General features: G+C 46.9%; 4 protein-coding genes across 10 annotated transcripts; 2 read left to right on the top strand and 2 right to left on the bottom strand.

Moving 5' to 3' along the window:
* Positions 1-6,009: 6,009 nt before the first annotated feature.
* LOC308240732 (tubulin beta-2B chain) lies at positions 6,010-9,222 on the bottom strand. The gene is made up of 4 exons (XM_080654085.1): positions 8,936-9,222; positions 8,069-8,177; positions 7,668-7,778; positions 6,010-7,332 (listed from the first exon to the last, which is right to left on the bottom strand). Exons 1-4 carry the CDS (start codon positions 8,990-8,992, stop codon positions 6,272-6,274), a joined length of 1,338 nt encoding a protein of 445 aa, XP_080510211.1. The 5' UTR covers positions 8,993-9,222; the 3' UTR covers positions 6,010-6,271.
* Positions 9,223-52,210: 42,988 nt separating this feature from the next.
* Positions 52,211-62,313, top strand: PSMG4 (proteasome assembly chaperone 4). 2 transcript variants are annotated; one of them, XM_080654262.1, is made up of 4 exons: positions 52,378-52,676; positions 57,768-57,843; positions 60,998-61,130; positions 61,265-62,313. In XM_080654262.1, the coding sequence occupies exons 1-3, from the start codon at positions 52,503-52,505 to the stop codon at positions 61,117-61,119; spliced, it is 372 nt and encodes a 123-aa protein (XP_080510388.1). In that variant the 5' UTR covers positions 52,378-52,502; the 3' UTR covers positions 61,120-61,130; positions 61,265-62,313. The 2 variants fall into 2 exon arrangements, with proteins under 2 accessions (XP_080510387.1, XP_080510388.1); XM_080654261.1 differs by lacking the exon at positions 61,265-62,313 and having other exon boundaries at positions 52,211-52,676; positions 60,998-61,185.
* Positions 62,314-63,016: 703 nt separating this feature from the next.
* SLC22A23 (solute carrier family 22 member 23) lies at positions 63,017-249,383 on the bottom strand (the record flags this gene model as incomplete). 6 transcript variants are annotated; one of them, XM_080654830.1, is made up of 11 exons in its annotated part: positions 248,204-249,106; positions 208,139-208,242; positions 203,556-203,710; positions 113,046-113,214; positions 93,246-93,373; positions 85,397-85,499; positions 83,193-83,425; positions 81,661-81,693; positions 81,512-81,535; positions 80,388-80,511; positions 63,017-67,264 (listed from the first exon to the last, which is right to left on the bottom strand). In XM_080654830.1, the coding sequence occupies exons 1-11, from the start codon at positions 248,855-248,857 to the stop codon at positions 66,886-66,888; spliced, it is 2,106 nt and encodes a 701-aa protein (XP_080510956.1). In that variant the 5' UTR covers positions 248,858-249,106. The 6 variants fall into 6 exon arrangements, 3 of the variants coding, with proteins under 3 accessions (XP_080510956.1, XP_080510955.1, XP_080510957.1); XR_013959859.1 differs by having other exon boundaries at positions 63,403-67,264; positions 81,516-81,535; positions 248,204-249,003; XM_080654829.1 differs by lacking the exon at positions 81,512-81,535 and having other exon boundaries at positions 63,399-67,264; positions 248,204-249,383.
* LOC308241591 (adiponectin receptor protein 1-like) lies at positions 181,114-182,265 on the top strand (the record flags this gene model as incomplete). The annotated part of the gene is made up of 1 exon (XM_080655096.1): positions 181,114-182,265. One exon carries the CDS (start codon positions 181,114-181,116, stop codon positions 182,263-182,265), a length of 1,152 nt encoding a protein of 383 aa, XP_080511222.1.
* Positions 249,384-288,358: the final 38,975 nt, after the last annotated feature.

Genomic DNA, 288,358 nt, shown 5'->3' with positions numbered 1-288,358 from the left:
CTCCAAACCCCAAGCAAAGAGGAGAAAACTGTAGTTCTTGCTGTAGCTCCTGCTGGGTGGCCTCAGACAGTAGCTGACCTGCACCCCATTGGAGATCCAGAAGCTAGGGTATCTAGTGGTCAGTGTGAGATGACACCAGATTTCAACTACTCACATCCATAAGTGACACATTCAAGAGGCAGACTCAGTGAGCACCAAAGCCCCACTGAAGCAAGTCCTGCCCCATAAGCGTGTCTCCAGCACAGCAGTTCTTCCATTATTGACACAGCGGGTCCTCACGGCCAATTGGCCTGGAGGTCAATTCCTCCCAGTGTACCAACAGCAATCAAAGCTTCACTACACCAAGACTTTGCACTCAGCCCACAAAGGGGTGCACCAAGAGTGGCTACCTCAGGTGATAGGCTGAACCACTGGTCACCTACGACAGAAAACCACTCCATCAACACAGGGAAGCAGCAAAATGCGGAGACAAAGAAACATGTCACAAATGAAAGAAATGGAGGAAAGCAAACTACTGGACATAGAGTTCAAAACCACATTTATAAGGTTACTCAAGAATCTTCTAAAAACCACTGAGAAACTTGATGAGACCTCCGAGGAGCTTAGTGAGACCTTCAAGGACCTAAATGAGAATGCCAAAAAAATGGAAAAGGACCAGTCAAAAATTAAGCATACACTATCTGAAATAAAGAATATACAGAAATTCAACTGTAGATCAAAGGACCCCAAGAATCAAACCAAAGATCTGAAATATGAGGAAACAAAAAACACCCAACCAGAAAAACAAAAAGAAAAAAGAATCCAAAAATATGAAGATAGTGTAAGGAGCCCCTGGGACAACTTTAAGTGTACCAACATCCGAATTTTTGGGGTGCCAGAAGAAGAGAGAGAGCAAAATATTGAAAACCTCTTAGAAGAAATGACAGAAAACTTTCCCTACCTGTTGAAAGAAATAGACTTACAAGTCCAGGAAGCGCAGAGTACCCCAAACAAGAGGAATCCAAAGAGGACCACACCAAGACACATCATAATTAAAATGCCAAGGGCAAAAGACAAAGAGAGAATCTTAAAAGCAGCAAGAGAAAAACAGTTAGTTACCTACAAGGGAGTACCTATACGACTGTCAGCTGATTTCTCAACAGAAACTATGCAGGCCAGAAGGGAGTGGCAAGAAATATTCAAAGTGATGAACAGCAAGAACCTACAACCAAGATTACTCTACCCAGCAAAGCTATCATTCAGAATTGAAGGTCAGATAAAGAGCTTCACAGACAAGAAAAAGCTAAAGGAGTTCATCACCACCAAACCAGGATTATATGAAATGCTGAAGGGTATTCTTTAAGAAGAGGAAGAAGAAGAAATAGGTAAAGATAAAAATTATGAACAACAAAATGACAACAAATACATACCTACCAACAGTGAATCTAAAAATCAAGTGAATAAAAAATCTGATGAACAGAATGGACTGATGAATATAATAGAATCAGGGACATAGAAAGGGAGTGGACTGACAATTCTCAGGGGGAAGGGGGTGTGAGGGGTGCGGGAAGAGATTGGACAAAAATCTTACACTTATGGATGAAGACAGTGGCAGGGGGTAAGGGCATGGAGTGGGGTGGGGAATCAGGTGGAGGGGAGCTATGGGAGAATAAAAAGAGGAACACCTGTAATAATCTGAACAATAAAGATTTATTTAAAAAAAGAAAAAAAAAATGTAACCATAAATACTTTTGTTAGGTATGGCCAGAATGACAACCAAGCTGAATATCAAACTGGTGATATTATGGACCACACGGAGGGACGGCCCCTGGCACTCCTGCATTCTTTTTCCCTTGGTCTTGTCAATCAGTAGTGCCTGAGTTATAGTATAAAAACAGCACAGCAATGGGAGTCTTTGGAGGAGAATAAATTGTGTGAAAGTGAGGGGCTATCTAGTCTGCTCCAGCCCAACCTTCCCAAAGGTAAATTACCCCATTTTAAATTCTGTTCTATTCTATGGAGTTGCCTGCTCCATCCTCAGTCTGAAGATATCTTCTCATTACAGGGACAGAAAAATATTTGAAGAAATTATGGTAGAAATTTTGTGAATCTGATGAAAACTATATAAACTCACAGATTCAGGAAGCTCAAGTAATTCCAAGTAGAATAAACACATAGGAAACCATACCAAGGCACATCATATTAAAGCTGCTGGAAAATGGTGAAAAGGAGATTATCTTAAAAGTAGTTAGATCAGAAAATAAAACATTACATACAAGGAAACAAAGTTGATAATTACTAGTGACTTCTCACTTTACACAGCACAGGTCAGGAGATAAAAGAATGACATCTTTATCATGCTGACAGAAAACAAGTTGTCCACCTAAAATTCAGTATAAAGCAAAAACATCTTTCAAAAATGAGGCAAAATGAAGATTTTTTTTCAGCTAAACAAAAGCACTAGATTCATTTCCCACAGATCTGCACTACAAGAAATGTTAAAAGAAGTGTTTTTTTTCAGGCGGAAGGAAATATGATCTGCCCAAAGAGATGAAGAGACCTGACTGGTAAATACATGGACAAAAATGCTTTTAATCTCTTAAAATGATAACTGTTTAAAGCAATAACAATGTATAGTGGGTTTTCAAAATATCTGAAAATAAAATATGGTTGCAGAGCATGGAAGACAGAGGGCCGATGGACATTGTAAGGATCTCACCCTGTGCATAGGTAACAGGGCATTATTTCAAGGTGGAGGGTGGTAAATTAAAGATTAATATTGTAAACTCTAGAGTAGCCATTGAAAACATAAACACAAATAAGCCAACAGTGGAGACAAAAACGGAATAAAAATATCTGTAATAATAAAAGTGAAATATGCTAATTAGACTGGATGTCCTTCCAGATGTTCTTCCAGACGACCTTCTGGACAAAGCCGGGGCTGCGAGGGAAGCCTGAGTCCAGGGTGCCAGGGGGAAGCTGGTGCCAGCCGCCGGGGGAAGGCCTACTCTTGCATGAATTTTGTGCATCGGGCCTCTAGTTTATAACAACCAATGAACAATAGCCAAAATCAAAGTGAAAATGCCAGGATTGGGACTGAAGTTGCCTGGCTCCTGGGTCTGTGCCCTTATTAGAACAGCTGTGCAAATAATGTGCCACATGGAGAATCAGAATAAAGGAAGTTTTTTGGGAAAAAGTGGAACCTTAATATACTTGAAGAGCTGAAAAGCATTTTAGGAAGAGAAGTGAAACAAGATATTCTAGCGAGGGAGAATGGCATAGGCAATGGTGAAGGTGGGAGAAGGGGAAGTACAATATTTTTAGTTGGACAAGAGGATTCATGCAGAAAGTAATAAAAGAATATTGAGAGGTAACGGGGTTGTTGGCAGATGGTCAAGTGCCTTGATTAGACATGGCCTGCAGGCAAGAGGGAGGCTCTGAAGCTCTGCCTGTCTCTGAGTCAGTACCTCGCCCTCAGCAGCTGCTCTAGAGGTCCTTTTCAACCTGTATAACCACTTTTTCTGGTGTCATAGTGCCATACACTTTGGAGTAAAAAACCCTGGGGTTTATATCCAGGTACTGTGCTCAGAAGTGACTATCCTCTTGATGGCACACCAGAAAGAGATCAAACAGTTCCTTTGCAGAGTGTTGAAAAAACACAAAACCACCACTACCACCACCCCAAATCCCATCACACAATGGTAACATAACAAAGGAAGCTAACAGAAAAGGCATCTCTTAATCCAGGCTAGTCTGTACATTTTCCTGCTTTTGAACTATTTTCCTGAGTGTGTATTTCACATGCATATTGATATGATACAAGTGTTTTTTCAAGCTTTGCTCCAGAGCATCTGCTTGGCTGAATAGTGTGGCACCCTCTTCAGGTCATGCCTGAGCTCTAACCATGTGAGGTCCCGCGCACGCTGGCAGGCTAGCCGGCTGGCCTGCTGCTGCCTGCTACCCCCTTCTCACAAGGTGGGAAAGAGAAGCACAACGCTTAGTGCACCCGGGCACTGGCAGCAATCCCTCTCTTCTCCAAAGTGACTGGTCATGTGTCTGACAGGTTGTAGGAATGCACGGCCAAGGATAGATCCGGGGGCCCTGGCAGCTGACCCATGTCTTCAGGACATTTAAAACCAATGTCACCCTTCAATTAGGTGGTTGGAAGCTTTACACTGGCTCCTGACAGTTCACTGTTAAATGTGGAACACGCTCCTGACCTGCTTGGCCCTCAGTCTAGTTGTGATGTATACATGTAAAGTGAACTGCTGCTCCTTTTCATTGATGGGAGCCATTTGGTAGAATTAACTTTTCATACTATTTATGAATGATATTACTCACTTTTCTTTGGAACTGTTTTCAAATATATACCAGTTTATAATATGGAAATCCCTATCTACCCTAATCTTTTTTTTTCCTTTTAACACTTAGGTACAAGAACCATGTAGAATGAAATAAATACAGGGTAAGATTTAAATTAGTATATTTTTTCTAATTTTGAATTTGTCTAAAAATTAGAAAAAGCATAAACCTAGTTTTCTTGATTTTTTTCTTCCTTTTGGGGTACATAAGTAAGTTTTGTACGTTTGTTTATAACTTGCACTCCACTTCTTTTCCTAAACAAGACACTGACTAACCCAGATTAAGGCAGTGCACTGGCACCATGTGACAAAGCATAATTTCTCCCGTGGAAGCATATGATCTTAACTGAAAGTCACTTGTTGAAATCCCACTGCTTCATTAGTGGTTGAAAACCCAAACCCCAGCTCTGCATGATAAGAATGCAATAAACCGTAAAGATTATGGCTTGCCTAATTCTCCAATAATGCAGAATTCACTTTCATGTAAATTCAAATGTCGTTATCTTAAATACAAATAGTTTGCTATGGAGTATAAACACGATTGCTGGGAAGAAAAGTTGCTTGAGAATTTTAGTGCATTAACTATTTATAAATCCATGGCTATTCCTAAGTACAGGTGATTTCATCAGCCTAAAAAAGGCAGCACCTACCTTTTGACAGAAAATCTACTTAGCAAAATTTACAAGCTATTCTCATATACACCATCTTATACACACATAATTATTCATTGTGGCACTATAAGAAATAAGTATAAACAACTACATGTCCATTGATAGAAATTGCTTAAATAAAACATGGTACAACTACATAATGGATACTATGCACCCATTTAAAGGAGAGAAGGTCTCTGTGTTTTAAAGATATTCTATTTAGTAAAAAAAAAAGAGGCAGCAGAACAGTGTGTTAGTGTCATAATGTGTGTGACAAAAAAAGGGGGGGGGTGAGGGAATCTACATAGGTTTGAAGTATATGGACTATTTCTGCAAGTATACAAGAAAGATAACAATGCTAAGAATGGTTGCCCTCCAGGCAAGAAACTATTCCACAAGACACAAAAGAAAGAGATTTGCTTTACACTTTCTATCCTTTATAATTTTGTGATGTGTGGATATAGTAAATATTAAAAAAAAATGTTTGTAAAGGAAATAGAGGTATAGTAGGATTTCTACATGAAAATACCCATATTTAGTGTACTTTCAGGTAGGCATCTTTTCAATGAATTCAATCGTTATTTAAAGGCATTTTAACACTTGGATTGATGTCCCATCTTAAGTTGGGTTCGACTGTGATTGATTCAATTTTACCACTGAAAGACTAAATTCATTTGAACTTTTACCTATCCTTTCCCTTTTCTAAAGGAAGAATCTATAATAATAAAAGGGTAATATGCTAATTAGACCAGACATCTTCCGGAGGTCATTCCAGATGTCCTTCCTGACCAAGCCGGGCCAGAGGGAAGCCAGCCCAGGTCCCAGGTGCCTGCCAGTGGCTGGAGGAGGGAAGGCTGGGTCCTGGGTGCTGGACGGAAGCCCATGCTGGCAGCCAGGGGAAGGAACGCCTATTCTTGCACGAATTTTCATGCATCAGGCCTCTAGTTTAATATAATGTGTTCTGAAAGTTACATTTAAGTTGATAATAAAGAACTCAATAAAGAGGAGACAGAAAAGAGGACTATTAGGACACAAATGTTTATGTGATTTTAGCCATTACAGATAGTTCAGAAATATCTCAAATGTTACATTGATGTTGTCAGTGTTACAAAAAGAAAACAAACAAAAGAACAGGCAACAGTGAAGAGCACCAGAGAGTCAGTGCACACACCTAGAGCAGACCATGCTTCTTCCCTTCAATTGCAAAGATATTTTCCCCAGTATCCCTCCCTCCCCCTTGCTTTCCTTTCAACTCTCCCTAACCTGCATTGAACTGCAAACTTAAGCCTCGTCCTCCCCCTCCTCCTCCTCAAACTCGCCCTGCTCATCAGCCGTGGCATCCTGGTACTGCTGGTACTCGGACACCAGGTCGTTCATGTTGCTCTCGGCCTCGGTGAACTCCATCTCGTCCATGCCCTCGCCCGTGTACCAGTGCAGGAAGGCCTTGCGCCGGAACATGGCCGTGAACTGCTCAGAGATGCGCTTGAACAGCTCCTGGATGGCCGTGCTGTTGCCGATGAAGGTGGCCGACATCTTCAGGCCCCGCGGCGGGATGTCGCACACGGCCGTCTTCACGTTGTTGGGGATCCACTCCACGAAGTAGCTGCTGTTCTTGTTCTGCACGTTGAGCATCTGCTCGTCCACCTCCTTCATGGACATGCGGCCCCGGAAGATAGCGGCCACCGTCAGGTAGCGGCCGTGGCGCGGGTCACACGCGGCCATCATGTTCTTGGAGTCGAACATCTGCTGGGTGAGCTCGGGCACCGTCAGGGCGCGGTACTGCTGGCTGCCCCGGCTGGTCAGCGGCGCGAAGCCGGGCATGAAGAAGTGCAGGCGCGGGAAGGGCACCATGTTCACCGCCAGCTTGCGCAGGTCCGCGTTCAGCTGGCCCGGGAAGCGCAGGCAGGTGGTGACCCCGCTCATGGTGGCGGACACCAGGTGGTTGAGGTCCCCGTACGTGGGGGTTGTCAGTTTCAGGGTGCGGAAGCAGATGTCATACAGGGCCTCGTTGTCGATGCAGTAGGTCTCATCTGTGTTCTCCACCAGCTGGTGCACGGAGAGGGTGGCGTTGTAGGGCTCCACCACCGTGTCGGACACCTTGGGTGAGGGCATCACGCTGAAGGTGTTCATGATGCGGTCTGGGTACTCCTCCCGGATCTTGCTGATGAGCAGCGTGCCCATCCCCGACCCGGTGCCACCCCCCAGCGAGTGGGTCAGCTGGAAGCCCTGCAGACAGTCACAGCTTTCTGACTCCTTCCTCACCACATCCAGGACTGAGTCTACCAGTTCGGCGCCCTCCGTGTAGTGGCCCTTTGCCCAGTTGTTCCCGGCCCCACTCTGGCCTGACAGAGAGAAACACATTTCATAAGTCACTGAGGATTGCATTTAAATTTACCTTAAACCCCTTCATCAATGAGTCAGTGTTCAGATAAGATTAACTTGGGTTATCATCAGAATGTGCAGACATTAAAATATTTGGTCATTGATGTAATTATAAACAAGGAAGGCTAGGAATACCTGGCTATTGGAGGGCAAATTCGTTTTAGCTTAAACTAAGATTGAATCAGCACACAACTGGATGTTCTTCATACTTTCCCCTAGGCAGTCACACACCTCAATGCTGAGCTGTCTGGTGTAAAATGAGCCTCCCATGCCATCAGCCATGCCAGCTACTCACCAAACACGAAGTTGTCAGGCCTGAAGATCTGGCCGAATGGTCCAGACCTGACCGAGTCCATCGTGCCTGGCTCCAGGTCCACCAGGATGGCCCGAGGTACGTACTTGTTACCTGCCCGGAACAGAACTGGACTTAGACCTGCCCACAGAAAGCTCTGAAGAGGAGGGCTCCGTTTCCTTTTTGCAAGCACTGCTGATGACCCCCAAACAAAGGCAGGCACAAGACCCACCCAATTCTCAACGGGTTCATTCGATAGTGAACCGGGAAGCTCACTGAAATCCACAAAGAGTGTGAATTCAAAATCCTTTAGTCCACCCTCCCTTAGAGCCAGACTCCCAGGGTCAAGCCCCTGGAAAAAGAGGGGGTAAAAAACTAGAGGTGGGGGAAGTAAAGGCAATTACCAGTGGCTTCATTGTAGTACACATTGATTCTTTCCAGCTGCAAATCACTGTCTCCATGGTAACTGCCAGTGGGGTCGATCCCATGCTCATCGCTGATGACCTCCCAAAACTGAGACACAGTAAAAGGTTGCACTTATCCATGCCCAACCCTCAAAGTGACCAAGACTTACAATGAATAGTACCCCCGACTCAGTTCTGACGACCCAACCTTTCAGGGGCTTTAGGACTGGGTGACCCCCACAGCCGCAGGATTGCATTTTGTAAGGGCAAAATGTTGAAATTGGGCGTTTCCCGGACGAGTAGAAGGGTCTTTGGGGGTAAGGGGAGGGGCCAGCAACCGAACGGCCGGCACCCTTCCGCGCTCAGGGTCACAGCTGCCGGCCGGCGCCCGAGGGAGGCAGGCGCGCAGGGACTCCAGCCGGCGCGGAGCGGGTGGGCGGGGAAACCGCGACTGGAGGAACCAGAAGGAGGGTGGTTTTTGATTCAAAGCACGTCCTGAGACCTCAAGACAATTGCTCTCCACCCCTCCCCCTCAACCCCCTCCCTCGGCAGCTCGACTGGTGTGCGTCCGGGTGCCTCCCGCAAACCCGCTCGCAGTCTCCCAGACAGCCCGGCGCCTTTTCAAGGTCCTTGTTCCAAGCTAAGTGAAGAGCAAGGAGAAAGCGGAATGTCCATGATTCTAAATGAGTTACAGAAAAATGAGAGGTTCCCCGCCCCCCTCACTTAAGTCCACGCCCCACTCCTTTGCACAAAGCACCCGGGAAGGTCTGTGCTTGGAGAGCCCTGGGCCTGCTCAGGATGCGGTCGGCACTCAGGAACCCCAAAGAGCTTTAGGCCCGGGTCCTTGCCCCCTCCCAGCCCAGCCACCTTGGCGCCGATCTGGTTGCCGCATTGGCCCGCCTGGATGTGCACGATCTCACGCATGGTGCTCGCTAGCTTCTTCTGGCCCCGGTCGGCGTCTGGTCAGTCTGTTCGTCCTCCCTTACACACCCACTGTGGGGTCACAGGGAAAGCGCAGGGGGAACAGACGGGCTGAGAGGACTGGCCCAGCGGGCTAGGCCTTTTATGCAAGAAGGGTGGGGCGGCCCGCTCAGGCCGCGCCCCCAGCCCGAGTCCCCCAGTCCTCTTCGCGCTAGCACTCTCCAGGCCCCGCTGACGTAATGCTCCAAGCCTCAGGGACTGTCCGGGGGGCTGGACCATGGGCCCGTAGCCAATCAGCACAGGTTTGCAGACCGGGCGAGGAACGGGGGGCTCTGCGGAGTAGGGTGGGGGCCTGCGCATTGTGTAGGGCTGGGGGTGGGGTGGAAATAGCTGGGTTCTGAGAATTGGGGGTGGGTGATGGAACCGAGGGCACTGAGTGTGGCAGGCCGGGAATGGGGGAAGAGCTGGCACTGGATGGGGGAGGAGGGGACGCAAGGGGATTGGAGCAGGTGGAGAGGCCCTCAGGTGCGCCGGAAAGGAGCGCTATATACTCCGGGTGCTGGCAGGTGGTACGGTTGAGATGGCGAAGGTTGTGCTGCCAGCGCAGGTTGGGTCGCCTCCTCCTCCAGGGGCCAGAGATCCATAAGTCACCCCTCCATCCCTCCCCCGTAAGACCATTGCCCCTTTCCTCAACCCTAGAGCTCAACGACTGTCTAGCTGCTGAGCCCTGGTCGCTGAGAGCCTTGGGAGAGGACAGGCAGCCGCAAGAGGAAGTCGTGTGTGATCAGGGTGTTGGGGTCTGAAGAGCCGTGACCCTGGACACCCGAGGCCCTAGAGCCCCAGGATGCCCTGCGCCCCGCCCCCAGCATCCACCCGTTCTCTTTGTCTCTGACAAGGTCTTCTTGCGGCCTCTCACTGGCTGCAGCATCCCTGGCTGCGACCCTCTATGCTTCTCCAGCCCTGCCGGACCCTCTCCAAGAGTTCACAGCTCCTCGGCTAGTACCAAAGGCTCCTCCACCCGGAGGGTTGGCTTTTGTTCCTTGGGAGTGGATGGGGTGGGTGGGCTGGCTGCGCAGTCTGGACTGTCCAGCGGTCAGAACCAGGGTGGGGTCCAGGGGCGGGGCTATGGCAGAACAAAGGGCTCATAAGTGCGTGGATGCCTCCCACAATTGAATATCTAAAAATCACACACCAGGCGCTCCCCAGATCTGGGTTCGGTTCATTTATTGTTCAGTGTGGGCATGGGTTCCAAGGCTGGTCATCGTACACCCCATCTCTAACATTCTCATCTTTCATCAGGCTCCGGACCCCACGGTGGCCACGAGGTCCCCAATCTTCGAGCTCCCGATGGAAGTGAAGGACACACCCAAAAACTGCGGCACTGGGAGGGAGAGCCCCCCACCCCCAACGAGCACAGGAAGTGTGTGCGCAGACTCGGAGCACCCACCCTCCTTCAAACCTACAGTTTCCAAGTAGTCCAAGAAGGAGCTGATCTCTTTGTCACTTTTCTTGTGTGTGTGTCTTAGGTGGGGGGGGGGGGAGGGGGGCGAGAGAGAGAAAGAGAGAAGAAAGGGAAGGGAAGAAGAGGAGAGGGGAGGGGAGAGGAGGGGGAAGGGGGAAAGGGAGGGGGGAAGGGAAGGGAGAGAGGAGAGAAGCTGAACCTGAGTGTGCCAAAGGGTGGCTAAAACGTTCACTACATTCACTGCAGACCTGGATCCTGGCCCCTGAAATTCCACGGGTGAAGCGCTCCCAACCCCTCCCGACCCGGATGGGTCCTTTGCGAGGTGACATGACTCCCTTTTCATGTCCGAGGAGAGCAGGGGAAGGACCCGGGTTCCCACGGCGAAAAGGAGCGGGCAGCTGTCGAGTGAGACCCTCCCAAAACCATCAGCAAGCTGTCAGCGCTCCCTCTCCCGCTGTGGGGTGGGAGGGGGACTTGCAGCTCCATTCCAGGCACAAAGAGAAACAGAACAGAAGCTGGCCGCTCCTATTTCACCCAGACTGAAGCCCCCGGCAGAGTTCCCAGACACTGCTGCCGGGGTTTGGGTTAGGGTGCCCTCGGGCGTGAGGTGCACGAGCGCGGAGGGTCCGACCACGTGCTGCACTTGCGGGGTTCCAAGGATCTGGGACCTGACCCCGAGTTTCTAATCCCGTTCCAGCAGAGGCGGGAATGTAGAGGGCGAACGATTCCCAAGGTCACACAGCAAGTTAAGACTGGGCTCAGGCAGGAATCACTTCCGTGCGCCCCAGCCCTCGTGGAAGCTGACCACGTCCAGGCCGAAAGGGCCGTGGCTAATGTCAGCACCCAGTCCTGGGGTGGGGCGCTCCGGTGGGACCTAGTCGCGCGGGGAGGAAGCCAGCGAGAGCCGCACCCTGGCAACTAGCTGAGTGCCTGCTGCCGCGCCAAAGGGCAGCCCTGGCCCGCAGCGCAGCGTGGAGAGGAGGCGGAGGAATCTGCTCTGCCGGGTAACTGGAGCCCGCCTAAGGGTTTATTTTCTCAAATTCTGTTTCAGAGCTAGATCGAGGAGAGCCCGGGTCAAACGCGTGTTTAGGATTATGTGGATAAAAGGACCCTTTCCTCTCGGGGAAAGAAATTGGGATGAGGTGAGGCTGGAATTTATCCCTCTGAAAACCCGGGGCTCCACACTTTTGGTTCAAGATCTGCTTTTCTTTCCTATGTTTTGCTCGTGCCCCACCCACTCCCGCCTTTTGAAAATTTTTATTGTTGACCCTATTACAAATGTCCCAAGTCCCCCCGCCCCTTTCCCTCCTCTTAGCACCCCCCGCTCTGCCCCCATAAGATCCGGCATTCTCACTAACTGGCCTACACTACTCGCCCAACTTGGAATTATTATGCTGCACACTTTTTTTTTTTTTTTCCCACAAGGAACTGATTTTGTGTCCGAAGGGGTTTTCAAAGCAAAAAAAAAAAAAAAAAAAAAAAAAGATTAGTTCTCAGCTGGGTCCCCCTGAATTTCTTTTTGTCTGTTACACACAATTTCTCTCCATCTAGGTCAGCGTATATCCGATATGAAGGTGTCAGGACCATATAGTTCATCATAACTTGCACAGGGTCAGTTTTAATGATGAGCTAACATTCCTGAATTTTCTCTTCCTGAGACAGTTGTAGAAATAACTCAGTGTAAAATAAACTTCAACATTTGTTTATGCATATGGTGTGGCTGAAGGGAGATATCCCCTAAGCTCTCACAATTTTTAGAGTGCATTCAATGGCAGATTCTCAAGTAATTTTGCATGTCTTTATTACACATAAAGTCTTTGTTTTAATTACTTAAAGTTTGATAGAAAGGAGGCAGTACATGGCTGATGTGGTAGTAAAATTTCAAAGTATTGTTTTCTTAAAGCAAGGTATATCTTTTTACACACTTATTGAAATTACAAAACATCAAGCTTTCGGATTTTCCCACTGCCTGCCGGCATTCACCACTTAATACACAACTCACAGTACCTTAGCCTAACAGCCAACCCCGCAGTTTCAAGATGCAGGCAGTTTCCTAGGCAACCGACACTTAGCCAATGAATGAGGAATTGAAAGAGACTGGGAATCCATCATTATTTCCTATATTACTCTTCTCAGTGCTCTCCAGCTAGAAAGATTGGAAAGCTACCAATCCTAACATTTATGAAAAGGAGTCAAATGTTCAGAGGATTGGGACTAGGAAGCTCTCAGCCTTATAATATGACTGGGAGAAGAGGGGAGGGGGCGGTTCCTGGGACCCACAGAGCCTTGCGCTTTCTCAGCTTTGTCATTCTCCTGTTTATATCCCACTGTCGTCCCCCTTTCATCCCTGGCTTTCCCTTGCCCAGATGAGAAGCCAGCTGCCTGGGTGGGAACCTCAGAGCCCTGTCCTCTTGCAGTCTAGGGGCTCAGTGGGGACCAGTGGTCCAGGTAACAAGAGACTAGAATGAGCTAAGAAAATTCCAAGAAAGCAGTTCAGTGCAGGCACATTTAATTTTGTTCCTCAGTAAGGCAGGCAGTTTTCCCTTTGCTGGCGTTCAAATTTGTGTTTAAATGGCCTGAATCCAGACTGGGATTGCTGAGCTTTCACGGAAGAGATTTGCCTTCTTTGTGCAGAGGCAGTTGAGCCCTGGCTTTCCTGGGCACCATTTCCCTTCTATAAGCAGCCTCTCCGCCCCCACACTATCAGTGATTTGTGAGCTCCTTAGGCTGGGGGAGGGCAAGCCAGAGAATGCTTGCCTCTGTAAATCCTGGGTAAATGGCATTTTATGACATAGGGCCAGGTTGTGTAGAAAACAAACAGAAGAGTAGAAAGTATTCTTAAATGAAACATTATAAAATACTACAACTGACAGGGTTCCTTTGCAAAGTGCAGTCCCTGAAATCAACAAGCTTACAAATAAATCCCTTCTGAAATGAATGAGTATACACAAGAAGATATTGCTGGGGGAGCCATTTTCAGTTCCAGCAGCAGATTGCTGCAGGAGTAATATGCTGGCAGGATTGCCCCTCCACAGTACAGGCTGTTTCACCAGCAACCGCTGCTCTTGAAGGTCTCAGCAGCTCTCCATTTGTCTTCTAAATCTGCCCTAGACCTTCGTTTGGCATTTAAATAAAATTAAAACATGCATATTCAGATAGATACACACAGATTCATATAGCAACAGTGTCTGCCTCTTGGCTTTAGATGCCTAGTGGGTATTAATTATGTTTTCAAAGCGGAAACAGGTCAGCTTTTGAACAGGAATTCTTGACTTGGCATGCCTAGTCTACTTTTTAAAAATTTATTTTTATTTTTCATTGATTTTAGAGGGAAACATCAGTGATGAGAGAGAATCATTCATACGCTGCCTCCTGCATGTCCCCTACTGGGGACCAAGTCCTAAACCCAGACATGTGCTCTGACAGGGAATCAAACCTAGACCTCCTGGTTCATAGGTCAACACTCAACCTCTGAGCCACACCAGCGCCCAGCCTACTTTTGAACGGCACCACATATTCATACATTTTTCAAGGAAACAATGCATTAAGAGAGCTTCTGAAAGAACTCACTACTTCTTTCCAAATAACCCCTAGAAAAGAAACATCAAAATATTTAGTTTCTCATTTATACTCCAAAAAAAATTTAAAGCAGAGTTTCAAAGAAATATGTGTACACTGATGTTCATAACAATATTATTCACAATAGCCAAAAGGTGAAAATAATCCTAAGTGTACATCAACCCATGAGTGGATTTAAAAAAAGTGTATCTATAATAATAAAAGCATAATATGCTAATTAGACCGGACATCCTTCTGGATGTCCTTCCAGATGAAGCCAGGGCTGCGAGGGAAGCCCAGGTCTTGGGTGCCTGCTGGCGGCCGGAGGGAAGGAAGTTCTACTCTTGCACGGATTTCGTGCATTGGGCCTCTAGTATATTCATAACAAAATTCAACTGAGTAAATTTGAAGATCTAATTGGCTTTATTAAGCAATTCATGAATTGGGTAGCATCCCATCTAGCAACTAGAATGGTACTCTAAGGGGTTATACAAAATGGGAGGTTTTTATAAGAAGAAAGGTGAAGCAAGGGAGATATTAACAAATGAAAAGAAAGGGTTATATTTAGACCAGGACACCTTCGTTTGGGGGAGAAGGGAATGGCAAAGGTTTTTATCATGAAGATTGCCTTTTCTATGTATGGGGAATGGAGAAGACCCATAAGAAGGACTACCTCATTGGTGTTGACCTATGAAAATTCCAGACTGGTTGATTAAGATTATGTTTCTGGGGAAGGTTGAAACAGCAATTATAACCACAGAACCAGTTCAAAATAGCCCTCTCTGGTTTAATCAGATACTGAGTTGCTTTTTGGAGACAACAGACCAAAAACTCAAGTTATGCAGCCAAAGCATAGGCAGAAGAGAGAACTTTGACCTTAAACTGCACCTAGAAACAAAAGATGGGGATATAACCAGAACTTGAACACTGGAACCCTTTCAGAAGCAAAGTGTCCCTTGTCCAGAGAGATCTGGTGTTAATACCCTTTTACCATCCATTGCTAAGGTCCAACATCCTCCAATTAAAATGGGCCCCACCAGCCCTTCCCCATATCTGTTCCCCCATACCCTTAAAAAACTAGCCTGAACCCTGGATTGGGGAGTTTGGGCTTTTGAGCATTAGCTTCCCTTTCTCCAGTCCTCTGGGTAGTGCCACTTATAATAAAATTAGAGGCCCAGTGCATGGATTCATGCACTGATGGGGTTCCTCAGCCTGGCCTGTGCCTCTTGCAATCCGGGACCCCTCAGGAGATGTCAGAGGCCTGGTGCACAGATTTGGCCTGATCCCTGCAGGCCAGGCCAAGGGACCCCACCCGTGCACAAATCCGTGTACCGGCCCTCTAGTATGCATATAAGATCTTTCGTTAATCTCTTCCTGCCCTCCCCCTCCCCCCTTCCCTCTGAGATTCATCAGTCTGTTCCATGTTTCCATGCCAGTGCCTTGAGCGTCTGCCCCCAGTGGTCAGTGTGCATCATAGCTACCAGTGGAACGGTCAAGTGGTCACTTAGGCTTTTATATATATAGACTAGAGGCCTGGTGCACAAATTCCTGCATGGGTGGAGTCCAGCCGGCCTGCCCCAATCAGGGCTGATTGGGGTTGGCCAGCCTGCCGGAGGCAGGGGCCATGGGAGGTTGGCCTCCAGCCCCACTCCTGATCGGGGTGGGGAGAGCTGACTGGGGGCAGGGCCAGCCTGGAGGAGGGGCCGCAGGAGGTTGGCTGGCTAGCCCCACCCCCATCGGGCTTGTTGGCCAGCTGCAGTGCGTGTCATAGTGACCGGTTGTTCCAGGCATTCCAGTTGTTCCAGTCATTCTGATTGCTTGGCTTTTATATATATAGAGATAACCAATCTTTCTCCTCTGAAATTCTCAGTGTTTAGTGTTTGGATCTGCTGGCTCTGGGTGGACAAGTCTTTCTCTTCTATAACAGTTAGATCAGGTATTAAATCTAGGTTTGGTATCATGTGCCTTCACACAAGAGACACCATTTTTGGCCTGTGGTTTTCTCTTTAACAATACATACAATGGAATATTAGTCAGCCTTAAAAGAATTGAAATTCTGACACCTGCTACAACATGGATGAGTCTTGATGATATTATGGTAAGTGAAATAAGCCAGTTATGTAAAAACAAATACTGTCTGATTTCATGTATATAAGGTAACTGGAGTAGTCAAATTCATAGAGACAGAACAAATGGTGGTTGCCAAGGGCTGGGGGGAGGAGGAATGGGAAGTTAGTGTTTAATGGTACAGAGTTTCAATTTTGCAAGATGAAAAGAATTCTGGAGATGGATGGTGGTGATGGTTGTACAACAATGTGAATGTATTTGATGCCACCAAAGTGTATGTTTGAGAAAAATATTTTATGTGTATTTTACCACAATTAAAAATAAAAATTAGGAGGTGGGCAGGGTCTGGAAGGAGAGATGTAAAGGTGAGGGAGGGGGAATGAGAGATATCTGTAATAATATCAACAATAAAAATATATTTAAAAAATTAAAATTTAAATTTAAAAAAAGGATTCGTTTTTCAGTGTCTCCTACATATTGAGTGGCCTTTTTTTTTTTTTTTTTTTTTTTTTTTTGGTCTTGGTGCTAATACAGAACTCCAATTTTCTCAACAATATTTAACCAAAATGAAAGATAGTTCATCTGTCCTGCCCACAGCAGAGCCAAACCCTGAACACTGAGAATTACAGTGGAGGAATTGGATTCACTTAATTGCAAGATACCAAGCAAGGAGAACAGGAAGCTAATTCTTAAAACCCCATAACACCACAAATTCCCCAGTGGCTTACAATTAGTTTTAAAGGCAAAAAAAAAAAAAAAAAAAAAAAAAAAAGAGCAATCATAAGTTAAGGAGTTTAGGGTCATGGGCTATGTTGATTGGTCAGTGCTTGTGCAAGCTTCAGTGATTTTCTTCATCTGATTTATTTAGCTCTTGGTAGCACCCTTCCTAAAGTCTTTGTGGCTGCGATCAGGTGGTATTGAGGCAGGTTAGTAAGAAGCTAGGAAAATTCCTTGTCAGATGGAATGGGGAAACTGAAACAGATAGCAATTTACAGCCAGATAATAAATTGCAAGGTCTCATCTTCCCTAACCAAGTACATGTAGGAGCAAATAGTTTACACATTCCAGACCATGCTGGGACAGACCCTCCTCGGTCCCAGTCCCTCTTCAGTGATATTCTTTCAAGGTGAAACTGACCAGAGAATGACCAGGACCCCTGTGTATGCTCATTTTGATGAATCAGCATATTAAAGGACATACCTGGAAAACTGATGAATATTCTATTGAGATCCTCCCCTGAGACTTCCCCTAAAATTCCTGCCTTTAGAAAACAGATAAAAAGCCTTAAGAGAAAGGACCATTGCTTGCTCTCTCTTGAGCCTTCCCTGCCCTTCTTTCCTTAGGTGGGTATCTTTGCTTTTTTTCTCCTAAGCTATAAAGGTTCCCAGGAAACTTGCAACCAGGGGAGCAGCGGGCTGGGGCAGCTCATCCCAGGCCAACCCTTGAGCCTATCTCCAAGGGCCCTCCTTTTGCCTCTGTAATTTGTTTCCTGAGTCTATGCAGCCCAGCTGGCTCACTTTTGCCCCTGGGACTTTCTTTCCAAAGGGCCAAGGCAGCTCTGCTCAGACTCACTCCTGTTGCTATAATCTTGCCTCTTCTATTTTAAGCCTTTCCTTCATTTCATTGTCTCTAGCTTTAATGAAAGTACTCTCAAAATCACCTGGACTGGTCTCATGAAATGTTTCCTGCATGAAGTCAAGAACTCATACATGTGCCGTGACAGACCCACCTCAGCCTGGTCCTAGTTCCTTTCTGGTGACAGTCTTTCTTGCTCACATAGTTCTGCAGAATATCTTGGTATAGTGAGTCAGTTATTCTATCTTAAGGGCAAAAACAAACAAACAAATACACAGAGCTATATATCTTTTGCTTAACAGGCTATATTCTTCTACTAGCTTAAGCAAGGTATACCTTTACTAGAGGCCTGGTGCACAAAATTCATGCATGGAGGGGGGCCCCGTTCCTCAGTCTGGCCTGCACCCTCTCCAATCTGGGACCCCTCAGGGGATGTCCAACTGCCAGTTAGAATGTCTAAACCAGCAGTCGGACATCCCTCTCACAATCCGGGACCGCTGGTTCCTAACTGCTCACCTGCCTGATTGACCCTAACCCCTCTGCCTGCTGGCCTTGATCACTCCTACCTTGACCCCCTACCAACTTGAGCATCCCTACCTTGCCCTCTGCCGGCCTGATAGCCCCTAACTGCCTCTGCCTCCGCCCCCAGTCTGGCCTCCCTCTGTGGGAGGTGACCTGGTGGATCAGGGGAAGGCACCACCCCCATTACTCTGCTGCTGCTGCTGCTGCTGCTGCCACTGCTGGCTTGAGCTAAAGCCCTTTGCAGCTGCCCGTGGCTGCCTGAGCCTCAGCCCTCACAGCCGCTGCGGCTTTGTCTGGAAGGATGTTGGGAAGACGTCCCCTCTAATTAGCATATTGCCCTTTTATTAGTGTAGATTTGGGGACCATTTCAACCACGCAGAACTTAAAGAAAACACATGGCCCTGGCCGGTTTGGCTTAATGGAGAGAGCATCGGCCTGTGGACTGAAGGGTCCCAAGTTTGATTCTGGTCGGGGCACATGCCTGGGTTGTGGGCTCGATCCCCAGTAGGGGGCCTGGGGGGGGGGAAGTGATCAGTGACTCTTATCATTGATGTTTTTCTCTCTCTCCCTCCCTCTTCTTTTCTCTCTGAAATCAATAAAATAATATTTTTTAAAAAGGAAAACACATTATCTTCACTTTGGGCTTTGTCATTTTACAATATCCTTTGTGTAGTATTTTAACTTCCCTCAACTTTCCTTTACCCAACTTTCTTTTTCTTTATACAGCTGGTTTTGCATTGATTACAAAAAGCAATAGTCATCAATGCAATTTATTTTGGGGAAGATGATCAAGAAAGTGATTCTAGTGGGTAGAAGTGGTTTTTTTTTTGGAGGGGATGGGGTCTTGAAAATGTTTTAAAATTGAGCATGGTGATGGTTGTACCACTCTGAAATTAAAAAAACAGTTCATTGTACACTTTAGGTGACATGTACAGTATATAAATTATATCTCAACAAAGCTGTTCTTTTATTTCTTTTTAAATAAAGACCAGTCTTATAATCAATTGCAGATGTGTTCAGAGGCCTCCCCAGGATTTGCTTACCGTGTCCCAAACCATAGCTGCAACTCCCAGTTGCCTCCAGTCCTGGCGCATCTGGATGGTGTGGTTTGCGAAGGAGAAGGTGGCAAGAGGTTTGTGAAATTTCTGCAACCCCATTCCCCCTGTCTCCTCATAGGGCACCGGGGCCATTTCCACTGTGCCAGCTCTCTGCTTCCTTTAACCTGTTGGGCAAAAGAATCCTGCATGCTCTGGCCAGAAAGTGCATTCTCTCTTAGGTGGTCCAAATGCTTTTTTAAGGTCATTTTATGGATTAAAAAGAATAAACAGAGAGGTGGAAAGCTTTTGTCGAATTCCTTTACATGGTTCTTCCAGTCTCGTGGGAAGTGAGCTGTGGCTCTGAATTCATCCCAAAGGGTGTCTTTGGGCAAAAGCACCCAGAACGGTACAACCCCTGCAGGATGCCCTACACACTTCACTGTCAGGACTCAGGGGGGCTTGAGGGTGAGCGAGGCGGCGGTGCCAGCACAGGACCCGGGAGAAGGTAGCGCTTTCTACACTGCCCAGGCCACGTGGACTGCAGCTGCACCCGCTGAGGTGGGCAGGGTGTTTCTGCTGTTTTGTTTTGGTCTGGCCTCCACCCCCTCAGCCATGGACCGGCGTCTGCACTGAGACTGTGAACGGCTCGATGGTCCTACTTTTTGGTGGATGGTGGATGCACTCCCACCTCCCGGAGACGGGCAGTTAGACACTGGTGGCTTCCAAGTCGCTTGCGTGGAGAGCGTGGCCCTAGGTCCAGAACAGACTCAGGCATCCTCAGCTAGGAGGCCTCCCCAGGCTAGGAGCCGCCAGTGGTTTGAAGGCCGGCCACGCCCCCTGATCTTGGCAGGGGTCCCCTCATGGTGACCGTTTGTCCCACTCCCTCAGCTCCCTAGCCTGCTGTTTGGTCATTCGTCTGGTCCTTTTGGTTGTTATGGCCCCTGGATTTTTATATATTAGGATATTCTTTCCTAAAACTTGCTTAATAGGCAGGCCTCCCAGCTCTAGGACATGATTATATTTCAGTACAGCTATAACTTTTAAAAGGGCTAATTTAATAATTTTAACTGAAAGCTAAATTCTAGTATACCTAATCTTTATAATTTGCTATCAGTTTCAAACAGATAGATATTTTAAAAACCAGTATTTATATAATCATTTATTGCTCCTTCTTCTGGCCAGTAGAGATATCTAAATTACTAATTGGATCATGACACTTTGCTTCTGTTGACTCCCTATAGCTTATCATATATGTCCAAAATCTTAGCATAGAATTCAGGCCCTTCAAATATGGATGTGATCTGCCTTTCCAGTGTTACCTGCCACCCTTCTGCCTAGATACAGTGTATTTCAGGAGACTTGGGCCTGCCCACTGATATTTTTTAGGATATGCTGTCTGAGCCTCTAAGTCACTGCTCATACTGTTCCATCAACCTGGAATAACACCCTCTCCTTCTTTATCTGGTGACATTTCATTTATTCTTCATGATGCACATTAACTATCTGTGATATGTCCCCCTGATTGCCAGGAACAATGAACTATCTATGCTCTGCTCTCCCAAAGGTTTCTTTATACAGCTGGTTTTGCATTGATTACAAAAAGCAATAGTCATCAAGCTTTTTCATTGCACACCTCTACCAGTTAAAAAAAGTTGAGCATACATTCCTAATAGATGTATGTTTATTTACTCACAAACTATATTTTTATTTAAGCCAGTATCTCAAGGTACAATGCATCCTATCTAATAAAAGAGTAATATGCAAATGAACCATCACTCTGCTATACCCACAAGCCATGCCCACCAGCCAATCAGGAGCGAGTATGCAAATTAACCCAACCAAGATGGTTGCGGCCACGGAGCAAGCAGGAGGCTTGGGTTTCCCCGGCAATAGAAGAAGCCAAGCTTCCTACACACCCTGGCTGACCAAGGCCTCCACTCAAGGCTACAAAGTTTCAATTATAAAAGATAAAAGATAAATAAATTCCAACAAAAATGGTTGCAGCCATGGAGCAAGCAGGAGGCTTGGCTCCGCTCAAGGCTACAAAGTTTCAATTATAGAAGATAAATAAATCCCAGATACCAGGGCCTCTGCTTGGGTCACTGGGAGGTGTGGCCGGCCTGCAAACCACCACAGGCCCCTCACCCAGGCCACCCCATGCCCCAAGGGAACCCCCACCCTGATCTGGGACAACCATCAGGGCAAACCAGCTGGGCCCCACCCATGCATCAGGCCTCTATCCTATCTAATAAAAGAGTAATATGCAAATTGACCATCACTCCAACACACAAGATGGCTGCCCCCATGTGGACAAAGATGGCTGCCCCCATGTAGACACAAGATGGCTGCTACAAGATGGCCAGCAGGGGAGGGCAGTTGGGGGCGATCAAGCAAGCAGGGGAGGGCAGTTAGGGGGGACCGAGGCCTGCAGGGGAGGGCAGTTAGGGATGACCAGGCCTGCAGGGGAGGGCAGTTAGGGGTGACCAGGCCTGCAGGGGAGGGCAGTTAGGGGGGACCAGGCCTGCAGGGGAGGGCAGTTAGGGGCAAACAGGCTGGCAGGGGAGTAGTTAGGCATCAATCAGGCTGGCAGGGGAGTGGTTAGGGGGTGATCAGGCTGGCAGGCAGAAGCAGTTAAGGGCAATCAGGAAGGCAGGCAGGCGAGCAGTTGGGAGCCAGCAGTCCTGGATTGTGAGAGGGATGTCCTACTGCCTGGGCAGTCAGACATCCCTCGAGGGGTACCAGATAGGAGATGGTGCAGGCTGGGCTGAGGGACACACCCCTCTGTGCACGAATTTCATGCACTGGGCCTCTAGTTTAATATAAGAGGTTTCATTAATGACATAAAATGTTAATCAATATTTAAAATACACTTTTCTATAAGTTTTAATTTTATTTTTGCCAACATCTTCTCAGACTTGAATTCTTCATGGTTTTTTTACCTGGCAAAGGGCTTGTACCAGGAGCAGTGTGTCAGTTCTGCCACTTCTTTATTTTTTAAATGAGTTTTCATCACTAATATAATCTTCACTTTGCCATTTCTTTGCTGTTGTGTCTTAAGCCACTTGCCCAGTTGTGAGGATCAGCAGAGAAAATTCTAGATAATATGGCCGGTGAGCACATTGTCAGTTCCTCCTCATGGACACCCTTTCCAGGGAATGATTCATGACACATGGCCACAAGACATAGCATCCTGTGAGGGCACCAGTGTCATTTGAAACATTAACTATTTAAAGCATAATTTATTCTTATAGGAACTAAGTATAAATAAGAGTTCTAATAATTTCTTTCCATACTGCAAAGGATGCTCTTGTTGCCCACTTTGAGATCTGTAGATTAGATTAGAATCAGTTGCATAGAGGCCTCTGTTTCCTTCTTTTTGTGGTCCCTTTATAGCAGGGACTACTGTGTCTTTTTAGCCTTCATATGTGCCACATTGCTTGAAACTAAGTACAAGCAAACAATAAATATTCTCTCAGTAAATAAAATACTCAATTACAAGGAAATCAGAAAACCCCCCAGCTATTTCTCACCCAAACAAGAGCAGGTTGTTCTTCGAGTAAGCATTATGAAACCATCCTTCTTTCTCTTTATCGTTGCCTCCTGGCCTGGCCAGGCCACGGCTCACCCTTCACAGACTGTGGTCCCAGCAGGACGTTGGACACTGCAGGTTTCCAGAAGGTGCACCCACCTCTGGATTTACCTTTCAATTCCTTGCAAGTGGCTGCCCAGCCCCTTTCTTGCATTTGCACCCTCTCTTGTCCGTATTGGTAATGCATAACTGAGACTCCTGGATAAGCCTACCTGATAGGGCAAAAGGAAAGGAGAGAAGGAAATGATTCCTCAGGAATCAGCATTGAATCACTAGTCTGTGTCCTCCTTCTCAGCTTGTCTTCCTGAGCAGTCAGGTTTGAAGATATCAGAACAAAGTGGGCTATCCCCTCCCTGAGGAGAAGAAGAAACAGAAATGCAAATCCCATCTTTCATGAACCTAAAGGAAAGACAAAACAGTTGGCACCATCTTTATGGACCTCTCTAGTAAGGAAAGATTAATTTGGGCAATCTAGAACAAAGATAAAGTCATGAATAAAACTGGGAAAAAGTCACAGTTGTCCCAGACTTTTCCAAAAACAATAGTCAATGCTAAAAAAATAATAAAACAATTCCTATATATATTTTAAGGAAAATGTGTCCTAATATTTGTATATCTAACTACATTGCCTTTTAATTTTAAAGATAATAAATATACTTTAAAAAATCTTTATTGAGAGTATTACATATGTTCCCCTTTTTTCTCCCTATTGTCCCCATCCATGCTGTTCCTGCACCAACCCAAGCCTTCACCACCCTACTGTTTGAGTCTATAGGTAATGAATATATGCATATTTGGTTAATCTTTTCCCACCCGCCTCCCTCCTTCCCTTTGAATTTCATCAGTTTGTCTTATGTTTCCATGCCTCTGGCTCTATTTTATTTGTCAATTTAATTTGTTCGTTAGATTCCTTGTTCATTTATTTTGATTTTTAGATTCAATTGTTGTTAGATATGTATTTGTTGCCATTTTATTAATCATTTCTCCTCCTCCTCCTTTTCCTCCTTCTTCTTCTCCCTCTTCTTAAAGAATATCATTCAACATTTTATGTAATACTACTTTGGTGGTGATGAACTCCTTTAGCTTTTTCTTATCTGTGAAGCTCTTTATCTGACCTTCAGTTCTAAATGATAGCATTGCTGGATTTCTGGGTAAAGTAATCTTGGTTGTAGGTCCTTGCTATTCATCACTTTAAATATTTCTTTCCACTCCCTTCTGGCCTGCAAAGTTTCTGTTGAGAAATCTGCTGACAGTCTATGGACACTCCCTTGTAGGTAACTAATTGCTTTTCTCTTGCTGCTTTTAAGAGTCTCTCTTTGTCTTTAACCTTTGGCATTTTAATTATGATGTGTATTGGTGTGGGCCTTGTTGGGTTCCTCTTGTTTGGGACTCTCCGTGCTTCCTGGACTTGTAAGTCTATTTCTTTCACCAGGTAGGGGAAGTTTTCTGTCATTATTTCTTCAAATAGGTTTTCAATATCTTGCTCTCTCTCTTCTCATTCTGGAACCCCCATAGTGTGAATGTTGGCATGCTTGAAATTGTCTCAGAGGCTCCTTACACTATCTTCATGTTTTTTAAATTCTTTTTTTGTTTTTGCTCTTCTGATTGGGTCTTATTTGCTTCTTCATATTCCAAATCATTGCTTTTATTCTCAGAATCCTCTACTCTACTGTTGAATCCCTGTACATTGTTCTTTATTTCAATTAGTGTATGCTTAATTTCTGACTGGTCCTTTTACATGTCTTTGAAATTCTCACTAAGATCCTTGAAATTCTCACTAAGTCCCTTGAAGCTCTCATTAAGATCCTTGAGAATCCTTATAACTATTGTTTTGAACTCTGGATATAGTAGTTTGTTTGCATCCATTTCCTTTAGTTCTTTTTCTAGACTTATATTATATTCTTTTATTTGTGAAATATTTCTTTGTCTCCACATTTTCGCTGCTTCCCTGTACTTGTTTTTATGCATTAGTAGAACTGCTATGTCTCCTGGAATTGGTAGAATGGCCTTGTGTAGAGTCCAGTGGCTCAGCTGGGCTCTGGATGTGGGCTGTGTGCACAGTCTTATTGTAGTTGAGTTTTGATTTCTGTTGGCATCACTGGGAAGAATTAACCTCCAGGCCAATTGGCTGTGAGGACCAGCTACAACTACAGCAAAAGAGCTGCTGTACAAGAGACACCACAATGGAGCAGAACTTGCTTCAGTGGGGCTTTGGTGCTCACTGAGTCTTCCCCTTGAGTGTGTCACTCATGGATGTGTAGAGTTGTAATCTGGTATGGTGTGATGCTATCCACCAGGTGCACGGGCTCTAGGTTCTCCTGGGAAGTGCAAAGTTAGCCACTGCCTGGGGCCACAGAGCAATCTGCAGATGGCTGCTACTTGTGTTGAGCTTGGGAGTGTCCAGGTGAGGTCAAGCTATGAAGGAAGGTAGGCTGCTGCTAGTGCTGGGCCCCCAGGGGCCTCTTATTGAGAGGAATGGGGCATGCTGCTTGTTTGAGAAATTTTAGGAAAGTCTGAAGCCTGAGTCAGGACAGGCCATTGATATGGAAAAGCTGCTGTAAACACCTTCGGTGGGGCTGCAAACTGGGTGGGGCGGGGTCTCAGGGTATCACCAGAGCAGAGTGAACAGTGTGAGCCAGGCTGATGGAAATTCAGAAATGTCTTCCAGTCAGCTCTGCAATGGGGGAGGTCTTGGCACAGGAAGGATGATCCTTGTGAGCACCCCTGTCTGGAAGAAAACCAGCTCCAAATTCTTGCTACCATGACAGACAATCCAGTTCCTCCCTATATCATATGTCCCTGGATCCCCCACAAGCTGCTGTCCCAGTGTTGGAGTTCAGAGGGAGTGAGTCTGAGTAAGTCTGTGTGCTTGCCATTTAAAAGGGATTACCTGGGTCTCCAGCAGCCTCCACGTCATTCAGCCACAATCCTAGCTGGTTTTTACAACCTGAAGTTACAGGGACTTCTCTTCCCAGCTCTAGACCCCAGATATCCCTCCCAATTCAAAAATGCCACACATGGGTGTGGGACCAGCTGGTTCCATGTCTCTGACTCTCCTACCAGTCTCAATGTGCTTTCTTCTTTACTTCTTTAGCTGTACTATTTCCATCCAACCAGATTTCATGTGTTTCTAAATGATAGTTGTTCTGTATTTTAGTTGTAATTTTGATGTGGTTGTGGGAGACAGCAAGTACCTTTGCTTACCTATACCACTATCTTGGTTCTCTCCTATTTTTAAACATAGAAGAACTAAGAAACTGTAGCTTCTGTGAGTATTCTTTTTTGGGGGTGGGGGAAGTATCCCAGAGAATATAGAAATAGATCTTAGAAAGTTTGGCTCTTTGATGGCATGAGACCTAAGGGATAATGCTGCCTTTGAATGTAGCCTAGATACAAATACATAAATCGTGCAGATGGGGAAAGTTCTGCTCCTTCAGTGAAGGGCTTTGGAAATGCCACCCCAAGATGCTGGTGGCCAAGGACCTACAGGTGCCAGGTCTTCATTGAGTCCCCTGAAAATTAAAACTATTATTGCCTTTCAGGGAATCCCTTGTTTGTCAGTTTATTCTGCCACAGTGTCAAGGACATCAAGTGATGGAATAACAGGCCGCACAGACATTAAAAATATCACATAAAAGAACTTAGCAAATTGTAAGATTTTAGACAGAAAGTCAAAACAACAAAAACATCTTTTGAAGGTCTTACTATTGAGGAGGCAAGTGGGCTTAGAGACACAGAGTGCTTGAAGAAAGGAATCGACCTTAATAGAAAACCTGCTTCTTGTGGCTCAGTTGGTTGAGCGTCATCCTGTGCACCAAAAGGTCGCCAGTTTGATTCTTGGTCAGGACACATACCCAGGTTGCGGGTTCACATAGGAAGCTACTGATCACTGTTTCTCTCTTCCTTCCTCTCTCTGTAAAATCAATAAAAACATTTTTAAAACGAACACGCTGCTTTTTACTTTGATAATGATGGATACTGTGTAAAGAAACAGGATCAGTTATTGGAGATCCAATACCCTATGGAAATATCACATTTCTATAAGGAATTTTGAAAAAAAACTTTCAGAGGCAAAAATATGCTGTAATGAAGCTAAACTACTAATGAAAGATAAAGTCTAAAGTCTACCAAACTTAAAAAGAATATTACCCAATTTAAGAAGAACGTGGAGCAGTTATTGTGAAAAAATGGAAATAGGACTACTCAGAGCTCAGTAAGCTAACTAAATTATGTAGGAATGCTTTGAAAGATGTTCGAGAAGCTCTGCCTGCAGAGAGAAGGAAATTGAAGTGTTAAATCAGTGCATTTTTACTGTTGATATAGAGGCAGATTAAAAAAAACAACTCAGAGAAGGAGGAAGATGAAGTGCTTATAGACAAACCTTGTCTAAATTCTTTGTTTCCAACATAAACTGAGTGGTGAGGGGTCATTTAAGCATGACTTTTGTCCAAAATCCTGCTGAAGAATAAAAGAAAAAGACTTGCAGCAGAAAGTAGGCACTATTAATCACTCTTCTCTCAAGAAATGGGAGGTTCTGCAAGAGGAGTGGACTCATGACTCATGTAAGTAGGAAAAGAGATGGTAGAAGCTACCAGCTGCAGGGAGTGAAGACTTACAAGCAGAGGAATGAAGAAATGTTGAATGAATTATGGCCAACAGAAAGATCTTACAAAACCCAGACTGTTTTTCATGATGAGAAAGCTCATGACAGCTGGCCCACTATTCTCACTGGAGTGGAAGTGAAACGTGCCAGCCTGGGACAGAAATTAATGCAGCTAAACTGGTGATGTCCAGAGTGAAACCCTCTTCGCCATCTTCTCTGCTCCACCCAGTAAATTGGAGGCACATGCAAGCTCTGCCCAGTACCCGTGTGGACGATATATCCACAGCTCTGAACTTCTCTTCTCTTACGAAAGAAATACATCCCAAATAGTCTGTGGGTGTGCCCAAGTCTGGTTTGGGAATCATATGAGGTTTTTGGAACAAAATTTGCCTAGCACCTGGGCACCAGGAGCTTTTATCAATAAATCCAAGTAATGTCTCTCCCCCCCCCTCTTTGCCCCATTTTTTAAAATGTCTTTATTGATTTTAGAGAGAGGGTAAGGGAGAGGGAGAAAGGGAAACATCAATGTGAGAGAGAAACACTGATTGATTGCCTCCTGTTACTGGCGACTGAATCCGAAACCTGGGTATGTGCCCTGACCAGGGATGAAACAGGTGACCTTTCAGTGCAGAGGACAAAGCTCAACCAACCTAGCCACACTGGCAGGGCAGCGTCTTCCCTTTCACAGCGATGAATAGCAAGGTAACTCTGGGGTCAGAGAACCTGGAGGTTCAATGGGAGGAGGCCCAGGAGTCCACCTGCTCATGTTCACCGCGTGACTCTGGGCCTCTGTGCTTCTTCCACTTCACATTCCCGCTGGGCTTCTCCTCCAGGCATGGAACATTCTGCACTTGGGGCAGACTTTCACACAGGGAAAGGGGTATGCCTTCTGGCCCTGGAGAGCGTCCACCCTGTAGAAGCTGAGACCCTCAAGTCCCGTGCTTCTGACCCGGCACTACCACTTCACCCTCATCTCATCCCAGGGTTTTTGTCTTCACCTTTTGCCAGTTTCAGAAATGTCTTCAGGCTCCATGGTTGGCTTTCCTCTCAAGGCTTGTCACAGGATGACCCACAGGCCTCCCCGGATCTGCAATGGTGACAGTGAACGGGCCTTATGCTTCAAATCCATTTCCATTGTACTGTTTGTTATTGAATTTTTATTTGCTTAGGCTGATAATTGTGAAATTGTGCATTTTGAGCCACAAATGAAGAAGACTCTGAAGATGAAGCCACCTACAGTATTATCTGTTTTATTTCCATTGCTGTAATTCAAGTAATTAACAAATTATTTTAAACATTGTGAAAACATTTAAAAACAAAATACTTTTAATGAATATTTTTAAAATTCAGAAGTGTTGTCAAGGAACTCTAAAATGGAAGAATACAGCCCTTATTGCAATTTGAAGTGCAGAAAGGAGGGCTCCACCTACACACGTAATAACATCTTCACTCGGGAACTGAATAACAGGAAATGCCACACACAGGACTTGTTCCTTTGTACTAATTGTTGCTTTTATCCTAGAAACTGGTTGAAATCATATGTGCTCATGAGCAGGGCACCACACTGCCACTTTAATGGTGCCTAGACCACTCGGACCCAGTTTTCTTCGGGATCAGCAGATCCTAGGGAGAATGGGTTATGCCACAATGGGAGGTGAGGGTGAGAAAACAGGGCTTGCTTTACAGCGCTGCCCAAAGCCACCTTAGTTCTAGATGTAGAACCAAGTGCATACCATATACTGGTGCTTTCCCAGGTGAGCAGAAGAAAACGGTGTAATGGGCCTTCCAAGGAGAATGGAATGGCTCTGGCTCCTCCTCCAGGTAAACTAGGACCCCCGCCCCCTCTCCGTGGGTCCCTCAGGCCTTTGCAATACAGCTGGGCACACTCAGCTTCATCCTTTAAAATGGTGAATTCACCCACCAAATACTTGCTGTGCATCAGGCACTGTTCTAGGCAGCAGAATGACAACAGGGAGTGATCAGGCCCACATCCCTGCCGCCTGGAGCTAGCATTGCACTGAAAGTTGTTGGGTTGGAAAAGCACGATTCCTTCGATCTGCAGTTTCCTGCCTTTTGTTTTGGCTTCTTCCTTATTTCCTTTCCTAATCATTTTTTTATCCCATTTTTATTCTTTTTTTTTGTACCTTCCTCTTTTCTCGGCTGAATAGTGTGTGTGGTGGAACGAAGTAATTAAAGGTTACAAAGGACTTAGCTGAGACTGAATAGTGTCTGGGACACCTTATTAGACAGGTGCCATCAAGGTGATCTGAATCACAGATGCTTCAATAATGACACTGTTCCAGCCTCCAATCTGGCTTCCCTCCTCTGCCCCCTTTTCTATTTCTTTTTCTCTATTACCTGATATATAAAAATAAGTGACTGATTCTGGTATTTCATTGAAAAAAAAAATACACAAAAGAACTCCCTCTACCCTGACCCCTCCCACACAAAGTAATAAACCTTCAGCCTAAAAATTGGTGTCTTTAGCCATTATAGGATCATCACTAAGGTGACCTCTAAGGCAAAAGCCAAATCATCCCGTCACAATAGCCAGGGAAGAGAGATGTTTCGATGCTAATGGACAGACAAATGTGAACCTGTTTTCCCAGACACACCTACCCATTGTCAGGGCAGCCCGGGGTGGGTTGGAAGGTTTGACAATGACAGTTTGACTTCAGAATACAAAAGGCAGGAAGAAGAGCTGCCCTCGCATTGCTTTCTCAGCCTCTCACTGACTACTGGTAGCTGTGAGACCTCGGACCAGCCGCCCGACCTGTCCCTGCGGTGCCGCCTTTATCTGTAGACGGAATAAGAATAACATGCTTTCCTGAGATGAGATCATGCTGCCATGTGCTTTGAACTCTTTTAGGTTTGGCACTGAGGGACCCCACGGTGTTATTATAGCCGTGGTGGTAACACATCAACGTTGGATTAATATAACCTGTGTAGTTGCACCCTGGAACATAATTTTCTAAGTGTCTGTGTTCTTTCATACCCCTTGCCTGCAGAAGTGGCACATAGATTAGACTTAAAAAATGTGCTCATTTAGTGTCATTGAACTTTGCTTTTTTCCTTTCCTCCACCCATAATTGTCAGTCTTTAGTTATTGAGTGACTGCTGTTGCATTGAGAGAGGAAGTATGTTGTTTCAATAGATTTGCAGTGTTATTGCGTGTGTGTGCATGTGCACGCACCTGCATTAAGAGAGCATACTGCAATGTGGCTAGCTTTAGTTCTGCTTGACCTCAGGCTTGTTCTCTGCAACTGAGATGCCTTTCTAATCTTATGTGTGTGAAATGTTTGCACTGTCTTTCCTTTGAATAAACTGTCACCTTAAGCTATATTGCCGTAAGAAGTAAAGGAAACTTCATACCATTGTCCCTACCATGTTCCTACCTAATTAAATTCACACCTTTGTTGATAAGTGACTTAATGACTTCTACTTTTTTTTCCAGGTCTTTCTGCTTATGATGCCTTTATTTTCTTCTAAAATCCCAACATACAGCACTTTTTATGACACTATCAGATTCCTGTCTGGTCAGACCCCAAGTTCTCCCTCCATCCATCAAAGGTGACTTTTGCTGTAAGAGAGATGGAGTGTTGAGGTGTGGAGACTTGGCCCGAGTTTGACTGCAGATGAGATCAGGTGATGCCCCTTCCACATCACTCACTCAGCGCTCTGCCTCTCGCTGCTTTGCTCAGATGGGACTCAGGAGCAATTTATTCTTGAATTGTTCCTTGTTTGGTGCCAGAGAGTTTTCAACACCCCATGGGAAGTGTCCGGTGGGGAGAGTTGTGCCATTCTGTAAAGTAGGGGGCGGTGGTGTGCCAGCTGGAAAAGGTGAGCTCGCAGAAGGCAGACCGTTCTCAGGCCCAGTGCTCACAGGAAAGGGTACCCGTGTAAGCTGGAGATCTGTAAACAGACCCTTAATGCGATTCATGACTCTGCACCCCTGGAAAGTCTCTATGTCTCCCCAGTTTGTATTCCTCACTCTGAAGCCCACTTTGCTACAACCCAGACACCCAAAGAGAGGACCCAATCTCTCTGGCTTTCAAATGCAAATTGCTGCAAAAGGGATTCTACTGGGACCCGGATCTCCAGCCTCCAGGCCAAAAGCGCAGTCCACTGGGCAAGCACTGTAAGGAGCCCACTGTGGTAACCACCAGGGTGCAAGAGAAGGGCCTTTTCCATGAAAGTGTGCATGAAGACAGAGCAGGCTTGGGGTGTGCGGGTGGGGTGCGGGGTGGGGGGTGGGTGCTGGTGGATAGGGAGCTCTTTAACCAGTGTGAGTGAGGGTTTTCATTTTGGGTCACTCTGCCATCCAAGCAGGATTGTGGCTAGTTTAGCCTGGATTTTTAAAAAATATGCTTTTATTGATTTCATAGAGAGGAAGGAAGAGGGAGAAAAGGGTAGAAACATCAATGATGAGAGAAAATAATTGATCGACTGCCTCCTGCCTGCCCTCTACTGGGCATCGGGTCCACAACACAGAGCATGTGCCCTCACCAGGAATGGAACTGTGACCTCATAGTTCATGGCCGACACTCAACAATGAACCACACTGGCCGGGCTGGCTTGGATTTTTAACCACTATTAGTTTGAAGATTCCACCAGGATTTTAGGAAGGCCTGGACAGTGGGTCACATTCTCTCCCTGAACCCCACCGCAGCCATGTGGTTTTAACGGTTAAGGTATCTGTAAAGGTGCTGCCACTCCTCCCAACTCGAGACAAGAATTTCCACGGCGCACATTGGGTGGGGGGTTGGCTGAGGGCAGGATCTGGGCAGCGGCTGGCTCATTCCTCAGCCTCAAATGGGCTTTGGTTCAGGAATGGGGCAGCACCTGGAAAGGGGGGAGTCCGTTTCCATCAGCAAGTCTGCAGGGTTCTGGGGCACATGTTCTATGCAGAAGTGTTTCCTCGCTGGACTAGGAACCAGGCCCTGTAGGAGCCCAGAGGGAAGGGGCACGGAATATGAAGAAGCAGAAGGTTCAAGGAGCTTGTGACAGGCTGGTGTGCTGTCACGTCCTCTTTAATCTGAATGGAAGCCTTAAATATTCTCCAAGGGGAGTCCAGATTGCACAAATGAAACAGAAGGGCAGAGTGGTTTGGAAGCAAATAACTGATTGAATGGCGAAACTAAGGGATATTAGTACCTCTCCATGTATAGTTACCATGAGTACTTAAAGCCCATACAGCTGTTCCTAGCATGGGGTAGGTGTGAGTTGATAGGTGCCTATTATGGCCATTGTTACAATACAGGATGGGGTTGGAAAAAACAAGTCCAGAAGAACAGGAGTCTGCATTACATGCTGATGACAGGAAGAAAGTATAAGGGAGCTTTGTGGTGTGAGCAGGGTCTCATCTCAACCCAGCTGCTGTGGGCCCATGGGCAAGTGGCCTCCTCACCATGATACTGAGATAATCACATCCCTCACGGGGTGCTGGGGGCTAGAGAAAGCAGGTTGTGGGCACCCGTTTAGCAGGGTCTCTGCCTGCACTGGGAAGCGGGCATGGTGGGCTCTTAGCAGCAGCTTCGAGGAGCTCTTGGAAAGAAAGTTGACTCAGAAGAGACAAGAACTGTAAAGTAGAATTGTTTTAGAGTCAACAACTATTTGTGACTCATCCTGGGTTCTCAGAGGAGAGCCTGTTATAATTTGGGTAGCAAAATACTTAGAATTCCTTTAGGAAGATGGGACTTGGTCAAACGCTTGCACTAGATGACGGTCCTTCCAATCCAAGGTCCGTCACCTTTTTTTATTTTAAAATGTTTAATTGTGGTAAAACACATATAGCACAAAATTTCCCATTTTTCTATTCTTAAGTGTATAGTTCAGGGTACTAAGTATATTCACTTAGCGCTGTGCAACACCATCATGCGTTCCCAGCACCATCTGTTGTCTCGATTTGGGAGAGGGAGCACCTTTACAGGATGATTTTCATCATCTTGCAAAACTGATGCTCTGTACCCATGCAACACTAACCCTCCATTGCCCTCCCCTCTGCCCCTGGCAACCACCATTCTACTTCCTGTCTCTGTGAATCTGACTATGCTAAGTACAACATAAGTGGAATCACACAGTATTTCTCCTTTTGTGACTGGCTTAGCTCACTGAGAATAATGTCCTCAAGTTCATCCATGTTGTGGCAGGTGTCCAAATTTCCTTTTTTTTTTTTTTTTTTTAATACAAAGTCGCCTTTTAAGCGGGTGCCCAGATATTCAGATGAGGATTTTTCATGGGATCAGATAACCAGGGACCATTCTGCTAAACTTAGTTCTGCCCTTCTCCTCCATATTGCCGCCCTTGCTCAGCTCAGTCTCTCCCTATTCGAGTAACAGCTTCTTGACCGGCTCTGTCCTTGTGGTGTCCACGTTGTTCTCAGTACTGCCCGCCTTCTGACCCCTTTGCAGTTCCCCCACCTGGCCTCCCCTCTGAGTGCCTGTTCCCTACCCAGGTCTCCCTCCTTGTCCATCTGGCTCCTCCCCCTCCTCCCATTCTGCTCTGCTCTTGCCTCTCCTAGGAAGCCCTCTCAGTGGCCCCAGCTGCCCTGGGTGAGCCTCCCCAGTCACTCTGCTTATTTTTAGCCCAGTACTTGCATTGCATTTGTGTGTGTTTTCCCCCATTTCTTTCACTAAAAGAGCTTTGTCTTCCCCTGTTTTAAAATTTTGTATCACTTGTGCCTGACACACAGTAGTTACTCAATAATTGTTTGTAGGTAAACTTATGCATGAATAAGTGAAAAACTACTAGGGTGGCCTTGTGTACAAGCCAGGTGCTGTCATGATGATCGATGGGCTTGATTGCTGTGTTTTATGGACTGAGATGAGCTATAAGGAAGACCTTTTTTGGTGGAGACATTAAAGTTTGGGCTGACTACTTAAGGGGCCAGATTTACTTAGATATGGTCCAGTGCAAAGATAATACATAGACTAGCTGCCTTTGCAGGCCTCCTGCTCTCTGAGTCACTATACATATATATGTACAAACATACATAAAATCTTCTTGAACTACTGGGCAGATGAAGAAAAGTGTTCGGACTGTAGGTGTGTGGCTTGAGGAACATCCTGGTGAACAGGCTAGCCTCCCCCAAGCCCCTGGTGCCTCCCGCCCCCACGAGTAACTGCTGTCCTGGCCGCTAGCACCTGGGGTTAGTCCTGCCAGGTTGGGACTCTATAACAAATGGGGTCAACTGTTTGTACTCGTGTGCATCTTGCTCCTTTTGGAGAGATTCATTCATCTCGCTGCACATCCCCCCTCCACCCCCATCCTCAGAGCCCTCCTCTGCCCCATGCTGTGATGGGGAACTGCCCATGGGAGTGTGCGCCTGTGTGGAGCCGAGAGTGGGCAGCCCGGGAGGCGGCGCTCACCAGCTTCAAGGGCATCATTGTGTCTCCCCAACACTTAGTGCAGGGCCTGGGGCACAGATGGCTTCAGTAAATGTTTGCTGAGTGAGCCCAATGAATGGCATGTTGTCACTGGACCTTGTCATTTGTCCCTTGGCTTGTTCCCTGGTTCTCCTTGAAACACAGCTGCTTTCACGGCCGAGTCTTTATTAGGCAGTTGTGCTTGTTTTCAGTGCCAGGAAGAAACAGCCAGCGCAGAAACGAACCCTCCAGGCAGCCGTGTTCTCAGCAAAGGACCGCCTTTGTGCCAAGAATAGAACTGTCTACACCCTGGATGGGGTTTAGGGCCCATCAGACTGGACTCAGAGGGCCCAAGCGGCGGCGGGGCTGGCAGAAAGGCCAAGCGTGACTCCGACAGTATCCGGCACCCATTCAGGGGACAAGGGCTCTGACATTCTGGGAAAAATCCCCACACCTCCCAGCACAGCCAGCCCACCTGCCCCTCCCACTTAGAACCTCTGCAAAAGGATCTCTGCTTCTACATCACGTGGCCCTTCAGCGGGAGGGAGGGAAGGAGGGAGAGAGGGAAAAGGGAGGGAGGGAGGGTGAGAAAGAGAGAGAGAGAGAAGGGAAGAGGGTGTGGGACACACACACACACACACACACACACACACACACACACACAAACACACACGGAGGAAGAAAGAGAGGCTTTTGTTCTGCCATCCTCCATGATTGCTTAACTCGGTTGAGGGTTTTAATAAAGGATCAGAAGGTCTACCCAGCAGACAGGATGGTGTTCCATGGCACTGATCTGAAGCCATCGATATAAATCCTGTCTCCCATGTGAGCACTGTTCCTGTGTGAGCGCTGTTTCTGTGTGAGCGCACTGTTTCGTTGCCTCCTGTGTGAGTTTGTGCCACACCAACCCTCCGCGCCTTCCATCCTTACAGGAACCCTCAGCACACTCACACCACCCTTGCCTCACTCACAGCCATGAAAAGGTTTCCCACTCACTTGTGTGTTTGCTTGTCTAAAAAGCATTGAGTCACAAAATAAAATCCCATGGAGAGGGACACAATTGAAATATTAAAATTGGGACTATGTAAGGAATTCTGTGGTATCAGATAAGAAACCCAGAGCCAAAATCAATAAATGTGATACATCACATAAACAAATTGAGAAACAAAAATCACATAATCATATCAATCGATGCAGAAAAAGCATTTGACAAAATCCAACACCCTTTCTTGATAAAAACTCTCAGCAAAGTGGGAATAGAGGGATCATACTTCAACATAATAAAAGCCTTATATAACAGACCTACAGCCAACCTACAGATCATACTCAATGGGCAAAAACTAAACTCATTTCCCCTAAGAACAGGAACAAGATAGGGATGTCCACTTTCACCACTCCTGTAGTGCTATATTACTGGAAGTGCTAGCCATAGCGATCACACAAGAAGAAGAAATAAAAGGCATCCAAATTAGAAAAGAAGTAAAACTGTCCTTATTCACAGATGACATGATACTATACATAGAAAACCCCAAAGACTCCATCAGAAAACTACTAGACCTAATAAATGAATTCCGCAATGTAGCAGGATACAAAATTAACACCCAGAAGTCTATGGCTTTTAATGAACTCACAGAAAGAGAAACTAAAAAAAAAAAAAAAAAAAAAAAAAAAATCCCATTTACCATTGCACAAAAACAAAACAAAACAAAACAAAAAACCTAGGGATAAATTTAACTAAGGAGGTAAAAGACCTTTACTCAGGAAACTACAGGACATTGAAAAAAGAGATAGAGAAAGATATAAACAATTGGAAGAACATACCATGTTCATGGATTGGTAGAATCAACATCATTAAAATGTCCATACTACCCAAAGCAATCTATAGATTCAATGCACTCCCCATTAAAATACCAACAGCATATTTCACAGACCTAGAAAGAACTCTCCAAAAATTCATATGGAATAAAAAAAGACCCCAAATAGCCACAGCAATCCTGAGAAAGAAGAACAAAGTAGGTGGGATCTCAATACCAGATTTCAAGCTGTATTACAAAGCCACTGTTCTCAAAACAGCCTGGTACTGGGACAAGAACAGACATATAGACCAATGGAATAGAATAGAGAACCCAGATATCGACCCAAACCACTATGCTCAATTAATATTTGACAAAGGAGGCATGAACATACAATGGAGTCAAGACAGTCTCTTCAATAAATGGTGTTGGGAAAATTGGACAGATACATGCAAAAAAATGAAACTAGACCACCAACTTACACCATACACAAAAATAAACTGAAAATGGATACAGGACTTAAACATAAGACAGGAAACCATAAAAATACTAGAGGAATCCACAGGCAGAGAAATCTCAGACATATGCCAAAGCAGTTTCTTCACTGATACTGCTCCTAGGGCAATGGAAACTAAAGAGAAAATAAACAAATGGGACTACATCAAAATAAAAAAGCTTTTGCACAGCAAAAAGAAACTATCAACAAAACAACAAGAAAGCCCACTGTATGGGAGAACATATTTGCAAATGTTATCACTGATAAAGGTTTAATCTCCAACATATACAGGGAACTTATACAACTTATTAAAAGGAAGATAAATGATCCAATAAAAAAATGGGCAACGGATTTAAATAGAATCTTTTTGAAAGAAGACAGAAGGAAGGCCAAGAGACATATGAAAACATGCTCAAAGTCACTAATCATCTGAGAGATGCAAATCAGAACAACAATGTGGTACCATCTCACACCTGTCAGAATGGCAATCATCAACAAATCAACAAACAAGTGCTGGCGAGGATGTGGAGAAAAAGGAACCCTCGTGCACTGCTGGTGGGAATGCAGACTGGTGCAGCCACTGTGGAGAACAGTATGGAGTTTCCTCAAAAAACTAAAAATGGAACTCCCATTTGACCCAGTGATCCCACTTTTAGGAATATATCCCAAGAAACCAGAAACACCAATCAGAAATGATATATGCACCCCTATGTTCATAGCAGCACAATTCACTATAGCTAAGATTTGGAAACAGCCTAAATGCCCATCAGCAGATGAGTGGATTAGATAACTATGGTACCTCTACACAATGGAATACTACGCTGCTATAAAAAAGGAGTTCTTACTATTTGTAACAGCATGGATGGACCTGGAGAGCATTATGCTAAGTGAAATAAGCCAGGCAATGGAAGAAAAATAACACATGATCTCACTCATTTATGGAGAATAAAGAACATTATAACCTGATGAACCAAAAGGTAGATACAGAGGCAGTAAAGCACTGAACAGACTGTCAAATTACAGCGGGAAGGCTGGGGAGTGTTGGGGAGGGGGGGAAATAGATCAACCAAAGGACTTGTATGCATGCATATAAGCACACCAATGGACACAAGACACTGGGTGGGTGGGATGAGGGCATGCGACAGGGGTTAGGGGAGGCTGGGGGAAGGTCAATGGAACAGAACAGACATATAGACCAATGTAACAGAACAGAGAACCCAGAAATACACCCAAGACATTATGCTCAATTAATATTTGACAAAGGAGGCAAAAACATACAACGAAGTCAAGACAGTCTCTTCAATAAATGGTGCTTGGAAATTTGGTCAGCTACATGCAAAAAAATGAAAACTAGATCACCAACTTACACCATACACAAAAACAAATTAAAAATGGCTAAAGGACTTAAATGTAAGACAGGAAACCATAAAAATCCTACAAGACTCCATAGGCAGCAAAATAGCAGACACATGTCATAGCATTATCTTTACTGACCCAGCTCCTAGGGCAATGGAGACTAAGGAGAAAATAAACAAATGGGACTACATCAAAATAAAAAGCTTCTGCACAGCAAAAGAAACCATCAACAAAACAAGAAAGCCCACTGCATGGTAGAACATATTTGCCAATGCTATTTCAGGTAAGAGTTTAATCTACAATATTTACAGGGAACTCACGCAACTTAAAAGGAAGATAAATGATCCAATAAAAAAAAAAATGGACAAAGGACCTAAATAGATACATTCCAAAAGAGGACATACAGAAGGCCGAGAGACACATGAAAACATGCTCAAAGTCACTAATCATCTGAGAGATGCAAATCAAATCAACAATGCGGTACAATTCATCATAGCTAAGATTTGGAAACAACCTAAGTGCCCATCAGCAGATGAGTGGATTAAAAAATTGTGGTACATCTACTATGCCGCTATAAAATAGAAGGAACTTTTACCATTTGCAACAGCATGGATTTAACTGGAGAGCATTATGCTAAGCAAAATAAGCCAGGCCGAGAAAGATAAATATCACATGATCTCACTGATATGTGGGATATAATGATCAACATAGTTTGATGAACAAGAATAGATCCAGAGACAAATGGCAGAGGAGAGGGGGGTTAGAGAGCAACCAAAAGACTTGTATGCATGCATATTAGCAAAACCAATGGACACAGACACTGGGGTGGTGGGGGCTTGCCCGGGATGAGAATGGCTGGGGGCAAGGGTCAATCAGGGGAAAAAGGAGACATATATAAAACTTTAGACAATAAATAATAATAATAATAAAAAGAAACCCAGAGCCATAGGGCAGGGCACAAGCACCACTGGCTTCGGTGGCTGCCCTGGGACGCTGACAAGGGTGGTGTGGTGCACGGGCCATCTCGCGCCTGTGGGCATGCCTTCTCCTTGTCTGGGAACCTGAAGGTTCCCCTCCATTCAGGCCTCTTGTCTGGCATTGCATGCCCCACCTCCCTCCCTGGTTTCCCAGACCCAGCTGGGGAGGAGGCTCTGGGTGGGTGCAGGATCCAGGTCCAGGCCCACCCACAGTGGCCCAGTGCCTCCTGGCCCTGTGTCTTTTCTCTGGCTGTTCATCTCCTTGTTTGAAGAGTTGAGTCATGATACCCCTGGGCTTTTCTCACATCTGCCACCCCTGGCCCCAGCACACCCTCTTCTCTTCTTTCAGCCAAACTGATTGTTAACCCCTCGTCCCCTTCAAGGCCTGGCTCCCTGTCTAGCCTAACTCAGCTTCTCCCAGACTCCAGACCTGTACAGCACTTGGTGCCCCAAACCCTCACTGGCCCCCTCTGTGTGCTGCCCTCCCAGTCCACACCTGGAAATCAAGGTTAAAGACTCTACTGCTCAGAGCTCAGTGTACTGTAAAAGCTGCTGGAAGAGGCATGGGTCAGTAAGGTGAGGACAAACTGGCACCCTCTGTGGCTGCCATCTGCTCTCTTGTTGGAACCCCTTTCCTGCATTGCTCTCTTGAATCCTGGCTCTTTGTCTATGCCCTTCCCTAAAATGAGAGGGCTGCTCCCGGCTTTCATATTCACCACTCAAGGTTCATCCTGAGCCCAACCTGCACTGAAGGAGGTGGAATTTGAGCTCCTGCAGAGTGCAGGGTGGAGAAGGGGGGTGGCCCTCGGTCTAATGGCAGAGGCTGAGCTGACTGGAGAGCTGTCCCCTAGGTGAGGCAGAGCTGAATGGAAGCTTAGTTGATTAAAGAAAACTGCATTGACATTTCTTAAATACAGTAGCTAGGGGAAAGTTTCATGACTGAGTCTGCCCGTGAGTCATAGTGATGCATGGTTCAACTTGTTTCCACCCACTTTAGCTTTTTTCTTTCTCTGGAGCAAACTGACAGAATTATTTCCCTTTTATGCTGGACCCTGGTGACATCAGAATTTGGGCAAGGGGTTTTCTTTTGTGTTCTAAGAAAAGTGATGGGACAGCTGCTGCTGCAAACATATTTTGTCTGCACTTATGAGGAGTGAGTGGGAGAAGCTGGGTGAGGAGGCGGAGGGCAGGGGCAGGGAGGTAGTAGCTGACATTGGGAATACTTGCCTTTGAGGGGACTTGAGGACCGATAGGGGACATTTTAAAAAGTATATGAATAATCTTATAGCACCAAGAAAGCCCAACACTCTAGAAGTCTCCCCTGGAAACAGACTGTTCATATTACACCATTTCTGGAGGGGAACCCAATCCTCCTATTTCAAAAACTAGAGGCCCGGTGCACGGAATTTGTGCACGGGTGTGTGTGTGTCCCTCAGCCTAGCCTGCACCCTCTCCAATCTGGGACATCCCTCTCACAATCCAGGACTGCTGGCTCCCAACCGCTCACCTGCCTGCCAGGCTGATCACCCCCTAACCACTCCCCTGCCAGCCTGATCGATGCCTAACTGCTCCCCTGCTGGCCCAATTGTCCCTAACTGCCCTTCCTGCTGGCCATCTTGTCGCAGCCATCTTGTGTCCACATGGGGGCAGGATCTTTAACCACATGGGGGCAGCCATCTTGTGTGTTGGAGTGATGGTCAATCTGCATATTACTCTTTTATTAGATAGGATAGAGGCCTGGTGCACGATTGGGGGCCAGCTGGTTTGCCCTGAAGGGTGTCCCGGATCAGGGTGGGGGTTCCCTTGGGGCGTGGGGTAGCCTAAGAGAGGGGCCTGTGGTGGTTTGCAGGCTGGCCACGACCCCCAGTGACCCAAGCAAAGGCCCTGGGATCTGGGATTTATTTATCTTCTACAATTGAAACTTTGTAGCCTGGAGCGGAGCCAAGCCTTCTGCTCACTCCGTGGCGGCAGCCATTTCTGTTGGGATTTATTTATCTTCTATAATTAAAACTTTGTAGCCTTAAGCGGAGGCCAAAGCAGGCCAGGGCTGCAGAAGCTTGGCTTCCTCCATCGCCGGGGGCAACCCTAGCCTCCTGCTCTCTCCAGCTCCGTGACTGCCGCCATTTTTGTTGGGATTTATTTATCTTCTATAATTGAAACTTTGTAGCCTTAAGCAGAGGCCTGGGCCGGCCAGGGTGTGCGGAAAGCTTGGCTTCCTCCATCACAGGGGAAACCCAAGCCTCCCTCCTGCTCTGTTCATGGCTGCAGCCATCTTGGTTGGGTTAATTTGCATGCTCGCTCCTGATTGGCTGGTGGGCGTGGCTTGTGGTGTAGCAGAGTGATGGTTAATTTGCATATTACTCTTTTATTAGATAGGATAAGGTAAGAGGAAAAGCTGCTTTAAATGAATCACCCTGATTGTTATGTTGAGAATAGATGGCAAGGAGATGATTTGCAAGGTTAGCACACAAGTCCAGACAGAAGACCAGATGGAGGTGACGGAATTGGTCAGAGTTTGGGTCGAACTAGCAGGGTTTGCTGAGGAAGGGGATGTGAGGTGTGAGAGGAAGAGCCGAGGAGGGCACCAAGGGCTTTGAACTGCCTGTCTGGAAGAAGACAGGTGACTCTTCTGAGATGAGAGGACTGTGGGGAGGGCAGACTTCATGGGAGAACTTGTTAAGTTAGAGCAGCGACTTCCAACCAGTATGCCACAGGAACTTTTAAAACATGCAGTACCTGACTATTTACTTAGTGGCACTGACCTCTTTTCTCTTAGATTGTCAAATAGAAAAATGGCAACAGCCAACATAATAGCAGTCCAGTGTGAATGAATCAAAATTATATCTATTTTTTGCCAGATTCGCAAAAAATATATTATTTTAGTAATTAGTTTACGTGCCATGAGATGAAAAAGGTGAAAATTGCTGAGTTAAAGGTTTCCAGCACACATTCAGATGGAGATGCTGGCTAAGCAGCTGCCTCTATGGGGTTGGAGCTCAGGAAAGAAGTTGGCTCTAGAGACACCAATTTGGGAGTCATGGTTGGCATGTAGAAGGTGCATGAGCCAAGGGTGCTGGTGATCAGCTCACAGGGAGGGCAGGGAGAGCACCATGAACACTGGGCCTTCCACAGGGGAGCCTGGGAGAAGGGAGCAGCTTAGTGAAGGGAAGGGCAGCCAGACTGCAGGGGATTCTAGACAAAGGGAGAAGGGGAGAAGGAGAATGGTATGCAGCCACAGAAAGCTTCCCAGGAGTTTTGCTGTAGAGGGAAGCCAAGATATGGGGTGGTAGCCAGAGGGACTGTGGAGACAAAGAAAATATTTTTTATGATCATATCTGTATGGCGACAGAAATAGTCTAGTAGAGAGGAGAAAATTGATGATGCAGGAGAGAGATAAAAGCGCTGTGTGATGTGCTCACAGGTGAGGAGGGGCCTCGGGTGTAGTGAAGGCTTACCTTCAGGTGGCAGAGGGCAGTTCCTCTGCAGAAATGAGCAGGAGTGTTGTGGCAGAATGAATGATCAGCCAGCACTCTGAGGGAGGAAATTTTAACCTTTATTTCTCAGATCTGCTAGTCCAGGGGAATTCTGGATCCAAGGCCTGAACTGAACTTGTAGGGAGGCTCTGACCTATATATCTCCTCCTGTGGTGGGCCCCTGAGGGTCCCCGCAGGTCCACCTAAGTCAGTCAGAGTGGGGAAGTAAGACTACAGTTTTAACTACAGTTGAACTAGGTTGCAAGCCCCCCATTTTCCTTTTCAGGAGTGGACCCAGTAGGTTCCGTTACAGATAGTTTGTTGGGTTTCGTGGGAGGGACAGATTTGGAGCAGGATGTGAATGATCTTCAGATTAGAAAAAGACTGAAAGTAGCTTAACCACTTGGGTTAGTGAGCACAGATTTGGGCATCTTGACCCCAGGTCACTGGGGTTCCTCGGGGAAAATCTTGGACCAATGTTGGTTGGCAGATCTAGTAACTGTCAGTAAATCATGATAGTTTTGTCACTGTAGCAGGGACAATGGTGCTCATCAAACCTAACTGCACATCGATGGATGAGTGGATAAGGACATTAAGATAGATATATATTATTCAGCCATACAAAAGAAGGAAATCTTGTCATTTGAAACAACATGGATGAACCTAAAGGGTATTATGCTAAGTGAAATAAGTCAGACAGAGAAAGACAAATACCATATAATGTCTCTTATATGTAGAATCTAAAACAAACAAACAAACAAAAACCCTCAACCAAACTCATAGCTACAGAAAATACATTGATGGTAGCCAATTGGGGGGAGGAATGGATAAAGGTCAGAAGGCTGCTGGTGGTCACCAAAAAAAATCCCATCTGCTCCTCACATTTTGCACCCAACCCCTTTCCCCTCCACTACCCTTCCCCCCTCATCACCCTCTGTCCCCCGGGCAGGTGGGCAGTGATAGGTGATTTTTGGCTAATGGGCCAGAAATGTGATGTGTCATTTCTAGGTTGGAGCACCGAGAGGCCAGACACAGCATTGCAGCTCCCTCCTCTGTTGCTGGACAGACACAAGGTGTCACTGTAGGCTCTGAAGAACTATGTGGAGCAGAGCTCCGCTTCACCTTCTACTCCTTCACCCCCATCCCAGCCAGCTAAAGATAGACTGTATTGCATCAAGTCATTTGCATTTCAGGATTAAAATGCTACCATAGTGTAACATAGCTATTACTAACCCAAGCACACATTACCAACTGTGGTGTTTAACAGAGTTTGGGCTGGTTTTGAATGAAAGGCCCAGCGATCTCAAGAGAGATTCCTGTGATGCTGTAGACTCTTGGACGTTCTCATGACTTGTCACTTGCACCATGAACATGCCAGGGGCAGCTCCGTCTTCAGACAGTGCGCATTGTAAACCCAGGACTTACCTTTCTTCACCGGGAAGAGAGGTGACAGCTGTCCTCCCCACAGAGCAGTTTTCTTATCCATCACCTAAAAATTCTTAAATTCTTGTTTTTTAATGAAACAAACACAGGCTGACAACCCAAATTGGTGGCAGAAAGAGGAGAGGGATCACTCTAAATTCCCAAGACCCCTGGCCCTCTTTTCAAGCAGACAGCTGGCCTCTTTTGCAACCTGTCGCTGGTGCTTTTGCATTTTGTGGGCTGTGGGCTTCCTAGGGAACTGGCCCCACTGTTTCATTGGAGTATTCTAAAATTTCAGTCTAGAGAAAAGACTGCAGGTAGAGTTCTCTGGTTAAGAGTAGGAACCTGGGAACTCCCCTCCTGCTTTCTGAAAGCGAAAGCGGCACTGGCTCTAACCCGCCTCCCTCCCACCTGCCACCTAGTGGCTCCCTGGAGAACACCATCCTCCCGCTTAGCACTGGCCCAAGAAAGCTGGAGTTTTCATTGAGTTCTTATCTGATCTTCATAGGTATTAGCTCTGAAAGGCCCTTAGAGATCATTAAGCCAATCTTCTCAATTTATAGCCAAGGTAACACTAGAACAGAGGCATACATCTAATAATGGTGGAGCCAGGCCTAAGCCTAAGGCCTAGGAGTCCTTATTTATTCTTCTGGTATGTACTCTCTGAGCACTCCACCACTCAACCACTTAGTCAATGTTTGTTTTAGGACTATGACATGCAGGGCCCTGATGTGCACTGCACGGGACAGAAGACCCCTAGCTGCCCTGAAGTAGTTTACTGAGAAGGAAGATGGGCATGCAGGAAGGCCATCCTATCTAATAAAAGAGAAACATGCAAATTGATCGCACCTCTGCTATGCCCACAAGCCACGCCCACCAGCCAATCAGGAGCGAGTATGCAAATTAACCCAACTAAGATGGCAGTTAATTTGCATATTCAGGTGCAGAGCGAAGACTGAAGACAGCATAGAAGGAAGCCAAGCGCTGCAGAAGGGAGCGAAGCTGTGGAGAAGGGAGGGAAGCAGGCGGGGCAGCGGAGATGGGAGAGAAGCAGGCAGGGTGGCGGAGACCACTGCAGGAAGCCCTATTCTTGCAGGAATCTTCCTACAACGGGCCTCTAGTTGCTATTAATAAAATCATTGATCTGAGGGAGACAAAATCCAAGGGCCAGGAGATGTTGCAGCCACCTGCCTAGGCAGGGAAGGCTTTCCTTAGGGATAATGTCGGGGCTGACTTCAGGACCAGGGAGTTCTCCCAGAGGTAGGTTGGGGCAGGCCCAGGCAGGGGGCACTGTGGGCAAGGTGTACAGGGCACAAGGAGGTGGAAAGTCCCCGCTGCCTTCTGGAGTTCAGTATGGCCAGAGCACAAAGCCATGGGTGGGGAAGGACTGGCCCTGAAGCAGCCCTGAAGCTGGGGAGGGCCTTGAGTGCCTGCACAGCTGCCTGTGTGCCTGCAGAGCTGTCTAGGCCAGTGGTCGGCAAACTCATTTGTCAACTGAGTGGCAAACCACGGCTTGTGAGCCGCATGTGGCTCGCGAGCCGCAGTTTGCTGACCAGTGGTCTAGGCCAACCATCATTGAAGGGCTTTTTGTTAAGGGCAATAACATGAGCAAATTTATTTGTTCAGTAGATCTCTCTGGAGGTAGTGAGACAGACAAGTTGGAAGTCAGTGAAACAATGCCCAGGCAAGAGGAAGGTGAGGTCTGCACCAGTATGGCCGTGCAGGTGTGGACACAGGAGGGGGTGTGGAGTAGACACCAGCAGGCAGCATTGTTGCCCCTAATAGAGCAGATCCCTGAGTTACAGTTTGGAAAACTGAGTGCTGATACATTCTCCAATGTAGGGAAAGGAAAGGGCTTAGGAGCAGAAAGGAGGGGGTGAAAGAGATAATGAGATCGGGCACAGACACGCTGAGTGGCCAGGTGCTAGGGGAACAATTAGGAAATGACAGTCAGTTGGGTATGCATATGGCTCTATGAAGAGCAGGTGGCAGTAGATTCATACTTTAGAGATTAAGTGATGAGCAAACCCCATCCATGGCCATGGGTGAAATTGCCCAGGGAATACATAAAGTGAGATAAGATCAGACCACAGAAGGAGACTGTCCCAGGCTGGGTTCTCAGAGAGTTTAGTCTGAGTATTTATTAGAGAGTACCACTGGAATTGACCAAGAGGAGAGGAAGTAGGATTGGGTAAAGGGAGAAGGAAATCTGTAATGGCCCTTGGGGAGCTCTGGAGTGAAATAGCTTTCGGAGTTGACTGTGTTGAGCTGAAGTGGCTGCATCTTCATTTCCTTGCCTCTATCAAGGGCCACCTTAGGAAAGACTTTTGGGCAAAGTAGCTCTTGGTAGCTGCAGTAATCCTAAGCATCTGAAGGCCCCATTCTGCCAGTGGCTGGGCAATACTTTTTACTTGAAAGAGGATCTATTCTTGGGCCAGAGTTGCAGTTTGGTCTATTTACTGTCACAATTGGGAAAGGAAGTACCAAATGGCACCCAAGTACATCACTGGGGTGTCAGACCTTTACTGCCCTGTCCCCACTGGTGACAACAGCCCTATCTCCTCCTGGTGCTCAGGATGGTGGCTCTTTTCAACTGTGGGGCTCTGGACACAGGAGCCCTATGTGCCCAGCAACAGCCATCCATAGCTTAGTGGTACTCCTGCCGTGTACCCTGGTGGAAGTGTTCCCCAGGAGGGAAACAGGACCTCTAATCCTGTGGTCTGTAAGTACAGGTTTGGGAAGCACAATCCCCTACATGAGTTGTTGGGAGTGATGAGAAGTGGTGTGGCTCCTACTTCCACCCCTTGGATCCCTGACTCATGAAGTTATCCTACTAGGGACACAGTACCATATAAACTTGGGTTCAAATTTTATACAGGGCCCTCCAGGATGGCTTTCCATCCTCAGAAATGATCATCTCTGCGCATCTCCTTCAGTGGGCAGCTGCAGGTGTATGGCATAGTGTGATGTGACCAGTGGCTAACACGGGTCTGGGCCCACTCTCCCGCTTCTTTTGTGAAATGCCATGAAAAAGGACCACACCTTCTATAAGCACTTGGATAGTGGCACCGTCTGAAACCCTATGGACGGCAAGGGTAAGCCTATACCTGGAACATGGTTCTATTTCTGTCAGAACAAATTGTTGGCCCCTCTGGGTGGAAGGAGCGTGACAACACCAACTTGCTGCCATGTGGCCAGCTGTTCTCCTGAGGATGGTGCCATAACAGAGCCTGAGTTCAGGTCTCTGTTGGTAGGTAGGATGTTTGGTGGCAGCAGCAGTAAGATCAACGTTTGGGAGTGGAATTCCATGCTGTTGGCACTTGTGTAACCTCCATCTCTGCTACCCTCGATATTCTGTTCATGGCACATTGTACCATCCCTGTGGTGGTGGCAGGTGGGGGCTCACTAGCATCAACTGACTGAGTCATTCTGTCTATTTTGTTGCTTAATTCATCTCCTGGGTGATAACACAGATACCATGATGTTTACAGCCTGGGGACACTCCATCCACATGCCTCTTCCCCACCCTCCTTGTCCTCCATCTTCCAGGTCCCTGACCAGGCTAGCCATATCATTCCCCACTGCCTTGCAGGTCCCTGACCAGGCTAGCCATATCATTCCCCACTGCCCACTGGTCTGTAAGTACTATAACCTTGCTCTACTGCCCTGTCTATACAAAATAGACAAGCAGCTGTACTGCCAGAGTGAGGCTGCAGTGTAGCTGCCATCCACCTGTAGCTTGCACCTCTATACTGACCTATCACAAAAATGAGCTCAGGCTCTTACCTCATTCTTCAACTATTTCTATGGGATCTCCAATCAGCCATAGGTGTGAACTGTAGACAAGGCATTGGTGAAACCAAGGTGATGATGATGTAATGCATCAATGTGACATTCTGTAGGATGTCTAGATCAGCCGTGGGCAAACTACGGCCCGCGGGCCGGATCCGGCTGTTCTATCCGGTTCTCTTGCTCTCCTCTCTGCTCCTTTACTTTGAATTTATATTAGTTCACACAAACACTCCATCCATGCTTTTGTTCCGCCCCTCCAGTCCAGTTTAAGAACCCATTGTGGCCCTCAAGTCAAAAAGTTTGCCCACCCCTGGTCTAGATAGTCAAGATCTCTCAAGACTACATTCTGACAGAGTGTGAAAAGTTAACATAGTCCTGGGCAAAACTATAAATGAATATTGTTGTTCATCCCATGTACTAGTAAATGCAAACTGTTTCTTCTCCTTTTTTCTGTTTGCAGTAGAAAAGAATTCATTTCCCAAATTCTTGTCCATGTACCTGAGGCCTTATTATATTGCTCTAGCAAAGATACCACATATGCTATGGCACTGCCATCAGGACTGCTTCTTGGTTGAGTTTATGGTAGTCCACTGCAATCTTCCAGGATTCAACTGGTGAAGTAGAGATATGATCACTACCACTGCATCCTTTGGATCCTCAAAGGTGGCACTAATTTTCACCATCCTTCTCTGTATGCAATATTGCTTGGTTAGGGAAGGGAAAATGTCATAATCTTCCACTTGGCTTTCTCCACTAGGATAGCTCTTACCCCATGGGCCAAAGACATGATGTAGGGATTGTGCCAACTTTTAAGTATGTCTATCCCAATGGTATATCCAGAGACCCGGAAAATGACCCCAGATGGGTCTAGGTGGGTCTGCTGACCCAGTGGACCTTTGGCAGGACTTCATTTTTTGTCTGGTTCCTGTATGCTCCCACTCTACCAGGAGGACCATGTTGACACTTCACTTCTCCAGAGCTCAATTCCAACTCTGACTCTTGAAATATGTGTCTTCCTCTCTCCCTAGTGTACTGCTACCTGAGTAAATGGCCATTGGGCCCTTTAGAGAAAGGCAGGGTGGTCACACTTGTCATGGTGTTGCAGAGGACCTGAGTCCCAGGTCTGGAAACTGATCAGTGGACCATAAGATTTTATTGGGATGACTTCACTCAGCCTCCTGATAGTCCATCTTGATTTCTTCTGATGGTGCAAAGTGAATACTACCCTTTAGTAGTCAGCTTCCCAGCCGTGGGCAAACTACGGCCCGCGGGGTTCGGCTGTTCTATCCGGCCCGCGGAGCTGAAAGAGCGGAGGGTTCTCTTGCTCTCCCCTCCTCTCCTTTACTTTGAATTTATATTAGTTCACACAAACACTCCATCCATGCTTTTGTTTCGACCCTCCGGTCCAGTTTAAGAACCCACTGTGGCCCTCGAGTCAAAAAGTTTGCCCACCCCTGCAGCTTCCACTAACCCCACGGGTGCTCTAGAGTGAAAATGGTCTGACAAAGTTGTCCAGAATTGGGCCAAAATGGCCTGCCCTGTATTCTGCTGCCTTCATCAGTCATTGGACGTGGGCTGCCTGGGAAGTGTGTGCATACTCTAAAGCAGCGGTCGCTAACCTTTTGGACCTCACGGACCACCAGTGGTCCGTGGATCACCGGTTGGTGACCGCTGCTCTAAAGGAGGTCAGAGAAGAAGGCTTTCTATTTCCAGCAGCTTAGAGAACAAGTCCCTTCTTAAAGGGGGATCTAGGTGGCACATCTCAGAGTCCACCACAGTTGATGGAGTGAGGTTCCTGAGGACACGGAGAAGGATAGGGTCAGAGCATAGGTGGATAGATTAAAATTTGATATCTTGCACGGTAATGAGGAGTAAAAGAAAGTAAGACTGGGCTAAGATGAAGATGAGGGTTTGAGTAGAAGTACAAGGAATTGTGGAAATCGAGCCTGATAATCTCTATTTTCTTTGTAGAATCAGAAGCAGGATCATCTGCTGAACTTGGGCTTGGGTAGGGCTTGAAGAGAATAGTCCTCAAGGTAAATGAGAGAGGGCACAATCTAGGGACTTCAGGACAGTGTTTAAGGGGCAGGTGATATTGGGCGGCACGACTGGGTCATGTGGTTTTCCCAGCAGTGCTCAGAGCCCAGACATAGGAGCATAGAGAAGCATGCCTCAACTGTGCTGGGTAAATGTGGGGGAGGAGAGTGAGGCAATAGGGTGTTAGCTATTTAGTTTCCCCAGACAGTTCTTTAAGATTCTTCAGATATAAACTCTCCATTTTACAAATTTTGTTTGTTTTCTATGGGAGAAAGCATTAAGGATATTAGAGTTGAGGTGTGGGTGAGATCACCTGCTCCATTAGTTCAATTTATAAGTTTATTCTTTTATGGATCATGCTGTTGGTGTTTTATCTATGAAATATTTTTCTAAATAAAGGCCACAAAAGTTTTCTTCTAGAAGTTTTGTAGTCTTAGATTTTATGTTTATGTCTATAAGTCATTTGAATTTGCTTTTGTGTATGATGTGAAAGGTGAACTGAGGTTCCTTAGAAACAGTTCTTGAAAAGTTACATGTATAACTACCATGTGATACAACCATTTTACTTCTAGGTACTTTTCTACAAGAAATAAAGCATATGTCCATACAGAGACTTACTTGTATACACACATTTATAGCAGTTTCATTGTAATATCTTCAAATGGGAAACAGCCCAAGTGAACATCAACATGTGAATGGACAAATAAATAGTGGTACAGCCAGCCACACAATAGAACACTGCTAAGCCATAAAGGGATTGACTATTTATACACCCAACAACCTAGATAAATATCAAAATAATTATGGTGAGTGAAAAAGCAGACAAAAATGGTAAATACTGTGTTATTCCATTTATATAAAACTCTAGGCAGTGTAAACAAATTTGTAATGACAAAATACAGATCAGCGGTTGGGGGAGAGGCACGAAGATTACTAAGGGGCTTATGGAAACCTTTGGGGGTGGTGGACACATTCATTACTTTGATGATAGCCATGGTTTTATGGGTTATATATGTGTCAAAACTTCCATTTGTATACTTTAAATGTGTAGTTATTGTATGTCAATTATACCTTAACAAAACTGTTTAAAAAGTGACCTGAAAATCCTATATAATAAAAGGCTAATATGTAAATTGTCTCCTTGGGAGTTTGACCATTAGACTGGGAGGCAGGGAGGCCGGGAGGCAGGAAACCTGATCATCCCTGATTGCCAGCAAGGCCTAGGGACCCTACCTGTGCATGAATTTCATACACCGGGCCTCTAGTTAATTATATTATTGAATCATTGATAATTAGCAAATAGAACAAACTTATAAAAATACTTACTCTTAAAATTTTTAATTTAATCAATTTAGACTTATTAGAGATTTTAAAAGCAGAACTTTTTAAAGAACTGTGATAGTTCTGGCTTAAAACCCAACACTCAGTTGTAACAGAATCTGACAAAATAGGCCCTGTTTGCTTTTTCCACAAATATTCTTTCTTTGTCTTTCTCTCTTACTTTCTTTTTTCAAACATTCCTTCTTAACACACTGAAGGCTTCCTTATTTCAACTCTGTATTGTCTCAAATTGACTAAAATTAAAGGGTCCCTCAGCTGGCATGATGATGACCACCATCCACTCTACTTTCCATGTACTTGCTCATAACCCTTCCCACTTCTCTAAGAGGTAGCTGTTCTTATGTCCATGTTGCAGATGAGGAATCTGAGTCTCAGAGAGGTTCAAAGATTAGCCCAAGGCCCACGCTTATACACAGCTTAGGAGGGTCTGAGTCTGAAACTGTCTATCCATCCTCCCAACAACTTTTTATAGGCTTTCTCCCAACATCGTTGCTATTCTAAAGGGTAGATACATTCAAGGCTTCTCTGGAATTACAGGGCTACTAGCAGGGGGTGGATTTTGGTAATCCAAACCCAGATGATATGATGGGAGGTGGGTGCTCTGAGTGCTTAAGGAGCTACTTAAGTAAAATAGGGTTGTCTTTGTTGGGCCTGTCACGACCTGGGAAGACGCTGCGCCTGGCTCCAGCACGTGAGTGGCAAGTTCAGGCGGGCGCTCGGGGCTCCCTTAAGCCACGGCGGCCGGCCCTGCCCCTGTGAAAGACGAGAGCGGGTTTTCCCCGCGTCCAACGATGTACAGGAGCGCGGGTTGAGGCCTGCTGGGCAGCGCAGCCACCACTCCGTCTGCAAGGCCCAGGGAGCTGCCAGGCCCCGCCCGCCCGGAACCCGGCGGACCCCACCCCATGCCCCGCCCACTTCCCGGTACAGAAAGCGAAGGCGCGCTTGGCCGCTCGGCGCTCGGTGCTCGGTGCTCGCCTGCTCGGGTCTGGCGGGACCGGCAACAGCAGCCGGGAAGGGTCTCGGGCTGGCGGGCCGGGGCGGCTAGCGGCATGGAGGGTCCGCGGGCTGCCGCGGGCGGGGACGTCTCCCTGCACAACTTCAGCGCGAGGCTGTGGGAGCAGCTGGTGCACTTCCACGTCATGCGGCTGACGGACTCGCTCTTCCTGTGGGTGGGGGCCACGCCGCACCTGCGCAACCTGGCCGTGGCCATGTGCAGCCGCTACGTGAGTGCGGGAGGGCTGGGGCGACGGAGAAGCGGGAAGAGGGTTGCTCGGGATACGGTGGGGGCGGTCCCTGGGCGGCGGGAGCGGGGGCTGGGCCGGTGGGACGGCGAGGGGTCTGCCGCCCGTGGGGGCCTCAGGGCGCGCGCCCGGTTCCCGCCGAGGAGACCGCGGGTTCGGTTCTTCCAGGCCTGCGGGCGTGACCCTCTGGTCTCCAGAGTTCGTGGGGCCGTGGGAGCTCTCTAGAGCTCTTCCTGTGATGTCGGGGGAACGGAGGTCGGTCAGCACCAGCACCACCCGGAGGGGTGCCGTATGCGGTCAGGCCAGCACGTGGGACCTCCGACGGGTCCCTCCTCGGCACTCCCGCCACCCTGCGGGCTCCTCCACTCTGCGGGCTCCATCTCTCCTTCGCTCCAGTAGTTGGAGTGTCCTAGGGCTCCATCGTGAGTCCTCTGCTCCCCGTCACATCGCGCCCTGGTGGGTGGCATCTGAGTTTTCATGCCCTCTTTGTATTGACCGCACCGACATTTATGTGTTTCTGCTACAGACCTTTTTACTGAACTTCAGACTCCTGTGTCTTTACTTGGAAGTCTAATGCGTAGGCATAATAGGCATATTCAAGACCAAGCTCTTGACCTATTCCCTAAACCTGCTCCTCTCACAGCCAGGCACCCCTGTTATGGTGACTCCACAGGACCCTAGGACTTATCCTTGAAACCTCGCCCACACTCCACACCTATGGCAGTGAATCTGTGAGCACTGCTGTCAGTCAAAACATACACGAGTCAATGTTAAGTCAGAGAGAGAAAGACAAATACAGTAAGATTTCACTTACGTGGAATCTAAAAACAAAACAAAACAAAACAAAACACACAAAAATGAACAAACAGAGCAAAACAGAAACAGACTTGCACATACAGAGAATAAACTGATGGTTCCAGAGGGAATGGAGTGGGGCATGGGTGAAAAAAGGTGAAGGTGAAAAAGAGGTGATAAAACAAATAAATCATGCCCAGACGGTATGGCCCAGTGGTTGAGCATTTACCTGTGAACCAGGAGATCACAGTTCAATTCCCCGTCAGGGCACATGCCTGGGTTGCGGGCTCATTCCCCAGTGTGGGGCATGCAGGATGCAGCCAATCAGTGATTCTCTCTCATTAATGTTTCTGTCTCTTTCCCTGTCCCTTCCTCTCTGAAATAAATAAAAATATTTTAAAAAATAAAATAAATAAGTCATGGGTATGTGATGAGGCTTATTGTGGTGATCATATGGTAAGGTATACAAATGTAAAATCACTATGTTGCACATCTGAAACCAAGATAATACTGTGTGTCAACTACACCTAAAAAAACCCCCAAAAACATAAGGAATCCAATCACCTCTCATCTCCTTAACGTCTGCCTCTCCCCTCCTCCTCCTGGCCCCCCACCAGGCTTGCAGCATCTGTCCTCTTTGGCTGATTTACCCTCCCCCCCGCTTCTTTCTGTATTAGTTTCTTAGAGCTGCTGTAACAAATTAGGTGGCTTATAACAACAGAGATTTGTTCTCTCACAGTTCTGGAGGCCAGAAGTCTGCATTCAAGGGGTTGTCAGAGCTGGTTCCTTGTGGAGGTTCCAAGGGAGGAACCATGCCACCTTCTGGTGTGCTGGGAGTCCTTGGTGTTCCTCAGCTGTGGCTTCATCACTTCAGTCTCTGCTTCCAGTGTTTTGTGGCCTTCTTCTCTGAGTGTCTCTGTGTGTGTCTTCTTTTCTTATAAGGGCATCAGTCATAATAAATTAAGGGTCCACCCTACTCCAGTGTGACCTCATCTTAACTTATATTTTAACTAGAGGCCCGGTGCACGAAATTTGTGCATGGGGGGGTGTTCCCCTCAGCCCAGCCTGCACCCTCTCCAAACTGGGACCCCTCGGACATCCCTCTCACAATCCGGGACCGCTGGCTCCTAACTGCTCACCTGCCTGCCTGATCGCCCCTTACTGCCTCCCCTGCCGACCTGGTCACCCCCAACTGCCCCCCCTGCCAGCCTGGTCACCCCATGCAGCCTGCTGTTTAGTCGTTTGGTCATCCCTAACTAACCCTCCTGCAGGCTTTGTTGCCTCACACAGCCTGCTGTTTGGTTGTTACTGTGACGGTCGGCGTCCCGGACAATTTGCGTATTCCTCTATTATTAGTAAAGATTATTTCTGCAAAGACCTTATTTCCAAATTAAGTCCCATTCACAGGTACAAGGGGTTAGGTCGGACATGGACATAACTTTTTGGAGGACACAGTTCAACCCACAACAGTGCCTGCAGTTAGATATTGTCATTCCTTTCCTCTAGACCAGCGGTCGGCAAACTCATTAGTCAACAGAGCCAAATTTCAACAGTACAACGATTGAAATTTCTTTTGAGAGCCAAATTTTTTAAACTTCTTCTAACGCCACTTCTTCAAAATAGACTCGCCCAGGCTGTGGTATTTTGTGGAAGAGCCACACTCAAGGGGCCAAAGAGCCGCATGTGGCTCGCAAGCCGCAGTTTGCCGACCACGGCTCTAGACCTTTCTAGAGAGAAACTCAGAGCACAGTCCAGAGACTTTCAGTGACCCACCAGGCCCTGTTATCTGGGAGAGCTCCCTTGCTTGGCCTCCTCCCTGCCCACTCCCTGGCCCTTTGGCTGCTCTGGCGCACTGGCATGCCCCCAGCTTTTGCTCCCTCTGCAGTATTGTGGGTATTGGGGTTTGTCTGTTTTATGACAAGCTGCTGTGTTAAATTCTAGTTGAATGAATGAGTGAGGAACCCTCAGGGAATTCCCCTTTTGCTAGGGGGACTGACAGTAACCCCAGCCAGCCAGGCAGTAAGACTGGTAATCTCTGAGGGGCCCCAGGGATGGTGGGAAATGAGAGGAGTGAGCCATCAAGCAGGAGCTGGGCAAAGCTTTGGGAAGGAGACGGCCTCTGGATGGGCCTCACACAGTATCCCTCTTCCCTCTGGCTGCCCTCCTCATAGGCCTTTTCCCTTCTTCTCACTGTTCTTTTTCTGGTGTGTTTTCTTTTTTTTCATTTCCAGTGGGTACCAGCCAGTGGGCCTTTGGGCAGGTGGCAATTCTAGGTCTTCCTTCATTGGAGGAGAAGAAGATGAGCCTAGAGGGGCAGGGGGTTATCAGCTGTGCTGTGTGTTTGGAGGTCATAGTGCCCTGGAGCCACTTCACCTTCTTTCCTAACCCTAAGGCTGTGGGCCCATGGGGTAAGACCAGGCATCGATTCCTCGGATCAGTTTCAAGGCTCCTACTGTGGGTGGCCATGGTAGTCTCACCTCTTGCTAGTCTTAGCTCTTAGTAGGGTGTATTTTCTCAACTGGAAAGTCACCTTACATCAAGATTGGGGAAAAGGAAAAGGAACCACTCCCACCGACTGGCCACAGTGTGCCTACACATTGTCCTCCAGGGACAGAGGACTGGGCCAGCTGGAGAGAAGAGGTGTAGGACATAGCTTAGGGCAGGGAAACACAGGTTCCAGTGGACTGGGGCTCACACACTGCAGCCTGTGGCCTGGCTCTCATCTCCTTTTGTGATAGGGTTTTATTGGAACACAGCTATGCCCATCCTTAATAGGGTCTGATAGCTTTTGCACTCTGATGGCAGAGTTGTCTATAAAACCTAAACCGTCTACCTACCATTTGGCCCTTCTTAGAAAACATTGAATGGCCCATGAGCAGGGGATGGCTCCAAAGGGTCTGTGAGGTCTCTCCCTCTTCCCTTTCCCCCAAATCCTCACATGTAAGACTAGACTATGTAGAACAAAACTATACAACTTTTACTCATCCAGCTGGCCTGCCTTGCAGCGAGCAGGTCTGTGTGATGCCAAGAGAAGCTGCAGGGCCCCAGCGGCAGGAGGGAAGCGGCTTGGGTCCAGGGAAGATGGGGTGGGGGACCCTTTGTGCTCAGAGAACTAGGATGCGCCTGGGTGAGTGGAAGGTGGCCCTCTGGCCACAGTAAAGCCGTGTAGGCATGTGTCTACCTGGAAGACCAGCTTCACATAGTGTGATTTCAGAAATAATGAAGGAGAGGAAAGGGTAACTGGGTTTTTAGTTTTGTTTTTGATCAAAAACAATCTGTTAAGGTAGATTTTCTGTTTTCAGGAGGTTTAACTGTAAATACTATTAACAGTTAAAACGTTGAACTTGAAATCTGTAAACAGCAAATTCATTAAGATCACATTTTTGTATCTTTCTCAAGGAAAAATCATGAAGTGAATGTTTTTATTCTTTTCATCTTTTGCAGACCTAAACAGATTCTGTCTCGTATTGAAGTAACTTGAACCCTTGGAGATAAGGAACAGTCTCTGGTCTGTGCGCTGCTCACAGTAAAAGGAATTTTGGCCATATTATAAGTTAGAGGGTTTTTTCATTTTCATCAAGGCCTTTTTAACGGGAAGGGTAATTACTTCCATTTTGTAATTGGAAGTAAGATTACCTCTAGATTTCAAAGGAGCCACACTTACTTATCTTTAGTTTTATTGCTTCTTATCTGAAATGAGAATTGACCAAGTATATCCAGAAGTTTTTATTTTCATTATTTGGACACTGATGGCTGGTGCCCTTTTGCAGAGTCACGGGGCCTTTGTGCACTTGAAGAGGCCAGACACCCTTTGGGGAGTGGAGCTGTGGTTCTCCATCAGGTGAGGAGGTAGGTGTCCTGCCTCCTCTGCTGCTGGCTGCCAGGGTAAGGGGCCCGCAGGCACTTGGCACCCAGACTCCGATAGCTTCTTTTTAGCTCTGGCCTTAATGATCTTGTTTGCTTCCATCTTGGTTGTGATGTTGCCCGTCAGCATGCTTTGGAATTTCCAGCACTAAACCACACCCTTAGTGTGAAACAACTCCTGGGACTATTGACAGCACGTGATACCAGCGTCAAGTGGCTGCTCCTCATCTCTCCCGCGTGTGAGCTCATAGCATAGAGGGCCAGCCCACCTGGCTGCTGACACCGATGCCAGGCCTTCTCTTGGCAGATGTGTCTGACCTCCCAGGACCTCCGCTGCCGCCCGTGTGAAGAGTCAGCAGCGGCAGAAGTTCAGCTGATGGAGAAGCCGCATTGGACTCTCTGTTTTCCTTTCAGGACTCCATCCCTGTGTCCACCTCCCTCCTCGGAGACACTTCAGACACGACCTCCACTGGCCTTGCCCAGCGCTTAGGTATGTACCCATGGCGGCTGTAGGAGCAGCCAGATGGGGCCTTGCTGTGTGATGGAATCGTGAGGCAAGTCACTTTAGAAGTGAATTTTTATGTCAAGAGATAAATCAACTCATTATGGCAGAGTAAGCCTAAACCTTGGTGTATTGTGTCTTCTTAGGAGGCACATCCCTATCACGTGGTCCCACCACTGTCTCAAATCAGCCTGTGCCTAGGGGACTCCCCTGTCATGCCCTGGCTACTGCCCAAGCTTCTGAGGGATGGGTGACTTGGGTCCTTCTGCAAGCACATTACTTCTGGTGGGGGTGAGTGTGAAGGGCACCACTGTGCCTGTGGGCAGTGCTGCAGGAGCCTCCTGGGCTCTGGGGGTTCAGTGGAGCCTGTGGAGCAGGGAGCCAGCCTGTGCAAGAGGGACTGTCCTGCACTCCCGGGATGCCGGCAGCGTTCAGAGGGAGACTGGCCTGGCCTCAGTGTGGTGAAGGGCGGGTGTGAAGCAAGAGCATGAAGTTGAAGGTTCCCTCTCTCCTACACCCCAGACACACTTCCTATAAATACCCAGGCATTCCGGGCGAGGACAGCATGTGTGCTGCCTCGGCCAGTGTGCGTGGTCACCTGGTCATCACAGGTGGCAGGGCCTTGAACAGTAGGGCTGCCTCTGTGGCCTCTCAGTCTTCATGGTCACCAGTGTTCCCAGCCGGCTCAGATACAGCGCCCGTGTAGTGGTGCTGGGCATGTGCAGCGAATGGGGCCCAGCCCTGTGTTTTAGTGGTGTCGACAGTTCTATCCACTTAATCCCTGAAAAGTGGAAACAAGTCAGACTGGAAGGCACCCTCGTAAACAAGACACCCACACAGTTCAGGTGGCACACAGGTGCCATGGGCAGGTTGAGGAGAGGCCACTCTAGACTCCAACAGTTCTGTGCATGGGCGGGGCGAGGCCACCAGGGCAGCTGCAGCAGCGTTTTGGGAACATCACTGTACCTTTTCTTTAGCCTGAAATTAGAGACACCTGACTAGCAAGTTGTTTGGTAACTTCGTATTAGGAAGTAATTTTAAATTTATAGAAAAGTTGCAAGAAAAGATACAGAGCATTCTTGCTTAGCTCCAGCATTCCTACTTAGCCCACACAGATTCCCAGTTGTTACTGTTCCTGTGTTCACGTCATTGTTTTTTTCTGAACCATGTGAAAGTAGGTTGAAGACATGATTGTTCCACGTGTTTCACTGTGTATTGCCATCATTTAAGAGGTAACATTCAGCCCTGACCGGTTTGGCTCAATGGATAGAGCGTCGGCCTGCAGACTGAAGGGTCCCGGGTTCGATTCCAGTCAAGGGCATGTACCTTGGTTGTGGGCACATCCCCAGTAGGGGGTGGGCAGGAGGCAGCTGATCGATGTTTCTCTCTCATCAATGTTTCTAGCTCTCTATCCCTCTCCCTTCCTCTCTGTAAAAAATAAGTATATTTTTTTTTTAAAAAAGAGGTAACATTCATGTTACACACCTCTGTGTGCCTGCCTGAGACAGTGAAGATGAAGGTGTTCATAGTTCTGGGCCAGAAAACCAGTGGGTCACCACAGTGTGAACGACAGACTGGTAGTGCAGGGTGGTGGGCGTGCATTTGGTGCGCCATAAGTTTTTTGTGCCAAAAAGGAGGATGTGTCCTTGAGATGGAGGGCTAATAGTAGACTGTATGCAAAAAACTAGGGTTCTTTTGATTTCTTTGTTTTATTAATTTTCATCTGAGGATTTTTTCTTTTTTAGAGAGAGTGAAAGGGAGTGGGGAGAGAGAGGAAGATTTTGATGTGAGAGACACACTTCGATTGGTTGCCTCTCACAGGTGCCCCAACTGGGGCCGGGGATCGAACTTGCAACCCAGGTTTGTGCCATTGACTGGGAATTGAACCCATGACCCTTAGGTGCCCTAGCTGACACTCTAATCGCTGAACAACACCGGCCAGGGCGGGTTCTCTCTTTTTTTCTTTTTTAGTTTGTGCAAGTGATGGGGGCTTTGTCTAGAAGGGGTAATGAGAAGAGAGCAGGGTCCCAAACAGTGTCTTCTGTGGAAGATGAAAAGAAGTCAGGAAAGAGATGATAGAGAGTTCAGGGCAACCCTAGAAGCATTGGAGGCTGCGGTGTGGATGAGAACCCCCCTTACCTGTGTGGCTCTGGAGGGCAGCGCTGGTTGGGTCTGCTGGGCAGACAATGCGGCGTGCACAGTCTTACTCCCTGTAAGACCCTGTCTTAGCAAGTAGAGAGATTAGAATCAGAGCAGCCCTTCTGGTGGACAGGGAATTTCCTATCCCCTGACTGAGGGCAGGCCGGGCCGGTATCCCAGTCTCACCTCTCCTGACCACCTTTTTGCCTTTGATGCTGGGTTGGCGTGGTCATCTGAAGTCCTTGGGATGGGAGGGTGGGTGCGTGCCTCTGTGGGGAGGAGGAGTTTGCACCTGCTCTGTGTGTGGTGTGAGGCTGAGGGAGGAGGCCCCAGCTCTGGTGCAGTCACAGTATTTAGCTGATTTAGACTTGCTGCCTGACTGTCCTCAGGATGTTTGTCTCGTCTTTCATATTGATTTCTGCAGTTGGAGCTGTACACCTTAATTATTATTGGTTCTGCAGAAAGGGGCTAAAACATAGCCAACGTCAAATTGAAAATTAGGTAATTTGTGTGTGTATGTGTATTTGCACACACATATAAATATGTATGTGCGTGTGTATCTGCATGGGTACACACAGAAATGGAGAAATGTAGGATTATTGGTGTTTTTTGAAAAGGGAAACAAACAGTGGTTCTTAAACGTTAGTATTCGGATCCCTAGAGGTCTCGTGGACGTCATTGTTGGCCGAAAGCCCAGCCTTTCTGATCCCGTTGGCCTGGGAGTGGGGCCTGAGCATGTGTGTCTCTGATGAGTTCCCAGGGGATGCTGCTGCTGTGGGGACCACACTTTAAGAACCACTGTTCTAGAGACTTAGAACGGTCCCAGAGACTTCAGTCTGCATTTGCAGCAGCTGCCTCTGAGGTCATAAAAATCAGAACTTTCTTCTCTCCCTGAAAGCCCATTGTCTTTTCCCCCTTATTTCTCAGCTGTAAGGTCTGCCCGAGGCACACAGAGTCTCTAGATATTTCAGTCATGGCTGCGTCAATGTGTTTTCTCTTTTAGCCAGGAAGACCAACAAGCAGGTGTTTGTCAGCTATAACCTACAAAATACAGACAATAACTTCGCATTACTTGTAGAAAACAGGATCAAGGAAGAAATGGAGGCTTTCCCGGAAAAGTTCTAGCTGAGGCGGAAGTGAGGATTTCTAACTTATGTACAACATGCATTTAAATAAATGAGTTGAATTCCACTGATTGTCACCAGGTTAATGTGTTTACATTTTGTCTCTAAAGGGTTAATCATTAATTCTCCTTCTTCTCCCTCACCAGACTGTGTGCCAAAAGGCTGTCATTGATTAAGCTCGGGAAGAAGAAAAGTAAAATGGGCAATAGTTGCCTTGTGACTGCTCAATGATGGAGAAAAGGGGTTCAGATGGGATTTTGTTGGGAAGGGGGCTAAAAAGACTGAAGGGTTAAATTAGTTGTGACTCTGTTGTGTCCATTCCCAGTTAAAATGGGAGCTGATAAGCCTTCCCTGGCACGTCTCTCTGCTGTGCTCACCCTCGGGCCCGGGTCGGAGCCCCACTCCTCACGACTCCCTAGGCTCTCACTTCTCTGGGCCCTGTTTCCTCACCTACAGAATGGGACTGATCTCCACTCTGCTGGGTCAGTGTCAGGATTAACTGCACAGGAATACTTTGCAAACTCTTAAGTGCAGTGGCAATGAAGATGTCAGTTATGGCTTTATCTACATGTAGATCGAAATGCTTGCCTTCATGTTACCATTGTCTTCTCTCTCTTTTTTCCCCCAAGTCCCAAGTACCTGTTTTGGTCATCTTTAATCCTTAGCTTTTTCTGCCTACCACTTGAAGTAGATTATAATCTTTTTAGTACTGAAAGGAGTTTTTAGGGGTAAAATAGGCAAGTTTAGGGAGTTTAGGAATTAGGGGGTCCATGTGGGAGAAGGACGTAGTTGGTTGTGGGCTTGGAGCTGCCAAAAGGCATATATTCACAGAGAATAAAAGGTGCCACAGAATAAGGGGAAGACATCCATTCACAGAAGATAGGGAAAAGCCACAGGGTATGGGGAGAAAGAGGAAACAAACTTTCACAGAAGATAGAAATGCTGACAAATGGGAGAAAGAGAACAGATTTTCACAGGAGCTAGAAAATTCTACCACTGAAGGGGGAGAAAAAGGGTGATACCACGTGGGTTTTGAGCTTTGAAGATGATACAGTGACCAATTGGAAGGCAGCAACAAGAAACGAACTGCAGCCTTTACAATCCTTAGGAAGAAGGAGCTTAGTGGGCTATCCCTTTGGGAACCCCTCCCTATGTGGGACTTTGTTTCCAATAAATTTCCACCTTTTCATATACCACCTTTTGTCCTGGCTTCATTCTTTGAATCTATCTGGACAAGAACCCGGGAAAGAAATCATCCTTGCCTCCTCCTGCTCAGGAAAGATCACCCAACTCAGTACCAAATGCTACACATTTTGCTTGTTTTTTAACTCTTTTTCCCAAAGGCCAATATTTCCTGGGTCAGTGGCTCCTAACCTTGGCTTCACATTCAAATCTGTGGGGGAGTTTTCACAGGCTGCCTCTGTGTCCCCCTGCCCGAGACGCAATGGCCTGGGGCCCAGGCGTTGGGTTGAAAAGCTCCCAGGTGCTTCTCAGCACAGGCAAGCCAGAGGACCACTGGCTCCTAATCTTTGGAGCCCACCTGGCCCCATTTTGTTATTGGAGGCTGATAGTTTAGGGCAGTGGTTGGCAAACTGCGGCTCGCGAGCCGCGGTTTGCCGCTCTGTTGACTAATGAGTTTGCCGACCACTGGTCTAGGGCTCTGTAACACTTCATGCAGTGGTAAAAGCTTTGAGCCCGTGGTAAGCAGCCAGGGGTGGTGACATTGTGGCTGGGACATAAAGGCATTTCAGAGCAGTAGGTGTGGGGTTTAAAATGTTCCCTCCTTAGCAGACTTCCTGTGCTAGCCTCCCAGGCTTCAGCCAGTGTCATGGAGCTGAGAGCTCAGTAGGCACCCTCTCTAGGAAGAGTAAGTAACACAAAATCAGGGCTATGGAGAGAAGAGTTTGTTATAAAACTTTATTAAAGAAACATTGTTTTCTTATGAAAAAATACTACATTAGAGAAGATGGTTTTGGTTATCAGTCTTTCCTCATAGAATCACAGTGTCAGATAATCATTTCTCAACCTTTCTGGGAACTTGCAGGTCACAGATTAGCAGGACATCAATACACAAGAGAAAAGAACTCTCAAATTTACTGATGGCCCCATTTCTCAGGTGGTTTAGACCGGCCCTGAATAAACAGTCTGTGTTTAGTAATCCTCTCTCTGTCTCTGCCTGCCTTTAAGACCAGGACTCTGCAAGCAGATGAGGGCCACCCACCCTTCCCAGGCCGAGTGAAGACTCCGTTCACAGAGGCGCTAAAACAGGGACTCAGCAAGGTCTGAATAAAGAGTTTTTATTACTTGTAGTCAATGGTCATGAAATGCCCTTCATTGGATACCATCAGATGAGGTAGGGAAGACATTCCAGAGGAAATTTGTTAATGGGGCAACATTTTTATTTCTGTACATTTACATACAAATTTTCCTCAAAGGTACAACAGATGTGACATCATGCAGACATTATCTTTGAACGACATAGTTCAGAACTCGATAGGCTTGTGCTATGAATGAGCACCTCCAGAGTGAGCCCGGTGGATGTGCAGTAACACGGTTCTGACTAGGAACCTCAAATGTTGGGGCGGCAGAAAGGACAAAGGGAATATCCCCACTGGACAGAACACACTGTGCTGCTTTTTCAAAACACGCTACAGCAAAGCGAGGCATCCTTTGAAAGTGAAGCATGGGCTTTCCCCAGCACGTGTGCGCGCGCACGCCACCTAGGGGCTGGGAGGTGCGATGGTCACAATTCATTTAATGGCACTTCAGTCATTTCTTGTTTGGCTCTGGGAAGTGGTATTGTTTGAGTGCAGTACTTCCTCTACGATATTCATTTTGCTTTCTGTTCTGTGGCCAAAACAACTTACCAGCCCCTTTCCTCTAGTTGCAAGTAGTTATACTCTTTTAGAAAACAAAACATTTAGAACTTTTCCTTATTTGTCTTGAGTGCTAGTACTTAGGGTACTTGCTCTGAGTTATGATTCACTTCTGGAAAAGAACAGATGAAGAGCTGTCCAGCCCTGCCTCAGGCGTTCACATTTGTGCATAACTTATTGAAAGGGGTTACAGCTCACCAGTAGGATAGCAGGATGCAAGAGTGGCTGGTGGAGAAGAGTGGCTGCAGCACATACCTGGAGGTGACTCCCCGGGTGGATAGGAGGTGATGGGAAAGTGGACTTGAAATGGCAGGTGTCTGTGAACTGTTTCCCTACTGACCACAAAGGAAATAGGACTGAGGAGTTGAAGCTTGACCAATAGGTGCTAGGGAGCTGGTGGCTGCAGCCCCTTCCCATGCAGAGCAAGGCGGGGCTGGATGTGTATCAGGCCCAGTGGGCCCTGGCCACCTTGCCCACTTGGCATGGCATTTCACAGAGCTCAGCCCACAGGGAAGCTTTTCTGCTTTGGCTACATTTGATAAGGGTGTTCCTTAGAGCTTCAGATATTCTTAAGCTAACCCAGCAACAGAAGAGGAGCTCGGCCTAACCCTGAAGAGGAACAGGAGTTTGTAAGTGCTGTGCCTTCCCTCCACCTTCCTAGAGATTACCGACAGCACTCTGCAACTCTATCACATTTTAAAAGAGGCCTCTGCGATCAGTGAGAGAATGCTACACTTCTGTAGTACAGTAAGGGGACTGCAAGGTGCCCTGGTGCTGGGGTGATACAGACATACACCTGGCCAGGTGTAGGCCCAGGACCTCACTGGCTCCTACCCACCTTCCTCAACTGCTCAGGTGCTTGACGGCTGCATATGTCATGTCCTGGATTAATGGGTCTTGCTGCCAGGTGGCTGGTAGCAAGTACTCTAAAAAAGGCAGAAGGTATTCAACAAGTTTGGCACGCGGAGGCTGCACATTTGTAAGAAAGGCCTTTGTAAAGTAAGGTGAATGTGGACTCACATGGTAACATGGAACAAAAGTGACCTAAGAGATGAGGGAAGGCGAGGATGAGTGGGGCTTGAAATAGGGAGACTGGCCAGGTGGCCTTCCTTCCTAGGCAGCGGCCCTTGGACGAGGCTGGAGACCTCAGACCCTGTTGATTCGACAGAAAGTACGGTTTAGTCACTGGAATCACACACACTTGCAAGTTTCACCTCCTCACCATGTTTTTTTTTATCAAGTCATCATTTCCTATTGAAGTCCACCAGATTCAGAGGGGAGTGGTGGGCAGAGACAGTAAGAAACAGGCCAGGTAGAAAGCTAGAAGGGGAGAAAGGGAAGTTAAGTCAACCCCTTTTCAGGCCCTTTGAGTTCTAGCAACTGTCAGTTGGAGGTCACCTATGTCACAGGCCCGAGACTATGATTTCCTGGGAAAAACACAGCCCATGACAAAGACACATGTCACAAAGTGGGGGGTGGGGTGGGTGGATAATTCTAGAAAGGACCCAGGCTGTCTGAAAAATCAGGTGCCTATGTTGCTCAAGGGGGTGCCTGCCTGCGCCAATGAAGCTTGTTTCTTAGTGCCCCCCCCCCCCCCCCCCCCGGCGTGTCCTTGTGGAGGCCCTCCAAGCTTCCTCTGAAACACCCTCAGGTGGAGAAAGCCTGACGTGAAAGGGAAGAGGAAGCCTGCATTGTCTGGGACAAGCAATGAACTCAATGACAACCCTTGGCTACTGGGGATGGGAGTTGAACTTTGGGGAGTTATTGCTTCCTCTCAATTGGTCTTGATGCTTTAAGAGAGGCAGGAGGTTAGTTGGACTAACCTGTGAGCATCCCACTGCTTGTCCCAAGCCCCACCTCTGCTGAGGGAAGTGGGAGGAAGCAGGAAGCAGGAAGCAGGAAGCAGGCAAAGGCAGGCATGAGGGGGACCGGCTCCCACAGGTTTGTAGTCTCAGCGTGAAATCAGTGGGAGCTGACAGTCATCCAAGCTGGTGATGCTGTGTGGTGTGCTCCAGATGTGCATGCCACTGTCTTTGGGAGTGCACCCCACCCTCTGTGGGTTTGCCTTAGTCCTCTATTTCAGTTCTTGTCCCACTGGTTTCCCTTCAGAAAGTAGCCGTGTTTTCAGGTAGTGCTGGGAAAAGCTGATGGTGGAGGGAGCTTTCCCGCGGAGCCGGATCTGAGGAAGCATTAATGCTAAATGCCTCACACCTCAGCGCATCTAGTCGTGAACTGAACCAGGCAAACTTGGGTCAGAAAACTGGCGACACTGCCACGAATCATTTACGATTTGTGGTGAAATGTTGAAGCTTTTCCCCAAAGCGTTTCCAGCATCCAGTACAAAAGGATGATCTTGAAGGAAAGATTAAGCTGGTTTTAATGACATTCGTGAGCTGCTTTCTCCCAAAACATGGACCAGAAGCTCTGACCCTACAAACAAAAAAACTTTCAGACCATCAGCCTCTCTGGCGGACACCTCATCATTTACATTTCAGCGTCAGCGCAGTCTGAACTGCTCACGGTGTGGTGTCTGCGCACAGCCGGCAGCCCTGGGGGCATCTGGCCGCTGCCCGCGGGGAGACTGGGTCCCTCTTTCGAAGGGGGTGGTTCTATTTCAAGATCAGTGAGAGGAAAGGGAATAAAGTGCTTCTCGTAAAAATGACCAAAATAAATACAAACATTTAATGGCAGAAAAGAAAGTCTTATTTCCAAAGAGCCTGCTTCCTCACATGATCCTTAGAGTGCTGGAAAGACTCCCCCCACACCAGCGAAGGTCCTGTGCTCCCACGGCGTCAGTGCCCTGTGTGCCCGGCAGAGCCATGTGTGCTCGCAGCCACATGTCTGGTCCCTCGGTGACCCTGCGCGCAGCCACCCCCACGGGCCCAGGTCTCTCAGGGCAGGCCGCGCGCAGAGCCACAGGACCGCACGCCGTTGGCTGCGGTGCTGTCGGGCAGCGCGTCCCCCGCAGCCGCGGCATCATGGAGGCCCGAGTAGTCCTTGAGCTCTGCGTGGGTGAGCAGCAGTGGCTGCTCGGCCTTCTTGTGCGGTAGGAGCGGCTGGCGCGTGTAGTGCTCCCCGTTGGAGAGGCTCTCAGGCAGGCTCTGGTTTCGGCTCTCGGGCAGCAGGAGGATGCAGATGATGCAGATGAGCGTGCAGCAGGCGAAGATGATGTGGTGCAGGAAGTAGCCTTTCTGGTTGTGCAGCTCGATGATGGGCGCCGTCAGCATGCCGAAGCCTGCGCTGGCCAGCACCAGCCCCAGCCCGCCGCACCTGCAGGAGGGCCGAGCACCAAGGTTAGTGTCCACGGCCACCCCCGCGCATGGCACAATGGATCCCAGAGTGCGGACATGGCGAAGTCACAGCAGATCCCGAGGCCTGGCTGGGGCGTGGGCACCAGGCATGCCCCCACCGGTGCACCCCCATGTAGGATATCCAAAACCACCTTCATCTGGGCCATTTGTACACCACCTCTAGTTCATGTAATACTTTCCCTCGTTTAATTTGAAAGACAACTTTATAATGTCACTGTAAACGGAAAACTATCTCTTGCCATAAATAATGTACATGCAGTGAAAAAGAGAGTAGTATTAAATTCTGCTCTTTTCCCTTGCTCTTCATTTAGAAAAGTAGTAGGGGGGCTGGTTGGATTACCAAGGGTTAAAGGTGTTAAAGACATACCAACACTAGCAGACTTTCTCTTTGCCACAATCAGAGATTTGAAGACACTTTGTGAAAACAGTATTTTCTCACTGTGAGTTGATGTTATTTACTGTCGAGTCCCATGTATTTCCTAGAATCATTCTGCAGCCCAGCAATGGGAGTGTCCCATCTCTGGGAAAGGCTGTTCCAGCAGCCGTGCACTGATGGAGACATTCCCACCCATCGCACTGAGCTCAAATAGCACCGAACAAGCCTGGAGCCTGAGCCACTTGCCACTCCTCTGCCACAGGAGGGGACCTACCAAACACTCCAAAGGTATTGTAGATACACAGCAGTGGGAAAAACCATCAAACCTCCAATTAATGGCTATTTGGGCATAAAGATGTAATTTTGGGGAGAAGGTGTTATGTGGACACCAAGAAAGCAGTGCAGTGCTAGGCTGCAGGATAGAGGACCATGGTATTCAGGTGTCAGAAGGTAATGGTCCTACTGTCCCACTGGGCCCTTACTTACAGGACAGACAATTGGCTGGTCTCAGAGCTCTGGGGCAACAGGGAAGGGGCCGGGCGAGGAGGTCTCATCTCAGGGGAAATGCAGACATTTGCCTCACCTTAGAGAGCAGGTGCAGACCAGTAGGCAGAAGGTCCAGGGATGCAGATTTCAGTTGGTTTAAATAACTTTCAAATGGACCTGGTCAAGAGTTAGGTACTGCCCTTTAGGAAATGACATTTACTCTTGGATGTGCTTATGAGGCAAAGGGGCTCAAGGGTAGGCCCCTGTAGCATGTGGGACACAGGAGCTCCCAAGGAGCCCGTGATTCCCTTGGTGACACTGTAGGTGCCTCTAACTCACAAAAATACTGACCTTCGAGGACACAAGGTACAAGATCTACACTAATAAAAGAGAAACATGCAAATTGACCGTACCCCCGCTACGCCCACAAGTCCCGCCCATCAGCCAATCAGGAGCAAGTATGCAAATTAACCCAACCAAGATGGCTGCGGCCATGGAGCGAGCAGGAGGCTTGGGTTTCCCTGGCAATAGAGGAAGCCAAGCTTCCTGCCCACTCTGGCTGGCCCTGGCCTCCACTCAAGGCTACAAAGTTTCAATTATAGAAGATAAATAAATCCCAACAAAAATGGCGGCAGCCACAGAGCTGGAGAGAGCAGGAGGCTTGGGTTGCTCCCGGCGATGGAGGAAGCCAAGCTTCCTGGCCCGCCCTGGACTCCACTCAAGGCTACAAAGTCTCAATTGTAGAAGATAAATAAATCCCAGATACCAGGGCTTCTGCTTGGGTCGCCAGGGGGCGTGGCCAGCCTGCAAACCACCACAGGCCCCTTGCCCAGGCTGCCCCACGCCCCAAGGGAACCCCCACCCTGATCCGGGGCACCCTTCAGGGCAAACCAGTCGGCCCCCACCCGTCCACCAGGCCTCTATCCTATCTAATAAAAGAGTAATATGCAAATAGACCATCACTCCAATACACAAGATGGCTGCCCCCATGTGGTCAAAGATGGCTGCCCCCATGTGGACACAAGATGGCCGCCACAAGATGGCCAGCAGGGGAGGGCAGTTAGGAGGGACCAGGCCTGCAAGGGAGGGCAATTGGGGGCAATCAGGCCAGCAGGGGAGGGCAGTTGGGAGGGACCAGGCCTTCAAGGGAGGGCAGTTAGGAGGGACCAGGCTGGCAGAGGAGGGAAGTTGGGGGTGACCGGGCCTGCAGGGGAGGGCAGTTAGGGGCAATCAGGCTGGCAGGGAAGCAGTTAGGCATCAATCAGGCTGGCAGGGGAGTGGTTACGGGGTGATTAGGCTGGCAGGCAGAAGCAGTTAGGGGCAATCAGGAAGGCAGGCAGGTGAGCAGTTGGGAGCAGGCAGTCCTAGATTGTGAGAGGGATGTCTGACTGCCCATTTAGGCCTGATCCTACCACGATCGGGTCTAAACGGGCAGTCGGACATCCCTCGACGGGTACCAGATTGGAGAGGGTGCAGGCTGGGCTGAGGGACACACCCTCCGTGTATGAATTTCGTGCACCGGGCCTCTAGTCTACATATAAAAGTCAACTGTGTGTCTACATGCTAGCAACCAACAAGTTGAAGATGGAATTAAGAGAATTTCTGTCACGATAACATCAAAAGAGTAAAATACTTAGAAATAAATAACAAAGGAAATGCAAGACTTGTGTGCTGGAAGCTATAAAGCGAATGCTGCTGAGAAAATTTAAAAGATTGTAAAAAATGGAGAGACATTCCATGTTCATGGATTGGAAGACTCAATATTGTTAAGATAGCAATTTTTTTTCTGAATTGATCCAACACAATCCCTATCAAATTCCAAGATGACTTTTTGAAAAATAACAAAATCAAGGACTGACTTTTCCAATTTCAAAACTTACTATAAAGCTACAGTAACTAAGGCAGTGTGGTGCTGGTGTATTGATAGGTCAAGGGAACAGGATTGACAGTTCAGAAATAAACGCTTACATTCATGGTCAACTGATTCTGACAAAGGCAAATTCAGCAGGAAAGAGACAGTCTTTTCAACAAGTGGCATTGGGGCAACTGGATATCCACGTGCAAATGAATAAAGTCGGACCTTTGCTGCCCAGCGTACACAGAAATGAACTATAAATGGGTCACAGCCCTAAATATAAGGGCTCAAACTATAACACTTCTAGAAGAAAAGGGAAAACATCTTTTTCTTTAGGAAAAAAAAAATTACTTACACATGACATCAAAAGGAGGATACATAAGAGAAAAAAATGGCCATTTGGACTTTAAGAAACTTTAAAAGTTCTGTCCTCCAAAAGACACTCTTAAGAAAATGAAAAGAAAGACCATACACTGGGAGAAAATGTTTACAAAGCATATGTGATAAAGGACTTGAAGATAAGCCAATTTAAAAAACTGGCCAAAGATTTAAATAGACATTTCTCCAGGGAAACTATAAAATATCCAATAAGTACATTTGGAGACATGCAAATCACAACCACAGTGAGATACTATTTCACGCCCCTAGGATGGCTATAATTAGAAACACAGACAATAACAAGTGTTGGTGAGGATGCAGAGAAACTAGAAGCCTCATATTGCTAGTAGGAAAGAAAAATGGTGTAGCCCCTGTGGAAAAGCTTGGCAGTTTCTTAAAAAGTTAAGTATAAATTTTTATGATCCAGCAATTCCACTCCTATGCAACATGAAAACCTGTGTCCACACAAAAATGTACCAGCGAATGTTCATTGTAGCATTATGCATAACATCCAAAAATTGGACAGAATTCCATTGTCCAACTGGTGACTAGAGAAACAAAATGTGGTCTGTCATATACAGTGGAATAGCATCTGTAATAAAAAAGGAACATGGATGAATTTCAGAACCATGCTAAGTGACTGTAGGAATCCATTTATAGGAAATGTCCAAAAGAAGGCCAGTCTATAGAGACAGGAAGCAGACGAGTGGCTGCCTGGCTCTGGGAATGGGAGGGAGACTGCAAGGGCCATGAGTAATTTTTGGTGAAAATGTTCTGTAATTGGGCTGTGGTGAGGATTGCACTGTCATTGCACTACATACTAAAAGTGCATAGATGCTATGGTATGTTAATTATCCTATATAATAAAAGCCTAGTATGCTAAGTGTCCAGTTGTCCAGTCAACCAATCAAAGTATAATATGCTAATGATATGCTAAGGCTGCTTAACCGCTCACGATGATGAGCACTGACCACCAGGGGGCAGACAGTCGACTGGTAGACCAGTCACTGTGACGTGCACTGACCACCAGGGGACAGACACTCAACGCAGGAGCTGCCCCCTGGTGGTCAGTGTGCTCCCACAGGGGGAGAATCACTCAGCCAGAAACTGGGCTTACGGCTGGTGAGCACAACGGTGGTGGCGGGAGCCTCTCCCACCTCTGCGGCAATTCTAAGGATGTCCCACTGACAGCTTAGGCCTGCGTGGGGAGCGGGCCTAAGCCATCAGTTGGACATCCCCCAAGGGATCCCGGATTGTGAAAGGGCACAGGCTGGGCTGAAGGACACCCTCCCCCCCAGTTCACGAAGTTTGTGTGTGCACTGGGCCTCTAGTACCTCAATAAAGCTGTTAAGAAAACCCCAAAACTGTTCCACCTGGGGCCTCCTGTTGATACAAATAACCAGACATTTAGTCTAGAAGGTCGCCCACGCACGCCTCACTTTTCTTCCTGAGAACTCAGAGATTGTCCAGGCTCCCCTCTCCCTTCCACCCTGCTGCCTGGGTGGGAGTTTCTGTTCTGCTTTGCTCTGCAGGCCTTCTCAGGGGCGTTATGTCCCCAACAAGGGAAAGAGAGACCCTGCCTTTGCTACCTGCCGTCCTACTACAACACCCCCTCTCTGGCTGGCCAGTCCAGGATTGGGAGGGTGACAGGGTGCATCAATATTTCTGCTTTGTGGCACCAACAGAGAGGTGATGAGAGCTTAGACAAGCAGAGACTATCAGCAGCAAACCTGTAGGAATCAGTTAGACATTGTGGCATGTTGGGGCTCTCCAGGTGGACAGCTGGACCTAAGGGCCACCTTAAATCAGACATACAGTTTTATGATAAAGAAAGAACAGAGCAGAGTCTTGCAAATATTTTTTTTTCTCAAAGAACATAACTTAAGAATGGCAACTGTGTGTGCATGGATGGGATAATGGGTGGTCTCCCCCATTTTGTCATGTTTCATAATGAAAAAAAATAAATTTCTCTCTCCCCTTCTCTCTCAAAATTAGGAATGGCCTTTTGTGTTTGCAGGTAGCAGCCCACCCCCAGAGGGTGTGGCCTCAGGCACAGCAGGTGCTGTGTGATTCATAGGTGAGGAGGGTGGCAAACACTTCTCCTTAGGTTGCTGCAGGCTAAGACCCAGGCTGGGCTGCAAGACAGTCTCACCAGGCGCACTGCCCTAGGGACAAAGCCAAGCCTGAGAGTCCCTGGCGCTTCCCTTTCCCAGCCCCCTTCCTGTCCAACTCCTGACCAGCTCAGGCCATGCGGGTTACACTCCCCTCACTAGAGTCTCCCACAGGGATCCTCCCATCTCCTCAGACTTCATTTCCCCACTGCTGACAAAGTGCCCTGTCTAGAATACAGAGCTGATCATGCCAGTCACTCGCTCCAAATCCTCCCATGGCTCCCTCCTGCCTCCAGATAATGCACAGCTCCCAGGGCTCCCCCTCCCTGCTGCCCTCCTGCCCGTTGTCCCCTCCAAGCCCTCCCTGGGGCTCTCTCACCCTGCTTCAGCTAAGCTCCGTGCTTCACGCCCAGCCCTGCCAGGTTCCTGGGTAGGTAACTGCCTCATGTGCTTAGTGAAGAAGGAGCCATGACTTGTCACTAGTTCAAGTAGAGGAGCATCAAGACGAGCAGTTGGCAATCAGGGCCACCCCACCTCGGGCAGCCCACACATAGGCAGGTCAGAGCGAGCTGCCTCACAGACGCTTGTTGCTACACAGGCAGGAGATGCAACAGTTAAGAGAACAGGTGGCCTGGGTCAGAGCTCTGCTCCACCATCCACAGCGTCCCCTCTGTGAGCCACAGGGAGAATCTGTAAAGGGGTAGGGAGAGCAGCACAGCGAGCCACCCCAGGTGGAGCAGGTTTGCTGCTGATAGTTTCTGCTTGTCTAAGCTCTCATCACCTCTCTGTTGGTGCCACAAAGCAGAAATATTGATGCATTCCTAACTTCTTTCTTGCTGGATTAATATTAAAGTGACAAACAGCAGGAGGTGAAAGGAAGACCGCTGAGATCAGTAGAGTGGGGTTGGGGGTGTTTGGTGAGGGATGAGGAGGAACCTGACAGCAAGGCCTGAGCTGAGCAAGTTCAAGAACTGAGAGGCTAAAGAGAGGAGGAGCCAGGCCTGCCTGGGTGGCTCAGTTGGCTGGAGCGCTGTCCTGTCCGTACACCAAAAGGTTGAGGCTTTGATTCCCAGTCAGGGTGCGGGTTTGACGTTTCTTTCTAACATCAAAGTTTCTCTCTTTCTTGATCTCTCTCTCTCCCCTCCTCCCTCGCTTCCTCTTTCTCTAAAAATCAAAAGAAACATATCCTCGGGTGAGGAAGAGAGAGAGAGAGAGAGAGAGAGAGAGAGAGAGAGAGAGAGAGAGAGAGAGAGAGAGAGAGGAGCCTAAAGCCTCTAGGATAAGGTAGAGGTAGAGACCTACAGGCTGGCTGAGGTTCGGGAACAGCTTTGGTCCTTCTTCTCCTCCCCAGTCCTCTCAACCAAGCCTTGCAGACAATGCCTCCTGAAGCTGCCTCCCTCCCACCACCCTCTCCCTTCCAGAGACTTCTGCTCTGGCTCACTCCCTCCCCCCACACCGCTCCCATGCATTCACCTCCCTCCTCCCACACCACTGGCTGCTCCCTCTGCGCCCTGGAATCCAGTCCCTGGTACAGGCTGTGCAGGCTGCCAAGTGCTCTGCCCACTGCCTTCCCTCCCTCCCGGTGCTCCCACCATACCCTCAGCACACCTGACTTTATAGCTCAGACTTACTCATGTTTGCATGTCTGTGAGGCTCTTATTCTTCAGTGGTTTTCCAGGGCGGGACCAGGCCTGACTCAGTTTGCTAGCCCTAGCCTCTACCCAGCCACTGGCTGAGAGCTGGCTGGCACCTGGGTACTCACTTGGTATGGCCCCAATCACTCCCACCACCCGGTGTTCACACCCTGCACCTTGAGATGAGCTGGATCTGGCAACTCACTTTTTGCTAATAAAATGCAGCAAAGGTGATGAGATGTCCCTCCATGATTAGCTTACAAAAGACTGGACTTCCAGCAAACTCTCTTGTTGGCTTTCATGAAGCAAGCTGCTGTGTTGTTGAGGTCCATGTGGCCAGAAGGTGGCCCCCAGCCTAAAGCCAGCAAGGAACAAGGTACTTGTTCAGCGAGGAACTGAATACTTGTTACAGTTTGAATGTGTGTGTCCCCCCAGATTCATATGTGAACTCCTAATCCCCAATGTGATGGTAATAGAAGGTGGGGGGGCCTTTGGGAGATGATTACATCATGAGGGTTGAGCCTCCATGATGGGATTGGTGCTCTTAGAAAAGGGCCCCCTGAGAGCTCTCTGACTCCCAGCATGTGAGGATGCAGCAAGAACACATCATCTGTGAACCAGGAAGCAGGCCCTCACCAGATACCAAACCCGATGACACCGTGGCCTTCCCAGCCTCCAGAACTGTGAGAAATAACTTTCTGTTGTGTATATACCACCCACTCTATGGTATTCTGTCATAGCAGCCCAGATGGATTAAGAAACCTGCTGGTTACCGAATGAGCTTGGAAGTGAGTCCAGCTGATTATGGCCTGGGGGAGACCCTGAAGTTGAGAGCCCAGCTAGGCCATGCAGGCTGCTACCCACAGAAACTGTGATAGAATAAGCATAGGTTGCTTTAAGCCACTAAGTTGTGGGGTAATCTGTTACACAGCAATAGATAACAGATACACTAATCAATGAGTGATAGCATTCCCTCCACTGAGCCATGGAAGAAAGCAGCCAGCCTCCCCTCACCCAGGCTGTGACATGTCATCAGTGCTGTCTGTGCATTAGAATGCCTTCCCCAAGGGAAAGACTGAAAGCACGAGAGGAATGGTCACATCATGTGCCACTGAGACATCAAGGGGACACAAATTAGGAAGAGCAGTACTTTGGGGAGTGTCTCCAATTATTAACCCCTTCCCAGATAGAGTCCTGGAGAACCTTTTAAAGACACGCTGAACCTTTCTATTAGTATTTGTTCATGTGCTTACCATCCTTGTTAACTTACGGACCCTTCAAGATCAAGGAGTACTTCCTAGAATATCAACGGGCACACACTGTTTATGCCCAGTAAATATTGGCTGTTTATGGATTACACTGGCTTCGTAGGTAGGAAGGTCAAACAAACAGGACAGGTTAAATATAGATGACCACTGGAAAGAGCGACGTGATTGACTCCATCTGTGAGATGAGTAATATTAACTCCTAAAATAACCACTTAGTCTTTTGTTGTTGTTGTTAATACAGAAGATATTTTCCCATTATTTTTAGAGAGAGTGGGAGAGGGAGAGACACAGAGAAACATTGATGTGAGATAGACACATCGATTGATAGTCCAGATCAGGGCCGGGGATCCAGCCTGCAACTGAGGTACATGCCCCTGACCGAAATTGAACCCAGGACCCTTCAGTCTACAAGCTGATGGTCTACCCAATGAGCCAAACCAGCTAGGGTGCCACTTAGTCTTTTTGATCATCTGTTCACTTTAGGAAGCCACAGGATGTTGCAAGGGACATACTGGATGCCAGGGAAAATGGACATGTTTCAGCGGGGCCTTTGATATCAGCAAGACATCCTTTTCTCTGAAACCTGCTTGGCTTCCACCTGACCTTGTCACTAAGAGTGAATGCCACTGACAGGCAGCTCAGTGCATGTCAAGACCACATGTGGGTTAACATGCAGGAAGGTTGAGTGCACAGACCCACGAGGAAGGCTGAACACGGATTCATGGTTGAAGGAGCAGAGCTCAGCACCACACAGAAGTCTCCCTTCATCATGACCAATGAACTTGATCATACTAATACATTATGTTAATAAATCATGTCACATGAAATATATTTGGTTTTTGGTAGGATTAGAGGGATAATTAAAAATTACCTATATACACATATACTATATACACATAAACAGGTATGTACACATGCATGCTAGTATATAATGTGCAATATATCTTTATATATTTTTTCAATGAAAGCAATTTTCTGTTTGGTTTTCTATCAAAGATACCTTAAAATTATTCTGTAAGATTAGAAACAATTTTGGCAGAATTTGGTACATCATTTTTGGCTTTGTATTTTCTTTTTGAAATTTCAGTTTAGAGAATGGGATCATTACATGCTTGGTTATTTAGGTGATAGTTTCATTTTCCTCCCCACAATTGGTTCCTGCGTTTTTCTGTTGGTTGCCACTAGAGGGCAACATATGCACAGTAGAGCAGTCAGACCCTCAATTTACAGATAAAAGATAATGGGGGAGGGGCAGCTTTTGTCTTGCTGTGCTTTAGGAGCACACAAATTTTAATTTCCACCAGCTATCTTTATTTTACTAGTTATAATATCTAAATTACTTTAAGGATAGAAAGATCCACAGACAGGGAGCCGCCTTATTGGAAATAGCAAATGAATTAAGAATTTCAGACTCTTCATCATTCCATTGAACATGTGAACCCCAGAAACATACCTCCCATTTCTCACTTCCTCTTTTATGTTACTTAGCTTGTCTTTACTAGACTTCTGTGAAGTCAAGGATGAACAAATATTTATGTCAATTTTTACAGAATAAATATAACTGCCCAAATATCAATTTCCTTTTTTTTAAAGAGTATCAACAGTTATACATGTTCAGTAATTATATATAGTTGGACTGTATAGAAAACCCCAAAGAATAAATATAACTATTATTATGAGCAGACATGTAAAAGAGAATAAAAAATGGTTTCTGAGCTCAATATCAATCCACAGGCATACAAGCTTTGTCGATATCTTGGGATAGCTGTCAATGTCAGTTTTCATTTACAAGGCCAAACCCTTTACCTATCTATATTCTCTCCTCCCTCATCACCACCACCACACAAAGCGGTCATGAGTCATCTCACGTTAGGGCACAGAGGTGGAGGCTGGCTGAAGGATGTGCCCGGGGCCATGCAGGGATGAGTGGCTTCTGGGATCACACTGGCCCACCTCTGCTCTTTCCTCTGGGCTGAGGACCAAAATCTGGGCTCCGGCTCATCCTCTGCCCTCATCCTGCTGTTTAACTTCTAATGTGTGTGCCTCGTCTTCTTGGCTTCTGGTCACTCACTGAGCATTTGCTATAAATATTTAAGACACAAATCTTTAAAAAAGCTAAGCAGACTCCACATTACACATAGGCCATTTTTGTCCCCAGTGCTGGCTCCTGAGGCAACTTTAGAGAGGAAGACCTCAGGGTCTGGGGTCTAGTCCTGAGGTAGGGAACCAGGAAGGGTTAGTTAGGATGAAGGTGTCAGGTCAGGCAAGTGCCAAGAAAAGTTTCTAGAAGGAGGTGGGGTGGCCTGAGGGGAGCAGAGCAGGATACACCAGGAGGGAGTGGATGGGCTCAGACCGAGAGCAGGGGACCCACCATCGAGGCGGCTCAGGGTGTGGAGGGAACCCGTGAGAACTTTGGGAAAATGAAGTGGACTTGCTGTTGTCACCAGCACCTGCCTCCTTTCTCACCTGACTGGGAACAAGGGGCTCCCGCCTGCGCTTTCAGGTGGACACCACATAGAAAAGATGACCTGCCACAAAAAGCCACCAAGTGCTCCTGGATCAACCAGGATCCCGCCACTTTGTCCAAGCCAAAGTGGAGAAGGTGCTGCAGACACAGGTCTTTCCCCATCCACCTACAATGTCTCCCAAGCACATCTGAGAAGAACCTGCTGCCTCCGCTAATGGTAAGGAAGGCTGTGCACGAACTTGCGCGGAGGGAAGCATGCCCGGCAGCGGGAGGTTTGGGTGGGATCACGGGAACACAACGAATTGATTAATTAGCCCTGGTGAGTCGCTGTCATTCTTGGACAATGGAGTTCTGCAAGCTTTTGTGCAGAAAGGTTCTTATCCTCCCATTTGCCCACAGTAAGCCCTGGCGGCTGACCTGCGCTATCGTTCTTGTTCAGAAGATGTGTTTTTAATACAGCTTTGTAGAAAAAGGCTAGTTTTGTACTAAGAACAATGAAGCTCACAGACCACAGGCCACCCATCCTAGCTTACCCTGGATTTATCTGCATGCAGTGGCGGGAGGATAAGAAAGCCACTCCGGTCCTGGGACTGTGTAGGAACTGTCCCTGAGTGTGTGTGTGTGTGTGTGTGTGTGTGTGTGTGTGTGTAAGAGACAGCCTTCGGAAGGAAACGGTGCCAAGAGGGGGTCATCAGTAACACCAGACAGTTCCATCCTGGTCAGGAGACAAGACCCCCTTTGGACTGAATTTTCTTTCATTCTCTGCAAGTATGAAAACATCACCAAGGGCCAAGATTTTTCTAATTCGTCATCTTGGCAAGCTCAATCTGACAACATATTTGTTGAATTTCTACCCCCAAATCATCTTTTCAGGTTTGCATCACAAAGGAAAATGAAACGGTGTTTCCTTCAGTTCAGCTGCTTATGTAAAATCTCACAGGGAACAGGTAAGTCTCCCCACTACCAGAGAGAAGGGGTGGCCACCCCAGGGGAGCATCTGCAGTCACAGAGGCCACAGAGCCACAGAGGCCAGCAGAAAGCCAGTCTAACCTTGACTTCTGCTCCACAGAGAGAATCCTCGTGGCTGGAATTGTTTGTGAAGGGAGGAGGTTTAGGTAAAGAAGAGAGCGCTGCCCTCTGCCTCAGGCACTTTGCAACACCAGCATTACAACGTCAGGCTCAGCTCTTCACTCTGCTCAGGCAGAGGTTGGGCAGGGTGGATCATGTGGCATTTCACCGCTCTTTCCCTAAGTGTACAGTTCCTTGCCGTTTTACCCCACAGTGCAAGCAGCCTCAGGCTTGGGCTTGGCACATATTGTAAAAATCTGGGAGAATGAATCAAAATGAGGTCATGTGAAAATTCTATTGTCAGCACACCTGCTGGGAATGTGGGAAGGAGAGTCCCGTGAACCTACCTGCCTCCTTCCCAGCAGTCTGGGGCTAAAATAATTAGTCTAGCAAATCCCACCTTTGGCCCATCACGTTGGGCTCCACTCGTTTCCCCGTGTGGGAAAGTCAGGGTGGAAAGGGTGTCCTCATGCTGACTTCTGGGTTTTATTTCGCAGCTGAATAATTGCCCATATTCACAGTTTATATTTTAAAACAGGTGTTGGAAATGCTAATGATATTCCCATACAAAGTTCAAAGTAAACCAAGGTGAGCTCTTCCATAGTCCCACACAGTAATTACCAGGAAAACCTATGGCTTTGCAGTTAAGTGGTGCCCTTTTAAATAAAGGCAAACCCTTTTATTATGCTATGATCTTAGTAACATCAAATGGTGCGTACCCCCCTCTCCCGCCCCCCACTACCCAGGGATAGCACCAGAAGGACCAAACCTCCCTTCATGAACCAAAAGAAAGGAGCTAAGCACAAGTTAGCACCACTCTCGGGAAATTATAAACTTACCATAACTCTGCCAGGCTGTGTCCTTGTGCTGCTCACCTGGCTACTGCCTGACACATGGGTGGGTTTGTAATAAATACTGGCTCAATAAATCAGTGCTATAACTTGCTGGGCTTTCTCTCTATGTGGCCTGTCAACTTCTCAGGCCAGTAAAAAAATAAGGCCCTTTCTACTTCCCTTTTTTTCATTGGGGTCTCTCAGAGGAGTTGGCAGCATTTGATTTCACTTGAAGTATGGGTATAAGTTATCTGATTTCACGCCTTTCCAGTCATTGCCCTGTTCCCTTCCTCCTCCTCCCCCTCCCACTCCTTCCCCTCCTCCCCTTCCTCCTCCTTCTTCCCCTCTTTCTCCTCCCCTCCTCCTCCTCTTCCTCCTCTGACTGCATCCTGGCAGAGTTCAGGATCAAGTTCTCTCCAGATTCTCAGCTGCCTCAGGTCAGGGTGGAGCTCCCCTTCACTAAGCTCACTGCTCAGCACATGCATCACCCTTGCCAGTGGCCAGGGCAGGCCAAAGCTGAAGCTGTGAACTCACTCAGAGCCTTGCAAATGGGCAGCCCTCCAGGGTCCCAGGAACACATTCTGCAGGGCTTCTCCCACCACTCACCTTATCACCGTGGGGGTGATCTCTGCACAGAAGAACACACTGAGGCTTCCCACTGCGTGGGAGGCAAACATGCCCACGATGGAAAACGCGATGGAGAATTTGTCCTTGACACTGTCGCTCATACCTGAAGGGCAATCAGAAAGGGTTGGTGAGGAGGGGCAGAGGGAAGGGGAAAGGAAGCTAGTCAGGCTGAGGCGGAGAGCCGGGGAGAGGGGAGCAGGGAGGCCCGGGACGCATGAAGGGTCTTCCCTCTTCCCCTCTCTACTATTGGGGTACAGGCCAGGGTGCTCAGTCCCTCTGCAGAGGGAGGAGCAGCCCAGAGGCAGGAGGTCAGACCCTTTGGGCAGGAGACTGCCAGGTTCCTCAGGCTGAGCCGGCCTGGCAGGAAGGGAGGCTGGCAGTCTCAGGGCTATAGCAATGTCCACTCTGTCCCAGCCTTCCATATAGTTCCAGAGAAAGGTGCCCACACTCAGAGAGCCCTGGCTATTCGGCCCTTAGTTTTGCCCAGTCCAATACATGGGACAGGGTATCTTAGGCTTGATTTAAGGGAACAAAAACTCAAATAATCCAAACAGAAAAATTTATGGGCTTAGAAGGAAAGGGCTCAACCAACCCAAGCATCTTGCAAATAGCACTAGAGTCTGACCTCACGCCAAGGTGGCGTCTAGCGTGAAGCAATAGCGGGCCGCTGGAGCAGAGCTCAGTTCCCTGCAAGGCTGCACGGGGACTTCTGGCTCTCCCTGTGGAGGGCCCAGGGCCATGGGCTTGGGTCAGGCCAGGCACATGTGACCAGCAGCACTGCGGTGCACAGCGGTGGCCCCGTCCCCGCGGCGGAGAGCAACAAGCCTGTGAGACTCATTCACAAGTGGGACAGCAGCTTCCCCCAGCAGCACGGTCAGCCAGGCTTCCAACACCCTTGGGCTTTCTGATCTCGCCCAGCACTGCCCCTAAGACACTCTGCATCTCTGCGTGGGTGGCAGCTGAGGCCTGTGCTGACTACCGGTGCTGGTGCCAGGGGAAGAGGCGAGGGCATGCGTGCAAGCTGGGCACAAACGGGATGATGAGCAGCTCTTTCTAGAAGCAAAGGGGGTAGAGAACACAGATGTATGCTTATAGTGTCCAACCTACGGCCAACTTCAGCTGCAACTCTTGGAGGGTGAAGGAGGAGGAGAAACAGGAGAGGGAAAACACAGGTGTGTGAGTGTTTTTGAAACTGCCCATTTGGATGCAATACAAAGATGATGACCCGCATGCATAGGCATGCGGGGCTCACCTGAGTCTGGGTGCTGGCTGTACTTCCCAATCACTGGGCCACGGAGACGATGGCACCACAGGGACGAGGACGAAGAAAGCGGGAAAAGGGGGAGAAAGAAAACACATTAGGCAAGTCCACTGTGTGTTTCCATGTGGCTGGTATCTCAGTGAGTTCCCTGCCAGGTCTGGGCCAGAGTGCTAGAGAGATGGAGAAGGCCTCTTGGGACAGTCCCAGGCACTGGAATTAGCACTCGACTAACCAAAACTCTTCCTGTTGGGAAGGGTAGGCTAACGCCTCACTGGCCTCATCCTGGGGAGAAGCCTGCACCCTTCAGAACCGACTCTGGCTCACTCCCTGACCTGAAGCCAAGCACTACTTCTGCTGCGCACAAGACTCGTCCCTGCCGGCCTGTGCTCAGGGAGCCTCCGCGGCGGCCAGACCCACCGCCAGGGGCATTATGCTCTGAGTCTGATCCTTAGACGACTTGTCCTTTGCACAAAGTTCCTGTGGCATTCCTCCTGCTCAGGGAAGAGAGCACGGTGGCGGCCCCAGGCTGCCACTGCACATCCCCTGGAACGCTCACTCCCCAAGGCTCCCTGGGAGGGCAGCTCGGGCAGCCCACCGGGGACAGGATGGTCGAGAGACAGACAACACTTCTCCGGTCCCTCGTCAGTCACAGCTGAAACAAAGACCAGTCCCCAGCAAGATGCAGGATGCATAGGACCTGCCGTTAGAAAAATGCCTCGTGAGGTGGAAACCAGCTATTCTCTAATCCAGTTTGCACACAGGCTGAGGACGTTGTGAGCTTTCTTTCGCTTCCTTCCATTCTGGACCCTGACTCATGTATTGGCCACATCCCGCACACCTGACATACCAGAGGCTCTGACCCTCGGTGCTCGAGGGTCCTGAGCCCAGTCCCCACAGCCTGGTAGCTCTGCCTGTGGCATCTGTGTCCCCACAGTGTCCGAGCTGTCCCAGGAGGCCGGGCACGGGTGAGAAGAGGGCTCAGCTGCCAGGCTCACTCACGTCTCACCGTGAGCAGGCCAGAAAGATGCCTGTGGCTCCTTCCACACATGGAGGTGGGCCTTGGCTCACGTGGCACTGTTCTGAGCTTGCCTTCTTATAGTTGCAGGGGCTATGTGGATTCCCTAGTGTTCCTTTAAATCATTTAAACATTTACTGAGAAATTCTTTGGCCCAAAGACAAGCTGAGGAACTTGGGAATATCTACTGAAAAGCAGTGTCCCAACGCAAGAGTGTCAACATTTATTTCCCCCTTCATTTCACAGGGAAGAAACAGGCCCTCTCACAGAGATAGTCTGGCCACTAGTGAAGCTGCGGCCATGCAAGTGCAGTCAGGGTGGCTCTGAGCGGGAGCCCAGGGTTGGGAGGGAGGAGAGAGAACGCAGTCACCATGCACAGCTATTAGTGTGATTGACTTTCGAATACCAGGTCACTGAAAACTAGTCTCAAGTCCCACCAGCCCTTTGGTACGCCGGCCCCTCCACCCGGCCCCGTTCCACGGCCATCCCACTCCCCGGCTCCACTCACGGTTGAGGAGCCCGAGCTGCAGGAGGGAGGCCAGGGCAGTGAGGATCATGAAGAGCAGCAGCCCTCCCCGGCGCCCCAGGAACCTGACCACCACACACATGGCCAGGCAGGAGGCCAGGGCGATGCTGGCCATGGTGTAGTAGTCGGCGTAGAAGTTCTCCAGCAGCGGCACCTTCACCTCGTGGCCCATCATGCTCCTTGCGAAGCAGTGGTGGATCCCAAACCCTGTCAGCCTGTGGGAGACACACCGAGAGGGCCATGTGCAGGGACACCAGGGACTGTGCCATGCCCCGGGAGTCACTGTGTCCAACCTATAAGCGGCTCCATGTGTAATCAAAAGTGTGCCGTTACCATCAGTGAATGGACAGGAGAGTGACACGCAGACTGAAGACTTCAGAGAAGTGACCCTCACTGGGACACGTGCTCACTCCCTGCCATCACTCCAGGAGAAAGGTGTGAGCATAAAGGCAGTGAGGCCTTCTGTTTAAATGGCAACTTTCACGGGAGCCCCACATGCAAGACAGAGAGCTCCCCTCGTATAGACTCCTTCAATCCCACGTTGGTGCCGTAGGAGCTCCTGTCAGACTCACTTCACAGACGGGCACACAGGCTGAGGGAGGTCTAGCCGCTTGCACAGATTACTCAGCTGGCAAAGGACAACCTTAGAGACACATTGCCCATCTGTGTCTGCCTCTTCCTTCAGCACTCGGGGTTCTGGAGGCTTGGGAATCTATCCAGAGAACGACCTATTCAACCCTGTTCTGCCACTACTTGTCAAAGGCACCCTGAAGAACCAGGAGAAGCCAGGCCAATGGTCTTGGAGACTTTGTTTCAATTCTTCATTTACCTCTGTTTCCCTCCACTGCCCGGATCAAGCCTCTTGTCTGCCCCACAGGATCACAGAAATCTGCTGGCAACATGTGTCCCAGCTGCTGCAGACAGATGTCTGCTCTGGGAAACATCTGTGCAAGCCCAGGGAGGCTGCCGCAGTGGTGACCACACCACGTGGACTGAACCCAGGGCTCTGAAGGGCCCTTTGGGACGGGGTCTGGTGTGAAACGCTTGCATGCTGGGGGAGCCCCTTTGTTATGTCAGCGGTCAGCATCCATCCCAGAGTGAGAACTTCCCTTTTCCTCCAACTCCCTTGGTGCTCTCATCACGCCTCGAAGTTGCGTCAGGCCCACTGCAGCAGACCCCACCCCTGCAGCAGGATGCTGCCCTTCGCCAAACGCACGCCTTTCTGCTTGGGAAGCACTCAGCCGAGGACCCAGCCCCGGGGCCGTCCTTTTCTCATCTAGTAACTGAGACTCAGCACTCAGTCTCCTGGCCCGATGACTGCCCTTTCCTCCTGGCTTCCGGAGGGTGCAGGGAAGTCTTCACCTTTCTGTTCTGGTGGAGAGGAAGTCCTCTGACCACAAAGGCAATTTAAGACAACAAAGCCAGAGAAAGAGACACCCTCCAACAAGAATCATTAAAATGCCATCTTGTCTTTGTCACATTTTGTGTTTTTTCCAAAATACAACTTGGAGAAGTCACTCCATTCTCAATGGTCCTATTGGTCTAGCCAGTGTCTGCCCGAGATGGACAGTGGTGCGGTGGCCATGCCCGGGGCCAACTCTGGGCCAGGAGGCTGAGGCCTGAGGTCTTGGCCCTGCCCACCCAGTGGCCATGGCTGGTCAGTCCCTTGCCTGGGCCATGGTCGCCTCACCTGGGGACAGGGTGTAAGTGAGGTCTGAGCTCTCGCATTGCTTTGGCAGGAGAACCTTTTGTATCTTCCCCCAGATTTAATCAGGAACCCCAGTACTGAGAACTAATTAAATGGAGCTGCTTTGATAGAAACAGCTGTGGGGAATGACAGGACTAGCCTGGCCCATCCTCTGAGGGTCAAAAGGATGCACATCTGTGAGGACTAGCCCAGGGCCCCGCCTGTGCAGCTGGGGGTGGCTGGCTGAGGCTCTAGCTGCCCTGAGGCTGGGGGTGGGGCTCATATTCTCCAGCAGTTGTCACCTTCTGACCACTGATTAGGAAGCTCTGACAGGCTTATCAGACTTAGCTGGGCCCCTCAGCAAAGAGCAGAGCCCTGCGCAGGCCAGAGGGCCTGCTCGGCCATAATTCAAAGACCAGCTGGGAAGGAGGAGGGCCCTAGAGGCCCTTTTGCGGCCTCTCCCTGCCCTTGGCCTCAGATGTGTCCCTCGGCAACTCACGAGTTCACACACAGGACCACGATGTTCTTCCACAGGTTCCGGGTTCCCACCATCTTCACGATGCAGACCTTCTTGGGCCTCCGGGACAGCTCCTTCTCCAGCTCTGCGGAGAAAGAGAGCATGACCTCTCTGCAAGGCCTGGACCAGCGGCCTCAAAGACAGCCCGGTTCCCAAGTCAGGCGTCGTGAACAGGGAGAATGCTTTGGGTTCCCCCCTCTAAGCCAGGGGACAGAGCCTGGCTGTCAGGATAGCGGAAGTGTTCACAGACTCTAACCTGGCTGTTCAGATGCCCCGCGGGGTGGGGTGTGGAGGGAGCCGTGCTCACTGTCAGCCTCTCCTGGGAACCAGGCAGGGCGCATACACAAGTGATTAGCGCAGGCTCATTCCACACCGCAGAGGACAGGGCCGAAGGGTGATGTCTAGGTTACTGAGCACTCACTGGGCTCGGGCACATAAGAACAGTGGCTTTCTTGTAAGTCTGATCTGTCTGCACCGCCCACTCCTCAGACAAGCACATGCTGACATGCTCCTTCACTGTGGGCGGAACGCACGATGGCGTCACTGCTGCTTCTGACACCGCCCCGCAAGTGCATGCATCTTCGAAAGAGAAATAAATGCAGGAACGGTGTGCCCATCTGTGCATACACAAATATGCACAATCCATATGTGGGTATACTTTTAACGGTTAAAGCCGTTGGCAGCTGGAAAGACATGATGTTTTGGCTGAAAGTGATGGGATCAACCACACAGTTTCTTGTGAGGCTCAAACAAGCTCCGAAAGCCATTCTGAACAGACTGACGGCGTCTCACGGCCGCATTAACAGGGTTCATGAGTTTGCTCAAGTGCTGGTGTTGACTTAGCAGTTAATATGGAAGATCAAAATAGGCAATGTCTGGACCTCCACGCCTCCCTACCCCACTTTGCGCACAAAAGCCACCTGTCCAGTCTCCCAGGCCCTTCTTGCTCCTACCCAGGCCTGTCCTTGGGGAATACTTCCCTACTCGGGAGCTAAAAGAGAAAAGGACTTAACCAATTGGGTGGGTGGCCAGTGCTCTTGAAGATTGTTAAGGCCACGAAAACAAGGAAAGACTGAGAAACTGCTGTAGTCCAGAGGGGAATGGGGAAACGGGATGACTAAGTGCCATCCTGGGGCAGGAAGAGTTTACTAATGGGAAGATGATAACATCCAGAGAAAGGTTGGCATTTGGTTAGCGGTAGTGTCCCCATGGCAGGTTCTCAGCTGTGACAACTGTGCTGTGGTAATATCAGATGTTAACAAGGGGGGAGACTGAGTCAGAGGTATTCAGGAATTCTGTACTACTTTGTAACTTTTCTGAAAACTTAAAGTTATCCCCAAAAAAGTCTACTATATTTTTTTAAAAAGCCATGGGGGTGGGAAGTTCCCCATATACCAGGAAGCCTTTAGTGCTCAGAGGAAACAGGCCTGCCCCCCAGGGGCCCAGAGCAGCAGCTTCCTCGGGGAGTCTCTGAAGAGTGCTCTCCACACCCAACCCCCTGCCACCTGCCCCCTTACTTCTCTCCTGTTCTACCGCCTTCCTGCCATCCAATGGCAGGAGGGTTGCCAGCCTCATTAGTTACAGTTTGAAGGAAAATATTTTGCTTAACCATAAGGACTTAGGAGCTTTTTATTTAAATAAAATTTTTTGGATCAGTGTCACCAGCTGGGTCATAGAAAGGAGAAGGAAAAGCCTTTCCTATGTCTGAGGGATACCATGCCACTTGAGTTTCCAGAACTTTCTTCCTTCCCATATTTAGGTGTGAAGACTGAGGTCTGTGCACAAGCCAGACGGCTGGCATTTCGGCTGTGTCCGCAGACCCTCTCCTGAGGTCTTCCTGACTTTCGTGCCCCCCTTTGTAAAAATAGACTAATTTGATTTACAAACATACTTTCCCCTAGTTAAAAACCTAAAAAGCTTTTAAAGAGTATAGAAATGTCATGGTTAATAGATCATGTTGGATCCAGTGACCTGAGTAATTTCACTTTTGTAAAACTTAGCAGGAATCAACTGTAATTAGCGTCACTTGCTCACCATGAAAATCTTACAAGAAGAAAACTTAAATGCTCATTAAGATGTTTATGTAAGTTTAAAGGTTGTGTTTTTTTAAATGTGGCCCCAACTTAACTACTAACACATTATTAGATATAAAACAGATGTTGCTAAAGAAGCTGTAGCAACTTAACTATCACCAAGTTTTGTTTTTTATATAACATTAAACTCCAGAGCCCCATGTCTGAAGAACTGACTGCAGTCTACAGAGGAACTGCATTCTAAATGGAATGCAATGAACCTGTCGGGGCCACTGACATTTTGTCTGTTAGACATATTACCCACCAGCCTACCAGCAACAACATGAACTTTCTCAGCACTAGGTCTGTTCTTCTGGGACAAAAGTCCAGAGCTGGGTTACAGGAAACATTAGAGGCCGTCTGGGACCTCCAAAGGTAACTGAATAGGTAATGGAAAGAGGTCTTTCCACCTCTGCTCATCAGACAGAAATCGCAGGGACTTTGTGACATCCTTGCACACGGAAATAATGGGTAAAAGGGGGCATGAGGGTCGACAGACTCTGTGCATCAAGGAAACAGCTGTTAAAGCAATTCCCCTCCTGCTCCTCTGCCAGGACTCTCCACCCTCTGGTTTTGAGCCATTAGGAACATTTCAAAACAAAAAACAAATAGAGTCAAGTTAGGAATCTCCCACCCAGACCAGGCACCTCCTGTCACTCTGCACCCTTTTCTGCCCCCATGCTAGTCCCTGTGAGATGCAGCCAGAGGGCCCTGGTCTGGCCGGGCAGGGTCTCCCTTCCAGAACAGGGGGCAGCGAGGGGCCCACAGACCCAGCAGAGTCCCGGCTTTCAGCCTTTGTTGTTGAGGCTCCTTGGGAAAGTTACTTAGTTGATCTGTGCCTCAGTTTCTCATCTGTTAAGTGGAATACTGTCCTCACCTCAGAGCATTGTTACAAGAACCGAATGAAAAGCTGACCCAGTCTGTCCCCATTTCTCAACACTGACTGCAGAAGGGAAGGTGTCCCTGCAGACACACTGGAAGGGTCATGACCTCTCCGTGGTTTGGATATCCAGGGGAGAGGCCAAAAAATGCTTCCCAAGAACAGCAGAGGCCAGCCTCAGAGATGCAGGGGAAACACACGTCAAGGGTCATTTGCACTCTCTTGGATGGGGGTGTGAAATAAACTAGCTTTGTCTTAAGTTTGTGTACACTGCTAACGCATTCCTGGTGAAATTGGAAAAAAATCAGTTACAGAAATAAAAGACAAGAAAGGACCAAAAGAGAAGGGAGGTAAAGAAGAGGAAGCAAAAAGATGGAAGAAGAGGAGGAGGATGAGAAAAAGAAGAGGAGGATGAGGAGGAAAGGAGAAGCAGGTGGAGGAGGAGCAGAAGGAGGAAGAGCAGGTGGAGGAGGAGGAGCAGGAGTAACAGGAGAAGGAGGAGCAGGTGAAGGAGGAGGAGCAGGAGTAGCAGAAGGAGGAGCAGGTAGAGGAGGAGGAGCAGGAGGAGGAGCAGGAGGAGGAGGAGCAGGAGGTGGAAGAGGAGGAGGAAGAACAGGAGGAAGGCGTAACAGGAGGATAAGGAAGAGGAGCAGGAAGAAGGGGAGCAGGAGGAGGAAGAGCAGGAGGATCAGGAGGAGGAGGAGGAGGGGGGCTAGGTGGAGGAGGAGGAGCAGCAACAGAAAAAGGAGCAGGTGGAGGAGGAGCAGGAGAAGGGGGAGCAGGTGGTGGAGGAGGAAGAGCAGGAGGAGGGAGAGCAGGTGGTGGAGGAGGAGGAGCAGCAGCAAGAGGAGGGGGAGCAGGTGGAGGAGGAGGGGGGAGCATATGGAGGAGGAGGGAGGAACAGATGGAGGAGGAGGAGGAGCAGCAGCAGAAGGAGGAGGAGGAGCAGCAGGAAGAGAAGGAGCATGAGGGGCAGGAGGAGGAGGACTTTGGACAAACCTATTGCTGGGGACCCTGAGTGGCCTGATACATGGCTCCTCTTTTCTCATTTCAGGTTCCAAACAGATGGAGAAGACAAAGAGCAAGGCAGGTGAGGACAATATCTGTGCTCCACCACTGGGAGGGGCCCGAGGTTGGGATGCTTGCATCTTACAGACTTATCTGCCCATCCTGGCAAGGCTGGGCCAGGCTGGCTTCTCTGGGCACTGCCCGAGAGGGCCTGGTGTCTGAGGATACAGGACCTGCACCCTGCACATGGCCCAATCTCCAGGAGAAAAGGAGGGGAGGGAGTCCACTCTTCCTCCTCGGGTCTGGCTCCTTCCACGAGGAGGGAATGTGGGGTGTGGGGAAGCAATGCTTCCCAACTCTTAGCCTCTCTGGGCCCTGTTTCCTCACATGTACAGCAGGAGGGTCTGGTTATGGTCCTCCTAAGGCTCTGATGAGGATCACGTGCACATAGTGTTTCAGCTGGGCCTTGCGGGGGCACTGCCCAGTGACTGCTGGCATAGCTGTGACTGGAGCAGGGGTGGAGCTCTTATTCCAAGATTTCTCTGTACAGTGGCTGCAGTCCATGCAGCCACATTTGAAACCAGCAGGCTCTACTCCTGCAGTACATGTTCAAAATCTTGGGAATTATGATACAAGGAGAGCTGTCAGTACTTGGACATGCCATGTGACACTAATGATTGTAGGAGTGATACTGTGACAATGACAGTCCAGAGAAGATCCAAATATTGATGGTAATTCAGCTGCAAACTCCACTGAGAAAACCTGCCATGTTCAACAATAAACTGAAGATTTGTTGAAAAGAGAAAGGGCATGGAACATTTTGGAACATGAGGTTTTCTTCTAGCCTGAATCCAAGATTAGGATATGCTGACAGGGGCAGGAGCTCCCCTAACTCATACACCTGCAGCCCAACCTGAGACACTCATTTACCTCCAGGCAACACCACCAGTCACTATAGCTGACCACGTTTCATTTATTTACTAGCTTTCGTGGAATACCTACTAGGAGTCAAGGTCTTCTGCTAATGCTGGGAAACAGTGGAACCAGCTCTGCAGACACGGGGCGATGGGCCCTAAGGAGCTACACAAACCATTCATCACAGCTGGATGCTAGCAATGGGCCCCAGTGCCTGCAGCTGAGATGGTGCACCACTGGAGAGCTGGCTGGGGTCTGAGGAGTCAGGCTAACCTGAGGACTGGTTTCCCAGGAGTGGCCAAACGAGGGCGAGGCTGAGGACAGGGAGGGCCCTGCAGCCAGGGGGCACCGGGTGCATTCTGAGAGCCCAACGAAGGCCAGAGCATCTGCGAGAGGCAGGCAGACGTGAGACGGGGTCTCAGAGAAGTTGGAGGATTGGGGGTGTAGCCTATGGGTCCTGGAAAGCAGTTCTGAGTAGGAGGTGATGTGAGGGGAAGGTAGCAGTGAGGATGGAGTCAAGGAACGTAAGAGGTGAAGTAGGACACTAAGGTGTTGGGAGGTGGATTAGGTGAGTTGATGGGAAGAAGATTTCCAGCAGAAAAGCGAGTACAGCCTAAGAAAGTTGAAAGTGACCAATTCAGATGAAACAGACACCTGCCTTCCCGCAAGCACTGGGCGGCTTCTGCCACAATGCTATCATCAGTGTGTTCGAGAGCTGGGCGAGAACAGGATCAGGAGGCAGGTGTGAACACAGTGTGCCCAGGAGTGGATGCTGTGATTATCCTCCTGAGGGGAGGTCACATGTGCCAGCTACCTCCCCCCAGCCTCCTGCAGGGGCACCAGCATAAAAAAACACACCAGCAAAACTCAGAGGCAAAGAAAGGGGAAAATCCATTTCCCTTCAGAAGTAGGAGGGAAATGAATGAGTGTAATTTGGATTGAGAAAACAAGATTTTCCCAGATAATATTTCAACCTGAAAGAAGTAGAACATGTGATTTAATTAGAAAAATTCCTGAAACAAATTACACAGAAAGACTTAAGAGCATTATCTTCATAATGAATGGGGCCTGGATAAGTTTCGGGAAGATAGCTGGACACTCCAAAATCAGCAAACATGCCCAAAAGGAGGAAAGTGAATTCAATACGAATTCCTCTCCAAACAGGCACATTTGTCTCGGAGCTCACGCCCCTCTCTCAAAAAGAGCCAGGGAAGCCACTTCTGCTGGACTTCTTGGGTTCAAGTCCCAACTCAACTACTTACTAGGTATGTTACCTCTGGCAAGATACTTAAACCTCTCTGTGCCTCAGTTTCCTCTCCTGCTAACGTAGATGACTATAGTAACCCCCTCAGAGGACTCAAGTTGGGAAGAAATATAAGTTAATAACACATCAAGCATTTAGGGTTAAATATTAGATGTAAGTTAATATTTGCAAGTCATTTAGAAAAGTGACTGGTCATTGCTGCGGGATAGAAGGGACCACAGCCACCCTCTGCAAAGCACCAGCACTCAGAGCTCTTCTCGGAAAGCAGACCTGGCTCATGTCCTCCTTTATTCCAGTAAAGCATGGGCTCTGGGCCTCCTGGACTCTTGCCTGTGCTGAAGTGGAGGTGGCCTAACCTTGCTATCCCCACCTCCCAGGTCATGGGCACAGGCCAAGGCAGGGTGTCACCTGGCCGAGCAGCAGCATCTGGGACACTGAACCCCAGGTCCCTATGAGTCAGGAGGCTGTGAGCAGCCTGTCTCGGATGACAGAAGAGGCTCGTACAGAAGCCTTTCCCGGCCAGTGGGCTCTGAGTTTCTCGGCTTGTGCCCCTTTCCCATTGGGACCAGGCACATTCTCCAACTTTATGTAGGTGTCTGTTCACCTGTACTTGGAGCCAGTCTCCCCAACCTTTGGAGTGTGGTCCTCACCTTCGCCCTCTAGCCCTCCACTCAGATTTTCCCTACAGCACTCATCCCCAGGACGCATTACACATTTCAGTGTGCATTGTCGGCCTTCACACCTGCCTGCAAGCTCTGCCTCTTGTTTTCTGTGCTCTGGAGCAGTGCCTGGCACATGGCGGTGCTTAGTAAACGTCTGTGGGATCGAAGTTTAGATCACGGTGGGAAATTTGCATATCACTCTGGGACAAGGGCCTGCAGATTATTTGCCTGGGAAATTTATAACAACAGTGCCATCGATACCGGTCTTCAGACTGGGGGAGTGGGTCGGGGCTTGGGTTGGGTCTACCAGGGGCTTTCAAAAGGGCGGCTGTGCACCTTGGGTGCCAGAATCTCTCCTAGTGTTTACTAAAATTGCAGGTTCTTAGGGCTTATTCCAAATTGACTGGATCAGAACCTCTGGTGCCAGGGAAGGCCCAGGAGCCTGGATTTTAATAGCCTTCTGGAGATATTGTGGAGCCGCAGCTTGAGAGCTGGATCTGTCCTGGGAGGATGTTTCCAGTGGCCCTGAACCCATCTGCAGAAATGCTTCACTCTTCTACTTCCTCAGCCCCCACAAATAGGTCATGACAAGTATAGCCGGTGGTGGCTCCCCAAGGTCATACTTGGGAAAAGAGAGGTAGTGAAGCCAGCTGCTCTGAGGGCCTTTGGACCTGGCAGGCAGGCAGGCAGGCAGGCAGGCAGGGCTGTGCCAGGCTCAGGCATTTTTACCTGCCCCCGACATGTTCCCTTGACAACCAGGTGCACATTAGGCTCACACTGCACTTTGGGGTTTAGGCAGGCCATGTGGAGCCCCGCAGTGTGTCAGAACTGGCCAGGAAAGACCCAACTCCTAGAGGGTGGAGAGAATTTCAATCCGCCCACGTTCCTAGCCTAGCTGCAGACCAACCATCACAGGACATTAAGCAGCTAGCTAGGACAGCTGCTTGGAAACCCAGCCATGCCCAGCATCAGGGAACTACTCTGCCACTCAGTCCATGGCAGGAGCGCCTCTCCCAGGGCCTGTACTCACCGGGCATCACGCCTTTGATGTCAGTCTCGGTGTTCATGGAGTTCTTTTGGGTGAAGTGCAGGATCAACTTCTTCGCAGACTCAAACTGCTGGGTAGCCATCAGCCACCGGAGGGATTCGGGGAATACCCTTCAAAGACAGAGGGAATTGGTGAGTACCTTCTGGTTCTGGAGGGCATTGAGTTGGGCTGATGGCCCAGGCAGGTGAACTTTGAGGAGGTGTCCCACTCAGTTTCCACCCTCATGCTGTGGAATCCCATGAATGCTTAGGACTCCCATTAGCCCAATTAGGGGCAATAAGACTGTAGGTGCTAGAGTGTTGCTAACTTTCTTATAGAAAGTACTAGAGGCCCAGTGAATGAAATTCATCCCTCAACCCTGCCTGCACCCTCTCTAATCTGGGACCTCTTGGGGGATGTCCGACTGCCGGTTTAGGCCCGATCCCACAGGGACTGCTGGCTCCCAACTGCTCACCTGCCTGCCAGCCTTATCACTCCCTAACCACTCCCCTGCCAGCCTGCTTGACGCCTAACTGCTCCCCTGCCAGCCTGATTGCCCCCAACTGTTCTCTCCTGCCCGCCCGGTCGCCCCCAACTGCCCTCCCCTGCCGGCCCGGTCGCCCCCAACTGCCCTCCCCTGCAGGCCTGGTTCCCCCCAACTGCCCCCCCCTGCTGGCCATCTTGTGGTGGCCATCTTTGACCACATGGGGGCGGTGATCTTTTGCAAGGGTGTGAGGGTCAATTTGCATATTACCTCTTTATTATATAGGATAATAATTGTGATTTTTAAAATTTGGCAGAAAGGAACAACATCCTACCAACTTTGTCAGTGTACATAAACTTAAAAAAATAACCATGTATTGCCCTGCCCATGTGGCTCAGTGGTTGAGTGTTGACCCATGAACCAGGAGGTCATGGTGTGATTCCTGATCAAGGAACATGTCTAGGCTGTGGGCTAGATCCCCAATAGGAGGTGTGCAGGAGGCAGCCAATCAATGATTCTCCCTCATCACTGGTGTTTCTATCTCTCTCCCCCTCTCTGAAATCAATAAAAACATTAAAAAAATAAACCTAGGTATTTCTAAACCATGTTTATGCAATCATTGAAGGGCTACATTTGTTATATTTTGTCACAGAAAAACAAATGTTAATAGGATAATTTTAAGTTCAAAAAATGCCTCCAATACTAGCAACCTGACAGTTATTTTCAGTTCTTGAAGATTTGAAGACTGACTTTCCCAGGCCTTACCTAGAGAATTAGCTTCATTTTGCAAATTGCAGTAATACCTCCCTGAGATGATGCCATACCACAGCAGTTTCCGAGTTCTGGTAGCAACAGATTCTTTTGCTTGCTTTTAGGATAAAATCTTGTGTAAAGCATCAATAGAAGAAAAACTTGTATTTTATTATCCATGCATTTTGTAAGTTTATATTTATGACAACACTAGAGGCCTGGTGAATGGGTTTGTGAACCAGTGGGGTCCCTCTCATAATCCAGAACCCCTCGGTGAATGTAGTAGTGCACTAGGGAGGAGCCCAAACCCAGGCTGGGCACCGCGCCACTCCCGCTCATCCCAGCCCCGCTGTGCCTGCCACCTTCACCACTAGGTAGTGCTGCTGTGGAGGTGGGAGAGGCTCGCACTGCCACACCTGCACCTGCCAGCTGTGAGCCTGGCGTCTGGCGCCCGTCGTTGGGCAGCTGAGTGGCGCTCCTGCTGTGGGAGCGCACTGACCACCAGGGGGCAGCTCTGGTGTTGAGTGTCTGCCCCCTGGTGGTCATTGCATGTCATAGCAACTAGTCAAATGGTCGACCGGTCAACAAGTTGCTTAGGGTTTTATATATATATAGATTAACAAGTCAAAGAGAACAATGTTCCTGTTTGGAGCAGGGCCAGCTCACTTTTCCTGTAAAAGTCCAAATAGTCCATATTTAGACTTTTTAGAACCATAAGGTCTGCCTGGCGTGCAAGCAGCCAGACGGCATGTGCAGGGTGGGTGCGCTGTGCTCCCTGAGAATTGCATTGTAAAACGGTGGTGCCCCTGACTGAGAGAAGCAAATACTGGAAATCAAAGTCATAGCCTTTGTCAGCCCACTGCTTCGTTCAGTCACCACTCTTTTTTATTTCAGTGACATGGGAACAGGAATCCTGATTGGCACTGATAAGAAATCTTCATTGTAACCACTCAACACCTGCCCTGCAAGCTCAGAGAAGCTCTAATTAAAGTAATTCAGAAGCTGGCAAAAGTTATCAGAGGAACATTTTTATTTCCAAGTCACATCACTAATGATATCTAATAACTGCTGTCTCTCTCTCACCTAGCTGAACAAAAATCAAGTTTCTACTTGCTTGTGACTGCATTTTGCAGAAACAGCCAGGCAGGTTCCCACTGAATTTGGGGGTACGTTTGGGATGGTTTAATCTGAACACCAATCCATGCTGGAGACCTGGGGGAGTTGTTAAAGAGGCCCCTCTTGCACAGCTGCACGGAGGTAAGGGAGGGCTGTGTGATGGCCCAGAGGAGGCATCGTCCAAGCTTCCAAACAGGATCAGAAAGTCTTGTGTCTGTTCATCTGAGAGCCCAATGGGAAAGCCACTAAAACACATGTTTCAAATTGTAGGCACTCATTAAAAAAAAAAAATCAAAATTAATGTTTGCTTTACTGGCCTGTAGTTTTTACAAATCAATTTTGAGAACTATAATGCAAGCAAAGAGAAACATTCAGAATATATGGATGCTAAGTAGTTATTAATGTCTGGCTATATTTTTATCAGATTTTTTTCTCTATAACGACATAACCTAACCCAAATGCCAGCCTGTATACCGCTCATCTATATTATTTCCATCTTTCTGATCTATTTGGCTTTAGTGTCATTTCTTGACATGGACACATAGATCATTAACTTTAACTCTTCCTTTCTAACATATGAATTCAGGCTTTGAATTTTCATCTAAGCATCACTTTAGTGACATTTCATAAGTTTAGATATGTAGTTCTTACTGTGATTTGATTCTAAATATTTCATGATTTTTATCAAGATTTTCCAAATATACAGGTTTTGAGCTGGGGGTGGTGGTCAGGTTGCAATCTTGCTTCATTAATGTTGCTAAATCATGACCATAAGACACAGTGTGCACTACTGGCCTCTTCGGCTTCCTTGGGACTGGCTCTGTGACACAGGATATGCTTCCTTTTTCACAAGGGGCTCCGTGTGCAACCTTGAAGCCAGGCCACTCTGTGTTGCACTTTCTCTGCTCTAGCCTGTCTGATCGAGTTGTAGAGCTTGAGAAGCGGGTCACTCTGCCTCTCCGACTGCAGGTGTCAGGTCCTGACCTGGGGAGAGCCCTCTGCGGGTGGGCCGGTCTGAGCAGCTGGCCCCACGATGGGTGATGGCAGGATTCTAGGTGTTGGTCAGAGGCTAAAGAGACTCAGGCCAGCTAAGAAGAGTCCTCGTCTTCAAGATGCCCCAGATGACATCACAATGGGACAGGCCACCTTCCATCGCACATGACAGAGGCAGTGCAGGGCCTTGCTGGCTCTACCTGGCTGGACCTGAGTTGCGGACCAGAGAGGAGGCAGAGGGTGATGAAACAGTCTGTTGTGTTCAAGGAGCAGCAAACTGGTAAAACCAGAATGCTATTTATGAGATGAGGGGACGGGAGAGAGGCAGGACCCAGGGAGTGGAAGATGCTGCACGTTATGGAATCTAATGAGCAGCAGCCATCCAACTGGAAGAAACTGAAGCAGAGGAGCAGGGCACTCCCAGGAGGTTTGGGCACAAGATAATGGATGAGCTCCCATTGGCTACCCAGCCCATCTCCAGAGGCAGACTGCACTGCAAACCACCTTTCCCACAACTGGATCTATACTCGCCAGGCACTCTTCTCTTGTTTCCTGAGGGTCTGATTCTCTCAAACTTGTTATATGGCAGTAATATCATCCCCAGTTCATAGATGGGAAAATTCAGGCACAGAACGTTCAAGGACACAGTCCAGATTCCAGAGCTGTTAGATGGCAGAGCTGGATTCAAACCCAGGCAGCCTGACTCAGGAGCCCACAGTGGAGAAACTCACCCCAGGTGCTTACATGGTACTCGGATGACTCAAGGTCAGGTGGTACTGTTCTAAGCAATGCCCCTTCAGTGTTCCAGAATGCCACAGGCCCAAAAGCACATGTACAGAATACTGAAGCTCATGTATTTAAATTTGCCTCAAAGTCATAAAAAACTCACTGGACTGTCAGCCTATGAGAAAGCCCAGAGACAGCTATTCTAGTTTGGATAATGTGCAGTGTGGCCACATTATGAAAATTTAATGAAATATCTCCTGACAAGTACATAATGTAATAACACCATGACAATTACAAATCCAGCCAACAGCGGAGGACCTGTGAGGAACAAGGGCTGAGAAACCGTGCATGGTTGGCAGCCGGAGGCCATGTCTGCCTGGTGCATGCTCGCATGTGGATGGTGAGAAAGTGACCTTGAGGATGACTTCTGCAACCACAAAAGGTTAATGAGGCTGAGGAGCCCTAGCGGCTTTTCTGGGGGATAGCTTTGCAGTGGCTGCTAGAAGCAGCTGTGGCGACGGGAAAAGGAAATAGTCGGTGGAGTGAATAGTGGAATGGGAAGTATCAAAAACTGGAAGCGTTTAATTTTTTCAAGCTCGTTATGCAGCATTCCTATTATTACACCTCTTTACAGATGGGAAAACGGCAAAGAAAGTCCAAGTACACTGCCCAGATAACACAGCTGTTAAAGTGGCTGAGCTAGATTGAAAGCAGACAGTCCCACTCAAGGTTCTCAGGTTGTGATCACTAAGCTGGCGATTCAGTGAGTCCCAAGGCTTCTGTGGAAAGGAACTGGGCAAAACCGGTCCTGTTTAGTCTGAAAACCACTGCAGGAAGCGAGGGGCAGAGTAAGAGCAAAAAAAGTCACTGCTGGGCAGAAGTCTCATCTCCTTGTGGCCGATGGACCTCTCACCCCAAGGCCAATGACTGGTCATCCAGGGGCTTTCTCCCAAACATGTTCAGGATGGTTAGAGGTCCACAGTCCCTAGTCACAATTCCAGAACCCAAAAGCTTCTGAAATCCACAATCCTTCCTATTCATCTCACTTGGCAGTGGAACCTGAACTGATTTCATGTGACACAGACATTTCACTGCAGAAATACCGACTATCTGAGCTGATTAGCCAGAGACTGTGATGAGAGTTTGGCAGGTCCGTATTTCCAATAGGCGATGGGAGGGCTACCCATGGAGACACAGCATAAGGTGTTTGTCCTGTAACGACACTGGGGTATACCCGCCTGGTTCCCCTGAGGTTATCCCAGCCACAGTCAGAGGTGGGATTACCATTGGCAAAGAGTTATAGCTGAGGGAACCGGAGTCAACAACTTTGGCTAGAAAAGTAATTTTTAATTAAGTAAATCACACACTAATCCGTAATTTACTTAAAAATTAAAATATGCCAGAGAAGACAAAAGCCCTCCTTGACCTCTTGTCTCAATCTGGTCCCCCTGCACTGCCTCTTCCCCACTAGGGGTTGACCCCTCGATGGTGGTGTGGACCCTTCCAATCGCATTGTGGGCACTCACATACCCATCGATCTTGTGTTTCCTCCGCTATAGCCACTGCCCACTTTCAGTGCAAGATATCAGTTTTGCTCTCAAAATTTCCCTTCCTTCCCACCTTTTGCCAACCCACGGGTCCAGAAAGGGTCACCCCTATGTGTTGTACACACAGGTTTCTATCTGGATACAACCCACACTAACGATCTACTTGTGAGCAGAGGGCACCCAATGCAAGGGCGATCCAGCCTCAGAATGACCTGAGCAACACGAATTTCAGTTCTTAAAACTTAAAGCCACTACATTGACCTATGCACAGGTCACTTCCCCTCTGGCCTCAATTATTCTACAAAGTGCCAAGAACTAGAAAGTGAGTGAAAAATGCTTCTGACTGAATAACAGAGAGGTTAAAGAAGCCAACCATTGAAAACAGATTTTCTTCAGAAGAGGACCCTGTGTTCCAGGTTAGAAGTCCCCAGGCCACAAGCAGGGGTGGGGGAGGTGTTTGGAGCAGAGAGGGCACACTGGCTCCCAGAGGCAGCGTGGGAAAGCCAGCTGTCCCCACCTCCACCAGGCAGGTACAGGACTTCACACACTAGGAACTCTTTGAAGGCTCACACTGCTGTACCACAGACATGCCTGATGCCATGATGAAAATCCTTGAATCGCTCACTGAGAACAGGCGAAGTTACAACACTGAAAACTTCAGAGTTAGAGAGGGTGTCAGATTTGTACTTGGCCCAGCCCCACAGTCACAACAGGTGAGCTAAGCCCAGACAATGCCTTCCCGGGGACATCCAGGCAGGGACAGACATGGAACTTGGTCTTTAGACCCCTAAGCCAGTGTCATTTCTCCACATCACACTATGTTTATAGTGCTGTTTAAAAAGTAGAAGAATATCCTTTAGAAAGATATCCACCAAATAGCCACAATAAAGTGTTAATTCTTAAAGAGTTAACATTTATTTACATGGAACCATTTTTCCATGGGCATCGCGTAAATAACGTTACCACATCAGGACAGAAACATTTTCTGTTTCCCTGATTGATGCCACTAGATGTTGTTCCTCAAAGCCCAGTGTCAGTGTGCAATGAAAAAGACCCTACCCGCCCCTCCTCGGCAGCACCCCACTCGCCGCTGCCTTCCAGACCACAGCCCCTTATGGCTTCATAGTACCATGCTGCTTCTCAGACACTTTCCCAGCTTTGTCTGCACTCCCGCTTTTTCTATTGTTTGGCTACGTCTCAGGCCCATCAGATTCACACTCATGGATCTGTTTTACATCTCAGTCCCTGTAACTCCATAGAATCAGTCATTAAAACTCAAGACTTGATCCTTTCTTAATACTGTGAAGTTGATATTTTTTCCTTGACATTTAAGAATAAAACCAAGCATTCCTTCTACCCAACTGGAGGATCTGACAGACAGGGGTACCACCTGGGCTGCTTTCCTGCTAACTCATTTAGCACCTGTCCTGATAAAATGCCAGCTTGGCGTTCTCTACATTTTAGCATATCTATCCTCTTAAAATTACTTGAGAATATTTACTTAAAAATATATGGAAAGGAAATAAGATGAAGTGCAAACACCCTGGATTTTATCTTCCAGTCACTTGTTTTACTGAAGTGCTTAGTTTTAGAACTTAGTGTAGACAGGTATGCCTTCATGTTGTGATGCAACATTACATCATTCCTGGAATAAACATGTACTGAGCATGCTCAACCTGCCAGTCGAGAAAAACACGTAGATTAACAAATGCCTTACAGGTAAGAGTTTCTATCAAATAGGTTGCCCAATGCAGAGGGAAGGACACTGTGAGACAGGGGAGGGGAGGGAGAAGAATCATGAGGGGCTCTGTAGGATTGAAGCTTCCCTGAACACGTATATGAAGGAAGTCTTAGGCTGTAGGAAGGTGCTTTTGATTTACAGAGGTGATTCTAGCTATTATTTTGGGGTTCTACCAAATATCACAGTCAATATGAAATTCTGAAAAGATTCTCCAATTAAAAAAAAATTCAAAGTCTAGCATTGAATTACATACCAATTGGGAGAATATTTTTAAGTTTCTGGTTCAAAGCTCTTACAAAATATAGTATTGGTTCAAGCAGATACGTTTTCACTTGGATTTTTTTTTAAACAACTAGTTCTGTTTGTAGATAAGAAGGTTCAGGTCAAGAGATAGCAAATGGATATGAATTAGCTCTTTAAAAATGTTAAGTTTATGATTTGAGCCAAACTTAGTAATTTAGGGAGAAGAGCTGAGTATCGTGTAATCAGTAAAAGTTATGCCCTGGCTCTTCTGCCCTGGTTTTACTCAGTAGTTAGAGCGTCAGCCAGTGGACTGAAGGGTTTGATTCCTAGTCAACAGCATGTACCTCAGTTGCAGGCTCGATCCCAGCCCCCAGGGTGCATATGGGAAGCAACCAATTGATACGTCTCTCTCACATCGATGTCTCTCCCTCTCTCGCTCTCTCCCTCCCTCCCAGCCTCCTCCTCTCTCCCCTCCCCTCCACACTCTCTAAAAAAAAATCAATGAAAAAAATATACTCGGGTGAGGATTAAAAAAAATAAATTTAAAAAATTCTCTCGTAGGATGGTTAAAACCCAACATTTTCCCAATGCAAATGAACTCTTCTTGCAAATCTCTTTGTAAAACAAGGAATTCTTTTATTTAAATGGCCATCCCACTAATTTGTCACATACACTCACACCGTTGGCTCTGCTGCTTTTCCAAATAATGTATACGCAAGCTCCCTACTTCTACTATAGAAATGCAGAGGGAAGATATCAGGAGTCCTGGGCTTATAGACCAGTTTTGTGACTGGGCAGGTCACCTTCAGGCCTCAGTTTCCCCATATCTGTAGAATAGGTGATAATGGGCAGTGGAATGGTGGAATGACACTAAGGCCGTACTTGGCTCCAACATTCTCTTTCGAGATTTGCTTCAAGGGACTAGTGGTAACGGCTGCCTCTTTCTGGAAGGTTCGAAAGGTGCTGATCATGGCAACGCACTGAACAAATGTTGTATTGATGCTTTCGGTTTTGGCCATGCGGAATGCAGTCAGTACTAAGATGTGTTTGGAGCTAGCCTTTTAGATTAAGCAACTCTGAATGTAATAATTGGGATACATTTAGAATGTTTCTCAGTGAATACTGTAAACAGATGAATACTAGGAATTCAGCAGAAAATATTCTGTAGCTGGGTTAGTTTTCTCCACTTTCTCCCTCCTTGTGCTCTTTCTCCTTCTGTTTTTTTGTGTTTGTTTTTTACCACATAAACAATTATCAGGCTGCAGAAAGTGTATAGCCCACGGGGCATTCAAAATGTAATGCTGCAGGCGGAATTAATCAGGCATTTTTACAAATGATAAAAATAAACGTGATGTTGATACCAATTTGAGGAGGTAAGCGGGCAGAAGGAACAAAGGAAGGGTTTATGTTGCCGTTCTCTAAATCGAGTTTTACTGGGGCCCCTGTATGAGCAGCCTGTTTAAGGCGCCCCGTTACCCCTCTCCCCGGACTGAGCTTCTCCTGCCCTGTCGGCTCCCCTCTTACCTGGGCAGGAGGCAGCGGAGCCACTAAGGCCACACACTCACTGACTCGTTTACCCTGTGGCCCTGCTGGCTTTGCCCCAACCTCATACAAGGCTCTGGAAAGCAGCTGCTTGCCTCTGCTGTGCTCGCCTCTCCCAACTCCTACAGAAATAGGCACAGCTGGCCACCGAATCCCAGCGACTGGGGGCGGCCATGCTGATCTGTTCGACCCCCACTTCCTGTGACACTGATGTGTGCTTCGCCAGGCCCCAAGAATGGGAGCTGGGCCCTGTCCTCTCTTTATCCACCCACATGGACTTGTGCCAGCTGCTGCAGCTATCACGGGACACCTGACTTCTGCCACCACTCCCACAGAACACACAGGCCCTGAGGCCAGCCTGCTGGCAGGGCCCAGTGACCCCTCTTCCTCGGTGGGGGGTCGTGAGAGGCAGTGCTGGAGCTCATCTGGGCATGGGGACAGGGAGGACAAAGAGGTAGCATTGGAGTCGGTCGTGCTGGCCTTTGGAGCAGAGGCTAGACCTCCCCCACCCAGGCCCAGCACAGGCCTTTCTCTGCTTCTATCTGGAAGCAGTCTTGTTGACCACAGGGTTCCTGTTATTTTACGTAATCGCTGTATACTCAGAAGTTGAAAACTGGGCAGCCTCTTGCCTGAGGGCTCCCTAAAATTCCATGCCATCAGCAGCTCCCAAAGCACCAATGAGGAGAACATTTTTATCTCACTTTTAGTTGCTCCTTCAATGGTTCGGAATAAAATGTTGACCACCATTTTTATTTATACTTTGCCTTTGGCCAGCATTACCCACCTAGATAATTTTTAAACAAATAGAATTTGACTAAAAAAAATGTTTGCTTTATGTTTCCTATAAGTCTCCCCAAATTAACGATCTGATAACCTATAAAAAGAATTACTGCAGATTTATTGAGCTCCCAGAGACTATATATGCTTTTTATGATCCACTGCTTCCAGTTTCCTCTGAGGGAAACATTTTCCTGTGTGACTAACTGTTGGTATAACCGAATTTGCATCCCCCCCTGGTATGTAGGGAATCTCACAGCCCCATTTTATCTGGAACAGAGTTGACATAATGTGGTACTCTGGTCCTTTTTGAAATGAAACCATTTTAAAAATCCTCACCAAGGATGTTTCTATTGATTTTGAGAGAGAGAGAGAGAGACAGGGCGGGGGTGGTGGGGGTGGGGGGGGTGGCATTGATGTGAGAAACATGGATTGGTACACACCCTGACCAGGGATTAAACCCGCAACCTGGGAACGTGCCCTGACTGGGAATCAAACCCGCAACCTTTTGGTGTACAGGATGATGGTCCAACCAAATGAGTCACCTGGCCAGGGCTGAAATAAAACCATTTAATATATATAAAATTGATTTCAGAGAGGAAGGGAGAGATAGAAACATCAATGTTGAGAGAGAATCACTGATTGGCTGCCTCCTGCACATCCCTACCGGCCTGAGCATGTGCCCCAACAGGAATCCAACCATGACCTCCTGGTACATAGGTCGATGCTCAAATCACTGAGCCATGCCGGCCAGGCGAAATACTAGTAAAACCGTTTTTGATAGAGGAAGTGTGTGCGGGCCGGACAAAAGGCTCATAACTGCTGGAATGAATTTTAAAGGGTCTTGTAAAATCATTTCAACAATGTAAGAATGAAAATGGATTCATCCACCTAAATTTTCATTAAGCCTCCATTTGGGGAAAGAGTGAGACACTCCCCAGAGATTTTAAAAAATGCTTTTTGTAAATGCTAAACAATATAAACTAATTGAAAAAGAGGACTGAAAGAGAAAATTCCTCCTGGGTGAGCAGCTTAGCTCTGTGCCCGCACATACTGCTCTTGGCTGCCCAGAAGTCTCCCTCCACCAGCAGGTCCCACGCCGGGGCCCTGCAGCGCCACTGCACTGTGACCTGAGCTCACCCACTGGTATACTCATTCTGGCTCTGGGGTCCCCTGTTGGCAATCAGGCCGTAGAGGCGGTAAGCAATCTGTCTGTGCCCCAGTTTCTCCATCCATAGTGGACCATCTCAGTTCCTATTCCAGAGAGTTGATGGGAGGATTAAAGGGCTAAATTATAGAAAGTTCTTAGCAGCACCTGACAAAAGCAAACTCTGTAGAAATATTAAAAATTATGGTTATTCTGGCCAAAATATTTTTGATGATATTTAAAAGAGCCAGTGATATTTGGGACCATTTACATATTAGAATTGTTATCAATTTTTTTTTCTGGATATTATCTAACTGGAGGCCATTTTAAATGTTTTACACTGGCTTTTTCTTGAAATTGTTAAAAATTAAAATCCTTTTAGCATCTTTTCCCCCTAAGGGTACAACTGTGCTACCCCTTCCTCCCAGAGCACGCTCCAGGTTCCTCCGCTTCAGGGTTTCTCTTCCACTCGGGAAACTGACAGCAGTGCTTACTCTCCACAGTTCCATGGGCGGCTCGGTCTTTCTCTGATTTCCTCGTTATTACCTGCGCGTTCCTTGTCTTCTTCTTGCTTTTCCAGATGCTCTCGATGTTTGTGGTGCCCGCCAACAGCACTTTCCTCTTGTCAGAATGAAATTCTAGCCGAACTGAGTGTGTTAATAATTCACTGTCTTCACGCATCTCCACCTGCTGTTCTTTCCCCAGGCAGTTCCTGCGCTGCATGTGTGAGGCGTCCATGCTGGTTCCTCCCTCACAGGGTCCCTGTGAACAGCCCCGGGAGGGCATGAAGGGAAGTGCGGCCAGCGCCTCACATTGCTGTCCATGCAAGGACAGGTAAGCAAGGTCCGGGCCATCATTTAAGACTCCAGAACATACATGCACATAGGCTTACGTTCTCACAGAGCAGACGAAATGCTTAGAGCCAGTGCTGAGATTTTGACACCCTCGTCCACCAGTCCCGGGAATTTCTATGAATTCTGTTGTCTGGATGATCAAGACAGCTCTGTGCTCTGCGGTGGAGCTGGGCAAGCACCAGGTCCTGCACGGTGTCACCTTGCCCTTCAAGGACGCATGTTTCATTTCCCTGCAGAGCCAGAAACGGCTTCTCACGGAGGTGTGTCCACAGCCGCTGAGCTCCGTCCCCGCCTCTCAACAACATCTTGCTTCCAAGGGCCCCTGTGCCCTATGCAGGACGTCTGGCTTTCTCTTCTGTGATGGGCAGCCTGGCACAGGACAGCCCTTCTTTTTCTAAAAAATTATTTTTATTTTTTATTTTATTTTTTTTTAAAGAGACATCTTTTTAATAAGTTCTCTTAGAATAAAAACTGTAATTGAAAAAAGTAAATTTAGAATGTTTTCAAAAAATGATAAATACTGAAAATTGAAGATCAAATTTTTTTAAAGTTTTTTTCAATTATAGTCGACATTCAGTATTACTCTGTGTTAACTGCAGGTGGGGTGAAGTGGTTAGGACAGCACTTCTTCAACGGGGGCTGAGTGACATACCCTGGGGGGTTCCTAAACCATAACTCTGGCCCCATCCCCGACATTGATTTTGTGTGTTTTTATTTTTGTTTTGTTTTTTTAATTTTGTGTTTCTAACAAGTTCCAGGGTAGTGAGGACACTGCTGGTTCAGAGGCTGCACTCTGAGAACCACTGACGTCCGAAAACCAATTTTTAATGACTTTCCCACTTTTCTGAGTGTTCTGGGGAAGACTTAAAAGAATATATTTATTTTTATTGATTTCAGAGAGGAAAAGAGAGGGGAGAAGATAGAAACATCAATGATGAGAGAGGCTGCCTCCTGCACGTCCCCTACTGGGGATCGAGCCCGAAACCCAGGCATGGACCTTGACTGGGAATGGAACCGTGACCTCCTGGTTCATAGGTGGATGCTCATTCACTGAGCCACACCAGCCAGGCTCTAGGGAGCTTTTTGATGCCCTGGTTTCCCCTGCTAAACACCAGAATAATCCCACTGCCCACCCGCCCCTCCCTATCCCAGGAATATTTTGGTTAATGGAGACTCACACTTTCCCGGAGATTTGTTGTTGATCTCTGGGAAAGTGCGTCCCTAACAGTTTAAGACATGCTCATTAGCGTATGTCACAGAGCATCAGCTGCCTCTCCAGGCTGTTCCATGGGGTAGGACAGTGTCCTCCACATTTATGATGACCCCTGACACCCAGCAAATATTGCTAGAAGAAGGGTGCACGCTCTCGTGTACGGTGAGAGCCCTCATTGGGAGCTTACTGAATGGCATCACAACTGTCCCCAGCACATGCAGACATGGACATCTTGTTTTCACAAAGCATCACATGTACTCTCCTCCCTTACATGTTAAGGTACGGTGGTGACATGTACTAACATTTTGGGAAAGTGTCACTAACATCTTTATCATCTTTTCGACTTCCTACTTCCCATTGTTTCCACTAAAATAACCGTTAGGTAGATACCATGTGGGCAGCCTTCTCACTCCTGTGTCACTCCTCAACAGTGAGTTCCACTCAGAAAACTTTGTCACCTGCTCCATGTATTACCTTCCTGATGTTCCACCCTGCAGTTTTCCCAGATGTTCTAACACACACGTAGTCCCCCAAAGGCAGGGCCGCAGGCTGTGCGCTGCATGAGAGCTCCTGCACAGGAGGTGTGTCACCACGTGGCCTGGAGCGGGCTGAGCCACGGTAAGGGACATCTTTTGTACAATCTGTAATTAGAAGGCAGCTTCCCAGCAGCTCCGACTTCTATTCTGTCCTCACCTGCCAATTCCTAGCATATCAAATCCAAGTTTCTTTTAGACTCCCCTTCCTCTCGCCCCACCACCCCCCATGCCCAATTTGTTTTCTGGGACCCTGGGAGAATTCCACATTTATCCCCGAAACAGGATAGGTCAGTATGACTTCCTTCTACATTAGCACTGACATTCTGCCACACTATCTTGAGAGATAGTAAATTCCCAAGCAAGATGACTAGATGAGCATTCCTATCTGGCCCCAGTGCCATGAGGATCAAAGGCTGCCTGGGTCTCAGGGACCCCCACCCATCTGTGGAGTTAACCTCCACCTCTGACAGCACTCACACTCAGGCAAAAATATTCCCAAGTACCCTCTCTTCTTCCGTTTGCACTTCACAATGACATGCCTAATTTAACTCTGCAAAGCATGCGGAAGCACCAACAGCTAAGAAGCACATCCTTCTGTTCTCTTGGGCCACTCAGCCCTGAAACTCTTCCTTTGCCTACAACCCTTGGACAACCATAGCTCGTCGTTCCCGGACCCGGGAGGTAGGAGCACCCATAGGCAGCACGTGCAATGACATCATTCCCATCGTAGCTCCACTTGCTAGGGCACCACGTCTCCCCCATCCGGGAGAATCCACCTGTGCTCACCACACCCCCTGCCCAAACTCCCATCCAGTCCCGGGCACACCAGTCCTCTGCTACCACCTCTTTCTGGCTGGCTTCTCCAGCCCCCTGTGCACATCGTTCCAGAGCATTCTGTAACCCTGTAGCTGCTGTAGGGCTACACGTTAATCATGCCTTTTTATTTCCTGTGGTTTTTATGTTTCTGGGAGGGAAATTCCTACATTTAGCAAACAACTAACCTATGAGTGCACCTTTCAAATATAAACCCCACGATCCAGAGCCCACACCCCAACCATTTCCTCGATGGGGCTGTCACTCTCTGGCACCATTCCCCTGCCCTAACCACCCAGGGCCAGGTACCAGACAACTAGCGGACAGTCCGTGTGCTCCAGAGGCCCCTGAAGTTATTCAAACCAGCTGACAGGAAGCCTGCTCACCTGCCTCACTGGCTCCTTCCCTGAGGAAACCACAGTGAAGGCTCCTGCCCCCTCCTTCCCTCAGCCTCCTGACCGACCCCGGTGCCTCCTGTGTGGCCCCCATGATGTGGAGCGCCCCTCCTCTTGGGAACTGAGTAACTACTCAGTGACTTCGCCTCCTGCTCTGCTGGCCTCACCAAATCTGGATGCTAATAAACCCTGTAATTTAATGCAAGCTGTGGTTTCAATCAAGTCTCTGCACTCCTTACAGTGGCTCCCTATTGTCCCCAAGATCAAGACCTTCTTTTTCAAAGTTCCCCTCAGCCAGCGATCTCATTTCTGTCACCCTTCCAGCTACTCTCAGGACAGGACTTCATGCTCCATTTCCTACGTGGGCCTCCACGTTTCAGGGAGCTCCGGCCCTGTCTCAGCAAACCGTCCAAACACAAGTTCCTGCCGTTCCTTAACCTACCTGCCTACGCAGACCCACTGGCAAGCCTCTATGAAGCCACTTACAGAGTGTACCTGGGGTCACACCCCTTCCAGTGACCACCTGCCCACCCCAGGGCAGGTACCACACCACCTCTCATGGGCCAGCCAGTGTGGCAGCTCTCTGCTACTCTCACCCGCCCACGACCACTCGCCACACAGCAGAGAGTGACCCCAGAGCATGTGCCAGAGCACATCCCTGCCCTGCATAAACCTCCAATGTGTCTTCCTGCTTTTAGAAGAAATCTGCTGGGCTTCAGACCCCAGGTGGTCTGACCCACCTGCCTCTGAGCTTGGCCCCCACCCCTTTTCCTTAATGTTCCAGCCACACTGGCCTCACTTCCTCTTCCAGAAAAAGCCGAGTGGGAGCCAGCTGTTGCCCTGGCTGCTCCCATGTGCTGGGAACACATTTCTGCCCAGAACTGTGTGTGACTTCCTCCTTCTGATCATTTAGGTCTCAGAAAGAAATGTCGCCTCTTCAGAGCGGCCCTTCCTGATCACCCTGCTGCCCCTTTCTGTCCCACCGCTGCTTCTCACCGTCTTCATGTGCTGCTTAGTGAAACCATGCCCTTCGCTTGTTGATGGCTTCATGGTCAGTGGACTCCCTCCCACCCCACACGCCCCACGTAAGGGAGGTTTCACATGAGTGGGGACCTGCTCATATGCATGTGCAGTGTCTAGAATACTTAGTATCTGGAACAGCAGTTGGTGTGGGGTTGTGGTAACTACTTAATAAGTTAGCTAATGAACTTATCTCAGATTGCTCTATTTTCTGGGTTTCCTGGTAGGCAAGATCCCCAATTTATAAGCTTTTGGCCCTTGTGATGCGCTCTGTGCATTTTGCCTGTGAGCTTATCCTTGGCGAACATTTCTTCCGAGTGAGTCTTGAGTGCCTGGCCCCAGTGGTTCTCCCCGGGAGGTTTCCATTTGGCCTTGAGGGTCTGAGGAACTTGCTGGTTCTTACGGTAACATCCGAGCCTTAGAGAAGACTTGGAATTCAGAACACACAGCATGTGTGGTACAGACGTCGAGGCTCCAGTGTTTACGGATGAACTCTTCCACCCTCAGCCCCAGGCCGTTAGCCAGCTTCGGAGTTAAGTCTCTTGGTGGGATGAACTCTTCTACCCTCAGCTCTGTTTTCACCAACAGTTCTGACCCCTGGTTTCATTTAAGGGCCCTATTCTAAATGATACGGGGCCTGAGGTCTCAGCTCCAGCCCCCCGTGCAGGTGTTGAAGCCCAAGCTCCTTTTTCTGGTTCAGATGCCCTGCAGCTGCCTGGTCAGTCCTGCTCGAATGCTCTGCTTGGTCTGGGCCCAGGGAACTCCCGGGTCTTGCACTGGAGCTCAGCGCTGTGTAACACTTTGGCTAATGTGTATCTTAGTCGGCATCTGTGTGTGTTTGGAAGGTCCCTGTCGGCTTAGCTCACAATTGGAACCAGAAGATCCCTCTAACCCTGCTCCACCTCTTTGTTGTTCCCAGGACCGTGGTTGTGGCGACCTTGTGTCATACAGTTTGGTTTATGACCCTTGTTCATGCACAGTCTTAGAGTCACTGAAAAGCACCAAGTGCACTGCTGGCCCCCTGGGTGCACAAAATAAATATTTGCTCATTAAAGGAAAGCAAGTGACTTTGTCACCAATAGCTGGTCCTGGGACTGGTGCTGCAGCTCACCACCTCCCCCAATAGCCCACTTCATCCTGTCAAACCAGAGCCTCGGGAGCCACAGCTTCCCCTTGCAGTGGATGGGAGGCGGGTGGGGATCAGAAGATGACAAAAAAGGTGAGGCACTGCAGTGGCCTTTAAAAGCCAATGACTGTTACGGAGGCTTTCGATCTGCTGGGTGAAATGGAATACGTCTCACACCCCTGGTGTCTTTTACCTGCCCGTACACCCAGGCTGCCACACATGGTAAGAGGTGATATAATCATCGTAACAACAGTAGCTAATATTAGTGCACACCTGCTGTAGGCCAGACATGTGCCAAGCACCTTAAATAATAATATAAATAAAAAATAATGCTGATTACGATCACAGCAGTTAACATGTGTGAGTAGAGCAGGTCGATCTAGACTGCGGTGCCAGAGCAGTAACTACACGGTGTCAGTGCATCGGGACATCCATCCATCTGTCTGTCCACATACACATTTTACTTGTCAGAGTACCCTGGATACGCTTTCCACTGTAAAGTTTTGTTTCAAAGAATTTTCCATAGGTTTGATAATGTACGTAAGTAAATGAATGCCTTACCTTGCCTGTCATTAACCCTGATGCATTTTAAATTTAAATGAACAAGAATAGGACAAATAACACCCCCAACCCTTTGCCACATGGGCCAGGATCCCAGACCCATTCCAGGAAACCCTTCTCTGCCATTTCTCCCCATCAGGTGCCCTCCTACCTGGGATAGGTAGGAGCAGAACCAGGGCTGAGACTCAGAGCCTGGAGGTAAAGGAGACAGCCCTGTCTGCCCTTACAGGAGTGTGGGTCTCCAAAAGGCTGTGCGTACCCCGGCCCACCAATCCCCAGGGGCCAGCAGACAGCACTTGTGCGCTTGGGTGCTGTGGAGGCCAGAAAGTGAGAGGAGGGAGGTGGGGGATGCCAGACCACACAGAAGATGGTCTAGGACAACGGGGCTCCCCTCCCAGGAGAAGTGGATGGCAGCTGAGGGAAGGTGGGAGACAGCACAAGTGCTGGGTTTCGGGGCCAGCTGGGCGCCTCAGTTTTGTCATCTTCTCAGTGAATAGGAAGACTGAATGGTCTACTCTTTGTGTAGTGCTAGCATCTGCATCTGGCATAGAGCAGACACTGTATAAACATTTGTTAAATAAATAAATGCCCCAAATTCCAAAACAAGCCCAGCCCAGCTCCGGGTGCAAGGGAGGAACGGGAAGGGCTTCCTCTGACTGATTAAGGCAAGAGCTGTCCACTGCTTCCTGCTCTGGGGAAACCATTTCATTCTTTGCCTCTTATTTTTTAAATATTTTCATTGATTTTTAGAGAGAGAGGAAGGGAGAGGGAGGGAGAAACATCGATCAGCTGCCTCCTGCACACCCTCTACTGGGGATCCAGCAACCCAGGCATGTGCCCTGACCAGGAATCAAACCGGCAACCCTTTGGTGCATGGGAGGACACCCCAACCAACTGAGCCACACTGGCCAGGGCCATCCTGCTGGAGGGAGCAGGATCTGAAACCTGCATGGTTCCTGTAGGAGGACCTCCGGTCAAGAAGCCTGGCAGAGTGCACCCTGAGAGGAGCGCAGTGTGGCAGCTGCGGGATGGGGCCCTCGCCAGCAGATGGCCTTTAGGCTCCTCGCTGCTGCTGCTGAGGTTCTTATGACAGAGAGCAAGGACAGGGCTCTAGAGGAAAAGGCGCCTCGCTCACTGATTTCTATCTGCTGGTGTGACAGCCTGGGTGGGTGGCCCTGGCAAAGTTAAAAGGCAGGGACTTTCTTCTCCTCCCTGGCACCTTTAAAAAAAAAGAAGCCCCAGTAGTGCCCTCTCCACTCTGTGAACAAAGCTGAGTCACAACTGACTGACTTCTTGCCAGACATCTGGTTGCCACTGGTGACGAAGGAATAGAAATAGTGCAGTATTATAATCTACATGACAGTACCCTGTACTTGTGGGGAAGCAAGAGTGTTGGGATTTGGGGGTGTGTGTGGAGGGGGGACAGAAGGCAAAGAAAGAGAAGGGTTATTTATAAAAAGGTCAGGACACTCCTTTTTTCCCTAACAACTGTCTTAAGAGTGGTGGTTTCCAATCTCAGCTACACGGTAATCCCCTGGGAGTTTTAAAAATCTAGTTGCCCAGGTCATAGCTTAAAACCAGTGTGCTTAGCTGTTCCTTTTTTCCTAAAGTCAGCAAGCCCCAAACTTAAAACTTAGAAACTGAAAGGTACACATGGCCCTAAAATTCCTCCTGAACTTGTCTAGAGCAGGGTGAGTGGACTTTTCCCCCACAGGACCACACAGCAGATGTTCTCGCTCTGTTGGCCACACGAGCCTGGGTTGCAGTTGCTGGGTGGCGACTGAGGGCCTGGCATTTGCCCCTCTGTAGTCCAGAGGAGACCAGGTGGCTTTGCTGAATTTCCTTGAACATCTCCCTATGGCTCCTCTCCACACAAGGATCCCTCTTTTGCAAATCCATTCATGAAAATCACATTGGAATAACCCAGCGAATAGGTATGACACCAGACTGAGGAGGGCACATGGTCAGAGCTGGTAAAGGGCACCCAGGGCTCATTCTAATCTCCTATGTACTTTGTGTAGGTCTGGACATTTCCCAAGATAAGACATTTACAAAATAAAATGAAAAAGGAGAGCAACATTCCCTCACAGCACACAAGCTGACACAAGGGGAAGTTTGGGGATAGTGGGTCCCAGCCCTATGCTTCCTCTGTGTCTCCTGGGGTGGGCGCGGCCTTCTGTGTGCGGGCAGCGGCATGGGCAGCCTGCGGGGATACTCACGACCAGTACAGCAGCATGAGCAGGAAGGGGCAGATGATGAGCGCCTGCAGCACCTGCCAGTCCCGGCACAGCGCCGCCAGCCCGGGCATGAGGAGCTGTCCCGCCATGGCCACGAAGCTTGCCACCATGGTGATCATGAACCGTTTTCCAGGGGGACACAGCTCTATTCCTGGAACACAGAAGGGACAAGAGAGACATGAGTATCCTGACCTTGGCCTGGGGGGGCCATGGGGGCACTGGGGCCAGTGCACTTCTTAACCAACCAAGAACTGTCAGATCAGGGTTATTTGCTGGTCATCTGAGAGCCCTCTACAGTAAGTCAAGGTTGAGATCCTCATTTTTACAGCTAGATGAGCTGAGGATCAGACGGGGAAGGGAGCGAGATCATTGCTCAAGGTCACAGAGCAAGTCAGTGGCAAAGAATATTATAATTCAGAGTTGCCTAGTCCAGAAGCTAGCAAACACTGCATAGGGGCAGAGTGTTTGCATAGCACATTATTCCCACTTCTGCTTTCCGGAGGCCAATGAGTGTCTTGTAGAGTGGACTCCGTTGTGCCCGCCTGTTGCCACTCCTTCCCTCTACCAGGCTGTATTAGGGGACCCTCTCATTCTCTGCGCAGGGCACCCAGGAGCACCGTCTACTCACGCCCACCCACCTGCACGTCCCTCCTTTTGAACAAGACAAAACCCAAACAGTATAGCAGACTTGGAACTTGTGATGTTCTCACGGGAAGCTTCTCCTCCCCACACAGGTTCTCTGCCCACTGTGACCTGGGTGTGATGCATCCCCCTCTCTGGTCCTGTCAGGTAGATACCGCAGCGGGCAGGGGAGGGAGGTGTCTGTTTGATCTTCACAGCTCCAAACACCACTAGTGTCTGCCTCCACTAAATGTCTACTGGATGGAAGGACACCACGGTCCCTCCTGTTTGCAGGAATCTAGGCTCTCAATTTGACTTGGAGTCAAAGATGGTCCCAAACTTAGACTGCAGTGCCCAGGTGCCAACCAGCAGAGGCCTGCTACGTGAGCTCCTGGAACAGAGGTAAGTCCTCAACACTGCAGCAGACAGCAGGGTTTATGTACTTTAGAACACAAGTTCGTTTGCTCTTCTTCTCCCTAAAGCTGGCTTGCCTTTTTTTAAGTACAGGTAAATACATTTTTTTTTTTTTTTTTAAAGAAGACTCTCAGGAGAAAATACTTTTCATGGAACTGTGTCTAGAAGACACTGTTTGTAGGTCAGTTGCCACAGCCCAGTAGTCAGCAAATTGCGGCTCGCGAGCCGCGGTTTGCCGCTCTGTTGACTAATGAGTTTGCCGACCACTGCCTTAGGGAAAAACACTTAAAAAACATTTTAATAATGTACTAATGTCTTTAACCTGAAGTCAAAACTTCTGGGTAAGGGTAATGCCTTATGCAGTGGTCGGCAAACTCATTAGTCAACAGAGCAGCAAACCGCGGCTCGTGAGCCGCATGTGGCTCACGAGCCGCAGTTTGCCGACCACTGCCACAGCCCATCGCCCACCTTCTGACTGTCTAGAGGCCAGCACAGAGGTGGGGGTTGCAAGGCAGTGAAGGGGAACAGATTAAAGGGGAGAACAGACAAACTACACTTGCAGGACAGAATCAGCCCCACCAAGGAGAGGGCACCATGCCAGCCAATGTCTGCACCAGCTCATCTGTAGGAAAGAGATAATAAAGTGATCAGAATTTCCATCCCCGCTCGGCACAAACAGGCATCATGATCCCAGCTATCGGTGAGTGAAAGAAACTTGACCTCCAGAGAACAGCATCTAAAGAACTTTGTTTCCATTTAATTAAGAAAACAGGATTAAACAGCCGTCTCCTGGCCATTGGCTGTAATGATGTTCTTTTCTACGCACAGGCCAGGCTCATGTCAAAGATGACCTCCCAGCGGGGCTTGGGCATTCACGTGGGGTCTGGCATCTCTGCTCTTAAACATAATAAAGCAACCAGAATCTTTTTAGAAAAGACTACCAGTTGCAGGTTCTAGCTTTCACTTACTCAGCCCGAGCGGTAGATTTGCTATGGAAATCCGAAATGGGCTTTAGGCGGGGTAAGTTCAGTGTCTGCGGTGCGGCACCGGCTCGTATCAAATGAGGAAATTTAGCACCTGCCTACTCAGGTGACCTTTAAGCAAAGTCACAGAGATACTTGATGCCAACGCAGCAGCATGGCTTCACGTGGATGGTGCATGAAGCTGGTGCAACGGGCATGCCTTTCTCCTTAGTTTTGTGAGACCCGAGTAGGAAAATATCTGCAATTCCAATTCCACCCCACAGACCCCCTTAGGGGATGTCCAATCCCATACACTAACCACACCACACACCATCACACAAGCATCACGGGCAGCCTTCTAAACCGGGGGCTAGGTTGGTGGATGACGAAGGAAAGTTGTCCCTTGTGGGCCAATGATTCCAGTCTCACTTCTTACTCTCCCCTCCCTGCAAATGGGACGCCGTGACCGGTGCACACGTTAGTGTTACTATAGATATGAGTTCATGGCCAGTGTTTCCTTGGTGGGCTTCCCTTGTTCTTCTCCCATGAGTAGTCTGAGCAATCCTCTAATTCCTTGGTACTTGGACCTGAAGCATCAGCAGCTCCTGGGAGTGTGTTAGAGGTGCGAGCTCAGGCCCCACCCAGACCCAAGAACCAGCACCTGCAGGTTAACATGGTCCCCAGAGCTCTACTCAGGAGCAATGTTCTTGCCTCCCGACACACATCTCTGACAGCTGGCTTAGTAAAATCACTTCCCAACCTCTGCACTCCTGCGTTTGCAGGAATCCTAGCTGGGAGTTCACTGTGTTTCATCAGGGTAGACAGACGCAGCTACATGGCATTTCAGCATTCCTGCAGGGGCGATGGAAAACACGGCGATCTGATGTGAGGACACAGGCATGACATTTGCAGATAATCACCTTTTTGCCTTGACTCACCAGAAAGTCTTTCCAAACTGCCTAAAATCAACCACATTCTAAAGGTGGCTATAAAGATGTGTGTTTTTAAAGCAATTACCAAAGAACCATAGGCGCTTGAAGCTTGCCATTAATCCCATGTTCCTTCCGGGTGATGAGAAGCGGGTTTTCGAAGTGAAAGAGAGGGAGAAATCCATCAGGATGTTAAAAGCCTATGCCCCAGCATGTGCAGGAGGGAGGACATGGCAGGTAGATCATCTCTGCCCACGAAGGGCCAGCCCAGCTCTGCACACGGGAGCGGTTGGTCAATGCTTCACACACTTCGGAGATGCTTCTGGACTCCTGGCCAGGCCACTGGCCTTGGTCTTGAAAGGCAGAGACACCTGCCACCAGCAGGGCATGATGTCCCCAACCCAGCCACCCACGAAGCACCTGGGATGTGTCAAATAATAGGTAGCCCGCAGGCAGGTGTCCATGGCTCTGAACTCCCAGCTGCCAGCAGCACCTGTGAAGGCCCGGGCTGCACACGGTGTCATCACTTCTTAGAGCTACTTTCTTTGCCAATGGGCTGACCTCAAGTCATCTGAGTAGGTTTTCACTTATGGCAGCAACCTCTCCTTCATTTTGTAAAACAATTTAAGGTCACAAAAAACTGTCATCTGAGGTGATGCATCATAGATTCGAACCCCAAAATATCTCAAGCATCTAGTGTGCAACCCTTTTGCGCATAGCTAAGAGCCTGGAGGCCAGTGCCAGACAGCCTGAGTTCAAATCCTGTCTCTAGCGCTTATGAACTTGTGACATTGGTTCAGACATCTGGAGTTCTGTGCCTCAGTTTTGTCATCAGTAAAATGAGCTGTTATGAGCATCAAAGAAGCATAGAATGCCTGAATACAGTGGCTCCATCACTCGAATACAGCTCCACTGTCACCTCTCAACCAGGAGCCCCACCTTATGGCTATATGTTAGTTTTTATAAGTAACTAGAGGCCTGGTGCATGAAATTCGTGCATGGTGGGGGGGGGTGTCCCTCAGCCCAGCCTGCACCCTCTCCAATCTGGGACCCCTCGAGGGATGTCCAACTGCCTGATTAGGCCCAATCCTAAATGGGCAGTCGGACATCCCTCTCACAATCCAGGACTGCTGGCTCCCAACTGCTCGCCTGCCTGCCTTCCTGATTGCCCCTAACTGCTTCTGCCTACCAGCCTGATCACCCCCTAACCACTCCCCTGACAGCCTGATACCTAACTGCTCCCCTGCCAGCCTGTTTGGCCCTAACTGCCCTCCCCTGCTGGCCTGGTCACCCCTAACTGCCCTTCCCTGCAGGCCTGGGTCCTCCCCAATTGCCCTTTCCTGCAGGCCTGGGTCCTCCCCAATTGCCCTTCCCTGCAGGCCCAGTCATCCCCAACTTCCCTCCTCTGCAGGCCTTGTCACCCCTAACTGTCCTCCCCTGCAGGCTTGATTGTCGCCAACTGCCCTTCCTTGCAGGCCTGGTCCCTCCCAACTGCCCTCCCTTGCAGGCCTGGTCCCTCCCAACTGCCCTCCCTGCTGGCCATCTTGTGGTGGCCATCTTGTGCCCACATGGGGGCAGCCATCTTGTGTGTTGGAGTGATGGTCAATTTGCATATTACTCTTTTATTAGATAGGATAGAGGCCTGGTGCACGATTGGGGGCCAGTTGGTTTGCCCTGAAGGGTGTCCTGGATCAGGGTGGGGGTTCCCTTGGGGCATGGGGCGGCCTGGGTGAGGGGCCTGTGGTGGTTTGCAGGCTGGCCACGCCCCCCAGGGACCCAAGCGGAGGCCCTGGTATCTGGGATTTATTTATCTTCTATAATTGAAACTTTGTAGCCTTGAGCGGAGGCCAAGGCAGGCCAGGGCTGCGGAATCTTGGCTTCCTCCATCACTGGGGGCAACTCAAGCCTCCTGCTCTCTCCAGCTCCGTGGCTGCCGCCATTTCTGTTTGGATTTATTTATCTTCTATAATTGAAACTTTGTAGCCTTGAGTGGAGGGCTGGGCCAGCCAGGGTGTGCAGAAAGCTTGGCTTCCTCCATTACCAGGGAAACCCAAGCCTCCTGCTCGCTCCGTGGCTGCAGCCATCTTGGTTGGGTTAATTTGCATACTCACTCCTGATTGGCTGGTGGGCGTGGCTTGTGGGTGTAGCGGAGTGATGGTTAATTTGAATATTACTTTTATTAGATAGGATAATACTATGCATCATTACCATATGTAATAACATAATTATTGCCAAAACATCCCTGGGTCTCATTTGACCTCTTCATTCTTCACCGACCTGGTGAATTTCAGAGCAGGGCTGAAGTTTGTTCTAAAAAGACTGAGAAAGAGAAATAGCCTACAATGACAGTCTACACTCTTTCTTCTCATTACACTTATTTCATATTCTCATAAACCAGAAACAATCCATCAATTGAAAAACAGAACTAAGTGAATCCAAGGAAACCACCACAAAATCCCCTTTGTTAAAATCACATTTCCCTTAACACCTTAATGAAGAAGGCATAGAAGCCACTCTTAGGAGCTTGATACACTTTGTCAATAAACACAGAAATTACTGAAGGTTATGAAAATTAAATAGCACAATTAAGATTTAATTGAGGCATTTGGCCTGTAAAAAAAGGGAGCATGACCACAATCGTCTGAGCACACAGGATGCAGGAGTAGCCCCGAGGCCCTCTGCAAGGTCTGTTGGAAATGTGGTGTTTGGGTACAAGATCTCTTAGGGGGCCTTCAGAAGCTTTCAGATTCTTATACTTCTCCTGGAAGAAAAGAAAGTAGTGCTGCCCAGATCAGTCACTTCAGGTGAGGAAGGAGGAAGGCTGAGGCCCAAAGGGAAGTGAGGCATCAGAGCCTGGGTCATCAGCTCAGTTTGCTGAGTCAATGCTGCTAGGCTACAATCCCAGGTGTTCTATCAACAGTAATGTAGGTGCTGCTGTCAGGATATGTTGCAGAGGTGATTGAAGTCCACAGTCAGCTGATTTTAAGTAAAAGGGATTCTCAGATAATCTAGGTGGGCCTGACCCCATCAGTTGCAAGGCCCTAAACACAGAGCCGAGGCTTCCTTGTGGAAGACAAAAACATCTGCCCGTGGACAGCAGCTTCACCCTGACGTGCAGACTCCCCTCCTGCCGGCCTGACCCCTGGATTTCAGGGGTGCCCCACCTGCCCCCACATTTGTGTAAGCCAATTCCTTGCAGGAAATCTCTTCCTATGTATCTCCTTCTGGTTTCATAAATTCTGCAATAATAAGAAAATACCACAACAGCTTGTATTGTGTGGGCAGCAGAAAGGTTGGGAGGGGGTGCTCTGTCCCACCGACTACCTCCCCACCAGGAATCTTAGGGCCAATCTGAAAAGGAAGCAAAGGCCCCATCCAGCTGGGAAAGTCCCTGATCCTACACAGGAGCCGCTGAGAGGCTGTGGACAAAATTTCCAACACTCTCCCACTTAGAGTGATGGCAGCAAAGCAGAACTAGCAGAAATGACCACGTGGTCTGAACGAAGGGTTTGGAGGGTGCAGAGCCCCAAGGGTGGGTCCAGGTGGCTCCATCACTCGAATCCAGCTCCCCTGTCACCTCTCGACCAGCAGCCCTTCCTATGGCTCCGTGGGCTGGTGACGAGCCCCCTCTGGAGGACCAAGCTATATGGGTAGTGCTGCAAGAGGAACCCAGAGGTCAGGTGACTATTCTGAGAAAAACTAAGTCTGTGCTGAAAACCCCTGACCATGTCCTCAACATGCAAACACCCTCCTCTGGCTGACACCAAAGGCTCTGTCTTCTTGCTCACTCACTCACTTTCACCCACGCTCAGCCTGATGGGGTTTAAAAGCCTACAGTTTTGCTGGTATTCGATGACAAATGATGATTTTAGAAACTCCTTGCTTATACAATTTCATTTAAAAAAAAAAAAAAAGATTCCCTGTTCCTGTCAAACAGAGCCTAGCTCAGGGCTGGCGGGCACAGCGGCCTTGCAGCTCAGGACCTGTGGGAGGAGGGTGCAGCGCCAGACAAGGGTGTGCTGTGTGCGGAGACACGCACGCCGAAGCTCCCAGGCCAGGGCGCTGGTAAGAGACAAAGCACTGTGCTGGCAGGACTCACCCTGCTTCAATGTCTAAGCCAGTGGTTGGCAAATTGCGGTGCACAAGCCACATTGCCGCTCTGTTGACTAATGAGTTTGCCGATCACTGGTCTAAGCTATCTGCCTGCCGGAAACACCAGCCAGAGAATGAGGTTTGACATTCCCTTCCCACAGTCCCAACCCCCACCAACACACTGACTTACTTAACTGGTCACTGCATTTGGGAATTATGATTATCTAATTAAAAAATGTTTTTGGAACCAGTCTTAAAAAGATATGTCCCATCCTTCTATAATATATAAGTAAATAAAACATAATTCTTATTCTTTCTTTCTTTTTTTAAATCCTTACCCTAAGATATGTTTTTATTGATTTTAGAGAGAGAGAGAGGAAGGGAGAGTGCAACATCGACGTGAGAGAGAAATATCGTTTGTTTGCCTCCCGAACACCCCCGACCAAGGGTCAAACCCACAGCCCAGGTATGTGCCCTGACCAAGAATCAAACCCGCAATCCTTTGGTGTACAGGACGATGCTCCAACTACACTGAGCCACCTGGCCAGGGCCACAATTCTCGTTCTTTCTTAAATATATTTTTAAAAAACTGTGAGTATGTTTGCTACAATCTATCTTTTCTTGGAATTGCTAAATGTTCCTAGGTTCTCTAAAATAGCCCACAGGATTTTTCTGGGTCCGAGTTGACTAGTAATGAAGGAATATGTGAAGTTGACTGACAATATTTAGGGGAGGAAACGAGGAATGTGCTCCGCGGGAGGAGAGGCTGAGGCCCAGACTGAGGGTGGGAAGCAGGGGTTAAATTCCTTCCCTGCCTCTTCCAGGCTGGGGGACGTCGCTCAGCCTGCGTGTGCTCCTGTCTCCTGGTCTGTGAAGTAGACAGTGTCGTGCCCATTCCACACCAGTGCATGTCCAACCTCTACAGAAGGCTTCCCAGGTGCTGCTGCCTTACATACGGCCGGCCACCTCGGTGAGGCTCTGGGAGGGCTTATGTCACTAAGAGACTCACTCCAGTGAACTAAGTTCTTCCACATGGGACCTAAACTGTTCTGTGTTTTAGGCAAAACTTGGTCAGAACTGACGGAATGATACGGTGTACAAGCTCCATATGACAGGATTGGGGATTGTGGTGTTTGGGTACAAGAAACAATAAACCAGAAACAATCCATCAATTGAAAAACAGAACTAAGTGAATCCAAGGAAACCACCATAAAATCCCCTTTGTTAAAATCACATTTCCCTTAACACCTTAATGAAGAAGGCATAGAAGCCACTCTTAGGAGCTTAATACACTTTGTCAATAAACACAGAAATTACTGAAGGTTATGAAAATTAAATAGCACAATTAAGATTTAATTGAGGCATTTGGGGATTGCTGCTGAGGCTCCTCGAAAAGAATGGTCTCTTCGGGGTGAGCGGAGGTTGTGAGGGCACGGGTGGGGCGAGGCACCAGCTGTCCCTCTCCTTCCTCCCCCACCAGGGCTTCTTTCTAACCTGCCCCACCCCCCGTACAAATTCATGCACCAGATTCCACAAAAGAATTGGAGAAGTTGAATGGAGGAGAAACACGTCTCTAAGCTGATACAAGCATAGACTCCTCCCAATAAGCTCAGCAAGAATTCAACCACTTTTATTTCACACTCGCTCTATGGGAGGAGCCAGCCTGGGCAGTTTCCCAGGCCGCACTGCCCGGCTGCTCTGCTAGACCCGACAGTGCTCCACATAGGACGAGCCGGCTCAGCCACTGGAGGAGGGAGACCAGGCAGGCTCAGGAGAGGCAACGTCTCCCCAACCCAAACTGGAGTCAAGCACCACGGTGAAATACTATTCCTGGGACGGCCTGGGGAATGAGAAATCCATCAAAATAGAGGGCTCTGCTGAGTGGCTTGGCCAGCGCACAAGGGGGCAGCCTATACCAAGGCCGACTGGGCCGCTGCCACCAAGCTGACAGCCTCATGGCAAGTACACATGCCATTCACAGAAGCCACTTTTCCTTCCTTCAGACTGAGCCAGTCTCCCTTTCCTCTCCCACCCTCCTCTACTAGCAATCAAACAGCTTAGAGGCGCATGGCAGCCCTGGAGGAAAGCCTCCCTGCTGAAGGGAGGGAAGCCTGTTTTCTCAGGCGGGCCTGGACGGGAGTGGGCCACGCTGTAACGACTGCCCTGGCCAAGGACCCGGGCCCCAGGAGCCCTGTAAAACAGCCCTTTGGCCGTCGATTGTGGAATTCCTTATTATAGCAGGAAGGCCTGAAATTGCTGGGTCATGTAGACTCAAATAGCATTTTAGGGCCTGACTGTGAAAGGCTGCTATTATCGCGGCAGCTCCGAATCTTTCCTTACCCATAGGAAACTGCTTTCCCTCTTAATTTAGGACCTGCCAACCTAAAGGAATGGTTTGAAGAGTCTGAAGGCTGTTTTCTCCCCTGAGAGAAAGAGAAAAACTATGAAAATGTAAACATTCCCTAGCAATCCCATTCCTGTGTCTGCCAGACATGTGGCCATTTTAATGCTCAAACGCAGAAGTAGCAAATGAGTTAGCTGCTGGGTACCTATTTCGTCTCCAGTGCTGGGCTATGTAACAACTCCCACTCGCCATGGGCCAAACACCCAGGAGGCATTTTTCATGCATTAAACTCATGTAATCTGCATAACAACTCTATGATGTAGGTGTTGTTTTTATTGTCATTTTACACAAGAGGATCTTGAAGCTCAGAGTGATTAAGTGACCAGTCCAAGCTCACACAGCTAAGGAAGAAATGAGGTAGGAATTGAAGCCAGCCCCGCCCCCCCCCACCCTCCCCACCCCCCGCCCCCATCCCACCCTGTGCATCCCAGCCCTCTGCTGCAGGCAGGAGCAATCTTCAGAGTCCCGGGTGGCTCTGGTCTCTTCCCTGTGCCCGGCTGGAATCTGAGCTCCATGGAGGCGGCAGCCTCTTCCTCAGGGCCCAGGAGAGCGTCTGGCACACGGCAGGGGCCCTGCTCTGATAGCTGTCCAATGCAGAACTAACTGTGTAATGGGCTCTTCCTGTCTACTTTAGTCACTTTACCTGCCTTCCTCTTCCCTTAGATTTCTACAATGGAACCAGTTAGGGTCATGATGGTGAGACCAGTTGGTGACTCTGAAGAACCCAGTCTTACTAGTATGTGGAGCTCGTCAGGGCCCAGGTGTACATATGCTGATAAAACGTAAGAACCGCCGAAACCGGTTTGGCTCAGTGGATAGAGCGTCGGCCTGCGGACTGAAGGGTCCCGGGTTCGATTCCGGTCAAGGGCATGTACCTTGGTTGCGGGCACATCCCCAGTAAGGGGTGTGCAGGAGGCAGCTGATCGATGTTTCTCTCTCATCGATGTTTCTAACTCTCTATCCCTCTCCCTTCCTCTCTGTAAAAAATCAATAAAATATATTTTAAACAAAACAAAACAAAACAAAAAACGTAAGAACCATAAAACTCAGCTACCCATAGAGTTGAGTTTCGTTTCCAGACAAGTTCTTTCTGTCACCTCATGTTTTTTTTCTTTCAACTAATATTGCAATTACTCAAAATGAGGAATAGGGGTTTAAATGCTCACTAGTCTTTCTGCTCAGCAGTCGCACTGTTTGTAAACAGTGACTGATGTTCAGTGGTACACTTAAGGCTTTAATGTCACTCAGTCTTCCACATTTACTAAGAGAAGAAATACCCAAGGAGAGACATGATCTCAAACAGCAGGATAACTTCAAGTCTGCGGAAATCCTTGCATTTCGAGTCTGCTCAGCATTTTCAAGCTGAGCGAAGGAGCAGAGACAGAGACTGGGTGGTTTTAGGGTCGAGAATACACTTTAGAAATTGCCATCCAGGTTTTCCAGCAGCCAGTTCCAAAGTAACAGTTCTCAATCCTCGTTTTCTGCAGTACTAACCACCTATGAATCAAACTCACACGTACTGACTGCTCGTGCATGCATAATTAGATTATACATCCTAGCAAAAGGAGGCCTCACAGGCCTTCCGATGTAAGCCCTCAGAGAGTGAGACTGAATAGATTGCAACCCTGCCCCACAACAGCATGCACTCAGCTTCCTAGGTGTCAGAGGGCAGGGAGGTTACCAACTTTTATTTGTCATCATCAGTGCTGTCAATATTGTCATTATTTTATGAGCTTGGCAAACAATCATGAAATTAGGGGTTGGATATATGATAAATAGAATATATCTCAACAAGAGTTCAAAGTTTCATTTCTAAGTGTGGACGAAAAGGGCCACATGCTGACCTGACAATCTCAGGGGAGGCTTGCATGGCGGTCTTGCAAACTCAGAGACCTAAAGTAACCACTAAGGATGGTCTGAAATTAAACTTTAACTAAAAGCAGTTATGGTGGATAGTCACCTCCTAGGCTGGTATCTTCACTGACAAGTCAACCTTTACCTTAACTGAGCCTATCTGTCTTTTTGCATCTATAATAACATATCCTTGAAATGTCTGGGTAACTTGTAACCTCCCTTTTTCTGTACCCATTGGGGCACAACATAATGTGTTGGGCACCAGGACAGATACCACAAATTCCTTCATTGTTATCATGTTAATTGTTCCTGCACTCACCCAAGTATGTGTCTATCATTTTACTTTTTATCCAATCCCAGGGGTTTCCCTCGCTTTGCTTTCTCCTGACTCTCTAGTCTATTACCAATGGATTTCATATAACCCACCTCCGTCCCTTCCTTTGATTGCAATGTATAAATACAGATGTAACCCGCCATTCTCCATAGCATTGTCTCAATCTGTTGAGGTTCTGCTTCCCAGTAATTGTAGACAGTTAGGCTCAAACTCACAAAAATTCTTTACAGGTTTGAATGTTTTTATGTTAACACTAGAGGCCTGGTGCACGAATTCATGCACAGGTGGGAACCCTAGGCCTGGCTGGCGATCAGGGCCCAGCAGGGCTGGCCAGGGGGAGGGACCACGGGAGGTTGGCCAGCCAGGGGACTGCGGGAGGTTGGCCAGCCACAGGGAGGGTCTGTGGAGGTTGGCTGTGGGAGCGCACTGACCACCATGGGGCAGCTCCTGCATTGGGCATCTGACCCTTGGTGGTCAGAGAGCATCATAGCGACTGGTCGACTGGTTGTTCCGGATGTTCTGTCGCAATGGTCGCTTAGGCGTTTATATATATATATATAGATAAGCAACATCTAGCAATAGTAAATGCCTTTCACTCTTTGTCATGATTCTCCTACTCAAGGAAGAATTATTAGCAACTTAGTCTTTCTAAACAAGGCTTTCCTTTTTTATCTTCTTACCTTCCCATCTTCTTTTCAATTTGCATTTAAAAAACCTTTTCTTTTGAAAGTTCATATATTCACAAAGAAGACAGAATAGTTTAATAACTCCCTCTATACCATCTGTTAGGGTCAACAATTATTAATATTTTGCTCCTTTTGGTTCTTCTGCCCCTTTTCTCTCTTTCACTCATTCCTGTAATATTTTAAATCAAATTCTTAAAATCATGTTATTTTACTTCTAAATATAAATATATGTCTCTTTATAAAAAAGGACATTTTCTTACACAAAGACAATGCCATCATCACATCTAACAGAATTAATAAGTCTTTAATATTATTTAATACCAAGTCTGTGTTCAAAATATTCATCTCGTAAAAAGTCCCTTCATGGTTATATTTAAAAAATCGGGTCCTAAAAAGATCCATATGTTGCACATGTCTTAGGAAAAACCCTTCCCTACCTTCCCCCATGGCACTGTCTTATTGAAGAAGCCAGATGGCACAGGGCATGGTGTCTGTCACTCATGCAGCAACACCCTAGAAGGTGCGCCGACTTCAAATGATGCTGAGATGAATCAAGGGATTCCAGTGTTGGCACCTTGGCCTCCTACACTGGAGCTGCCACCAACATTTTCCCACTGGATTAAGCATCCTCTGGTGATCAATGCCACATCTGTTATTTCTTAGGGGGTGAGAATGGTGATTTTATTTTCTCATTCCACCATTCACTCTGCATTGTTTTTGCTTTGAATTATTTTGCAAAGAAGAATGTTTATTCATCAACGAGGGTTATTTCTTTACCCAGAAATATAGCTAATTCAGAAGAGGCTGCACTATAAAGTCATGATCTCCCTGCATAATGAATAATTTCACACGTCCTATCAACTTTTCCAATGGCTCCCACTGCACTCAGAGCAGAAGCAGTGTCTTTCACAGCAACTGAAGACCTCACATGATCAACCCCCACCCTCCGAGCTCATCACCGGCCACTTTCCCCGTTGGTCCCTCCACTTCAGCTCATTGGCCTCCTTGCTGCACTTACTATCTGTTCCCTGTGCCTGGAGTACCCTCCCCAGAAAGTCCTGAGCCTCCCTCCTGCCTTTTCTCAGGTCTCTGCCTGTGGGTCCCCTTGTTAGGGAAACTCTGCCAGACCACCCTGTGCAAACTAGCGATCCCTGCCCCTCACTCCCCACAGCCTCAGTGATGAGGTATCACATGGAAGCCAGCGTCTCTGGAACCATGTTCCTGGGGCCCTTCCACGGGCCTGTGAATTGGAAATGGGGGCTGGGCCCAGCCACCTGTATTACAAAGCCCTGCAGTGGCTCCGATAGTGTCCAAGTTTAAGAACCACTGCAGGGGGCTTTATAAACATACCACTCAATCCTCCTAATAACCCTGTGAGATAGGCTCTATTTTATCACCCCATTTTAGAGGGGATGACACACAGATGTCTGGGCCCAGCCACTGGAGATTCTGATTCAGGGAGCTGGACAGGGTTCACAATCTGCATGTGTAACAAGTTCTCTGGTGACTCTGTGGGTTCAGGGGGCCACAGTGTAAAAATTGGTGCTCTGAATACTGTAGGTAGAGTTTCATACATCTTAACCCTAAGCTCCCATAATTAATTCCCCCTTTGCAGCATTAGCATCTATACTAATAAAAGGGTAATATGCTAATTAGACCAGATAGACCAAATGTCTTCCGATGTCCTTCTGGACAAAGCCACGGTGGCGGGGGCCGAGGCAGAGGTGGTTAGGGGTGATCAGGCTGGCAGGGGAGAGCAGTTAGGGGCAATCAGACTGGCAAGGGAGAGCAGTTAGGGGCAATCAGGCTGGCAGGGGAGAGCAGTTAGGGCTGATCAGGCAGGCAGGGGAGCAGGTAGGGGCATCAGGCAGGCAGGCAGAGTGGTTAAGGGTGATAAGGCAGGCAGGCAGAAGGGTTATGGGTGATCAGGCAGGCATGCAGAGTGGTTAGGGGTGATCAGGCAGGCAGGCAGGTGAGTGGTTAGGAGCCAGCAGTCCCAGATTGGAGAGAGTGCAGGCTGGGCTGAGGGACCTCCCCCCAATGCATGAAATTCGTGCACCAGGCCCCTAGTATAAAAATAAAATAAAGCTACATTACAGGTTATAACACTTGTTGGTTTGCTGATCTTAGAGTGATCATGTCATTGCTTTTTCCCGTTATCAGACATGTGATTTATTTTTTTCCATTGAAGAAAATAGTTCTTCCAATGTCCAAAGGGCAAGTGAGGCAGAGGCACAAAAGACCTGAAGTTGCAAAGAAATTAGACTCCCAGACAATTTCAGCTGAAAGGAAACCCAGAGAATACTGACCAGGGATAGCAAAGTCCAATGCCAGGCAGGTGAGAAACGTGCCAAACCAACCTGGTGGGAGGGGCGGGGCCCTGGCAAATCCCTGAGTGCTTGCCCAGTTTAAAGGCCTTTAAATTCAATTAGAAAATAAAACACTGTCTAGGTCACACAAAACATGGCAGGGGTCAGGGGATGGCCACACAGGGCAGCTGTAGATGCAGGCGTCACCTGACCTGCTCGCTTTATTGAGGGGAAGTAAGGTCACAGAGTTGGTTGGTACCAAAGGCTTGACACGAATTCCAAGCCCAGGGCGCTCTGGAGAACACGAGTCGCTGGATTGCTGCTGGTTTATTTTTAAATGGAGATTACAATAAAAACAAGAAGCAAACTCAATGTGACATAAGGCAGTTAAAATTAGCTCTCTCCTCCTCCACCAAATCAGGAAACCCCTGTGTGCTATATTCATCCGACAACATCAGCCAACTGAACAAAGAGTCAGAGAGCCAGCAACTGTGAAGGGATTTTCAGGGAGCAGGTCCTTGGGGAGAGGCTAGCGTGCCAGAGGGAGCATGGCGTATCCTCAGCAGCAGCTGCAGCAGGACCTGAGAAGCTCAGAGACCCAGGGCCACCTTGTCCCAGGGACACCTTGCTTCTGACAGTTGTTGTTCTATGACATGTTTGCCTTCGAATCTGCTGCACATGGGGGTGGGGTGGCATGAGAATTTTGACACTACAGAGCATTGGGTCTCAGCCAAGTCCTGCCCGGGACTTGGGGACAAAGCCCCTCTGTGGCCTGGCCTCCTGTCCCATGTGGGAACCAAGCCTCTGAGGGCATGGTCTGTAGTCCCCTCCAGGGAGCCCGAAGGTCACACGGCAGTCACCACACCCACACACCCACGCCCGCTGTGCTGACAGTGTGGGCTCGTGAATAGATGCTGAGTAACACATTTGTAACCTTCAAGTATCAGAATCCTCCTCTGCTTAAATCCCACTGTGGGCGTGGCTCCTCACAGCTCAACTAGAGCTCACAGTGCAGGACAGTGCATCACTGTGACTCCACTTACTCACAGCTGTGTGCCCTTGAGGCAGCCACTTACCCTCTTAAACCCTCAGTCAGGGCCTCCTTCTCTCCTGGAAGTCAGGAGCATGTCTCTTGGGGGGTTTGAGTGGGGGTGGGAAGGAGCTCTATCTCTAAAATGTACAAAATTCTAACCCCAGGACCCTGGGGAACAAGCACTACATTGGCGCTGGTCTGCTGTGCTTCAGGAGTGGCTGTGGGAAGCTATAAAAAATGTGCACACAGAGATTTGTACCTCACCCCACTCAGCGGTTAAGCAAATGTTCCCAACAAACTGGGAATCAAAACGTCCTGGGGGTCACCTACTCCAGGCAGTGGAGGTAGGAGAGGGCGCCCATCACCATTCCTCTTCCATTGTCACACCACACATTTCTCACCAGAGCTGACTGCTCCAGCAGCGTTCAGGGCGGCTCTCCCTTTAATTCACCCAATACTGCTGACAGATGATTGCACTTAAAGCCCAGCTCTGTTATATTTTAACACTGCTGAAAATGCCAAGTCAACCAGGCCACCTCCTCCTGGACCCAGAGCACTCAGTAGCCACATTCTAGAACCTCGGATTCTCTTTCCTCTGTGCCTGTCAGTGTCTCCCCCACAGCCTTAAGCTCCTTGAGAATGAAAACCATGTCTGCTCCTCTCTGCAACCTTCTTAAGGTGTAGCACTGTATTCAGCACCTATCAGATGCTCAGTTAATGCCGAATTAAAATGGCAAAAACAAGAGAGGCACACATTTCCATGTCAGCCAAAGAACTGGGTCAACACAGAAAGGACTGCAGCTTGTATTAAGCACCTTCACACGAGGGCATGAAGGTCTGTCATGAGTGGGACCTCCAAGGGCTCTGCACCAAACACAAATGCACGGAGCTCCTTAAAGATGCCGGCACAGAGAAGCCGGCAGGCTGTTGGGTAGCGCAGCTCTCCACCACACCCCCACTGTGGGTGCTGCTGCCCAGACAGAGCATCTTGGGACAGTAAGGGGCAAGAGAGCCCCAGGTGAGAGCCCTGGAAAGAGAGCTTGGAAGTGACCCAAAGTGAAACCCAAGAGATGTGGCAGATGACAGGGTGGGGAGAGAACGCCCCGGCAGAGGGAGCGGCGGGTCAAGGGGCGAGTAGCCAGTCCTTCCTTAGGTGACACAATAGCTTTGCACATATTATTCCTACTACAACTAACACCCATGTCAACCTCTTCCCAAATTTTGATAAAAATAACACCAGAATGCTTTTCCACACACCCCTCCCCAATCTGATAACCCAGCACCATGTGCACAGGCTTTGATGGAGGCTGAAGATGATCTGTCTTCAAAGACAGAGTCAAGCTTTGCTTTTTGCTACCTGTTCACTCCCCAGGGGCTGCCCATTCCCAAGCCTTGGCCCCTTCCCTCCTGGGCAAGAGCCTCAGCTTATCAGCTCACAGTGCTTGAGAATCAAAATGACTCTCCACTCAAGTCCAGTCCACCGTCCCTCCTTTTGTTTCCCACAGGCTCTCCCACAGAACGAGATGTCCAAGAAGGACAGCCTGGAGAGGGCAGTAGAAAGAGCAGAAGATTGGAAATTGGTTGGAATTTCCATTTCCCAAGTACCAGCTGGGTGGCATTAAACAAGGTATTTGACATTCTCATGATTCTCTTATGAGATGATGACAGATACTGTCTGGAAGACTTGGCATGAGAGTGAAATAAAATAATATAAGGCAAAACGCCTGGCATGTTTGCTTGGTGCCCTGACATGGCATATTAGTGTAATCATTTAAGGATGCAGGTCAACAACCCCACAGAGGCTGTAACAAAATGTAAAAGTTGATTACCTTTGTGAAAGTTAAAGACTTTTTTTGCATAAGAATGGCAATTTCCAGAGTGACTAGATTTCCAACAGCAGTATAAGGCCCTTTCTTAATGATCCATTGTATGAAGGTGAAAACCGATTTTCAAGGTCCCATGTGAAAAAGGATGAGACAATGACCATAGCTAACGCAGAACGCAATCCTGAAAAATGGATGGGGCCTTCTGGGAAAAGACAGGACCCACTGTGCTCGAGATGGGAGAACAGAGAGGTTTCCCCAAGGTGTTTTTGATTTTGATGCAATCATTTTGGAAGGGACATGTTTAGTATTTGGAAAAACAGAAGTGGAGGCAATAGAGTTTTAAAGTAATTCTATTTAAAATAGTGTTCTCACACTACATTTCCTTCTTTAAGGATAGAGCTGAGTGATCAGAAGCCCCACACTTAATGTTCCACACATTCGGGGGCATCTTCATCACATAGACACATTCCAATCGTGTTACATTATTCAGAACGACCTGCTGTGAGCTTAGGGATTACTTGGCTCTTGGTTCTGAAGGAAACGTGTTCAGGACACACAGCACTTTAAAGAGAACTGTTGCCCTACATCAAGGCCTTGGAGAGACTGGCCTGGTTCACAGACGCCCTTGGGAGGGTTGATGGGCAGAGAATTTCTCAGAAAGCATTCCCTCATACCAAGGTGAGAGAGAACATGTTAAATACAAAGGATTTAAAGTTTTAAAAACCCTTCCATGGAATTACAATTTTTGTTGTTCAAAAGACTTTATGTGAAAGCCTACCTTTAACATGTTGCAAGATGAAGTTTTCAGTAAAACAAGTATCAGACTTCTCCAATGTGTTTTATGGTCCAGAACATAAAAGCACAGAAAAAGCCATTCTATGACTCCCCACTGGATATGATGGGCAACCACTAGTTAATCTCTTCTATGGTATGAGGTGAATTCAAATGTAAATGCTGCCACACAAAACAACCCCAGATGTCTAGGGTAAGTGTTCAGCCAGCACTTCTGATTCATGCTGGGCAGCCTTTGACAATGTTGACAGAAGAGAAGGAGGCAAGAGAGCAGAAACCAAATGAACAATTCATTTATCATCTTTGGTGACCAGAGCTTTCCTGCCAGCATCGGGGGTGGGACAGCGGGAGAGAAGAAGCCTGTTTGGCAATAAGATACAAGCAAAGAAAACTATAGGACATTGGTATGGGAAAAATAAAATAAAATTCAAGTGATGTACCTTATGTAAAATAAGTAATGTAAACTCTTGGAAAGTTAAGATTTTTAAAAAATCATATAACTTAAGTCTCCATGTAATTCTCTCGTTTCATAAACAAATCCCAGGGCCCAAGTGGTTACATATATTTTGATTCATGGACAGAGGAAGCAATCTGCCCAGTAGGGTTAAGAAGATAATCCAAGTTTAGTAACTCCTCACTACCATTTTGTTCATTTAGGTAAATAATATGGGTTTAAATGTGTCTGTGTGAAAAATTATTTCCAGTCACCATTTTGTTCTAAGATGTAACCCTAAATTTCAAATCAAACTCATTAGGGCTTAATATTTTAAAAATAGGTGTCTCCTTAACATATTTCAACTCCTTCAAAAAGTTATGGTGTGTCTAGCAAATTGAGATAAAGCAAAATTGAAAGTGCTATTGTCATAATTAGCTAGTCTATATATATAAAAGCCTAAGTGACCCTTACGACAGAACACCTGGAACGACCTGAATGACAGGTCACTATGATGCACACTGACCACCAGGGATTAGACCAGGGGTGGGCAAACTTTTTGACTCAAGGGCCACAATGGGTTCTTAAACTGGACTGGAGGGCCGGAACAAAAGCATGGATGGAGTGTTTGTGTGAACTAATATAAATTCAAAGTAAAGGAGCGGAGGGGAGAGCAAGAGAACCCTCCGCTCTTTCTGCTCCGCGGGCCGGATAGAACAGCCGAATGGGCCGGATCCCATGGCTGGGTTAGACGCTTAATGCAGGAGCTGCCCCCAGCCCACAGGCCCCGATCATTGATGGGTCTTGCCGGCCAACCTCCTGGTCCCTCCCCCCAGCCGGCAGGCCCCAATCACCTGATCAGGGCCAGGCCCTCGGGCTGTGATGGGAAATCGGGGGTGGGTGGCTGTGGACATGGCCCCTTTCCCAGGGGGGCCAAGGGTTGGCTTTCTCCTCGGGGCTGGCGGCCAACCTCCCGGTCCCTCCCCGCAGCTGGCAGGCCCCAATTGGCCCACTGCCCTCTGCTGCGATGGTGGTTGGACCCTCCCACTGGCCAGCAGGCCCAGATCACCTGATCGGGGCCAGGACCCCGCCCTCCCCCATCCCCCGGGCTGGGACAGGGAACCAGGGGTGGGTGGTGGCGGAAGCGGGCGGTGAGGGAAGGAGAAGGCGAGGAGGTGGGGAGGCGGGGAACCTGAATGGCCCTGATCACAGGCCAGGCCTAGGGACCCACCCGTGCATGAATTTCATGCACTGGGCCACTAGTTATTAATAATAGGAAGAGAGCAAAGGGGAGGCTAGACATTGTAAGCATGGTCATCTGGACAGCTTCACCAGGAAGCTGCAACTTCATGCTCCCCAGGGAACCATGGGCCCATCCCACAGATCACTGGGGGAAGGGATGGAACAAAGGCGTAGATGGCGCATGCACAGTGAAGTCAGGGTGACACAGGAAGTGCTTGCCTGTTAGTCTAATCTGGGAAACAGATAATTGCAAGTGGGTAAAATCGAATCTTTAAGGATTAATTGTTTAAGCTCCTGGTTAAAATCTCCAGACAAAGAGTTCACTCTCTTGCCTGTTCTTGCTTTACTCATACCTCTTGCTCCTCTCTTGCTCAGTGACCTGCACGCATCTGTCCTCTCATCATAGCCATGTGGCCTTAAGCAGCTGCATGTCCCAGGGTCATGCAAACTCCACACGCAGGATACTGGACTGGACTTTAATATGGAACAGGGTCTCTGGGCAGTGGCCTTAATTCTAGCCCTGCTGAAGACAAAATTGGACTTTTCCCATGATGGGATGAAGGGAAATGCAACACTGGTAACCCAGGGGTTTAATTTCACGAAAATAAAGATCACTCATCCTCCTGTGCCAGTGTCAGGAAATTCCTTTCCTTGCGACATCACAAGAACTCCACTTCCACCGGTAACAGATGGGGACACAGATGGCACCCCACTGATAACAAAAGGAGCAAACCATTTCATTTAGGCAACTTTGAAACTGAAGTGCAGAATACAGTACAGTCCTGGACACTGAAAGTGAGGCCATCCTGGATCACCCCCCTGTTTGGTTTTCCCAGATTCAGAGGTCCTAGAAACAGTGCTCCCCAAAGTGTGGCCTCCTGACCTGCTGAGTCAGACTCCCTGGGGCCCTGTGCCAGACGGAATCAGATATTCTCAGGGGGAAGCCGCCAGTCAGAGGGTGACAGGGCCTGGGAAGGAGATCTTGCCGCACAAGGAAGCCTGAGGACCTTTGCCATAAGTGTCAGCACAACTCCTGGGATTTCTCATCCCCCTCAAACCACCATCACACAAATAACACCTTCCCCTGTGAGTGCTGGTGGGAGAGCTTTTCCTCTATCCTCTTAAGTCAACCGCTGGGGGCCTGTGAATTAAACTGACAAAGATTAACAAGAGAAAATACAAAGTTTACTGAGGAAGGTTTGTATGGGAGTGGCGGTGGGCCCACAAAGAAAGTGTGGCTTGAAAAAGCAGTTCGAATTTGGGGCTTATTCATCATCTTAACACAGGGAGAGAGTTAGGATTTCAAGGGACAATTAAATGATGGGAAATGATTGCGGAACAGATGAGGGAAACTAGTGGGAGGCAAGTTTGTGTTAGCAAAGTGTGTTCGCAGTTCTCATCTCTGGTGACATGACTCGTGCTTTCCCCTGAAATTAAAGGGGGTCTTAAAACAGTGGGATTGTTTTGAAAAGATCTGCTCCTTTAGGCAGTCAAGGGGGTGCAGAGAAAACCTCAGCTTTCATCTGTTGAGTCTCAAATGTCTTTAGCTCAAAATAATGCTTCTGCCACAGTGGTGTACTGGGGAGCCTTTAGTAGCAAACACAGTCACCAGATTGCGACATTTATTCCTGCCTACCTGCATTCTTGTCGTGTAAACAACAGTTACTTGTATTTCACAGGCGTGTGTGTGTGTGTGTGTGTGTGTGTGTGTGTGTGTGTGTGTGGAAGGGGCCAGGGAGGATGCTAAGAAGCTGGTTACCAAAGAGGGCTCAGGTCATATGGTTTCTAGTATTTAGGACTTGAATTTAGATCTTTTAATTTAAAAATCAACTATCCTTTAAGAACAAAGCAAACAACCTTGCCCTCAAATACATACACAAATTCCCTTGATTCAAACATACAGTTTTCCTTTCAGTCATCTCTTTTCAATAGACTAGCACAATTTACCAACACAACCATTAGGGAGAACGGCCTCTAATAAGCTAAATTTATGAATGATGGCTCCCTCCAGTGTGGCTGAGACATAATTAAATACTCAGCAACCAGTCAATGGTTTAAGGACCATAGATTGCTCTTGAATTGTCCATCTGCTTCCAAACATAATGACACTTGGTGATTGATGACCTCAGGGGCTAGCGTGTAGTTCAACCCAGTGAAGAGCTAATCATTACCAAACACTAGTGCCTATTACAGAGCAGACTTACACAAGAAAAAAAAAACATTTCATTAGAAAAGGACAAGCGAAGGTACAAGATGGCAGAAGAAGAAACTTACATTCCATATTTAGGATATAATTTCCTTCAGTAAATTTCAGACTTGGTTCAGTAATTCCTAAGATCTTTTAAGAGGATGTCTGCTAAGGAATGGCACATAAAATAGAATATGCAGCCCTGTCTCTGATGGTGTTGGAGAAGTATCCTGGCTTCGGCAGCTTTTTCTTCCAGACTGCAGTGCTCAATATGGTAGCCATGCATGGCTATTTAAACCTAAGTTTAAATTAATTACTATTACCTAAATTAAACTTTTAGTTGTTCAGTTACACCACTCCCATTTCAAACATTCTACTGGACAGCACTGGTCTGGAATCTGGTGGCAAAGTGTTGAAATGAAGAAGAAACATTGCCAGCACGCTCCAGGATATTTAAGTAAGAAGGAGGGAAAACTGAACTTAAATATTTTTATTAAAAATATTTCAAGTATATTGAAAAAATGAAGAAATAATAGAGAACATGTGTGTGCCCAATGTAAATGTCAAATATTTACATTTAGCATCCCCTCCCCCAACTTTTTTTTCAGTGAGAATAAGAAATAAAACACAGATATGTGGAAGCCCCATGGGAGCCCGTTAATCAGCTCAATAAAGAAATACCTTGCTGAAAAGTTCAAAGTGTATTGTACAAAAGCAATGGTGCCGGACATAACCATGTGGAGAGAGACCTGGGCACTGGGACCACGTGGCATGGGGCCTAAGTGTCCTGGAGAACTAATAATAATTCTAGAATATTTGGAGTTCCATTGAAGGTGAAGGAAAAACTAATGTGAATTCACAGAATGATGCATAAAGATTCTTTCTCTAAAGGTAGAAACAGAGAGTGTGTCTTGAAAAACCAATTTCAGACTTTAAGCACATAAAAGTAAGTAATGGTCAAGCAATCACAAACTCCTTCAGTGTCAGCTCTGGGAGCCCAGCTGAGGCATCTCTCTAGGCTTGTAAATCATTCAGCAAATTTTAAGTATCATAAAACAAGGGGAACCTTCACTGAGCAATCGCCCTTTACACAGAAAATAGATACTTATTGTCCAATACTTGACAAAAGATCCATGGCTAAGTCTGCAATAAGTATGTCTCTATGTCATTTGCTGGTTTTGTCAGAATTATTTACACTCTTACATTTACTGTCACTTCTATACTCCAACCCAGCAGATCCTAGGCATCAGCATTTGAGGAATTACCACACAGAGGTATTTCAATGGCCATGGAGGTTCAAATGATTGAGAAACAAATGCAAAAGTGTGTCGGAAGTTTGTACAGTCCCTCTTCATTCATCTGAAGGAAATAGTTTCCTACAGGAAAACAAACTCAAGTTACAAAGGAAGTGCATGGAGCCTACATTTCTAGAAACATGGTGCTTTTGCAGGGCAAGATGTGGGACCTGTACTGATACAGACTTAAGATGGCATGCCCCATTCCATCCCATATGATTGTATAATAAAACTGCCCTACCTGATGCTAAGCAGACTTTGCTTTACATTTCTAACCTGCTATCCATGTGCTGAGCCTTTCCCTTGTTTGGTGTCTCCTATTCTCTAAAGTAGGCAGTCTGCTGTGGCCTTCTTGAGCATTGCAGAACGTACCATGCGGCCCCAAAGTGACATGGTACCACACTTGCTGCTGGCTGTTCTATTGCAACTAAAGAGCTTCCTCTTCCTCATTTAACATGTTCCACTTACAGCTTAGGGCTGTCCAACCTGGTCCCACTGAGGTCTTTCCTACTGCAGTTGCTCAGAGCCAGAGATGGCTCCTCTCTGTCAGAGGGCATGGGCTCCCTCCAGTTCATGAATGATGTCACTGTGACCTGTCTGAGTTGTCTTCCCCTCAAGTTCCAGCTGGGCACCTCTGCTTGTCAACCTGCAAGTTTCTGCCATACCTAAAACTCAACACCCCACATCTGAAACTCATCTCACCTCCCCCTCCCCTCACCCCCATGGCAATCCTTCCAGCCATCTCCTCCTGTCTGTTAAGGACACACTCAGTCCTCAGGTTGAGGGCCTGGGGGCCTCTTCCTCCTCCTATCTGGACTCAGTCTTTGGAACCATCAAGCTTTCTCCCTACAAATCCTCTCAGATCTGACTGTCCTCCCCATTTCTATGGCTACTGTTCCAGCTTCAGTGGGGTCCCTTCCTTCACAGTCTCCCCTCTCCTGCCACACAGCTGTGGGCTCATTCCTAAACAGCCCGGCAGCTCTTCAAAGCCTGCCGACAGCATCCCTTCTGATGTTCGCTGGATTTCCAGCACCTCCAGCCACTCTTCTACTGTGCCTGCCCCCCGACTCCTGGGTAGTCCACACACTCGTTCCCTTCCAGTCTATCTTCTGTCATGCCTTTGCTTACCCAGTCCTCCTACTACAAATCTTCTGCCTTTCTGACACCCAGGACGAGTGCTAACTTACTTCTAATGGTAAAATTGTCAAGTACGGAATTCACCTACAACAGGAATCAGTCATTCCCTGGGTAACAGGAAGCACCACCCCACCACCACATGGATTCCCAACCCCCTTGGCCTCTGCTGGATCTCTCAGATCTCGAGGCTGTTTCTCTTCCAAACTCCCTTCTCAGAAGCAGCATCTGCGCTCACTGCCGCTCATGCAGATGAGTCTGCTTGTCACTGTCCTCACCATCCCAGGCCTGGCAATCCATCTCTTCTCCCTCTTTGCCTGCCCCATTGGTCTGCTGTCAACACCGGCCTGGTTGGCTGCAGTGGACTGCTCCAGGCCCTCCCGCCTCCCAATTTTCCATCTTCACTTCAGCCCAAGTTATCATTTTGGGACACAAATCTGGTATTATTCCATTATCTCTCGAATCCCTGCCAGAGACTCCCATTTACCTAAGACACTCCCTCCCAGGTCTCGCTGAGGTGTGGCTGAGGAGTCCCTCTATGTCTGCGCCTTCTTGCGCGGCCTCTTTCCACCCCTCAAAGGCCCAGCTCTCCCAGCGTCGGGAAGTGGCGCTGATGCCTCTGCCTGGACACTGTCCTCATGTCCTTCCCCTCTCTGAGCCTCCAGGTCCCTGCTCCCTCATCTAAATCAAGTCTCTATATGTCTTTTCATATCACCCAAAATTCCTTCTCCATAGCACTAGTCCCAACTGCGGGATACATGTACCTGTTTCTCTGTATAATATCTGTCTCCTGCCCGAGACTAAAGGCTCCAGGGGAAAAGAGACCTTATTTTTGTCTTCTTTAATACCATATCTAAGTCAGTGCCTACATATTACAGGTATTCTGTGACCATGAAACAGGAAGCAGGGAAGGGAGGGAGGGAGCTGGTTTCTGACCACTGCCTGGTACAATTACTTCAACTTATAGGGTCCTAATTTTATTTATTTATTTTTCAGTTAACATCCAATATTATATCATTTCAGGTGTATAACAGTGATTAGATATTCATATAACTTATGAAGCGATCATCCATGTAAGTCTAGTACCTACCTGGCACCATACACAGTTCTTACAATGTCATTGACTATATTCCCTATGCTGTACTTTACATCCCCGTGAGTATTTTTATTTTTATTTTTATATATTTTTTTAAATATATTTTATTGATTTTTCACAGAGAGGAAGGGAGAGGAACAGAGAGTTAGAAACATCGATGAGAGAGGAACATCGATCAGCTGCCTCCTGCACACTCCCCACTGGGGATGTGCCCGCAACCAAGGTACATGCCCTTGACCGGAATCGAACCCGGGACCCTTGAGTCTGCAGGCCAATGCTCTATCCACTGAGCAAAACCGGTTAGGGCCCCGTGAGTATTTTTATAACTGGCAAATTGTACTTCTTAATTCCTTCACTTTTTTCATGCCCTGTCCAATCATCAATTTGTTCTCTGTATCTATTACTTAGTTTCTGTTTATTTTGTTTTTTAAATTCCACATATAAGTGAAATCATATGGTATTTGTCTTTCTCTGTCTGACTTATTTCCCTTAGCACAGTGGTCGGCAAACCGCGGCTTGCGAGCCACATGCGGCTCGCAAGCTGCGGTTTGCCGCTCTGTTGACTAATGAGTTTGCCAACCACTGTCATATACTACCTTTTACCTCTTTGCACACAATATGCCACAATTGCCTAATCCTCACAGCTTCCAACCACATGGTAACATTTCGTCTAGTCCAGTGGTCGGCAAACTCATTAGTCAACAGAGCAGCAAACTGCGGCTCGCGAGCCGCAGTTTGCCAACCACTGCCTTAGCATAATACCCTCTAGGGTCATCCATGTTGTCACAGATGGCAAGATTTCATTCTTTTTCATAGCTGAGTAATATTCCATTGCATATATATACCACCTCTTCTTTATCCATTCATCTATTAATGGACACTTAGGTTGCTTCTCTATCTTGGCTATTGTAAATACACTTCAATGAACATAGGAATGCATATAGTCTTTCAAATTAGTGTTTTGGATTTCTCGAGATAAATATCCAGAAGTGGAATCACTGGGTCATATGGTAGCTCTATTTTTAATTTTTTGAGAAACCTCCATACCAATTTGTGTATGAGGATTCCATTTTCTCCACATCCTCGCCAACACCTGTTTGTTGATTTACTGATGACAGCCATTCTGACAGGTGTGAGGTGATATCTCGTTGTGATTTTAATTTGCATCTCTGCTGATTAGTGATGTTGAGCATCTTTTCATAGTCTATTGGCCATCTGTATGTCCTCTTTGGAGATGTGTCTATTCAGGTCCTCTGCCCATTTTTAAATTAGATTGTTTGTGGGGGTGTTTTTGGTGTTAAGCTGTATGAGTTCCTTATAAATTTGGGGCATTAACCCCTTATCACATGTATCATGTACTAATCATCTTCTCCCATTCAGTAGGTTCCCTTTTCATTTTGTTGTCAGTTTTCTTTGCTGTGCAGAAGCTTTTAAGTTTGATGTACTAGTAATCCCATTTGTTATTTTTTCTTTTGTTTACCTTAACTGAGGAGACATAGCCAACAAAATATGGCTAAAAGTGACGTCAAAGAGTTCATAGCCTATGTTTTCTTCTAGGAGTATTAGGGCTTTAGGTCTTACATTTAAGTCTTTAATCTATTTTGAGTTTATTCTTGTATATGGTGTAAGAAAGTGATCCAACTTCATTCTTTTGCATGTGCCTGTCCAGTTTTCCCAACATCATTTATTGAAGACTGTCTTTACCCCATTATATATTCTTGCCTCCTTTGTCAAATATTAATTGCCCGTGTAAGTGTGGGTTTATTTCTGGGCTCTTTATTCTCTTCCATTAACCCGTGCATCTGCTTTTATGCCAGTACCATGCTGTCCTGATAGGTATAGCCTTATAGTATAGTTTGATATCAGGTAGCATGATTCCTCCAACTTTGTTCTTCTTTTCCAAGATTGCTTTGTCTATACAGGGTCTTCTGTGGTTCCATATAAATTTTAGGATTATTTGTTCTAGTTCTGTGAAAAATGCCATTGGTATTTTGATAAGGATTGTACTGAATCTGTAGATGCTTAGGGTAATATAACATTTTAACTATGTTAATTCTTCCTATTTATTAGCATGGCATATGCTTCCATTTATTTGTATCTTCTTCAACTTCTTTCTTCATTATCTTATAGTTTTCCAAGTACATGTAGTTCACCTCCTTATTTAAATTTATTCCTAGGTATTCTATTCTTTTTGATGCAATTATAAATGAGATTGTTTTCTTATTACCTCTTTCTGATTGTTCATTATTGATATGTAAGATGTAATGATTTCTGAATATTAATTTTGTATTCTGCTACTTTACTGAATTCATTTATTAGTTCTAATGTATTCTTTTTTTGGTGGGATTGTTAGGGTTCTGTATATATGGTATCCTATCATCTGCAAATAATGACAGTTTCACATCTTCCTTTCCAATTGGGATGCCTTTTAATTCTCTTTTTTGTCTGACTGCTGTGGCTAGGTCTTCCTTTGGGATCTAACTTCAAATCAAGGTCCAAGCAGCATCTTCCTTGGGGCAGGGGTTATATTTCCTATGACTTTCCATTTTATCTTCTTACCTCTGCAAGGGTATACTCTGGCTGATTTGAGCCATCTGCTTAAAGTGACAAAAGCCATCTGATTTTTCTTCATTTTCCTCTCACAATTCTTTATTTAGCCAGGCCACTGCCTGGTTACTGGCTCCCATCTGTGCCTCTGTATGAGTGCACACACAGACACTAGCCCTGCAGACAGCATGACACATAAGTGCATCCTGCACTTATTAATCCAACAATCTCCTGAGTGTTCACCATGTTCCAGACACTGAGCTAGGAGGTGCTTTTCTCTGCTCCCGAGACTCATCTGTCCAACACCTGAGGCCAGGCACTGCGCCGCAGTCATGTCTGCTCACTCCAAATGCAACTGGGAAACCACTCAGGGAAGGCATGGCTGCAGATCTTCCCCTGCACATGGCGCTCCTGAACCCTGCAGCAGGAGTCCCTGACTGTGAAGAGACACCTCACAAAGCCAGCACAGGCTACAAGATGCCCAGTGCAACTTAGAGTCTTTGTTCCTGAGAGGAAGTAACTGATATGCTTCTCCGTTCACCCTTTACCTCAGCCTTCATCACCACCCTGGAAATAGAAGCTAATCTCTCATTATCCCTCACAAGAGTAAACATTTCTCCCTCTGGGTAAACAAGAAAGCCACAAGCGTCATCTGAGCAGGAGAACAAGGAAGTGTGAGGCTCCTGGTTCTGCCACTATGCCTTCTCTCCCCACAGTTTGTAGATGGAGCCTTTCTTACCCATTGGGTCAGGGACATCCAGCTGGCTCGGGGCTACTCATGCCTGCTCCTCCAGTCCTCTCTACGGGACCTTCAGAGCAGGGAGCCAGAGCCCGCCCTCAACTACCAGGAAGTACGGAGCTGAGCTGGGGCTTCAGACTGTTCAGTAAGAACCCCCAAACATCTTTGGATTCCCCACTTTTCCTTCTCCTACTCCACACCATTGTCTAGAGTTCGTTCCAAGGCAGGAACCTAAGAGTCTGTTTCCTCCCTCCCCCTATCACTATCCTACCTACCAGACACTTTTCAGCTCAACTGCCTGACCAGCAAAGCACAAAGCCAGAGCCCAAGGCTGCCCTCTGGTTCCTGGAGTTTCTGGGACCCTCACTAGGATGTGGGTCAGCATAGGGCATCCCTATGGGAGCTGAATTATTAGCATGCCAAAGCCTTCCTTCCTTCCTTCCTTCCTCCTCCTCCACTTCCTCAAGGCCTGGTTTGCAGTTCAGCTGGCAGACATGTTTGGCATGAGCTGTTTTTATCAGATTGAAATGCACCATCCCTCTTCCCACACAATTGTTTCTCACTTAGTGAAGAATACTGAATACCCAACCAAGGGTTTTAAATATCATTGAGTCTGGAGAGACAGAAGAGCAGAGATGAAGATGGATTCTCAGAAATAAGCACAACCTGAAAGCAGGAAATTCATATTTAGTGGGCATGGCCCCAAACAACCCAATATCTCAAGGATAGATCATCACTTAGTGCTCCCATCTCTCTCCACCTATAGACCTTGGAGAGAGAACCTACTCTAGGAATTAATTTCCCCAACACATGAAGGAAGGTGGTCACACTCACCGCAGTTCCCTCTTGTGTAACAACATTAGCACTCCATCAGTTCTGAGTCTTTGTGTTCCTTGGGGTACACAAAGTCTGGGGGCTGGGGAGGGCCATGGTTGATATAAAATTCCTTCCAAGTATTTGATAGCATAGTGACTCAGTACACTCAGCGCGCACACACACACACACACACACACACACACCCAAAGTTTTATGATACAGTACTTAACCTTTATTAAGTGGAATGCACTAAATTCTATCTAAATTCTATTCTTTTTCTTTTAGCATGCTGGAAAGGACTCCCCAAATGGACTTTATAACTCACTAATGCATTCTGAACTGTGGTTTTGAAATGCTGCTTGAGAGCAGGGTTCAGAATTGCTCCTCAGCCTTTTGGCTGAGATCAGGTAGAAAGTAGGTTTAGAAAGCCATTGCCTGTGGGCCAAATCCTGCCCACTGCCCATGTTTACACAACCTGCCACCCATTTTCATTTAGCCTGTGAGCTAAGAATGGTTTTGTAAAATATTTTTAAATGGTTCAAAACAACCAAAAGAAAAATAATATTTATTCTGTGAAATTCATGAAGAGTCCAAATTTTAGTGTATGCAAGCAGTGCTTTATGGGAACACAGCTACGCTCTTTTGTTTCCAGGCTGTCTGTGGCTGCTTTCACACTGGAACAGCAGCGCACAGCCGTGATGCAGACAGTGGCCGCACATGGAGCTGGAGACATGTGTGGGAGCTCTGGCAGGTGCAGACGGACTCTCTGGCCAACTTGTAAAACTGGTTGTCACAGCGAGCGTGTTTTAGTTTTCAGTTTGTAACAGAAAAATGAGTAATATCACTTAGAGAATGCAATAATGAGCCACATCAGAAACAGATGGACTTTCTTGCAGTGGGGGAGTTGGCCCTTCTTGGTCACGTGTTCCGAAGGCAACAAGTTAGTATCAAAGGGCATTTCAAATTTTAACGCTGTGCTTTTATTGAGGCATTTCATTTGTAGTGGAAGAGAAAGTTTGTTTTCTTACCAATCCCTTTTGCATTTCATAACTTATAATCACGAACCTACATTTCTTCTACATGAGGTAACACCAGGATGGTCAGAACAAACTTCACTTAAAATTCAAGAAACCCAAGTCAGATGAGAAGTATCCCCTGAACAGCTGCAAACAAAGCCCAGGTAAAGGCTGATGCCGTATGTATAGAATTACAGGAAAGAAAGGAGAGCTGGGAAGGCCCTGCAGTTAAGGCCCCCGCTTGGTGAAGCCCACACTGGATAGAAAAGAAATCTTCCTGGGAGTGCGCCAGTGGGTGTGTCTTGGTCCAGCATAACTGGAGTATGGTGGAAAAGGCCTGGGGTTTAGCCTTTTGGGGTAGAAGAAAGAGAGTAGGGAAAGGTAAGGTGAACGTAATCTACGTTCTCACTAGTGCTGGCAGAAAGGCAAATCTCAAAGTTTTCTGGGGATCGGAGGCTGAGATGGGCCCTGAAGTACAAATGCTGGGGTTTGATCTGAGAACACCAGGTGGTGTGGAGCACTCAGCCGAGTCTGTACAGCCAGGACCAAGGAGCAAGCATCCTGGCTGAATAACCAGCCCTGGGCTTCCCCAGCCCCATTCCTTCCCTACCCAGTGGCTCTGGAAGCCTCTCCTCTTTGCCTCTCCTGGCTTTAGTCTAGGACCAGGCCATCGGCCACCCTGAAGATTCAGTAGCACATCTCCTCTCCACCCCCCACTGCCCAGCAGCAGCAGGCCTATGGAGGCCACATTTCTGCTATTTGGTACCAAATACAAGCCAAGGAGACAAGGCGCTCCCTTCTGGGCTGAGCCGGAAGACCCAGGCTCTAACATCTTCTCATCCGATACAGGTGCCTCCACCTGGGCAGGGTGAAGGAAAACAATGCCAAGGCCTTCCCTGTGCCCTGTAGATGGTGGGACCAGCCCGAGGCAGCCACTGTGCCCTCGTGGCCTCGGCAAATGGGAGAGCAGGAAAGCAGGAGGGATGGATGTTCAGGGGTGAGGACCAACAGTTGGAGGGGCTGCTCCTCCTCCCACACCTGACATGCAAGTCTCCTCTGCTTGCAGGGCTGAGGGAGTGCCGGAGGCGGGCACCAAGGCAAAGAGCCAGCCTCAGCCTGTTGGAACCACGGAGGAGGGCAGGTTATGAAAGAAAATGAGTAAGTGCTTCTTGTCCTCCTAAGCTGATGAGAAAACCACACAGGAAGGAAGGAAGGAAGGAAGGAAGGAAGGAAGGAAGGAAGGAAGGAAGGAAGGAAGGAAGGAAGGAAGGAAGGAAGGAAGGAAGGGTGCCAGGCCTTTAAGCTTCAACTACAACAATGATTTACAACAAAAGGGAGAGAAAGCCTGTTTTAAGGGTTTTATTTCTACAGACTCTTATCTTTGCCTCTGTCTCATTCTCATTTTTCCATCTGTAAATAAGAAACCCCTACTGGGACTCACCTGAATCATGGAAAATGGAATCCCTTAGGTCCTTAAATCACATCCTCATGTCGTGTGGAAACTGCCAACAACTCAGCAGCAAGTTTCCTTGAGTTCTGAGGATGACTCATGTTGCTTACCAGTATTTAAAAATAATTACAATTCTGTCACTAATATGAATGAGGGACTTTGCTGAGAAGGAAAAACGTATAGCAGAATTCCTCTGGAACAACAGTGTGGAAACACACGCCAGTCTAACATGTTGAAAGCTTGGGAAACACCTGGGACAATGTTGGACAGCACACGCATCCTGCCTACAGCTAACAGAACCAGCCCCTGCTGATTAGCTTTGTTTCAACAGAATTCTGTTGCTGAGGAACAGGGTAAAAAGTCGTACTTAAAAAAGAAAGTGGTAAGTAAATAAATATAATTACTGTACAAATATTGACTGGTCCCACAACACATCCAATGTTAAGACTCACCAATGCTCGGCTTCATCAAAAATTACATACAAGAACAGCCACTGTTAAATAATTTTTAAAAAAATAGATTTATTGATTTCAGAAAGGAAAGGAGAGAGAGAGAGAGAGAGAGAGAGAGAGAGAGAGAGAGAGAAACATCAATGATGAGAGAGAATCATTGATCAGCTGCCTCCTGCACACCTCCTACTGGGGATCGAGCCCACAACCCAGGCATGTGTTTTTCGACTGGAATCAAACCTGGGACCCTTCAGTCCAAGGGATGATGCTCTATCCACTGAGACAAACCAGCTGGGGCTCAACAAATTATTTTTTATCTTTTTGAAGAAAATATGGCAGAGGGCTACAAAGGCATGTATCATTGGGGTCTTTACCTAGTTGTCTGAATCAAAGCTTGGATCTCCAGTATTTGAACAAAAAAATAGAAGTTCTGTCTTTGAGGTTCCCCATACCACAGCCAGAACTCCAACTAAGAGGCACCTTCACCCCGATTCTCCTAGTGGCCACATGCACTATTCTTCATGGTGGTTCATTTAAAGTCATTAGACCTCGTGGCCTGGATCTCACCCCAGTGAGAACATTGAGACCCTGGGCTTTAAAACATCACACTGCTCGGACTTAGGTGTTTGTTACCCTTTTCAAATCATACAGATAGAAACATCAGGAAAAAAGTTCAACTAAAAACCAAAAGACTAGAGCTACTGGGATTTTTGTCCCCAAATCACCAAACCAATCAAGCACTGCTTTCCCAGGTGGTGGTGGTGGGGGGGGTGTCCTCTTCTTCCTCTGAAGCTTGACTGACAGGGCTCTTTCTGTCCCACCCCTTGCCACCCTAATGTGCTCATGTGCTTTCTGCTTCCAGGATCACTGTTCCCCAAGGCTGTGAGTCAGGGAGCACCACAGCCTCTTTTGTAGCAGAGGCACTGTCCAAACCTCAGCCATTGCTTTTTCCAGATCCCCTGTGGATGGGGAGCTTAGCTTTCCCTAGGAAAACAGTTGGGGTGAAAATATATATCTTTGGCAGGTTGGCTGTATTCCCTGATGTTCCCTTAAGTGACAGGTAGTGAAACCATTTTCCCCATTAGGTAAACCTCCCTGGCAGACTTGGATGGCTTGTGGGAATTTTGATGATGATCACAATCATTTTTTCCTTTGGACTCGGCAAGGCCAAGACAAGAGCCACATGAAAGGCTCAGGGAAACTTCCCAATCAGAATACACAGACCACTCAGCTGACAGGACTGAACTGATGTTTCCCCCTGAGGCAGTCAGGGCACCAGGTGGGCAGAGATAACCCTTTCAGGACACCTCGATGATAAATTCAACAAGGATATACATGTGCCGTGAAGTTAACACACAAGGGCCCCCGAGGCTCTCCCTTCTCCTTCCTTTGATTAAGCAGCACCTTTACATGGAGATGGTTTGGGTAAAGGGAAGAATATCTCAGAATGATCAAGGTTCTCTTCCTCCCTTGTCCCCGCTGCCTTTAGCACATGCTCCATCACAGCGAGCATTGTGCTGTGGTCAGATGCCACCCTCATACTCTGCACCTCAATGGCAGGACAATGTCTTTTCAGCTTTGGAGCCCCAGCACCCAGCAAGCACTCAATAACTGATGGATAAACCATCTGTTAGTGGATGAACTACATGAATGCACTGAAACATGGTCCTGGGATTTCAGTAGATGCCCCTTTAAGAGTATTGGGGGAAGACAGGGAGTTGGGGGCATTGTCTAGATTTCAATTATTCACACCATCTCTAATTTCCCACTCATCAATCAAATGATTAGTGAGCGTCGACAATGAGAAAGGTACTACACTGGGCCAAGTTACCATGTAATTGGTTGCTGAATCTCATAATTCAATGTCATCTTCTTCCATTAATACTTATCCTTCCGAGTCAATTAAGGAGGTAGCTTTGTCATTCGTGGGTAAGCTAGATGGTATAAGAGAAAAATAATGATCTGTGGGTCTAGGGTCACAGCACTGACTCCGCCCCTAAGAGCATGAAGCGCCTCCTGGCCTTGTGCTGCACTTTTTCCTTTAATTAGGAAACAGGAAAAACACTGAGGTTCCTAATACTGAGTTTATAAAAAGAAAAAAATGGTGTCTCTGTACCTGCAGTTTCCCATCCTCCACCCACTTAGAAATGGTTTCCTCTCACCCAGATGGTGTGGCTGAGGGGTTCAGCGTCAACCCTTGAAACGGGAGGTCACAGTTTGATTCCAGGGCAGGGCACATGCCCGGGTTGTGGGCTTGATCCCCAGTGTGGGGCGTGCAGGAGGCAGCCAATCAATGATTCTCTCTCATCATTGATGTTTCTATCTATCTCTCCCTCTCCCATCCTCTCTGAAATCAATAAAAGCATTAAAAAATAAAAAGAAAGAAATGGTTCCCTCTCTGTGACACTGCTTCGCCAATCAAAAAAAATAACCTTCCTCCCAGATACTTACTAGTGTCTCTTCCCCTTTACATCCTATATAATAAAGAGCTAATATGCTAATGCTCGTGACACCCTCACGCTGTAACGACCGATCAGCAGGAGGCTGCATGCGCAGCGGGGTGGAGCTGCCACATTGCTCCGGAAATGGAGCAGAAGCGGGGAGGCGCCCGGAGGAGGCAGGACCATCCCGTGGCAGGGAGAGCCGGGGTGAGAGCTGTAGTGTCCCCCTCACCAGTCCTTCGCCACACACTGCTCACACTCAGAGCGCACTGCAACACACCTGCCAGGGGAAGGAGTGCAGCACAGCAGGTGGGAGGCTTCCATGCTCTCCCCCAGGGCCATGACAGGGCAGAGCTGCTGAGTTGCTCTGGAGACAGGGTGGAAGCGGGGAGGCACCTGGAGGAGGCGGGATCAGCTCCAGGCAACTTGCAGGACTGAGGGCGGGGCTTGAAGTGGCCAGAGAAGGCCAGAGGGGGCGGGGGCGGGGCCAGGCACACTCAAGCTCTCGGTGGAAAGGTTAGGGTGTTAAGCGGGGTGGCAGGCGGGTGGGCGGGGTGGCAGGCGGGTGGGCGGGGTGGCAGGCGGGTGGGCGGGGTGGCAGGGTGCAGGCGGGTGGGCGGGGCCGTGAGATTTCACATGCTGGGTCACTAGTGTGAAAATAAAATGACGAACAAAGAGGTCTTAATACTATCTGTTTCCTCATCTTAAGATAGCAGAGTATCAGAGGAAAAAGATGAAGTTATTGTGTATGATAAGAAGCTTTTAACTTAAAATAAAAAAATAGGAGAAAGACAAATTTTCTAGGCAACACGGTAGCATGGAGAATTCTAATACTGCTCAGGAATGCTACAGAGGTGGTAGCATGGAAGGAGATTCATGAGGCTAACAGACAACAATGTGGATGGCTCTGGAGAAGTGGGGAGGAAAAAGTGGGGGCATGAGGGTTGGATTACACTAACAATTTGCTTCTGAGTCTGTGCAGTGGGTCCATAGATGTCTATATCAGAAATATTTCACAGTTACCAATAACAAAGACCATCAAAACACAAGGCTGCTGCTGCGTACTCTCCCCAGGTGCGCCAGCCGCTGGGATTTGGACTGCCGGCTCCCGGAACTGCTCAACAGGAAATGGTGAGCTGTTAAACAGTTGACAGAATTGGATCATAAAACAGTGTATTCAATCCAACCTGCATGCCTGGGAGGCTAAAGGACCATACCCCACCTTGGAGAAGGCAGCAGCCTTCTCAGGAGGGAAACCTCAGAGGGATGATCCTGGCCGCCTCTCACCTCATCTGCTCCTGAACTCGGCCACTCTGTACCACCCTCCCATCAGCTTCTCCATTTCACTGGGCAAATCTTCAGCTTAAGACACAGGAGTATTTATTTATAGCAAACCCGCTGGCCAGGACCCTGTCTGGATAGGACATTTCTTCCCGAGTCCGGAGCTCCGCTGTAACCATGTCCTCTCCCTCCTCACCTGTGTGGTGCCGGCCTGGGCCTCTGGGCTTTGCAATCAGGCCCATCACATCAACAACACCCATAACAAGGGCCCGGTTACACCCGAGCCCTTCTGAGCATTAGACACATTACCTCCTAAACCCTCACCAAATCCTATAGATAAAGATATTAGGTGTTATCCCCATTTCTAAGATGAGAAATGGCCCCTTCAATGGTCAGTTCGTGAACTAGTGGGGCCTCCAAGATAGGCACAGGCTTCTGGATTCCCACCACCATGACACACCCAGAGGCCGTGGTAGCCTGGAACACACCTTTAAGCAGATAAACCAGCAAAGCAGCCTGGGAGAGAAAACCAAAACAAAACAGGAACCAAGGCAGGCACTGTATAGGATGCTCAGGTTTCATGCAGTGCCCACATCACATTCTCAGTTTCAAAAATCCAGTGGCATTTAAATGCCATGGGAATAGTTATCATTGTTTTGGCCAAACAAATCCTCCCGTTTCTTAAGCAAAGGTCAACTGCAAACCGCCCGTGTAAGGACCTGTCATAGCCAATAATTACCCAGGCAGCTTCTTATGTAAATGCAGGTGGTGCAGCAACAATGCACAGACTACTCCCCTTATCAATCCACAGGAGGAAATGGCTTCAAGCACAGAGTAGGTTTGTTTTTCCTAGCTGCCTACGCACTGCATTAGCCACAGATCCCAACTATTTCAAAAACAGAAATCCATGTACTATGTTGTTTACCTCTTTCTCAATATCAACCATACATCTAAAAGCATGCCATAAATAAAAATGCAGAAATGACCTCTCTGGCTACCAAATTAAAAGCTTCCTGAGTTTAGGAACTGTGTTATTCAACGTCCCAGGCCCATCTCTCAACCCAGAGAAAACCCTGAATAATGATGAAAAGTGGAAAACGGGATAGCTGTGCATAATAATCAGTGCCCCATTCCCTTAGTCATCAAGGACTAGGCAGTGGGGCTTTGCCAGGGGAGATGCCATTATGAGTAAGCTGCAGTGCTGACCACAGGGGCCGCAGTCTGCCAGAGGAGACACATGACTATAAGACAAGGCACACCTGGTGTCAGGTGTCACATCTGTGACGCGCAAGACACCTTGCAGGCAATGCAAAGGAGGGAGTCGATGCTGACTTCGTAGAGGAAGCAGTATTTGAACTTCACCTTAAGGGTGAGGATGAAAGGGGCCACATGCTAACCTGACAAGCTCAGGGGAGGCCTGCATGGCAGTCTTGCAAACTCAGAGACTTAAAGTAATCACAAAGGATAGTTGAAATTAAACTTCAACTAAAAGCAGTTATGGTGGGCAGTTACATCCTAGGCCTGTATCTTCACTGACAAGGTCAACCTTTACCTTAACTGAGCCTATCTGTCTTTTTGCATCTATAATAACATACCATTTGGAATGACTGGGTAACTTGTAATTTCCCTTTTTCTGTACCCCTTGGGGCACAACCTAATGTGCTGGGCGCCAGGACAGATACCACCAATTTCTTCATTATCATGTTACATTATTATATTAATTGTTCCTGCACCCACCTAAGTATGTGTCTATCATTTTACTTTTTATCCAATCCCAGGGGGCACCCTACTTTGCTTCCTCCCACCTCTCTAGTCTATCACCAATGGATTTCATGTAACCCACCTAGTCCCTTCCTTTGATTGCAATGTATAAATACAGATGTAACCCGCCATTCTCCGGAGCATTATCTCAATTCGTTGAGGTTCTGCTTCCCAGTAATTAATTGTAGACAGTTTGGCTCAAATAAAATCACAAAAATTCTTTACAGGTTTCAATGGTTTAACAAGGGGAAATAAGTAGTGCTTTCTTTGTGGGTGATGAGAAATGAGGGCCGGAGAGAACAGTTTGGTTGTCAGTATCAGAAAGTCCCCAGGAGGGTTTCTACTTCATCAACCAGCTAGGACACCAGAGGAGTCACAGCTCTGCTGAGGAAAGGCGTGCAGGGATCTGCCTTCGGGAGGCTGGTAGGGTGTTGGCAGATGTTTCGGATTCACAGGGAAGCTCCAGCTCCCCTTGGGTAGTGTCCTGGGAGGTCTCTGCTTTCTGCCCCTCCCCACGCTTCATCTGAACCCAGTCTCCACACTTATGTGTCTGCAAATCAGGTCTGCTGTCCCCTCCTTCCTGTCCCCCCTACTCCTGTGCATCTCAGTCATTTAGGATGACAGGAGGACAGGGAGCCATACAACTGTAAAGGAGAAAACTTTTTTTTTTTAAAATTTAGAGGCACACAGAGACAGCAAGGAGACATACAGGCCACATCCAGAGTCCCAGATAAGTTTCAACTGGGCAAAGGATGGGCTCTGAGAAGGGGAAGTGAGGGCACAGCAACCGAACCTCATCTGACTCCAGCGCAATGCGGGACGAGCACCTACTGAGGATTCGCCACTATCGGGCAGACAGCAGCCGTGCTAAGCTGAGCTGGCTGCCCGGCACACTGTCTTCCATCTTTGATTGAGCAGTTCTTCTCAGGTCACACACAAGTTTAAAACAAAATGGGAAGCAGAGAGATATACAGATGGCCAATAAGCACATGAAAAGGTGCTCGACATCACTAATCATGAGGGAAATGCCAATCCAAACCACATGAAATTCGCTTTACACCCATTAGGATGTCAAAAATGTGAAGAAACAGGGATTGTTGTGCACTGCTGGTGGGGATGTAAAATGGTGCGGCCATGGTGGAAAAGAGTGTGGCAGTTCCTCGAAAAGTTAGACACAGAATTACTGCATGATTCACAAGTCCCACCTCTGGGAACTGAAAGCAGAGACTCCAAAGTTATTTCCACACTCATGTTCACAGCTACGTTATTTACAATAGCCAAAAGGTGGAAATAAACCAAATGTCCATTGACAGATGAATGGATAAATGAAATGTGGTCTATACATATGGAAGACTACTCAGCCTTAAAAAGGAAGTTCTGACACCCTCAACAGCATGGCAGAACCTTGAGGACATTAAACTCAGTGAAATACGCCAGTCACAAAAGGACAAATACTGTAGGATTCCATTTATATGAAGAACCCAGAGTAGTCAAATTCATTGAGACACAAGGTAGAACAGTGGTTATCTGGGGCTGTGGGGAGGGAGAGTGAGGAGTTACAGTTTAATGGGAACAGAGTTTCAGTTTTGCAAGATGAAAAGTTCTGGAGATAATGGTAGTACCACACTATGCTATTAATGCTATTGATTTGTACCCTTAAGAATGGTTAAAATGGTAAATTTTATGTTATGTGTATTTGACCACAATAAAAAATCCCCCTGCAAACAAACAAGTCCCAAAATGTAAAGCAGGACTATTTGCCTTTGGGGGCCCCCGGTGGTCTGTGCCCACCCTACCCTACCCCCATAAGGATCCTCACACTGTCCCTACTCCTTCAGGAGGTGAGTCAGATAAACCCAGACTCCAAGAAGTGGGCATGGTTCGCAGAGCTTGTTGTGTTATCATTCTCAGGGGTCAAGTCTCCTCTGTGGCTTAAAATAGAGAACTACATTCTCGTGGTCAGATTTCAGGCAGCAGCTCAATGGCTGGAAAGGTGGTTCCCAGGGCCTTTCACCTCCTGAGGTCACCCCAACAACCTCATTTCCCATCTCCATGTTTCCACTCACTCCTGTGTTCAGCACTGTCCCATTCACTTAGGAAACAAGAGGACCATGTGGGCCCTCTGTGATGGAGGCAGAGCAAAGGCTCAGACAACCCCACGCAGGTGCGTGTCCTCCAACAGAGGCCCTGGGGGATGGGGCATCCTTCCTGGCTGAGCGGAGGAGACATCCCAGGATGGGAGGAAGGGGCTCCTTGAGGTGGAGGACCGCAGGGGTCAGTGGGAGGGTCAGCTCCTCATTTTTTTATCTTTTTACAAAGTTGGATGAATTAAATCTGTGCAATGACTATTTTATCCCACGTCTTGTCCTTCTCTCTCATGACCTCAAACACCTTGGGGCCCCCAGACAGCATCACAATGACCAGGTGAGGACCAGCACATCACAGTGATGGAAAGTCTCAAGGTCAGCAGCTGAGAAAGGCTACACAGGCCAACATCCCACGAGGAGGTGCCTGGCATCGGTTCCATTTCCAAAACTCTAGGGACCGAGTCTCCAGACTTGTGCTTCCATCTCCAGTTTCAAAGAGGGCGGGGGGGGGGGAGGGGGGCAGCGGTCTGGAGAGGTCTCTCCTGGTTTCCCTTCTACAAAGCACTCCCTCACCAATAGTACACTGTAGTCCATGAAAACCCTCCCCAGCCTCTTTCTGAATCACAGTTTGGAGGCAATAGGAAACACAAGGCCATCTCGATAGAGAACAAAAGTCATTCTTGCAGTAATAATTAGTGAAGTGTGACATGTGAGCCAATTCCCATGCTCACAGCCAAGAGCGCTGACACAGCTATGAGGGAACGACAGCCAGATACAGAAAACAGCACAGGCCGCGTGCCGCCATGCAGAGGCCGGAGAACACGGAGGAAACCTTCCGTTTGTACATCTCAGAGGTTTGCATGCAGATCAGCAAACTAAAGGCTCTGTGAACCTCTAACAAAAAAAAGTTGCTGAAAGCATACTTTAAAAAATGAGAATACATTTTCATCAGGAATTGAAACACCTACTGAGGAAACCCTTTCCTGATCCACATAGTGTTAGCTAAGGGCCTTGCTCCTCCTGGGCTCTCTCATGGGGCCCATCTTTTTAAGAGAGGCAGTCCAGGACCAGACTCTGGGCCAGGAGGAGGTGCCCATCCATCACCTGGTCTCTCCATCTCTCCACCGCTCAGAAGGGGAGCAGGGTGGAGGGGAAGGAAAGTTCTGCCACAGTCCAGCCTCCTCCTTTCCATGCGTGTGTGAACCAAATATTAAGCAGGCGCAGCCAATTAGCAGCCTTCAGTAGCAGACTGCTCAGAGGCTGAGGAGTGGAATTTTGATCTGTATTCTCACTGTACTGGCCCGCGCTCAGCTGGGAACAGTCTCCTGCTCTGTTGTCAGCATTCTGCTCACCCGCTTCCCTCCAAGCTGGCAGCCTCGCCTGATATGCCCCACGGCTTCTGCAGTCCATGGCTAGCCTTGGCAGCCTGGTCCCTGGGCCTGCAGCAGCAGGTGACATCCCTGCCCTGACAAGGTCTATCCAGGGCCTTTTCCTGCCACCCGGGGACCCATCCTGAGGGCCACTGCCCATAGCTTCCAGTGGGCATCAGAAAGTGGCTTGCACTCAGCTGAGGATGTGAGCACAGGGCAGTTAGGCGATGGCATTTTTTTGTGACTTAATTCCCTGCTATTTCAAAACAAAACAAAACACACAATTGCATCTCCCCTCAACCAGCCCGTTTTTCTTCTTGTAGCCCTGCTCACCTGTCCTCACCCAGCACAGCAGCAGGGGATGAGCTCAGACAGCCCAGCCCAGGTAATATCAGGCCGGATGGCAAGTGGGGGAGGGAGAAGGTGTTGGCTGTGGGGCTCTGTCCCAGGGCCCAGGCTATCAGCCAAAACAAGACATAAGACATAGTCCAACTGGGATATGGCAGCTTCAGCCGCCTTGCCCCTCAGGGAACTGGGGCCCTAGAGCATAGGCTGAGGGGGTTGGGAGGGAGGAGGAGCTGAAGGGGAGCGAAGGGAGAAGGAATGGGCGGAAACTGGCTCTTAGGCTCAGCCCCTGCTCACTGCCTGGCTGCTGGGGTCACCTTGATAGCACAGGCTGTTGTCTGCCACAAGTCCAGGCCCAGTGTGGGGGCCCAGCAACCACACCCAGACTGGGACTTGGTACCCCAGTGCTGAGGGACCACCTGCTTTCCTCCTAGAACAGTGGCACTCCAAAAAGGACCACCATAGCACTAACTCTGGCCTTCCTTGCTCCAGCCACATGCCCCAGGGAAGAAGGGAGCTTTTCCAGGGATGGTGGGAGCTACCTGTGCTGGCCTCTGCTCAGCTCCACTTCCGTGATGACTCCCGACCCTGCACTCCAGTCCTGGCCACTCAGGGGACCTAGCTTTACACTCTGAGAGGACATAGGGATGTGGGGCAGAGCCAGGGACTGGCTGACCCCACAGGTGACCTACAAAGGACATTTTTTGACTTTAGGCCACTAGATTCCAGCCTAGTCTAGGTGGTGGCTCAGATTGGGGCTGACTTCATGTGGCCAGCCTGCGGGCCCAGGCACCCGAGGACCAAGCCAGTCTAATGTCCTCGCATCCCACTGAATCACGCCACTCTGGGGCACTGTCATGAGCCATGGGACAAAGGTAAGTAAGGCACATACAGAGACGAGAGCTCATTTTCCAATCTACACACCAAGACACAATATTATTTGCTTGGAAAGGAACAGAGAGTCCTGATGATGCCACCAAACATTCGCCCAGAGCTTGGTCCCTACAGTGACCGATAAGACAGGATAGACAGTTCCTACTTTTTATAAGGAAAACAGAAACCAGAAAACTTTATCTCTAAAACAACTTACTAATTTGTCAACCCAAAACCATGTTGGTTTCTTATTCTCTTATACACTTAATTTTTCTTAGACTCCTTTAACTTGTCATAGTCATTATGCATGTACTACGGGTTTACAGCATCACGAAACAACATGGGGAACGGCAGGAGGACCCTGGGAGTCAAAGTGAGAAAGATAAAAGACATGGGGATGAGCTACGGCTCCACCACAATAAGGTGGGTGGCTTTGGTCCAGTTTTTAAGCCACAGTATTCCCATCTGTTAAGTGGTGTTCAATTTTCACTCACAGTATTGTGGGAGGGGAGGGTTAATATGTGACAACTGTACAGTACAGTTCCTGACTTAATAAATAACATTACTTTATTATTATTATTATTGCTACTAGATGCCCGGTGCATGAAATTCATGCACTGGGGGGAGGGGATGGTCCCTCAGCCCAGCCTGTGCCCTCTCGCCAGTTTGGGAGCCCTCAAGGGATGTCTGACTGACGGGGAGCGGGCCTAAGCTGGCAGTCGGATATCCTTAGTGCTGCCACGGAAGCAGGAGAGGCTCCCGCCACTACAGCTGCACTTGCCATTCGTGAGCCCGGCTTCTGGCTGAGCGGCACTCCCCCTGTGGGAGTGCACTGACCACCAGGGGGCAGCTCCTGCGTTGAGCATCTGTCCTCTGGTGGTCAGTGCACATCATAGTGACCAGTTGTTCCTCTGTTCAGTCGATTTGCATATTAGTCTTTTATTATATAGGATTATCATCAGTAATGTATAAAAACTAACTTTTCCTAAGTTACTGGCTACTCAAGGTACTTCACAGGGGAAAATGCTTCTATAGGGTCTATACAATGGCTGAGGCCTACAGACCTCACTCAGACCTGCCCACGAGCAAAACATCTGCCCCAAATATCATTCTTAGAGAACTCCTAAATTACAGCTCAGCCCCAGCTGGAGCCATGTGGACCTCGGATATGAGGGGTCCTAGCCAGGGTAGGTGAAATTTAGGTTAGGCAATGGCCTCTCTGCCCCACCCATCCTACTCACAAACAAAACTTCACTGAGATTTGTCAACATTGTAGCAATCATCAGAGATATTTCCTCTAGAATGAAAGGGCCGGGATGATCCAAGTCTCAAGCCATGAGCAGACGAGCAGGATCCTGCCTACACACAGACACAGCAATCAGACATTCAAGGAGTCCTGTGAGCCCCTGAAGGAACACGGCCACCCTCCTTCACCAGGCGTCCTTGTTAGCAAACCTGTAGAGGAAGCATGTCAAACCCAAAGACTAACACGGGCCAAATAAACAAGGTTTAAGTTTATGTGGGCGCAAAAAAACAAAAGCTTCAATTTTCATAAGAAACATAGGTTTATTTTGATAGAGACATGCTGAATACAAAGGGCTGAAATAAATGAGTAATCATTAACATGAAATAATAGAACATTTTAATAAAAATCAATATTTTTTCTTGAACATCAACTTACACTGAGTAACTACACAACTTAGTAAGCGTAATGAAAATAAACCTATTTTTCTTGTTCTCTGAAAGCGAAATATTTCCTGTTGCGCACACCAAACAAGTCAGTCCAAGACTAATGACATGGCAATTGGCTGCTAAAATATTCGCTACTGTCATTAGTAGAGAGAAATGGTGCGCCTGAGCGTAAGGCGCATAAGGGAAATGAATGCAACACAATTATAGTAATCAGTCATTAGTGAACGTTGTAGTTCGTTATTAATATTATGTATAACAGGATATTGTAAAAATTAAGTTACGAAATTTTTATTAAAACATCTCTTACATACCGTTATATTGGCTGGGCCACAAAAATATTCGTTGTGGGCTGCATGCAGCCTATGGGCTGCGAGTTGGACATGCTTGATCTAGAGAGAGTGCACATGAGCTCAGAGGAAAGGTTCTTCTCCATAGAGCCCTGGGCTTGCCTGGGCTTTCGGAGCTCACAGCTGCTTCTGTGGCCAAAGCATCCTCCCACAGTCTTCAGAAACACAGAGTGCATTTCCAAGACAGTTCAGACACCACACTTTCGAGGCAGCATAAGGAGTCATGCTGCAGTTAGCTGGATATTCATCCTTTGATCTGTATTTAAAATGTCTTTTTCTATACACCATCACTCAGGCATTAGTAAGCCAGGCCTGTCCGGTACCCACAGGGCCGTTCTCCTGTGGCCTCAGGACCTGGCCTTGACAGGGTCTGCAGATAGGTCTGTGGTCACCTCACTCCCAGTTTCCCCCCAGAAGGCAGTATGGGCTATGGCCACCCAGCCAGTAGTGACTCTTCTGGGCCTTGGGAGAGTGTGGACAAGGAGCTAGGCATTTACCAAACAACTTTCCAACATGGGCTAAGCACACCCCGAGGAGAAAACATTAGCATTCCCATCACACAGATGAGCAGACTGAGGCTTAGGGAGGTAAGTCAGGTTGCCCAGAGTCACAGCTAGTGGTGGCAGTGGAAAGGCACAGACTGGATCCTAGGTGAGGTTTGCTAGTGGCTGCTCTGTGGAAGGGCTCCTGACTATTTGTTAGCACTTAAAGATTAGTCACATGAGATGAAAAGGGAATAGATGCTCCCCACCCAGTGTACCCAATGACCTCAATTGGGACTCAAATAAGCAACTTCTGTTCCCTCTGCTTGGAACAGGACAGAACCCAGGCACTGGTCCCCATATCGCTCACTGAGCTAGGGCATGTTTTCTCGAATGCTAAGTCCTACTATGCTGTCTCAACTTCTTGCAGAAATATCTGGCTCTCTGCATCTTTATCAGCAGCCCAAAGCCCGTCTCGTGGAAAGCCCGCCCCTGGGCTCCAGCAGGTCAAGGTGACTGAGGGTGAAGAGCAAAAGTGGGAGGCTTTCTGAGGACACAACCACTTCCTACTGTTTTGGACAAGTCTTTTCTGGAAATAGATTTTAAGCAAAATTTGAATCGTTGGTTCCTATGACAAAGCACTTGAAAGGAGCTAGTTACAACTCCATGCTCTTCCCCAGAGATGGCTCTGTTTTTATCCCAATTATGTCGCATCTTGGAAATATGCTTCCCGCTCTGGCCCAGGCATTGTCCATGTGACCCCAGTGTCGGTGACACATGTCAGGCTCCCCCCAGGGCACTTCCCCTTGTGCCCAAACAGAGCCATGCAGCTTTCAGCTGGGGCCTAGAGATGTGTCTGGGAACAACCATGAACTTTCTGTGGTTTTATGCGAAGCTGAATCGGCACGTGTGTGTGTGTGTGTGTGTGTGTGTGTGTGTGTGTGTGTGTGTGTGTTAGATATGCATTCTTCCGGGGAAGGACCCACAGATTTCATCACACTTTCGGAGGGGGGTCTCTGTTCCAAAAAGATTCAGAAGACTCAAAAGCACTGTTTTAAAAGGTGCTTTCATGTCTGTCTAATTGGCCAAATTTCAACAGAAAGTGGGTCAGAGCAATTAAAGCTGGAGAAAGTAAAGGATGGACAATTTAAACTGTAAAATTTCAGGGAAATTAAAACAAATCCTCCAATGCAGTACATTACACAAAAAAGATTCCAATAAACCGGCGCACCTTTAGTTGTGGAAGGGGTGGGGGGCAAGGATAATATGAGTCAGGAAAGGGTAAGAACCGGCAGAAAAACCAAGCAGAAGAGGAAGTTGACTGCAGGGCAGGCAGTGGGTCCAGTTCCCAAGCCTGCACTGTCCAAGGCAGGCTCCACAAGCAGCTTGTTTAGGCTGCACACCAGCTCCTACTTCTAGTAAACCCACTGAGAAAAGTGTGGATATGGCACAGAAGTCCTGGCTGCCCCTCTGGGATCCACCTGCCGATGCACCAATTGCTCGGAGTGAGGAGCTAGTTACAACTCCATGCTCTTCCCCAGAGATGGCTCTGCTTTTATCCCAATTATGTCTGTCCCTTAAAGTATGGCGTTTATGTTTTTTAAGAAAGTACTTTTTCCTTCTTAATATTTGCATGAATAGTTTAGCTTGGCTGATCATCCCTCCTGTCTCCTTCAAGCATGTCTTCTAAAGACAGATGAGGAGCTGATAAAACCACGTGAGTCCTTGTGTCCCACCTTGCAGGATCCCAGGTTAAAAATAAAAGGACAAAAAAATGACAAAAAAGTACTGTAACCCTAGCATTTTAAAAATCACCACTACCTCCCTGTAATTTTCCTCTAACCCCATGCTTAAGGAAATATCGCCTCACAAATGTTTTCCAAAAGTTCAGGTGTAACTTGCTTTTTAGAGATAATGGTATAAATATATGCTTAGGTTCTCAATTAGAAGCCAGATTTTTGAGGGGCCCAGATAGTCCACACAAGTATGTCAACCCAAAGCTACTGAAATGCTTCATACTTAAATGTGTGTTGAAACAATTTCACTTCGATATTAGAAATGGTTTTTAATATATCTTAAGCATAACTTTTTTCTTGTGAAGATTTCTTTTACATATAGGTGCACTTCCACATTCAAGAGCAAAAAGAAAAACTCAGTACATTGTTGCCACCATTAATATTTGTTGAACATCATACTTTTCTTTCGGGAGAAAGAGGCAAATTATAGGAAAACAGACCAAATTTTATCAGGATGACTGTTAAGAGACTGGACTACAGTGTATGCCACCACACTTCGCTTTATGGAATATGGTATATGCTTCCATTTTATAAAAAAAATATACTTTATTGATTTTTTACACAGAGGAAGGGAGAGGGATAGAGAGTTAGAAACATTGATGAGAGAGAAACATAGATCAGCTGCCTCCTGCACACCTCTCACTGGGGACGTGCCCGCAACCAAGGTACATGCTGTTGACCGGAATCGAACCTGGGACCTTTCAGTCCGCAGGCCGATGCTCTATCCACTGAGCCAAACCAGTTAGGGCTGCTTCCATTTTTTAAAGATGCCTTAGTTGGGGATTCCCCCCCCCCTAAAATTATAAAGAAAATCCATTGATTTTCTTTCTTTTTTTAAAAAATCCTTACCCAAGGATACTTTTTTCTATTGATTTTTTAGAGAGAGTGGAAGGGAGGAAGAGGATGGAGAGAGAAACATGGATGTGAAAGAGACATCATGGCTGGGGATCGAACCTGCAACTGAGGTATGTGTCCTTGACTGGGAATTGAACCTGAGACCCTTCAGTCTGAGGGCTGACACTCTAATCACCGAGCAAAACCAGACAGGCTTGATTTTCCTTATAAAACTAAAGGTGGTTAGCTACATATAGGAATGCAAAAAATCTTTACAAAATTAGGCTTTGGGGGGAAATGACTTAAAAGAAATCCTACATAATAAAACCCTAATATGCAAATCGACTGAACAGCGGAACGACCGGTCACTATGATGCACATTGACCACCAGGGGGCAGATGCTCAACGCAGGAGCTGCCCCCTGGTGGTCAGTGCGCTCGCTTAGCCAGAAGCCAGGCTCGTGGCTGGTGAGCACAGTGGTGGCGGCGGGAGCCTCTCCTGCCTCCACTGCAGGCCAGTGGTAAGGAGAGAGGGGTCCTGGACTGCAAGAGCCCCAGACTGCGAGAGGGATGTCTGACATCCCCTGAGGGGTCTTGGACTGCGAGAGGGCGCAGGCCAGGCTGAGGGATTCCCCCCCCTCCCAGTGCATGAATTTTGTGCACCGGGCCTCTAGTTATTTAATAAAACAATTTAACAAGTTTTGAAGAATCCTGAGCTGGCCATTGAGTCTGACAGGGGCAGAGAGGGTACACACTGACTTCTCAGGGTGGTGGTCTTGGCTCTTGGTTCTGACTTTGCATGAAGCTTACTCCCCACACGTGTGAAGAACGGGGCTCTCTCCCATGGGACCTCTGAGCTCAAGAGGAAGCTGTCTCGCCCAACCCGCGTGGCTCAAGGGTTGAGCGTCGACCTATGAACCCGGAGGTCACAGTTCAATTCCAGGTCAGGGCACATGCCCGGGTTGCAAGCTCAATCCCCAGTGGGGTGTGCAGGAGGCAGCCAATCAATGATTCCCTCTCATCATTGATGTTTCTATCTCTCTCCTCTCACTTCCTCTTTTTTTCTTTAAAGAGGAAGCTGTCTTCAGGTGGGCAAGAGAGGGCTGTATTTGTCAGGGCTGCTCCTGGGGTGCCCCATGCCACCTCCCTTGTGAGGCCTGAGGGAGTGGAGCTCCAGCTCCTCTCAGCACCTCTCACCTGACAGGGAGCCCACGTGCCCAATGGCTGGCTCAAACTCCACATTGAGCAAGCTTGCCCAGCAACCTTGATGTGCCTGCACGTGCCTATCTTGTAAACATTTAATGCAGAGGAAACATCGACTCTGGCTTAGTTTTAATAACTTGATTGATCTCTTGAAACCAACAGGGCCTTCAAAGCCAGGACATCGTGGCCTCATTCCTCTGCACACTGCGGAAGGATCCTGGCAGCTGAAGCCCCTGCCATCCACATGTGGTCCTCCAGGGGCACAGCTGTCCTTTTAAGGGGCTGACAAGCAGGAAACCAAGTGTTCAATTTCCCAAAAACATCTACCCGAGACTCATTTGCCCATTCAGCTGCTCCCAGAAACAGCCTGGTTCTTTGGAAATCGCTTTATTTTATTTACTCTAAGAGACATTGCATCACAAAGGTGAACTTATACGAAAAGGAGTCTTGGAGAGCCATATAACTGGCTTCCCTGTCCTTGAGCAAATGATCGTTTCATTTTGCTGTTTACCTGGTGGGATGGTACCAGGACGACTTGAGATTTATTTTAGACTCAGGAGTGATAATAGAAATTCAATTTAGCAAACACCTATTGAGTGCCTACCAAGTGTGGAAGGTAAAAAGAGGAACAAGACACCCTCTTTCCTCAAAGGACATGTGCCCAAGTGCCCGGAGCAAGACCAGGAGTTGGCAAACTCTCCCCATGAAAAGCCACACGGCAAATATTGTAGGTGTTGTGGGCGACGTTGTTTCCCCTGCAAGGACTCGGCTCTGCCACTGTAGGCGAAGCCACCGGGAGACTCTATGTGACATCTGAGCAAGCCTGTGCTCCAACAGACCTTTACTGATGGATGCTGAAACTTAAATTTCTTACAATTTTCACGTGTCACAAAATAGAATCTTCTTTTGACGTTTCACAACTCTTAAGAAATGTAAAAACCACGCATAATTCACAGACCACATAAAAAAGGCAGTTGGCTGATTACCGACTCCTGGGCGAGACTCTCAGGTCCAGCCCTCGCTAGCTCTACAGGGGAAGGCCAGTTGCCCCGACTTCCTGAGACTCGCTTTCTCATCTATAAAATGGGGATGAGAACCTCTGCCTTGTATGTTGTAAGAATTCAATATCTAAACAGAGAAAACTCTAAGTGACTGTTAGCTGATCTCCTTCCTGGAGGGACATCTTGTTTGATACTGATAATGACATTGATAATGACAATGACAATAACAACTAACCTACAAGAGTATTTGTTTCCTACAAATACATTGTGTTCAGTGCTACATGCTTGTTTCAGCATTTTATCTAATCTCTGATGCTATTGATTTTAAGATGCACCATTGCTGAATGTGCTACCAAGAAAGAAAGAGCTGCCAGCTAACCTGACACAACCTTGATGTAAGATGCATCCTGATTCACAAATGCGAAGGTGTGTGGGTGGGTCTTGGGGTGTGTTTTAGAGCCAATGAAATTCACTTTCTCCTTTCAGTCCACAACTGTCCTAGGACAGGTACTACCTAGTACCTAGGGAGGTACTATTATTGTCCCTATTTTGAGAAACAGTTTTTAGTCCACATTTAACAGCTATAAGTGTCAGTGCTGGGATTTACTTTTTAATCCTTACCCAGAGACATGTTTTAGAAGGAGAGGAAGAGGAAGAGAGAGAAAGAGAGAGCAACCTTGATCAGCCGCGTCCTATACGTGCCATGACCAGGGGGTTGAACCCGCAACCTGGGTATGTGCCTCTGGTACAGAGGACAGCATTCCAACCAACTGAGCCACACCAGCAGGAGCCAATGCTGGGATTTTAAACATGGGCAACTTTGTCCAGAGTCCGAGCTCTGCCTTAAGAACATGGACGCCTGGAAGAAGGCAGAAATGGAACTTGAAGTATGAAACATCAAGGTCAAGGAAGTCTGGCACAAATGAACTTTCTCCTCAGTCTGAGAGGAAATACACCAGTCAATCACATCCCTCTGGTGTTTCAAAGTAGGACATGAATGCAGGAAGAGGTAACAGGAAACAGGGATTTTAAAGCGCAGAGTAAGAATGGCAAGATGCACTAACATCCAGCATGAAGCTTCCTCTTAGCACTGTCTAGGGAGTCCTTCCAATTCAGGGAAGGATGGGAGCAGATGCTCAGAGTATGTAATGTGAATGGGACTGGACAGGAGGAGAAGGCCAGGAAGAGGTTTCTTATCCTTGAGAAACTTTTATTTTCTTTTGGGCGTGGAGTCCAAAGGCCAGTGGCCACCCTTTGGCTCTGTCTCCTGGTTCCTAGGGAACCATGCTCCTTTGAGTCTCCCATCCTCCACTGCACAGGGTTGCTCAGAACACACTCCAACCTCTCGGCTTGGCCGTGCGTGTCAGTCAGAGAGCTGCAAGCACAACACAGGTGTTAGATGCAAGCCTTTGAATGCAGAAATTACAGGAGAATTTAGGACAAAACTCTTTCAAATTCTGATTTGTTTTTCCTTTCAAAATTTTGGCCTCAAATCTCTCTTTTTCCCATTATTTTGTCACCAAATATTTATGAAGTGCTTAAAATATGCTGAGGAATGGGATTTCTTTTTCTCCTGTAAAATTCCAATTGGTCAAAAGCTTGCTGAACATGTAATTTCAGGCTGTGTCCTGTGCAGAAAGGAATCAGCACCACCGGCCTGTGATTGCCAGCACTCCTCAGAAAGGCCTCCTTACAAGCTGGCCCTTGGCTGCCATCTGGGAACATGGGTTTCAGGAGTCGTTCCTCCGTTCCCTGACAACATGGTTTAGACAGACAATGTGCTGTATGCTGAGCACCTGCTTTCCCTTGGAGGGTATGAAGTTGGGATGTGCTAGGCAGAGGGTGTATATGAGACCAGCCTCCAGTAAAAACCCTAGGCACTGGGTCTCTAATGGGCTTCCCTGGCAGACAGCACTTCACACGTGTTGTCATGACTCACTGCTGGGGACCGAAGTGCATCCTGTGAGACTCCACAGGGAGAGGACTCTGAGAAACCCAGCCGGTTTTCCTCCGGATTTTGGCTCGAGCACTTTCTGCCTTTGCTGATTTTGCTCTGTGTCCTCTTGCTGTAATAAATTACAGCCAGACTAGATGCTGAGGTGTGGAGTCCTGTGTCCTTCAGTGAATCATTGATCCTGGGGGTGGTCTTGGGGACTGCCGACACAGCCAGACCCAGCCAAATCATTTTGGGATACTTTCCTTCTGAATCAGCGCTGTGCCAGCACAGGAAGGCCTGGGGGAGAGATGGAGGTGCTTGCTATATAGATCCTGAAGCAAAAGTGTGGGAGAAGCCAGGCATCGGATTATCTATTGTTTCATTCAAATGTGGGCACATGCTCAGGAGATAGTAACCTTGTGATTTCTGTTCTTCAGAAATTTGCAGTCAAGTATAAGAGACAACAATGGAGATGGTGGTGATGATGTTGATAATGATGGTGGTGATGATTATTATGGTGATGATGATTATGATGGTGATGATGATGATGATGGTGGTGATGGTGGTGATGGTGATGATGATAATGGTGGTGGTGATGATGGTGATGGTGATGGAGGCAATAATAGCGAATGTGTATCTGGTACTTATTATGTGCCAGGAACTCTCCAAGCACTTCCCGTGTTAACTCATTTAATCCTCACAGCAACCCTGGGAGGTAGGCAATTGTATTGTCTCCATTTTTATAGATGAGGAAGTTCAGCACTAAAAGATTAAGTACTGACCCAGGCCATACAGCTAGTTATTAGCAACACATCCTCTGGCTTCAGAATCTGAGTTCTTAACTGGTACACCATACTGTCTCTCTCTTTGGACACAGAGATAACAACTAACTAGTATAAACAGGCCCAACTGAACCTACATATTTAAAAAGTATAGTGTTTATTACATTCTACCAAACATCAGAATATTTTGGGCATGTTTTGATGCCTGTGCCAGATTCTGTGTGGCTACATTCGTGGCCAGTGTGTCTTTGGGTTGCCTCCATGGCTCACACTTTACATACAAGTAAGCATTCAGATGCAAATGGATAGAGAATGATGACCAGCAGTAGGAGGTCAGCACAGTCTAGAATTGTGATGGCAGGTCTCAGGGAACACGTGACATTAAGGGGGATCTCAAAGGTAAGTTCCAAATAGGTACTACACATGGCAATAACAATATGAGCAGAGAGGTGGACTCAACAATGACCATGATAAGTTGACAGGACCAAGGGAAGACTGGCTGGAATAAAGGGTTGCCTTGGTAAAATTGGGTGAAATCAAATTAAGATTAAATGAAAAGCAAGAGTTACAAGCAATGCGTAGCCAGCAAGCAAGAAAGTGACAGTGACAAAAGTGATGATTTGGTAAGATTGATCTGGGGGCACAACAGAGAGGTGATTTGAGGGGCCAGAGCCCTGGAGCACGGCAAGGAATTGAGAAACTGCTCCAAGAGTCTCAACATGACAACAATCAACACAATACTCAGCCAGAGTGCACAACTGGGGGAGTTTCAGTGCTGGATTTGCCTCCATAATGAGTAAGATCTTGGACGTAGCCTTTCTGAGCTGAGAGGTGGTAGCTGACAATCTCCGACATTTTCCCCACTTTAACCTTTTAGGAGTCTAATAGGTGTGGGTTGTATCTAGGATGGTGGCTGTGGGTTTTAAGAACCATTTCTAAAGAGAGAATAGAATCTGGTAGCTAATTAACAGTGGCAGGGGTATTAAAGGTGGTTGAAGAGTGACTTCAGAAAGCTGAGTGAATAACGGTGAGCATGATGGGAGCAAGAAGTTGACCCTTTGCAATAGCCTGTATGAACCTGGAGAGCATTATGCTAAGTGAAATAAGCCAGAGGAAGACAAGTACCATATGATTTCACTCATATGTGGAGTCTAATGATCAAAATAAACTAACAAACAAAATAGAAGCACTCATAGACAGAACAGTCTGACAGTTGTCAGAGGGGATTATGGAGCTGGGTGAAAAAGGTGAAGGGATTTAGAAAACAAACAACTCATAGACACAGCCAAAAGCATGGTGATTTACAGAGGGAAAAGGGAGAGGGGGAGGTAGAAGAAGGTAAAGGGGGATAAAGGTGATGGAAGGAGACTTGACTTAGGGTGGTGAACACACAATACAATATACAGATGATGGCATTGAACTGTACACCAGAAACCTATATAATTTTATTAACCAATGTCACCCCAATAAATTCAACAAAATAAAAGAAATTGGTGGTTGTTTTATGCCAGTAAATCTAGGGTAATTTGTTTCACATCAATGATAACTGGAACAAAGAGTGTGATAAGGAATGGTTAGGTGTTCTACAATTCCATTTCTTCTTGGACATAAAGGAAGAAGACTTTAAGTAGCTCTTTTGCAGGTTATTGATATTCCATTTGACTGAGTACTAGCCAATGGGATGTAAAGGGAAGTATGCCACATTGCGGTCTGGTTATTAAAATTCCTGTTCAATCATTTACCATCTCTCCCCTTCCTGCAGTGACAGTGGAGGCCAGATTATAAAGATGGCAGTATCAAAAGACTGGAGATTTCTGAGTCACTGAGTCATCCTTACCTGGTAGCGACCTGTCCAGGAAAACTGGCTAGCATCAGATCAATGTATGAATGATAAATAAACTATCATCGAGCTACAGGGATTGGGGGTTGTGTTACAGCAGTGAGGATCTGTTACTCTGATTAACACACATAACAAGTTCATTGTATTTGTATTACCACATTGTAATTGCTAACACAGGTTCATTGAGCACTTGCAATGTGCTAGAAAGCCATATTACTCTGCAGGCATGCTTGCTTTCCCTGTCTTATAAATGCAAACCCCGAGCTCAAACAGAACTTAATACACTCAGGGTCACAAAGGTATTACAAAGAAGGGGAATTTCCTTGAAGATGGAGCACTGTGAGGCAAACCTAAAATAAGGTTGTCTTCCAAGAGTTAAATGAGCAAAATCCATTGGAAGAGGATAGCCATCTATAAATGTACTGTTGACATAAATTTTTGTTAAACGGGTGCTCTGAATTTATTCCTAAACCACTAATTTTAGTAATAATGGAGTATATGCAAAAAATCCCTGGTTTTATTTATATATTTTTAGTAAACAGACCACTATGGACTGGTTAAAATGTATTTTACAGCCATTTTTAAGGGTTAGAAATAATTTTTGTTATGGTATCTTTCTATATTTTATGACTTTAATTAAATTTCTGATTTCTGTTCTAAACACTGCAATATGACAGTATAAAACGTATTTTAATCATTAAAAAAGAAAAATTCAAATACATTCTTTATTTCACACAGAAATATGTTTAATGGCAAAAACAATCTCAATAGCTATAAGAAATGAGATTTTAAATGACAACAAGCTACAAGAAAAAAAAAGGCACAGAAAAATTAAAAGCAAGCCCAAGAGAAAATGACTTAGTTGGTAGTTGCTTTATCTGCCCTTATTCATCATTTAGCATTTTTAGTACTCCCAGCTTCAAAACAAACCACCCCCTTTCAAAATATTGCTTATACAACTGTGGTTGAGTCTGATTAACTCCCATGATTATATCTGAGCACATTCTGTGTTTTGGAAAAGAATATCAGCTGCTGGCCCTCAGGAAGCTAATTGCTTTTCCTCACATTGAGCACAGTTATTCAGCCAACTAAACCATTCACTTACCGCAGCGGTGGGCACCACTGCGAGCTTTTCTGCCCAGGGATCAGCATGGGCCAGTGGGCTAGTGCCAAGGCCATGACTGTGGGCAGAGATGGGAGTTCCGGGGACAAACTGCTCAGTCCTACTGCACAATCTGTTTCCAGGATATGTAATTGACCCCTCTTTCTACAGTGTCTGTCTCCAGGGACGGGACTTAAAGCTTCTAATGTGTATATCTGTATTGAATACACACTGCTGCTCTTAAATATGACAGGATAAGCAATTCTGCAACTGGCCCCTTCCAGTTAATTCTCTTCCCTTGAACACATACTATAGGTCACCACTGGCAAAGACCATTTCTGGTTTACAGGGCAGAAAGGAGAGACCCAGTTATAAATGTCTACCAACTGTCTTTATTTTTATCAAAATATTCCTCTTAGAGAAGAACACATGACTAGTCTATTTACTTACATTTGTCTTATAGGCAGTTGGTAACTGGGAATTTAATAGACGTTCATTTGGTACTGTGTGTCTTTCAATTCCATTTCTATAGCATTTGGAAGCCTCTTCCATATTTCATTTTTGAATATTTTATAGCCATATATATTTCTTTGGAAAAATAATTGCATTTGGGGTAATAAAGATTTTATTAAGCAACCATGCCAGTAAGAGCAAAGCAGTAAATACCAATGCTGGCTTCAGAACACAACCATTATTGTGTAGTCATTCCCGAGTGGCATCCACTAGTGTGAAGCCAGACCAAAGACTGCACACCCAGCCACCTCCTCCCCCCTCCTCATTTAACCATTGCTGTGCCTTGATCAAGTGAGGCCAACACCAAATCTCAGTGCAAAATGAACCCTCCCACTGCTCTCCTCTTAAACCAACTTTCTGAGCCAGGTTGGAGCCTCTACCAACACCACACCTCCCATCACCCCTTCCACCACCCTCTGCTCATATCATGTAAGTCCCACTTCGGTTGCCATGCATCTCCTTCTATTGAATGTGCCTTCTCATCTCCTGGTCACTAAATACCTCCCGTTTGCAGCCCTCCTTTTCACAGGAAGACTCCCATCTCTCAAAGCTCATGTCCTTCTTGCCTTCTGCTAAATTTCCAATTACTTTCAGCCACCCCATGCCAATCCCTAATTCATTCATCTACCTTATGGAGTCTGTTGAATACTGTTCTGGCACAGCTCACCATACAACACTGTGTTGGGTTATTTGGACAAAAAAACAATTTTTGTGTTGGGTTATTTGGACAAATATTAACCTTGTAGGCCAGCTGGAGAGAGACATGACATAGATCATAAGAAAGGCAAAAGAAAAGTCTGGCAGGGATTCCAAGAGTGAGACTGCCCCCCTAGCTTGGGGTGTGGGGAGATGGGAAGATCTGTAAAGAAAAAGGGCCTTTGTGCTCACCTGGGCAGCACATGTGCTAAAGTTGGAGGGATGCAGAGATTAGCATGGCCCTCATGCAAGGATGGCATGCAAAAATGTGATGCATTCCACATTTTCAAAAAGAAAAGAAACAGGGCCTTCTGAGTTGGTCCAATGAGAAACTGGTAGAATTTAAAAATGCAAATGGTGGACAGAGGACTAAGGCATTGCAGGTAGAAGGAAGGGGACAGTGAAGGCATGCAGAAAGGGCTGGGTGTAGAGTCAAGAGGAGGGAACACAGGTAGGAGAACAACAGGGATAACAGGGAAGAGCCCTCAGCTGCTCAGATCTCTCCTCCCCACGCCCCATGCCCTCCTGGGCCTGCAGTGCGGAGACTGAGTGTGGGCACCCTCTCTCTTCAGTCTGTAGGCAGCAGGAGGGCCAGCACCACCTCTCCTGGCTTGGGTGCTGTCCCCTCCAGTGCAGCCACATGGGAACCAAGAGGTGAGACTGTTATGTTTCTGAAAGTGAGCTGCGGCGAATGCCACTCAGCAGCAGTTGCAGAGCATCTGTGCCGCACTCAAGGCCCCAAGAATAGTGCTGGCAAAGGGAGGGGCTGGGCAGGGAGCGGGCAGGAGACTGCTGATGCACCCGACAGGATCTGAGGGCAGCAGGGCAGTGGCCCTGGCAGCAGGCACTTCTGCTTCCCCTCAGAGACCCTGCTCCTTCTCGAGCACATCAAACCCTCTCCACGGGCCGTAAGAACAGGACACACATAGTTTTGCCCGACTGAAGACACTGCTGTTAGGCAAGTGCTGTGAGTAGCTCCACCCCAGACCAGGACACACACAGGATGTCTGAGGTGTGTGAAGGGCTAGGCAGCATCGTTACGGAACCTGTTTACATGGAAACTGGCAACAACAGCACATACCTAACCCACTTGTGACTAATTCCTGCATGTCCTCAAGTCCTCCTGTAACATTCATGTTGCCAACGCCCCAGAGACTTTGTCCTTCTCGCTCAGCTGACCTAGGATCCTTTGCCCCTCTTGCTGGGCCTACATCTGTCAGGTGGGTATGCTGGGAGGCCAGAGGTCAACGTGACCTCAAGTCCATGAAGCACAGGCGGCGAGAACCTGGGTGGTCCTCCCAGTGTGTATGAGCACTTCCTCCCGCAAGACTCGGGATATTTAAACAAAAGTTTTACACAGTGACCATCACTGCTATCACCACGCAGACAATAAGCTTTAATTTCCCTTAAAAAGCAATCATTTCCTTTTCTTTTTGAATATTCTTGGACAACTTCGAGCTCCTTTCACTATCTGAGGGGCATTAGACTGCTGTTCAGGAGGTCTGAGTTCCGACTCGAGTTCAGACACCATCTGTCTTAGCTGCGTCTTTTAACCTGTTTCGGCATCAGATTTTAACATGAAGGATGAACTGGACTGAGTTCTGGGGGCTAAGCTGCAGCTCAAGCAAAGCCCGTTTCACAGGACAGCCTGGTGGGCCCTTCCCCGCCAGCCTGCCCGTCGGCCCGGTGTTCTCCACCACGGAAGTCTGAGGCCCTTAGTGAGCTCCTGCAGGCTCTCTCCTCTCCCTGGCCGGCCTGCCAGGCAAGTTCCACATTGCTGAGTGCAGGCTGGAGCAGAAACTGAAAACATCCTCCTCCTCTACCAAAGGGGCTTAGGCATCTTCTTCCAACAAATGTGCTCTTTCTTTTTGGCATAAGTCTTACAACTTACTAGATTAGAGAAGTTCTAGGGAAAGGCTCACCTTTTAAATGATCATTTATAAACTTTAAATATCACCAAATCCTCCCTGAGAATGTTCAGGTGTGCTTCTCACTGTCAAGGATGAAATTTTTATCTCACGCTATTGGTTGCTGTCAGAATATGTACAGCAAATTCAAGGTACTGCACCAGGGCACGGGGTGGGAGAGGGGAGGATAGACTGCATTCCACCTAGTTTTGAAAATTTTAGCTTATGAAAAAGAGAAAGGTAAACATACCTTGTGGGGATTAGAATGCTGACTTTTTTCCCTCCCCCCAATATTAAATTTCTCCCACTAACTCCCTGCTCCTTATCACCTGGAACACAAGCTGAAAACCTAAACCCATGGAGTTTGTACATAAGACAGAAACTTCTGCAATTCACACTGAGGTCACACAGCCAGGTGGCCTCAGATTACTGATGACCACTCAGCAAGCCTCCCTCAGGTCCCAGCAGGAGTGTTTCAAGAGGTTCCTGCAATTTTGTTCATTAGGGATGAATAATGTGCAGACATTTCCCCCAGCGTCAGAGATTTTAGAACAGGATCACTTTAAACCTTTGAAGAGAAAGTGTGTGTATGTGTATGGGTATGCCTTTGTGCAAGCAAGAGAAAGAGAAAAATATAAAGCACACGATGAGGGATAAGGGGAGAGAGGGTGACGGAAAGCAGGCTCTGGGACAGCAGTGTGGTATGTGGACAATATGCTAACACACAGGGCCAATGGGGTGGATAGTTTGCACAAACTCAATGAGTTAAGCAGGTTTGGGAAATGTTTAGATGAAAGTTGTAAACACACAGGAGTTGGTTTGGGCAAACAGAAATGATTTTTTTGAATACAACATCTACGTTAACTAACCTATCCCGTAATATAGTTGGGTAAGATGTTAATAAAATATTCCTGCAAAGAACTATTTCAAACCACAATCATAAGACATTGATAAGAAGACTATTCGAGGGAGTAACTGATTTAGAGTGTCAGTATTTATATACATTTGTGTCCTCTAACAATGGCCTGCCAATGAAACAAACATTTCCTGACATTATCATGAAACCAGACATTCTGGGAGATTTATCAATATGTACAATCAAGTCCCATGGAACTGGACTCTATTTTTGGAACTTATTTACTCTACATAAAACTCTATACACCAAAGTCAACACTAACATTCTTTCATGCCTGTCCTAACTCATGTAAAGTTGTTTTTAAAAAGTATACAGCCTGTTTGCCAGCAGAAAACTATGGTGGGTTTGTGGATTAGTCATGGGCAGTAACAAACAACTCTTAGCAATTTCAGAACTTTAAACATCCAAGTTTATTTCCTGCTCAAACGATCTGCCTCCTGAGGCTGGTCGGGGGGCTCTTCCATCACTGTCACTTGGGATGCAGGCTGAAGAGCAGCCACGCTCTTGAACATTGCTGGTTGGTGTGTCAGAAGCCTAGAGGGTCTCTCACAGGTAAATAAACTACATCATTTCTGCTCTTGGTTCATTGGCCTGAACTAGACACATGGAACTGCCCAATCTCAAGGGAAAGAGTGGCAAAAGGCAACGATGACTTCCACACTTTTTTGTTGTTGTTAATCCTCACCTGAAGATATTTTTTCCATTGATTTTTTTTGTTTGTTTTTTTGTTTGTTTGTTTTAGAGGAAGAGAGTGGAAGAGAGGGAGGGAGAGCAAGAGAAACATCGATATGAGAGAGACACATCAATTGGTTGTGGGGGCCAGGGATTGAACCTGCAACTCAGGTACAGCCCTTGATAGGGAATCAAAGCTGCCACCCTTTGGTGTGCAGGCTGATACACTAACCACTGAGCAACAGGCCAGGGCGACTTCCACACTTTGTTATGTTGAGTTTTCAAAAATGTTTCAAATACACATCATATGTGACATGATCTCCTGGATACTTTGTGTCCTTAGAGAAATAGCTGATGTGTCTAGAGTCTAGACCATCTTCTGTGTCTCCTTCATAGAGTCTTAATACTATCACTGGGACAAACTAAAGTCCCACTGTGACCCAACATCGTTGGGAGATAAAAACAGAACCCTAACTTAGCAACTCTGCCTGGCCACTGACCCCGGTGCCAGCATCCCAGTGGAGTCGCAGCTCTCTGCAATTTTATTCCCTTATTTTCTTCTCAGGGACCTTTCACTGAGGCAGCTTTTTTTCTATTCTACCACAGGCTGGGCATGATCAATGACAGGAGAGCAGAACAGAGCTGAGCGAGTCACTTCGTGGTGAGGGCTTCAGGACCACTCCTCAGCACTGATGTGACAGTGGCCAAACTGGAAGCATGGGTAGCGACACCATGTGAAGCCCTGTCGGGTGAAGAGCAGGAACTCGCCAGCCAGACACACTGTCTCAATCTTAGTCCTATCACCAGCCCAGCAAACCTGGACAGGTGGCCCTCTTGTGGGAGGGGGACAGAAATAGCACCTTCTGTCCGGGGTCACTGTGAGGATGGAAGGAGGAGTCCAGAGCTCAGTAAGCACAGGGGCTTGTTTCTTCCTGTTCTTTTTCTTATCCCCATCATTTCGACCTCCCTTAAGCAGCTTCTTTCAAACTAATTTGCTACCACAAGGAGCAAGTCACATTTCTCACAATAATCCTGTAAGGTGGGTATAATTCCCCACTTAATTAACGAAAACACCGAGATGTCTCAGATCCACAGCTGCTGCCTGGGCCGCACTCCGCCCAGCGCTCTCCCTGGTCTGTGATGCCGTGGATACAGGGCCCCTTTCATGTAAGGAAATGACCCCGTCAAGGTCATCCCTCCACGTGTACCAGAACTCTCCGAAGAAGCTGTTCTGCTCAATCTGACAAACACGAGACAGTGTTTTCTCTACCAGAATACACTCAGTATGCTTGATGGAGTGGAGGCACCAACTCCCAGTCTGTGCAAGAGAGCCAGCCAGGCTCAAGCCTTCGGTGTTGGAGGTGAATTGGGGAAGAAAGGGTGGGGATGAAGACAGTGGGAGGGACTATCCCAGCCTGCAACTCAGATGCTGTAGTATTTTATTCCTGGCTTTGTCACATAGCCTAAACATACAACATGCTGACAGGCAAGGTGCATTTTGGTCCTAGTCTGATGCACTTTGTTACCTTTCCACCTTGACTAGAGTCACATTATTATTATTACTATTGTTATTATTATTATTTTAATCCTCACCTGAGAATAGAAAGAACTGAGCGGTGGGGGTGGGGGGAAGGAGAGAAACATCGATGTGAGAGAGACACATTGATTGGTTGCCTCCTGCATGCACCCTTGGGCAGAGGAACGAATGTGCAACCCAGGTACGTGCCCTTGACTGGGAATCGAGCCCATGACCCTTTGGTGCACAGGCTGATCCTCTAACCATAAGTGAGCACACTGGCCAGGACTAGAGCCATATTGTTTTGCCTGTGGCCTTATAAGGTGCCACAAGCCCACTCTGACCTTGTCTGTACTAGACTGGGAGGGTCCCCTGAAGCACAGGCGTGACCCAGGCTTCCTCTCACTGATCCAGTAGCAGCACTGTCTTCCCTCCCAACCAGGGAAGTTCTCTAGAACAGAGGCTGGCGAACTATAGCCAGTGGACCAAATTCAATCTGATGCCTGTTTTTGTAAATAAAGCTTTACTAGATCATTCATTTGTTTACCTATTATCTATGGCTGCTTTCATGCTACTCTGGCAGAATCAAGTTATGAGAGAAACCAAATGGCCCGCAAAACTCCAAATACTTACCACCTGGCCCTTTCCAGAAAGTCTGCTGAGCCCTGGCCTGGAGGACTGTGGCAAGGGGAGGTGAGGGAAGGAAAGAGCTCTGGCCAAACAAGAACGACACTGCTGCTGATTCCCATCCAAAGGCAGACCCTCAGGCCAAAGGGCGCGTCTCATTTAACAAATATCTTCTTACACTTGGACATAACAAGCCAGATAAACACAATCTCTGCCCTTTGGGAATTTACAATCATGTGTTGAACTGCCCTGGCCAGGTAGCTCACTTGGTTAGAGCATCGTCCTGATATGGCCAGTTGCTGGTTCAGTTTCCAGTCAGGGCACATAGAAGAACCAACCAATGAATGCATAAATAAGCGGAACAACCAAGTGATGTTTCTCTTTCTCTTTCTCTTTCTTCCTCTCTTCCTCCCTCCCTCCCTCCCTTCCTTCCTCTCTGTCTCTCAAATCAATTAAGAAACAAAATAAAATTGTGTGTTGGGGTAAAAATGGGGGCATAAAAGAAAGAGAAGAAATAGAGATATGTAAAAATTCAAGTACAGGACAAATCACAGTGATACTTTCACACAGCAGTGAAATAAGTGAATTACAGCTATAAAGGTCAACACATGTGCCTCAGGAATGATGCTAAGTAAAAAAAGCAAATACAGAAGAACATTGTTGTATGGTCCCACTTACTCAAAGTTCAAAAACATGCAAAATTAAGTGATAAATTGTTTATGAATACTAACAGATGAGGCAAAATTATAAAGAAAAGCAAGGGAAGGAGTAACACAAGAGCCAGGCTCGTGGTGAAAGGGAGGGCAGGAGTGAGGGGTGGAGAAGGGGCCCCAGGGCACCTCAAATGTAACGGTCGTGTCCTTCCTCTAAAGCTGGGTGGTGGGCACACACATGGGCATGGTGCCAGATCCTTCATATCCGACATCTATTAGTATTTTACGTCTACTCAATATTTAATCAAAGTAAAATGTGCAACTAGAATGGACATGCTGAGTGCTATGCTTTTGTAACGGAACAGGAGAGAGTGCTGTGGGCAGCCAGGGAGGGCCACTCACTCGGAGAAAATGCCGGGGAAGAACGGCACATATGCCCCGTGAGGACTTGATGAGCAAATTCCGCCCTGAGAAAAAGTCACAGAGAAGTGTTCTATCAAAGAAGAGCCTGTGTAGAGCTGAGAGACGCGGCAGATTATAGGGTTTTCAAGGAACTGAAACTGGCAAGTGAGGTGGCGCGCGGGGAAAGCAGGGCTGCAGGGTCCACTGGCCACAGGGAACGACCCTCTGCTCCCACAGCACCGTGAGCCTCTGGAAGAAGGAGGCCATGGGATAAAGGGGCACCATCAGAAGTGCCTTTGAAGACGATTCTTCTTGCTGCGGCAACATCAGTTTGTTCTGCGATCCTAAAGTCCCCTCAGGTTCTGCTGAGGTGAGAATAATGCCAGTAACTGTATGTATGCACCATCAGCATTTCAACAAACAACATCCAGAAGGTATCAGGCCAAGATGACAACCCTCCATTAACAGAGCGGCTGCTTCCCGACTCCTGGCTGCCATGAGCAAGAACACCACAGTGCTGTGTAAATACATTTACTGTACGTTGAACTAACTATTTGTGCATTAGTAGAGCTTACAATGGGAGAGACATTCCACAGCAAATCCACAAAGCACACAGTCCTTCTCTAAAATAAAGAATCTCCCACCATTTGTCAACTTTATGGTAACAGATTTTACTTCATCAGACTCCTTTTTAAACACTCACTGTAAAATGATTCCTGCAAATACAGTCTTAAAAATATAGATAAGTGAAAACTACGAATGTTATGAATACTTTAAAATCAGTTAGAAACACATTTCTCTGGCAGCAAGAACAAGCATGGATATATGTGCTGTAAAGAAAACAAAGCGTAAAAACAGCACTGCCATTTGGTTTCATCATCACACCACCTAGTTCAAGTTTATACCTTCATTACTATAAGGATGACCATATTTTTTTTGCCTCCTGCTACTTCTGTTTGAAAAAATGTCAACATATGCTTTTATTTATTAATGCTTGCAATAAGTTCTACCAAATCTTCAAAGACCGTCTCCAAGGAATATAGCAAAAGTCCTCAAAACTATATAATCCAGGAACTCCATTTGGGGGTACAAACCTAAAAGAACTGAAAGCAGGGTCTCAAACAGATACTTGTTACTCTGAACTTGGCTGTGGTAACATTACTCACAGTAGCCAAAAGGCAGCGCCACCTGAGTGTCCATCCCTGGATGAATGAATACACATAATGTGGCGTATATACATACTGTGGAAGATGATCCAACCTTAAAAAGGAAAGAAATTCTGACCCATGCTATAGCATGGACAAACCCTAAAGACATTATGCTCAATGAGTTAAGCCAATCACTAAAGGACTAATACTAGATTATTCCACTTATATGAGGTTCGCAGAGGAGAAAAATTCAGAGACAGAAAGTGGAAGAGTGGTTGACTGGGGGATAGTGTTTAACAGGGATAGTTTCAGTTTTGCAAGATGAAAAACTGAGATGGATGGTGGTGACGGTTACACAACAATGTGAAGGTACTTAATGCCACAGTGTCTCATACTGTACACTTAAAAATGGTTAAATTGGCAAATTTCACGTCATGTATATTTGGTCACAATAAAATAAAAAATTCCAAAGCATGGATATCTGAACACACCTGCTGCATTTATCACAGACCAGACTTGTCCCTCACTGTTGGACCTATCACCTTGGTGTCCTGAAAGGCTGAGGGCTTCTTATGGAAGTCCTCTGAGGTCGAGGCAAGTGCGTGGCCAGGGGTCAGGACTTCCCACGCACCCATCACAGCACCCAATACATGTGCTGCTACTGGCCCACATAAAAAAACAAAAGCCTCTGTGCTCAAGACAAAACATTCTTCAGAGGACACTTTGCTGCCAGGAGACATGCATTACAGCTGGGATGTTGTGAAAGCAAATGTCACCCAATTTTTTTCAGCTCATCTTCTCTAAAGCACATGCACAGAACAATCCACTAGGCTACCAAGATACTGCAACAGGTGCCAGCTCCAAGTTCAAGCAGGATGCTGCCAAATTAAATGCATCACACTGAATGGTGCAGCTCTCAAGTTCCGCATTAAATTGCAGTCCTTGCCAGATACAGAGAAGATATCTTAACAGGCTTTTAAAAACACACCTTTCCGCACTCCTCCTTGGTCTTTAATTACACGGCCTGGTGGATTTATTAACTGACCCAGCTCCACATTAGCTAAAAACGACATGACCCCACCCGGGTCCTGAAAGCAGCCATTAGGAGTCCAGAGCCCATCTGAGGAAAGGTGAGAGAGAGGCCGAGCAGCACTGAAGGAAGGCAGACAAACCTCAGAGGTGAAGAGAGAGACAAAGAAATTCACTTGTTCCACAAAAACCACAAACAGAGCTAACATTTATGAAACCTGTAAGTGGCACTGGGACCTCGCTTCTCTCTCTCCTCCTCAGAAGTGAGCCTGTTTGGAAATAAAGCAGACACGGGAGGCTCATGATTCCAAGACAGCCTTGTTCCTAGGGCCACAGAGGAGACTGGCACCACTGGGTGACAGCCGTGCCATGGGAGGGGGGCTCTGCAGGCCCTTGTTCCGCAGCAGCTGTGCCGAGCATGTTGACAGCCCAGCTCAGAGTGGCTTTGAGGGCCAAGCCTTTAGTTCTGCAGATGAAGAAAGTGAGTCTGTCTGTCTGTCTGTTCCAGCAATCCCACTTCGGGATATGTATCCACAAAAAAATGAAGGCAGGATCTTAAAGAGATATCTCTACAAAAGAGATAGTTATCCCCCATATTCACAATAGCCAGAAGGTGGAAGCAACCCAAGTGTCCATGGACAGATAAATGGATAAACAAAATGTGGCCTATACATATACTAGAATAGTATTCGGACTTAAAAAGGAAATTTTGACACATGCTGCACGAATGAGCCTTGAGGACATCATGCTCAGTGAAATAAGCCAGTCACAAAAGGACAAATATTCTGTGATTCCCCTTATATGAGGTCCCTGGAGTAGTGAGATTCAGAGACAGAAAGTAGATGGCGGTTGTGGGCCTGGGGAGGGGATGGGAAGCTCGTGTTTAATGGGCACAGAGTTTCAGCTGTGGATGGAAGGTGGTGGTGTTGCACAACAGTGTCAATGTACTTAACACAACTAACCTATACATGTAGGAATGGTTCAGATGGAAAATTTTATATTATGTCTTTTACCACAATTAAAAAATTTTAAGTGAATGCAGAAAATGAGTGTGAAAAGAGAAGGTAGCTAGTGAATTCTGAGTGAGCAGCCAGAGAAGGGCTCTCAGGAGGGAAGGAGGGAGGGAGATGGGCTCAATGTCTGTACGGATTTCTCTGGACTCTTCCTGCTGCTCTCTGACCGCCCCACATCCCCACCTTTGCAGGCGGTGTTCCTGCATCACCTCCTCCTCCCACCTCAGGAAGGTCTGAACTGGGCGGGGATGGAGTTCAGCGTGGTTATCTGGCCTGGGGCCCGTGCAGGAGGAAGTACAGGGAAAGGCTGCCCTTCCTGAGCGAAGGCATCAGAGCAGACCTGTGCAGACCAGGCACTGGGGGTGATGGGATCTGCACTTGCATTTCAAGTTGTTGCCAAGTGCTTGAAACCCGCCCACTTAACGCCGTATAAGCAAGTGGAAAACTGCCTTGCTGGAACCAGCTTCACAGATTTGGCTGCACTGTTTGCCTTTTTCCATCGATTTTTAGAGACAGGAAGGGAAGGAGGGAGGGAGAGAGTGAAAGTGACAGAATTCTGCATTTCAGAAAAGACCCAGCTTGGGATGAAACGAGCAGACTGCTCCTGCCATGGCATCACCAGGACAGCTGCCACCATCTGTCCGTCGGCTCATCTGGAGCAGCCACCAGCTGTGCGCCACGGTCAGTCATAAGGGAACGGCCTTTCTTTACATCTTCTCGGCCTAAACTAAACCTCATATCCAATGTCACTGAGGAAGAAAATGCATGATTGCCGAGAAAACTCACATTCAGCCATCTCAAGGAATCGGCCTCCGATTACAGAACTCACTAGTACGACTTTTAAAGGTCCCCCTCCATAAGAATGCAGAGACAGGGGCCAGGAGGCACCGCACGGAGGTGACGTCAGCGCTAGGCCCCCTTCCGGCTCAGGGAGCGGAGGTGACGTCAGCACTGGGGCCCCTTCCGGCGTGGGGCACTTAAAGATTGGGTCGCTGGGTCACAGGCGCTGAGGGATGTAGCACGGGGTTCGTGGCCCCAGCTGAATCCAACGCCCGCGTGTCTGCCCCCTGGAGACACCCAGCCCACCCCCAAGCTGAAGCTGCAGGGTATTGAGGTACCAGCTAGATGTGTTCTCACAAAGGACCGGTGGCGGCACAGGGCAATGGGGCTCCTGCCAGTAACAGGGAGACTGACACGGTGGAGCTGGCTGAACTGGGACCCCTGCTAGAAGAGAAGGACAAACGGGGAATCGCTGACCCAGCCAAAGCTGAAGCAGAGCAAGCATGCCCAGTGCCCCAGGAGGAGGAGGAGGAGGAGGAGGAAGAGGAGGAGGTGGAGGTGAGGGTCCTGACACTTCCCCTGCAAGCATACCGTGCTATGGAAAAGATGGAGGAGTTTGTGTATAAGGTCTGGGAGGGACGCTGGAGGGTCATCCCGTACGATGTGCTCCCCGACTGGCTGAAGGACAACGATTACCTGCTCCACGGCCACAGGCCGCCCATGCCCTCCTTCCGGGCCTGCTTCAGGAGCATCTTCCGCATCCACACAGAAACGGGCAATATCTGGACCCATCTGCTTGGTTTTGTGCTGTTTCTGTTTCTGGGAATCTTGACGATGCTGAGACCAAACATGTACTTCATGGACCCCCTGCAGGAGAAGGTGGTGTTGGGGATGTTCTTCCTGAGCACGCTGCTCTGCCTCAGCTTCTCCTGGCTCTTTCACACTGTCTACTGTCACTCAGAGAAAGTCTCTCAGACCTTTTCCAAACTGGATTATTCAGGGATTGCCATACTGATTATGGGGAGCTTTGTCCCCTGGCTCTATTACTCCTTCTACTGCTCCCCACAGTCACGGCTCATCTACCTCTCCCTCATCTGTGTCCTGGGCATTTCCGCCATTATTGTGGCACAGTGGGACCGGTTTGCCACTCCTAAACACCGGCAGACAAGAGCAGGGGTGTTCCTGGGCCTGGGCTTGAGCGGCATTGTGCCCACCATGCACTTTACCATCACTGAGGGCTTTGTCAAGGCCACCACCGTGGGCCAGATGGGCTGGTTCTTCCTCATGGCTGTGATGTACATCACCGGGGCTGGCCTCTTTGCTGCTCGAATCCCTGAGCGCTTCTGTCCTGGAAAGTTTGACATATGGTTCCAGTCACATCAGATTTTTCATGTCCTGGTGGTGGCAGCAGCCTTTGTCCACTTCTACGGGGTCTCCAACCTTCAGGAATTCCGCTACAGCCTGAAAGGCAGCTGTACTGATGACTCTCTTCTCTGAGCCTCCCCCGCAAGGCTGGAGGAAAACTTCCCAAGTGCTTTCAAAAATAACTTCTTTGCTGAAGTAAAAGGAAGCGTCCGAGTTGTCTGTTTCTAGAAGAAACCTCTTAGAGAATTCAGTGCCAGCCAGGCTTCAGCCCACCTTTCCACCTCAGGGCAGGGGGATAAGCTTTCCCTGTCCCTCACCGAGGAAAGGGTGATCCACCTGGCCATGCCCTTCCTTAGCAGCCCTCCTCAGCAAGGCAACTCTGTCCCCTTGGCACAGAGTGCTTTGAAGCTCGTGTTGAGATTTTATCCCTCCTCCAACCATTTTGGGGAAAAATGATGGACTGGGATTCTTCAGAAATTCTATTTCTGAAAGAAAATGTCCCTCCCTTACCCCTGTCCTTACTTTGTAACCTGGCTTAGAACAGGCCATCCATTTTGTAGCATACTTTTCAGAAACGATTGTAACCTGTCCCGTCTTTCTGGGGCCTGGATCTGCTGACAGCAGGAAGAAGTCACCAACTTTGAGACAGCCAGCTAATCATGGAAGTGTGTCCAGGCTTCAGATAACTTGAGTTTTAATTTTTTTTCTTGGCAGAGTAATGTAAAATTATCATTGCTGTGTATCCTGATGCAAAGGCTATGATGATAAAAGGAAGTACAGAAAAAAAAAAAAAGCAGAGAGTGCTAAGCACATCCTGGGCCCCACCCCCTCTTCCCTTCATGCCCAAACCTCGTCAAGTTCTAGTGTGAGGCAGTGTGCAGGCCAAGCATTCTGTTCACGTCTGCAATCACCTTAGTCCACAGGCTCTCCCACAAGAAGTAAACCCAGTGCTGCCAGGGGCCCAGAGGTCTGGGTATTCTTGGTGCTTACCCGAGGCTTAAATATCTTCGAAGGAGTAACCAGGCTGAGATGTGTCGCTTGTGGCCCCCTCAGTCCGTCTCCTATGCCAAGGGCTAGATGGAAACTGGGAGCTGGCATCTCCCCCATGCTGGATCCTTGGCATTCCTGTCTGGTATGCACAACTGAACCCCAAGTGAGGATGTAGAGTATTTAGAACTTGTCTCTTTAAATTTTCTAAACATTACTTTCAGGTCTTGTAGGCTTGACAGAATTTGAGCCAAGGACGCTAACCTGATGTGGGAGTCCTGCCCGAAAGCCCTGCACACCAACGCGAATTACCCAGCATGATCACTGTTGACGCCGGTTCCACTCTGCAAGTGAACTGCATCGATGGAATGTAGAGAAACGATACCCTGACTCTTCACAATGATGGAAAGTTTCTTAAACTTACCCAATACCCACTGACAAGAGTTTTCCCATTTTTTGTGATGATTACTCATTCCTCAGAAGTTCTTACTGAGTATCTACTGGGGGCAAGCACTATGCTCCATACGGAGGATGGAGGAGCAGCTGCAGCCCCTCTCATGGGATTATGGCGAAGACAAAAGCCAAGACTCAGGGAGAGTCGACTAATAATGGTAAGATAGGAAAAGGAAGATAGTGACCCATGTTATCATTCATTATGGACCATCCCCCATTTTGTGCTCGTTAAAACATTACTTGCACACATAATGTCCTCACCAAGTCACTGAGAACTTATTCTGACTGCTATGAATTTATCAATCAATAGTTGTAGGATACTGTTGAGGGATCAGTTTAGAATCCAACCAATTTTTTTGGCATCCAGTTTATGCCAAAAATTTTAGCAAATTATCTCTACTATTCACATATGTGACAGTATCAATTGTCCTTTTTCCTCATGTTTAATATGTGGGAATTGAACTAAGAGAACTCTAGTTCATCCAGCTGTAATATTTTACAATTACATCTATTCTGTTATAGTGCTGCATAGATTTTCATCATGTTCCATAAATTCATTCATTCATTCATTCAGCCAACTCATATATAGACACTCATTCTGTCCAGGTACAAATATACATACTGAAGATACAGTGGAGAACAAGAATAATAAGTTCCTGCTTTGGTGGAGTTCACTAGAGCAACTAGGAGGTTTGAATGGGGATGCAAATAAATAAATATATTTTCAGGGAGTGGTAGATGCTTGAAAAAAGGTAGATGACTCTAAAGGAATTATTTGGGTGATGAGTATATGGGTGGTATGAGAAAGCTCTGCAGATGTCACATGAGAAGAATCATAGGGAAGCTACTGTTGTCTATCACAGAGGGTTTGACATTGGTAAGTGTATAAATATCAGCCTGGTTGTAAGAGAAGAATTAGCTGTAGAGATCTGAGTGGGAAGCAGGAAGATCCACCAGGAAGTGCTATGGTTTTCCAGGCAAGAAACGAGGTGGCTTTGCCACAGAGGGCTGCAGTGGAGGTAGAGAGAAAGTGAGGAATTCAGGATACAATTTGGAGAAAGAGCTGAGAGGACTTGCTGATCAAGGGGGAGAGTGAAGAATAAAGGCTGACACAAATGTTTCCGGCTTGAGCAATTACATGAGTGGTGGGTCTATTTATTGAGATTGGAAAGACTGGAATGAGGGTTCTGTTTGGCCACACTACATTTGAAAGATACATTGGACATCCAAGTACAATCTCAACAAGGGAGCTGGATATGTGAATCTGAAACTTGGTGGAAATGTCAGAGGCGGTGACAGAGATCACACAGAGATTATTTAATTACACATTTCCAGCACAGCTGACCGAGAGTGGCCATGGGCTACTTGTGGTTACTCAAATTTAATTAATTAAAATGAACTAAAGTTAGATTCAGTTCCTTAGTCACAGTAGCCACATCTCAAGTGCTCACTACTGCCACATGTGCCTGGCAGCCAGAGCGCTGCATGGTGCAGACACCATTCCCATCACTGCAGCGAGTTCTTGTGCAGAACTCTGCTCTAAACCTCTTTACAATAGTTTACCATCATTGATCTGCCTTCTCTCGTAAGGTATGTGTGAGAGAGAATTGGGGAAATAATAAAACCATGCATTTCCCCACTTGGTTTCATTTGTTTCATTCATAACTTAGACATGTACCAACCATTGTTCCTGCTCCTTTGCCCAAATTCTTCAGGTTCATGTTTATAAACTGTTCCTAATAACTTTCAACTGAAGAGATCAGAGGTCTGCATAACTTTTTGGAAGGTAATTAATTATCCCAAGGTTTTCCATTGTTCTTTCATTCCAAGTTGCCTTACCATCCCTTTTAAAAAGGGGATGGGAGCCTGGCCAGTATGGCTCAGTGGTTGAGCATTGACCTATGAACCAGGAGGTCGAGGTTCAATTCCCGGTCAGGGCACATGCCTGGGTTGCAGGCTCGATCCCCAGTAAGGGGCATGCAGGAGGCAGCCAATCAATGATTCTCTCTCATCATTGATGTTTCTATACCTCTCTCCCTCTCCCTTCCTCTCTGAAATCAATAAAAAATATTTTTAAAAGGGGGTGGGAGAGTGATGGGAACCAAGGGGATATCTTCCAGCCTGCTGAAGGCAGCAGTGCCTCACTCTGCACACTTTCCCCCCACCTCCCCGCAGACGCCAGGGCAGCAGTGATGGAACGAAAAGCCAACTGTGCAAACATTCACTTCCACTGTCACAAGGTACACAGCAAACATGCCAAAAAGGAGAGCTTGGAAAAACAGCAAAAGAGCAATTATTCCCTGAAGAGAACATGAAATAAGAACCTACAGTGACCCCACAAAGGAAATGGAAAATCCGATCCAGCCACAGGTCAGAGAACACCACTGTGTTTTGGGGTAATGATTACAAAGGGAAAACAGGGTTTGGGCACTGTGAGATCCCAGGACTCCAGCTTGGGCCTCCCTGGGTGGCGCATTCTGTAATTCGATTAAATCCTTTGAAAGAACAACACTCACGTCTCCTAGAGTAACCTGATTCTTCGGACAACCCCAAGCTCACATGAAACTTCTGACAATAACCCTTCTACGTGGTGGGTCTGTGGTGTTGCATCGGACTCAAGAAGCCCAAGTGAAATGAGAAAACTGAAAGATTGCTGAGAAGACCATCTTTTCAGTGACAAAACCGCCAAGAAGCAGAGTGATCTGGGTGCATTTCGTTTACGGGAAATACAGACATGGAAGTCTAGTTCTCCACTTAATTTTTTTTCAGGGGTGCCTTCTTCATCAAAGAGGAAATTACTGGTTCAAGCTTGTTTAATGGCACAAACCATTACTATTACTGCTTTATGGCAGCCCAAATAACAAAGCCAGCGATAGCTCTCAAGCACGTCATCCGGTGCACTTGTCCATCGGTGGCCTGAGCCCTGGGGGAGCTTCCCAGCCCCTTCTCTGCTGCATCTCTGCACAGCCTCTGTATGATGACTCCCTGGGCAGAGGTCACACCGGGCGGGCTGAGCTCCTTGGGAAGAGGAGCTGTTAGGAAGGTACCTCACCCTCAGGATGTTGGAGAACAAGGCCAGAGGCCAAGGGGAATCTGAATCGTGGAAGGGACAGGGGAACAGGGAGCAGGCATGTGCCCAGTCACCCACACAGTGGTGCAGTGGGCAGGAATGAGAATAGGGACAGTGGGTCACCAGGGGGCTAGACTCTGGAATGCTGGTTCCTGAAGCAGGCTGGGAAAACTGTGCATCTGTGGATGCATTCTTGGCAGTCTATGAGAATTTTCAAACTTTATGTTCTCAGGTCAATGAAAATCTTAGTGTACATTAATATAAGTGTAACTTGGGTGGTCTGGATAAGCCGCTATAACCTAGATTTCTGAGTCCACGCCACATCTAGATTTGCACTTGCAAAGACCAAAGGTCACTGTGAAAGGCCACACAAATGAACTTAATGGTGGTTTGAATAAAGAGCAGAAGAACTGCGGTACCACGTTGTACAGTGATTGAGCCTGGTGTTAGGCTGAGTGCATGAGCGTGTGCCTGTGGTTTCTGTAAGACCAGCTCACTAGCAGAAGAGCACTAGGAAACAAGCAATAATGTAGGTTCCTCGTCTCATTTCCAGCCATCAGTGGACTAAATACCTATTTAATCTTTAATGCCACAAACCAAGCTTTCTCTTCAGGAGAAGCGGGCAGGTTAAGAGAGCTGTCAGGAGGCAGCCATCAGCGTGAGTGATGGAAGCGTGCTTATGAGCAGTGGGAAAATATGGAGGTTGAGTATGCCATGCTGGCAAAGCCTTCAAATTGTTAACGCCGTTTTAGACAAAATCTGTGAAACGAGGCATTGTATGCACTGGAATTTTTCAAGTCTAAATGCCAAAAGAGATAAAATATGAAACTGAATGTGAAGCTACCCCTTCCTGCTATTTAACCAGCAAGGGTGACTCTGTTCCAGGAGACAACCACCATCCATCATATCCACGGACCACCATTAATTTGCATTACATTCATTTTGAAATTGGATATTGTTAACATTTGGTCTTAGACTTACTTAGTAGCCCAAACTCCTTATGGGATGTTTGCACACATTTAAATGATATTATAACAACACTAGAGGCCCAATGCACGAAATTTGTGTGTGTGTGTGGGAGGGCCCTCAGCCCAACCTGCACCCTCTGCAATCTGGGAGCCCTCAGGGGATGTCCTACTGACGGCTTAGAACTGCTCCCCCCAGAGCGGGCCTAAACTGCAGTCTGGCCTCCCTCTGCAGGAGGCAACCAGGCTGATCAGGAGAAGGCGCGGCCCCCATCACCCCACTGCTGCTGCCACTGCTGGCTGCCGCAGCCGCCAAGCTGTTTTCATTAACACTCAGTGCAATGACAACGTTCTTTAGGCATTTTCAAGATGTCTCTTTCATAGGATATGACAGTTCTTTCTTTTTTTTAATCCTCACCTGAGGATATTTTTCCATTGATTTTTAGAGAGTGTGGAAGAGAGAGGGATAAACAGAAACATGAATGTGAGAGGGACACTTCGATTGGTTGCCTCCTACATGAGCCCTGACCTGGGCCCCAGCCAGGGAGGAGCCTGCAATCTAGGTACATGCCCTTGATCAGAATCAAACCCAGACCCTGCAGTCGGCAGGCCGAGGCTCTATCCACTGAGCAAAACCGGCTAGGGCAGGATATGACATTTCCTAGCCCCTCCAGCAGCGGACCTTCATTTTTTCCTCCAGGAGTGAGGTGGAAAAACCCTAGATCACCTTCTTGGATTCTCATTATGCAAGTTACCAAGAACACTGTGAGTGGCGTACCAGAAACTTAGCCAATGAGCGGTAAAAAAAGGTGTTTCCTCTGCAGCTCATGCACAGAGGCAGGACTGCTGGTGCACCCTGGCGAGCCAGCAGGCCCAACTTGCTCCCCATTTTCTGCGGGCAGGCCTGCCTGCTCACTGTAGTTGCGCTCCAGCAGACAGGCCCGCCCTGCTCCCCGCTCTCTGCGGGCAGGCCTGCCTGCCCACCACAGCTGCCACTGCGCCCCAGCAGGCAGGCCCACACTGCTCTGCAAGCCCTGCTCCACCCTGCTGCGTGCGCAGCCTCCTCCTGAGCCAGTGGTGACTGTTATGGCGTCCTGGCTCATTTGCATATTACCTCTTTATATATACATATATATAGATATTTAAGTCAAAGGAGAAGAGGGCTGTTTGGACCAACTCAGCAGTTAAGAAGCATGAGCCGAAGACAGAAGGAAGGCCAAGAGACATATGAAAACATGCTCAAAGTCACTAATTATCCGAGAGATGCAAATCAAAACGACAATGTGGTACCATCTCAAATCTGTCAGAATGGCAATCATCAACAAATCAACAAATGACAAGTGCTGGCGAGGATGCGGAGAACAAGGAACCCTCGTGCACTGCTGGTGGGAATGCAGACTGGTGCAGCCACTGTGGAGAACAGTATGGAGTTTCCTCAAAAAACTAAAAATGGAACTCCCATTTGACCCAGTGATCCCACTTCTAGGAATGTATCCCAAGAAACTAGAAACACCAATCAGAAAGGATATATGCACCCCTATGTTCATAGCAGCACAATTCACCATAGCTAAGATTTGGAAACAGCCCAAATGCTCATCAGCAGATGAGTGGATTAGAAAACTATAATACATCTACATAATGGAATACTACGTTGCTATAAAAAAGAAGGAATTCTTACCATTTGCAGCAGCATGGATGGACCTGGAGAGCATTATGTTAAGTGAAATAAGCCAGGCAATGAAAGAAAAATACCACATGATCTCACTCATTTATGGAAAATAAAGAACATTATAACCTGATAAACAAAAAGATAAATACAGAGGCAGTAACGCACCGAACAGACTGTCAAATTACAGAGGGAAGGCTGGGGAGTGTTGGGGAGGGGGGGAAAGAGATCAACCAAAGGACTTGTATGCATGCATATAAGCACAACCAATGGTCACAAGACACTGGGGGGGTGGGATGAGGGCATGCAACGGGGTAGAGGAGGCTGGGGGAAGGTCAATGGGGGAAAAAAAGGAGATATATGTACTACTACATGTAATACTTTAAACAATAAAAATAAAAATAAAAAAAAAGAAGCATGAGCCCTAGAGCCACAGAGACCTGCGCCGTCTCCTCTTGGTATGTGACCTGGGCAAGTTACTTCACCTACACTCAGGTTTCCATTTGTGAAATGGGGACAATAATAGTACCCAGATCATAGGATTCTGGGGTGGACTGAATGAAATACCAATATTGTACTCAGCACAGCATCAAAGTACACTGTAAAAGTCTAATAAATGTTAGTTCTTGCTTAAAGACCGTGATAGTGAAGTAGATACGGTCCAGAGATTAGGGGTCTTAGTTTCCTTATCTGTAAAATGAAGCTATTAGTAGGATCTGCTTTATATAGTCAATATAAAATTTTTAAAATATGTGTGTGTAAGTAACCCAGCCCAGTACCTAAACTTAGAAAATGCTCAATAACTAGCTATTACTGTTATCAAACAACTATCATCATGACCTCTTCAGTCTCTCCGTTTTACTCCTTACTATCATGTTCGTGCCGTGCACGTGCTAGAGGGCCCAGGAAGGGAGGTCTCAGTGCAAGGCTCACCTCGGCTATTCTCTGCCTAACCCTGCACATCAGACTGTCTGATTCTTTCCAACAGGAAAGAATTGAGTCTATCTATCTATCTATCTATCTATCTATCTATCTATCTATCTACCTACCTACCTACCTATCTATGCTTGCAAGGAAGTGATATATGCAAGAAGACAAAATCATGCTTCAGGCACTAAGGCCAGCTAAATAGAGAGCAAATGACTAGGGATGAAGGGCCAGGGGCCTCCCAACAAGCACCTCCCATGTAGTAAGAACAGTCACATACTCCCACCCAAACACAAAGAAGCCAAGAATATGTATCAACACGGATAAGTTATATCTACCCCCATGTTCTCCTTCATCTCATGAGCCCCTTGTAGCATCTGCATTTTGAGCCCAGGAATGCCAGTTTGACAAATTAAATAGATGCCAGGGAAGAAACAGTCATGAATCCCAAGTCACACCGGAACTAGCAAAATTTCTCTCTTCTGTAAGAATGATATGGCTGGGGAGCTAGGCTGGAAGGAACTGGTCCTTAGTTCCTCCCCTGCCCGTGGTCTGGAGGGAGTTCTGAGCCCTTGCCTAGACCTGACCCCCAACAAATATCAAGCAGAGATGCTTCCCAAAGGCACCGGTTGAAGGGATGCAGCACCTTTCAGCTTTCACAAGAGTGGGCAGAACGAACTTCGGCTGGACACAGGCATCTTTCCTACAAGAATCATTGAAGGCCCACAGCGTGGGAGACGAAGGGGATGCAGAGCCCTCAGAGACCCATGATTTTCAGGTCTCTGTGTTCCGTGCAGAAGGATCAGAGGGGACACCACTCCTGGGCCTATGAGCTGTCCTACTTGGTTACCAGGGAATGCCGCGCAGACAGCAGAGCATCCCGACCCAGTGTAACCCTTTCCTGGCTCCTCAGACTCCCTAGGCTGGCTTCTATCAGGGTAGAGGTCACAGTTTTAAAGACTCCCAGAGGGTCTGTGAGTCCGACTTCACAGACTAACACCAGAAAGGCACCCAGGGTCTCGGCCAATGGGAGCAGCAAACATGGCAAAGGGAGAGTCTGCCTGCCAGCCATGAGTTGACTCCAGAGAGAAGAGATGGGTGGGTCTGCACAACCCAGAAAGAGCCTAACAGGACATCACTGCTCAGCCTCGGGCACATGGACCCTAAAGGCCGATCTGGATTGGGAGGGCTTGTTCACACAGTGAGGGCTTCTCCAGCAGGGTCATCGAAACCAGCCAACCAATATGTGTAGGTCTTACATGTTCCTGGACCAGCAATTGGAAGGTGGTGCTTGAACAGCTTTTCCTCTCGGAGACTCATTTGGAAACACAACAGAAAACAAACCCTGTACTATTTCAAAGCAACACTTCTCACACAGGTACCTATCCTGGGAGCACACAGATCATATCACAAATAAACTGCCATCATCCTGACATGACGGAAGGCAAACGAAGATTCACAGCAGAACACAACCACCGAAAGGACAGAGCAGGTCAGCAGCTGCAGGAGGAGACACCAAGCAGGCTGCATGAATTCACATTTAAAAGTACAGAGAAAATGTGTAGAGGCATGTTTTACAAAGCAGAATTGGTAATACAGGGAAGAGAAAGGGAGAGCTTTTGTGAACATGTGAAAGAGAAATCTTGACAATGGCTACCAGTGTTCTATTTCTTCAGTATCTTTTCTCAGAGATTAACGGAGTATTCTGGGTGTGATGAATACTCGGGTGTTGCTGTCCATGAGAGCCAAGGTTCCTGTGTATGATTTGTCCAGGAGAGTTTTTCCATTGGTCTATTACCTTTTCCCAGCCCTGACATGGTTCGGACTTTTAAAGTGTAGTCTATGGAGCTCTGAACGGATGTTAAGGGAGAGGTACTTTATCAAGCTGGCCACAAGAGAGTCTATCATGAAGCAAGCTCTTAGCCCATCCTCCAATGTGACCATAAGCTAGTAGCCAGCCCCAATTCAGAATTCCTCTTCAGTGATGTTTTCCAAGCTTGCTGCAACCACAGAGAAGCCCTCACCTGAGAGGGCCGACTGCCAGAGGAAGGGTTAGCCCAGCCCGAGCTGCACATAGACAGAAGCAGCCCACAAACACACTTGCCCACCATTTCTCTATATTCACGGTTTACGATGGCGATGACATTCATGCTCTTGACCCTGTGCACAATCTTTCATCAGTGAGAAAAGTGGTTGAGCGTTAAGTACCTTATCCAAGATCACAGTGCAAGAGTGGTGGGGCTTGGCTTATGGCCAGCACTGGGATCTCCAGTCAACTGCTGACTGTGATCGTGCACATGAGCTCACGTGGCCGGCCGGGCCAGATGCACGGCAAGGCTTGGCTCTGCCTTCAGTGCTGTTCCCCTGGCACCCAATTGTTGTTCCCTTGGCATCATGTGGAGAATAAACAGGCATGTAACGCAACTGCAGTTCCGAATTCCTAGTTACTGAGCCATAATAACTTAGTTTCAGGTGACTTGGGGAAAAAAGTCATTACTGATTTGGCTTCCAATTCAATTTTTTCTACCCAATTATGATGAACATTGACCATTGTTAAAAACATGATTTTCTTGCACAAAAAAAGTGAATGTATTTAAGCCATTGAACCATACACTTAAAAGTTGTAGAAATGGTAAATTTTATTTTATCACAATAAGAAATGTATTTTCTTTCTAAAACATTTGATATAATAACAAGACAGTACTCTTCTGGGTAATACATGAATTAAAACCTTTGCTTGAAATAATTTAGATTACATTAATCACTAAACTGAATTAAAGTTGTGTTTGCTCCAGTTACCTCTGACCTACTGGGCAATGGTTGCTACATCCCATGGACATTTCTCAATCCTTGTCTTGCATCATGTGACTCTCTCATCAGGCACCCTCCTTAACTCCCTGGTTATCAGCCTATTCGTACTTTCCACTGACCAGTCAGGCTATTCCATCCTCTCTCCCTCAACTGGTTCTCCTATCTCCACTCAGTTACTTCTCCAGGTGATTTCAGCTATTCCACCGGCTCCTAACCACCACAGTACCCAGAATGCACCAGGCTCAGTCAGTCTCTAACCATCCACAGCACCCAAAACACACTGGGCTCCTTTGGCCTCTGAGCACCCACAGCAAATAGCAAACATCTACCCTCCTACAAAACTCATGACTCAGAGGTCACTTTCCAACACTCTTCCTCTAACCAGGGCCTGTGCCTGCATCTTTACTCACTAACCTGAGTGTCCTGGAGGCAGGAAAGTGGGTCTGTCTGTGTGTGCATGGCATCTGGCAATGGCCGGTAAGCACTCAAGGTAACCAATTGTCGTTCCCCTGGCATCCAGTAAGCCCTCAAATGTTTGTCAAGCAAATGAGTGAGGGGAAAAGAAGTCTTGTATTTCCACGAGAGTCGCCAATGAACAAAACAAACTATCTGCAGTGGAGTTTATCTGGCATGACAGAGAGTGACACAGCGGCTAACTACATCATGTGAGTTATAGTATGGCACTGCATCATCTGAGTTACGCTTCTCTCTGTCCTCTCAGCCCAGATCATGTTTTTTGCTAACATCTCATATAAGACTTGGCAAACCAGTAATGATTTTACTTCCCCCCATGTATGTTTTGAAGAAGCCTGGTGTCCTTACTTGGTTTCAAAGTGACTGATTTATTTCCTCTCTCTTTTATTTTGTATCAAGAGTGAAAAATAAAACAAAATAAAATCAGTCCAATATTGCTCTCTTACTTCTCCTCAACCCCCTGTTCTAGGCAGTACAGCTTTTAGCTTTATGTCTCATCCTGTTTTTCTAGGTGAGAACAGAAAATTCTATAGAGTGCAATAGGCTTCCTGGAATAGACCTGTGAGTCTACCCAGCGAAAGTACAGTAAGAAAGGAGACTTGAGCGAGCCATAGGGGTTGGGAAGGGAGTTGTTGACATGAGGTCTAGAACCATGGGGAAAGGGAGGCTGTTAACTATTAATCCTCCCCTATCACTCCATCTCTTCCCAGATCACCCTGGTAGACACAGCGTAGCAGCCTCACAGAAAGCAAAGATGGAAGTCCAACAACTCTAAAGTGTGGGTATGAGAAGGACATCATTGGGGAGCAAGCACCCCTGGTTTCATGCCCCCCTTCCAAAAGCTATGAAATCTTCAACCCTGAAGGAGGCTTACTAGTTGAGCTTAGAATTCAAAAGCCACAGAATTCTAAAACTGGAAGGTACAAGGAGACAGTGGTTTTCCATTTGGTTTTGTTGTTATGTTATTTTTGCAGCAGTATTAAATAGGGTCATATAGAATCCATTTGTTTTTGTTTTCTACCCATTTCTCCCTACAAATGGCTCAAGGAATTGAAAACCAGTGCCCCAACTTTACAGAGTAGGAGACAGAGGCTTAGAAATAAAGCAATTTATCAGACACAGAGTCGGTCCACTGTGGAGCCTATGCTACAGCTCAGATCTCCTGATTTCCAGATCTTTCCGCTTCCCCTTATAGTGTGAGGAACAGCTTCATTTCAAATGAAGCACTCACACACCAGTCTGGGGGAAACTTAGTCCTTAGGGACACACAGATTTAATAACATCCTCCACCAAATACTCTAATTTTAAAATGCAGATATCTACATATTTGCTGTTTTTCCTTCTGATTTTGAGATAGAACTATCTTCAATGAATTCAAAACACCCCAAAAAAATGTGCACTTAGAAGCTTATTTATACACTAGAGGCCGGGTGCACGAAATTCGTGCACGGGGGTGTGTGTCCCTCAGCCCAGCCTGCACCCTCTCCAATCTGGGACCCCTCAAGGGATGTCCAACTGCCCGTTTAGGCCTGATCCAACTGGGATCAGGCCTAAACGGGCAGTCGGACATCCCTCTCACAATCCATGACTGCTGGCTCCCAACTGCTTGCCTGATTGCCCCTAACTGCTTCTGCCTGCCAGTCTGATCACCCCCTAACCACTTCCCTGCCAGCCTGATTGATGCCTACTGCTCCCCTGCCAGCCTGTTTGCCCCTAACTGCCCTCCCCTGCAGGCCTGGTCACCCCTAACTGCCCTCCCCTGCACACCTGGTCCCCCCCAACTGCTATCCCCTGCAGGCCTGGGTCCCCCCAACTGCCCTTCCCTGCAGGCCTGATCGCCTCCAACTTCCCTCCTCTGCCAGCCTGGTCACCCCTAACTGCCCTCCCCTGCTGGCCTGATTGCCCACAACTGCCCTCCCTTGCAGAACTGGTCCCTCCCAACTGCCCTCCCCTGCTGGCCATCTTGTGGCGGCCATCTTGTGTCCACATGGGGGCAGTCATCTTTGACCACATGGGGGCAGCCATCTTGTGTGTTGGAGTGTTGGTCAATTTGCATATTATTCTTTTATTAGATAGGATAGAGGCCTGGTGCACGGGTGGGGGCTGGCTGGTTTGCCCTGAAGGGTGTCCCGGATCAGGTTGGGGGTTCCCTTGGGGTGTGGGGTGGCCTGGGTGAGGGGCCTGTGGTGGTTTGCAGGCCAGCCACGCCCCCGGCGACCCAAGCGGAGGACCTGGTATCTGGGGTTTATTTATCTTCTACAATTGAAACTTTGTAGCCTTGAGTGGAGGCCTGGGCCGGCCAGGGTGTGGGGGAAGTTTGGCTTCCTCCATCGCCAGGGTCAACTAAAGCCTCCTGCTCTCTCTAGCTTCATGGCTGCAGCCATTTTTGTTGGGATTTATTTATCTTCTATAATTGAAACTTTGTAGCCTTGAGTGGAGGCCAAGGCAGGCCAGGGCTGTGGAAACTTGGCATCCTCCATCGCCGGGGGCAACTCAAGCCTCCTGCTCTCTCCAGCTCCATGGCTGCCGCCATTTTTGTTAGGATTTATTTACCTTCTATAATTGAAACTTTGTAGCCTTGAGTGGAGGCCTGGCCTGGGCCGGCCAGGGCAGGTGGAAAGCTTGGCTTCCTCCATTGCTGGGGAAAGCCAAGCCTCCTGCTCTCTCCATGGCCGCAGCCATCTTGGTTGGGTTAATTTGCATACTTGATCCTGATTGGCTGGTGGGCGTGGCTTGTGGGTGTAGTAGAGGTACGGTCAATTTGCATATCACTCTTTTATTAGATAGGATTCTCTTGCCCTAACTTCTGGACAAAAGAAATGTGGGTGTATGGATCCCAAGGATGCCACACAGCCACTTACTCTTCCTCTGCCCTTGACTCTCCACTGTTAACATGTAGATAAGGTGATACATCCTTACAAGCCCTTAAAGACATACAGGCAGTTCATTTCTTTTTTCCCCCAAAGAACAGTCTTGCTATAAATCCAAGTTTGGCTAATATTAAGTAGGAACAGAGAGAGGTTCAATAATTTTTATTTGAAGGGCTGGTACAACTTTCAGAAACATTAGTCCTCGGTGGCATGTTTGGTTACCTGCTGGATGACTCAGCCCTCTAGTCTCAGACAGTGACCAGCACTGCCTTGACCAGCTGCCACATGTCCCTGTCTAGGGATTAAAACTCCCAACCAGGAGCTGTGGTCACTCAACATCGCGGTTACACCAGGCGCTGTGACTCCTCAGAGGTGTGACAGAGGAAGATGGGTGGTGGAGGACAAATGCTTCAGTACTTTTTGCTGATACATTTATTCCTTTGTTTTTCACAGCTTGTCTGCAGGGTTAGCAGTGTGTTTCCAGTGAATACAAACATGGGTGAAACCTCAATCGCTCTGATATCCCAGCCTGAACCTGGATACAACTGAAATTCTTCTGAAGCTCTTTAAAAATATAGACAATAATTTGTCAAAGGTGTTTGGAAATTGTGACTCACTTCCTTGGTGGAAAAACCATCAGTAGGGTTGGTCCCACCAGAAGAATGGGATTATGGTTCCAGGGCTGGCTGCTAGTAGGAAGGCCCAGGCATCTGAAGTTGTGGGGCACAGAGGTGGGGCGGAGAGAGAGAGAGAGACCTATAGATGATCATAACCAAGCATGCATTCGTGAAACCGTCCCTCCCCAGAGGAAGTGAAGCACAAGATCATTGAAGTCATGCATATTGGACAGTGGCAATATCTATTCTAATAATTCTACAGCTCAGCAATCTTCACTTTATTCATTCCTCAGTTCAATAACTCGCTACATGGAGCTGTCTGGTTCAGGTGATTTTTAAAAATGGACAGCACAGCTTTGATGCTTAATAACCCTGTAGAATAAAATATGTTCCAAGGAATATTAGTTCAGAAAAACACCACATTATAGAAATAGATACAACAGTGAGGAGGAAAAACTCACCTCATCCCAACACATTAGAAATTACTCAGCCACTTCAGTGAGAGTCTAAGGCAGTGGTTCTCAACCTTTCTAATGCCGCGACCCTTTAATACAGTTCCTCATGTTGTGGTGACCCCCAACCATAAAATTATTTTCGTTGCTACTTCATAACTGTAATTTCGCTACTGTTATGAATCGTAATGTAAATATCTGTGTTTTCCGATGGTCTTAGGCTCTACAGCAGCGGTTCTCAACCTGTGGGTCGCGACCTGTAGAGCCTAAGACCATCGGAAAACACAGATATTACATTACGATTCATTAACAGTAGCAAAATTACAGTTATGAAGTAGCAACAAAAATAATTTTATGGTTGGGGGTCACCACAACATGAGGAACTGTATTAAAGGGTCGGGGCATTAGAAAGGTTGAGAACCACAGCTCTAAGGCTATGCGTGCAATGTGAGAAAGAGAACATCGCCCCACCCAGGGCAAAATGGAGAGTTTTCTGAGTCTATTTACCAGTTAAGACTTGGCTTCTAATTTTGTAAAGTAATCAGTAACTTAGTCACCTGTGAAATTTATGGTCACTCCTTGATTATATACAAAGCTATCTGGGTATAAGGAGGGTTATTATGAGAATATGAAGCTTTAAGAAAAGTTCTCAAGAAAATTATTTATTGTTATTAGGCAATAAATAAGGAAGGAAGGAAGGAAGGAAGGAAGGAAGGAAGGAAGGAAGGAAGGAAGGAAGGAAGGAAGATGTTCACTTGCCCACAGTAACTGGGTACAGTCTCTTGCAACAAAAAGCAGTGCTCATTATTTCAAATGGGGGGTGGAGGGTAGTTTAATGGTAGAGAAGGGGAAGACATAGATCAAATGAGAAGAAAAACTAAAAGTATTCATGTTTCAAAAAATATTTCTCTCCCAAGGATTTATTAGATGCAACATCAAATCAGATTAAAAAGCAATAATCTCCCACTGGCCTCTGTTGAAAGACACATCTTAAACAATGCTGTGTTACACTGTCCATAATGTTATGATCTGAGCTGGAAAAAGAAAAACCATGTCTGCCCTGATTGAAACATGCCTCTTTCTTTAGTCTTTGATAAGACTTTTATTTTCATAAATAATTAAGTGATTAGTTCCTCTTTCCTGGGTCTGTAGTTCCCTGCTCCTTGCCCAGCTAAGATTTTCTACCCTTTTTTGTTGTTGTTGCTCAGAGGCAAATGGATACAATTAAGCTACTGATGTAGCCCAAGTGCATTTCCTTATTTCAGAGTCTCCAGGTGGCCCCAGAGGCAGGCAGGAAACAGACTGCAGCCCTGCACACACCCTCTCAGTTCCCTTGTTCTCTCTGGCTCTCGACAGTGTGCACTCTGCCTCCATGTAAAGGCTCCTGGGGAAGATGCCAATAATCTCCACTTTATGTCCTAGACAGCAACCACGTGCTCCTATGTTGACTTGAAGGAAACAAAAGTTTAAAGGAGAGAGTATGTAACTGGAATGTACCTTTGAAAAATTCCAAAGCATGAGAAATCTTTGCATATAAAGCAGAAAACTTTCCTAAGTCAGCAGCATTTCTTAAAACTCAGGGTCCACCCACACCGCAGGCTACACAAGAAAAAGGAATCTGCAAAAATCACTACTTTCCCAGTGTGCATTGCCAAGCACCTGCAAGAATGAAAAAAGGAATGACATCCAGTTCTCTCTGAGGAAGTGCAGGCCTTCCCAGCACACCCAGTGAGATGAAAACCACATGGTGAAGGAGTAGAAAAAGTCCGGACTATTAAAAATGTATTTTCCAAACAATCAATGCCTAAAAGTTTAAAACTTCTCTTTAGAGTCAAGAAATACTTCAACCCTGTGACAGAGATTATCAATAATTTCCTTTAAGCAAAATAAATTCTTAAACATTAACTAAGCCCATAGACTACTCGTGTGTAAAATGCTAGCAAGCACACTGATCTGGAAATTCAGTCATCTGCCCTATTGACTGGGAGCTTATCTCTTAACTTCTCGTCACCATCAGTGTCTTGATCTAGGATTGACAGAGACAGGCTGCCCCAGGCCAGCGAGCACCACATCCTTCCCCAATCCTGCCTGCCCATCACAACTTTATGGCCTCTCTTTGATTCTCCCCTGCCAAGCTTAGCTCTTCTGCCATCTCTCAATCATTGGCCCCTTATTTATATTGCTTAAATATTATCTCAGTGAACTCCCAAGTAATTATTTATGTCCTTTTGCTTTATTTTAATTTTGCTATACCAGATATTGTATTATCTCAGTCAGTGGGCCACTGGTTGATGCTTGGAATTTTGTTCATTGCTATGGTATTTATCATGACGTTTCATTTGTAATTCCAATCTAAGAAAACAATAACTATTTATTCCCTGCTTTATTTCAGAAAAAAAAATTTAAGACTGCTTATACAAATACATACAATAAAATAACACTTATATTTTAAAGACAGGAAATTGGACAAAGGAGAAATTACAGTAGGAAAGTTTAGATGAAATTAGGAGGCCTGATTTAAAGCTTAGCCTATCAGGCCCACTCACATTCGAGATCAGACTCCGAGCTTTCTAAGCTTCCTAGCAGTCAAAGGGAAGAGAGACTCGCTTACATTGGTAGCTGAAATAGCAGAGCCTGCTGGTCAAATCTGTCCCACCACTTATTTCTGCAAATAAAGTTTTATTGGAATACAGCCACACCTGATCACTTACATGTTATTTATGGCTGCATTCATGTTACAATAGCAGAGCTGAGTAGTTGTAACAGAGACCTGCAAAGCCTAAAATAGTTACTAATTGGCTTTTTACAGAAACAAAGTTTGCAGGTGCCTGCAGATGATTCTATGCCTATGAGACAAAAGCACAGCAATTTCCAAGGGTAAGCACATTCTTTGTATGGTTCTGAAAGGAAAGAGAACTTCCTACTATAAAGAGCTTACTATGTAATCTCCTGAAGAAAAAAAACACACAGGAAAAAAACAGCCTTAACTTCATTTTTACAGTAAATATAGCAACAACTTTCACAGAGCCAATGGCATGCTATCACAACACAAGTCAGTAAAACGATTCTATGTGAGGCTGAAACAATGTAGTTCAGGGGGAATGCTCTTCTGGTCTGGCTTAGTTCAGGGAGGATGTGTGCAGAAGGTGAGTGTCATCAGGTCCAGGCAGCCCTTCCCACCCTTCTTCCTTCCCCCAGGCACACGTGGCTAATGGATCAAGGTGTTCTCTCCAGCTCCCTGAGCTCCCGGGCTCCCTAGCAATCTCAATCTATCATGAGCAGTTGGCATGTAAGATAAAACCGATATGTCATCTTTGCTTGATATTCTCTCAAGTCTGATACATACTCGTGTGGTAGGCTGATGTTACACTCTCTGCAAAGTTTCTGAAGCACAGCTATTCTAGTTTGTCAACATGCCCAGCTGTCCCCTTCAATGGCCATCCTCAAGGAAGGCCTGGCTTCCTGTGAGAGCCAGGAGCCTCACAAACCTGCACAGATGCAGCTCAAATGAGTGTCTGAGAGCAGGGCCTGGAATCTCCTCAAGAAAAGGGTGGGGAGCCTGGCCTGTGTGGCTCAGTGGTTGCATGTCAACCCAGGAACCAAGAGGTCATGGTCATGGTTCGATTCCTGGTCAGGGCACATGCCTGGGTTGCAGGCTGGATCCCAAGTAGGGGGCACGCAGGAGAAAGCCAATTGATGATGTTTCTCTCTCGTCGACATTTTTATCTCTCTATCCCTCTCCCTTCCCTTGTCTCTAAAAAAAATCAATAAAAACATTTTTTTAAAAAAGGTGAGGAAGCTGCTCCTCTGCACAGACCGATGGGTGGGCAGGGCCAGAGAACAGCACAGGAATTTCACCGGGAAATGTTCAAGCCCAATACTCATGCTGTTCAAAGAAACAAAACCTCCAAACAGCCATGACCGTGACCCACTGACCTTGAACACATATATTCCTAAAGAACCCACTAAGAAGCAAGGGTTCCAAAATAAATGCAAATGAACTGGCAACATTTCAGTGTTGGGAGATGACAAAACTGCTGACTGTGGATTCAGAGAATATACCTGTAGCCTTCCTCTATGCCCATTTATTCTCTGTGACTCTAACACTATGTTACAAATTGATTATATTTCTATCCTATATAATAAAAGCCTAATATGCTAAGTGTCTGGTTGTCCATTCAACCAATCAAATTGTAATATGCTAATGATATGCTAAGGCCACTCAACTGCTCGCTATGATGTGCACTGACCACCAGGAGGCAGACAGTCAACCGGTTGACCAGTTGCCATGGCATGCACTGACCACCAGGGGGCAGACAGTCATCCGGTTCACTGGTCACTATGATGTGCACTGACCACCAGGGGGCAGATGCTCCTACCAGTAGGTTAGCTTGCTGCTGGGGTTTGGCCAATCGGGACTGAGTGAGATGGGCTGGACACACCCTGGAGCCCTCCCACGGTCCCCCATTGGCTGACCAACCTCCTGTGTCCCTCCCTGGCCCAGATTATGCACCAGTGGGGTCCCTCGGCCTGGCCTGCACCCTCTTGCAATCTGGAACCCCTCGGGGGATGTCGGAGAGCCAGTTTTAGCCTGATCCCACAGGCCGGTTTCAGCCAACCCCATCCTATATAATAAAAGGCTAATATGCAAATCGACTGAACGGCGGAACCACTGGTTGCTATGATGTGCACTGACCACCTGGGGGCATACGCTCAACACAGGAGCTGACGCACACTGACCATCTGCCGCAGCGCTAGGGATGTCTGAATGATGGCTTAGGCCTGCTGCCCTGGGGGGAGGAGGGGAGGGGGAGACAGTCCTAAGACATCATTCAGACATTCCCTGAGGGCTCCTGGACTATGAGAGGGTGCAAGCCGGGCTGAGGGACCCAACCCTCCCTCCCCCCAAAGTACACAAATTTCATGCACCGGGCCTCTAGTTCTAGATAATAGAGGGCTAAAAATTCAAGTAACCTGAAAAAATTGTCTAGTTTTAATAAGCGCACTTAAGAGAAGCAGGACTATTCTTATTTGACTTCACTGGAAAATGCTACTTAATCTATAACTGACTCCTGCCCATGTTGTTAAAGGGAAAGAAAAAGACAAAACATATTATAAATCATTTTACATTATTCCTAACAGTTCTTTCCACCAGGTGATTAGAAAGCATAAAACTAGAAAATAAGTAAAAACATTTATGCCTAAAACCTTCCTCCTTTGTAGGAGTTTGTGGCTATGTTCTAGAAAACACCAACTTCAAAGAAGTAAAACACAACCAGATTGGATGGAGGAGTTAATATGTCCAACAATCATGAGGAATTAATGGAGGAAAATTTTTCTTCACCCTAAAAAGAACAAATACTAACAAATACTGTCATTTACTCTTCTAGTACCAATGCATGGGATTTGAGTCCAGAACACTTAAAGCCATATCCAGGCACATGAGAATGTGGATAATTCGAACTCTGCACAGCCTTACAGAAAAAAAAAGTAAGAAATATTCTTTTAAAAAAATTTTTTAAGAGAGAGAAAGGGGGAGAGAGAGAGAGAAACATTAATTTGTTGTTCCACTTACTTATGTATCCATTGCTTGCTTCCTGTATGTGCCCTGACAGGGGCTCAAACCCACAACCTTGGTGTAATGGGACGATGCTCTAACCCACTGAGCTACCCAGCCAGGGCTGGAAGAAAAACTCTTAAAGAGGCAATGAAGACACTGAGGCCAGAACAAAGGGTAGCAGTGGTGGGTATATTTTTCTGGAACCAAGCACAGGGATGCCTAATGATGTCCTGAACTTGAAAGTGCACAGAACATTAACACAGAAAATTCTAGAAGAAAGCAAAACCCCCTCCACACCAGCTGTGGGCTGATTCCTGCTTCTCCAAGCAGTTACATAGCCCTCATGTCCTTTGATGTGTCCTGAGCCCATGCCCGAGACCAGGACAGACTGGGTGTTGGATGACATTACCTGGGAAAGCTTCTTCACAGCAGTTGAGGCCATTCAAGTTTGTGCTTCTGAAAGACTACCATCCCAAACCACCAGCACAGAGAGCCCCTTCCCAGAACCACATAGGTGCCATAAACACTTCGCCAATTTCTTCAAGACTGGTTGGGAAGGCTCCTACTTACGTAATGCATACAAGGTGAGGATGATTCCAGCCAGGCAGAATCCTTCGAAGAACCTGAGTGTGCTGAACATCGTCACATTCACGGACAGGGCCACGGTCAGGCCAAAGATCAGAATGAAGATGATGGAACAGAGCAGCACAGGCCGCCGGCCGACCCTGTGCACAGAGAGGAAATGGTAGGAGTCATCATTACACAGGGCCGTGATGCCAGCCTCGAAAACCCAGCAGATGCTCAATAGATGCTGAATGAGTACAGGACTAAAAGTCTTCCTACTGTCCAGACCCACTATGGCATATCTAGGGATAGAGAGGCCCTTGGAGGAATGTAGCCCAACCCCCTCATTGTGTAGAAAAAGGGGCATAAATTGAACAGCTACTGCATAATAGAATTGAAACAGGAACCCAAATCCTATTGGTAAGTCTATTTTTGAGTATATAGGAGGATAATTCAAGGCAAGAGTAACGAAATCAGTAACAACTCCCCAAATGTAAACCTTGAAACACCCAGCATAAAATGTCCTGAGAAATCACTGACCTTTGGAACTGGCACCAAAGTCAACAGACACTGAGTGAAGTGGCTTCATCTCCTTAGTCAGGGGTGGTAACTAGTCAGGTGCCTGACCTCACACAGCCTACTAGGGCCATGCCAGCTGCTGGTGTGTTTCAACTGTATGATGAGAAGTTATTTTTAAACTAAACTTAGAATAAACTAAGATAGTTTGGACTTTAAATAACGGGTGTGAACCTGAAAGTGAAGCCCACCAGGCAGCAAGGGGTGGAAGGAGCCCAGGCACCGTGTTTCAGAAAACAATTAGACTGGCAGATTACAGAGCCATGCAAGATCGGCTACTACTAGGGTGTGATGTGCTCCTAGGTGTGGCTGAGATCCGCAGGGGGGTAGGGGGTCTATGGGAATGGAAGGTAACCAGTTCTTCACCCCTCTCTTCCTTGCCTTCCAGATTTTCCTTCATCTATTTACTAGGGAGGAAAAAAAATCACACAAATTAATATAACCCAGCCAGCTTGAACTAGAAGAATAGCTCACAGAGAAAGTGGAGAGAAATTCTATTTGCCAGAGGAAGAAAACCAAGCCTGGCAGCCCAAACACCTGGAGAGTAGCTAATGCCTTGAATTAGCCTATACGTGCTTATGAAAAGGCATCTACATAAAAGTAGAATGCCCAGAAAAGGCAAATAGAGAGAAACAGAGAGTAGATTCGCGATTGCCTAGGGCTGGGGGTGAGAATGAGGAATGAATGTGGATGAGCAGGTGACTCCTGTTTAAGGTGGTGGAAATGTTTCAGAGTGTAGCGATGATTGTATAATTCTGTAAATATACTAAAACCCACTGGATTGTGTACTTAAAATGGGTGAGCTTTATGATATGTAAATTATCTCTCAATAAAGCTGTTAAAGCAACAAGCAATGCTCAGTAACACATGGCTTTGCTCTATGAAGGAGATGAATATAATTTCCAGAAAATTTGGAGGGGAGGGGTGCTATAGGACACAATTTCATTCAGAATTTTTTAGGCTTCTAACATTCCTCATAGTCACTTCAGTTTAGTGAAATTAGGCTGAGCTATGAGATCAATGACAATGTTTTGATACTTTAGAAGAGATCCTCGATCTTTTTCTTACTTGTATAAACTATTTATCTCTCCCTTCAAAATGATTGCTAAGTCAGTGAATAAAATTACCATTAGGAACTATGGGGCACATATGATCTTCACAGTCAGAGCCCTTGGTCTTTTATCCAGGCCCACCACTTATAAACTACATACATGGTCATGAGAAAGACCACACTTGTCCGAACTAGCCTCCTGTTTCCTTAGGAACAGCCAGTCAGTGCCAACCTAATGGGCTTGTTGTCAGGGATAAGTAAGTACAAGTGATCTAGCAAATGGTCAACAAGCGTCAATCAGAACCCCTGGAGTTTTAGTGTGGACTGGCTTCCCCGGGCAGAACCCCATGCAGGATGAGGAATAAAACCACACCCCTAGATTGATAATGCAGAGACACGGAGGGCTTTATCAGCGAGGCCCTGTGCTGAGTAGAATAATGACCCCCAAGGATGTCCACACCCTAAACACTGGAGCCTGGGAATATGTTACCTTTCCTGGCAAAGGGGCTCTGCCAGGGCTGAGCCAGGAGCTAGAGGGCAAGAGGTAAGGGCTCCTGGGGTGAGAAATGCAAATGTCTAGCAAAAGAACTAGCCATGGGGGGAGGGGTGTCATCTGGCCGTGCCACTGCCAGGGCTGTCCCCTCAAACATCTAAACTAGCACATCCTGAAACAAGTGATGTGTGTCCCCAAATAAAACATGTGCAGAGAACAGTAACTTCTTAAAGGACAAAGTGCACCACTTAATATTTTATGTGCTGACTGCAGTCTTAGAGAGCTCACGCCGGCTCGGACAACTTCCTCACATGCCGTGACTCGGGCCAGCTGTGAATCTGTAGTTCCCCCTAAACGTGTCCGTTTCCTTTTCAGCGAGGCTCTCACAGGGAGCACAGTGCCAAAAATAAATAACTAAGGGTGGAAAACACCAAACTTTCCAAGTGCAACTGAGGCCCACTCAAATGCTCAAAGAGCCACAGCACAGAGCACTCCCTGTCTCTCCATCACCCACGGCACCCCACCCACCCCCGTGCCACGGCAAAGCGACTGCAGAGAAGTGAGTCTGCAACGTCGACTGGTTAATCCTGAAGGAGGACCCAAACGCTTCTGCTTTTTGTCCCCAGGCCTAGTGTGTGATCAGGGAGGCCAAATAGCCTGTGCTTGTAAGAAGCAAGAATTCACAAAACCACCCCTAAGTAATTTAAACCCCGTTACACACTGAGATTAATACAGGCCCATATCTGCTTCACCTATAAATTCACTGAACAAGGAAACTAGAACCCAAGTCCAGTCTGCATTTCTTTAGAAAGAAGTGATGTGAATTATATTAGTGTATCTTCCTAACCCATTTTAATGCCCATTTGGGAAATAAAAGTCCTTGTGGTTAAAACATTGGAGTATCTTTTAGACCCATCCAGTTTACTCTGAAAACCTTTAAGTTCAAGTATTTGGTTAGGAAAAAGCCCCTGTGCTTGCCCCACCCTGCCAGCCCCCAGGGGCCTTGCACAGCTTTCCAGAGGCCTCTTCACTCGCAGCTTCTCTGTTACTGTCCCCGGGGAATGTGTCCTTAAGAAACATTTACAAATCACGATTAAGCAAATTCTGAACACACAGGAAATCACACATGTTAATGCCAGGAACTCTCAAATAGATGCTAGCTTTTAGAAAGAAATGTCCAGAACCTGAAAGTGGTATCAAAATGCCTTGGGGCTCCTGCTGGCCAGCTTTCTCAGCTAAACCGGCCCAAAGGGCTCCATGGGGAGGCACAGGCATAAGGAGTTTGCTCTATATCATTCTTATGTTACTGGGTCCAAGACGACCTTATTTCCCCACACACACAACAGTTCCTTGATAGATAAAGGAACGTTGAGGAGAACAGCTAGCCCATGCCTCTCTCCCTGAGCAGTCACATTACTTGAAACCCTGTCAACACTGGGCAGCTGCCACCCGACTCAGACATGTCACTGCTGCTGTTGCCCTTGTGACCGCAGGAGGCCTGAGATAAAGTGGCAGCACACTTGAGAAGAGGCAGGCTCTGAGCCATGGGACTGAGCCCCGAATCCTGCCTCTCCAACTTGAAAGCTGAGTGCACTGGGGGATTTTACTTAAACGTCTGGGCTTCTGTTTTCCCACTCTAAGACAGAGGTGATAACAGTAGCTTCCGAACAGGGTGATGTGACGATGGAATATTTTCACGTGTGGAAATACTTAGCACAGTGCCCGGCAACAGTCATCAGTCATCTCAGTTGCTAACACTGTTGCTATTATTATTATCATTCCCGTCTCTGCTACATCTCCCCCGCCCTCCTCACCAACCTCATCACTTCATTCTGAACCATGCACGCTGCTCCACCTCTTAGACCTCCTCACCCATCCAGGTAAAGCATATTCATTCTCACCTGGTCACTGCCCCGCCTCTGCCTGTGATGCCCATCTGTTATCCAAATGCTGCCGCTTCTCCAGGCCCAGCTCCCCATGGACCTCACAGAGGCATCTCCTGGCCAAGCCAACTTCAGGAGCTGTCCCTCTCTAAAACCTGTGGGACATTTTGAGGTGCGACCTGTTAAGTTCACTAGGTCCTCCTCTCCCCATTTTTTGATGAGTCTTATACATCCAAGCCATCGGGGCTCAACCCAGAAAGCCCTGAGCCTAAATCCTCCATCTCTTCCTATCTAAACACTGACTGTCAGTAGGAGAGAGGGCTGCAGGCTGCCGGCTGGTTTTGCCAGATTCTTGCAGCTAAAGAATTGCAGTGAATTTAAATTCTCACTTCACAAGGGTCTGCTATGGGCACTGGCAATTCTTTTCATTCTGAATTCTCCAGGTGATGGCTTCAGCTCCTGTTCCGGCACTAACATCGGGGCAGAGAAAAGACAGTGCCAGCCTCTAACACTGACCACTCCTCTTTAGCCAGCAAAGTCTTGCAGTGGCTTCCCAAGGTTTGTGTGTGGGCACGTTGGTACTCACCAGTCAGCAATGCATCCAGTTATTAGGTAGCCAAAGATTAATCCAACCAGTAAGGAGAACTTAGCGATATGGACCTTCCAGGCATTATCACACACAAGATCCCACTAGAGAGGGGCAAATAAAAAACAGATCAGAGAGAAGCATACACAGAGGCCAGTCCTAGTCAATCACAAGGGCAAACATACAGCGCCACGTCACGTATACCATTAGGAGGCCCCTGACAGCGCCACGTCACGTATACCATTAGGAGGCTCCTCAGTGTTTATGAAAATCCAACAATGAGAAGTACAATTTGCCCACAGCAGGCAGTGTAATGTTTTAGGCTGAGGCAGATTATGAAGGCCTGCAGGAATTACCCCCGTGACACCTGGGGATGTGTGCTCCTTCTGTTCCAGGTACCTGGGGAAGGTCACCCGAAGGCAGGAAGCAGCTGAGGAGGCCACGTTCCTGGCCACCAGCACCTGTGAGTGTCACAGGGCCTGGCAGGCGGGAAGGCCCTGCCAACTTTTTACACCAGGTATCATAATGACATGAGGAAATTAAAAGCAATTTTTGTGTTTTTATCCCCCCAAACTTCATAAGTAGTCAAAAATAAAGAGGGCTAATAGCAGGTGTTGAAATATCAATTTTAAGCATTCCTATTATTTTGCTTGTAAACATCCCGTGTTTTCCCATATTCCACTCTAAAGCTATCTGCTTCACCTGGAGAGAAAGCTGATCAATCAGTAAATGCAACATCTAGACTATTTTTGAAACTATGTGTTATTATTTAATAAACAAACAAAATAATCCTCCGATTGTCTTTTCTCCTTTCGCAGACACAGGAGAGAAGCCCATGTTTATTCCCTGGAAGTGGCGTGTGTCCCAGGGGAGCACCCGTGAGAACACAGCACTGGATCCACAGCCATCTGCGTGGGGATCAAGGGGCAAATGGAGAGTCTCTGCTGGTGGCACCACCCCTGTCACCTGCAGCGGCACTGACGCCCTCCGTCTTGTGGAAAGAAGTGGCTAAAGCTTCCAGCCCTGGGAAGCATTAGTCACTCAGGTCAGTGGAGAGGGGGAGTGAAGCAGGAAGCTGGAGAGGTGCAGGATGGGTAAGGCCGTGGGGACTGTCAGAACAGAGGGAGTTCTGGAAGCAAAAACAGGATTCGTGAAGGTGGCATGGGCCGTGTGGAAGGCTGGGCTGAGATCTGATCTTAGCTCTGCTTTCTTCAATATCTCCCCCTTGTCTATCTGTCTTGAGACCTAGAGTATAATGTAGGGGATCCTTAAAGGGCATGGTAAGCTCAGGTCAACTTCTGGAAAACCTGATGGAGCCCCCAGGAGTCCTCAGCTGTGGGTCTCAACTTCAGTGGGCTTCAGGAAAAGCTGAACTTCGGCATCAGACTCTGCGGAGAAAGGCACCTGGTCCAGACAGAGCAGGAAGGCAGGCGCCTGTCACGGTGTACCTGAACCCTTTGGGACTCACACTTGCTCACTGATGTCCCCAAGGTATGGCCGACTTTCCAGAGACCTTAGGAAAGTGACTAACTCCTCTACCATCGGCTTCCAGAGCAATGGCCAACACCAGGCTCAGGAAGAAAGGGAATGCTGGCACAGACTGACAGATAGTGGATAACTGAGGAGTGGGGCACCGCTGGGCGCACAGAATCTTGTCATTTGGAATTCAAATACAGGACTTCTTTAGGTGGGTAACTTCCTCCCACATCTCTCCCAGTGGTCCTCAAAGGTGGTGAGACCAGCAGCATCAGCACCACCTGGGAATGCGACAGAGATGCGAATTCTTGAGTGAGAACTTCCAGAGTGAAGTAAGTGGTAGACCCCTGAGTGAGAACTTCCAGAGTGAAGTAAGTGGTAGCCTTCCAGGTGATTCTGACACCTGCTCAGGTCTGATCACCAGCGGCCCTGCCTTGCCATTTCCTGCCACTCTGAAGCCAAAGACTGAGCTTTGCAGACTTGGCTGGGTTCAGCAGCAGCATGCAGCCGGACCCTGGGTGAATCTGCACAGTACACTGGTTATTGTTTTGTGCTGCAAATGCAGAATTGTGAAAATAGACTATGAGTTAAGTGGGCTTTTGATGGCACATCTGGAGAACCAACATTCATGTGTATATTACTTCTAGGAGAAAACAGATTTTTAATAATCAACACCTTCTGGAATGCAGGCTCTGCCTACACTGTGAGTTGTAGCACCCTAACTACCAGTGTGTGGAGAGTCTGCTTCCCAGTTGGGTTTACACACTGAGGCCATCTGAGTTGGTTTCTCTCCTCGCTGCCCAGCCCAGGAACCTGCCCACAAAGTCTTCCAGAGTAAGAGCTATACCTATCAGCACAGCTGGCTAACCTGGGAGAGGAGGTGCTACAACACCTGTAATCACAATATCCCAATCACACCACACCTGCCTGTGCCTCAGCCTGGCACATTCTTGGCAGAATAGGGGCACACCTGGTCCCAGATGGCTCCTGAGGAGGGAGGGCACCAGCTGCTGGCTCTGTGGCAGGGACTCACGGGCTCAGGTCTCCACCCAGCAGATGAGTTTACTTGAGGTTAAGGGATAGATACAAATAAGCACATCACGCTTATATTAGATGCCAGGAAGCCAGAGGTTTTATAATAGCATCAGGGAGGTGGGGGAAATGGCCAACACTGCAGTGAACGCAGCCATCTGAATAACAACTCTACCTGACTGGCCGTGGGCAGCCAAGACCCAATTTAGGTGCTACCAAATCAGAGGTTCGCCGGCCTCCTCAGTGCATCTTAATCAATGGACAACGCTGAAGTGGGAAACGAAAACGCTGAGAGAGACAGGCACTTACACAGTTGGCAGGGAAAGCCTTGCTAGAGGAGTTCTCAGGCACCTGCTCTAGGTCTGGGGGCGGGGCTGGGAATCCAGACCGGCACGTGATAGGTGCATTAACCCCTCAGTCAGGCACACAAGTAGGCGGCATATCTGAGTCAAGAAGCAAACTCACTGCAGGCCCAACAGGTTCCCCAAGGTGAGGTTCCTCATGCCTGGGGCTCTGCCCATCACAACACCCTGAAAGCCTGCAGGGCCACCCCAGGCACATTCCACAGCCTGAGAGAGGGGCTGGAGACAACATCTCCTGTTTGACTTCTACTTCTGTACTTACAAAAATGTACTGAGAAAAGAAAATATACTTAGACATATTATCTTCAAAGGAATCTCAGAAGTATGAGGAAGCCTTGAGATGAACTTGCTCTCAAAATTTGTTTGCTCCACTATGGCAATTGATCATTTCATAAGCAAAGACTAAGGGATGTTAAAACATCTAAAACGTGCAAAAAACAGGACTCAGTGCAACTAGTTTGGTCTCTGACATTACCCATCTCCTCCCTCTTCTCATCCCCTACCCTCCCCCACAACACTCAGTCACGGCTTGCAGGGACTCTCCCTTTCCCACACTCCTGCACCAGAACAGTCTGCTTCATGGGAAAGGTAAGGGTTCACTCACCTTTCTCCAGGTGTGGGCTGGGAGGCTAAAAAAAACCAAAAAAACAAAAACAAAAAAAAACAACAACATACCACTTCCAGACTCCCTTACAGCTAAGGTTTTAAATGTGATGTAGGTTCTGCCAATCAGCTGCACAACCCAAAATAACTTTCAGTGCACAACCTAGTTCTAATTTTTGGGATGACTTGAATTAGGAAGCGTGTGAAGCAGGGAATAAGTGGGACATCCATTCTGCTGTTCAGATCTGGCAGGAGGACTTGGTTTAGAGGTGGCTGAGGTATGACCTTGGAGCCAGAGTTAAACAGTGGTCCCCGGGTCCCCAGCCTCCTGACTGTGACTCAGTTTCCCAGGCAGGCCAGTCTAGGGAGCTGTCCTAAGAGTCCTTCCAGAGGCCCCGCCTTCAGCTGCTCCTGCAGTTTACTGAGCACGATTTCTCTGTGTTCAATCCTATCTCCTTCAATGCCCAGTGTGGTGTCTGTTATCTGCAAATTGAATCCTACTCCCTAATTAAATTTCCTTGGGATGGGGTTTGCAGAACTGGATGTCACCATCCCCTCTTCCTGAACTAATACCAGAGTCTCCATGCATTAACTCTGGCCTTTCTCTAATCCATTCCCTGCAGAACAATGAAAATAGTCCTCTAATTAGGCACGTTAACACTTCATCAACAGTTCTAACAAGATCATAAAATCATTCAAGTCTCAGCCCCATTTCATAATCATGGGCTTGCTTTCTTTGCCATTGTTCAAAGACCAGGGATGTCTATGGTGATGCCACATGAGGCTTGTGAGCCAAGACTGCATAGTGAGAAAATTAACCCTAAAGGCGTTCTCATATTTAGTTGCACATGTCCCATTAAAAAAATTAAAAAGGCAGAGGTTACAGATAATCTGGTAGATTTTTCTTTACCCATATATTTTTAAGGATGCGCTAAAGTAAATAAAATTTATCATTTTTCAAAGCAATAACCTAATGGCTTGACCTGCCAGAGTAGAGAAATATTCATCAAGAAAACTAACGAAAATTCTAATGAAGATGGAAAATAAATGGGAGATTAGAAAAACAACCTTATTTTCAGCAATAATGAATACTATGATAAACTAAATTGTAAGAACAAGAACATAAAAACAGAGAACAAAAGAAAAAGAATATAGCCCAGCCAGTGTGGCTCAGTAGTTGAGTGTCAACCTATGAACCAGGCGGTCATGGTTTGATTCCTGGTCAGGGCACATGCCCAGGTTGTGGGCTCAATCCCCAGTGGGGGGCAAGCAGAAGGCAGCTGATCAATGATTCTCTCTCATCACTGATGTTTCTATCTTCCTCTCCTTCTCCTTTCCTCTCTGAAATCAATAAAAATATTTTTTTTTTTAAAAAAGAAGAACCATTGGAAAGAAACATTACTTATTCAATTTTGAAGTGGAGCTGGAATTCCTAAAGATAAACACTAAGGTGAAAAAACTACCTAAGGAAATACTGATAGATTTTATAATAGTTTAACTGTGACTACTTAATTATTATCCATGTTAATTATTTTTAAAATCCATGCATCAAAAATACCATAAACAAAATTATAAAGTCCCAAATTTGTAAAATATATTGTAGGGGATCAGAATGTACCAGCCCAAAAGATGCCACTGTGGCATAAGGATGATTTGAACTGGAGGCAAGTGAGAGTCAACGGGTGCAGAAAGAAGCCTTTGGTTATCTGACTAAGAGCAGACACCTCTGAGAAGTGAGGGCTGCCATGCATCCCGGCTCCTGGGGAAATTTTATGGCCAAGATGATGAAGTCAGTCCTGAGATGGGTCTGCAAACAATCTTACTAAAATGACCCTTATTTTCCATTAGTTTCCCTCATATATTTATCTTCCCAAGTTTGCTGCCCCTAAAAGCCTAAACCCCTTTTCCTTTGTCTTATTACTTCTCTACAGATTTATTTTCTTTTGTTAAGATGCTACATAAGCCCAAGTTTGTACATTCTAAATGCACCTATGAATAAGCTCTGGCTTTCTCTTGTTCACTTGTTTGTCGTCAGTCTAATTTTCAGGATCCCAGCCATAGAACCTAGGAGGGTAAAGGAAAAAAGGGATTTTTCCTCCCTTACAATATCCAAAGGGTTAATATCCTTCATATTTAATAAGTATTTACATAACAATATAGACAAATATTCCAACTAGAAATAAGTAAAGCACCCAGACATTCAAAATATAAATGGCTAAAAAATACTTGGGAAATCCTCGATTCTACTAATGAAAATCAGAACTCAACATTCCTTTTTTTTTTTTTTTTTTTTTAATTTCCCAAAGATGCAGGCGAAACAAAGAGGTGCAAATCTGTGCTTGGAATATAAACTCAGCACTGTGTTTCTGGAAGGCAATTGGCAATATGCTTGACATTGTTTTAAAGAGTGAGTGCTCCTTACTCAGCAATTGCCTTTTGTGGAACTTTCCCCAAGGAAATTATCAGATGCCCACAGGGGTCCCAGTGTAATAATGTCCAAGCTGTAACTTGTAAGAGAAAAAATGGGAACTTAACTAAATGTCCAACATTACTATAAATCCATTAAAATTTTGTTTTTGAAAACTAATGATTGAGGCAAATGTTCATGATAAAATGTAATGAGAAAGCTTCCAAAGAAGAAAGCAGTGAATGGTTGTTTATGGGTTCAGGGGAAATCCAAAGACAACATTCCAAAAAATTTCAAGTGATTGTCTCTGGAGGGTTGAATTAAGACTGAGTTTTGAGGTTCATGGAAGATGGCGGCTTAGGTAGATGCCTGTACTCACTGCCTCCCACAACCACATAAAAATTACAACAAAAATACAGAACAACCATCATCCAGAACTGCTGGAAAGCAAACTGAATGGAAGTCCTACAACTAGAGAAGTAAAGAAGAAAGCTCACTGAGACTGGTAAGAGGTGTGGAGGTGCAGAATGGGCTGGTCCAGCACCCACGTGTGCTGCTTTTTTAATTGGGAGGAAGATAATCTCTGCTACCCATGAGGAGCAAGGCGTCCAGCCCAGGGCCCCAGAGCTGGGAAAAGAAGTCCTTATGGGCAGTAAAAATTATGGGCTGTAAAAACCAGTGCAGATTGGGGCTAAGTGACACAGAGGCTGCTGGAGACCTAGCTGTTCCTCTTAAAAGACCGGCACCATGAACTGAACTTACAAGGTCCTGCTGCCTCTGAGCTCCAGCACCAGGGAGAGGCTCTGGAGGACACAGACATACATGAGGAGGAACTGGATTGTCTGGCATCAGGGCAGGAACTCAGGGGCAGCTTTCTCTCAGATGGATGTGCTTGCAGGGATCATTGTTCCTATGCTGGGACTGCCCTGGTCCCAGGGCTGACTGGCAGCCAATTCTGTTTGCTCTGCCCTGGTGATTCCCTTACCAGGGGTGGGCAAACTTTTTGACTCGAGGGCCACAATGGGTTCTTAAACTGGACCGGAGGGCCGGAACAAAAGCATGGATGGAGTGTTTGTGTGAACTAATATAAATTCAAAGTAAAGGAGCGGAGGGGAGAGCAAGAGAACCAGATAGAACAGCCGGATCCGGCCCGAGGACCGTAGTTTGCCCACGGCTGCCTTAGACCCTGCCTCATCCAATTTACAAACCCACCCAAGCTGTGTGTGGAGGTTTTTGCATATGAATAATCTGTCCTTTCTCATGCTAAAACCTCTCAAACAAGCTGCAGCTGGGTCAGGGATCCCCAAACCTATCAATAAAAGGCCTAAGATCCAGCACCAGCACCAACCTGCCTTGCTAAAGTTGGGCCTCATCTGGGTACTTCCAAACCCAATATAAAGAGGAGGAATCTGAAGATCTCTCTGTAGCTCCTGCTGGGTGGCCCCAGGCAGTGTGACTTTGCACCTCCCTGGAGACCCAGGAGCCAGTGTACCCATTGGTCAGTGTGAGACAATACCAGATTACAACTCTACACATCCATAAGTGACACACTCAAGGGGCAGACTCAGTGAGCACCAAAGCCCCACTGAAGAAGTCCTGCTCCAAAGCCCCACTCCAAGTCCTGCAGGGGTATCTCCTGCACAGCAGATCTTCCATTGTAGTCGCAGCTGGTCCTCAGAGCAAATTGGCCTGGAGGTCAATTCCTTCCCGTGTACCAACAGCAATCAAGTCTCAACTACAACAAGACTGTGCTCACAGCCCACAAAGGGTGCACCTAGAGTTCCCAGCTCAGGTGACTGGGGACGCTGAGCCACTGGGCCCTATAGGACACCTAGCACACAAGGCCACTCTACCAATTCAAGGAGACATAGCAGCTCTACCCAATACATAGAAACAAACACAAGGAAGAAGCCAAAATTCAGAGACAAAGAAACAAGTCACAAATGAAAGAAATGAAAGAAAGCAAATTATTGGATGTAGAGTTCAAAACCACGGTTATAAGGTTACTCAAAAATTCCAAAAAAATGGAAAAGGACCAGTCAGAAATTAAGCAAACACTGACTGAAATAAAGAATAATATAAAGGGATTCAACAGTAGAGTAGAGGATTCTGAGAATTAAATCAACGATTTTTGAAATATGAGGAAGCAAAAATCACCCAACCAGAAGAGCAAAAAGAAGTAGGAATCCAAAAATATGAAGATAGTGCAAGGAGCCTCTGGGACAACTTCAAGTGTACCAACATTCACATTATAGGGGTGTCAGAAGAAGAGATAGAGCAAGAAATTGAAAACCTATTTGAAGAAATAATGACAGAAAACTTCCCCTACCTGGTGAAAGAAATAGACTTACAAGTCCAACAAGCACAGAGAGTCCCAAACAAGAGAACCCAAAGAGGACCACACCAAGATACATCATAATTAAAATGCCAAAAGCTAAAGGCAAAGAGAGAATCTGAAAAGCAGTTAGTTATCTACAAGGGAATGCCCATATGACTATCAGCTGATTTCTCAACAGAAACTATGCAGGCCAGAAGGGTGTGGCAAGAAATATTCAAAGTGATGAATAGCAAGGACCTATAATCAAGATTATCCAGCAAAGCTATCATTTAGAATTGAAGGTCAGATAAAGAGTTTCACAGACAAGAAAAAGCTAAAGGAGTTCATCACCACCAAACCAGTATTATATGAAATGTTGAAGGGTATTATTTAAGAAGAGGAAGAAGAAGAAAAAGAAAAAGATAAAAAAATGTGAACAACAAAATGGCAACAAATATATACCTGTCAACAATTGAATCTAAAAATAAAAATAAATGAATAAGAAATCTAATGAACAGAATAAACTGGTGAATAAAATAGAATCAGAGGCATAGAAATGGAACAAACTGATGATTCTCAGAGAGAAGGGGAGTGAGGGGGTGGGAAGAGATTAAACAAAGATCTTATATGCATATATGCATTACCTATGGACATAGACAATAGGGTGGAGAAGGCCTGGGGTGGGGTGGGAACTGGGTGGAGGAGAGCAATGGCGGGGGGAGGGAAATCTGTAAAAATCTCAGCAATAAAGATTTTTTTTAAAAAAAAAGACTGAGTTTTATAGTTTTAACTTTTTCAAATTTTCTACAATTCATTTATAAACCTTATAATGAGAGAAAAATATATAGATAAATATACTAGTAACATAAACATCCACGGTGGTAGGAGGCAGTGATGTTTGCGAGTGTTAAGACAAAATCATCTATATAAAAGCCTAATATGCAAAGTGTCCCCTTGGGAGTTCGAATGACAGGGAGTTCAGTCGCTTGCTATGACGTGCGCTGACCACCAGGCGGCAGCACAGAACAAAGGAAGGCCCAGGCAGGCAGCCGGCAGTTGGGGAAGGGAGGCTGCAGTTGCCGGTAGGGACCCTACCAGTGCACAAATTTCCTGCACTGGGCCTCTAGTAAAAAGATAAAAAACAACAGCCTTTTCAGGAATATGCATTTTACCACAATCTAAGAACTCAGGCCTAGGCAGTGGTCGGCAAACCGCAGCTGTTGACTAATGAGTTTGCCAACCACTGTCATATACTACCTTTTACCTCTTTGCACACAATATGCCACAATTGCCTAATCCTCACAGCTTCCAACTACATGGTATCATTTAGTCTAGTCCAGTGGTCGGCAAACTCATTAGTCAACAGAGCAGCAAACCGAGGCTCGCGAGCTGCGGTTTGCCGACCACTGGCCTAGGGGAAGCTTGCTTGGGAAGCAACTTGGAGCAAATCAAGTCTTCATAGCCTGAATTTTCTTTATGTTAATGCACACTGACTAAAGCAAACACATTTTTTTAGGGAACTAAATGAAAAATCTCCCCCAAGTTTCACCTTTTGTGGTGGAGATCCCCACTTGAGTTTGTTCCATTAGAAACCAAGAAGGGTTTACCCATCCCTGTGCAAGTCATCTGTTAACAACCTAAGAACAGTCAGCTGAGATAAAAGGACGATACACTTCTCAGCACTACAAAGGGGATAATAACCCTTAGAATGCCAAGCTTAAATAAAACAAAATTCCTGAATGAGTCGTAGAAATTTAGAGAAATATAGGGTCAACATTCTTCTGCAACACTTTTCCCTCTTAAAATAGCATTTCAGCAGCCTCTCATGAACCACTGTTCTATATACCACAGCTTCGCCCCGCCTTGCATTTCTCAACTGGAGGCGATAGAAATGCAGACAAACACGCACGCACCCACGCACTCGCATGCACAAGTCCACCCTAAAAGATTAGTCACAGACAGACAAAAGGAACACCCTACAAACAGGGCTGATGCAGCATATTAGCTACAATTAGCTTCTCAACATTTAGGCAGCCTATTCTCCCCTGTGTTTTTCAGTATTTTTTATCTAGCAGTATATGATATTTTTTTTCTTCCTAAAAGACTCTATCAAAATGTAAGCCATTCTATGTGTTTTGAAAATCATTCGCTGCTTTTTGCCCCTAAGCTCATCCTCCAGTTGTAGGAGATCCACTTTCAACAGTAGCTGACACAGTTGCCAGTTAGGTTGGCATCCTTGCAAGCTTCCTAAAATGACATAATGAATATCCTTGCCAGGTACTATGGGAGAATTTTGTTGTTGTTGTTGTTTGTTTTGTATCTCTGTTTTTTATTCATTGCTGCTCAACTTTTTCCCCCCTAACTTAGTGACAAAAAAACAACAACAAACAAACAAAATAAAAAAAAACATGGCACATTGAGGAAAATAGTTGTACCAAAAATCTATTGCAAGCCTCTTCACGCTGGGTGGAAGGCACACCTGACCAGCACCTGCATTCCCACTCATTTGCAGAAAGCCCACTCCAGAACCACAGCATTCAAGCTGGTTAAATTTCTTGAACTTCACATGGTCCCTTTTTCAACTTATGTAGTAATTTTGGGTTCATTCTGACCCCCTTCCACAGTGGTCTCTGTCATGTTTCTTTTTTCTTCCATGATATTCTTACGCCTGCTGGGCTTTGCTGAAATGGAAATCACTGCTTCAGTCATTGACATGGGAGCTTCCCATCTTACTGAATCTGAGCATTTTTTAAAGGAATAGAGTCCTCTTTCAAAGACAATTTCAAAGGAAAAGAGAAACAGGCCAAGGGAGCTGATGTAGGGTTATTTCTCTCTCTTTTTTTTTCTTCTTTAGTCTTTCTTAAAGGAAACAGGGTACACAGAATTCTAAGCAGAAGTTTACATCACTGAATGTTATTCATTTGGTACAGAGCCCTTGATGGCATCTGGGGAAGCTGAAAATATATCCCACAGGCAGCAGAGATTATAATAAGCAATGGATGCCTTTCTAGCAACAAAAACCTTGGAGAGTCATTCCAACTTCTGCAATTCATATTTTACTAATGGCCCTCACCAACTACCCTAAAAAGGGGAATTTAAAGTAAGCCCTATAAAGTAAAGGAGCCTATTGCAAAATCAGAAAGAAAAAAAAAAAAAGAAAATGAAAAAAGAAACCCCACAGCTATAAGCATTAAACGGGAGGAACCACTAAAGCTCTTAAGTGAAATCAACACACAGGCTTCGAGCACACTAATTTATAGTAAGTAACTGGAAGACTCTAACTTGAGAAATTAAAAAGTTGTTTCACGTATTAATAGAGGGTATCCTTTGGTATAATAGAGTACATGAGCAAAACTGGACTATAACATTAACATTTAAAATGATCCCACTCATTCTGGAAAGGAGCCAAATGGGGAACTTTGACAACAGGATCAGGAAACCCTTGGAATGAGAAAGATTAATAATCACACAGGTGTGATCAATCATGGAAGAACTCAGAGGCGGGAGGAAAATCATCTTTCACTTGCTAGTAACAAATGCCTCAATCCCTTCCCACTACTGGCAGGCTAAGACTCGGACTCAGCACTGCCCTGTTAAGTTCCCTTTATGATCTGAGTCATCCCTTTCATCTGTCAACCCCCATCCACATGCCTGCCCCTCTGCTTGCCAACCCTGCACGAGCCAGCCATGCCAAAGTGCTCATGAGCTCCCAAAGAGCCTCAGTGCCCTTTGCTGCATTGCTCTTCAACATCTGCTCCACAATGTCCACATCCCCCCACTCCGCCCCTCGCCAGTTTTTCTGGATCAATGCCTATTCAAAGGATAAAGTTCATTTCAGCCAAAATTACTTAACATTGTTTATCACCTAGGGATGAGAGTAGGGCAGACTTTCTTGCATTTTTTTTCTTTCAATGAGCATATATTACCTTTGTAAGCATGCAATTAAGTGAAAAGGGAAAGACGTACAAAAATTACAAAGATTCAAAAGAATACATTTTCATATTTCTATCAAGTTTAATAAACTCAGGTGAGGGATTCTCTTCCTCTTAGGCTGGATCAGGTGAGCCTTCTCTGTACTTCTATGGCATCCTGTACTCATGATAAACACCCAGACTATCACAGTATATTATAATTGCTGGCTATGTACAAGTCTCTCTTTCATTGGCTCGGGAGGTTAGTAAACTACAGTCTGCAGGCCAAACAGGACCCTGCCCCTGTTTTGTAAATAAAGTTTTATTGGAACACAGCCACACTCATTCATTTCGTATTGTCCCTGACTGCTTATGCACCACAACTGCTTATGTAGAGTTACAAGGATCACATGGCCTACAAAGCCGAAAACATTTACCCTTTGACCCTTCATAGGAAGTTTTTCAACCCAGCAGTCACATACCTCAAAGAAAGGGACCTTGCCTGATTTCTATATCCCTAGTCCCTAAGCTAGTATCTGGAATGAGGAGGTGCAAAGGAAGGGATAGTGTCCTGTAGAAACTGTCACTCCCAGAAATCAAATGCTCTTTGTGTCTGCTTGTGTTCACTGTGCCAAGTACCTTCTTAATCCTTTGTTCTCTGTGATTATAATTTAATTTAAATAATTCATACATAATTATTATACAAAATTTATATAGGCAATATAGTTTTTAAATGTTTCCGCCAAACTTTTCACTACTAGTAATTTTCCCCCAGAGAAAAGTAACTCTGGTTTTATTATAAAAGCCAACAGAATATTGGATATAGAGAAATTTATTTAAAACAATGAATAATTCTCTCTTAATAAAATAAATCTATTATATAAATTAGGCATTGTTCTAAGAGGAAAGGAAACTAAGATTTGTTAAATACCTACCACGGTCTGCTAGCTATTTTGACTAAGCTCTCTCATTCTGCTATCACAACAGGCCTGTAAGACAGGCATTATTACCAGTGTGTCCCTTTTATACGTGAAGAAACTGAGGCTGAGAGAGGTGAAGCAACTAGTCCAAAGTCAAATGGCTTAAGTAGAAGATTATAAATCCAGGTCTGATTAAAACTCGTGTTCTTTACTACCACCACCCCCAATAAACGCACAGAAACAGCCCTAGCTCATGCAAATAGAAACAATTCTCTGATTTATGTTAAGTTGTTACAGCTCACAGCATTTGTCTCCAGGTATTCCATACACTCCATGCATAGGGAGGCACAGTGTTATAGAACTGGGACAGGCTTTGCTGTTATTTCATGGTTATGTGACCAAACAAAAATGACTTGTAAAGTACCTGTCTCTTATTTTTCATAGAATTTTAGTATTGGAAAGCTGGAAAAAGTCAAGGTCAACCTCCTAACTTTAAAAATGAGGAACCTGAAGACCAGAGAGGTGAAGTGACACTCAAACTAACAGACCATGCCATAGCCAAGCGTGGGTAGAGCCCAGTCTCCCCAGTCTCAGTGGCTCTATCCCAGCTTCCGTGGAAAATCTCATCTCCGGACAGGTCACCCTGACGCACAGGAACACCAGGCTCTCCCCACAAGCCTCACTAGTCAATTACTGCTGAGCAAGATGATAAGGTGAACATCCAATTCCTAACCTCACAGTCATTCTGTCTACCTTCATTCTAGTCCAAAACGCTTACAACATAAAGGGCTTTTTAAAAATCAACTCAACATTTTAATTGAGACTAAGTCAGGCTTCCTGTCAAATAGTCATCCCTTTTATAATTTGTGAATCAGAATAACGGAGAAGCCAAACCAGTTTTCCTCCTGTTCCAACCAGTCTAACCATCTTGAAAGGACAAGAATGATGTGAAGTAAAATGGCCTCTTCAAACAAATGTTGTCTGCCTTGTCCAACTCAAAATGGAAGCCGTACAACTTCCACTTTTCCCTGAAGACAGCCAGTACCTGCCTGCTGCAGCAAAGGTACACAGAACCTGGGACTGCACCTGGCCCACTGAACTCAACAGATGGGCTAGCACGAAGGCAGCATGATTTCTTGAACTTTTACCCATTTGGTCTTTGTCTTCATTGCACTTGGGCTGGACTGTAGTTCACCACCACCTCTGAGGAAGGGCGTCATCGATAAACAAGAGCCTGGAGAAGGCCTGGAATCTAGGGACTGACCAGGGGGCGGAGCCCAGGGCACAGATGCAACTGTGGGGGCAGCTGGGCATCGTGGTGAGAGCGCAGATTCCGACCCAGATGGACTGAGTGTCAGAGCTTGGGCATTTTCCCTTGGCAGTTCTACGAACAGGTAAGTTATTTCACCTCTTGGGACCTCAGTTGCAATAGCTATAATAGAGGAGTCACAAAACCTTTAATATAGCTTTGCTATGAGTCCAAAGTAATGTAAAGAACATGCCTCACGTGGTAACTGGCACAGGTTATTATGATTCATTAATTTTGTCAGTCATTTAAGCAGCTCCTTGGGGGCTTAAGTCTGTTGGAAAGTAACATTTGACTGTTAGAATAATAAAACTGTTTTCAAAAGGGTTTTGACTTTGAGAGTCTGCATTATTCATTGAGCCTTATCCCTAACTGCTCCAAGCTAAGGGGTATTCAACTAGTTGAACGTCCTGTGTGCATAGCCAGCACCAGAACAGAAACAGGGGAGGCGGGACAGAAGGTGCGCGGGGTGGGGGTGGGGGGGGGGATTGCTGCAATCACAGCCAGGGAGCGCCAGAGGGGTTCTCCATTCCTGTGTCCTTCACCTGCACAGGATGCAATGCCCTTCGCTTTGACCTCCAGCAGCCCACGGAGGATAGCAGCACAGAGCCATCTTCCAGACAGCCCACCATCATTCATTCAACATACTATTTCTCTGATCAAAAGGAAAAGAAGTAGGTTTGTTCTCAAAAGCTAACAACACCCTATACCCAAAAGGGTGTTTATGATTTTTTTCTTGAACTATCCATCTCCTAAAAACACTGTGCCTACCTGGCAATGTGACAGCAAAGTGTGGCTGTGCCGTTTGCTCCCTGAGAACGCACTAGTGTCCAGTCACCAGCTGAGCCCCAGGGCAGTGAGCAAGGAAAGGGCCTCCCCTTCCACTCAGGGTGCCTCTGACATCCTGGCGACATGCTAACTGATAGGTAGCTCACCAAGGTATTTCCTCAAATACAGCTCAAACGTATTCTTCAGCCAATGTCAGACCATCTCCCTGAAAAGTACTGCTCGCTACTGTGAACTGATTCTCCTGGGACAGACCCCAGGAGCCCACACAGGGCGTGGCCAGACGGGTGGGAAACAGACATGGAGAACATAGTAGACAATCTGAACCTCAGCAAGAAGAGAGAGAAAGGGGGGCAGAGACCCTCCCAAGCCAGAGTAGCTGCAAAGCCGCCAAGTCGGAGTCCTTGGGAGTCTCCCCAGCAGTCCTCAGCTGTGCTGCACTTCCGCCCGCCCTCCGGTGGCAGGATGACACAGGACTGCACAGGTGGCCGGCCTCGACCAGCTCAGGGAGGACATCCTTCTGCTGCTGATGCGTCTGGGATCACAGCACTTAGGAACCAGGTGGGGAAGCCCTTCTGAGGAACAGGAGAAGCGGTTGTTCTGCTTCCGTGGTCCTTCCGCTACGTGTTAATTTTCAGTCAGTGTTTGTGGTTCCAAGGGCCTAGCCTTGTTCAGCTAAGCAAGGGCACCTGAGTTCCATCCCAGCCCTAAGGCACGCCCTGAAGAGGTATAATTCACAGACAATCCAAAACACTACTTCCCATTAACCACTGATTCAACAGAGCAGACTTCACAAAGCTTTTCAGGGATGACCAAGTCCTGCATTCAGCATTCCCACTCTTTCTCCTCTCTAAGCAAATGAGCAAAAGACAAGATGAAATGAATGGTCCATATGCAAAACCATTCCTCCGGACTGTGCCGCTGTGTGGCTGAATCTTTAAGACACACTCATTTCCACATGAGCAGCCGAAGCACATTCTCCAGGCAGCAGACTGAAAGGGCAGCCATAGGTGTTCATCTCAAAAAGTGACCAACTGTCCAGTCACCGCGGAAACATCACTGACAACAGGGTACCTCACAGCCCTTACTATGTCAATGGGTGCCGTGAATCCTGCAGAGGGGACTCTACACGCATCCTTCCCAAACCTATTTGACCTTGGAAACCATCTTCCCCACAAACACACTTTCAAGGCCTATTTTTGCAGAATATGAGAGATGATAATGCAAATTATAACACATGACAATCTTGGGATTTGAGTCCTGTCACCTCTGGCAATCTACATAAGGGAGAAAGGCTGCTATTCATGAATATCAAAGAGTAATCCAAATAAGTAAAGGAATCTTTTTCCTACCTTTGATCAGAGGAAATAAAAATGATAACTATATTTTCGTTTTCACAGACGTTATAAGTGCTAATGAGTAACAGATGGACAAATATAAAATACTCTTAGGAAATGATATGCAAAAGGTCAACCACAACAAAAAGCAATCCTTGTGTCACATTCTGTCTCCTGGAAAAGAAATGCACTGCAGGTCCTCGCCTCTCCACAGGAGGTCACTCAGTCAGCCCGAGTCCAGGGCACTTATGTATTCTAGGAAATTGTTTACAAAGTGGTCTACATACCCCCCCCCCCCAAAGGGAGAGCAGAGACAAGAGCAGATATTGGTACACCCCTGTTCACAGCATCACTGTTCACAACAGCAAAAAATGTAGGAGCAACACAAGAGTCCATTGACAGATAGACAGATAAACAAAATGTGATACGTCACACAGTGGAATATTATTCAGCCTTAAAAAGGAAGAAAGTTCTGACACCTGCTACAACATGGATGAGCCTTGACATTGTGCTAAATGACATAATCCAGGTACAAAAGGCCAAATCCTGCATGGTCCCACTGAGATGAGGTGCCCAGAGAAGTCATAGACACAGAATGATAGTTGCCAGGGCCTGAGGGGGAAATGAGGAGTGAGTTTCATGGGGACAGGCATTCAGTGTTGGAAGATGAAAAGGTTCTGGACATGGATGGTGGTGATGGGTACACAACATTGCCTATGTACTTAATGCAACAGAACTGTACATTTAAAATGGTTAAAGTGGTCAATTTTATTTTATCTGTATTTTATCACAATTTTAAAAAGTGTATCTTTATGTCTTAGCTTGAACTGTTCAATTCTATTCCAGTTCTACCAATGACAAACCCAAGAAGTGGATGGGGGGAAATGGGCGAGGTGTGGTTCTGTTTCACTTAAACACCAGTGGCATCACTCTGAAGAGAACCTGCTTTAAGATCTTGGCAGAAGTAATGGCGCCATCGCTTCCTTCCTGCACATGCTCAGCCTTATGAAGTATACTCTCAGGAAGATCTTCTCCATGGTCCAGACCTCTGCACAGTGTCTGCTCTCCGCCGAAGAGACTAGTCCTCGCAGTGAGACATCCCTTCTCCTCAAAGCTACCTCTGAGTGGAAAGTACAAGGGACACCACTCACCAAAAAAGGAGTGACCAAACCTTCCTGCCTCACAGAGTCAACTGCTCCCTCACCTGTGCCTTCAACTTCACACAACGGTCAAGGCAGGTAACCCAAGTTCTGTCCTCATGCAAAAAGGTTCGCTCCCACCCGGCTGGTGTGACTCAGCAGTTGTGTGTCCACCCAGGAACCAAGGGGTCGCTTCTCTATTCTGGGTCAAAGCACATGCCCAGGTTGTGGGCTCGATCGCCAGTAGGGGGTGTGCAGGAGGCAGCTAATAGATGATGTTCCTCTCTCATTGATGTTTCTATCTCTCTATCCCTCTCCCTTCCTCTCTCTCTAAAAATCAATAAAACATATATTTTTAAAAAAGGTTCGCTCCCTTTGTGTCACTACCCAACAGCCAGCATCCTCGTCCAAGCCCACTGGGACCTCACCTGCATGTTGGAATGAATGGCACAGCTTTGGTATTTAATGACTATCCGGTCACCTACTGAGTCCCAGGCCCCAGCGAAGTAAGAGTGCAGGTGCTGTCTCTGCTCTCAATAGTTCAGAGTGTAAGAACTGACAAGAGCAGGTATATAGCTGAGCCCTGAGAACACAAAGAGGCCTGAGCTCCATTTAGTTGTGACTCTCTCTTCGAATTGGTCAAGCGTGGGGGTTGGGCAATGGGAAGAGAGTTAACTTGCACTGGAAGAGACCAGAAGTGTGGGGCAGACAGGAGACCTGCAGTGGGGACAGACACTGAGTGAGAGATGAGGGTGGAGATAAGCAGGAGCAGACCTGCAGGGGCCTTGGGTGTCATGTTACAGAATTGAAAAAGTATCAACAACTTTTAAATGGAATTAAAATGTTTACAGAAATTACACCTTATTTTATAGGCTTTTGCTTTTTGCTGCTGATGTCAGATATATCAAAATATGCCACCCATAGTTGCAGGCTACTGATCAATCATTGAGAAAGAGGTTTAAAGATATGGATGAGGCCCAAAGGAGAAGGATTATCCTTGTCAGTCACAAATAACTTGAGGTGAACTGCTGTAATCTCCTAGCTAAGATCAGTTTCCCAGATATTTTTTAAAAAGTAGGAATAGAAAGAAGAAATTTTGAGAAAGAGGGCATTTTAGGAAACCTGGAAAAACCACCTAAGATGCTGAATAGCTGGGTGTGGTATGGGCTAATGCCGTGGTCGGCAAACTGCGGCTCGCGAGCCATATGCAGCTCTTTGGCCCCTTGAGTGTGGCTCTTCCACAAAATACCACGGCCTGGGTGAGTCTATTTTGAAGAAGTGGCGTTAGAAGAAGTTTAAGTTTAAAAAATTTGGCTCTCAAAAGAAATTTCAATCGTTGTACTGTTGATATTTGGCTCTGTTGACTAATGAGTTTGCCGACCACTGGGCTAACGGAAGAGGGTTCTGAAAGTGAGAAGCAGAGTAGTTGGGTGTGTGTGCATGGCTGGTTGGCTGGCTGCATGCCACGAAGATGGTCATTGCCAGGGTTGATTTTAATTACGTCCTGTGATCTCCCATACTTCTTGTTTTAAAGGTCTAAAGTTAATGGTTGGAAAATTGCACTTGGTTGTATAAGGCATAATAGTTGTCTACGTGACTGCAGAAAGGACCCAGATGAAATGTGTGTCTCAAAGCGCACACTGCTGAGAGGGAGCCTGCAGGCCGACGGTTTCATTCAATCCCCACAAAGGCTTGTGCGGTGAGTATCATCTCCACTTTGGAAATGAGGTTCTGAGAGGTAAGTAATCCCCTGAGCTTCACCGTGGTGATGTGGCAGCACTGGGATTCAGCCCGTGCTGGGACTGTGCCTGGGCCGTCTGCGCTGGGCTGCACGCTGGGCTTCCACCTCTGCCAGGGCCCTCAGTTGAGCAGTACCTGTGTGCAGGGGGCCTGGCCTCTGCTGAAGGACACTGGCTTCTCCACACGTGGTGAAGTTGACTGAGACAGTGAAAAACCTGCACTGAAAATTGTTTTAAAAATGTCTTTTTTCAACCTGGCCAGGGTGGCTCAGCTGGTTGAGTGTCATTCAGTACACCAAAAGGTTGCCGATTCGACTCCTGATCAGGGCACATATCTGGGTTGCAGATTCATACAGAAGGCAACTGGTCAATGTTTCTCTCTCATGGATGTTTCTCTCTCTCCCTTCCTCTCCCCAAGCAGGTCCTCAGATGAGGATTAAATAAATGAATAAAAACACTGTTTTTCAAATCCTGTGACTACTTTAACAAAACCTAAAGGAACCCAGCTTCTCTACTGCTATGCACAGCTACTATTCCAAACACTCAATATCTAACTGTGGGGAGAACTTGGGTAAAGTCACTCCTGTAGTTTTTCTCTGGCTCGGTAATTTCAACAGCCATCATGGGAAATGTATCATTTATGCTGAACATTTTGGGGCCTCCAATCTCTACATAGTTAACTCAATAAAAGTCAATCCCCAGTTACTTAACCTGCTTTAAAAGAAATGCAGTTCACCTTGGGACAACATGTGTGCAGAAGCACAAACACACTTCTAACAAAATGCTGAGTGACCATAACACAGAGAAATCCTATGAACAAGCAACGTTTTTCATATGTTTAAAAATGGTGGGAAATGTCTGCTTACTTTTCATTGCTTCCTTTATGTTTTTATATTTATTTTACTGATTGATTTTGGGGGGCGGGTGAGAAACATCGATTGTTTTTTCACTTGTTTATGCATTCATTGGTTGCTTCTTGTATGTGCCCTTATAGGCAATCAAACCAGCAACCTTAGTATATGGAAATGATGCTCTAACCAACTGAGCTACGTGGCCAGGGCCCCTTTATGGTTTTTAGATAGGAGATGAGAAATTGGGAGGGCTGACTCTCCTTCTCTCAGTCCCTCCTTCCTGCTGGGAAATACTCCTCTAATTCCCTCCAGATTCCAGTGCAGGGAACAAACAGGATCCTGCAGGGCGGGTCCCATGAGAAAAGACTTCCCCTTGCCACCCCTGCAAACTGGGGCTGCACTATTTGCATTCAGCTGGGGGCTGGGTGAAGGGGTTTTTGCTCCAAAAGTTCTCTAACCTGGAGGCTGCCTGCCTCCAGGGCTGACCCAGGTCTTCATATAGAAAGAAAGGGTGAGGCGGGTCTCCTCAAGGATCCCACATGGCAGGAGTACTAGCTGCTCAAGGACACTCCCCTGTTTATAGGAGGCAGGAGGAAACATCGAAACAACTGGTGAACTCCCCTTTGGGTGACAGGACAGCAGCTGACTGGCAATGCCATTTCCAGGTGTGGCTTCTCCCCACCCACACACACCCCTGTCAACACTGCCATTCCTAGGGCCTCCTTCTCAACCCTGGGAGTGGGTCACTGGAGCTGTGTGGCCACACTCTCCCAGGCTAGGGACACAGATGCTGGATTCCTGTCCCTTAGAGAGGATAGTCTCCTCCCCACATGCACCTGTCACTCCTCTGCTTCCTACCCTCTGAAAGAAAAGAGAAAGAAGGAAACTTATGTAGATTTTTAAAAAGTCAACATTTCTCACTAGCTTTCTGAGTCTGTCAATCAAATTTTAAATGTTAGAAATTGAAAGTAATAAGTGGTAGAAAGGATTTACAAAATTCGGGGTACAATGTTCACGGCCATCTAAGCATCATAATCACAAACAGGAAACAACCCTCATGTCCAGCAGCAGGTAAAGAGGTAATCAAGGTGTGGCCTGCACACACAGTGGAATACTACTGAGCAGCGAAAAGGAACAGTCACTGAATTACAGTAACGTGGACACACATTTCAATGTTGGTGCTGGCCGACAGTAATCAGACACACAAGTCTACACACTGCATCATTCCACTTACAGAACATTCTGAACCAGGCCTAACGAAGCTATGGTGAAGGAGATAAAAGCAGCAGCTGCCTGTGGCTGGGCAGACTGGAGATGAGCTTGAGGGAATTTGAGAAAAATTCTGTATCTTAATTTAGTAGGTGATTAACAGGTGTAATATGAGCCAAAACCCACTAAAATACGGATGTGTAGTTTACTATATGTTAATTATACCTCCATTTTTAAGAATCTGGGAAATTGTTTTAAATGGGTCCCTAAAGATGAGGCCAAAATATCCAGTCTCTTCCTCCTTGCACTGGTCCTTGCACTGGCAGGAGGCAAAGGGGAAGAGATGCCAGGGTGGACAACTCCCTGAGAGAGGAATCCAAATAGCAGATAAACCTCACAGATGAAGCGTTTGCACACTCCCTGCAGTTTCAAAGTCAATCCCTAGGCTGAGCTCAGAACAGAGAGTGAACAATTCACACAGTTGCTATTTCAAGGCCTTCAATTCTTCAAAAACATGGTTATGGGTCATATATCAGTCCAAAACAAGAGCTGTTGCAACTGTACCAAAAGCAAACAAAACAGTCTACACTCTGCATAAAAAGGAAGAGAGACTCAGCGCTGCAATCCTGCCTCCCAGGTGCAAGGGTGTGCACCAGCCAGAACTGGAGCCCAGGGCTGCCTCCGACCTGGCCCGCAGTGCAGGTCAGCCACGCCACGTGTCAGCCACATCACTTAATCTCTCACTCCAGCTGCACAGTGAGTAAACGAGAGGCGGGCCCCTCCTGAGGAGGGCTGTTGCCTGGACTCAGCTCTGACATACCTAAGAAACTCAGCCCGTAAACCCGCCACAGCCTCCTTCCACCTCCCTCCCTCTCTCTAGCCCCCTTCCTCATGAAGGGTGCCCATAGGCACCCCCACCCCTGTTTACAGCCACCTTTTCTCTTTACCTGCCCCTTTCTACCACCACCTGGATTCTGACCACTTCGGCCACCTTCACTTGAGGACAAGATGGGTGGGAAGCCCTCTTCCTGCGAAGGACAGAACACCTATGTTCTGACCATACGAACCTCCTCCCTTCTCCCTAACAGGACTCTGTTGTGGGCTGAGTTATGTCTCCAGAAAGATCTGGTGAAGTCCTAGCCCTGGTGCCACAGAATTTGACTATATTTGGAGATAATTAAGGTAAAATGAGGTCATAAAAGGGGAAATTTGCACACAGAGACACATGGAGAGGGAAGATGAAGTGAAGACATGCAGGAGAAGGCCGTGGGAAGCTTCGTGGCTGGGGTGATGCATCCAGAAGCCAAGGAACACCGAGGAGTGCACAGCAGCAGGAGAGGCCTGGAGCCTGACCTCCCTCAGAGCCTAGGGAAGGGCCAAGCCTGTGCACACCTGTCTTCTGAGAGGGTCTATTTTAGGTCCCTACCACCACATGCCCGGGACTTCAATATCAACAGCACAGACTCCTGCAGAGCCCTCTCTGTTCTCTCCTCGCACTGAGCACCATCCTCTTATCTCCTCCGCCACAGCCAGTTTCGTCTTCTGACAATGTGGAAGGGGTGTCATGGAAAAGGCATAGATTTTGGAGCAGGGGCAATGCATTTTAGAATGTGGGTTTTACCAGTTGTTAACAGTGTGTCCCTGGCCAAGTTTCTCAGCATCCTGGTCTCAGTTTCCTCACCTGCTGGATGCTGGTGACAGGACTGCCTGGCTGGGCCACTGCAAGGGTGAAACAAGCAGCCTGCTGACAGCAGCCAGCACGCAGCTAGGGTGGAAAGGGCGCCTGGGACATGCTGCGACAACCCTGCTCAGACGCCTTCAATGGTCTCCATCGCCTGCCAAGGGGAAGTTGGGACTTCTCTGCAGGGAACAGTGGGCTGTGTTGGTGACTTACAGCACCTCCTCTCCGCTGTTCTGCTCTACTTGGAACCAAGTTTTGTGCAGGCCCCCGGCAGCCCACGTGACGTGGAGAAAGGAGCCCCATCTCCAATGCACACGTGGCATCCCCTGGTGAGTGGTATTGGTCAGTGGCTCAGGTAAGAGAGGACTCACCTCCAAGGAAAGGGAGAAGACTGGTGTTCCCTTTGCCAATTCCTCTCCTCCAAGTCTGGGGGCAGGGGTAGCAAATAACCCCCATTAGGGGAAGCCACCTTGTGACTACAAAGAATTCAGCATTTTTATGGGCTGAACTGTGTCCCCTCAAAATCCCCAGCACCTGAGAATTCGACTGTATTTGGTGACAGGGCCTTTAGAGAGGTAATTAAGTTAAAATGGGATCATTAGGGTGGACCCCAGCACAACATGACTTGTGTCCTTGTAAGAAGATTGAGACACACTTGCAACAGAGGGAAGACCATGTAGGACACAGGGCAGAGGTAGCTAATCACAAGCCAAGGAGAGAGGCCTCAGAAGAAACCAGCCCTGCTGACACCTTGATCTTGGACTTTCAGCCTCCAGAACTGTGAGGAAATAAATTTCTGTTGCTTAAGACACCGGTCTATGGCTTTGTTATGGCAGCCCAAGCTGAGGAAGGCCGAAGACAGTGACAGAAAGACTTGTGGATTACAGCCTACCAGTATCCTATCTCTGGACTTCTAGAAATGTCATGTGTTTTTCTGTATATTTGAATTAAGGTTTTTGGCTATTTGTAGCAGACAGCATCTTAACAGACCTCCCCCAGCTTTCAAACCCTTCACACTATTGTGCATTCTCTCTTCCTAATTAGAACAAATGCTTCATCTCACTCCTTCCCATCAGAAGACCTACATCCTAGTTATTCCCAGCTCAGACTCCACCCTTCCCATCTCCATTCTTTTGCTCAATGCTTCCCTCTTCCCAGTATGCTCCTTTTCAGCCCACTCTGTCCACCAGGACCACCCATTCTTCAGGCATAACTCGTAGGCTCCTTCTCACTTGCAGCTCCTGATACAATGTTTTACACATAGTAGCTGCTCAATAAACATTTGAATATTACACACTGCTCTAGGCTTTTCTTCTGTGATATTTTCCCTTCATACATTTTTAACTATTATATGAGATTACACCATTATATTTGCTACACAGGTTCAAACAGGTCAGCTAAGAAAGACTGCTGCATGTCATTGCCTCCTCATCCTAAAAAAAGAAAAATGCCTTTTGCAGACTTAAAAACCTGCTTTCAGTATGATAATCTACGACTCTTTAAATTCCTTGGTAACCTTCCATTTATTCAAGGTCATTTAAGTTTTCCAAAAGTTGCTATTGGAAATGAGATTCATAACCGAGGTGGTAGTTTTGCTTTCCCTTTAGTTGTTTACCTAAGAATCTGTCAAAAGAGAACTAGGGTTATAAATGGGGAAAACCATATGGCAGATGAAAAGTTAATTAACTAGAGAAACCACAGCTTATACTTAAACCACAATTAAATTAAATTCAAACATGTTATCAACAGACACACTAAAACAAACAAAAAACCCCATACCCTCATAACCTTGTTAATATCCATTTTTGAAAAATTGCTTCCTATGAGACTTACCAGACAGAGATTAAAAATAAACCTTCTATTAAAATAAAATAATCAAAAAACTCTATTCTGGAATGTAGATTTGCTGACTCATCATGCAATACACCTACAAAACCACATCACCTTCTTGAACTTCACTCCCTCTCCCTGGATGACTGATAGTCGAAGCATCTTTATCTCCCACTCGGAAGTTATTTCTGAGTCCCCACCAGACACTCTACCCAGCCCAGAACACTCAGCTAGTCTCTCCATCTATCCCCTTGATAGCTCTGTACGAGGAACACCCGAATATCAGCACAAACCCTCAAACAGAAACACAAGTGAGTGGGACAGACAGCCGGGGCTGTGAGCAACTAAGCGGGGAGAGTGCACCTCGCCGGCAGCCCTGGCTAATACCTGGCACACTTACCTTCAGAGGTGCATGTGTCGTCATTGGAGACATCACACTCAGACCACTTTAGGTCCGCCTGTGCCCAAAGGGGAGGCCAACCCTGATCTGTTCCTCAGCAAACATAAACCAGCCTCATGTTTGGCTCTGGCCACTAGCTCCTGGTGGCTGGGTCTCTTGGGGACTTCTCGTTTCCAGCTGCTGAAAACACTACCTGAACAGGAATTAATTAGTCTGAATAAGAGACATTTTTGATGTCCAAATAGATGTTTCCTTTTCAAGTAATCAAGCATTATTCTAAGCAGAGGTTCAAAGGACCTACTTTAATGAGAGATGTGGTCATTAACAACATTCATTTGGACATAAATATACTAAGGCAGCTTTTCATAATGTGCTTCCTTAGGTAGACTTACATGTGCCTGCGGACACTTGGTTTACACCATTAGTGTCCTTAGCAATCCATTTCTTCACAGGGGCAAGGGGACCGGGACTGTGTCCGGTGATTCCCAGCACGATGAGCCCCCTGTGCAGCCTGAGCTGCCCACCACACTCCCCCTGTGGAGTACAGAGCAGCCAAAGGCTCCCGGGCTGACCCCTGGCCATCTACCAGGTAAAGTTAGAAAATACAATGAACTTTTTACATTAGCCTAGACCAGGATTTCTCAAACTTGGCATTCCACATTTTGAGCTGGGTCACTCTTTGCTGTGAGGGCTGTCCTAGCATTATAGGATGTGTAGCAGCACCCCAGTCTCTACCCTCTAAATGCCAGTAGCTCCCTCCTCCTCTGTTATGACAAACAAAAACGTTTCCAGACACCAAAAGTCCCTTGGGGGGGGGGGGGGGGCGGGAAGGAATCGTACTGCATGGAAATCCTCCAGAGAACTTTGTAAAACAACTGCCTCAGGTATTTCCCAAAGTTCTCCAGCTGACCCCATCACTTCTGTCCCCAGTCCTAGTTTTGACACACCAGTTCAATACGAAGCTCTCAGAGGAAGAAGTAGCTTTGTGACTTGAAGTTCTGAAAACCAGTGGCTTAAAGTAAAGACACTCCTTTGCCCAGTATGATTTCCCGTTTGATTCATTTCTCTTTCAGATAAATTACATGCCTTTTCTTAGTCTTCAGTAACTCACTGGAATTTGACTTTAGGTTTGAGTTGACTTAGATGTCTGTCCTCTTCTTCCTATTCTTGTCATCCCAGAATTAAATCTTACCTAGAAGAGAGTGGCAGCCCCTTCACCACCTCTGCCTACACCCCTCACGAAATGTTAACTGAGCACCTACTAGGTCCAAGTCCTGAAGATATGCATGTGGGCCAAGAAAGCAGAGGTGGGGACTGAGGTGGAAAACAGGGAGTCAGGAAAGCCCCGAGGGAAGTGATACACTGGCAGGAAGGAGAGGTGGATTCTGGGCTGAAGGAACGCCACTGGCAAAGGTCAAGTGTTGAGACCCAATCAGGGCTGGAGCACAGGCTTCCGATGCAGGCATGATGGGACCGCTGCAGGGGAGGCAGGCAGGGTGCTGATCACAAGGGACCTAGAAAATCACCACTCAGGCCCCACTTCATCCAAAAGGCTACAAGGAGCCACGAAGTTATCTGAAGCAGGGACATTAATAGAGCAAAACACTGAACTTGAGGTGGGGGTGGGGTGGGGTGGGGTAGATAAGGTCAAAGGCCACATAAGAGGCCCAACCCAGCAGGTACCCAAATACTTAGGCCTTGGGCTTCAAGGAAATATCAGGGTCACAGAACAGAGATCGGGGACCGCTGCACTTAGGGTGTGAGCTGGAACTCTGGAGATAAGGGTTGAATTGTTCTCTCACTCAAAATCCTCATGTTGAAGTGCTGACCCCAGTACCTCAGGATGTGGCCTTATTCGGAGATATGATCTTTACAGAGGTAATTAAGGTAAAATGAGGTCCATGGGGTGGGCCCTAACCAAACAGGACTGGTATCCTTGTAAGAAAAGAAGAGGATACAGACACATGCAGAGGGAAGACCCTATGACAGGGGTGGGCAAACTTTTTGACTCGAGGGCCACAATGGGTTCTTAAACTGGACCGGAGGGCCGGAACAAAAGCATGGATGGAGTGTTTGTGTGAACTAATATAAATTCAAAGTAAAGGAGCGGAGGGGAGAGCAAGAGAACCAGATAGAACAGCCGGATCCGGCCCGCGGGCCATAGTTTGCCCACGGCTGCCCTATGAGGACACAGAGAGACGACACCCATGAATAAGCCATGGGGAGAGGCTTCCGAGGAACCAACCTGCTGACACCTTGGTCTTGGACTGCAGCCTCCAGAGTGTGAGAAATAAGTTTCTGTGGTACTTGTTTCAGCAGCCCAAGCTGACTGATACACTGGGAACTACCGCAAGGGGGTGAGTGAATGAGTATTCAGACAAGAGTCAGGGAAGAGTGACCAAGAGGCAGAAGGGAAATCAAGAGCAAGCACACTCCCCTGTCATCAGGAGACAGTCGAGGCCTAACCAGTCACTGCCAAGGCCACACAGAGGCCAACTGAAACCACTGACGCAGTCCTGAGGGACCCAGCATCAGGCGAGCTCCACATGGTCTGGGGTACAAAGACCATGTGGGGCGGAGACAAGAATGGAAAGGACTGAGAAAGGGCCTCATCTGCCAAGGAGCTGACAAATGCTACAGAGGGATGGTGCAGAGGGACAGGGACCTGGAGGAGGACCTAGGACCCAACCCCCGAGGCCCATGATCAGTTTCTGGGGGACGGTTTGATGTTTCCCCAATGGGCTATGAAGCATCTGAGGTTCCTAGACCAAGAAACAACAGAAGATACTAGGGGGACGTGCTCCAGCCCAGGCCCCTGTCCACTGGGGCTCGGTGCCCATCCACCCTCAGCTACCTCTCAGCCTCTGCATGCGCCCACAGCACACAGGTGAGTGGGGGCCTTTCCTGAAAACCACCTGGACAAGCTCCCTCACCACTGTGCGAGGGAAGCAGCTGCTGCCCTCTCCTCCACTGGTCTGTGCTCCAGGCAAGCACCCGCTGTGCCCAGGGTTCCTGCTTTGCTGGCCACATGGTCTCTGTGCCCAGACAGGTCAGGCTCCCCTGATGCTTGGTTCCTCAGGACAGCCTCAGCGGTTTCAGGTGGCCTTGACAGTGACCAGGCAGTCCTCCACACCCCTCAGTCTCTTATGACAGGGGAGTGTGCTTGCTCTTGATTTCCCTTCTGCCTCTTGGCCACTCCTCTTCTCCCAGTCTCCTGCCTGAATCCTCAGTCACTCATCCCCCCTTGTGGTAGCTCCCAGGTGTATCAATCAGCTGGGGCCACTGAAACAAGTACCACAGAAACTTATCCCTCACAGTTCTGGAGGCTGGAAGTCTGAGATCAAGGTGTCAGCAGGGTTGGTTCCTTGGAGTCCTCTCTTCTTGTCTCGTTGGGTTGTCCGAACCCCAGCCCTCCTTTGGGCCGGCTCACATGCCATAGCACCCTGCCCCCCTGCCCTTCCCACACCCTCAGTTCCCAGCCCCTCATACTCTTGCCTCAGCTCATCCCATACTGCCCTGGAATCCTCCACTTACTAAAGATCTCAGCTGTACCACTGGCTCCTGCTCAGGGCAAAGGCGATATATCCATCTGTCACCTACCGAGGGCACAGCAGAAGGTCTGCCACAGAGCAGATGTTCTGAGAGGAAAAACCAGGGCCAAGTACTACACAGGTGGCTGCAGAAATCACCTGACAGGGGAGAGGAGGGATGGAGGGGTTGTATGTAGCTGTCTTCAAAAAGTCAGAGAACACTATGTCAATAGCAGCATTATTCACAAGAGCTGAAAGGTGGAATGTGGAGAGTGGCTACAGTGTTTGGACAGGTTCAAGCCTCGGACTAATGAGAGGGCACAGTCCTCTCATTGCCACGTGCAAGTCCCAGCTTGGAGGGCAAAGCCCTCCCAGCACAATTATAGCCAGAGGCTATAGTTGTAAGCTTGAACCTATGGTCCGAACATGTGGCCCCACGTGCCTGAGTGATGTGGGTTTGATAGAGTTCAGGTGCATGTAATTGAGTAGATTCAAAACCCACGAGAACGTTGTAACCACGCCCTTACTTTGCCTCGTGGAATATGGCTATAAAAAAAAAAAAAAAGTTGGCTTACAGGCTGTGGCGCTGTTGCTAGCTCTACATCAGAGAGGGCAGCGTCCCACCCAGACCCAGCTTTCTTCTCTTGTCTGTCTTCTCAATCCTCCACCGCCCCCTCTCAGGCTCACCGAACCTGGCTGAGCTGGCTTGGCACAGTGGAAGCAACCCAAGCATCTGCTGATGGGTAAATGGATGAACTAAGTGTGGTCTAGCCATATAATGAGATATGTTCAACTTTAAAAAGGAAGGAAATTCTGGCACATACTACTACATGAATGAACCTTGAGGACATTATGCTAAGTGAAATAAGCCAGTCACAACAGAACAAATACTGTATGATTCTACTTATATCAGGTTCCTATCGTAGGCAAATTCACAGGGATAGAAAATGGAATGGTGGCTGCCAGGGGCTGCGGGGAATGGAGAATGGGGAGAGCAGAGTTTCAGTTTGGGAAGATGAAAAAGTTCTGTGGATATATGGTGGTGCTGGTTACATAACCATGTGAATATGCTTAATGCCAATGAACTGTACACTTAACAATGGCTAAGATGGTAAGTTTTATATTACGTGTATTTTATCACAATTTAAAATGTTTAAGTAGGACACAAACCTCTGTGCTAACTGCAAGCACTCAGGTGTCTCCACTGGAGAGCAGTGGAGTTCCACAGCATGTAGTAAGCAGGGGTGCCCAATTTGTAAGGCATATTTTAAACAGAGAGAAAACAGCTTTTAATCTAATCTGGGAGGAAACACGCTGTAGTGCAAACTGTGATGCTGAGCGCATAACCGTCCATAATTTAATATGAGCACTGGGATGCTTGTGGTTGTTTTATGCCGGCATCATCGCCTTGCGTTTATTCTTTAAATGACACTAAGAAATAAAGTGTTTGTTACCTAGTAGAATTAAATTATATAAAGGACTGACCCTCCTTCCCACTTAAAAAAAGGCTGATAAACACTTAACTAGCATTCCTAATGACTTAACATTCTTTACCACATGCTCCCATGACTCAGCTCTTTGGTTCACTCCTCAGATAAGGAAACCGCTGGCTCGCTTCAGGAGCAGCGTTTTCAAATGTGAGAAGGCGCCTGGCTCCTTCAGGTACTGTATGCCTCAAGCTAACTCAATGTGCAAAACAACACTGGTTAGGCCTCTGTGGAACAGTCCCTGAGAAAAAGAGGCCCGAAAGTATGGGTCACTTTTACTACCAGAAACCTAGAGAAAGATGCAAAGCACAGCAAACCTTTGTAGTGGTGACAACCTGTTTTGTGACCGATGACAGGCTGGGGTCACAGAAGCAGGGCCCATTCAGAAGGGCCTTGGCTTCCTGCCAGGCTGTCACTGTTTTGACCTTGATAATGTTTGAGCAAGGGGCTCTGCCTTTTCATTTCTCACTGGGCCCCTCAGCTCTGCAGCTGGTCCTGATTAGAAGAAAGGTTTGGAAACCGGCAGGGGTGGAGGGGAATTTGCCAAACTGCTTCAGTGACTGCCCAAGGGCTTGTTCCAAGCTCCTGCAGTGATCGGGAGCCGATAACTAAGGCCATCTATAATTTTTTTTTCCAGAACATAAGCATCAGAAGGGGTATTCTTGCCAACTCCATACTTAATATAAGCAGTTCAAACAGCCAGGTAAGTTACATTCTGAGTCCTTGTGAAGAAAACAAATACTTTGTGTAAGCATTTAAATGTCAAATCATCAATATTCACTTATTCTTGATTAATTGCCCCAAAAAATCCTAATCCCCTTTCACCCTAATGAAGACCACCTCCTGTCCCATGGTTTGAAGGGGACACACACACACACACACACACACACACACACACAGCCCTGGGTAGCCCAGCACACTGCTCTGAAGCCTGCCTTTCTCCAGCCTGGCCCAAGCTGAACATCAGATTCAGTCCAGGAACCTGGAGCTTGACAGAGGAACACTGGTCTCCATGCTGGCCATTGCTGACCAGGGAGTAACAGCAGAGACAAAGGCAGTCTGGAGGGGAAGGAGGCCAGCTCTGGAGAAGGGGGCAAGAGGAGAGCAGACGTGGCTTCTGAAAGAACGAGGGTTGGCAGCAGGGCTCTTGAAGATGCCTCCCACACACACACATTTTCTGATCTCAGATTCAACCCTAGGGTTCCCTATGCAGTCATCCCTGCATCTTCCCAATATGTTTCTTTTCTGTTTTATTTATGTAATTTGAAATTTGTTTTCTCTACTTGCAACCTAAGAAGAGAGGTTGGACAGGGTATATACTTCGCAAATGGATGGCCTGGCGGGCCATAGCATTGTTCTATTACAGCAACGATTTACTTCAGAGGAACTCCACTTAAACCGATCAATAACCACTGCCCCTTCCCAGAAGGTAGGCCTCGTCAATCTGTAAGGCACTGTTGGGAGGAGGTCTGCCTGTGGGTAATGGCCAGCATTGCACAAACATTGAGCAAATGAAAGAACAAATCTACTAAATCCCAACTCAGTAAAGATCAAAGTCTGTAGACTGGTTAGATCAAAGGCAATGCTCTCCCACAAAAACCCAGCAAGAATAGCATTCCAGGTGGGACAGGGCAGCTCTGAAGGGGGCCCCTCGCCCTGAAGTTAGGTCTCTGATCCCTGCTATTACAGCTCAAAATTACCATCAACTCTAAAATTCCACTTTCTCTGATAGTTTTCCCAACTTCTAAACAGTGGAGCTCTCAGGGCCTCAGGGCCTTGGCCCCCCAGGAAGGTCCTTTCCTTTCCAGACCCTCTCTGCGCCCTGTGGCTGGGGACCTGTTTTGTTTTCAGATGAGAGCTCTGAAAACAAACCTTTCAAGGGTCTTTTAGACAAATCCCTGCAGGTCGGTGGTTCCGGATTTAGATGTCTTGTCTTAATGGCACACCTGGCTCCCACAAGGTGACAGACACCTAGGAGCTCCCAAGGAATAACCACCCTTCCAGGTGTGGCCTGTCAGCTCCTCCCCATTGAGGGATTTCTCAGATGACTTAGCCAGTCCTCGCCGAGGGATGTAGGAAGAAGGATCTGAGATTCCCCAGGTGCCTCCTGTTTGCCAAGCTCCAGAAGGGAGGGCTCTCCCCAGCTGCTCTCCTTCAACCCTCAGGACAGCTTTCCAGGTAAGGTGAGTAATGACCTGGTTTGCTGATGAGGTTCCTGCAGCTCTCAAAAATGAACTGGTCATGAGCAGCTCAGTTAAGACTTGAACCCACACCTGCTGAACTGAAAACTCCCACTCTTTTCATAACATCAAGTTTTCAGGTGCGTTCAGGCATTTATGATGACACTGTGGGCAAAAGACCAGTAAGGCACACCTCCAGTGGGGGATGGACAGACACCATTCTGATCACACACAGTGAGTGCTATGACGAAGGGACAGCTGGTGCTGGGGGCACCAGATGAGGACTGAGCTAATCTGAAGGGTGAACAGGAACTATCTAACTGAAGGAAGGAGGAAAGGTAGTTCTAGGTGAGCAGGAAATGAAGGCAGAAGGAGCAGAGATTAGAGAAATCTGCCCAGAGAGGTGGTTTGCACAAGCCCACCCTCACAGAGCCACAATATAACCAACTGCACCTCACCTTGAAGTAACCAACCCACAGAGTTATGTCTCCTTGGGCAGGAGACCGCCTCTGCTAGGCTGGTTAAAAGGAACAACCCTCACCCCTGGTGGGGGCCCCTGGGGACAGAGGCAAGAATGCCCTGCAGGGTGAGGAAAGCTGGATTCTAACCCTAATCCTGGTGGCTTTGGACAAGTCAAAGGCCCTCCCCTCTCCAATCCTCAGACTTCTCATCTATAAACTGAGGACTTTGGATTAGAAGATAATGTATGTCAGGACGAACTTTTTACCTACACCAGGCATTTGGCAAAGGTGAAGCTGGTTAAATGGAAGTAAATTCTAGACCAATAGTTTCCCATATCAGTGCCTTTCAGCCTTGTGGAAATTTAATTAGCATCCTCCCCTTGTGAGCAGGATGGCAATGGAAAACACTAGAACACTCCACAGCCAGTGCTGTTTCCTATCAACAGACCTGGAATCAGGTTCCAGGCCCATTTGCCCAAAGTCTGGTCTGGACCTGCAGCTCCAGCGTGCTTTCCACAGCTCTTCCTCAGGACCCCTCCTCGGGCCAGGTGGTCTCCTTAAAGCAGCATAAACAGGCCCCATTTCCCACAGAACCTTTGGTCCAGCTGCCTCTGCCCCTCTCAAATGCCCTCTCCCTCCCCTCTGCCTACCTACGTAGCCCCAAGTCTCCATCACAGGCACAGGCTGGGTCCTAGGCCCTCTGCTCACCCCACATGTTCTCCCCTGCTGCCCTCCATTCCCATTCATCCTCCAGCTGGCTGAGTTCATTTCATGGTTAATATTCTTATAAGCAACCCCTCCCCATGTTCCCAGCTACAGAGCCTTCTATCAACACACACACACACACACACACACACACACACACACACACACACACACACCACCCCCACCCCCCGTGCCTTCCTCTCCTACTCAAACCTCAGAGCTCATCTCTATTGGGTTCACTCAGAGACCAGTCAGTCTAGGCAGGCTCTTCTAGTCTCTCATTTCCCTTTCTTTCCACACATTTAACTGTTCGTAATTAAAAGGTTACTATTTAATTTGTTAAGGTTGATCTCCCTCATTAGTCTATAGGCTCTATAGGAGTTGAACTATCTATTTCCCCAACACACAACACAATGCTTGGCTCAGAATAGGCCCTCATATCTATGAAAGAAGAGGGGAAAAGGAACGTTGTGTTTTTTTTTAAAGGAAAGTTGTGGCCCAGGGTTAAGCTCAGTGGGCTGATAATTCCTTAATAACTAGCTTTCTGAAGAAAAAAATAAACCCTGTTGTGCCAATTCCCATGCCTGTCAGTGCTCCCACCACAGCCGATTCCAAGCCACCAACCCAATGTTCCTGAATGTGCAGCTGGATACAGATGTGCACACTGGCACAGGGTTTGGAGAAGCCAGGCTGGCTCCCACATACCACTGGTTTGTGGAGACCCCAGGACTGACATTCAGAGAGTCCAACATGCTTTTAACTGACATCAACTTTTGGTTCAATTCTACTTTGGACCAATAGCCAAAATGAATCGAGACTTGAAAAAAATGCTAAAGACAAAAAAAAAAAAAAGATGCTTCGCAGCTAGTTCAGAACAAGAAGATGAAAGGGGGTGAGACCTACTGCACACAACGAGCTGTCTCCTAAAGCAGTGGTCGGCAAACTCATTAGTCAATAGAGCCAAATATCAACAATACAACGATTGAAATTTCCTTGGAGAGCCGAAAACCGACTTCTGCGCATGGGCCACGAAGTTTCAATCGCACTGTATGTGCGCGCCCGCACGTGGTATTTTGTGGAAGAGCTACACTCAAGGGGCCAAAGAGCCGCATGTGGCTCGTGAGCCGCAGTTTGCCGACCACTGTCCTAAAGGGAGATGGAAAGAGCTGCTCAGCGACTGTTTAGCTTCCAATCTTCCCATCAGTGAGGGCCTTTGACACATTCAAAGTTTAAGACATTGTTATGAGCAAGTGAAAGCTTGCGTGAAATGCAGTTATATCCTCTGGCCTAGTATTTATTTTCCTTTCTAGCAATTTAACCTAACAGCTCAGTAAAAGCAACACCAAATTAAAGAGGTAATGAGATCATAAAACTATTAGAAGAAAACATGTGTTTTTCCTAACATTCCAGGATTAGGGAAGCCTAAATCAAACACAAAATCCAGAAACTACTGAAAAGAAAAGAGTAATTCATTTGACGCTATCCAAACCCAAAGTTTCTGCCTAACAAAAACACCATGAACACAATCAAAAGTCAAACAACAAAAACCAGGGAAAAGCATTTATTTACAAGACATCCAAAAGAGTGAACTGACTTTGTGCATAAAGTATGTCTAAAAATCAGTAAGAAAATAACTCCCTCAACATGCATGCACATGAAGCCAAAACATGGAGAGACAGTTCAAAGACAAGGAAACACCAATGGCTCAACCAACTTCAGGAAGATGTTTAACCCCCTCAAAGCAAGGCAAATGTGAATCCATAACCATGACCAAATACAGCTTCTTGCATATCCAGCCAGGAGACATTTAGCCATGTGGTTAACTCCCTGGCCCGGGAAGGATGTGGGGAAGGAAGAGCACCTCACACATCACTGATGCAAGTGTAACTGGGTAGTAAGATCTCTGGAGAGAGCACTTTGACAACATCTAGCAACATAAAAATGCAGCCCACTTTGACCCTCCACTGCTAAGAATTTCATTTGTGCCAGGATTTCATTCTATATTGTGTATTAGCCAAGACTAGAGACAACCTAAATGCCCCCTTTTAGGTGACTAATTAGATAAATTATGACCCAATTATACAATGGAATACTATGCAGACACAGAATAGAATTAGGGGCTCTCTATGCATCCATCCCCAATATAGGCAAAAAAGGGGCATAGAACAGTGTATATAATGTTATTGTTTGTGGGAGAAAAATATATAAATGAAAATATAGTTTGAATATTTCTGGAAGGATACACAAGAAACTGGTAACCATGGTTGCTTCTGAAGAGTGAAACTGGAGGCAGAGATGGCAAGAAATGTTACCCTACCATCTGCTTTCCATACCACATGCATGCATTTTTTATTAGTCAATTTCTAAAAATAAGTATGCATAAAGATGTTCACTGTTGTGTTGTATATACTACACGAAATAATTAAAACACCATTAGCATGACCTAACAGTGGGTTCTTTTTTAAATATTACTATTGCAATTAAATTGTAATTATTTTTAATCCTAATTAAATTGTACTGAGTCACTTTTTTGTCTTGAGTACCAGAAAGAGAATACAAATTACTTCTCAGGATATTTAAATAACTCTCAGGTGTCCTTACAGAATAAAAACTAGCAATCTTTGAGAATTCATGGAGAACAGAAGAAACAGCAGATGACTGGATATAGACAAGCATCCCAAACTTCATTTACAGAAAAAGAATGGAGCTTAGAAAGTTTAGCTGACATTGACTTTTTGCAAAATTCTAGTAATTATTCAAAGTAAGTGGTGAGCATTAGAAACCAATAAGAATTCACTCAGAACGATGCGGAATAAACTATGCAAACTATTAAGAAAAATATTTTAGAATCAGCAGGGTTGATTTTTTTTTACCTTGCTGAGTAAAAGCTCAGAAGTACCTGGCCTCTGGGCTGCACAGGGATTGCTGGTGTGGGTCAGGGAGGCCAAGCAACCCCTCCCCTCCTCCCTCCGCCCCCAGGTCCCCCAGAACTGTCCTATAAGTGACTGCAAGAATTTATTAGGCTCTTCTTTTCAGAAAGGCACTGACAATATCTTCCAACATGATTGGGAGATAAATACAGAGCTATAAGTGACATCAGGAAGTTGAACACTGGGCCCTGGCCCACTCAAGTGTGCTCGCATCCACTGATTTAAACTCCAAGGAAATGCTCAGTGTTAAGACTGGCCTCAGATTACTCAACATTCTTAATGAAAGGAAATATATGTCAAAGGTTTTGAAAACTTCATAGGACTACACAAAATAAAGTTGGTATTATTATTGTTGCTGTTGTTGTTATTATTTTGAAGGCACAACAAATTCTGGAACAGATAACAAATACCAAGGACCAAGGCAAAAACAGAAATAAAAAAGATCCTAATAGGAGATATCTAATAACCCAAAAACTATTCAGATGAAACCTATCTTGTGCAACATGTCACGCAAGCATAGGCTGAGAAAGCCCTGACATAGTATAATCCCATAAAGGTTTGGTTACTGTGGTCTCGAAAGAGAAGCATGTACTAAAAGCCTAATGCATCAACTGTAGGCTTCATTCATGGAAGCAGTGTCCATTCTTCCTTTCTCCTGATTAGAAGACGCAGGGCCTGCAGGCTGTGTGCTGGGTGCCATGCTGAAGAGACATGTCAAGTGGAGCAGTCAGTACAGCAAAGTGTGTCATGTATGGAAACAGCCAAAGCAGCTGGAGACTTCTTAGCCAAGAAGTAAACTATGAACCTGGGCATCTTCAAGCACCTGAATATGTATTATATGAAGGAAGAAGAATCCTTCAGAGGGACAAGTTGCACACATGGGCATGAGATGACCCCCGTTCTAATCACCAAAAGGCCTCTTTGCAAGGAAGAGTAATATGAAGTGGGCTGCCTGGCCAGGGGGCTCCCTTCCCACCCTGGAAGAGAGACCCACATAACGGATCTGATTCAGGAAGGAAGAGGGGAGAGAGGCCTGAAGGCCTGAAGATCCCTTTTAACTCTAATAACGTGGGATTCTAACTGGCTTGATAGTTTCATGTCTAATGATAAAGATATTCTGTGAGGCTTATTTGCAGTTATGATGGGAGTCAGAAAAGAGGACATAAAAGGCAACTTCTCAGTCCCTGGTCTCTCCTCCATTGACAGAAGACAAACCTTCCACTTTTGCTTCTACTTACAAAGCACACAAGCACCTGACCCCTAAAACTCAGCACCCATCACAGGATACCTTCCACTTTTGTGTATCTGACAGTGCACAGCCAACGGAGAACGTCTGCCTGGGTACATGTGCCAAAATGTGCTCTAAAAGCTCTTTAAAGCATTGGTTATGGAACAGAACACTGTGGAAGGACAGTCCTTTATTTAGATCTTGTTTGTGTGTGAGAATCGATATGAGCCTTCTAGTCTTTATCTTACAAGAAAATGTGTGTCTAACTATTGTCCCAGAGTCGTCTTCTCCCAGTCTTGCTTGTCAGCTCTATGTCACTGTGACTTACCCAGCACTCCCAAACACATTGCACAGATTAGTGCCATTTTTTACCCTTTTGAATGCTAATTTAGAAAAAATTTCTAGCTCTCCAACATGCCTGCATAGCCTGTATTTAAGAACTATTTTAGTTCTCTCCTCCCACCATCCATGGGCAAAGTGTGAATAGCTGTTACTGGATCTCCACCACTAAGTTAATGACAGTCTATCCCACCTCCTAACTTTTGAGTCTGCCCTCCATCTGACCCAGGAGAGAACACCCTCCTCTCACATTTGCTTTGATCTATTTTATTCTTCCTCTCTTTAAAAGAGGGCTTAAAGTACATGAAAATGTTGCCAAATCCTTACTTTCACAGAAATACAGACTATTAAAATAGTCATTGTTAATTTTCCCATGCTGGTCAAAACGAAAACCAAATATTGCCCTCCATCAATGGGAAACAGAATCACAGAAACACCTTTGGGAAGGCCAACCTCACTGGGGGGACCGGGGTGTCAGGGTGAACTAAACTGAAAAGATCTTCCCTATTTACAGCTAATCTAGACAGTTCCCACAGGACAGATCATTTCTTGCCAAGACTAAAACAAGGGTTATGATGATGTAAGAGTTTCATCTTACACATCTGTGCGCTACAAAGTTTACTAACACACATTTGGGAGGAAAATACATGCACATTGGTTATCATAAACTGTAAAATTTCAGTCTCACATTTAAACAAATCATTTAAAACTCTGCCCAGAACTGCCCAGAAGAGGAAAAGGTCTACATTTACTTGGAAATGAAAATTAGTTATTTAAAACACAAAAGGGGCAAAAAACACAAACTGCTTGACAAACTGGCATAAGATATCTCTTATATGTTAAGAAATCCAGAAAATTATAGATGTCCTGGGCACTGATTTTCTAACATTGCTGATTCTCCATTTTTATGCTGGCCACACATCTCTCACCAAACATTGTTCCATTCCAACGTAATACCTCTGCTAGAGGAGCTCCAATGGACTGCACGCAAGTTGCAAGTTCAGCTAAAGCTGATCAGGGTCTCAATGCCACAGATAAAGGCAGCTGCTATGTAGCAACATGGGGCTCCCTGGGTACCAAAACCTTCTTAGTGTTCTTGCTATACTCCATGATGTTTACTATAGTCCTGAGAAATCACTAGAAGGACCAGTGGGGTGGCAAAGTCTAAGGCCAAGTATGCCCATCTTAGGAGGAGACTGAGCCTGGGAAGGGGGGGGGGGGGGAATTTTCAAAAGCTCTTTGCTTCTTTGGCTACAACTTCAGTTCCTTAGTTGGCTTTAGCCTGTTTCCAAAGCAAGCAGGAGATGGCTAAGGTATCTGGGAACAGGGCACTATGCTCATGGATAGATAGCTCTTCATGGCAGACATAGCGATAGCTAGCCAGGCGGAAGAGCGGAGCCCTGGGCCTGGAACCGCCAGCAGACCTTGAATGAGGCAGGGCCTCCAAGGCAGGCTTGGTGACAGGTCCGAGGCCTTACCCTCCACCGGCCACTCCTGCTCTAATGAGGGGACAGCCAGCAGGATAGGAGAAGGAAGCTCTAGTCTTTTGCGGGGAGGGGGAGACTCTTTCCCTATGTGCACTGGTGCAGGACTTGGGGTTCAAACTAGAAGAGGCTATGATGCCCCCTTAGAGTTGGGAGGCAGTGTCACTGCGGAGGGCGGCAAAAAGCCCTCGCTTAAAGAAAATGCATTTGTTTGGGGGACAGGAGGCTATTACGTCAATGCGGGATGCCTATACACACAGGTTAGCATCACTTTAGGGACTCCATCCTTCGTCCCAGGTAGCCTTGGCTTAGACCTCGGTATATAAGGAGAGGGACGGAGGTAAGGGTGGAGGTGACCTAGGAGTGAAAGGGACTTAGGAGAAGGACGTGGGGCCGGGGCAGTCGCGGCCCTTACCTTGCTGACCACGTTTTGGACGAGGCCTGTGCGGATGCCATAGTTCCACGCGTGACAGTCGCAGTTAGAGGCGTTGTCCCCCTTGTCCGGAGGGGACCACAGGGGTGGCGTGTCGCCCCTGTCCGCTCCGCTGCTGTTGCTGAGGTTGCCCGCGGGCCCCCAGGCGGCAGTGGAGAAGGAGGTGGTCGGCGGGCTGTTCCAGTTGGCCCCGTCGTAGGCTCCCCACCGGCCAGTGGAGGTGACTCCCGCCAGCTCGGCGCCTTTGCCGGCCTCGCGGCACCAGAAGTTCGGCTGGTCCAAAAGGAAGGAGTCCGAGAACTGGCTGAAGCCGATAAACAGCGCCGGGATCCAGGTGAGCAGCACGAGGGTCTTCTGGTAGCCCCCGCCCAGGCCCCCGAGGAAGGGCAGCACCGACCCGTCGTAGTCCAGCAACAGGAGGCTGGAAGCCGCCGCGCAGCCGCTCGAGTGAGGGCCGCCGCCGGGATGCGGGGAGGGCAGCGACTGGATCTCCCCGCCGCTACTGGGGCCCGCGCCGCCCCCGAGGGGCACCGAGGCCGCCGCGTCCCCGGGCGGCAGAGAGCCGTTCTCCTCGCCCAGGGGTGGCTGCCTCCCGGGCCTGCCGCCCGCTGCCTCGCGCCGCCGGTCTATCGCCATGGCCCGGGCCCGCGGCGCCCGCAGAGACGCATAGAGCGCAGCGGAGGCTCCCGCGGGCGCCCCGGGCAGAGCGCGCCGCGCCAGGCGCCCGCTGCCGCCTCCGAGCAGGGCCCGCGGCTCGAGAGAGAGTGCTGGCCGCCCCGGCGCGTCAGTCCGCCCCCATGGCACCGGCGCGGACCCCGCGCCCCGGGCGCTGCGGCCCCGATCGGGCGCCGGGCAGACGGCGGGCAAAGGCCAGCCTTGGCCCTCAGCCGCCGCCGCTCATCGGCTCTGCGGCCCGGCGCCGGCGGCCGAGCCCGCCGCTCTCCGCTGCTCCGCGCCGGCCGCGGGAGGAGGAGGAGTGGGCGCCGCGCCTCAGCCGGCCGGCTTGGCGCTCTGCGGACGGCGGTGCGGGCGGTGTGAGCAACGTCCCTTGCTCCCCGGCGCCCGGGATGTATTTATCCGACCTCGGCGCCTTCCGGAAGCCGCGAGCTCGGGTCCCAACCTGCCGAGCCGGCCGCGCTCTCCAGCTCCGCGAGCCGACCTCTCTCCTCCTTCTCCCGCTCTCCTCCTCCTCCCCTGTCCCCCGGCCCGCCCCTTCTCCCCCCGCCGAGGTGGAGGTAACCACGGCACCTGCTGCGCCCGGTTCCTGGGCGCGAGCGCCCCCTCCAGCCGGGATGCGCCGCGCCACGGGATCCACGGGAGGCGGGCGGGGGAAACGGGACACTCCGGGCCCGCCTATCCCGAGGGTCCCCTGCCCGCCCCCCTCGCGCGCCGGTGCGGCGGGGGAGGAGAAGGCGCAGAGCAGCTGGCGCGGGTGGACTGGGGATCCCAGAGGAGTCGGTGTGCGCCCAGAGCTTATGAATGGGGTTGTGTTTGCCGCTCGGCTCTCACCTCCGCCTGATGCCCCCTCCCACCCGGCCAGTGCCTGGTCTCGGTGACCTCTGCTCGCCTCAGAGATGCCAGCCGCCCACCTGCCTGCATCCCACTCCCGGCTGCGAGCCCAAGGGTCGCCAGCATATATAGTTGATTTTTGTGTCCTTGGTGGAGGATCAAGGGGGCGCATTTGCCAGTTTCAGGTCCTCAGTAACCAGCAGCGTCAGGTCACTCACCGCCGACCGCAGCACCCACTCCCAAATCGCCATTTCTTCCCTACTCCCAAATGAATGCTATACAAGTACGATGCTAGAAGGCTGTATTGCCAACATAATGACATATACATAAACGTGAATGGTGATGGTATTCCCCACACCCTCCTCAAGAATTCACATTTCAAACGCCGAACGCTGAGTGCACAGGCGCACACGTCTGTATGCGTGCACATGAAGACAAGCCTCTCCATCCTCTCCGCGCTCCAGTGCCAACCCGGCCCAGCCGGAGGCGTTATATAAATAACACCAGCCCTGCGGCAAACGGCTACATTAGCATTATTTCCTTCTGCACCCATGCACAGCTGAGAATGGGGCGGCACCTTTCACCTCAGCGTCCCCACTTGTTGGGCACATTTCATATTCTGAAGTTTATGGGTCTTCAGTCTTAAGTGTGGGGGGGGGGCTTTGAAGCTTTGAAAGAAATGCTTCTGCTTTACAAAGGATACACTCTAAGCTACATCTACTGAATGTATTCTGTTGCATTTCCATTCTTTGTTACATATTTAACTTGAAGTTCTTTTTTGTTATGGGCAACATGTGCTACTAGGTAAAATACTGGCACATCCAAGACAATTCTTTCTGAATGCTGCCAGTGGGCTGGGCCTTGGGGCAGGAGGTGGTGGGCCTTCCTGCTGAGAAGGGGGAGACTGAACACACCAAATCTCTAAGAAATGGGTTCTCAAAACCTGCTTGTATTTAAAGAGCTTCTGGGGGTGATAGTGCACATTGTGCTGGCAGTAATGTTTTATTTTCAACTTCGCATTATTGCCTTGACTTTTTCTTCCCTCTCCTCACCCCATTAGAAGATACTATAAATGCAATGTGTTTACCTCCATGCCTGGAACAGAGAAAGTGATCAGTAGATGTCAGCCATTTATTATTACTACCACTACTACAATTACCATTATATACCATCTGCATTTCTATTCCAGATATAACTTTAAAGATGTTATTTATTTGCTTTTCAGTGGCCTACTGTTACATCAGAGGTCTACCTGTGTTTGGCTCTGCCGCCTTACGCATTTGTTGGATTATAACATTGGTAACAAGCATGACCTTGATGGCCATTCCAATCATAATAATATATAATACTAGAGACGCAGTGCACGAAATTTGTCCCTCAGCCCAGCCTGCACCCTCTCCAATCTGGGACCCCTTGAGGGATGTCCAACCACCCGTTTAGGCCCGATCCCACTGGTCTCCCAACTGCCCTCCCCTGCAGGCCTCGTCCCCCCCAACTGCTCTCCCCTGCAGGCCTGGCCCACCCAACTGCCCTGCCCTGCTAGCCTGGTCCCCCCCAACTGCCCTCCGCTACAGGCCTGGACCCCCCCAACTTCCCTCCCCTGCTGGCCTGGTCCCCCCCAATTGCCCTCCCTGCTGGCCTGATCACCCACAACCGCCCTCCCCTGCAGGCCTGGTCCCCTGCAACTGCCCTTCCCTGCAGGCCTGGGTCCCCCCCAACTGCCCTCCCCTGCAGGCCTGGTCTCCCCCCCCCAACTGCCCTCCCCTGCTGGCCTGGTCACCCCTAATTGCCCTCCTCTGCTGGCCTGGTCACCCCTAACTTCCCACAACTGCCCTCCCATGCAGGTCATCTTGTGGTGGCCATCTTGTGTCCACATGGGGACAGCCATCTTTGACCACATGGGGGCGGCCATCTTGTGTCTTGGTGTGATGGTCAATTTGCATATTACTCTTTTATTAAATAGGATGAAGCTTTGCAGGGCTGGCTTTCAAATACACACTGTCATTCAGTCCTCCCAGGACCCCCAAGAAGTAGGTCTTCAAGATGAGGCTCTGAGAGTTAGGTGACTATCAAATCAAAGAGGTGGCCCACAGAAGAGCCAAATAGCTGGCTTTGAATCCGGATCTTCTGACTTGACATTCCAGGTTTTCTCCATGTCAACGTGAAGGGACATATTACAATACCATTGGGAAGAGTTTGAAAGGTATCTGTTAATGTGCATTTTTAGGTGGGAGAAGCCCTGGCTCTGGCAGGGAGTTTCATTGCCAGGCTGTTATTAGTCCTTGTCCCCGAAAGGTGGTAGAAATCCTCAAATGATACATTCCCAGAATTTGGGGACACTCAGGAAAATGGTCCTCTCTAAAGTGCAAGCTAAAGGAATCAACACAAAATGTTTGTAGTCAGCCATCTGCAGCACCCACTCAGGCATTGTAACTAAGTTGCTGGTTAGATGAGAGGTTTCCCTAAATCCTTGTGGGATCAACATGACCCCCAAATCTAGCCAAGAAGATTAAAAGGTAACCAATTTAAAATAAACTAGTCTTCAATTCCTTAAGACATACCTCAAGTGACTTAATTGAGGGACCTAGAGCAAAAGGAGTCTTCAGGAAGAATTTGACACTTTGATAGCCTTGATGATTTAGGTTCACTGGCTCCTTTGGGGAAAGCAGTCAGCACCTGCTATCGCATTACCCTAGTCTACTTTTCTGAGTGGTAGCTACCACTAAGTGCTAGTTTTCTTGTTTACTTATTTATTGACTACCGCCCACCTCTAGATAGGTACCTTGTACTCAGTTGTATTTCTGATGCCTAAAACAGTGTCTGGTACATGTAAGACAGTCAACATGTATATGATCAAGTTATCTATCAGAATCCTATAACTCTGTTTACATTGATTCTTAAGTCACCAAGCAACCTTTTCATATTTGTTTAAGCTCTCAAATATAGTGCTCAGATCAGCCAAAAATGAGAATTTAAATGAACTTGAGAATTATATTTCTTATTATAAATAACTAGAGGCCCGGTGCATGAAATTCATGCACGGGCGGGGGGGGGGGGGGTGTCCCTCAGCCCAGCCTGCACCCTCTCCAATCTGGGACCCCTTGAGGGATGTCCAGTGGTATCGGGCCTAAATGGGCAGTCGGACATCCCTCTCACAATCCAGGACTGCTGGCTCCCAACTGCTCGCCTGCCTGCCTTCCTGATTGCCCCTAACCGCTTCTGCCTGCCAGCCTGATCACCCCCTAACCACTCCCCTGACAGCTTGATTGATGCCTAACTGCTCCCCTGCAGGCCTGGTTGCCCCCAACTTCCCTCTTCTGCTGGCCTGGTCACCCCTGACTGCCCTCCCCTGCTGGCCTGATCACCCACAACTGCCCTCCCCTGCTGGCCATCTTTTGGTGACCATCTTGTGTCCACATGGGGGCAGCCATCTTTGACCACATGGGGGCAGCCATCTTGTGTGTTGGAGTGATGGTCAATCTGCATATTACTCTTTTATTAGATAGGATAGAGGCCTGGTGCACAGGTGTGGGCTGGCTGGTTTGCCCTGAAGGGTGTCCCGGATCAGGGTGGGGGGTTCCCTTGGGGCGTGGGATGGCCTGGGCGAGGGGCCTGTGGTGGTTTGCAGGCCGGCCATGCCCCTCGGTGACCCAAGCGGAGGCCCTGGTATCTGGGATTTATGTATCTTCTACAATTGAAACTTTGTAGCCTTAAGCGGAGGCCTGTGCCGGCCAGGGTGTGTGGAAAGCTTGGCTTCCTCCATTGCCAGGGAAACCCAAGCCTCCCACCTGCTCTCTCTGTGGCTGCAACCATCTTGGTTGGGTTAATTTGCATACTCATTCCTGATTGGCTGGTGGGTGTAGCGGAGTGATGGTTAATTTGCATATTACTCTTTTATTAGAAAGGATTGTGCTTAATAGATTGGCTCCCAGTATGAAATTACTGTGGGCAGTTATTGGCTTGTAGGCAGTAGGCTAAGTGCATCTCACAGAGTACACACAATCTTTGAAGAAAAATGACTGCCAGCACTTGAAAATCAGGAGATTGAACATTAAAACACACACATAGCAGAAGCTTCCACGCCTGGTCTTTGCAGGGCCATGCTCCCTGGAATGCAGCAGAAGGACAGGTGTTCTGCAGTCCTCGTCCAGCATTCATCTCTCAGACACCATTTGTCTGGCCACCGAAGGCATCTGAGTCTGTGACCCCCAATTTGTGAAAGTTTCCTGAACTCACTGATCTCCATAAAGAAGCTGAGCCAGTCTCTCTTTCTTTGAAAGCTTATTAAATAACCTACCTGTTGGGTCACCGAAGGAGGAATGCACGAGGCCAGAGTGGCGAGGGATTATGAATTTATTTGATCATCCGCACACCAGGTGGCTGAGCCTGGATGGCTCCAGCACCGTGTGATGGTAGTCAGCGACTTTTAAAGGACTTTTGGCGGGCTGTTTTCTGGCTGGAGACTTCTTTATGCATAGGAGGGGGGATACTGGAATGTGGTGACCGCAAGTGAAATGTGGTCTTCAGCAAAAGGAATGTCCATAGTGAAATGACCTGAGAAGCCAGTTCCCAGTTCCTGGGGGAAGGGTATCAACTCAATTGCTCCATCAAACCTAACACTACCAACTTGTCATTTCCTAAAAAATGAAAGGATAGAAAAAAGAAAATGCAACCTAATCCCCAATATACTTGAACAAGTTTATTTCCTTGGAGATAACAGGAGTCAAAAACATTAGCTAAAGTTGGTAGAAACCTAATTTCAAATCCTCCATAATTTTATGTAAGTTAGTTCCAAGGAATTGGTGTCAGGGTTAATTAACCTAAAATTACAAACTTAGTCATAGCAAATTGATTTCACATTGGTCTTATCTGTATGTTCATGTTTTTTGTTTATATTTGAAATCCAGATAGATATCACATTTTAGAATATTCTGTATCTTTTTTTAATTCTGACTGCAGCTTGATTTCTTTCTTTCAAATATTTATTTGAAAAGTAGGTTATCTTGATTTTTGAAGGGAAATGTGATATAAAATTACTTCAAATTGAGTATCCGTGAACATTATTTACATCAGCCTGTGACTTTTGGAATATTAACTCTGACTTTCTAACAAGAAATTTGACATTTACAAAACCTATCATAAACATAAATGGAAAAGCTGCAAAAGTAATAAAAATGTCACATAATTTATCCCAAGGAAACCTACAGGTGATGTCTTAAGAAAATCTACACATCTGTACTAATCAAATTCACCCTCCTGATCAAAAGGCCAAATGGAAACAGATAACAAAATGGAGATAAGATGTCTACATAAAAGTTATTCAATTGTAAATGTGATTGATATGGCTCAATCACTTTTAAACGCTTGCTCAAATTTTAATTTTCAATTTTTTTTTGTTGAGTTAAAAAAAACTAGCACAACAAATTGATCTAGAATTGGATGCTGGCTTTTGTTTGCTAAAAAATCACAGATGTCACATTTGCTTTATTGTGCTTAACAATGTTGTCTCCCTCCCACAGACACACTGGAAAAGGGATAGAATGCCAGGACTTACAGGTGAACATTGTATTCTTCATTCCAGCAAGTAAACAGCCTTTTTTTTTTTTTTAATCATTCCCAAAGTTGCAAATGAATCTCAGGTTTCAAGTATGGACACCTGTGCTTTCCCTAAGAGGTGAGCAATCTGAAGACAACCATCATCAGGAGGGTTTGTGGGAACAACTTCAAGTAGCAAAGGTTTAAGGGAAGAAACTTTCACTTCCTAAGAGAGGCAAAATAAGCTCGTTAAAGTACTCTCTCCCTACTAATTCTAAAGGAGATGAACAAAACCCTGCAACTTCATGGGTGGTGTAGCCAAATCTAAAGTGTTTAAGCTAATTTCCTTCAATGACCAGAAGCTAAAAGGATAAGAGAAGGAATACTCTTAAATGGAGTAGATCACAGAGCCAGAATATACTTTCTAAAGCAAGGTGTTCTTGACCCCCCCCAAAAAAATTTGATAAATTTTTTGTCTCTAATTCATGATTATTTTGTCTCTAATTTATGACTATCAGATAGTCATAAAGAACTTTTATATTTAAAAAATTAGCTGCACCTGTATGCATAGTATCTTTAGCAGAAATTATGGGCTACCTCTCAGGGTTTTGATTAAAAATTTAGTGTCTCTATAACAAAAAGCATAAAAATGTGTACATAAAGTCACTGAAATTTTTTTAAGTTAACAGTCAGTACTTTAAAAAATGTAACTGAATGTTTGAACTTTGAGTAAAACACTTGCTATTTCAGAGGTTATTTAACACCCTAATATAAGTGAGTACACCTGGCACCATTTCTAATACCTTTCTCTAATAAAAGGAACCAAGGCTCTTTTGGAAAATAATTGATTATAAAATTGAGGCAGGAGATATACACAATGAGCCTGGGGCATCTTGCAGTGTCAGAAAGTGAGGAAGTGCTGAACACACACACACACACACACACACACACACACACCACACCACACACACACACCACACATACACACACACACCACACATACACACACACACACACCACACACACACACACCACACACACACCACACACACACACACACACACACACACCCCACACACCACACACACACACACACACACACACTGATAGGATTATGTCAAAGGGACACAGGAGCCAATTGAAAGAGTTTCCAGTCAGGGAGCAGCTCCAACAGAAAGAATACTTCTTTAAACGCTCCAAAAATATCACAGCCCACCTCATTGGCACTGTTTGCTGCTGGCTGGGTCATGTGCTATTTTTCAGCCTATCCCTATGGCTCCAGGACTGTGATGCTCTGATTGGCCAGGCTTGATCCACATGGTGCAGAAGGAGAAACAACAATGTCCATTTCAATTGTTCCTGTTAAAAAGACATGCAAATTCTAGATTTTTAAAAATATGTATAGCTGTCTTTTGGGACCCTTAATCTGAAAGAGAAAGTAGATAAAGTGTTAGTTGCAAACTATGTTAAGAAAGAATCCTCCACTTTTCAAGAAAATTCAGCGAATAAATTAAAGGTAACTACTACCTGCAAGACCACCATGGACTCCGAGTTACCTAAACTGCACTGAAGTATAAAATTCTGTCTTCCCTGCCTTCACTGGGTGAGATGCTCAGAAATTCTGCCTGCTCCAAGCAGCACTGAGCAGTAGCTCAGGCAAATCATTCAGTCCTCACCTTTCATGGGAGCCTTGTGAGGACTCGCCCTCCAGGCTGGAGCTGGAACTGGTTTGAGTCAACACAGCAGCAGGTATAGTTCCCTAGATTCTGCTGAAAACTTTCTGCCAAAAAGATCCAAAAAAGGGGGAACCTCAACTCATTTGCCGTGAGTTCTATTTTTTAAAAAAAATATATATTTTATTGATTTTTTACAGAGAGGAAGAGAGAGGGATAGAAAGTTAGAAACATCGATGAGAGAGACATCGATCAGCTGCCTCCTGCACGCCCCCTACTGGGGATGTGCCTGCAACCCAGGTACATGCCCTTGACCGGAATCGAACCTGGGACCCTTCAGTCCGCAGGCCGACGCTCTATCCACTGAGCCAGACCGGTCAGGGCGCCGTGAGTTCTATTTTATGTTTTTGCCCTTTTAATTCATCTAGTTCATTGAAAATGACCATAAGGCCGTGCATTAGATGAGGCTTTTGCAAACAGAAATGGATGTTTGTAACGAGCAGGCCCGAATGTGTCCACAACAAGTCTGCTCTTCCAGTGGGGACAGTAGGATCCTGAGAGAGGTGCTGTTGTTCACACCTTCCGGCCCTCTTTTCCTGAAATTACATTTGGAGTTTGCAGCACAGTCTTTCGAATACTCTCAATTGTGAAAATGTTTACACTTTTAAGAAAAATGGCTGATTAGTGATTAAATTGAGAAATATATTGGAGGTTTAAAATGACCTGTAACTATAAAATAAGGAGGTAGAATTTCTTTTGTTGCCCTTAAAGCTCTGGAGGTAAGGGTTTCCTTGGAGCACATGAAAGCTGTGAGGGGAGGAAGCCGGCCTGGTGGCCATGTGAGATGAGGCTCTGACTAACTGTTAAAGAGCTTGCTTTCTTCTCCATGCCCTCTTTAAACACCACTCCACTTTTAATCTCTGCTGAGCGTTTACCCTCCGAATTTTCATTTAATGAAAGTGTCCAAATCCCAAGAGGAATTGGAGAAGAATTTAAATCATTCCTGGCCCACATGTCCTCCACAGAAAGGGACGTTTTATATTTGCTTTTAGCCAAAGAGGCATCGCTTTCTAACTGTGGTAAGAAAAAGGGATTGAAAACAAAGTCAAAACAATGTCCTGTTCCTCTGGGCTCCATCTTCCACATGTTTTATTTCTCCTCCTTTCAGAGGTGTGACCCACCTAACTAAATCTCAGGGTGTGAAGCCCTGCTTGCTGGTCCTGACTTGGCAATTTTCAACACAAGTGCCCCTTTATGGATAGTTTGTTAGGGATCTTCCGTTACCTCAGATGAACATACTAATCAGCTACTGAGGCTACTTAGCAAAATAATTCCAATGGCTCCTCGCCCTTTTTTAATTAACAAGTCCCAAGCTTCTGGACTCCTTCCCAAAGTCTCTCGTTTTCCCCTTCCCCTTTGTTTTTCGCTTGCTTCCATTAGTGTCTGCACTGGAATCCAGCCACACTGTTTGAAGTTCTCTGTTGCTATGAGATGCTATTTTGCATCAAACCCAAGTGTGAACCAACACTAATCAAGGCCTTTATGTACCTTTGCAAATAGCCACTGTGCTTTTGCCCAGGCCAAGGAGGAATAGGGTTCTTTTCATTTGTTTTAACAGCGACCTGAAGGTCCAGAGGTGATCGGTCAAAATATAAGCAGGGAAGAAGCAACGTGGGGGTGGAGAGTAGGAGAAGCTTGTTAGTGTATTTGCCAGAGCACCACGACCATTTTCTCCCAGGACAACATGAAATTAATAATTTCTCCCTTGCCTGGGCAGGAAAATACCATTTTGGAATGAAAACAAATAATGAAGCTAAATGGAACCTCTCGTCATCTACCTTAAACTTCTATTTTCTGGGAGAGAAAACTGAGGCCTCAGAAAAATGAAAGTGTTTGACCTAAATCAAAGAGTTTCTCAGAGGTCAGCCTGGGATGAGGGCATAGTTATTTCTTCTGATTCCCAGTCACTAAATTCTGGGTGCTGCCTCCCTGGAAATGGAATGTGTGTAGAATACCGTATAATCAATATCAGAACTATTGGCACACAATCAACAGGGCATTTTCCCTGCCATTCTCCAGCGTCATCTCTCATAAACAAATAGCTTAAATGTATGAAAATAGGTTCTCTTTGAGTTTCTCTCTGAAACTTTTAGCTCTCTGAAGACCCAACTGGATATCCTTCGTAGTTTGTACCTAGGAGGGGCTCAATAAATGGTGAATAGAGAGATGAATAACACAAGGCAAATCCAGCTTTTCCACTAAGAACCTTATGGACTCTCCTGTCAATGCCAGTTAACTTAGTTAACCAGCCACAGGTGAAAGCAAGTTCCACTATCTTTCACCTCTATTATTTTGATAAATTTGACTTATTTTTTTAAATCAATGAAATATTTTAAATAACCTGAAATCCAAAACAAAAACATTACCCATTCAAAGTTTCACTTTATCTCCAGAACTGAAAGACAATTTGAGTCCTCAAATGAGAGGCAATTCTTGTGGAAAGCTAGCCTCTCATGAACTCTACACTGCATGAAATTTCTGGGCCTTTTTCAAAATGACTAAGTCTTTTATTCCATCAGCCTCTGACCTCAGTACTCAGAGTCTAGGAAGAGCTAATTTCCATTTTCAGGGACTCATCTCACAAACATGGGAGAGCTCCACACAAACAAGGCTTACATGACTGGGCGTGGGGTCTGTGGGAGCCCCTCACGCTGTGTGAACCTGTCTGGGGGTTGTGGGCTGAGTGGAGGAAGAAGTTATTCTTTCTTTCTGACAACATAATTAAAATGCTAGACCAACACATGAAAGAGTGTTGCAAAGTTAAAAATGGTGCAAATATCTATAATAATAAAAGCGTAATATGCTAATTAGACAGGGCATCCTTCCGGACGAAGCCGGGCCTGGGAGGGAAGCCTGGATTCCGGGTGCCAGGGGGAGGCTGGTGCTGGCAGCCAGGGGAAGGAAGGCCTACTCTTGCATGAATTTCATGCATCGGGCCTCTAGTGAATAATGAATTCAGAAAGGAAAACTAATAGAACAATCTTATTCACAATTGCATAAAAACAATAAAAATAAAATACCTGGGAATAAATTTAAACAAAGATGTAAAAGATTTACACTCAGAAAATTATAAGACACTGAAGAAAGAAATTGAAAAAGATACAAACAAGTGGAAGCATATACCATGCTCATGGATAGAAAGAATTAACATAATTAAAATGTCCACACTTCCCAAAGCAGTCTATTAAGATACAAATGCCATATTTCACAGAACTAGAACAAATATTCCAAAATTTTATATGGACCACAAAAGATCCTGAATAGCAACAGCAATCTTGAAAAAGAAGAACAAAGTTGGAGGAATCACACTACCTGATATCAAACTATTCTATAAGGCCATAGTAATCAAAACAGCATGGTACTGGTATAAAACAAACATATAGGTCAATGGATCAGAAATAAACCTGGTAAATATGGTAAACTAATATTTGACAAAAGAGGCAAGAACATACAATGAAGTAAAGATAGTCTATTTAATAAATGCTTTTGGGAAAACTTGACAGATATGTGCAAAAAAAAAACAAAAAATGAAACTAGACCACCTTCTTACACCATACATAAGAATAAACTGAAAATGTATTAAAGAATTAAATATAAGACTTGAAACCATAAAACTCCTAGAAGAAAACATAGGCAGTAAAATATCAGACATTTCTCCTAGCAATGTTTTTTTCTGGGCAAGGGAAACAAAATAAGTAATTGGGACTACATTGCAGGAAAGTGATTTTGCACAGCAGAGGAAACCATAAACAAAATGAAAAAAGAAATCCCTGGATGGGTAGACATATTCACCAATGATACATCTGATCAGGATTAATATCCAAAATTTATAAAGTACTTAATATAACTCAACACCAAAAAAAAAAAAAAATCCAATTTAAAAAATGAGCAAAGAACCTAGACACTTCTCCAAAGAGTACATACTGATGGCCAATAGACACATGAAGAGATGCACATTGTCACTAATCAGAGAAATAAAAATTAAAACCACAATGAGATATCACCTCACACCTGTCAGAATGGCTATATATATAAAAGCCTAAGTGACCGTTCGACTGTTGGACCATTGGACCTTTTGACTGGTAGCTATGACGTGCACTGACCACCAGGGGGGAGACGCTCAATCCACAGGCATGGAAACATGGGACAGACTGATGAATCTCAGAAGGAAAGGGGAAGGGGGGAGGGCAGGAAGAGATTAACCAAAGATCTTATATGCATACTAGAGGACAAGTGCACGGATTCTTGCACCAGTGGGGTCCCTTGGGCCGGCCTACAGGGATTGGGCCAAAACTGGAAGTCTGACATCCCCCTAGGGGTCCCAGATTGTGAGAAGGCACAGGCCAGGCCGAGGGACCCCACTGGTGCACAAATCCATGCACCGGGCCTCTAGTCTATAATAATAAAAGCATAATATGCTAATTAGACCGGACAGCCGAACGACCTTCTGGATGTCATTCTGGAGGTCCTTCCAGACAACCTTCCTGATGAAGCTGCGGCAGTGGGGGTCAAGGCAGAGGCTGTTGGGTCGATAAGGCAGGCAGGCAAGCAGGGGTGATCAGGCTGGCAGGCGAGTGGTTAGGAGCCAGCAGTCTCGAATTGTGAGAGCGGGATCAGACCTAAACTGGCAGTTGGACATCCCCAAGGGGTTCCGGATTGTGAGAGGTTGCAGGGTGGGCTGAGGGCCCCCCCATGCACAAATTTTGTGCACTGGGCCTCCAGTCCTATATAATAAAGAGGTAATATGCAAATTGACCATCATGCCCTCTCACAAGATGGCCACCCCCATGTGGTCACAAGATGGCCACCACAAGATGACCGGCAGGGGAGGGCAGTTGGGGGCAACTGGGCCTGCAGAGGAAGGAGGGCAGTTGGAGGGGACCAGGCCTGCAGGGGAGGGTAGTTGGGGGCAATCGGGCCAGCAGGGGAGCAGTTAGGTGTCCATCAGGCTGGCAGGGGAGTGATTAGGGGGTCATCAGGCTGGCAGGCAGAAGTGGTTAGGGGCAATCAGGCAGGTGAGCAGTTGGGAGCCAGCAATCCCAGATTGTGAGGATCAGGCCTAAACTGGCAGTCAGACATCCCCCGAGGGGTCCCAGATTGGAGAGGGTGCAGGCTGGGCTGAGGGACACCACCCCCACCCCCCCGTGCATGAATTTTGTGCATCAGGCTAAGGCTAATAGGCAAAGTGTCCCCTCGGGATTTTGACTGGGAGACCGGGAGTTCGATTGCTTGCTATGATGTGTGCTGACAACCAAGGGTGTGGCATGGAATGAAGGAAGGCCCCAGCTGACAGCCGGCAGCCAGGAAAGGGAGGCCCCGGCTGGCAGCCAAAAGGTCCCGATTGGCTCTGATCGCTGGCCAGGGCTAGGGACGCTACCCATGCATGAATTTCGTGCACCAGGCCTCTAGTTATTATATAAGTACACAGAGGTCCAACCACTGAATGTCAGGGAGATGACTACTGTAGAGAAGGTAATGTTTCTCCCAAAGGGATTGGGGGCCATTTGTGAGAGGGGTGGACGTTAGATTTTTCTTTGAGGCCAATGGGCACCAACTTGGGTTGAGTCTGAGCTCATGCTCTGGGCTTCTTACATCACCCTGGTCTTTGCAAGGCTCCTCCCATCTCTTGATCCCTCTGGCGGTTACTTGTTTATTATGTTTGAAACATGTGGTAGTTAGATGGTGCTTGTAAGTGGAATGAAATATTTCCACTGCTTTTCTAACTGCTACTTATTTTAAGAAAAAAAACAGCCACTGGATAAAATCCTTTGGTCCAGGTCACTGAGGACAGGACTCGCTGCTCACTCAGCCCCATCCCTCCTCCCATGACTGCCTCTGACCAGGAAATGCCGATTCTCACGGTGACTTCCTGTCTTCTGCACCTACAGGTGGAAATTATGGGATAAATCCAAACTGAGAACACTTCAAAACGTCACTTTATTAGCCAGTAATGGTCAGAGAGTTCAAAGTGGTCATGATTTTCCATGGGTTACTGGGATTGTTTTCTCAGCAAAAGCAACAATGTTACTGTCATGGACACATTTTTGTTCCTGTGACACAGTGGGAAACTCCCAACAATGCAAGGGAAGGGGATCCTACACAGCCTGCCCACTTTAGGGCAGAAGCTTTTTGCTTGGAGTTTGTGGATACTGAAATCATGTGCATTTATCTGAGGAGAAGGTCCACATCTTTCATTAGCCTTTTTAAAAACATATTTTTTATTGGTTTCAGAGAGGAAGGGAGAGGGAGAAAGAGATAGAAACATCAATGATGAGAGAGAATCATTCATTGGCTGCCTCCTGCATGCCCCACTCTGAGGATTGAGCCAACAACCTGGGCTTGTGCCCTGATTGTAACCTCCTGGTTCATAGGTTGACGCTCAACCACTGAGCCACGCCAGCTGGGCTGTAAATAATTAATTCTATGTATTAAGTGCTCCAGAAGCAGATACCCCCACTCCCTGGATAGTTTAGTAAGGATGGTGGCCTTACTGGTACCTAAAAGGTAAGATTCTGACTCATCCATAGCACAGTCTTTGAACCTGTGCCAGTGACATATACTGTGATAGGACAAGTGCCCCAAAGCTATAGGAACTGAAAGGAATTCACAGTCCAGTTAGCAGAGGACAATAATGTTGTCTGTTTTGAGAAAAATCGGTGTACATAGAAGGCTCCAGAGCTAGATAAGGGTTCAAAGAAATCACAGAATAGACCATGCTTGATGTACATCCAGGCTGAGCTTTAGGAGTTAGCTAGGTAATAGGGACCGTGGGCAGAAGGTTGGAGGCAGCAGTAGCAATGTCAGGAGCTTGCCCAGACTTCACTTTACACAGGTATTACCTGGAACTTGATACATTGAAGATTCTGAATCTATGGATCTGGTGGGACCTAGGATCAACATTTTCAAAAAGCTACTAGGTGATCTACTGTTGGCTGGCCCCAATTTGATTTATCTTTATTGTTGAAAGTTTTACAGATGTCCCCTTTTTCCCCCATTGACCCCCTCCTCCCCACTCCAACCCCCTCCCCAGGCCGTCACCACACTATTGTCTATGTTCACAACACTGACCCCAATTTGAGGAGAAGACGTTTACCAGATGATTGGGGGCCAACGAACAGCTCAGGGTGGCCGGGGCTCAAGAAGGGGCTCAGGGTGCCAGGAGAGCCCCTCTCTCTCTGAAGTATTTGAAACATACAGAAAAGTGCAGAAAATAATGTAAGCATGTACTACCCAGATTTTACACATGTTGACATATCTGCTTCATGTTTTTTATTTTTTTTTATTTATTTTTATTTTTTTTTTTGATTTTTCTCCATAATACTAGTATTTAGTGTGTTGGGTTATCTTTTTTTTTTTTTTCCAAATTTTTATTAAGGTATTATATGTGTACATATCTTACCATTGCCCCCCACCCCCACCCCACTCCCATACATGCCCTCACCCCCCAATGTTTTGCATCCGTTGGTTACTCTTATATACATGCATATAAGTCCTTCAGTTGATCTCTTATTTCCCCCACCTCTCCCTAACCTTACCACTGTAATTTGACAGTCTGTTTGATGCTTTACTGCCTCTGTAACTATCTTTTTGTTCATCAGTTTATAATGTTTTTCATTATCCCCAAATGAGTGGGATCATGTGGTATTTTTCTTTCATTGACTGGCTTATTTCACTTAGCATAATGTTCTCTAATTCCATCCAAGTGCCTACAAATGGTAGTAATTCCTTCTTTTTTACGGCAGCATAGTATTCCATTGTGTACATGTACCATAGTTTTCTGATCCAGTCATCTGCTGATGGGCACCTAGGCTGTTTCCAAATCTTAGCTATTGTAAATTGTGCTGCTATGAACATAGGGGTGCATATATCCTTTCTGATTGGTGTTTCTGGTTTCTTAGGATATATTCCTAGGAGTGGGATTACTGGGTCAAATGGGAGTTCCATTTTCAGTTTTTTGAGGAAACTCCATACTGTTCTCCACAGTGGCTGCACCAGTCTGCATTCCCACCAGCAGTGCACGAGGGTTCCTTTTTCTCCGCATCCTCGCCAACACTTGTCGTTTGTTGATTTGTTGATGATAGCCATTCTGACAGGTGTGAGATGGTAACGCATTGTTGTTTTGATTTGCATCTCTCGGATAATTAGTGACTTTGAGCATGTTTTCATGTGTCTCTTGGCCTTCCTTCTGTCTTCTTTCGAAAAGCTTCTATTTAGGTCCGTTGCCCATTTTTTTATTGGATCATTTATCTTCCTTTTATTAAGTTGTATAAGCTGCCTGTAGATGTTGGAAATTAAACCTTTATCAGTGATACCATTTGCAAATATGTTCTCCCATACAGTGGGGTTTCTTGTTGTTTTGTTGATGGTTTCTTTTGCTGTGCAAAAGCTTTTTATTTTGATGTAGTCCCATTTGTTTATTTTCTGTTTGGCTTCCATTGCCCTAGGGGCAGTATCACTGAAAAAGTTCTTTTGGCATATGTCTGAGATTTTGCTGCCTGTGGATTCCTCTAGTATTTTTATGGTTTCCCGTCTTATATTTAAGTCCTGTACCCATTTTGAGTTTATTTTTGTGTATGGTGTAAGTTGGTGATCTAGTTTCATTTTTTTGCATGTATCTGTCCAATTTTCCCAACACCATTTATTAAAGAGACTGTCTTGACTCCATTGTATGCTCATGCCTCCTTTGTCAAATATTAAATGCGCATATTGGTTTGGGTCGATATCTGGATTCTCTATTCTGTTCCATTGATCTATATGTCTGTTCTTGTGCCAGTACCAGGCTGTTTTGATGACAGTGGCTTTGTAATACAGCTTGAAATCTGGTATTGAGATCCCTCCTACTTTATTCTTCTTTCTCAGGATTGCTGTGGCTATTCGGGGTCTTTTTTTATTCCAGATGAATTTTTGGAGAGTTCTTTCTAGGTCTGTGAAATACGCCGTTGGTATTTTAATGGGGAGTGCATTGAATCTATAGATTGCTTTGGGTAGTATGGACATTTTAATGATGTTGATTCTACCAATCCATGAACATGGTATGTTCTTCCATCTGTTTACATCTTCCTCTATCTCTTTTTTCAGTGTCCTGTAGTTTTCCGCATATAGGTCTTTTACCTCCTTGGTTAGGTTTATTCCTAAGTATCTTAATTTTTTTGGTGCGATGGAAAATGGGATTGCTTTTTTAGTCTCTCTTTCTGTAAGTTCATTGTTGGTGTATAGAAATGCCATAGATTTCTTGGTGTTAATTTTGTATCCTGCTACATTGCCGAATTCATTTATTAAGTCTGTTAGTTTTTTGATGGAATCTTTCGGGTTTTTTATGTACAATATCATGTCATCTGCAAATAAGGACAGCTTTACTTCTTCTTTTCCAATTTGGATGCCTTTTATTTCTTCTTCTTGTCTAATTGCAGTGGCTAATACTTCCAGTACTATGTCAAACAGGAGTGGTGAGAGTGGGCATCCCTGTCTTGTTCCTGTTCTTAGGGGAAATGGTTTTAGTTTTTGCCCATTGAGTATGATGTTAGCTGTGGGTTTATCATATATAGCTTTTATGATGTTGAGGTATGATCCTTCTATTCCCACCTTGTTGAGAGTTTTTATCAAGAAAGGGTGTTGGATTTTGTCAAATGCTTTTTCTGCATCAATTGATATGACTATGTGATTTTTATCTCTCAATTTGTTTATGTGATGTATCACATTTATTGATTTGTGGATATTGAACCATCCTTGCATTCCTGGGATAAACCCTACTTGGTCATGGTGTATGATCTTTCTGATGTACTGCTGGATCCTATTTGCTAGAATTTTGTTGAGGATTTTGGCATCTACATTCATGAGGGATATTGGCCTGTAATTCTCTTTCATTGTGTTGTCTTTATCTGGTTTTGGTATTAGGGTGATGCTGGCTTCATAGAAGGAGCTTGGAAGTGTTCCTTCCTCTTGAATTTTTTGGAATAGTCTGAGGAGGATAGGTTTTAGTTCTTCCTTGAATGTTTGGTAGAACTCTCCTGTGAAGCCTTCTGGCCCCGGGCTTTTGTTTGCCGGAAGCTCTTTGATGACTGCTTCAATTTCTTCCATAGTTACTGGCATGTTGAGCTGTTTAGATTCTTCCTGATTGAGTTTTGGAAGGTTATATTTTTCTAGGAATATGTCCATTTCCTCCAGGTTGTCCAGTTTGTTGGAATAGAGTTGTTCGTAGTATTTTTTAACAATCCTTTGTATTTCGGCGGGATCTGTTGTTATTTCACCTCTTTCATTTCTGATCTTGTTTATTTGGGTCCTCTCCCTTTGCTTCTTGGTGAGCCTGGCTAGAGGTTCATCTATCTTGTTTATCCTTTCAAAGAACCAGCTCTTGGTTTTGTTGATCTTTTGTATTGTTTCTTTGGTCTCTATGTCGTTTATCTGTGCTCTGATCTTTATTATTTCCTTCCTTCTGCTTACACTGGGCTTTTCTTGTTGCTCTTTTTCTAACTCTTTGAGTTGTTGGGTTAGGTAATTTATTACCCCTGTTTCTTGTTTTTTGCAGTAGGCTTGTAGAGCTATGAACTTCCCTCTCAAGACTGCTTTCGCTGTGTCCCATAGATTTTGGATTGTAGTGTTTTCATTGTCATTTGTTGTCATGATGTTTTTTATTTCTTCTTTGATCTCTCTGGTAACCCAGTCATGGTTAATAGCATGCTGTTTAGTCTCCATGTGTTTGATTTCTTTGGGTTGTTTTTATTGTAGTTGATTTCCAGTTTTATGCCACTGTGGTCTGAGAAGATGCTTGATATGATTTCTATCTTCTTGAATTTGAAGAGACTTTGCCTATGTCCCAACATATGGTCTATCTTTGAAAATGACCCATGTGCGCTTGAGAAGAATGTATATTCTGTGGCTTTGGGGTGAAATGTTCTGAAGATGTCAATTAATTCCATCTGGTCTAGTGAGTCATTTAGGATTGATGTTTCTTTGCTGATGTTTTGTTTAGAGGATTTGTCCAATGGTGATAGTGGGGTATTAAAGTCTCCTACTATGATTGTATTGCTGTCAATCTCTCCCTTGATATCCTCCAGGAGTTTTTTTATGTATTTGGGTGCTCCTGTATTGGGTGCATATATGTTTACCAGAGTTATTTCTTCTTGTTGGATTGCTCCCTTTAGTATTATGAAATGGCCTTCCTTATCTCTTGTTATGTCCTTCAGTTTGAGATCTAATTTGTCAGAAATAAGTATTGCTACCCCAGCTTTTTTTTCAGTTCCATTTGCCTGGAAAACCTTTTTCCATCCCTTCACCCTCAGTCTGTGTGCGTCTTTTTTTCTGAGGTGGGTTTCTTGTAGACAGCAGATATATGGGTCGTGTTTTCTTATCCAATCTGTTACCCTATGTCTTTTGATTGGGGCATTTAATCCATTTACATTTAAAGTTATTATTGATAGGTACTTATTTGTCGCCATTCCTATTCTTTACCCCTGTGTTACTTCTTCGCTTCCTGTTTCTTTCTTTCTTTCTTTCTTTTTTTTTTTTTTACAGTAGACCCTTTAGCATTTCTTGCATTGCTGGTTTGGTGGTAATAAATTCCCTTAGTCCTTTTTTGTCTGTGAAGCTCCTGATTTCACCTTCAATTTTGATTGACAGCCTTGCTGGGTACAGTATTCTTGGATTCAGCCCCTTCCTTTGCATGACTTTGTATATTTCATTCCATTCCCTTCTGGCCTGATGAGTTTCTGTTGAGAAATCAGTTGCTAGTCTGATGGGGGTTCCTTTGTATGTAACTTTCTGTCTCTCTCTTGCTGCTTTTAAGATTCTTACTTTGTCGTTGGTGTTTGCCAATTTAATTATAATGTGCCTTGGCGTCGGTCTTTTGGGGTTCATTTTGCTTGGGACTCTGTGAGCTTCTTGGATTTGTGTGGGTTTTTTCTTCCCTATATCTGGGAAATTTTCTGTCATTATTTCTTCAAAGAGGTTTTCTATTCCTTGTTCAGCTTCCTTTCCTTCTGGAACCCCTATTATGCGGATGTTGTTTTGTTTCGTGTTGTCCCAAAGTTCCCTTAGACTCTCCTCCTGCCTTTTAATTTTTTTTTCTAGAAGTTGCTTTTCTTGGGTATTTTTTTCCATCTTGTCTTCTAGCTCACTGATGCGGTCCTCTGCTTCTTCTAGTCTACTCTTGATGCTTTCTATTGAGTTCTTTACAGCAGCGATGTCATTTTTCATTTCTTCTTGGTTCTTCTTCATTTCCTCTTGGTTCTTGCTCATATTGTCGAATTTGTCTTCCATTCTTTTCAGCCACCTTATGACCATTTCTCTGAATTCTTTCTCTGGCAGGTTGCTTGCCTCCATTTCGTTTACTTCCTTTTCTGGTGATGCCTGCTTTTCTTTCATATGCGGGCTGCTTCTTTGTCTCCCCATGGTCTCTCTTCTCTGGGTGTCTGGTTATGTAGTTCTCTCTCTCCTGGGTTGATTTAAAGGCACAAAATACAGCACTACCAGGTACAACTCACAAGGCACTGAACAGGAATGTATTCACGATATTAATAACCTCCAATAACGGTGACCACCAGAGAAAGGCAAATTAGGTGATAGGAGAGAAAGAAGAAGAGGAAAAAAGAAAGAAAGAAAGAAAAAAAGAAAAAAGGAGTGTGAAAATGAAATTGGGAAAAGGGAAAGTAAAGAGAAAAAAAAAAGTAAGAGAGACAAGAAATTGACTAAGAGAGAAAGGGGAACAGACTATATATATTGGGGATAAAACTCCAATAGAACAATCACTAATCCCAGCAAATGCCAGCAACAAGTGCCTGGGGATTAGTACAAACTACAACACCAAGTAATATGGAGTGAGGCAAGGGAAAGCTGAAGCACAAAACAAACAAAAAAATAAACAAAAGAAGAATAAGCAAAACAAAATCACAAAAAAAGCATAAAAATTGGATATAATCTACATTCAAGCAAACAACAACAAAAGGACAGAGATAAGGACAAGTTTATGGATAACTCAGACAGCGAAGGGAGAGGTGTATGTGGACTTGGAGCAGGGGATTGGAGATTAGATATGTAAGTAGGGTGAAATTTTAACAAGGGGTAAACAGAAAGAATAGGGAAAATCTAAAGCAGTAAAAGGGTAAGACAAACAGGACACTGAAAAGGGGGAGGTTAGGAAGAGAGTGATGGCCTAAAGGTAGAGTTGAGATAGAGTAAAACGATGCTAAAGGAAAGATAAAAAATAGAATGTAGAACCCTAATCCCAAAATAAAATGAAGAGAAAATAAAATGACACTTTAAAAAAAAAAAAAAGATAAAATAGCAGTAGTAATAATACGGATTGAAAATAAAAATGTAATCATTAAAAAGGTAAAATCAAGTGATGAAAAAAGAAAAAAAAGTTTCTTGATTAAAAGATGCAAAAAATGAAAATTAAAAAAAAATAAAAAAATAAAAAAAATAAAAGGTAAAAATAAAATGTGGAGTAGTGAAGGTCATTCACTTCCTCTGTTTTTCTGTTTGGCACGCCTGTTTCTCAGTCCAGACAGTATTGCAGTTCCCTGCGATCCACTGCTCTTCGGTGTTGTAAGCCAGTCCTGATTTTAAGCAGGCGGTGTGTCTTAATTTCTCGTATTCCTTTATTTTTGATTATACAAGAGTCAATTTGTGATTCAGCCCCTGGGTGGCAGTGTTTCTGGATTGACTTCCGGGTCTATCTATGGCCTCTCTAGGCAGTGTTAGAGCCTTCTTTCCCTGTGGCACTCGCCACGGGCCTGTGGGAGTGGTCTGCCTCAGAGCTGACTCTCTGATGGTCACTCCCCGCTCCGATCCCCAGGTTCCAGAAAAACAACCTTCCCCTGCAGTCTCCCAGGGTGTCCCCAACTGGGTGATCCTATGTATTGGGCTTAGTAATCAGAAGCAAGGATTTGAAGAGGAAAAAGCCCAAGTGTGCGAACTCCGGGACTGCGAGTAAGCCCAGGCACCCAGGGAGCGCACGGGCTGCGCGTAAGTCTGGACTGCCTGAAATTCTTAGGGTGTCCCTACACTTCAGATCAAAATGGGTTGCTTTTTAGAGTGCCCTTCTCTTAGCAACTCTGAGGACCCCTTTCCACAGTCACAGATCACGCCAGCCCCTACAGCCACGGATTTTTCTAGGCACAGACTTCCCTGGTCCTCCAGCTCCCGCAAAACGCGCGTTCCTCTCTCCCGCCGGGACCAGAGACCTCACCTTATCCCAGGCGAAATCTGACCTTTCCGTGGTGGAGTGTAGAGCTTCTCTGAACCCGTGTGCTTGCGCCAGTTGGGGAGCGTTGTTCTGGGGCTCGCAGCTGTTCCTGGGGTGCCGCAGTTGTGGATTCTCAGGCTTCAGATAAGCTCCACTTTCCGGATCAAGATGGCGCAGACTCCGCGTCCAAGCCCGCAGCTCCGGGAGGGGACCCAGCCGCAGTTGGTGCTGCCAGGTCAGGGGAACCCCGTTCAGCAGTCCCCCACCTCCTTCTGGAATTCAGCTGTCTCCCAACCAGCCAACAAACACTCCTTGCGCGACCCTCAGCTGTTCTTTCTTTCTGCTCCGGGACAAGGCTCGGAACACGTCTGTCTATTCCGCCGCCATTCGGGGAAGATCTCTGCTTCATGTTTTTTAAAGACGTGATAGAAACTCCTTCATGTTCCTCCCATTGCCCACCCCAACCCTCCCCTCAACAGGACCTCTCACCCGGGGTCTGTCCATTCCAACACGTTTTTATATTTTCACATGTGTATGTGTAAATAATTAATATGTCGCAGTTTTTTGTATTTTATATAAATAACACTTCACACAGTGCTCTGCAGCTAACGTATTTTCTCAATTCTATGTTTTCAAAATTTGTACTGGTTGATATTTGGAGACATATTGATAATCTGGTTATTATTTAATAGGAAAGGAGTGAGGGGGAGACCAATAATATAGGCATGCCATTTATATAGCTGTGCCAGACAGCTGCAGTTAACACTCTCCAAGTCTGTTCCCTGCTGATTAGTGGAGGAAATAACTGGGCAAAGGCAGTTTAGATGCGTGCCCAGTAAGGTTTAAGTGACATAGGAAGATGCTTATCGTCAGTCACACCTGGAAACAAGTCAGTGGCCACTGCAAGGGTTTGAAACCTAAATATTTAAACTCCTGGACAAAGGAGCCTCTCTCTCTTGCCTCTCCTACTTGCCTACACTCCTGGGACTCCTGTTACAGGGGGGACACTCCCCTACATTTGCCCACGTGATGCATGGCCATGTGGGACCCACACAATGGACTGAGGGACTTTAATTAGCTGGATGCTGCATCGGACCCAGCTGCTACATGGAACCGATGCTCTGGATTCTGGCTTTGCTTTTGGCTCTGCGGAAGCCACAGCTCCACCTTTTCTGGGAGTGGGTTAGGGGCCTGGGACTATACAACCCTAGGAATGTAATTCCATGCAAATGAAGTCTTTTACCACATCTCATTTTCCCAAGAACCCCACTCCCACAAGGAACAGGGAAATTTGACCCACTCATTTTTCCGGTAACAATACTTCTATTTTGAGCTGCTATTTTAGTAGTATTCTTATGAATTTACTATAGTTTATTCATCCATATCCCTATTAATGAAATTTTGGTTGTTTCCTTTTGTTCATTCTTAAAAACAGTGATTTAGATTGGAAAAAGGCAGCAGAGTAGGTGGATCTTTTTCCCACCTCCTCCCAGAATGTCACTGGAATTAGAACTAAATTGGGGAACATTTACTCTGAAATACCAGCTGAAGTCTGGCTGAAGAGGAGACTTTTAGCAAAGAAGGGCAGACACCACCTTGAGATTGGTCGGAAGGGCCGGGTGGTGAGAGGGGCTGGCCCAGCTCCAAGGAGCAGCAGTCCAAGTGTGAAGAGGGTTCCCCCAGACTGCAGAGCGGCCTGCACCTCAGGCAGGGTTCCCCAGCCTGACAGCCAGAGCTTGGAGCAGCTGCCCATGAAGCAACCAGTGGAGGGGCTTCTAGCAGCCAGGGAGCTGAGCCACTGGAGACAAAGTCACTTTTTTTAAAGGGCTCGCACATGGGATTTTCATTCTCAGACACTCACCCTAGGTTCTTTCTGAGCCTTGTTTCCTTTTTAAAAAAATATATTTTATTGATTTTTTACAGAGAGCAAGGGAGAGGGATAGAGAGTTAGAAACATCGATGAGAGAGAAACATCAATCAGCTGCCTCCTGCACACTCCCTACTGGGTATGTGCCCACAACCAAGGTACATGCCGTTGAGCGGAATCGAACCTGGGACCCTTCAGTCCACAGGCTGACGCTCTATCCACCGAGCCAAACCAGTTAGGGCTGAGCCTTGTTTCTTAATAAACAGCTTAAAAATTCATATCCTGCAAAGGCACTTAAGAGTGGCAAAACTGAAAGAAACCAAGATGGTGGCATAGGTAAACACCTAAACTGCTGCCTTGCACAACAATTTCAAAAGTACAACTAAAAGACAAAACGGACATCATCCAGAACCACAGGAAGGCTGGCTGAGTGGAAATTCTACAACTAGAAGGAAAGAGAAAAGCACACTGAGACGCAGAGAAGCTGCAGGAGGCAGAGGTAGTGAGACACACATGCGGAGCGGACAGGCAACTGAGTACGTGGCTGGCTTTCTCAAGCACGAGGGAGACAAAAGCTCTCGACTGTGCTGAACTCCAGTTCTGGGCGAGACTCTGGGGACCCAGACTCATATGGGGTGAAACTGGACTGCCAGGAAAGAGAAAAGCACACTGAGACTCAGAGGAGCTGCAGGAGGCAGAGGTACCAAGGCGCGTGCATGGAGCGGGCAGGCAACTGAGTACGCGGCTGGCTTTCTCAAGCAGGAGGGAGACAAAAGCTCCCGACTGCACTGAACTCCAGTTCCGGGCGAGACTCTAGGGACCCAGACTCATTCGTGGAGAAACTGTACTGTCTGGCAGCGGGCGGAACTCGAGGGCGGCTTTCTCTCAGAGGTGCTTGCAGCGATTACCGTGGGACACTGAGACACAGTGGCCTATTAGGGCAGGACTGACGGGAAACCAATGCTGTCTGCTCTGCCCTGAGACTCCGCCCCATCCAAGATGAGCACAGAGGCTTTTGCAAGTCTTGTCTCATAAGGGTGTCTCCAGCACAGAAGTTCTCCCAGCATAGACACAGCTGATCCTCACAGCCAATTGGCCTGGAGGTCAATTCCTCCCACTGATACCAACAACAATCAAGGCTTAACTACAACAGGACTGTGCACACAGCCCACAAAGGGGTGCACCAAGAGTGTCCACCTCAGGTAACTGGGGAGGCTGGGCCACTGGACCCTATAGGACACCTAGCACACAAAGCCAATCTATCAACTCAGGGAAGCAACCAAAATGCAGAGACAAAGAAACAGATCACAAATGAAAGAAATGCAGGAAAGCAAACGACTGGGTATAGAGTTCAAAACCACAGTTATAAGGTTTTTCAAGAATTTTCTAGAAAAGGCTGATAAATTTAGTGAGACCCTCGAGGATATGAAAAAGGACCAACTAGAAATTAAGCATACACTGACTGAAATAAAAAATATTACACAGTGATCTAACAGCAGACTAGAGGATCGCAAAAATCAAGTCAAAGATTTGAAATACAAAGAAGCAAAAAACACTCAACTAGAAAAGCAAAAAGAAAAAAGAATCCAAAAATATGAAGATAGTGTAAGGAGCCTCTGGGACAACTTCAAGCATACCAACATCAGAATTATGGGGGTGCCAGAAGAAGAGAGAAAGCAAGATATTGAAAACCTATTTGAAGAAATAATGACAGAAAACTTCCCCCACCTGGTGAAAGAAATAGACTTAAAAGTCCAAGAAGTGCGGAGAACCCCAAACAAAAGGAATCCAAAGAGGACCACACCAAGACACATCATAATTTAAATGCCAAGAGCAAAAGACAAAGAGAGAATATTAAAAGCAGCAAGAGAAAAACAGTTAGTTACCTACAAGGGAGCACCCATATGACTGTCAGCTGATTTTTCAACAGAAACTATGCAGGCCAGACGGGAGTGGCAAGAAATATTCAAAGTGATGAATAGCAAGAACCTACAACCAAGATTACTCTACCCAGCAAAGCTATCATTCAGAATTGAAGGGCAGATAAAGAGCTTCACAGATAAGAAAAAGCTAAAAGAGTTCATCACCACCAAACCAGTATTATATGAAATGCTGAAAGGTATTCTTTAAGAAGAGGAAGAAGAAGAAAAAGGTAAAGATAAAAATTATGAACAACAAATACATATCTATCAACAAGTGAATCTAAAAATCAAGTGAATAAAAAAATCTGATGAACAGAATAAACTGGTGAATATAATAGAATCAGGGGCATAGAAAGGGAGTGGACTGACAATTCTCAGGGGGAAGGGGGTGTGGGGGGTGCGGGAAGAGACTGGACAAAAATCTTACATCTATGGATGAGGACAGTGCGGGGGGGTGGTAAGGGCAAAGGGTGGGGTGGGAACTGGGTGGAGGAGAGCTATGGGGGGAAAAAAGAGGAACAATTGTAATAACCTGAACAATAAAGATTTATTAAATTTAAAAAAAAAAAGAGTGGCAAAACTTTGGTTCCCTTCAGTGTCCTCATGAAAAAAGACTGAAGGCAATTCCTAACACAAGTGAGGGCAAGTCCCAAGAAAGAACCTTCAGCCCCGGCCGGTGTGGCTCAGGTTGGTTGGGCATGGTCCTGTGCACCAAGAGTTCATCGGTTTGGTTTCCAGTCAGGGCACATGGCCAGGTTGCGGACTTGATCCCTAGTCGGGAAGCATGCAGGAGGCACATGATCGATATTTCTTTCTCACATCAATGTTTTTCTCTCTCTCCCCCTCTCCCTCTTCTTTCTCTAAAAGTCCAATAAAAACTTTTTTTATAGATTAAGGTATTGCAAATGTGTGGTTATCCCCCCATTACCCCCCTCACACCCCCCAATCCTGCCCTCACCCTCACCCTCTGTTGTCTGCATAATTGGTTATGCTTATATGCATGCATACAAGCCTCTTGGTTGATCTCTCCCCCTTACCCCCATACCCCCACAAAACTCTTTTTTAAAGGAATCTTTAACCTTCCCTCCTTTCATGGCCAAGAGATTCAGACAGAGAAACCTGCTTTGGGAAGGAGAGCTCAGGATGCCTCCCTAGCCTAATCTGAATTAAATATGGTAACTAGGGGGGCTTCAAGCTGGGCGTGTTAGCTAGACACCCCCTGTGTCCCATTTTTTCTGAGTTGCCTGGCAAGAATTTTCCTGTCATGTGTGTTCCACTCTTTCTCAACTACCTGTAAATTGCCCATTCTCACTTCTGAAATCTAAGACCCCTTTTCCTTTGTTCAAAATTGTCTTATATACCAAATGTTGCCTCACTATCTTTGGAATTTTCATGCTTATAAAAAATCCCCATGTACATACAGTAAAATTTTGATGTTTCTCCTGTAATCTCTGTTAATTTGATAATTAGCCCAGCTAAAAGACTTAGAAGGTGGGAGGAAAGATATAGTTTTTCTTAGCCCCACAAAACTTTACAAGGGTACTTTGAGCCTGAAGCATTTGTGTACCAAACTAAATATTTGGATGGCTGAGTAAATATAGAGAGATTTCTTTTAGGTCACTTGTCTGTTGAGTACGTGGTTTACCTTCTTATTCTCACTGTACCCCATTCTTGGGTCCTGGAGCCTGCTCTTCTTCCCCTTCATCAGAGGCCATTGCTGTCCCCAATGGGATCAGCCAACCCTGCCACTGGCCTGAGCTCTGGGACCGGGTTCCTGACTTCTGCAGGCTCAGATACTTCCATCTGCACACAGAGACCAACACTTTGATAATTCTTACTATCTACCAGACACTCACAGTTCACACACCTCTTACCCTTTCTTATCACCCAACATGGAAGCCCTTTTTTTATCATCTATCACTTCTTATCTTTTTATCCTTAGGGTCCATAAGATTAGAGTGTGGTTCATGAATATGTTGCTTTGATGATTGAACATAGTAGATATGAATTTTCTTATAAATTGATTATGGGTTGTGCTTTGTAATCTATGCATTTGTAACATTATGCCCTTCTATTGGCTCAACCATAGCACAAAACTGTTGACTGATATGAAAATATTTCTCAGGAGAGCTGGAAACTTCCTCCCTGACCCAGCCTACCAGCCCTTCCTGTATTAGTATTCCCAGCCCATCAAATAAGGAGTCTGTATACTCACAACTCCCCACTGCACATGCCCTACACTTCCTTGCTGTAACCAAAGTTGACCTCTCCTGAGCATAGCGGGCTATTCCTTTCCCGGTAACCCTCACCAGTGGGTGCTCTTTGTTATCCTCAGACCTCAGGATCAGGACTAGAAGTTGTCCCTTCTTAGTCACTTCTACTGCTTTGAGACTCCCCTGTCTGGATAGTCTGTATTCTCTCCCTCTGATGTGCTGCATCTTGCTCCTCCTGGTCAGTCCCCTATGTGCTTTAAAGACTTAAGCAACTGCTCATTGTCTTTACCACTCTATGTCCTACCACAATTCTGGTGACTTTAATGTTTATATGGCTGACTCAACTCTGCAATTCTGACTTCTCAGTGCTGTGACTTCCTCAACTCCAGTGACCTTTTTCTCCACTCCACATAACTCTCTCTCCCATGGCCACAACTGTATTAGTCAGCTCAGGCTGCCAGAACTATGTATATACACAGGGACTGTTTCCCTGTAACTTCATTTAACCTTGATTAACACTTAGCAACCCTAACTTCAGATATAGTTATATTTGGGGGTTAGGGCTTCAACATATGAATGGGGGGGGGGGGGGCACAATTCAGTCCATAGCAATGTCCTGACCTCATTGTTACCATAAATGGCGTCAACTCTGAGATCGATTATCCCAGCTTGAATACAGCTTCGCTGCTTCCAGATCCCTCACTTAGACACTCCTGTGGTAGTCTGTTAGCAGACATGAGCAGAGCAAGGACGATGGGCCAGGGACAGAAGGTCACCAGTTAGAAAGGCACAGATGCCTACCAAGGGGCAAAACTGGGAAAACAAGGACCCAGCTCCCAGGGTAACTTTTCCTCATCTAGCATATCCCTGGTCATGCGGTTTGGACCCCCTGACCTTTCAAATCGCTGATCATATGGTTTACACCCTCTGACCTTTCATATCGCTGGTCATATGGTTTACACCCTCTGACCTTTCATATCGCTGGTCATGCAGTTCAGACACACCCCTGACCTTTTGTCCACTGGCATATCGCTAGTCATGTGGCAGACTGTCTTTGAGGAAGAACAAGGGGCTGAAGAGTGGCCTCGATCGACTCCCATGCAGGCCCTTGCTGGACCTTGCCCTTAAGCATTAACCCCTAGGAATTACATCTAGGTCTCAGTTGTGTTTCAGCTCCAGGCCCAGAAAAGCAGCAAAACCAGACAAGTGATGCCATAGCTGATGTTAGAACCAGCTACATTGACTAATGACCCTCTGCCCTGGTGCCCACCAATCAGCAGAGACCATGACCCTGAAAGGACACACCTGGAAAGTTGATGAATATTCTATTGGGATCCACTCCTGAGACCTACAAATAAATACCCTCAAGACGAAGGACCCTGTGTAACTCTCTCTACGGAGCACACCTGCACATTTCCCCACCCCATTCTCCCAAGCATGTTTTCCTTGCCTTTCTCTTTCTCCTAAGCTCCAAGGACCCTTCTTTGGCCTCTGTAACTTGTTTCCTGAGCCCATTTCTTCTATGGCTCACTTCTTCTACCTTTATGACTTTCTAAATAAAACTTTCTCTTATAGTGTGAGTCTTGGCTCTGAATTCCTTCGTAGCCAGAACTCAAGTACTGAGGTTGCTGAACCAAGATCTGGTCTGACCACCAATCTAACATCTGGTGCTGTTTCACTGCTACTACACCTGTTTTCACTTGCACTGAGATTTTTAGTAGTTTAGCTTTTCTATGCATCTGCTTTTCTTTTCTTTTTTTTAAAATCTTTATTGTTCAGATTATTACAGTTGTTCCTCCTTTTTCCCCCCATAGCTCCCATCCACCCGGTTCCCACCCCACCCTATGCCCTTACCACCCCCCCAACTGTCCTCGTCCATAGATGTAACATTTTTGTCTAATCTTTTCCCGCACCCCCCCACACCCCCTTTCCCCCAAGAATTGTCAGTCCACTCCCTTTCTATGCCCCTGATTCTATTATATTCACCAGTTTATTCTGTTCATCAGATTTTTTTTATTCACTTGATTTTTAGATTCACTTGTTGATAGATATGTATTTGTTGTCACTTCGTTGTTCATAATTTTTATCTTTACCTTTTTCTTTCTCTTAGAGAATACCCTTTAGCATTTCATATAATCCTGGTTTGGTGGTGATGAACTTCTTTAGTTTTTTCTTATCTGTGAAGCTCTTTATCTGACCTTCAATTCTGAATGATAGCTTTGCTGGGTAGAGTAATCTTAGTTGTAGGTTCTTGCTATTCATCACTTTGTATATTTCTTGCACTCCCTTCTGGCCTGCATAGTTTCTGTTGAAAAATCAGCTGACAGTCATATGGGTACTCCTTTGTAGGTAACTAACTGTTTTTCTCTTGCTGCTTTTAAGATTCTCTCTTTGTCTTTTGCCCTTGGCATTTTAATTATGATGTGTCTTGGTGTGGTCCTCTTTGGATTCCTCTTGTTTGGGGTTCTGTGTACTTCCTGGACTTTTAAGTCTATTTCTTTCACCAGGTGGGGGAAGTTTTCTGTCATTATTTCTTCAAATAGGTTTTCAATATCTTGCTTTCTCTCTTCTTCTGGCACCCCCATAATTCTGATGTTGGTATGCTTGAAGTTGTCCCAGAGGCTCCTTACACTATCTTCATATTTTTGGATTCTTTTTTCTTTTTGCTTTTTTGGTTGGGTGTTTTTTCCTTCTTCATATTTCAAATCTTTGACTTGATTCTTGGGATCCTCTAGTCTGTTTTTGGATCTCTGTATATTATTCTTTATTTCAGTCAGTGTATGCTTAATTTCTGATTGGTCCTTTTTCATATCCTTGAGTGCCAAGGTTCTTTTCCCAGACTTACAAAGGGTTCAGCATTCTGGAGAAAGGGGCTGCGTGTAGATGATTAAAGAGTCCAAAAACTAAAGATAATTTTGAAAGGCATTGGAGGTCAGAGGAGCTTCAGCTAAAGGAACTGAAGACTCCTTTGTCTAAAGACCCCATGCTGTTTATTTAACACAATTTGTCCTAAGGCAAGGTGGAGATAATACACTTCAAAGGGTAAGGTTTCAAAGGGTTTACAGAAGCTTTGTCAGTTTGGGGAATAACCTACAGCTGTTCAGGTTTTTGGCCAACAGGAGCCAATAAAATGCCCTGAGCTGTCTGGCAGTTAACAATCCTATTCAGGTTTGGGGAAGTGCCATTTAGCCATTCCAACAGGTAAACTACATATGTGGCTCACCCTTGTTGAGCTGACCAAGCTTTACCAACCTTTTGGTGAAACTCTTGTAATTATGACATGCTGGAATTGGTTCCCAGCACTTGAGGGTCTTGCTAAATTTCTTGCAGGTTTCTAGAAGATTCTTGAGTAACCTTATAACCGTGGTTTTGAACTCTATATCCAGTATTTTGCTTTCATCCATTTCTTTCATTTGTGACTTGTTTGTCTCTGCATTTTGGCTGCTTCCCTGTGTTTGTTTCTATGTACTGGGTAGCTGCTAAGTCTCGTTGAGATGATAGAGTGGCCTTGTGTGGTTGGTGTCCTATAGAGCCCAGTGGCTCAGCCTCCCCAGTCACCTGAGGTAGACACTCTTGCTGCACACCTTTGTGGGCTGTTTGCACAATCTTGTTGTAGTTAACCCTTGATTGCTGTTGGTATCACAGGGAGGAATTCACCTCCAGGTCAAGTGGCTGTGAGGACCAGCTGTGTCTACACTGGAAGATCTGTTGGGCAGGAGACACCCTTATGGGGCAGGACTTGCTTAAGTGGGGCTTTGGTGCTCACTGAGTCTGCCCTTTGAATGTGTCTCTTATGGATGTGAAGAGTTGTAATCCGGTATGGTCTCACTCTGACCACTGGGTACATTGGCTTGTGGATCTCCAAGGAGGTGCAAGGTTAGCCACTGCCTGGGGCCGCCCAGCAGGAGCTACAGAGAGATCTGCAGATTCCTCCTCTTTGTTTGGGGTTTGGAGGTGCCCAGATGAGACCCAACTGTGAAGCAAGGCCACTGCTACTGCCAGGCCTTGGGCCTTCTTTTGGAAGCTCTGGGGCTCACTGACCCAGCTGCAGTTTGTTTTAGGGGAAAGGACAGGCCATTCATATGCAAAAGCCGATGTGCACAGCTTGGGTGGGGTTGTAAATTGGGTGGGGCGGGGTCTCTGGGAATCACCAGGGCGGAGCAAACACAATCTCTGCCTGTCAGCCCTGAACCAGAGAAGTCCTGGTTCTCCATGATCTGCACCCCCGTGCAGGAACAATGATCGTTGCAAGCACCTCTAAGTGTAAGCCGCCCTTGTGTTCTTGTCCCAATGCCAGACAGTCCAGTTTCTCCCCGTATGTGCCTGGGTCCCTCAGAGTCTCGCCCAGAACAGTAGTTCAGAGCAAGTGGGAGCTTATATCTCCCTCCCAGTTTAAACAGCAGCACACCCAGGTGCCAGCACTTTCCACGCCTCTGTACCTCTTACCAGTCTCAATGCACTTTCTTCACCTCTCTAGTTGTGGAACTTACACTCAGCCAGCTTTCCCACAGTTCTGGGTGGTAGTTGTTCTGCCATTTAGTTGTGGTTTTGATGTGGTTGTGAGAGGCAGCAAGTATAGGTGATTACCTATGCCGCCATCTTGGTTTCTCCCTGCATCTGCTTTTCTTTACCACCCTGCTTTCTTTTGTCTTCATTTCTCCCTTCTCTTACCTAGACTCTTAGCCCACTATTTTCACTATATCTGGCTAACATTCCAAACTCAATTGTTGTTCTAATGTAACCGCCCCTCCAAAAAACCCCCTCTGTTCCTAGATCACCCTTACTCTCCCCTTTTGCTCCTAAACCTAGGCTGAAAGCCTTGCTGGAGAAACGTATTTCATAGTGCAAATGGTGTTAGCACAAGTTTATGGTCAGCTGACTTATACTAACACACTACGCAGCAGCCTTTGATATTTCCAAAGTCAGTGCCTACTTCCATCATTTACAGCTTCTAATTTAGGCCAATTATTCTCATCTATGTCCCCTCAACCCTAACTCTCAGTACTTTGAGCACAGCCGAAGCTCCACAGACAATGCCAAAGGGGGCCCTCCACACCCCTCCTGCTATTCTGGTTTCCACGGTTCTTCCCCCTTGTCCTTCCAGCTGTAAGGGTGGGAAAAATTTCTCTCTGTTGCCAGACTCTGGGTGTATTAACACCCCTCTACCTTTCAACAACAATTCTACAGTTTTCTGACACCAACTAGATGTCTCACAATTCAATTCAATCCTGACACTATCTACCCAGAGTTAGTGCAGACCCTCCCAGGTTAAGGGGCCCAGTCCCACAAGATTGCCCCCACTTCAGATGCCAGCCACAAGTTCCATACCCCCAGGTGAGCCATACTTCTATCCAACTTGGTGACAAATTCAGGTTCCACTATGCCTCCTTAGGTTCAGTAATTTGCTAGAATGACTCACAGAACTCAGGAAAGCACAGTACTTACAATAAAGTTTTATTATAAAGGATACAACTCAGGAACAGTCAAATGGAAGAGATGAATAGAGTAAGTTCTGTAGAAGTCTCCAATGCAGGCACTTCATCCCTGTTGAGTCAGGGTGTACAACCTTCCTGGTGCATCAATACATTCACCAACCAGGAAGCTCTCCTGAGCCTCATTGTCCAGAGCTTTTATGGAAGTTTCATTACTTAGACAAGATTGATGAAATCATTGGCCATTGGTGATTGAACTGAATCTCCAGGCCCTGTCTTCTCTCAGGAGGCCAGGGAGTGGGGCTGAAAATTCCAGCCCTCTAATAACATGGTGGTTCCTCTGTGAATTAGCCCCATCCTAAAACTGCAGGAGCCCACCAGGAGTCACCTAATTAGCATACACTCAGGTGTGGTCAAAAAGGGCTCATCATGAATAACAAAAGACACTCCTATACTCAGGAGGTACCAAAGGTTTTAGGAACTCTGTGCCAGGAACCAAGGACAAAGACTATATTCTTTTTATTTTATTACTAGGGGCCCAGTGCATGAATGCGTGCACCTTGAAAGGAACTGTGGGCTGTGAGGCTGTGGTGGGCACAGGGGCGGGTCTCGGCAGCTGCCGCTGTGGCCCCTCTGTTACCCTGTCTGCCAGAAGCCCTGCTTCAGCTGCCACCACTCCCACGCACTGACAGCACTGGCCCCACTCACACCCACTGATGGCATGGAGCAATTGGGGCCAGCACCAACAGCAGGTGCAAGTGGGGCCGGTGCCATTGGCAGGTGTGAGCGGCGGCTGCTGCCCCAATTGCCCCTCAGAGCAGGGAGGTGGAGAAGCCCTGAGGGACGATCAGGGCCAGCAGCTGCCGCTTGCACACCCTGGCAGCACTGAGCAATCGGGCCGGTGCCAGGCGCTAGTAGTGGGTGCCAGCAGTGGCTCTGGCTCAGGCATCGGGTGTGAGTGGCAGCAGGTGCAAGTGCTGGGTGGGACCATGGTGCATGGGAGCAAAGAATTTTCCGTTAACTACCAGAGGCTCGCCCCGATGACAGCAACCAGTGCCCTGCCATGGTCTGGCACCCCTGCTCACCTGCTCCACAATCCCGCCACAGTTGATGCCCACCATGTTCCGTGCGTGCCCCTTGGTGGTCAGTGCATATCATAGTGACTGGTTGTTCGGTTGTTCCACCATTCAGTCTATTTGCACATTAGCCTTTTATTATATAGGACTAGAGGCCTGGTGCACAAAATTTGTGCCCGGGGGGGGGGTGGTGTCCCTCAGCCCGGCCTACACCCTCTCCAATCTGGGACCGCTGGCTCCTAACCACTCACCTGCCTGCCTGATCACCCCTAAACATTCTGCCTGCCTGATTGCCCCTAACCCCTCTGCCTGCCTGCCTGATCACCTGTAACTGCTCTCCCCTGCTGCCCTGATGCTCCTAACTGCTCCCCTGCCAGCCTGATCACCCCTAACTGCTCTTCCCTGGTGGCCTGATTGCCCCTAACCAATCTGCCTGCCTGATCACTCCTAACTGCCTCTGCCTCGGCCTCCACCACCATGACTTTGTCCAGATGGACGTCTGGAAGGCATCTGGTCTATCCAGTCTAATTAGCATATTGTCCTTTTATTAGTATAGATATCACACCCATTTCTCTTGTTTTCCCTAACCCTATTCACACCTTCTATTCAGATGAATCATCTGGGTAAAATATGTTTCCACCTATATACCTGCAACTTCTCGGCAGACACAGTGGCCATGCTGGGTACCCCATGTGCATGTACATCACAACATTCATAGCACTGCACTGTATCTCTTGTGCCTGCTCAGGCTCTTTTCTACACTGTGACTCCTTAAAGAAGAAATGTGTCCTGTTCACCCTTGTATCCCCACCAGTTTAGCCCAATAGTAGGTTCATAGTGCCTGCCAACCATTTTTTAATGGATCAGCTAATGGTTCCATCTCTCATTCTGGGCATCCATTTATTCAGTATCTCATGTGGAAGAGATTTCACTAGATATCGGGCACACAAAGTCACTGCTAGTTAGGACCTCATACTCCAGTGGGCTTGGATTTCACTCTGGAGGAGACAGAAGGACCACCCAGGCTTATCTGCATTTTTGCCACACCCAAGACATGCCTCCAAAGTTACACAGGTTTTCTCACAGACACTGAGACAGCCTGTGGCACTGAGGACTCCCCTGTGGTTCTCAAGCTGGGAACACTCTGCTGCTCTGCCTTTATGTTCCAGGGACCTCCTTGGTCTCTCTTTTAGGATGTAGGAGCAATTGATTCTGAATAGTTTATTGCTTGGAGGTAACAGAAACTCTCTCTGCAGATTTTTCTCTCTGCCTGAGAGCCAAGCAAGTGGAGGTTAGGTGCTCCAACCCTGCCTGGTTCAAGTTACTTAGTTCAGTTTGTACTTGCCTCAGTTTCTCCATCTATAAAATGGGTATTACAGTAATACCTCTTAGAACATGTTCTAAGTACATAATAAATGTAATCTGGCCAGGCCAGAGTGGCTCAGTGGTTGGAGGATCATCCTGTGCCCCGAGGGGTTGTTGTGGTTCAATTCGAGGTCAGGGCATGTACCTGGGTTGTGGGTTAGATCCTCTATTGGGGTGTATTTGGAGAGCAGCCCATCAATGTTTCTCTCTCACATTGATGTCTCTCTCTCTCACTCCCCCTTCATCTTTCTAAGCATGTACTTGAATGAGAATTTTTAAAAAGTAATCTGCAATAAGCATTCTTTCTTCATAATCATCCTTTTATGGGGGAAATAAAATATATCCCCATATACATAAAGGAAAGCTGGAGAGTCACACCAGAAACTACTAAATAAGTGATGGGAGAATGATTTTTTAATGTACATATTTTTAAATTATTTTTCACTTGTCTTGAGTTTTAACCATGGGTATTTATTTAAAAACACTTCACTGTACCTGATAGATTTCAAAATGTCAAAATCTCTCCTCTGTGTATAGCTACATTCTCTGAAGCTGGGTACACATTTTTATGCTTCTCCATCTCGGCTCCACTCACTACATGTGGCTCACAATAAAGATTTCCAGTGCTTGTCTTGGAACTTCTCTGCTGATCTTGGTTGAGCTAGAAAATGAGCCTTCAAATGAATGGCCGGGGTAGGACACATTCCAGCAGCAATGCCCTGTTTATGTGAACTTGGACTTTGACCAGTGATGGCAATAAAAGACAAATATCAAAGCACAGCTTGGATTTAAAATAATTGTAATATATTATAGCACATTAATTCCATAGAGGTTTTCAAACCAGACTGACCAGGCATTTGAAAATCACTTATCTTAAATGAGTCTCTGAAATGTACCAGGACATTAAAAATGACAGTGAATTGTATTTACTACATGTTTTACATTAAAAAAAAAATAGAAAGCATCACAATTCCTATGCTGGGTAAGGGCATTTTCTTAATCCCATAATTAGTTCTGCTAGAATCCAACATGACATCCAATTTCTGTCCTTTGAATAGCCACCTCTTTTAAAAACCAGTTAATGTATGCCTTTACAGACACAAAGGCCAAAATAAATCAAGTGGTGCCTGCTTCGGCCCACGGGTGATGAGATATGGGAGAAAGGGGCAGGGAAAGGAAGACATGACTGGCATCTCCAGCTCTGGAACTTGACAGTGCCTCTCTTTGTTCACCTGCTACGTCATCCCACACACAACTTTAACAATGAAGAGACTGTGTGCCAGGCTGTGGCAACAGAGAGATTAATAGGAGGTGTTCCTGGCCCTCAAGGAGTTCATTGTCTAGTGAGAGAGATGAAGTAGAATCGTCCTATCTAATAAAAGAGTAATATGCAAATTGACCATACATCCGCTATACCCACCAGCCACACCCACCAGCCACGCCCACCAGCCAATCAGAAGGGAATATGCAAATAAACCCAACCAATATGGCTGCAGCCACAGAGAGCAGGAGGGAGGCTTGGGTTTCCCTGGCAATGGAGGAAGCCAAGCTTTCCACCTGCCCTTGCGGGCCCAGGCCTCCACTCAATGCTTCAAAGTTTCAATTATAGAAGATAAATAAAGCCCAACAGAAATGGCAGCAGCCACAGAGCTGGAGAGAGCAGGAGGCTAGGGTTGCCCGTGGCAATGGAGGAAGCCAAGCTTCTGCAGCCCTGGCCTGCTTTGGCCTCCGCTTAAGGCTACAAAGTTTCAATTATACAAGATACATAAATCCCAACAGAAATGGCTGCTGCCACGGAGAGAGCAGAAGGCTTGGCTCTTCTCCAGGCTACAAAGTTTCAGTTGTAGAAGATAAATAAATCCCAGATCCCAGGGCCTCTGCTTGGGTCGCCGGGGGGCATGGCCGGCCTGCAAACCACCACAGGCCCCTCGCCCAGGCTGCCCTACACCCCAAGGGAACCCCTACCCTGATCCGGGACACCCTTCAGGGCAAACCAGCTGGCCCCCACCCATACACCAGGCCTCTATCCTATCTAATAAAAGAGTAATATGCAGATTGACCATCACTCCAACACACAAGATGGCTGCCCCCATGTGGTCAAAGATCCTGCCCCCATGTGGACACAAGATGGCCACCACAAGATGGCCATCAGGGGAGGGAAGTTGGGAGGAACCAGGCCTGCAAGGGAGGGCAGTTGGGGGCGATCAAGCCTTCTGGGGAGGGCAGTTAGGGGTGACCCGGCCAGCAGAGGAGCGAAGTTGGGGGTGACTGGGTCTGCAGGGAAGGGCAGTTGGGGGGGACTCAGGCCTGCAGGGGAGAGCAGTTGGGGGGGACCAGGCCTGCAGGGGAGGACAGTTAGGGGTGACTAGGCCTGCAGGGGAGGGCAGTTAGAGGTGACCAGGCTGGCAGGGGAGCAGTTAGGCATCAATCAGGCTGGCAGGAGAGTGGTTAGGGGTGATCAAGCTGGCAGGCAGAAGTGGTTAGGGGCAATCAGGAAGGCAAGCAGGCGAGCAGTTGGGAGCCAGCAGTCCTGGATTGTGAGAGGGATGTCCCCACTAGGATCGGGCCTAAATGGGCAGTTGGACATCCCTCAAGGGGTCCCAGATTGGAGAGGGTGCAGGCTGGGTTGAGGGACACACCCCCCCGTGCACGAATTTTGTGCACCGGGCCTATAGTGTAATTATAATACCTCATGGGAACAGTTAATGACAGAATGAAAAACTGCTATTAGAGCATACATAAGTGAGAGGCATGTAAACATAGGGAAATATGCTTGTAACTATTTATAGGCTTGTTAAACTAGGGGCCCAGTGCATGAATTCATGTACCTTGAAAGGAACTGTGGGCTGCAAGGCTACGGTGGGCACAGGGGCGGGTCTTGGCCCATCCTCTGCACCCCTGCCCGGCCTCTCCCACCACGGCCCCCAGTCCCCTGTCTGCTGGCCCCGCTCACACCCGTTGCTGGCACCGTCAGCAGGTGCAAGTGTGGCTGCCAGCCCTGATCACCCCTCAAGAGCAGGGGGAAGTGGAGAAGCCCTGAGGGGCAATCAGGGCCGGCAGCCACCGCTCACACCTGCTGATGGCGCCGAGTGACTGGGGCTAGCACTGGGCACTGTCAGTGGGTGTGAGTGGTGGCTCTGGTGCTGGCAGTGGGTGCGAGCAGGGCCAGTGCTGATAGCAGGTGTGAGTGCCTGGTGGGACCGTGGTGTGAGGGAGCAAAGAATTTTCAGTAACCACCAGAGGCTCACCCTGATGACAGCGATTAGTGCCCTGCCTTGGTCTGGCAACCCCACTCGCCTGCTC

This window comes from Plecotus auritus (genome assembly GCF_963455305.1).
Source record: "Plecotus auritus genome assembly, chromosome: 2".
Lineage (NCBI taxonomy): Eukaryota > Metazoa > Chordata > Mammalia > Chiroptera > Vespertilionidae > Plecotus > Plecotus auritus.
This window is presented reverse-complemented; position numbering and strand designations above follow the sequence as displayed.

What these genes read in the sequence shown, in the direction of transcription:
- LOC308240732 (XM_080654085.1), bottom strand. Translation starts at nt 8,992, where the DNA reads ATGCGTGAGATCGTGCACATCCAGGCGGGCCAATGCGGCAACCAGATC. An exon ending in GCAACCAGATCGGCGCCAAG is followed by an intron (nt 8,178 to 8,935) that starts GTGGCTGGGCTG and finishes ACTGTGTCTCAG; the next exon opens with TTTTGGGAGGTCATCAGCGA. An exon ending in GCCTGACAACTTCGTGTTTG is followed by an intron (nt 7,333 to 7,667) that starts GTGAGTAGCTGG and finishes TCTCTCTGTCAG; the next exon opens with GCCAGAGTGGGGCCGGGAAC.
- PSMG4 (XM_080654261.1), top strand. Translation starts at nt 52,356, where the DNA reads ATGCCCCGCCCACTTCCCGGTACAGAAAGCGAAGGCGCGCTTGGCCGC. An exon ending in TGGCCATGTGCAGCCGCTAC is followed by an intron (nt 52,677 to 57,767) that starts GTGAGTGCGGGA and finishes TTTTCCTTTCAG; the next exon opens with GACTCCATCCCTGTGTCCAC. An exon ending in TGGCCTTGCCCAGCGCTTAG is followed by an intron (nt 57,844 to 60,997) that starts GTATGTACCCAT and finishes TTTCTCTTTTAG; the next exon opens with CCAGGAAGACCAACAAGCAG.